This window comes from Poeciliopsis prolifica, unplaced genomic scaffold (assembly GCF_027474105.1).
Source record: "Poeciliopsis prolifica strain line A6 unplaced genomic scaffold, Auburn_PproV2 SCAFFOLD006, whole genome shotgun sequence".
Classification (NCBI taxonomy): Eukaryota; Metazoa; Chordata; class Actinopteri; order Cyprinodontiformes; family Poeciliidae; genus Poeciliopsis; species Poeciliopsis prolifica.
In genome coordinates, this window is record NW_026562381.1 from 2,199,358 (window position 1) to 2,485,207 (window position 285,850).

The following is a 285,850-nucleotide window of genomic DNA, read 5'->3' on the forward strand; positions in this document are numbered from 1 at the left end:
CAGGAACACCCATGCTGTTCCTCCCTCTTTGTTTACTGTATTTTAATCCTTCGTGATGTTGAAACCATTCAAACAGTGCTGCACTTGTCATCTACTGGATCTGCTGTGGTTTACAGTGGAGCAAAAACAAAACAGACCTCTGGATGTGAGAAGGGTTCCTCCGCTGATTTGCTCGGCCTACTGCTCTTGATCGGTACAGATGTGACTCTTGGTGACAGCAGACGTCACTGTTCGGCCACAGCGCCTTGCTTCAGCCACTCTGACTCACACGTTCAACACTGTTGCCAGGGCTACCATTCATTAACCCCGACCCTCAACTTTGAGTCTCGTGTTCAGGCTGCGGCGCGGTCTGACGCCTGACACCGGCAACGAATCGCTCTGACACAAATCCTGAGCAGAGAAGATGAGTCTGAGTCTGACTGATGGAGACTGTGACTGGGGCAACAATGATGGAGCAAGATTTCTGAAGAACAGGATGTTCACTGGGCCTGTACATTAGACACTTCTGCCCCCTGGTGGACAGGTCCCTTCTCAACCACAAACTGTGCTGAAGAATCATTGAGCGTTTAGTTAGAATATGTTTTTGTCTTTCATTGAAGAGGAAGATTTTTTCTTTGGTTTTGGTTTATTTTACTGTTTTACATGTCTTTTATAGGTGACCTATATGCTTTCTCACATTTTTCACATTAAATTTTTTGCACTAAATCATTCTTAAATAATGAGATTTTAATCTACTCAGTTCATAATGAGATGTTTTCAGGGCATCCTGTCACTTTAAATCCTGAAAAGTTGCTGCTGGCCACGCCCCCAACTCAACGTTTACGCTCGCTCATGAAAATGGCTGCAAACAGATGTACAACCCGAACCGAACAGGATACCTTTGAACAGCAAAAGTGGAGCCTCCTGCACAATCAACAAGAATACAGCAAGTGGTTTCTGTAGAAACATTCAACAAGCTCTCTGATAGACTCCGACCGAAAAAAAGAACCACGTTCAAAATCAAAAGGTGCTTCTATAAAGTGTCCTTTAAATAAATGCGCAGTTATAAATGTTTTAGATTATTATTAACATTATATTGTTTAGCAATATTATATTATATATATTATGTTTGTGTTTAGTTTAAATGAACAAAGTGAATCAACTATTGCATTTGCAGTCTTCATGATATAATTTTAAAAAAAAAATTTAACAGTGGTGTTTACACTTTTGGATCCTCTTTAAGTCATTAAAGTATTCATTATTTCTTTGTGTTCTTTTTCCTTTTTGTAAGTTGCTGTTTTGCTCAAATGACAGAGTGAATTTCTGTAGAAACATTTCCCACTTAAACTGTGGTAGTTGCTTCAGGAAGTGCAGTAACCTTTTGATAATTCTTTTACTGTGGAGAAAACAAATAAATAAAGAACTTGCGGTGCGCTTTCGCCCTCTAGTGGCCATTTAGGTTTACTGCCAACTTATGTGGTAAATATAATAGCATAAAAATAAGTTTTCTTTTATTTCCATGCATCACCTTAACTATAAGCATCTTCGTCGATTGTTTGGTCATATTTTCTGTAGTTTTGATATTTAATCGTAAGTAATGTTGAGTTGTTTAATAAACATATTTATTCCCTTTTTGCTAAACTAAATTAACTTTTTCATTCATTTCTGGTTTTTCACCTTCAAGGCAAATAGGATATAAAAACTTTTATTCCTCAGAAAAGGCCTTTATTGCTGTTTCATGTATTCATGTAGTTAATTCAAACCAACAAAATAACATCTAGTATTAATTTGGACAATCGTCTCTGTTTTTACTCAGATAATACATTCAGCAGGAAACATACTGACTGCTTTTTACTGTCAGTAATTTGCATCGCAAGTTCTGCACGGAAATAACAAATAATATCAGCAACACGCAGAAGAGACGCGAGTTATTTCAGTAAGTATGTTTAAGGAAGCGAGAAAAGCTGCTATTAGAGACAGAAGTTTAAATGTTGGTTATAATTAACCTGCATAAACTATGAAAATCTATAACTATAATTAATGTAAGCAAAAGATCTATATTAATTTATTAAAATATTAAGAGTAAAAAAGGTAATGTTTTAGTTTCTGTGTTGAACAAGCAGCTCATGTTTTCTGTCAGAGCTAATAAATATTAAACAAATTTGTCATTCATTTAATATTAGATATTCTCAATCAAAGCTATTAATTTATCTTGTTCTGCCAACAAACAAGTCATGATGTTGACTTTTTCTTTGTTTTTTTTTTCCATTCTACTAATATTACAATCATACACATTTTTAGTCCTTGAGATTCAAAAGTGGTTTTTATACCTTTTCATATATTTAAATTGTTAAATACATTTTGTTCCCACAGTTCTGACAACTTTGTGAAATGCTTTCCTTTCCTTTCAGCTAAAATCTCCATACACATTTCAAACAGGCCAAAATACATGATTAGACTACTTCTAAATGACTCAATTTTACTATTTTTATTTTAGTGGTTTCTTTCATCAATGTTTAAGTTTAAAAACTTTTTGCTCAAATGCAGCTTCTTCCCTCAGCCAAAGCTAATGTCACAGCTACAGTTCATTGTTGCTACAAGTTTTTAAGTTAACTCTGCCATCACTCTTTCACAAAGAAAAACAAACATACATTTATTCATCAAAATGTAGAGAAATCTTAGTTTTTGTCATGTTCCAACAGTTACAGATCGTAAAATCCAAATCATGATATTACTATAGAAAATACATTGAGATGCAGTTTCTTACAGTTCTGAGCTGTTGAAGTGATGACTGCCAAAACATAAAAAATATATTAATATGGAAAACATTTTACACTATGTCCATTTTTAGTAAAACTCTGGTAACCACAGTTGCAGAGTATTTGAACAAAAATTACACAATGTATTAACTTTTTGAGTTGATCTTTTTTACAGTGTAGCTCTCTCCTGCAGCACAAACACATAAAACCAAAGAGTTTGTGCCAATAATAAAGACGTATCGGCTGCTTTTCTCATAAAAAGCAATAAAAATTAAAGGGAAAGTTGATTTTTACTCTGATTTTACCAAGCTGTCTTTGGTCAAATCAGATTTTCTGAATGGAGGATCTAATAGACTAAATCACAGTAAATGCCAACTTATCGCGAGTTTATAACAATAGCAACAAACTTTTGCAGTAATCCTCTCTACTCAACTAAAACGTTCTTCATATCTAAACCTGTAAAGCAAAAGCTGAGTTGTGTTAAACTTTATTATTTTCAAAAATGCACAGCTTTGTATCATTGTTGAGTTTTATCAAACATCATGAACAATCGAATCGCCACGATCAGAGACTTTAAACTTTGTGTTTAGATTATGTAATCTCTTTTACTGCTTCTCGTTGTCTTCCATATTCTCGTGTTATCAGTGAATTGTGTAACTTTATTGGCTCATATGGAGTTTTCATTGTACAGGGACAGATTTGGACAAATATTAACAGGTGCATTTCTTCTTGCCGTGGTTCAAAGTCTGAGTTTTTCTGATGCTTATAAAAAAAAAGACGATGCAGCAGAGAAAGACACAGAGAAACGTTTGTCTATCAGCTCAAAGCGATCATCTCCAATCCCTGTTAACGCCAGATGTCCACTAAAACAAAAACACACCAGGTTTCTATTATTGTTGTGATTACAGTGTTATGTTTTTTACATTTTGGAAATGATTATTCTTGAAAATAAAATCTTACCAAGGATTTCTTTGGTCTAGTTTCTGGAATAAATATCTTAAAACACTTGAAATAAGACAAAATTAACTTAATTGACTTCTCAGCAGGAAACATGAGCTGCTTTTTATTAGTTATTATCCTTTATTATAACTTATAATATGAGAAAACTGAATGAATTTGAAAAGTGAGACTTAAGGTCTCATTGGTTGAAAAAGATTTACCTCCAATTGTTCATAAATATTCAATATTTTGGTACTAAGTGAGTTTATTTACCATCCTCATTTTGTTTGTTAAATTTGTATTTATTTACATTTGTCTTGTAATAACTCCCCCATCACATTTAGTTCTGGCTTTCCTGTTCCTAATCTGTGTTTCACCTCAGTTATTTAATCAATTAAAATTCTCCAGCTGCTTTTATTTTCAGTGTTTTCACTGAAGTTGAAGAGGATTTTTCATGGGTTTTCCGGCTCCTGAAGGTCTTCCTGCAGCAGGAAGTGCCTGTGAGGTGCAGTTCACCGCTGCATTGATGATGAATGTCTGCAACACAGCGACTCATACTAAGAGGCTGTTTGAAAGGATTATTTACAGTACTGCAGCCGGGCAGCGCTACAAGCAGAATACAGATCATTTCACTGTGAATTATCAAGACTGCTTCTTAACATTTGTCACCATCTCTAATATTTGCATATTTTTAACAATTTTCTGCTCTATTTTTGCAGAAAACAACCCCAGTAAAAATATTCAGTGCCTTAAAAAGTATTTATTCTCCTCCCTTTTGTTTTTGTAGCATTTTGTCTTGTTATATCTATAAATTTATATTTTATTGCAGCATATATTTAAAGTATTGAGTTAACGTCAAAGTGACATCAAACCTGAAAGAATCCTCTATAAACGATAATAATGGATGTTTTCGGTTTAAAAATGTGCAGGATGTGGAAATGCATCTGGTTAATTTCTCCTCCAGCAAGAGGAGAAAAAAGAAAAGCAGAAAAGAGAAAGAAAGCAAGTGAAAAAAAACAGAAAAAGAAACAAAGGAAGGAAGAGAGAAAGAAACAGAGTAAAGGCAGAAATAAAGAGTAAAAGAAAGATTGAAAAAGCAAAAGGACTGAAAGAGCAAAAAGGAGAAAACAATCTTGTTTTTGGGAAGAGTCTGATTTTCCCCCTCTGTGTTTTTTGTTTTGTTTTTTTTGTTTGTTTGTGGATTTTCCAGCCTGCAGGTACTGCAGGTACTGCAGGTTCTGCCTGGATGTGGAGGAGGAAAAGTTTCTGGGTCAGGTTGGTATCAGGTGAACTCAACCAATCCTCCTCCAAATTCTCTGATTACCAAACCATGCAGATGTTTTCATTTTATTTTTAAAGTAATTAACTCAAATAAAATTCAATAAACTTTCTGCAAATGAATCATCTGAAAAAAGTCTAAACTTGTTTTTGCTTCTGGACGAAGGATAACAATCTTCAGCTCAGACTCCAGTTTGTTTTTGAGTCCCTCACTGAGCAGCGATTTGATTTGGACTTTATCATCCCGCCTGGTTCGGTCCAGACTTGCAGACATGTCTACGCCAGCAGTTATTCTCATTAATCTTCTCCGTTTTGACCAAATACGGTGGATAAAATGACAGATTCTTATGATGAAAAGCATTGTTTTTGTCTTAATAATTTAAGTAAATTCTTTCTTTGTATTTTGTGTTTTTGTTTTGTTGATTTGTTTGATATAAAGAAAGAATTTTTAAAAATCTCCATTTCACTTAAATGTATTTCTGTGTTGTGGAGCCAGTTTACTGTTGGTTTTGCTATTTACAGCATTTCCCTGTTTTGCTCCTTTTTCCTGTCATTGCAGCATTTTAATTATGACTGTAGCACTTTTTGTGATTGAAGGGTTTTAAATGTGCCTCCAGCATTTCTATGGTGATTGTAGCTTTTTTTTTTTGTAATTGCAGGATTTATTTGTTTGATTTTGTTTTGTTTGCAGGGTTGTTTTGTGTTTTTCTGTTGCACACTTGGCCTCGCCCCTCTGTGTCTCCTCCCACTTTCCCAGTTTCTTTTCTTTGAATTTGCCAGTGGCGTATTTATGCTTTCATATGTGGGCTAGTTACACTGTACACACAAACAACCTAAAACAACAGAGTGGATGCACAGCAAGGTCACATTTTGCTGGAGCTAAAAGCTGACTTTGATGACATTAATGGACCGCCGTCGCTCCTTTTTAAAGGTTCTGCCTGAAACCTTTGGGCCCGACTCCATCTGGTCTCTCACTCCACTTGGCCTTTTATTCTCTTAATGCTCTGACTCTCGTTCCTCTGGGGGTTTAAAACAGATCCAAACTGAGCTGCATCTGATTAGATGAAGCCTTATAAACGTAGAGTTGTGTGGCATGCGTGATGATTATAATCAGATGTTTTGGTCTCTTTCCACATAATAAGATGTCTAACTTTAGTGTCTGGGTCTCATGACGTCTAAAAATAGCTCTGTGAGAAGAAACAAGTCAAACCTGGAGGTTTTTCAAATTTTTTAAATTAGATTTTCTCATTTCTAACAGAGAAAACAGTCAGGAAGACAACAGCTTGCTGGTCTATAGCTCTGCCAGGTTTTGAAGAAATCTTCAAAGCTGGTGAGTCTCAGAGCAACACAGAGTTGCCACCTCATAAAAAACAACATCGGGTCGATTCAGTCACATGTGGGACAGTAGGAGCGTAAATCTGGAGCTCCACATTAATAAACCAGGAGCAGCAGCCTGCAGGTGAAGCTCTGCAGCTACTTGGATCTCTGATTTTATTTGCTCTATGTAACTTTTGTCAAGAAGAATTAACATTTACAGCATCAGTCAACAAAATGCATCATGAAGAGAAAAAAAAGTATGAAAACCATAAAAAAGGACAACTTATAGTCCAGAAAATATGGTAAATCAAATGTAAAGCTATTACAACTGCACTGTTGATTTATCATATTTTACTTGTTTTTCCCAGATTGTTTGAAGGCAGAGTAAATTTATGTAAACTTCTTAATTTCAAGAAATTAAATGAAATCTATCTCTTATTATTCAGACAATTAGCCAAAAATATGTCATTTGAAATATGTAATTTACTTTAGTAACGTTTTGGAAAAAGTTAATCATTTTTACTACACTGTAGTTTAAAATCTCTGTGTGCATTTTTACTGAATGAAGAACAAACTTTATGTTCAACAAGGCCAATAAAGTCAAACTTGTTTTAAACAAAAATTCTTAAACAGAAACAGTTATTTTTTAAAACAGCATTTTAATTTATGAAAATACACAATAAATGTACCAAAACTTCTTCTTCTGAAGAAATTTTAAAATTCTCTCTCTTGTTATTTAGACAATATAAAAAATATAATTCTGGTTCTCTGACCAAAAAGAAAACCTTGTGTATTTTCATGCATGTAAGTTTCTAATTTTAAGTGTCAATAAATAATGTTTGACTAGGGAAACTGGATGACTGGTCACAGTGACACAGAGTTATTCTTAAAATCCGCTCTCTGCTCATGAGTCCTGCAAGACGGGCCACAGGGAGAGCAGATATTGAGTGGCAGTGAGGAAGAGGAGGAGCAGGAGGAGGGAGAGAGAGGGCGGCTCTCCACACACACACACACACACAGTTACTCACAACATCGCCGGCGCTCCTCATCACATAACCTGCATGCTCATCAGGTCGGCCGGCAGTCTGAGAGCCGTGTGCAGCTGAAGATGCCCTCCTCTGCGTGGCTGTGGGCGGCTTCTGTGGTCGCACTGACCGGTAAAGAGTTTGTCTTCTTTTCTGCTGCTGCTGCTGCTGTAACGTTCGAGCTAACAAAACAGGTTTACAGTTTTAGAAAAATGCTGAGCTGTCTTGTAGAATTGCAGTTTGATTTCCCTTGATTCTGACTGATTGATGAGAAACGTTTCAAAGAAATATGTTAGAAAATTTTTACTCCGTCTTCATGTTCCTGCAGTTTGTCATTTCTGCATATGAACAAATAGATAACAGAAAACCTTTGAGTTGTCTTCCAGAATTGGACTCTTATGAGCACAAAAAGTCAGATAAAGAGAAATCAATCTTGCACAGATGCAAACCTCTATGCACCATAAGTCTGAAACAAACTTCCAGAAAACTGCAAAACAGCTGAAACACAGACTTCCTTTAAATCAATGCTGAAAACCTATTTGTTTAGAGTTGCTTTATAGCCATAATCATGGAACATTTACAGATATTTTTTATGTGTTTTGATGATTTTGATTATGAAATTCGACAAAACGTACTGTTTATTACTGGTTTCTCAATTGGTAACTTTTTATTTTGTGTATTTATGATGTAAAGAGCTCATTGTTTCTGAAATCTGCTTGACTGATGGAGATGTTTAAAAAACACAATTCAGCAGAGTAAGCTACAACATTTGTAACTTTTCCTGTCTTTTTTCTCCGTCTTCATAATCTTGCAGTTTGTCTTTCAGAGCCGCTACATTTGAACAAATAGATAAGAGAAAACTTGTTTGTTGTTGCAGAACTGTGCTCTGATTTCCATTTATTCTGACTTTTTGTGCTCATAAATCTTCAGCTTTGACTCGTTACCTGCACAGACACAAACCTCTGCACCAGAAATCTGGAACAAACTTCCAGAAAACTGTCAAACAGCTGAAACACTGAGAACCTTTCGGTCAATGCTGATCTAATTGTTTAGAGCTGCTTTTGAGTCAGGATCTGTAATCTTCTTTTTGCTCTGTTTTCATATGTTTTCAGGTTTCTGCGCTGCTGCATATGAACGAACCGAGAGGAACTGCTCTCTGACTCCACCGGTGAGACTCAGCAGTAAACAACAAACTACAGTTTTCCATAAAACAGTTACAACTTTGCCCTCAGTGGATTCACCCAGCGTTAATGATTACAGAAGATGATAGAGAAGGAGATAATTCAGCAGCTTGCTGGGTTTAATGAAATGTGAAGATTTTCTTTTGCTTTGTGAGCACCTCATCGTTCTTCCTGTCTGTTTGTTGCAGTATCTCCCCAGCACAGCAGTAAATACTTCTATCCAGCTGCAGGAGCTGCGAGCCCAAATGCTGCCCCTGAACGTCTCTGCCTACATCATTCCTGGCACTGATGCTCACCTGGTACATCTGCCGCCTGTCATAATTAATCCACATGGGTTTAAAGTCCTTGTTTGCTTTTGTGTGGTTTTAATTTGCAGCTTGTTTTTTGGTTCATTCTGTCAGAGTGAATACATCGCCCCACGTGACGCCAGGATGGCCTTTATGACTGGTTTTACAGGCTCTGCAGGTACAATCTTCCTCCTCCTCGTCCTCTTCATCCTCCTCCTCATCCGAGCTCCTCTGCTTTCATCCCACATCCTCACCAACTCGTCGTTCATTTTGTTTTCAGCGCTTTCACCCGCTGTTTAATTGCATCCTCTCATTCATGGTGACTGTCCTCGCAGAGTAACCTGCCTGCTGATGTATCAGGCTGGTCACAGAAAAGGCTTTTACTAATTGGATTTATATGGAAATCCAATTAGTAAAAGTAACAATTATAGCAGTAATCAATCAATCGATTATTTTCACAATTAATTGATTAGTCAAATGAAAAAATTATTTGCATGCGTATATTTTTCATACACATGTAAATAAATAACTCACCTGATTACATTTTTAAATAAGTAAATAAACATTTTAAAATACAATAACAGCTTTTCTTTAGTGAATGCTTATCATTTGTAGCAAAGGATGCATCAACAGCTTTCTGCTTCACATCAACACAGTGAAGGGCTGATGTGGTGATTATTGTTCAGATTAATTGATTAATAATTAGATATGCTTTTTAAGATTTTTTAACCAGGTGAAGCTAAACCTGCCACTTCAGGTCTTCTGGGTTGAGGACATTTACAGAGAGAGATATTATTTTTTAACCTAAATGTAAAATGGTGATATTTTTGTACAGTTTTGGCTTAATTACTTCTCTGAATATATGTTGTTCACTCAGTAAGTGGCCTTTTTGATTTGAGTTAACCATTAATTACTAAATCAGTTGACAATTATTTAAATAATCAATAAATTTTAATTAATTCAATTAATCGTTTCAGTCCAAGCGTAAATTTGAGGTTTTATACCTGAACACGCTGCTGCAAAGCTGCACAAAATGTGTGGAAAATGAATCTATTTCAGTGGTTTACTCAGCTGTTGGTACCACATTAAATATGATCTCACCATTTTATTTAGTACATCTGTTCTGTTGCTTTTTATCACAAATTGCAGCCTGGTTGTTGTTGCCAGATGGGCTTGGTTGAGTATGTCACAATCTGCTGATGTAATAGCAGGGTAATTTAAAGCACAACCATCCCTCAGATGTACAGAAAAATATCTGAACCAGAGAAAATATCTGGTGAGAGGTGGGTATTTGGACAAAAAATGCCTTGTTGACATTAAATGTCAAAGGAGAATGAGCTCAAAGTTAGTTAGAAAGGAAACTTGAGGCCAGTTGAAACTGTAGTTTGTAAAAACGTTGCCTGTTTTATTGAGCTTTGGTTTTTGTTGCAGCTGTCAGATGGCAGAGTCAAAATTTGGCATAAACAACAAGCATGTTTTTATTTCTCTGTGTGTCAGGGTTTTTGTAATGTTCTGGGGCTTAGAGTTCAATTTGGATCAAAAATACAACATGTGTCACAGTTTTTGCTGGTGTTGTTTGCAGAGTTGGGTAGTAACTAGTTACATTTCATCCATTTTCTGAGCACCCTTCACCCTAACGGGGTCGGGAGGTGCTGTGCCTCTCCAGCTGCGTTCCGGGCGAGAGGCGGGGTCACCCTGGACAGGTCGCCAGTCTGTCGCATAACTAGTTACATTTAATCAATCAAATTTACTTCTAGGAGTATTTTTACTGCCCTGTGCTTTTTACTTTGACTTAAGGAATTTTATTATAAAGTATTGCTACTTTTACCTGAGTAAAATTTCTGGAATCTCCACTGAAAGAAAAACAAACATGTTTCAACCAAAAATTCACCACACACCTACAGTTTTTTATTGAAAGAAACTGGAATAAAAAAATCTCTTGCCTGATTTTTTTTTTTTTACTCATTTGAGTTATGTTTGTTTTGGTTCCTAAAATATTTTAAATTTCCACATAATTTTAAATGGTTGGTGTTTTGATCAAAGACTTTTTTAGTCTCACTTAAGTAATTTCTTGGACAGTAACTTTTCACCTTTACTTGAGTAAATTAATGTGTAAGTAGTGCTACTCTTACTTGAGTACAATTTTTGGGTCCTCTACCCACCTCTGCGCTGTCAAACAAATTAAACCCTTGGAAAAACCTGTTCCCCTCCTCACCTGAGGTGGCGCTGCACCAAGAACGACTAAAGAAACAACACAAACCCTCACAAGAAGGCACTCAGTGCAACTTCCTTCTTCATAAAATGTGAACAAAAAGTAGCGTCAGGATTGATCAGTTGTAGGATTTCTATTTTGACCAGAAGCTAGTTCTTCTTCTAGCTCATTTGTTTTGGTTGTATTTACCCAGAATGCCCTGCGCTGTAGTCCACTTCCTGCTTCTGAGCGCTTGGCGTTTCACCACAAGTTCAGAGTTCAACCTGTGGTGAAACAGGGGGTTTGAGTTGTGGATTTACGATAATCAATCCTGCAACAACTTTATGAAGCTGTCATGTAAACTCGGATAAATGTTTCCAACATTTTCTAAAATATTTAATGCAAACTGTGGATCCAACCTGGTATTAGTAAGATCTACTTTACAAAGTTGGAGAATAAATGCCACACTTCCTTTCTGTTTTTCAGGGCACATATTTAAAAAGTTATATTTTCTTTAGAGTTTTTCTATGAGCTCTGACTCTTTTTTTCCACTTATGTTTTCTGACCATTTCCAATTAGTTTCTTTCCTGAGCCATGTAACATCCATCAATACGGCATGAAAAAGTAATTGAACCACTGTCATCTCTGCACATCAATTTAGACTTGCAGCCTGTTACAAGAACAGTTTTCCCATTACTTTCGCTAATCCCTTGCAAAATCCCAAAGATTTAAAGGAAACCTATTATGTAAAGTTCATATTTTGCATGTTTTTGTTCTGCTACTTCTAAAAACAGCTCAAGGACTTAAAAACACCACCCAGCTGTTTTATTGTATCTAGAAAACAAGCTGTTCAAAAGCCTCCCCATTGTTGAGTCATAATCAGTGGGCACTGCGTTGTTACCTAGCAACACAAGCTGAATTCTAACACATTTGGTCAGCTGGTTTAACCGCTGTATGTGCTGCACAATGGCTGCAGAAAAAAACAAGAGTTTTGTTATTGACTTACCATTCAGAAACCACTTGCTGCATTCTTGCTTCTTATGCAGGAGGCTTTACTGATGCTTTTCAAAGATATATGGTTTTATAATTGCGCATCTGTTTTCAGCCATATTCACATGCGAGTGTAAATGTTGAAGGAGGGGCATGGCCAGCCAAAATGTGATGAACATGTGTTGTGATGCCCAAAGGCTTCATCTGTCACCTCTAAAGACCAGAAAACTGCAGGCAGAACAGTTCAAGTACCTTGATGTCGTGTTTGACACAAAAGTGAACTGTCTTGAACAATTTTGGATGAAAGGAAGGATAATTAATGCCACTTCAAGAACATCTGGGACCTTGCAACTTGCATTTAAAGAGCTCAAGGATGGTTTTTCACATACAGTATGAAGTTTGATATTTATAGTTTTAGGTAATCAAACACCGACCACCTCATAGTGCAGCTGTTGTCCCACATTTTTCCAGGCACTGCTGTTGTCACTCAGACCAAGGCGGCTCTGTGGACAGACAGCCGCTACTGGGTCCAAGCTGAGAGACAGATGGACTGCAACTGGGAGCTGCAGAAAGATGGTACGGGTGACTGCACCGCCCTGATGGCAGGGCTGCACACATGCATTCGTTTTAAATTGTTGTGGTGTGTTTTAATTTATCTTTTCAAAAATAGTCTTTCAAGGATTCAACATGTCATTATGAGGGTTTTATAATGAAAACGCTCCCATTAACAAAGCTTGTTTTCTCATGCAACATTGCTTTTTCCACATTTTACCCAAGAGCAAATATTTCATCGTTTCATAGTTTTTCTAGAGGATAAGGCTCATGAATTTCACAGGTTTACATATATATATATATCTGTTTTTGTCCATATTTTGTGATGTCAGTGATAAACGTTTGCTTTGTTGTTTCAGTTTCCATCATCAGTGTGGCGGAGTGGCTCATCTCAGAGGTACCAGCAGGAGGCAACATCGGTTTTGATCCCTTCCTCTTCTCCCTCAGTGAGTTTTCACCCTACTTACCTCACCTGTTAGTCCATTTTAACATCAATAAAGCACCAAGTTGATAGAACATATTGAAAGGGACCCCAGACCCGACGCCATTCGGACTGTTTACTTGAGATTGATTGTGTTTAATGGCCGTATTTTCCTGCAATTTGCTCCATTAGAGACTCAAGAGAACTACGCCATGAGTCTGGAGTCCAGCAATCGAATCCTAAAGTCCATTCCTGTCAACCTGGTTGACCAGGTGTGGAAAGACAGACCTCAAATCCCAGCAGAGAGTCTCACCCGTCTGCCTGATAGGGTCATACGTAAGTCCTCAAACAACCATAAAGACTGTGTTTGTGTATTCTACGGTTGGCTGGCAGATCGAATACTAACTCAGAAGGACTAGAGAAGCCAGGAAGTTGTCTCAGTGTTGGTCTTATTAGACTTTATGGCTGCGGATTAGAAAAATGGACCAAATGGAGGGCACCATAAACCTAATGGTCTGTACATTTAACTGGAAAAATCATTCTGTGCATGGCTTTAAGAGCATGCACATAATGATGCATGCTCTTTCTTATCCTGACAGACAGGATAAGAAAGCTGGCTCTTATATTCTTGGCAGACTGGATGGAGCCCATTAACTAATGAAGAACAAGAAGATGACTTGAATGTCAAACAAGCAGGAAGGAACAAAAACACACAAATGTGTTTTTATTCTCAGAAGATAAACTACATTTACAGGAAAATGTATTTAGATTGATTCAACTAAAAAAGTTGACCCAACTGAACCAGTTTTCTTCATCTTTAGCAGTGGCTTCTTTTCTCCCAAAACTTTATTTATTTTTTAACTAATGATAAAATAAAACACCACTTTTTCAAATAAAATTATATATACATCTTATGTTGGATTTCTCCACCAGCTGCAGAATTTCACTTTGGATAACTCAATAAAACTTTTTTTGTATCCATTAATTTGAAATATTACCAAAGATTCTTGGTTTGATTTAGGTTTAGACTTTGACTGGTCCAATTTCAAGGCGCTAAGCAACAAATTCTAATTTCTTCTAAGTGACATAACAACTGAAGATAACAGTAACTTGATTGTGGTATAAAATGGCTGAAAAACACAGTACTGCTCCTTTAAAGTGAAATGTTTGACCTCTCAGAAAGGACGTGGCAGGATAAGGTGGAGCAGATACGGAGTCTGATGACGACAAATCCATACCAACCCACAGCTCTTCTGCTCTCAGCTCTGGATGAAACAGCATGTGAGGAAAATCTGGTGCTTTGTCAAACTAATAAATCATAGAAACAGTTTGGAAAGAAATTAAAGTCAATGATGATGTTTGTTTTTATTTTTCAGGGCTCTTTAATTTACGTGGAAACGACATTCCCTACAATCCTTTCTTCTACTCCTACACACTTCTAACTTTAGATGAGATCTGGTCAGTCATTCACTGTTTATGTCTATTTATTGATCAACTAATTATTTATTGACACATTGCAGCATTATGTCACGAGATCCCAGCCCCAGCTTCCTGCTATAGGCCATGACTAGCATTGGTTTGAACCGTGGAGTTATCAACTTAACACGCTAAATCTAAAATATACGCCTGATATGTAAAAGTAAAAGAGACACACTGCTTTACTACTAGTGCTCAACACTCCCACAGAGAAATAAAATTTTAATTAAAAATAGCAGCTATGCTACTTCAGTTATGCTAGCTTGACTTTGACAACATTAACATGTAGATGTGCAGCGGGATTGAGTGTTTTGGTTAAAAAAGGCGACCGACTCGGACAGCTCATCATTAGATTGAGTTTAAATTAGCCAATCAATCACAGCTGTGTTATATTAGCTATAGCTGCAGTAGCTAGTCTACTACAGTGATCACTTATGAAAAATCACAAAATAAACATCAAGACTAAAAACATAAAGCTGTTTTTGCCCTTCACCGTTGTCTGCATGCACGACATTTCCAATGACATGCATATTTTTCAAGTGTTCCACCAGAAACCCAACAAAACGCCCTGCTGTCCTGCATGTGAGCATGTTGCTGTTTGTCCTGCTGCAGGCTGTTCGTCCACACAAACAGAGTGACTGAGGAGCTGAAGGCCTATCTCAGTGCGTCCTGCACCGGTTCCCTCTGCGTGCAGCTGAAAAGTTACGACTCTGTTCGTGAAAATCTGATGACCTACGTCGCTCAGTCTGACGTTAAAGTGTGGATTGGTACAGAATACACAAACTATGCTCTTTATGAGCTCATAACACCTCAGGTATGCTGATCATTTCAAAAAGTGCAGCTCATTTGTAATAAATAATTTAAATTAATGACTGTTTGTTTGTCTAATATAGGACAAACTAATTACATCCTCCTATTCTCCTGTGCTGACAACTAAAGCTGTGAAAGACGAGACCGAGGAACGAATACTGAGGGAAGCTCATGTACGTCCCAATCACAGGCAGATTCAAATTTACCACCTAAAAAAAAAACAGACCCAAACTTTCACTTTGTTCAGGTGAGGGATGCGGTTGCAGTCATCCAGTTGCTGATGTGGCTGGAAAAGGTCGTCCCAGAAGGGAACGTGACGGAGCTGAGAGCTGCAGAATATGTAAATCACTGTCGCAGGTGAGTCAACAAACTGAGTTACAACCAGATGTTTGCAGAAGAAGACTGTTAGCCTAAACCAACATTAACTTTTCAATTCAGTCCAGGTTAAGTTTCGTTTATTTATGTAGCTCCAATCCACAGGAAATGTTTTTATTTCACTTTATGCAAAGATGTTTCACGTTAAAGAAAAACTATGATGGAAAATTTGCAATTAGCTCGATTTTTACTTCCATTTGAGTCTGAACTGCTTCTCAAAACAGCTCAACAGCTTAAAACCAGCCGATAGATCACCTTTTAATCACAGACATTTGTATTGATCCTACTTATCAATCATTAGTACTTTCTATCTTCACAAAACCACCACAGCCAAACTGAATGCCAGATTATATGTAGTTTATATGGAGATGAAAATAATAATTAGATGAAACATAAAGCCAAGAGCTGAAATAACAGCAAATAATACAAGTTGGAGAAGAAAGGAAGTGAGTAAAAGTGATCAATTTGTCCTTTAGCTCATAGAATGAGGAACCATGGAGGTTAGTCAGGGTGTCCATGATTATTTCCTTTTGCTCAATAACAAAGTATTGTATATGAAAAGCTTTCTCATTATTCTGTGATTTAACAAGCAGATATAAAATGTTTTTAACCAAAACAGAAAAGTTCAGTCTGATTTAATGGCAAAGAAGGTAGTATTCTTACATGTTTGTGCATAATTGCCTTGTAACAAGTGTGAATGCACAACTTTACTCTGTAGTATTAATAAAGTATTTATAAAAGTACTTTGGAGTCACAGCTAATATCAACGTTGCAGCAAACAGAAGGACAACAGAGGCCCGAGCTTTGAGACGATCTCTGCAAGCGGCCCAAACGCTGCTCTTGCCCACTACAGGTGAGACGCCGTCTTCTTTCTGATGTTTTCATTTTTAATGAGGCCTTTCTTCTTAAAATGCTCAAAGTTTTTATGAGGCTTTATGTTGTTTGAGCAACTTCACCATATGCAGCTTGTCACAGGTATAAAGTCAAACATTCGTCTCGCAGCTAAATTTACCTTTTTTATTAAACCACCTGAAAGTGTAACGGACAAACAACCACCAACTGCTCTGATGTCTAAAACCAATTAAAAAGAAAATTTCTTAGTTTAAACTTTCAGAACTGATTTCTAGAGAAATCAGCAACGCCTGATGTATTTTCCTTTCTTATTAAAAACAGCTTTAAAAACATTTCTGTTGTATTTTAACAGTAAACACTATTTCACCAGTATCACTTCCTGTATTTGTTTTTTTTCAGTCCGTCAGAAGAAACCAGCAGAAGGCTGACGGTTGATGAGATGTTCTTGGTTGACTCCGGCGGTCAGTATCTGTGAGTAAATCCGTTCTCCTCCAGTTTCACTTCACGTCTCGTGAGCAAAAATGAGTCACGGCGTTTCTCACTACTCTCAGAGACGGGACCACTGACATCACCCGCACGGTTCACTGGGGGACGCCCACAGATATGCAGAAGGTGACATTTACATTAAACAGCCTCTTATTGCACTCAAAAAATGAATCACTGACTCGACATATTCTTTCAATGAGTTCCATGTTACTCTACAAAATTAAGAAGATTAGATACTCATTTCATTTGCATAACTGACTTAATGTAATTATTATTTTCAGTAAGTAAATATTTAATATTGATGAAAAAGGATTAGATCCACTGGCAGATTATTTCACTTATAACAAGACATTTTGTCCCTTGTTATAAGTGAAATAATCTGACAGTGGAACTAGTACTTATAAACCAATATTGAAGAGTTATTGACTTAAAATATGCTCCTATATCTTACTAAAGAGTTACTTATAAGTTATATTTGTCTTCATCTTCACTGAGCTCTTTGCATTAGAAACCAGACAAAAATTACTTTGTAAGATTTTGTGCTTTTGCAGTGCACATAATTGTACTTTATTAGTTGAAAGCAAAAATGGTAATAATGTGAGTTTATGACCTTATGACGTTATGTTTAACTAAAATGAAATTAATGATTCACCTCAGATTGACAGCTAAAAGAGAAGCTAAATGAACTAGCGATACTTTTGTCAGCTTGTCTAATGCGTACATTCAGTGAACTTATTTAGCATTATTTTCACTCATAATGTACGAATTATCTCACTCTGAACACTAACATTTTTAATTCAACTAATGTTACTCTAGTTAAGTTAACTAAGTTCAAATTTGTCAACAGTTTCCACACAAATGAATAAAGTAGGTCCAGTGTAATTTTTTGTCTTTGTGTTTGAAAACTGTTTTTCCTCTGCAGGAGGCGTTCACTCGAGTTCTCATGGGAAACATTGAAATATCTCAAACTGTTTTTCCATCAGGGACAAGCGGTGAGTGGGAAACTCTGGAGCACATTTTGAGTTGGATTTACTCTTCCCGGTCCCTGAAATGTTCTTATGTCACCACTAGAGGGCTCTCTTCCTCATGTCCTGTTGAGAAGATTGCACTCCTGTTTCTGATCAGTCAAAGGCCTTCTGTGTCTCCACAGGGGTGCGCATAGAGATGCTGGGCCGCCGGGCTCTGTGGGAGGTGGGCCTGAACTACGGCCACGGCACCGGTCACGGAGTGGGGAACTACTTTGGAGTTCATGAGTGTAAGGTTTTCTAAAGGCAATACAAGCACTGTTATGACATTTTTTGCAGAAAATCATTCTGATAATGAGGTCTTAGTTTTCTCTTAGTTTGCTTGTAGTGGTCTGTAATACAGACCGCTTGTAATACAGAGCGGTCTGTATTGTGGTCTGTATTACAGACCACTACAAGAGATCTTTCCTGCCAACAGCCATCACTACGTACGCTGACTCTTTGAAGAGTTTGAGTTAATGAGTTACAACATCATTTATTTTCCCTGTGGGAGCAATAAAATATTTCTGAATTTTATTTGAATTGAACAAGAATTCAGAAAGTGGTTTCTGGATGGGAAGTCAACAAGAAAACTCTTCACATACGAAGCGCATAGGGCATACTTATTGCCCTAAAAAGGCAATAAGTTAATAAGTTTTCTTTTTTTTATCCCTTGGCCTGTTCTTCGAAGCAGTAGAAACCCAAATGGAAGCACAAAAACATCTGAATAGGTTCCCTTTAAATACTTGCTGCCACAGAAACACTAATATATATTTAAATGTATCTAATTTGATTACCAAATCTAGGAGAGTTTTCAATAAGTTGAATAACTGGGGCATTACAAAACCTGGCAAACATCGGACGCGTGTGAACAAACATTTCATTTTGCAATTCAACCACTTGTGATGTGGTTTATGTCACTCGATGCCCACATCAGCTGAAGTAAATAAGCCACAGTGTGTCGGCAACAAAGGAGAATATTAAAGCGCTGTGACAAAGTATTTACCACCCCAGTCCCAGAGATTTCCTCTGCTTTTGCTTCATTTGTTCCTGGTAAATATAATAAATAAATGATTCTGTAATACAAAGATAACCAGAGTAAATAAAAATGTAGCGATTAGGTGGAAAAAACATGTAGAGGTGGAGAAAAACTAAGCAGCAAAGAAACCCTAAAACTCCTCCAAGTAGAGTCTTTGCAGAAGGAGTGTTTTTTTTTTCTGTCCTATTTCAGTCACTCCTTTGAGAAACAATTTATTCAGACTGCAGAAAAATATATGTTCAAAAAATCATATTCAGGTTCTGGTTAATCATAAGGAAACAGAATTAAAGTGTTTGTAGATATGTTTGTAGGTTTGCTTCCACTGTTTTTCCTGCTTTGTGTAATATTTTCTGTTTTATTCTGACGTGTTTTCAGGGCCGGTTGGATTTCAGAGCAACAACATTCCCTTTAAAGCTGGCATGTTCACATCTATCGGTGAGCTCTTTGTGAATTCATCAACCTCTCAGGATTACGCAGAATCAGTTTGTGGACTCCAATAAACTTAATTAAAATCATTTAATGAACTATAAACATGTCTGAAATGAGGGAGGCTTAAGTAACATTTTATTGCCAAAGATAATCTGATTATGTACAAAACTCGATGGCTGATGAATAAACAAATTTGCACATACACTGAAAAAACACAAAATCTAACCAAGTATTTTTGTCTGGTTTTTAGTGCAAATATCTTAGTTCACTTGAAATAAGACAAAACTAACCTAAAAGTGACTTTTCAGCAAGATATTGGAGCTTCTTTAAAGTCAATAATTCCTTAATATTAATTTAAAAAGTACTAGTTCCACCAGAAGATCAATATACTTAGAAACAAGATATTTTTTGAAGTTGCAAGTTAAATAATCTGCCAGTGGAACTCTTACTTTTTCATACATTTAAGGAATTAATGACATAAAATAATCTTGTGTTTCTTGTTGAAAAGTTATTTGGACTTATTTCAAGTGTTGTAAGATATTTGGACAAGAAACTAAACAAAAATTAGTTGGTAAAATTTTGTGCTTTTGCAGAATCACTGAAATGCAAAGCCAGAAAATGGCTCTAGGTGATTAAACGCTTTTTTAAATATGTATATATTTCTATTTCTGTTTCCTTTTGGTTGCAGAACCTGGATATTACAAAGAGAATGACTTTGGCATTCGGATTGAAGACATCGCTGTGACCGTTCCGGTTCCTACGAAGGTAGAGACCAAACAGAAAGCTGTAGCCTATCAGTGGTAAAATGTTTCTCATAGTTACTTTACCACTAACAGACCTTTCTGTCTCTCAGTTTGGCCATAACTTCCTGACATTTGACACTGTCTCTCTGGTGCCATATGACAGAAAACTCATCGACACTTCGCTCCTCAGTGCAAAGCAGGTGAGGAATCTTTTGCAGAAGCGATCTCTGAATTACAAAACACTAGGCAGATGCAGATTCATGAACTATAACGATCTTCCATCAGTTTCCTGTTTTAAGTTGTAAATACCTCTGGGATGTTCGATAGTGTGACACAGACCCTGTCTTTCCCCTTCCTGCAGCATTGGTTCTAGCTTCCTCTTAAAATCCCCTCTCACTCTTGTGGTTGAAGCGTCTCTGCAGCTCTGAGATCAAAACAACACAAAAGAAAACAAAACCACGTGTGAAGCAAACTTCTATGTTTTTGTTTCTTTTCTTTCAAAGATATTTCAATGTATTGTTTTAATTGATTTATGTTTTTACAGATATATAAGGTATCTTAAATCCCATCTTTTAGTTTTTTTAAATATATTTTTAACCCTCTCCAGGCAGGTGTTGCAGCAGGGCATTCTGGGTTAATACAACCAAAACAAACTCAAGAGTCCAGCATTAGCAGGAAAAATGTCTCTTGGTCTTTTACCAAAGATAGGAGAAACCTTACAACCAGTAAAATCTGACGCCGCTTCACTTTTGTTTACATTTTGTGAAGAAGGAAGTTTCGCTCAGTGTCATGTTGTTTCATTCAGTAGTTTTTGGTGCAGCACCATCACAGGTGAGGAGGGGAACAGGTTTTTCAAAAGATTTGATGCAGTGCAGTGCGAAAGCAAACTGCATCAGCTGAAAATGTGGCAAATGTTGCAGTTTTGGTTCCAATTAAACCGAGTCCATCAGACTATCGGTGAAAACACCTTTAATAATCTATGTGTGTATTTCCATCTCCAGCTGCTGTGGCTGAATAATTACTATGAGATGATTCGTCTGCTGGTGGGCTCTGAGCTGGACGAGCAGGGGCTGCAGGAGGAGAAGGACTGGATGCTGAGACACACCCAGCCTTTCACCGAGGCTGGATCCTCCGCCTCCATCTGTTCCTCCTCCCTGACTCTCATCGCTCTGGTTTTTGCTCTGCACAACATCATCTGAGCGTCTCCTCCCGCCGCACTCCTCAGCAGACTTGCACTCAAAAGTTACCCCTATGCAGTCTCTACCGAGCAGCTACACCAGGTTGACAGATGCACAAAAAATTATAATTTTTTAATTTAAAATTGTAAGATATATTTAATAATTTAAATACGTGAGCAAATATAGGATTTTTGTGTGTGTTTTTTAATACTTAAATGATATTTTGTGATTTTCTTTTTTGATGTTATAGTTTGAGGTTTTGAACTGGGCATTTGTATGACCAACTAATATCATGTATATTGTAATAAAGTGTCACACTTTGAAACAATGACGACTGATGAAGTTGTTGCTGATTGTTGCTGATTGTTCTCATGTGACGTTGCACTTCCCATTGCAATGGAGTTGCTATTGCAACAACAAACAAGCCAAGCTGAGAACTAGCTTTAGCTTAGTTTCTGTCGAACTTATAAATAATATAAATATAATAAGTGCATCACAACTATTAATCGATTACAATTTTTGAGTACTCTACCCACCTACTAAGATAAATATCAGTGATATTTACAGTAGTACTTACTGCCAATCTAGCAGAATTAGCAAAGCTAATGTAGCTTTTTTCTGCTAGCTAAGACGGGCAGTTAGCCTACGTGTTTGTTGACATGAGGAGTTTATACATCATTTAAACATCATTTAAATCCCTTTAAACATTGACTTTATTGATGGCCGAATCTCGTGGAACAAAAGTAGCTCAGCTGCTGTTTTGTTGGTAAAAACGGGGTGCATCAAACGTTAATGGTACCAGTACATTTTGGATGATTCGACTGGTATCTTGACATTCAATCTTTGGATATCAGCTCCATTTCTTTCAGGTGAGAAGCCCTCTGTGCCGTTAATCTTTAACTTCATCCACCATTTTGTTTTTTGCTGCTGTTTTGTGTCAGTAATACTTGCTGCTAAAATCAAGAATCAACAACAATTTATGTCTGGAAAGTTAACAACTTGATTTTTGCTAAATGTTCAGTATGAGATTTCCTGGTCATAATTAAATTGCCTTCAAAAAAATATTGTAATGTCTAATCTCTGATTTAAATGTAGCCTAATCATAAGTATTAGGGTTTATCAGAATGTGCTTGATAAGTCACCCCTGACTATTTATAAGAAAAGGAAATAAGTTCCTTTCCCCAAGCTTTTTCATTTCCTTTAAATGCCACAAAATCCTCTTTTTCAGCTGACCACATTGTACACAGCTTTTGTTTCAATATGTTTCAGCCTACAGAAATTACATTTTGCTTTCAGATTTTTTATTTCTGGCATCAATGAGTTGATTTTTGGTTCACGGTATGTGTCTTCAAATTTAATTGTTATGCCTTTAGCTTGCAAAGCTCTATTCGTCTCATTTCCTGGAACTTGTCATGCAACACCTTCCACCCTGCCTTAACACACTGTGTGACTAAAAACCTTTGAAACTGCTGTGGATGGCTCTTAAAAGAGGTTGCTTATGCATTTTCTATTTTTTCCAATATTTGCAAAGGAGGAAAAAAGGAACTACTAGCATGAGATGATTCTTTTCTATAAATAAAAGATTCTTCTGATCATGCATTTGTCTTGTGTCCATTTACCATAGGTCCTCTGTAAAAGTTGAAATAACATTTGTAACTGGTCTTCGTGGAGGCATACCAAACTCACACTTATTGTTAAAATCCAAATACACATTTATGCTCTAGGAAAAATGATAGAAGGAGATTAAAACCTGTCGAGGTTGAATTTCTAAATGAACCAAACAGTGCTTTATATTTGGTGCCACAGTCGAAAATTAACAGCAATAATTTAGGATAATTAGCCTCTCGTAAGACAAAAAACATTAAAAATAGAAGTTAATTTTTCTAAGTCACATTTTCACCATGATACTCATTTATTTCTAAATGTCACAGTTTCGGTTTGGAGGCCTTGGTCCTCGACGCGGACGTCGAGGGTTCGACTCCCGGTCCCGGCGACCTTTGCCCCCTCTCCTCGCCCTCTTTCCTGTCTGCCTACTGTCAGAAATACGAGCCACTATCTTGAAAATAATAACAGCTTGTTTTATGTCAAAAATTCCTTGATATTGATGAAAAACTATTAGTTCCACCAGCAGATTGTTTCACCTGTAACTTGGAAAAGTGTCTTTTTATAAATGCAAAAATTTGCTGGTGGAACTAGCAGATTTCACAGATCAATATTAAGGAATAATTTACTTAAAACATGTCTTACAGGTAACATACCTGTAAGCTAGTTTTGTCTTATTTTAAGTGTACTAAGATATTTGTGCTAGAAATTACACTACAACACTTGGGAGGAGTTTGTTTTTTTGCAGTGCACTCAGGTGTAACAAGTTGACTTGTAGCTGCATCATTGTTTACATCTGGATTATAAACAAAATGAGGTCACAGCGTTTGAGGAAATATTGTTCCACAGCACAACCAGTGGACAAACATTTACTGCATTTATTAATAATTTATGTTTAAATACTTTTACATCTTATATATTGAGTAATTTTTCATAACAAGACATTTTTGTCTGCATTACATTTAATCTGTCATTGCTTTGAGGTTGCACATTGTGAATTTATCACTGTACCGCTGCTCAGCTGCTGGTTGTTGTTTTCATACTTTTGTGATCATAAAGACAGATGAGTTTGGCTGCCAACCTGCAGTCAAATGACAGGAAACTCAAACAGGGCATCTTCGTCTCATGTGGTTTTCACACCACTGAAATAACAAGCTGAAGTTGCCTGAACTTCCTTCTCTGCACTCACTGCCAGATCGTGCTTTTGCCTCCCTGTCCTGCAGCCTGACTATGTTTTTAAAAAAATGCAGACATTTTTCTGAGTCACTCCTGTATTTTTGTCCAACGGCCGTCTCTTCTGGAACTTGTGACTAACGTTGCATCAAATTTATCTCATGAGTTATTAGCTGCATGAACATTTGCTGCAGCGATTGTCCTGGTGTTTGGCAGCTGCAGAGTCGTTGCAATATCCAAATATGTCATCCTTGATCATCTTTCACTTCCACACTATGAATACATTTTGAAATGTTGACCGTAAAGCTGTAAAACTGTTGTTGTGGTCTGAATAGTATAAATAAACAAGAGGGACTTTTTTTTACTTATACATGACCTCAAGAACAAAGTTATTAGATTTTGAGCAACTTGCATTTGGAAAAAATTCTTTAAATCTTTTCACATTTCAAAACACTTTGCTGTACTTTCTAATGCAAATATCTCAGCACACTTGAAATAAGACAACTTACAAGTATTTTGGTAACAAGACATAAGAGCTTCTTTTAAATCAACAATTCCTTGATATTGATGAAAAAGTGCTAGTTCAATTGGCAGATTATTTAACTAGTGAAACTACAACTTTTTCATCAATATTAAGTAATTACTTACTTTAAACAAGCTCGTATAACTTGCTAAAAAGTTACTTGTGTGTTAGTTTTTTCTTATTTCAAGTGTGATAAATATTTGGACTAGACCAAAAATACTTGATAAGATTTTATGCTTTTGCAGTGCAGAAGTTGTCATCACTGTAAAAACACAAAATCCAACCAAGTAATTTTTTGTAGCTTCTAATGCAAATATCTCAGTGTGCTTGAAATAAGACAAAAATAACTTACAAGTAACTTTTCATCAAGTTATTGGAGCTTGTTCTTTGTAAATAATTCTTTCATATTGATGAAAAAGTTCTAGTTCTTTGATACATTATTTCACTGAAAACATGAGAAAATTTTTTTGTTTATGGTTAGGAGCTATAAAGTCCTAGCTCCTAGCCAGTGGAGCTGGGACTTTTTCAGGAATTATTGTCTTAAAACAAGCTTTATCTTGCTAAAAAGTTACTTCTAAGGTAGTTTTCTCTTATTTCAAGTGTATATTTGCATTAGAAGCTAGACAAAGACTCTTGGTAGGATTTTGTGTTTTTGCAGTGTAGAACTTGCCATAATGGAGCCTGAGAACTGTTGAGCGAATAACTTCGCTTTTTTCACGGAAGCTAATGGCATGCAATCATGAGTAATGCGTGTAACCAACCCAGTAGCCCTGTTGAGCTTCTGAGCAGCAGAAACAGGGTTTGCCTTTTTGGTTTCATTGCACCCATGTGACTTCCTGACTTGTTCACTTCACTCTTCTGCAACAGAGTGCACCTCAGCCCTCTTCCTTTTCTCCTCACCTCTCTCCGGATCGTGGCAGCGCGGTGACAGACGTCGTTAGGTGATTAAACTCTGCAGCCTTCCCACAGCTTTTCTTGTCCGGAGAGAAAAGTGTAAGAAGATGCTGAGGCGAAGGCCATCGAACGCCTCAGAGAAGGAGCAGACGCAGAAGAAGAAGGTGAGTTTCTTCTTCTGGCTTTGTTTTGGGAAACTAACAATAAAGCCTGATTGGTGTGTATAAAACTGAGCTTCATGTTTTTACCGTTTTGTAGTGAAACTCCAGTGAACTCCATCACACTCTGCTGGCTTTGTCTGAGTCTTTTAAACACAGGATGTCAGTTCAACTTAGTGCAGAGCTCTGCGGTCAACCTGAAAGCCCCACAAACGCAGAACTTTAGAAACCTCTCGTATGTTTAACTAGTTTAGGTCCTTTTGTGTATTTCCTAACTATGTGCTGCAGCTTATGCTTTGTGAGTTCCTCTGTTCTGGCCTGGTGATTCATTGCAGATGCAGATTGAGTCAGAAAAGACTCGGTGGCTTCAGCCGGCTTCATCTCCAGCTGTCACCAAATCAGCACGCCTCCCACACTCGACACCAGTGCCCTTATTTTCCATCCTCAGCTCTGCTCCTGCGGTCTGATTGACATCTTGTCATTACACATCTCGCTTTTGTTCTCAGAAAACATTTGTATTTGCTCAGGGAGATAGAGACCGGAGCACCTCCTCGTTGTGGCTATTCAGTTTATTCGATCATGTTGCAGCAAAACTTTGAGATGTTAAAGGTCAGCGAGTTTGTCTGACTTCACCTGTGGTTTTAATTCTTCAGGTTTTTGACTTTGCTAAAACGCCTGCAATGATTGGCTGGCAGCAGTTGCTCAAGCTTTGCCCATTTCCTGTGGTTTCAGCACGCAGAGAAAAAAGGATAAGCTGCGATAAGATTTTTGCGCTGCGCCACAGTTCGACGGAAAATGAGACAAAGAGTTTCCGCCACAGATAGAGGGAAAACTCTGCTTGTTATGCAAAGGAGTTAAAATCGCAACCGATTTGGTTAACAGAAGTTTCTAATTTCAGAACGTGTGTAAGAAAACTGTAATTTGTACAGCAAAGAAATAATTTTTCAGGACTTGGACATACACTAAATGTCAAACATCGATGATGAGGAAGTATGAAAACTGGTATTTCCTATTTTCTGACATCCTAATTACCATATTTTAAAGATTCAGTCTGAAAGTCTGATGTTGTCTTGCTACTTTCATCACTTATAGATCTTTGCAAAAGTTCTCTTTAACCTTTCTCTCACAATACAACCACAGACTTCTATCAAATCTACTGAGATTTGTGCAAAAATACAACACAAAGTAGAGCACAGGTGGGAAAACAGATTCCTGTCTTATCACATTTTTACAAGTAAAATTATATAATTTATAAGGCCGCGTTACTCTGATTAGTTCCAGGCGACATGCAGTTACAGTTTTACTGCAATATTTTGTGGAAATGATAAAGATTGTGATTCTTTAGGTAACTGTGTGATTGTCACCTCATGGCCCAGCATTCATACCATCATAAACGCAATATTGATTTAAAACAGGCTTCTTCAGGATCAATTTAAAAAGTTAGATTTAAATCACTAAACTACACAGTTACTGTAATCATATTTTCAAATTTAATGACATTTATTTAAGCTCTAGTGCAACAAACAGTAAAGAAAAATAACATTTCTGATCATATTGTCAGTTTTGTTTTTATTTACTATCAATAACTGAAGTTAAATCAATATTCTTATGATGAGAACTCTGATGCACCTAAAAAAAAGTTCACCACGACGTTAAACTGTCTGGGTTACAAGCAGAATGCTGTGCAAGGTGGAATGCTATAAATACACCATCTCCACCATTAGGCACGGTGTTAGCAGCATCATGCTGTGGGGTTTGTTTTGGTCAAAATATTTTTATTTAGCTTGGACTTGTGTAAAATGAATACTCATCATTTTAATAGCTTGAAAACAAAAAACTTGCTTTAAGAAATCAACTAATTGATAAACAGAGTCAGCTTGTTTTTACTGTAATCATAAATGTTCATATTTGAAAACTTTAGAGAAAATGGACATTAGCAAGCAGCCAAGAAGACTTTAACTCTTCGTCTTTCACTCCAGAAGTCGCGTATAAATGGACGAGTGACAAGAGACGAAGTCAAAACCGACAGAAATCCTTTAAAAGTTCTGTTGCAATTTTCCATCAGACATGTAGGGGGCGCTACAAACAAGTAACTAACAAGTAACGGTAAATAGATTCTCTGGTCAGATAAGAAACTTTTTGGGGTTCATGTACAAAACCAACCAATTGCTGATTTAACCTGTGTTGGGTATAAACAAATAACTACCAGGGTTTCTAATATTAATACCAGCTGCATGTTTACCAGCCGCAGACTGGAAATATATTTTACTGGTATTCACAAAGTCAGAACTGCATTTAACCGAGAGGAGTAGTAACTAGTTACATCTAATCAATTACATTTACTTCAGTAACTTTTTGGGGAAAGGAAATACTTTTAAGAGTATTTTACTACACTGTACTTCTCATTTTTACTTGAGTAATTTTATTATGAATTATTTCTGCTCTTACTTGAATAAAATTTCTGTTTTCTCTACATACTGAATGAAAAAAACATGTTTAAACCAAATATTCACCAGATGCACACCTGCAGTTGTGTTAAAGTTTTATATGTTTTTTTATTGGAAAACATTTAATTTTCCTGATTTTATTTTTTATTTGTATGATTTATTGTCATTTTGGTTCTCAAAATAAGAAGTCCTTCTGAAGATGTAATTTTAAAACATTAAATGATTGATCATTTGTTCAATCAGTACTTGAGTAGACTTCTTTCCAAATACTTTTTTTACTCTTACTTGAGTGATTGAAGTAACTGTTATCTTATTTGATAACAGTTTTTGAGTACTTTGCCCTCCTCTAAATGTAGGATAATCCTGAAAGAAAAATTACAAAATACTTGAAATTGGGTACAAGGTTCACCTTCCAGCACAACCTGAAAGTTAAAATGTCCCAGTCTAAGTCCAAACTTAAATCTAATTAAGAATCTGTAGGAAGACTTGGAAAAAAATTACCAAAAATAATTTTCAAAGAGCTTGAGAAAAACATTTCAACACTAAATGATCAAAATGTGATTTAGAAAGTTGGCAAATTGACTCAGGTAGAAAAGCTTAAACAGGTTCTGAGTAGTTAAATAAAACTAATATCCCCAAATTAGATGAGTTGTGTTAACATTTTGGAAGTTTTATAAAAATAAACAATATTTAAATGTTGGTAAATTATGAACTCACAGCCAGTTTCTTTGGGAACATCATGGATTTATCGGTATAATGCTTATTATATTTTTATTACATTATTAATGTACAGTGACTGTTAAAGTATTTTTTTCTTGTGGAGACATTTTCGGGCACCAAAACTGGCTCCAGCCCAGGGGCCCACATCCTTGTAAATCCGGCCCTGCTGGTGGTTGAAATACCTACAACTTTCTGTCAGTCCATCAGAAAAAATCCAGATAAAGTTCAGTTTCTCCTTTTAACAGAATGTGAAGAAGGTCCAAAGATATTAATACTTCAGCTGAGCGCTCTATATTAGTGGCGCGGTTTATTTCAGAGACAGCTGTTTAGCAGCTGCCCTCATTTCCTTTCTGCTCTATATTTACACAAACGCAAGTCACAGGTAGAGCTGCAACCTGCAGAAAGCTGTGGACACAGAAATCTGGCTGCACTGCAAAAACAACAAGTGTTTGGTGCAGTTTCTAGTGCAAACATCAAATAAGACAAAACTAATTTACAAGTAACTTTTCTGCAAGATATAGAAGCTTGTTTTCAGTAAAATAATCCCTTACTATTGATTAAAAAGTACTAGGGGAAAATGTTTCTTTATAAGTGAAATAATCTGCAGTGGAATTACAACTTTTTAATCAATATTAAAGTTTTATTTACTTAAAACAAGCTCCCACATCTTTCTGAAAAGTTACTTATAAGTTAGTTTTGTCTCATTTCAAGTGCACTGAGATATGTGTGACACTTGGTTGGATTTAGTGTTTTTGCAGTGTTTGTGTAAAAATACTAAAATAATTTGGTAACACTTGATTTGAAGGGCAGTGATATAAATGTCAGAAACATGAAGGAGTCTTTGTGAATGTTAGGAAGTTTTATTTAGTAAATAATGACACTTTTAATGCAATGTTTACACTTGTAATGGACATTCAAAAGTGTCATTATTCACTATGTAATACAAATTTATCACTTTTAATAGAGTTTTTAATTATTTAAAGCACTCTTAGACATTCATATTTAAATGTTTTATACATTTTATCATTCATTGTTATATTTGTATTCTCAAATAACTAATAAGCAATTCCCTTGCGGGTCAATCAAGTATTTTCTACTCTGATGACATTGAAAATGTTACAAAGTGACACTTAATGACAAGAATCAGAAACATTTATTAAGACTCTGTTGTGTTCATAGCAGTTGTGGTTTCTGTGAGTTTTATGCACGTCCCTTCAAATAAAGCGTTTTCATAATCAGAAATCCAGCTGCACTTTCACTGTTTAACCTGTACAAGATAAGAGCAGAAGCCTTATCAGCGCTGCAGCACTGAATCACCGAGCAGCAGCCATTGTGCACCAACAGTCGCTTATCTGGTGCTTCTTTGTGTGTTTGCGCCTCTGCAGTTTGTGCTTCTTCTTCATAGCCTTTTTGTGTTTTGCAGCTCACCTTGCAGAGGTCCAGCAGCTTCAAGGATTTCATGAAGCACAAGCCCACCTCCCCCTGCACGCCAGACAAGGAGTTCACCTTAGATGAGCATGTGAGTCTCCCACCCAAAACCAGTTTGAAACAAAAGGCTGGAAAAGTGGAAGTAGGCGCCTCAATGTTTGTCATTTTAAGTTCCTGAATGGTTCTTCCTACAGGTAGTGTTTTCACAGTGTTCCTCATTTTTCTTCAGTCCCAGAGAGAAACCCCACTACTGTCAGTTGTGACTGAAAAAAGATACATTTCAGCTTCCCCTTTTTTTTTTCTTTTTTTTAAATCAGCCGCTTTACATTTTCTGTGAATCTCCCAGCAGAAAGGGTTTGTCACTTCTCGGCAGTGATGAGCGAGTTAGAGGACGAAAGAGTGCAGAAGTACAGAAGCGGAGAGGAAGTAAGAAGGAGAAGCAGTGCGGTGCAGATGACAGCACCGAGCAGACAGGATGTCCTCTGGTGACAGCTAGTCAAGCAGAGAGCCTCTGCGTCAGACAGGCTGAGCAGAAGCAGAAAGCATTAACCTGGCATCTGACGGGCCTTTCCCTGGAGATTATAACACGTTGAATTCTCGCCGTTATCAGGTTTTAATCCGACAAATTAACTCAGCCATGAAATCTGAGGGAGAATTAAATACTTCAGCAAAGAAACACTTTATTTGTGTCCTGATTGGACAGCTTATAGGTAAACACTGCTGTGGGTTTGGTTGCATTAAAGTGTCAGATTAGATTCTTCTCCATTTGCATAACTGACTAGACTGAATTGATGCAAAAACATAAAATCTTACCAAGTTTTCTTGTCTAGTTTCTAGTGCAAATATCTTAATACACTTGAAATAAGACAAAACAAACTTACAAGTAACTTTTCAACAAGATGTAGAAGCTTATTTTAAATAAATAATTTCTTAATGTGAATAAAAAAATGCTACTAACTCTGGCAAATTATTTCACTCATAACATGAAAAATGTCTTAAGTGAAATAATCTGCCAATGGAAATAGTTATTTTTCATAAATATTAAGGAATTAAAACAAACTACTACTTCTTTCTGAAAAGTTACTTGCTACTTTTCTCTCAATTCAAGTGTACTAAGATATTTGCATTAAAGACTAGTGAGATTTTGCGTTTTTTGCAGTGTGTGGCTGTACATGCTGTTACTCCCTGATGATGTAATTTTGTGTTTAATAAAAACCTCAAGGCTTTTGCTGCATGATTTTCTCTCCTGGCCTCTCTGCTCATTTCCTGTCTGAAACATGAGTTAGTAAAGGCCGTGATGCTAACAAGATGCTAACAGAAATAATAATGGTAAAAATGCAGACATGAAGAATCACCCATAGCCAAACCAATGCCAAACAATAGACATGTTTTCATTGCTAATGTGTCGATTTTTGATAAAGTTCTGGTTCCAGTGTCAGTGGAGCTAGTACTTTTAAAATAATTATTAACTTAAAACAAGTTGTAAAGTTACTTATAATAAACTTAACTTTGGGAATTAAACTGATGGGCAACAGTTTGGTCATGTGAAAGTGAAATGGTTTGTTTCCAGGTACACAATGAATTTAGGAAGGGTTGAAATGGCTAAAGATGGCGACTTTAGTTGGTCAGAAAAACAAATTGACCAAGAGACGTCATGTTGCTTGTTGCAATGTATTCATGTTGTATGTAATCCAAACTATTGAGTAACAAAAACAGTGAGAACCTCAGTTTCCTTGAATCACCAGGAAGCAGGTGTGTGTGTGTGTGTGTGTGTGCGTGTGCGTGTGTGTGTGTGGGGGTGTGTGTGGGTTCTCAAACACCAAGACCACAAACCTGCACGGTTTCTAGTTCATGAGAATTCAACCATTTTTTGCCTGTGCGATCACGATAAACCGGCTTCGCCTTTGTGACATTAAAGGAACAGGTCGCTGTGTTAGACTTTCTGTGATCTCTTGTAACCTGACAGGCGTTGATAGACATCTGGTGTTTTTTTTTATTTTTTTTGTATTGTGTTAGGTGGGAGACAATGTGACAGAAGAAGAAGTAGTGAAAAGTGGCAGCAAACTTGGGAAAAAGTGGCGCAACGTGATCTCCCGTACGATGACCCGGAAAACATCCAAGATGGTGCAGAAGGCCTTGGCTGAGGAGGGGTGAGAAAAACCTGACAAATTAAATTCTTACAAAATGTAATAGAAAAATGTCTGCAGCCCTAAAAAAGAGCCCAGTCCGGGTTTCAGATCAACCTTATTTAAAAAGACTTCAAGCTTGTTTTTCTGAGCTATTTGCCTCCCTCTTGTGGTCAGAAAATGAGCTGCATCTATTTCAATAAAATACAGAAATAGTTAACAGATTAACTTGATCAATTTTTTTAAAAATGTTTGATTAAGTTAAATTTTGAGAATACAATTCTCTGCTAGGTTATGTTTTTTAATTAATAATTTTTAATAAATATTTATTTTTTATTTATTTAGTAAAATAAATAAATACGTTTCTCTGTTTATTTAGATAAATGCATATTTATTTATTTATTATTCACTTAAATATTCATTTCAATATTTATTGATTTAGACATGTAAATGAATATACTTTCTTCAATATGCAAAATGAAGTGAATTTATTTATTGATCAATTTGATCAACATTTCAAATAATTTTTGATAACACAAATAATATTTAGCAGAAATAATTTAAATTGAATGAATGTTTTTCTAATTCTTTTCATTATTGGCTGCTATTCAAGCAAGAAAAACAGGACTACCATCAGTTCAATATATTTCATTGATATTTAGTGTTTTGTGATTTGGTTTAATTAAAAATAAACTTGTTTATTTAAATGTTGTTTTTCTCCAGGCGGAGAGCGGCGAGGAGCTGTCCCCCGTCTCCTCTGACTTTCTTCCAGACATGAGTGTGGGACAGAGGACGTCTGTCTGCTCCACGGGGTCAGAGGACACGACCCCCAGCCCAGTGAGCCGCCAGCTCTCTGCCAGTAAGCCTGCAAGAACCACCACAGAAAACCCACAGGCAAACAAACATGCTGCCCTTTTACGGTCAAATTTAATAGCTCAGAGAAAACATTGAATTCACTGTGACTGAGTCACAGTTTTTATGTTTGGACAAGTTTTCACCACTCAGAAATAATTGGGACTACCATTATTATTTCTTCCTAAAAGGAAAAATTTAACCTCATAAATATTTGACATCTGCTGACAGATGCTTAAAAAATAGATTTTAATAATTTTGCAAAGAATGAAAGAAGAAGGGATGAGCAAAATCTCCCCCATTGCAAAAACTAAAAGCCTTACCAAATATTTTTATCTGGTTTATATTGAAAATATCTTGAAATAAGACAAAACTAAATTAATGTTAATATAGGAGCTTGATTAAAGTCAATAATTCCTTAATACTGATGAAAAAGTACTTATTCTGTTTGCAGATTATTTACTTACAACATTATTATTATTATCTGTCTATAGTGATACATATTGTTACTGATTTATTGTCCAGCCCTAATCGTCTGTTGTCTTCAGGCAGCGACAGGCAGAGCCTGGACAGCGGGTACTGCCAGCGGGACAGCATGAGGCTGGAGGACAGCGCCTACAACGGGCCTTTCTGCGGCCGCGCCGTGGTCCACACCGACTTCACTCCCAGCCCCTACGATGTGGAGTCGCTGAAACTCCAAGTGAGTCTGTCTGTGATCTGGCCTTTAGCTGAGTCTGCTGTCTGGTTGTTGTTGTCCTCCTGGGAGCTTGTTAGCTCCATGAAATATTATGATTATTATTCTGCACAGGAAGAATAATCTGCAGGGCCCGACTCTTTCTGAATGTCTAAACACATTGACTCAATCTAAGAAAAACATTAAAAAAAAGAGTAAATAAAAAAAGATACTTCTATAGGTGATACAAAATATGTCCATTACATTTTTTTGCACAAAATCATAATATTTTAGTTTGCCCAGTTCTGCTGTTTTGAGCTCTTTTCAGAAAGAGTTGTTTTAGTAGATCCACGTATCAGATAGAAAACAGGGGTTGTACATTTCCACCAAAAATAGTAAAAAAAAAAACAAGAACATTTCTGAGTTTGAAAATTCAACATTTTCAAATTCAGCCCACAACTCTGGTAAAATTTAAGCATCAGTCTTGCCACACTGACACTGATATTGATACTAATATTTATATTGGTTATTTTGACTTGAGCCACCCACCTCTATTTATACTCATTAAAAATGGCTGAAAAAAAGATGTCAGTGAAATTACCTCAAATCTTTGATAAGCAGAAGTAGAGCATCCGGCACAACCAACTGGTATCTGGACTGTAGGTCAACATCAAAACAATTATGTTTTCCAGCAGCCATTGTACAGAGCATGCAATAGTAAAACCTACTGACCAAATGTGCTGGAGATCTGCTTGGGTTGCTAGGTGACAGGTGGAACTCTGCTGGGGTTGCTAGGTAACGGCGAAATGCCATCAAATGTGATTTGTTTTTGAAATGGCTCATTTTCCATACACCAAAAAACATTCATTTATAGCCACAAAATGACAGGGTGTTTTTTTAAGCATTTGAACTGTGTTTAGATGCAGTTGAGACCCAAATTGAGGTACAAAATAGGCCCCTTTAATGAGGGTTTCCGAGGTTTTACTAGAACAAACCCTCATCTCGATGCTTTGCGTCTTATTTCACAGAAAGGTGACATTATCCACATCATTGACAAGCCCCCCGTGGGAACCTGGACAGGAAAGCTCAACAACAAAGTGGGATCCTTCAAGTTCATCTATGTCAACCTTCTGCCCGATGAGACGCCTCCAACCAGGAGGAAACGCTGCCACAGCAAAGGCAGCCGGTCCAAATCCAAGCCCAAAACCTTGGAGGAAGTTCTGGACCGCATTGGCCTGACGGTACGTGGGCCGAGCTGTTGCCTCTCTGGTTCCTGTCCACACATTAATCCCAGTCTGATGAGAGTTTTACACTGTTTACATTTCAGGAGCTGAGCTCCTTGCTGTCCATGCACGGCTTCCAGAGCCTGGAGGACTTCACCGGGCTGAAGGAGTCTCACCTGAATGATCTGAACATCACAAACCCAGATCACCGCTCCAAGATCCTGAACGCAGCTGACCTGCTCAGAGATTGTATGTCCAAACACGGCACAATCCCGTCATATTTCAGATTAATGCTGCTCGACGGCTGCTGCTCAGACCAGGAACTGGAAATAAAGTTTTGAACAATGTTTTTATTTAGGAGGAAAACTAAGACAACTGGCTTTTTCTGTCAGATTTAATTCCTTTTAACGCATATTCAGTGACATTTTACCAAAAAAAAAAAAAACTGAGAAACTGGTTAGGTTTACTTTTGCTGAATTATAATTTAACCAGCATGTCAAGTGGCAAATTTAAGTATAGCTCTTCATTATTTAGTCATTTATTGTAATTCTGGTTTAAATTTAGACTAAGTCAGCCAAATACCATTTAATTTTAAAGTTAAATAATGGAATTCATTATTTAGTTTTCTCTTTCCAGGATATAAAATGAGGAGATCATGAAAGGACAAAATAAACGTTGAGTAAAAATGTTCATAATTCATTGAGTTCTTATTTGTTACAAAAGAGAAGTTTACAAGCAAAAAATAATTAATTTATGACCTTAAAAGTTAGCAAAACTAGATAAGTGAACAATACAAACAGAAAAGACATTTGGGAATTAGAAATAAAAAGCAAAATATCATCAGCATAAAGGGAAACCTGGTTCAGTTTGACCTGTTTGAATGTCTTAAAAAGTCATTAATTACACAAACTGACATGCAAATCTTACATTATTAGTTATAAGTGACATGTATGCCAGTGGAACAAGACATTTTACTCATATATTATAAAAATATTTTTATTTGTTCCACTGAGACTATAGCTACAATTGAAAAAATCTGCCAATGAAACTATAATTCTTCAGGCAATATTAAGGAATTATTGACTGAAAAGTTGAAGTTAATTTTGTCATATTTCAATTGCAGTAAGATATTTACACTAGAAACTAGGTAAAATACTTTGAAGGCTTTTGTGTTTAACCCTGATTTATTTTCCATCTTTCAGCTGAAGACGAGTCTGAACCAGAGGGCGATGAAGAGGAGGAGGAGGAGAGACCAGCTGAACACTTGAAGGAGCCGCGGGACTCGGGTTGCTTTGAGAGCTCAGAGAACCTGGAGAACGGCCGCGAGGAGCCGAAGACGGAGGAGGAAGAGTCAAACCGGCAAACAGAGAAAGAAGAAGGAGAAGAAGAAGAAGAAAAAGAAGAAGAAGAAGAGAAGTCAGAGGAGACGCAGGAGGCCGAGAACCTGGAGGCTGTCCAGGAACAGCTGCAGGAGCTGACGGTGGACGAAGGACAGTGACAGGTGATGGAAAACTCTCTCAAACATTCCCGTCTCATTTCTGAAGCTGTGATCAGCGTTTAAAGCCTCTCTTCATCAAAAGAGAGCAGATAGCGCCACTTCTCTGCTAGGACCCTGAACGAGCACGCTGTCCGTTACTGAAGGATGATTTTCCCACGATACCAATCATTTCACAGCTCGCTTACAAGCTGCACAAACTATTACCAGCTGCACAGATGGCGGATTTTTTAACCAACTTGTAAAATATGATGGTGTAATTTTACTTGAGGCATATTTTGTTGTATAATGTTTCAGCTAAAACATTCAAGGATTTCACTCTGTCCTTTATGTTTTCGGTTTTTTCCTTCATGAATGTAAACTATCTTCACATTTTTCATGTATCTAAACTGATATGTTTTTTGTGACTGTAAATAAATTAAATAAACTTTAATCAGTGGAGTGTAAATTACCTTGGTTAATCCCTGATTAAATTGGTTCTTAGTTCTGCGTTAATTCACAAGTATTTGGTTATTTTTTTTGTTTTCCACTAGTTTCTATGGAGACAGTAGCTGATAAATTATGACATCAGTTTCCTTTCCTGAAGCTCCTCCCCTTCCTAATGCAGTGCATTCTGGGAGTAATATTTACAATAGTACCATCTTCAGCAACATTTTGATGAGCCAACTAACAGCAGAGTAAAGTTGGTGTCAAACAGATTTCATTTTAAAGATATTAATCAATGTTTCTAGAGGTCAAAGGTCCACTATCCAGTCCATATTCACAAAATTAAAAGAAATATTATGTTTGTGCTGTTTTGTGCTGCTAAAACTGTAGAAGCAGTCGACTGACACCAACTTGTTAATCTTTGATGACCTCTGGAAACATTTATAAATATCTTTAAAATTATAGCGGCACAAAATTTGTTGCTGCTCAAACGTAACTTAAACATCAATTTTGTTTAATTCTGAGGCCACTTCAACAGCAGGCCACTAACGTCTGCATACAAAACAATATTCAAATTGTGAAAAAAAGTATTTAAAATAGTCAGTTTTTAGTAAGACAACATTGTTTATTTAATGGACACACAGATCAAGTAAAAAGAAGTGAAGCAATTTGAATGAAATACAGAGAATCACAGTGTTGATAACTAAGAAAACATAAATAATGATTCCTTCAAAGTATCTGTGTATATAATGTGGTGTAACTGACTGATCAGAGCATTCAGATCTGATCTTCATTTCAACACAGGATTTATAAATACAAGAGCTAAAACTGGTCTTCAAAACTAAAAAACATAAAAATCCATCTGTCCCTTTAAGATGTGCTTCAAACATCCCTTCTCCCAAATGTCCACTAACTACATTCCTGCTTCTCAATAATAACACCAAGCCATCTTAAAATACCTTCACAGTAAAGGAGTTCAGCTTTAGGTTTAGCACTTTTTTACTGGCGATTGAACATTTAAAATACAGCTGTATCATGGCAACATTTACACAAGCTGCTTTGGAAATGTAAACTTCTGCAAACTTTCATAGGTTATCATGATATTATGGATATGCTTGATTTCAAAGACTTTCAGCTTACGCTTCAGTCTGAACCTTTATTAACAAGTGCCTTATTTAAGATTTACCAAAATCCCTCTCAACTCTTAAATAAATCTTGTTGGGCAGAAATGTCTGATATAAAACTTGAAGTCTACACAAGAAAGATTCACAAACACAAACTCTTGTCTTGCATACAACACAGTCACTACTACAGACTTGCTATCAGCTAACACCTTCTAAATACTAACGTGAAAAGATCTTCCCGCTCTTTTCTCTGCGATTACATCCCGTCAAAACTGTCTGATGTGTCAGGTGCTTCTTCTGCAGGAGCAAATATCAAGAGACAGAGTTTAATGTAGAGGCAGGGAAGAAGAAGAGGAAGAAGAGAGAAAATGCAAAGGAAGGAAGATCCACCTCCGCCATAATTCACAGAAGTTGCTGCACAATAAACCCTAGCCACACTTCGTTATCCATTACTTTAATGTGTTTCATCGCAGCTCTACCTAACAATATACAATACATAACGGTTTTATTTTTCATTTTGCATCACAAACTCCAGTTTCTTATCTTATCAGATGTTTTTGTGGCCAAGTCAAAGGTAGAATACTGTATCTCTAAAAGGAGTTGTCAGTTAACATATATTAAGATATATTGTTGCAGTTTCCCATTTATAAAAGAAGAAAATTTTGATATTTTATTTTGGCTGTAAAATTAATCATCAAATCGGATTTTAGCATCTGGTTAGCTTAGCTTAGCTGAAAATGTGATTTGTTATTATTATTAAAGGCTAAAAATACAAATTTACGTACAAGCCAAATGTTAAGAATTTTTTTGATTTAGAGAAACAAAATATATATTTCTGTGGGATTACAAACCGTTTGTCTAAGCTGGGGCTTGTTTTTATGCTAAATTTAGTTAATCTAAAGTTAAATTAGTCAGTCCCAGTAAATTTTAATCATACATAATTGGATTTAATCCGCTGAAAAACTTGCAGCCGTATAGTTGTCTTTTATTCCCCAAAAATACCAATTATTTTTTAATTATCTAAACCATTAGATTGAGCTAATTTAAAATAGTCACAAATTAATCTCCAGTTTACATCTTGAAAAATTTTAGTTTTCTTTCATTATTGTTACTTTTTTTTTACCAGTTTTGTTAAGACGGAATTAATTATAGGATGTAATTGAATTTTAATTTATTGTTGCTCTGAATGTTGAATTCAGGAATTAGTCCTGCTAGACTGAACAAATTCAAATGCAGCAGCTAGTTAGCATAAATTTAACTTAGCAGAAAAGCTTGATTTATTTTGAGAAGCAAAAAGGAAAAGACATTTTCCTTTTACTAAGCAGGCACATTTAATATTGGCTTATATTCACAAAAAATAAAGCTAAACTAAGCTATGCTAAGCTAAGCTATGCTAAGCTGCACCAAGTTTCTTAGTTGCTTCCATCAACTAAAAAATTCAATTTAAATTGAGATAATTGTTTTTTTTCATGATCAATTTCATTTTATGAAATTGTAATTTCTCAGTTGAAACAGACAAAATCAGTTCTTATGGATTAAAAAAAAATCTTTTTAAAAACTTTATGGGTCAAATTGTGTTTTTTCAGTTTGCTTTTCAAAACAAATTAAAGTTTTAATTGTACCTTTTCTATTTTGTTCCAAGTTAAATGAAGAAATCAATTTAGATCAATTCAGCATTCACAGCTAGTTAGCTTAGCTTAAACAGAAGAAGCTTAGCTTCTTCTGTTTAAAATAAGTAGAAATCATAAAATACTTGAAGATTTCCAGAAATACAAATTACACTCTTTGTCTTGTAGCAGTTTTACTAAGCAATTTGTCACACAAATGTAAACTGAGCTAGGCTAAGATAAGCTACGCTAACAAACTAGCAAGTCCCACCATGATTTCTTCAGTGGCTGCAGCAAGATGTTTTCTTCTATAAGTCAGATTCCCGTTTGTAGCTGATTTTTGATTCAACACTGTTAGAGGATCGTCCCTGTTGCTCGAGTTGCAGCTGCAGTGATAAGGCACTGTTAATGCAAGTGTCGACACTCATTAGGCCTTTTCTTTCCTCAGACTCAGGAATCTCACTGTAATCTCACAAGCCTCAACATCACACTACATCTTTAGTTATAAAAAAAAACACACAAAAAGAAACCACAGCAGTTGAGATTGATTTAAAAAAAAGATGCACACACGCGTGAACAGCACTGAATGCAGCAGGATCAGAATACAAGGTCACCTGGAGGGAGTCTGACCTGCGAACGATTCCTCCTGCCTGGGCATCACATGTTAAACCCAACGCTTATACCCATGTTCTCACAAAGCTGCTTTTCCAGCCTCACAATGGTTTGCATAGGGTATGTAATTTATGTACAGCATAGATGACGCACTGCAAAAACAATACATTTTACCACTTACTTATGGTCTAGGTTTTAGTGCAAATATTTTACTTCACTTCAAATAAGACAAAACTAACATACAGGCAGAGCTGGGTAGTAACTACTTTTACTCAAATGTACTTTTAGGAGTATTTTTACTAACGTTCACTTTTTCCTTTTACTTGAGTGATTTTGTTATGAAGTATTTCTACTCTTACTTGAGTGAAATTTCAGTTTTCTCTGCCCACTGAATGAAAAATGAACATGTTTTAACCAAACGTTCACTAGACAGAGACACACACCTGCAGTTTTTGTTAAAATTTCAGAAGTTTTTTATTGAAAGAGACCAATTTTGGAAAAAAAATAATTAGCCTAATTTTAGTATTTTTTTTTTTGTTATTAATATGAATTATTGTCATTTTTGTCCTTAACACCAAAATGTTCACTTAACTTTATATTTTGCTCCGTCTGATGATGCAACTTTAAATAATAAATAATTGATAATTGGATTATTAGGTAAAAATAAGTATTTTTTGAGAATCATATTTGAGTATGATTCTTGTGTCCTCTGCCCACTTCTGATTACAAGTAACTTTTCATCAACAGTCAATCATCTCTTAATATGAATCAAAACGTCACAGTTTCTCTGGCAGATTATTGCACTTACAACAAGACATTTTCCCTTGTTATAAGTGAAATAATCTGGACTTTTTCCAGCAATATTCAGGATTTACTCAAAACAAGCTCTTATAACTTGCTGAAAATATTCCTGTAAGTTAGTTTAGTTTTATTCCTGTGGCTCAAAATATCTGCTCTAGAAAATGTTAAATACTTGGTAGGATTGAGAGTTTCTGCAGTGTTTTTGATTCGACCGATGTGCAGGAACCAGACTCTTCGTCTCTGATGCTTGCTATAACTGAACTGGCCTCTGGAGATAAATGTTTACAGTTTCAAATGAAGAACAAGTAGACTGACAATCAGCGTTGGATCTCTGAGCAGCGTCTCTCCTGAGAGTCTTTTCCATGCAGGGATCAGGAGATGGGAAGCTGCTGATTTTCCTTCTCTTCTGGTCGTCAAACGTCTCTGCAGGAAAAGCGCAGGCGCTCCAATCCGTTAAAGGTCAAAGGTTAACTGAATCCCCCTCACATGATCAGGTGTCGATTATTATTGTTCTTCAGTTCACAGATTGCTGGTCCGTCCAGCTACTGGTTCTTGGCGATGGACGTCTCTGCGTCGGTCTCTGGAGAAGCCAGCGGCGGCAGCTTTGCGGCTGGCGGCGGGTCGTCTTCAGGGGCGGAGCTTTGCTCTGCTGTGATGCTCGGCTTGACATCGTCAGGCGTGTGCTCGTTGGGGATGAGAGGAGCTGTGGTTTTCTGTGAAAAAGATGCAGAGAGAGAGGTTAAAAAGAGAGAAAACAGAAAACAAGCAGGTCCTGTCATGGTAACACATCTTACTGGGTGATAAATCGTTCCGGAATTTATTGCGATAAACGATAACATTATTGTTTCTTTTCAACTAAGCAAGATCATACTCCTAAAGATCAATAAACTTTAAGTTCTGATGAACATTTAACACTGGAAGACATTTTAAATCTCCAAAATAAAGAAAACAATAGAAATAACAAATAAAATGAATTATTAAATCTCTGTAAACAAAACTGTCCTTCAAAATAAAGGTGTAGTTGAGACCAAAGCTCCAGATTAAAAACTATTATCATCTAGTTTTGAAGGGGAAAAAAAGACAAAAACAATAAATAATGCAAACGGAAATTATTGATTTTGCTTCACGTTCTCATGTGATTAATTGATTTATTGGTTACTGTGACGTGTTAGCCACACTTTTCAGATTTTAATCAGTCAAAAATCTTTCTCTTACAAAAAAATCATAATAAAGTTTATAGTTTACACATGAAAAAATGGCAAAACATACAAGGAGTATGGGAACATTTCAGAGCACATAAAATCAAAACCACACAGTAAAAAGAGCAAAAATTTTAAATAATTCTTTTTAATTTAGATAAAAAAATTTTAATCAAAATAATAACAAATCAAACATCTGAATGTTATACAAAAAATACTGGATGAATCAGGTTTGTTACTTAGTTGTTACCAATGTTATCTCCATGTATTTAATAAATCTTTAAAAAATATATGAATCTTAAGATTTCGCATCCTAAAAATAAGCAAAAAGCAGACAAATATCCTGAAATGATAAATTCTCTTTTTACATATCTTGCTTGATTTGTTTGTTGATTTTTATTTCTTTACAAAATTTGAATCAGGAGAAACTAAAACTGCAACTTGAAGATTTTTTTTTAAATTTCATTTGAATGCAAAATGTTGATGTTCTTGTGCAGTTTTGGTTCAATTCCTGCTCTGAGTGTATTGTTCTTTTAGGAATTGTTTTTTGAGTCAGTTTACTCCATTCATCAATGACTAAATCAGCTGACGATCGTTTCAATAATTGATTAATCTGATTAACTGCTTGCTGTTTCGTTGCACCTTGCAGCAGAGGACTGGCTGTGTGTGGATTAATGCGCTCACCGTTGTTTGTGCCACTGGGTTGTCGAAGGAACAGGGACCTTCACTGTTTGCAGCAGCGGGCGAATCCTCCTGCATCAGCCCTCGTCTGTCCAAGACGCTGGAGGGCAGAAAACGGGTCAGAAACTGAGTGCGGCTCATTACTGATCCGAACAGGGAATGCATGGAGCGACCAGACCAGAAAATGCTTTACATGTAGAGAAGAAATGAGGGAAATTGAGGAAAGCAGAGGTATTTACCTGGGGTAGGTCGGTCCACACAGAACCTCGCAGCAGTTTTTGATGATGTTCTTGTGGCTGTAAGGATTCTGGCCTCTGTTCTTCCCAGACCAGGAGCCTTTAATCTAAAACAAATAAAATGCACAGCAACACCAATCAGAGCAGCAGCAAACACCAAAACACGCCCTGCAAAGTCAACCAGTTCACTCCCACAGTCCCTCCTTTAGCTTATACCTTATTCAAAAGCATGCTTCCGTTTTTAGACGATATTCCCACCGGCTTTGGTTTGACCTACTAAAATTCATCCTGCTGGATTAAACTATTCCTGCTTTAACAGTGACTCTGTCACAAGGAGAGCGTCAAAAGATTAAAAACTCTTCGTTAATTCATGAACGAGCTTCATGAGTCGGATTAATGACAGAAATACCTCCAAATTGTCACGGCTGGATCATGCAGATAATTGGTTGAAACATGTTCATTCTTCATTCAGTCATTAGAAAATCCAGAATTTTTACGCAAGTAAGAGCAGAAATACTTCATAATAAATTATTCAAGTAAAAGTAGAGATTACAGCGTAATAAAAGAATTAGTTACTACTAACTCTGTGCACTCAGTGATAAAAAGATGTAGATAAACCAGATTAAAATTCAGATAAGTGCATCTGTAACATGACTCCTACAGCTCAGCATGAACTAAACGACCAGCCTGCAGGGCAGAGAAGACAGAAAAATGCTTCTGGTGGTAAACATGTAGGTCAGCAGGCACCGTGTGTGTGTGTGTATGTGTGTGAGATCTATGGGAAACCAGAGCGGCTGCACCACTCAAGGTGCCGCCATCACGCCGCTGTACTTCTGGCTGCTCTCCCAGACCCTGCAGGTATCGATGCATCTATTATTAGGCTGATCACAAACGCTGAAGCGACCGGGCTGACAGCCATCGCTTCATCTCCCGCAGCGGGGAAAAAATAAATAAATAAATTTTAAAAAAATCACAGGTTGCAATGCTTCATTACTGATGAAATGAATGGAAAAAATGAGGCCAGTCATCCCACTGGAAAGGAGCAAGGAGACGATAAATTAATCATTATAACAAAGTAGAAGAGCTCAAACCACTAACATCATCGTTCCTGCTTCGTTTTTGAAGTTCTGCAGGAAAACACAGAATATCTGATCCACATGCATCACCTCTGACTCTGTAATTAATGACCAAACACAATAAAAACGATCAGTTGTTCTATTCTTATCTGGTTTGGGCCTCAGAAGCTTTTCTAAAAGTAGCCCAGAGGTTCAGTCTGTTTTGCCCTCAGATGAGACAACGGTTTCAAGAATAGAAGACATTTATATGTATTTTTAGATGATTAGATAACATCGACACAAACAGCCGTTTCAGGTTCCAGCTCACATAAACACGTGAAAACGCTCAGAAGCTGAAACAAAATCCAGAAACAAAATCCAGAAACAACCATTGAAATAATGCAGACAATGTAGGTGTTTTTACTTTAAACGAGACACTTTACCTACATATTCACACATTTTTAAACTTCTATTTGTGTCTCTGCTGCTTCTAAAAACAGCCTAAGAGATGAAAAAAGCCATTTCTTGGCAATAAACTGGTATTTTTTAGTGTTTGGAAATGAGCCGTTTTTAAAACCTCGAACTTTCAGTCACAGGCGCTGCACCGTTACCTAGCAACCACAGTCAGTCCAGTGCAGTTACCTAGCAACGAAAGCAGAGGTCCAACACTTTTGGTTAGCTGGTCAACAGCCTTCTTCTGAATGTGTTGGGTTGGAATAAAGCAGCTTTTGGGCAGGTTGTTAAAATTTGAGCTGCTTTTCACAACATTTTTAGAAAGTTTTCTGAGGAAAATTCTCATTAGTTGCTGTCGCTGTGCGGCAGAAAAGCACAAAACGTTTACTAAACTGCTTATCTTAATAGCTCATTTATTTTGAAATGTCTAGACTCTGTTGAATTCGATCATCAGTGAGTAGCCGTTGGTTAATCAAGTGTTACTGTTGTAAAACAGAACTTCATGTGTGATATTATTTAAAGGCATAGTGTATCATAAAAAGCACATGTCTCACTGTGTTCAAAGAGTCCCAACTGGACCTGGTGCTGGTCAGAATATAGTAAGGGACAACCAAAAACATTGCCTATGCAGCGGCGTATATGATCATTAACAGATATATGTGACTATATCTGGCTTTTTAACATGAGTTTCATTATAGGCTGAGATTTGAGCTGATTTTATTTTTATGTTTTGGGTTTTATGTTGTGTTTGGGCTGGAAACCTTTAGTCAGGTCTGACAACCATGCAGCTGTATGCGCTGTACAATGGCTGCTGGAAAAGACAAGAGCTTTGTTGTTGACTTACTATTCAAATACCACTTGCTGCGTTGTTGCTGTTTGTACAGGAGGCTCTGCTGATGCTTTTCAAAGAAGTACGGTTGTATAATTGTGCATCTGTTCGTAGCCATTTTGGCGCAAGAATGATTTTGTGCAAAAAATGTAATGAGCATGTTTAGCATATCCCATAGATCCATCCTAACATGTTCAAGGAAGCATCATATGTCACCTTTAAATTATTATTTTATCTGGAGCTCCTTCTATCACAAGGGAAAAATCGTATTTTTTTTTACAACAGAATCGACTTTAGTTTACAACACAAAGGTCTTGTTAAACAAGCTACAGTTTACGAGGGGTGAACGAGGTGCTGCAGTTGTCACCGCAACGGTATCAGCTCTTCAGTGGTGCAGAGTTCACACCTCAACAATGCCGCTAGGATTTCTCATCACTGTCATCACAGATAATCATCTACACTGTCTGAGAGATTTCAGAATGACCAAATGTTAAACATGTTTTAACGTTGAATTATTGTTTCACATGTGAATTAAACATTTAAAAGTGCAGTTTGAGAAGAAATAAGACAGAAAGAAGCATGAGAAAAACAAAAGAAACAGAAAAAAAGAAGGAGAAAGACAGAGAAAGAAAAAAAGAAAGAGAAAAGAAAGGAACAGAAAAAAGAAAAAGAAAACTGTGAAAAAGTGTGAAAAAGGAAAGAGAGAAAAAAGACAAAAAGGGAAAAGAAGGAAAGAAAACAAGAAAGAAGGTAACAAAAGAAAGAAAGAACAAAGAAAAAGATCATAAAAGAAAAATTGGAATAAACAAAGAAAGAAAAATCAAAAATAATGAGGAAGGAACAGAAAAAAATAAGGAATAATAAAGAATGAGAAGAAGAGAGAAAAAGATAAAAAGAGAAAAGAGACAGAAAAAAGGAAGCAAGGCAGTGAAAGACAAGGATCCTAAACCACTTACGTCCTCGTTGGTGGTCTGGTTCAGAGAGATGAGGTACGTGTGGAAACCAGTCAGTCCCACCATCGACCACAGGGTGAAGAAGCACACCAGCACTTCCAGTACAGTGAGTTCCAGTTAAGAAAACCACAGCAGGTCTGAGTCATGGCCGCTGGTTAAACGGCGAACAGACGGCAATGTTGAAACAGCTGGAAGTTATATAAGGTGATTAAAGACGCTCGACGGAAAAACATGGAGCCTACAGAGAGATTTATGTTTAATCACAGGTTACACATACGCTTTATTTTCTTTATCCTTTAATTTTATTTTGCTGTGACTTTTGCTTGTCCAATTCAGTTGTTTATAATTAGTTTTTAGAGTGAGTTTGCTAGTTTTCATTAGCTAAATATCGTTTAGTTTTTAGTTGTTATAATAGTAGTTTTAGTTTTTTTCATATAGGTTCATTTTTAGGTGCACAATTCAAAACTATTTGATTGTGATTATGTTTACACTGATTGGATAATGAGAACTGAAAGAAGTCATATTTTCAAAAACTATATTTACCAACTGGTGTTTTGGTAAATACACCAGTTGCAAAGGTTTTATACAAACCTTTGCTGTCAGGAGGATTATGGCGTACCATAATTTACCGACAGCTGGCGTTGTATGGTGAAAAGAACAAAAAAACATAAATTTCACATCAGTTTGAAAGGCTAATAAATAGATATTAAGAACAAAAACAAAGGTTATTATATTTAGAATTTCAACATGTTTCAGTTACTTTTTATAAATTAACAGTATTGTTCCAGTTAGTTGTAGTTTTTCCTCCATTGCTTACTGTTTTTGTTTATTTCAGTTAATGAAAATGTTTTCTCAGTTTCAGATTTTGTTATTTTGTTGGTTTTAGTTAACCAGTAACATTTGGTCAAATCTTTTTTCCATCTTGGAGTAGAGAGGATATTCTCTCTTGTCAGGAACCAAATGGGACCAAACATTTATTCACTCCTCGCTCTTCATTTACAAGCCAAAAAAAGAAACTGTTTGGGACAGATTCCTGAAAAGAGGAAGCTGCTACTTTGAGAACAGGACAAAGAGACCCTAAAATAAGCAGGATGTATAAATAAAATTTATACATCCTCTGATGTATAAATAACATCTTAACTCCGTTATTAATATCAAGCCCTAAACTGGAGTCAAAGGTCAAACTGTCCGTAATGATGTCACTGAGCTATCCTGTTGGTGCTTCATAAAATTATGTATCCCAGTAATTTTTCTACCAAAACTGAACAACAGAGGTTTATAATATTTAGTAACTTCTTCATCAACTTCACTGAAATTCAGTGTTTTGTTTAAAATAATCATATATAGAGATGCACCGGTTGGGTTTTAATTTATTTTAGAGCTTTTTAATTGCAGCTCTAGCATCACTGAAACAAAAAAAAAACAATAAATCAATCCCACAATAAACCTTTAGTTAACAATATAACTTGTTACTGATAAAGTAACTAACGGCAGCTTCATTTCCAATAAAAATTTGCGTAACATGAGAATATTTTGCTAATGTCAAAGAAACAGAATTGCACAATTTCTAATAAGTAAGAAATGTAATTAAAATGACAAGTGAACAAGTTTGTTTATCCAATATATGAGTAAAAAACAAGGAGCGGCATCATCCTCCTGCCATTTCCTGTGGTAATTTATTGTGGTTTTTGCCAGTAGTATTTGTTGTTAACATAAATTGTGTGAAGTGAAGAAAGTGTTTCAGTTGCAGTTTAGCAAAACATACTAATTTTGATAAAACCAAAACCAAATCATCCTAGCGCAAAAACCTTGCATTGAAAAAATGTATTTCTAAATTAGCGTGTGAAGGAAACAAAGGACGGACAAACAGAGGAACAAACGAAGGAAAACAGTTATTGATTTCCTTAAAACAAGGCGCGCACACACAAACACACAAAATGTATTCATATTTAAAAGGATATGTTCCAGGTGTTTCCTTCAAGGTGCTCAGAAAGCCTTGATCCACAGAGCCTGAGCACAAAGACAGACAGACAGACAGGTGAGACAGGGAGGTAAATGTGCTGAAAAGTACAACTCATACATACAGGATGGTTTTACCAGGGACTTATTAAACAAAATCCAGATCTTTAACATTTTACTATATCAATTTGGATTTCTACTGCTTCTAAAAATACTCAAAGCACTTAAAAAAACTACCATTTGGGCGTCTGGAAGATGAGTCATTTCAAAAACCTCCAGGTTATTAAGTCACAATCAACAGTTACTTAGCAACCAGCAGAGCTCCAGCACATTTGGTCAGCTGGTTGTACCGCTGTATGTGATGTACAATGCTGCTGGAATAGACAAAACAACTTACCATCCAGAAACCACTTTCTGCATTCTTGTTGGTTGTGCAGGAGGCCCTACTTCTGCTTTTCAAACATGTACATGTGTATTTTTATGATGTAAATAAGTTTGGACTGCCTTGTTGTTGAAATGTGCTGAATGAATACACTTGACTAACTGATGTGTTTGCAGCCATTTTCATGGGTGAGTCTACCATTAAGTTTGGGGGCGTGGCCAGTAAAAGCTTATTTGGATTTAAAGTGACAGGACGGCCTAAAAAAGCTCTTTCTGAACAGACTGGAAATCTCATTTTCTAAGAATGATTTTGTGTAAAACATTTACTAAAAAATGTTTGTATTGCCACGTTTTCCTTTAAAATAAGAAGGTCAACAGTTCAACAAAAGCAGCACAATCACATCAGGTTGCTTCTCATGCAACATGAACTATCAGCTGCTGTTAAGCTCCTGTTGCATCACGTCCTTCCAGATCCGTCACATTCCTGCCACCATACTCACGCATGACGACGTGGACGATGTTGAAGGCAAAGATGTAGATGGTGAGCAGGGACAGCGTCAGGGTGAACAGGTAGAAGTACCTGTAGTTCCTCTTGCCCACGCAGTTGCCCACCCACGGACAGTGGTGATCAAAACGGTCTGAAAAACAACAACATTCTCTGTTAATATGTGAAAACACCAAACTGAGGTGTTGTTATAAAAAATGAACGTGTGAAAAATGACACCAGGTTTCAGTGAATATGGAGTCTAAAAATAGTTTTCTTCCTCCTCCATGTTTGGAGCAAAGCCAGAAGAAAGCAGGGCAGGTCGAAATGAACAACAGGGAAAAAATGTTGTCAGTAGAAAGGAGGACAAAGATCAAAGGAAGGTGTTAAAAAGGTAGAAAGGGGACAAAATAGGAGGCAAAAAAATGAAACAAGGAGTTAGAAAATAAGGACACAAGGCAAGAATGAGACAATGAAGGAATAAAGGGAAGTTTTTTTATTTTATTTAATCAGATTTCTATTGATAACGTCTGACTGTTGCTGAGCCTCGACGGCTAACGATGGTAAAAATAAACCTGGATCTCATCCTTCCTTCAGCATGCTGAAGGAAGCAGCAGCATCTCAGGAACGTTTTACGTTTTTAATATCACTTTAACATCGATCTACTCAAAGCCCCGTCCACCTTGAAAAGAAAAACCATCTTCCAGTTCACCTAGCAACAGCAGCCACTTACAGAGCAGCTAACAGGGTTTCTGATTGATGCAGCGTCTATCTGAGGTACACAGAGCAGCAGGACAGTAATCGTTCACACTTCAGGAAAGTTCATTTTAAAGAAAGCTGCACACGCCGCATTTCCTTTACAATCAAACCGAGCTGTGAAAATTTAACTGCAAGATTTATGCGGTTTCAAACTCTCAGTGGTGGATCACAAAAACAGGATTTGCTCCTTTTTGGTTTGGTCAAACAATAAAGGTGACCTTGAACAAGTTTGGCTGAACAGGTTATGAGAAATCTATGGGCTAAACAAAACATGTTCATTCATTTTCTTTTTGCATAAACTTATTTTTCGATAATGAGATTTTAATCTGGTCAGATTGTGGTCAGTTCTGCCTATTTGAGCTGTTTAATGGCCTCTGTCACTTTATAACCAGTTAAGATAATGCTGGCCCCGCCCCCATCTCTACGTTTCCATTCGTTGGTGAAAATGTATAAGAGCCTCCTGCACGACCAACAAGAATGCATTAAGTTGTTTCTGAATGGTAATCCAACAATGAAATACTTATCTTTTCCAGCAGCCATTGTACAGCACATACAACTGTAAAACCAGCTGACCAGACGTGTTGATGCTCAGTTTAGGTAACAGAGCTGGGCTTTATTAATGGCATTCATTAAAGGTTTGGTGTTTTTCTGACAACTATTGTGAAAGAATTTTCCTCTGAATATTTTCTAAGAATTCGCCAAATGTTGTAAAATGCAACCCAAATTTTAAAAACCAGCCCAAAGCTTTTTTATTTTCAGATTGCAAAAAACTTGATTATTTGACCACAACCAGACTTGTATTTTTTGTGGCAATATGTGCTTTTGAATAACAATGTTGCTCAGGACATCTGTTTCACAACACTATTACATAGTGACACTTGATTAACCAACGATTGTTAATCATTGATGATGTTACCTTCAACCAATTATACGCATTTTCATATAATAAGAACCGATAAGATGAGCTTTTATGCCACACAAAGACAACAATTGCAAAAAAAATTTCCTCTGAATACTTTCTAAGAATTTGACAAATATAAAAAGCAGACCAAAATTTAGCAACTTTGCTCAAAGCTGTTGTTTCCAGTCCAACAGACCAAACCAGCTGACCAAATGTGCTAGAGTTGGCTTGGCTTGGGTGGGATTGCTATGTAACGGCACACTGAATGTGATTTATCTGAAGGTTTTTAAACAGCTCATTTACCACACACTAAAACACATTAAAGTTATTGCCACAATAAGCCTGGGTGTTTTCTTTTAATCACTTGAGTTGCTTTTTGGAAGCAAAAAAATATGCAAAATATGAATTTTGCATAAAAAGTTCCCTTTAAGCTAGCATGAAGATGATTCCTTCAGTAACAGCGGCTGAGGCGCGTCGCGGGCTCTCCACAGCAGGTGCAAACAGACGAACTAGTGTTCACAGTGACTCAGCGTTTATTCCCTCACTGAGGCGCCACTGTCTCCTCTCATATCGCCCAGGACTCCAAGGCTTCCATCAAACACAGCCCTCAATCATCAGCAGCCAAATCACTTTTACTTTTGCGAGGGCGGGAGGTCACACGCTCCGACAACTCCAAACCGAACACGGGCCGTGTCACAATTCAAACCGCCTTCATCGTTCAAAGCACAGACTCCAACTCTTAGGACTTCCACCCCGTCTGCTGAGTTCAGCGTTTATTTTTAAAGTTTTTGGAATTATTTTATGAATGCTGATATGTCTGCAGGCAATTTTCCTCCCAAATCTCTTTTCCTTTAACTATTTCTAACTGAAATAACCCATTTCACCTGGCTTTCTTAAAACTACACTACAGCTGCTGCTTGAATCAGCTTTCAAAGTTTTACTTTTTGAACTTCTTGCAAAGTATTTTTGTTTAGTTTCTAGTGCAAATATCTGTGAAATGCTCTGTTGATATAGCACTTTAGCATTAGCTCCAAAGAAATACTCTGCTGGTGTAGCGCTTTATTGTTAGCTCCTAAGAAATACATTGTTTGTGCAGCTGTTTAGCATTAGTTTCTGCAAAAAATTCTGTTGGTGTAGCGCTTTAGCTTTAGCTTCTGCTAAATATCCTGTTGGTGTAGTGCTGTAGAATTGGCTTTTGCAAAATACCTTGTTGATGTAGCAATTCAGCATTAGCTTCTGAGTTATACCCTGTTAGTGTAGCACTTTAGCATTAGTTTTCGCTAAATATCTTGCTGGTGTAGCACCTTAGCTTTAGCAGATCTAATGTTTATGATTAGTGCTTTAAGGTTATCGCAACTATCTTTTAAGTTACCAGTGTCCACCATTTGATCTTCTAAATTAACATTGATTAGGCATTAATTACATCATAAACATAATTTACCTTTTTTTGCTGCGTAATGGAAATGTGTGATTGATGCTTAATTGGATGAAATGGTGTAGACATATTTTGAGACTGGTTTGATGTTTGCCAGCCAGTGGTACTGGTTGGTTTTGAAAGATAAAGTGATTTAAAGCAGCTAATTTCTGCAGCACAGCTGAGATGACGTACCAACACAGTTGTCACAGATGCTGCAGTGAGATGCTCGCGGAGGCCGGAAGATCTTGCAGGTGTAGCAATACTTGAGCTTGACGATCTGGTTGTTGATCTGAACGTTTCGGATCCGAGGCGGAGGTCGCTGCCCCGACGGGACGTTCCCATTCGCTGCCTCTGTGAATTAAAACAAAAACAAGATGTCAACACACTGACAGATTATAGTGACTTTGTTTTTTGTCGGTTCTGGAGTTGTTGCTCAAGGTCCAATGTGTTGCTTTGGAAATTTTTAAGGATACTTCATGTTGCCAGACTGGCTCTATTTAAGCAATTTATGTTTTCAACAACCTGGCAATTATCAAGCTTTGGTGAAATTGAACTTCAAAACAGTAACCAATAGCAATTATTTCAGGATTTGCCAAAGGAGGAAGAGATATTTTCACAGTGGAGTTTCTGTGATAATAAAGTAAATTGTTACTTGAAAACTGCATTAACTGTTTACTTTAACATGTCTGATATTGAAGTTTACTTGATGTGAAACATTCAAGTTTGACCAAAAAGCAAAACCAGAAAAAAACTAACCAAACAAATCTACTGAGGAGGATTAGGACCACTAAAAAATAAAACAAAAAAAACTTCTGAATTCTGAAATTTTTTCTCAAAATTCTGATATTTTTTTCTCAAAATTGTGACTCTTTTGTAAAATTATGATATGGTTTATTGAAATTCTAATCAATTTTAGAATTGTAACTTTGTTTTCAAGATTGTGAAATTTTTTCTTAGAATTGTGACAATTTCTCAAAATTTTTCCTTTTTTTCCTCAGAACTGACATTTCTTGGGATTTCGACATTTTGCTGGAAATTAGAAAAAATTGGGACATAGTTTCTCAAAATACTGACTTTAATTTTAAAATTACTACTTCTTTTTTCAGAATTCAAACTTTTTTCTCAAAATTTAGAATTTTTTTCTCAGATTTGTGACAATTCTTAGAATTCTGACTTTTTTTCTCGAAGTCAGGATATTTTCTTCTCAGAATTGACATTTCTTCTTAGATTTATGTCTGCAGTTTTAGAACTCAGACATTTCTTCTGCGAATTATGGCTCCTTGTGAGATCAAAAGTCAGAATCCTAAAGAATGAAACACAATTCTGAGAAAAAACATCAGAATTTTAAAATTAGAGTCAAAGTTATGAGAAAAGATGTACTTTTTTTTCAGTTGCCCCAATTCTCTTCCATAGAAATTTTATGTTTGATTGACAGTTTATTATCTCTGATTATGCTTCGCTGCAGACTAATGATCACAAAGCTGCAAACTCAGATTCCTCAAGAGAGAAACCGCTGTGGAGAATCGACCATTAAGTTGCTGCAATGACCAGACAGGAATTGACTCTTAATGGGAAAGAGCAAGCATGCCCACATTAATTTCTGGAGATGCATTAAGATAAAAGAATAAAAGTGACTATAATTTAAACTAATAGTGTATTACTATTTGTTTACAGCCTTCAGTGGAGGATATCTGCCATGAAAAGTGGCTTTTGCACAAATAAGTCAGACTCATTATGAGGCATTAACATGGTGAACAGATTTTTTCTGACAGTAAGCGATAACCGATATTAATCATCCAAATAAAGCTGGAGAAGGGCCTTCGAGAGAAACTGGGAATAAATTTGAGAGAGGGATATATGCCACTCCCAATGGAGGCCTGGCTCAATCTGCTGGAGGCGTCACAGAGCCGAAACAGTTTCCTAGAATTAGAGACCCTCCTCAGGAGCGCCACCAACAGGATGAGGACAGAAACATCCTGACTGCAGCAGCAACATCAAAATTTCTGCCTGGTTATGAAAATGGCTTTTTAAATCAAAATCAAAATACAAATAGCTAAATTAAGATAAGCTAAGATAGGATGCACTAGAAAATAGACATTGCAAAAACGTCAAATCTTATTTTTGGACTAGTTTCTAGTACAAATATGTTAGGATAAAAACTAACTTATAAGTAACTTCTCAGTAAGATACAAGACCTCATTTTAAGTAAATAATTCCTCAATATTGACAAAACCTACTAGTTCCTTAGGCAAATTATCTCACTTATACATGAGAAAAATGTTTTATTATAAGAGAAGTAATCTGCCAGAGGAACTCGACCTTTTTCATTAATAATAAGGATTATTGACTCAAACCAAGATCCTAAATCTTGCTGAAAAACTACTATTAAGTTAGTTTTGTCTGAGTTCATCTGTAGTAAGATATTTAAAGCAGAAACTAGAGCAAAATTACTTGGTAAGATTTTTTTTGCAGAGTAACAAATAGATGGTAAGTCAGGCTTTTAAAGATTTGTAATCGGCCAGAGAACTGCAATCGATGCACTCCCAATTATTATTTAGGTGTGATCAATATCCATTAGAAGATTACATACTACGTTAGTGTTAACATGGAAGCCAAATAATACTTTGGAGAGTTAAATGTGTAATTTTGCTGCAGATGACATAGAAACTGAATTCTAGTAATCAGCAAAAAATATGTAAATCTATATGTTTGAATAAAATACAATCATATCACAAGAATTGTGAAATATCCTTTCAATAATAGATTAAAAAATGTGTCAGTTTTTGGAGAAAGTGCAAAAACATTTTTTATTTTTTCACGTTGACCTGCAACACAAGAGGAAAAAGATTTGTAGTTTTCTATTTAATAAAACGTAATGAAATTAAACCAATACAGTGGTGTAATAATAACCAAATGTCTGCCATCTCTCTTGGTTTAAAACAAATAAAGAGCCAAGATTCACAGCAGAAAAAAGAAAGTTATTAAAAAAGCCCCGAAATCCAGAATTAATAATTTAGTGAGCAACTGCTCCAGGTGTAGCTTGAACTGGGATTTCAGGTCAGTGTGAGGATTCCTGTAAAATCCTTCATGTAACAAACTGCAGCTGGTCCATTAGGGTCATCAGGGCCGCAGCAGAACTGTCATCCTACATGCAGAGTGAGTCACGGTCATAATGAGATCTTCAGAGGGCCGCGTGCCTCCGCTCGCTCTTTACACCGAGTCCCTCAACTCCACCGCTTCAGCGTCCAGAGTTTCCCCATTTCAATTAGGGCTGGACAATAACAGATGCATTCTGGGAGATGTAGGCAACATTTCATTTCCCTGTGGAAGCAATAAAGTTGAATTTGAATGTGAGTCAACTCACTCACTCCTCGGTTACCTAGCAACTCACTCGCTCACTCTTTGGTTACCTAGCAACTCACTCGCTCACTCTTTGGTTACCTAGCAACGACCTGTTACTGACGCAGCAGCAGTTTAAAGTTTCAGCGCTGTGCCTCATAACTGTTTAAAAATTAAAAACTGGAAGGCTTACACCACCAGTTCAGCTGTATTTCAGATGTTTAACCAAAAAACAAATCAACTTTGGAACTGAGCTCAAAGCTTTTTTCTGATTAAAAAGGTTTTTTTTGTTGACTTTGATGTTGTAATTAGACAGAAATTCTCGTAACCTGGATCTAATATAACTCGCATGAGGGACGGTTGAAGTAAAAGTCACTTTTAAAAAAAATAAAAAGTATGTTAAAAAGAAAACAAGCCAAAAAAAAAACTTAAATTTGATCAGAGAAAAAAAGGGATTTTATTTTTAAAACATATTGTAGTAATTAACATAAGAAGTATGAATAAACAAAAAGACGCGGTTCTCCCTGTTTGATGCCAAATAAACCAACCTGAAACATTTATTCCTCATAAATACTTCTAGCCTGAACCACTACAGTTTTTCCCACATCTCTGCTTGTTATTTTTGTCCAGAAAGCTCCCAGGTAAAGATGAGCAAAAACATGCTGATGTCACTTCTGTAGCTGCCCTTAAATGCCTGATCATAAAGGTTTGGCACCATGAGGACAGGCTGAGAGCAAACTCCAGGGATTTTCAAGACACAAGTTATGTAAAATTGCTTTCATGAAGACGTTATAATTTGCAAATTAACACTGTGAGTCTATGTTAAAGTGTTTGAGTCAGAAATCACAGAGAAAGTTTCTTTGTTTACACATTTTTACTGAAAATTTGTAGCTTTTTTCTTACATTTTAACAAGTTTCTGCACACTTGTCCTTTTAAAGTTAATAATTAGCAGACTTGTATCTCTGGTCACACATGCAGCTGTAACATTACTAATCAGCTGGTCGTGTTTGTTTTGACATTCTTTCTTCTTATCTTGTGGCAAACTGGAACCACAGATCATGAGCAAATATATAAACATATATATAAACATTACCAACCTGCGAAAAGGTTGGACACCTTCTCACTAATTCAGTAGGAAGTGTTGTCCAAAAGTTTGACTGGTAGTGTTTACATACATATAAAACTCTGGAAAATAGCAAGAGACTATTTAAAATGATTTGATTTTACACTGTATAAGTTTAAGAAAAATGAATATTGTTCTTTTATTCAATTAACTACTGACAGCATGTTACTCTTGCTGGCAAACCTTCTGAGTTTTTTTGGTTGAAGTGAATGACTTGTTTTTTTCTACAATGGCCCTGATACACCCCATTAGATTTTGCATGTTTGAAAGAAAGGTTTCCAGTCAATTGAATACATTTATTTTCAGGAATAAGAACTGGATTTGGGTCACTTTGTTTCAAAACGCTTGCTATATGTAGCGGAGTTTAGCAAGGTTGGCTTCTCAATATAAAGTACTTTTGTATTTGTTGGTTCTTGGAAAATAGCGTACGATGTTTCCAACTCTCCACATTTTTGTTTTTTAAGTAATTAAAACTTTTCTGAATTTGAAATTTCACCAGCTAAGAGATGGAAACAGATCTGGTTGCTTATTAGGCAACTAGTGGAGATTATTCACATTTGTTTATGAGGAAACACAAGTTGACCAACACTTAAACAGTTTAGGATATTTCTATGGGCCATTCAAAACATGTTCATCCATTTTTTAAAGAAAATCATTCTTAGATAATGACATTTTGACTATTTTGAGTTGTTTTAGGTCCTCTTGTGACTTTAAATCCAAATAAGCTGCTGCTGGCCACACCCAACGTCCCACCGCTGAGTCATCGTTTACACTCACACGTGAAAATGGCTTCAAACAATTTTACAACTGCATATCTATGAAAAGCAGAAGTGGAACTTCCTACACAACCAACAAGAAAGCAGCAAGTGGTTTCTGGATTGTAAGTCAACAACAAAACACTTTTCTTTTCTAGCAGCCATTGTACAGCCCAATGACGAAATGTGATGGAGCTCAGCTGGAGTAGCAAGGTGATGGAGTTGGGGTTGTTGATTTTGACTTAATAATAATGAGGTTTTTTTTAAACTGGCCAAAAACAGCTGGGTATTTTTTAAAGCGCCTGGGTTCCTTTTAGAAGCAGTAAAGACACAAATGGAAATATATAAACCTGCAAACTGTAAAATTTGCATAATAGATCCTCCTACACAGTTAGAAAATGCATTGGTTCAGATGACTATTTTTTACATTGTGTCTCTCTGAGAATGAAGACGAATGCATCTACTGACCGATTTCCAGTTCTATGAAGTTGGCCTCCTCTGGAAGGGCCCGCGGCAGGACCCCGGGGTCGCTGAAGCTCGTCCTCAGCAGCATGGCCATGACGAACAGGAAGAGCAGCACGGCAAAAACCGGGATGGCAGGAGACAGGTGGACGGCCAGGTACGGACACCTGCACAGAAAAGGAGCAAGACAAAAAGTCTGGTTAGAAGTAATACAATATGTGCATTTATCAACTCTGAGTTTGAGGATTTTAAACTTTTACCTGGTAAATCAACATCTAGGAAACACAAGATTATGTAGTATAAAAATTGGAAAGATTCACTTTTAATAAAAATAAAATCACAGTAAATAATCATGACTTAACTTGTCCACAATTATATGAGCCCCTTGAATAATTGGAGGGTTTTTCAAATGACTCATTTAATAGACACCAAATAATAAACAGTCAGGTTTTTTTTAAAGTGCTGGGCTGTTTTTAGAAGCAGATTATTTCTAAATATTCTGAATCCATACATCATTTCCCATTTTACTACAAAAACAAGGCGTTACTTTGTGTTGGTCTAAAGTAAAGAAACCCAAAAAAGATCTTGAATTTCCTTTTGTAACAATAATAGTTTTCCTTTACAGCTTAGTTTCATTCCTTTTGACTCTTTGTTTGTGTGATTCAGTTTGTTTTTAAAGTGTTTGCTAGTTGTTATTAGTTAAATATTGTTTAGTTTTAGTTTAGTTTCTATTATAGTCGTCGTTTTAGTTTGTTCTTACTTTGGTTAATTTTTAGAAGCAGAATTAAATAAAGCATTTTATTGTGGTTTTCGATTGGGTCACGAATATTTAACTGAGAGCTAAACTTTGATGATTTCTCCAACTTTTGCTGCCAACATTTTAAGGACTATTGTTCAGTGTCATCAAGGAGAGAGTGGTGCCATAAACTGTCAATAACTGATGCAAACTGCATGTGTGGAAAAAAATTTAGCAATTTAAACACGAAAACAAGCGATAATATATCCATAATTTCAGTAGGTTTCAGTTTTCTAAATAAGTTATAGTTTTTCTCCATTAATAAATATTATCCCAGTTTTATTTAACTATAAAACTGTGGTTGTAATTAGAGATGCACTGATCTGATGTTAATATCTTTATTGGCCTGAATATTGAAAAAAATTCTATATCGAGTATTGATAACAATGTGCCTGATTCAAGAAGGCAGAACTATTCAATCCAATTTTATACTCATGGTTTATTGATTTTACATTACATTTACATTTCTAATTGCACTTTCTGAACCATTTGATTTGTAGCAGTTTATTTTTTATATTTTTGACAGAGGCATTCAACCTATTGTTTATCTCAGCTCCTTTATTGTTATTTATTTCTCATTGGCTCTTATGCTCCTAACTGCACTGATTGAACAAATTAAAGCTGTTTTGCTGCTGAAGCTATTGATGTATTTAAGTGTGCTGTACTGGTGCAGAGTTAAGAAAATAAGTTTGTAATTCAGTAAATTTGTCTTTGTGCTTTAAAAACCACAAAGTCCCCAGTTGCAACGTGACTAAATGTGAAAACGTTTAGGTACAAACACAGCGAACACTATCCTCTCAGCGAGGTCGCACCAGAACAGAAACACTCTGATCTGCTGCGTTAAGCATGAGGTCATGACCTTTTAACCGGACCTCACAGCTGTGTATGAACAGGCCGCAGCCCTCTTCCCTGCCGGAGAACATGGTTGGTATCAGCATAGCTCTGGTAGTCGGTCCAAGAGGGCCGAGAGCCAGCAGGACTCCTCTGAACCCGCCTGCTGCTTGGTGACAGATGGCAGCTGCAGAGCAAAGTGCTGCAGCAGAGCAGCAGCATCTACAAAGCTCCTGAATGCTGATATCAATACGTTAACTGCTCCATCTCTGTATATTCATAATGCAAAGCTAATGATGCTCCACAGAACGGAGACGCTTCAAGAAAAATGTTTTTACAGCATCTCACGTATCTGCCTGCACGCAGAATCATCATTAATAAATTTACATATTCATTGTTAAGGTCAGAGAAATTAAGTTATGTTGGGTTGCATCTTTTCTGACTTTCCAATTCAACAATTGTACCACTAATCAGCTCATTGAGTACATTCAGGACTGTCGTAACAAATAACAGGTATGAGCAGCAGAATACACAAACGAAAAAAATAGACGTAAATCTGTAATTTCAGGCGACAATAATAATAATAATAATAATAAATATTTATTATTATTATTATAAATCCTGGAGGGACCGTCTGTCTCCATTTCCACAACAAACTTAGCTAACAGGAAACAGCTTAGTCAGCAAAACACCACAAAACACCACAAAGACCAGAGTCCATGTGATTAGCTGCAACCGCAGAGACGTCAGCATACTGGAGACACGGCCAGCTCCCAGCTCCACCAGTCTGAGCCTCTGCAGCATTTCCCCACCACTAATGGGAAGCAGCAGCAGATTCGGATCGATGGAAACTTCCACTGTGTGAGCAGGACGACCAAGCGGGTGATTCCTGTAATAATGACCGTCACGCTCCATCATCACTTCCCATCAGCCCCTCCTCCGCTGAGCGCGGCCGCCGCCTTCAGCTGCTGAGGAGCCGGAGCGTTAATCAGCAGAGATCCAGAAATACTGGATTTAGATTCCCACAAGATGAAAGGTTTCCTCATTAACATTAACTAGCTTAAAACTTGAAATGTATTTTTTTTATGCTTTACGTTTCAGTTTTTCTTGAGTCATTTTGTAATGAAGTATCTCTACTCTTAGGTGAATAAAACTGATGGATTTATTACCCACTGGAAGAAAAACAAACATGTTTCATTGATAAATTTTCTTATTTTTTGTTACTAATATGAATTATTGTAATTTTGTCCTGAAGAAAAACAACATTTCCATTTAACTTTATATTTCGGTCCATCTGATTATGTAATTTTTAAAGATTAAATGATTGATAATATGATCAGTTTCTCAGCACTTGAATTTTTACCAGATACTTTTTACTTTCACTTGAGCAAAAATATGCTGAAGTATATTTTTGGGAAGCTCTATCGTTCTATCTCAAACCAACTAACATGTAAAATTGTCTCATTTTACTCGCCTTAACTGTTTAAAACGTGTTGGACTTTTGTTGGCAGGCTTTGAATGAGCTGTTGGAAGAATTTCATAATCTGCATCAGAACCAGGTGAGCTGGTTCTTCCCGTTTCCACTCATTGTGCCAAATACAACAAACCTGCTGCGTGAAGCTCCAACACAAAACATATTGCATCACAGGTTTTATTTATGCAGAGAGTGGGACGTTTAGCAAATAGTAAACACAAACAGTTAGTTTTTATTTGCACATACATATTTCTACCTTTTGCACAAAGACCTTCGCAAACCGTCCTCGCCTCCTGGAAGCTGAACAAACACTTTCTTATAGCTGTTATTTTTAAACCTTGTCAGGCGTTTTCAGAGCGATATGAAGATTTATTTTTAAACAGTCACCATAAAACACTCAGGAAATGTGGCAAAGAGTTACAGAGAGTATCTTTGGTCTGGATTAATCTGACGCCGCTTTTCTTTTCTTTTTCTTTCACCTGTCGGACTTTTGAACCATGAAAATATAATAAATAGGAAAAAACAGGTTTTCATGGCTCAGCCTTTGCAGCCAAAAAACTTGATCAGTGATTTTACTGCAGGTTTAAAACATGAAATATCTGTGAAACACTTGGACTCAAAACGTTCATTAGCTGCACAGATGTGTGTCCGATAGCATTAGCAGACCTGCAGACATGATCCAGTTCGTCTGCAAAAATCCATCCATCCATTAAAATATTTACAAATAAAATATGAGTCTAAACAAAAACAAGTCAGCAGTCTCTGAAATTATTTGACTCAAGTTAACCAGCATTTCAACACAAATATTGACACATTTTGACTCAAACTGTTTAATAATCTTTCGGTTTTCATTTGCAGTCAACAAATTACACTGAATTTTTTTGTTGGTTTAGATGAGAGCTGCTATATTAGTAATCGACTATATTAGTAATCGATTGATAATTAATTGCCACATTCTGCAGATTTTTTATTTATACACCTAAATTTATTTTATACAATATTACAAATACATTAAATTACTAATAAATAATTAAATTTCTTCCAAAAATGAGAAAATAAGAATTGTATTTGGTTAAAATGAACGCTTGATCATTTGTAACAAAGGATGAATCTGCAGCTAAAGAATAAATTGTTTGTTTTTTTTATTAATCGAATAATAATCAGATAATCATTCAATTAAAAGAAAATAGGATTTTTTGTTTTTGTTTTTACAGAAGTTTAAACGGGTAAAGCTAAAAATGCAACATGAGGAGTTCTGGGTAAAACATATTTACAGACAAAGAAAATTATTTTCATCTTAATGCAAAATGTATTTGTATTTCTGTACAGTTATGGCTTAATTACTAATAATGTTCTTTAGAAGCACGATATAAATGTTTTTCAAGATGATTATTTGTGTTTGTAGGGTTGTAACTGCTGTGACACAATTACCTAAAAAACATTTAAGAAATATTGTAACTTTTATCATCATGACAAAAGTACAGTCAGAAATCGTTATAAAACTTTAAATTAATATCTCCCACCTTTAATCTGTATGTCATTTATTGAAAGTTGTTAATTTTCTAACCAGCAAACACATTTGTTTGTTTTTTAATAAGGAATATATTACAACTTAAAAGCATTATTTTGGAGAAAGGTTTAATAAAATTGTTTTACTCTATTATAAGCTTAATTTCCTCAGAATCAGTGCAGAAATATTGAAGACCTGACATTAGGCTTGTGGTTGTCTAACAATGGAGAACCTTCAGGTTTTAAAAGCAGCACATAAAATAATTACGCCCCATTATAAACCCGATCCAGATAAGCTACTTTGATATGCGAGTGTGCATAAGGTGTGGATGTGTTTCTAGGCGTGTCTGCTGCAGACCTTCATCATGACGCTTCAGCTGTTAAATTCAGGCTGACATGAACCTCCAGATGAAAAACTGGATTAAAATCCCTTCAAACGTCTCAGGAAGAACATTGCTGCAGTCAAAACCATGTCACTCTTAACATTTTCTTATTAATACTTAACAACTGTGAGCTGTTGTAAATTAATCCACAACTAAGTTTCTGGGACGCTGCAAGGTAAAATATAATCTCGCAGACTGAGCTGGCCGCTCGTCTCTTACGGTATAGAAAGGAAAATCAATATGTGAAGAGCTTTGATACGTCCCTCTGCAGCAGCGGCTCAAAAGCAACTGATACGCTTTTCCACAAAGCGACTCCTCCAATCGGAGTGCTAATGTGGGGTTTTTATGTTCCAGATATAAATTATTCCAGAAGGTCTGATCAATTGAGGCTCCTGCTCAGGAGCTGCAGGCCTTACTGGATCTGTATGAGTTGGAGGCTTTCAATAAAGGAGATCAATTAGTATGGCAGATTGCTTTTAGAAAGAGGAAGTGAACTGAGGGTGAATGCACAGCATTCCCGTTTAGACCGATTTAACTGAACATAGTTTGTTTAGAAAGTTTAGTTTGTTTGGGTCGGTGTGAATGCACAATCAAACTCTGATGTGGGCCAAAAAAAGTTTCATCAGGTCGGTCTAAAAACCTCGGTCTCAGTTGAGTAAAGTGAATTTGAATGCATATAGAACCACAAGCTGACAGGAGACGGCTCCAAAAGCAGGATGTAGACCAAACTGCAGGGAATTCTGGGTAAATACAACCAAAACAGACGTGAGTCGAGTATCAGAGGGAGAAATGGCTTCTAGCCTTTTACCAGAGACAGAAGAGAAATAATACAACCACTGAAATCAGACGCAGCTACATTTTTGCTTACATTTTTGAATTCATGTCGTCATTTTTATGAGTCTATGAGTTGGTTTGATTCGGGACCAAAGTTGCAACATTCGTTGCATTGTCAGCTGCTGCGGTTCACTTTCACACCGCACTGAGTGGAACATCTTTCAAACTAACTGTGAAATCAGTTCACCTCCTCGCCTGTGGTGGCACTGTTCCAACAACAGCTGAAGGAATGACATGAAAACCTCTGAAGAAGACACGATCATCACGCTTGTTTATACTTCCTATTTATATTCATTTTACTCAAGCAACAGGAGAAATACTTCATAATGAAATTACTCTAGTGAAAGTAAAGAATATTAAAAATACTCAGAAAAGTAATTTTCTGAGTATTTTTACGTTTGTTTGAGCAAGTTACTCAAGCAAACGTAACTTGTTACTACATAACTGCTCCCTTGTTATGTAACATTTTAATATGACTTTGACAGAAACATCAGAGGCGGGGTTGTTGACTTTTACTGGGATTAAAGCAATAATCCCAGTATGTACTACGCTGTTATTCAGTCAGATGAGAAAATCTGACAGTGGGGGAAATAAAAACGATAAAACAGCTATCAATTATTTACATATTTCTGTTAGAGGAGGATTTATTCAAATGCTAAACTCCCAGTATGAGAATAGAAAGCATCTCTCTCCTCCTGAGACAGAAGCTTCCAGAGAACAAAGCCTGCGACTTTAACTGGAGCATGTTCTCTGAACATAAATCATGTTACTGCTCGTTTAGCCTCAGCTGGATGCTGACTGGCTGGCAGGGAGACAGGGTGGGGTCGGATGCTAGCGGGTCGGATACCAGATCTGACGCTTTGCTCTGCAGGGTCGGCCCACAGAGGAAAACTCTGACTGCCTGCACATAATGCAGCTTGCTGTCCTGCGGTGGACTAAGCGATGACTCACTGTCCTTGTGGTCCAGTTTCATCCCAGTTCTGCAGGGAACTGTGTGCATGCACACTCATGTATCACACAAATATTTATCACAAATCAAACTCAAAAAAGCCTCTATACACACCTGGAAACTACATAAGGTGTGTTTTACAGCATGTTCAAGGATAAAAGCTGCAAAATGAGCAGGACACCATCTACTGACTAATTTGTTTATTAGAGATGAAACGAATAATCTGATTAATTGTGATGAATCGACTATTCAAATAATCATCAACTAGGCCTTCCACAATAATTAATAAATCAATTAATCACATAATAAATTAAAACCAGGTCAATAATTTCCATTTGCATAATTTATTGTTTTTTCTCTTTCTACTAAAATCGGATGATTTGGTTCGGTTTGGTGCTTTGGTCTCAAATAACTCCTTTTGTTGAAGTGAATTTGCCATTTTAAGGACAAAAATAGTTATTATTTTCTTCAAATAATGTTAAATCTAATCTTCCTTCAAAATTATTTAAAGAATAATTTTGTTAATAGACTTCATAATTTATTTTTATTGTCTGTGTCTGTGTTGTTTTGTTTATTTATTTCGGATATTTAAAATGTCTTTCAGGTGTAGATGCTCATTAGAATTTAAAGTTTATTCATCTATAAGAATGTGTTACATTATTATGCCAATCCCATTATATTACTGGGAAATTGTCTCAAAACAATAATATTATTGTTTATGGCAATAACTTCCGGGGAAATTTGTCATCAACTAATTTAGTAATCGATTAATCATTAACTGAACTAAAAAAAAAAAAATCATTGAAAAAGTTACAGATTTGGAACAGTAATTAAGTCAAAACTATAAAATTCATATAAATTTTGAATTCAAGATAAAAATATTTTTCTGTAAATACGTTTTATCCGACATTCCTAAAGTGATTTAGTTTTAGATTCATCTGGTGCAATAGAATGATACGTTATATAAAATAATAATGTATAAAATAAAATCTTTATTTTTCCTTTTTAGAGAAGAAATTCTTTATTAATTTGCATCTTTTATTGTATTTCTAACATTGTATAAAAAAAGGGGGCTAAATTAAAAAAAAATCTGTGGAATGTGGAAATATTTTTGATCCGATTAATCGATTAATCATAAGAATAATTGGTTACTAAAATAAGAGTAAGTTGCAGCGCTGCTGTTTACATGCTTAATGTTTCCCTTTCTGTTTGTGTATTCTGCTTTAATTTAAAGCGAGTTTTCCCTGCGTGAACTGCCAACGCTTGCAGCTCAACCTCAAGCTTAGAACGAATAAACTTCTGTATTTATTCACAGCATGAATATGAATTAGAATCAAGACTAACGGAATAATCTCACAAAAAAAATGCAGTTTAGTGTTTAGGAGGAGATTTTGTTTAGTCATTATTAAGCAAATAGCTGCTGTATTAGATTATTGTGCCGTTCTACAAAGTGCTGCAGACACGCTAATCACTTTTGTGCCCAATAATCCAGAATAATTTAGGATAAATTAGGTTAAAGGTTGCCCTCTTCTTCTTGGATGGCATGATTATTGCACACAGTAATAGTGTTTTGATGGTGCAAACTGTCACTTTCTGTACTTCGTGATGAAGGTTTCAAGTTTCTTTTCTCTTATATTGCATTCCCACATCAACATTTTTTCCCTGGATCTCAAATTTCAGGGGGAAAATACAGAACCTTGTTTTATTTTTAAAAAGTTTTTGGATTGAAAAGCTTTGCTGTAATTACAAACTGAAATCTATGAAAATGGTGGAAATGTTCTACTTTCCCTTAAAACCCATTAAGGTTCGTGTTAACTGATTTGACTGAATGGACTTACTAAGTATTTTCAGACTCTAAAAATGTCAATAAATAACCAAAAATATCCTGATGGATCATTCTTTGACCAAACATAAATCAGTGCTGTTACTTAAAAACAACATAAAACATATTAAGTCAAGTAAAAGTAGCACACACTACTTCAACATATTTCTACTAAAGTAAAGAAATTAGAAACAAGAGTAAAATCATTTGGTAAAACATCTACTAAAAGTACTGAGTAACTAATAGTATTATCAGTCATTTACTATTTAAACATGACATCATCAGATGGACCAGCATATGGAGTTAAGTGGAGATTTTGGTATTTTAAGAACGAAAATTGCAATAATTCATACAAGCAGCAAAAAATAGCTTATAGGCAAAAGAAAATGTTTCCAAATCAGTTTCTCAAAAAAACAAAAAAAAAAAATAAAAATACTTATGAAACTTTAACAAGAACTGCAGGTGTGTCTGTATCTGGTGAATTTTTGGTTGAAACATGTTTGTTTTTCATCCAGTGGGTGGAAAATCCAGAAATTTTACTCAAGTAAGAGTAGAAATACTTTATAATCAAATTACTCAAGTAAATGTATTTGAGTAAATATAACCAAACTTTGAATCTTTGGTTCTAGAAACTTCAATTAAAGAAACTAAAAAATAAAACAAAATGGGACATTAAAGGTTTCCTTGAATAATAATAAAACACAATAATGAAATACAATATTTTTGTCATCTTATTTACAACCATGAACACTTTAAGCCTGCTGGAGTTTCATAGAAACATCTGAGGTTTCTACTTGCAGAGTGACGTCAAGCTAAACCCACCAGCATGTTGTTTAAGCCTCATCTCATTTTCAATATCGGCCCCCACCTACTCCAGATAATTATGTTCCTCTGTAATATGAACATCCTGAGCTAACGACCCTCGGAGCGCTCGGCGTATCAGCTTTTTCCGCTCTGTGCTCCCGGCCGGACAAAAACTCCTTCTGTGCAGACTCAGAGGAGAGCAGGAGGCCATTAAACGATCGGGCATGAAGATAGGAGGAGAGCCGCTGCCTCTGCTGCACACAGCAAACGGATTCGACCCGACAGCTGCACACACCCAGTCAGTCAAGTACAGGCTGAGTTAACACTGCAGTACTTTGTGCCAAGTCATCAATCTGGAAGTGTTGGCAAAAAAACTCAGGAAAAATGAGGAATAATTAAGAAACAGGTGAAAATGAGTGTAAGCGCTGATTTAAATGCTATAAACATAAAAAGCAGAAGTGCTGAGACATGGAAGCTGAAGAGGTTTATCTACAGCGAGGTAAAGGTGGGCCACTCAACACATTAAATATTAATCAGCTGTGAACCTTGAGTCAGATAGGGACATGAAAACATGCACTTACTGGTAAAAAAAAAAACAAAAAAAAAATCCACTGCTTTTTACCGAGTGCACTGTTAAAACAAACTGTTAGAATTAACCAGTTAAAATGCTGTTAAACTTACAAACATCTTAGTTTGTTAGATCTAAATTTACATTCCTGAGTATAAATTATGTAAATTTAACAGCTAAAATACGTTCAAATAAACTTGCTACCTTCTGTCTAACAAAGGAAACAAAAACATCTAAATTAGATTGTGGCTAAGACACCAACAGGTGTCCGCATATCAACAAATCTGAATATGTGTTTATATGGAAAAATCTACTTGTTTGCAAGCAAACAAAGGGCTAGGGTTAGTTTGTTTTTAGTTTGTAATTAAATGTTTACAGCTCTTCTTTGTGTTTGATCTTATTTTGTTTAAAAATATGTTTCAGCAGCAAATAATAACCAATGAAATATTTCCAGATTTGATCAAAAATCTGTGTTGAATCCCACATCAAATTATGCTTAAGGCCCCAAAAAACCTTGGACTGGCCCTGATGACACATGTAAACACATTGAATTATTATTTTTGCTACTTTTGTAAAGATATTTTTTCAAGATTTTAGTTTGGGCTTTTTTTGTTGAGAAAAAATATATCAAATATAAGCTACTAAGCCAAATATTTACTCAACAAAGTAGGTTTTTGTGAAAAATGCAAACAATTTAAAGAGAAATCTGAAATGTCATATTAAAGTTAATATATTTTACACTAAAGGAAGTAAAAAAATAAAATAAAGGAATTTCAAGCAAGTTTTGTTGACTCGGTTCGACTTGGGTCTTTAAAATGTAAATTCAAATTTATGGGTTCATATAAATAATTCATAACCAATGAAATCAAAAATTTCTACATCAGATAATCGATTGATAATTGTTGGTAACAGCGAGAAATGTTAAAACCCTGAACATAAGTTTAGATAAATCCAGATTTATGACTTCGAATGGGCCCTGAACAATCCATAATCAAAGGTATCTAACATTTCAATCAACTAATTGATTGGTAAGAAATTACATTGGTTGCAAAGTATTGGTATTGATTGGTAAGTAATGTTAACGATTGGAAATGGTACAACACAGAGCAAATGCTGTAAGAAGAATGTGCTCTCAAACCCAGATTTACTGCTAACATTTTAATCGATTAATCAATTAGTCTACAATATCAGTTGGAAAAGTGAAACTCTGAAAGAAAAGTGCTTGTTCTTTGGTTCTTAAGCTGTCAAATGTTTGCAGATAAATCCAGATTTACGCCTTGAAATGGGTCCCGTTTAACCCATAATCAAAAGGAATGTGAAAAAGTAAATGACCAATCGATTAGTCAGTAAGGACAACCATTGGAAGCGGAGTGTTGACTCCGTGACCTCTGAGGTGAACTGCTGTGACTTACTCGAACGCGAAGAAGAGGGAGCAGGTTCCGACGATGAGGAACAGGGTCAGGTAGAAGATCCCCTTCTGCCGGGCCATCATCACCCTCCCGTCGCAGCAGAAGGTGTTCTTCCCGGGGAGCTTCTCCCATTTCCGCACCTTTCGCGTTATCATAACCGCCGACATGCTGGCTGCTTTCTCCTAAATCTTCACTTCTTCAAACTGGGACAAACAGAATCGGGTCAGTGGTGGAGAGGTTCGGTCAAAACAGGCGGGTTGCTCGGATGTTAAAGACTTCCGCTGCATTTTGTGTTTGTTTTATTTTTTCCTTTTTGGATTGTGGCTGTCACATCGTTGCTGCTTCCCACTCCATCTGACTGCAGAGTGTTTTTATTCCCTTTCTCCTCAGGCAGGTCTTTAATCCCTCCGGTCCAGATGATTAGAAATCCATCCGAAACCACTGCGACAGATGTTTCCCACTAGAAAGAGAGGAAATCCAGCCGTGGTTGTTGCAGAGCGGACCTTGACCGCTTGACTTTCACATCATCTCGATAAAAATAATAATAATGATGATAATAAATGGAGCTGCAGCAGAAACAGCCCCGCTGCAGACACAGAACCCCGGGCTGAGAATAGGATGCAGTCAGATCAACCGGATCATCGTAAAAAACTGGAATAATCTGATTTTTTGAGCAGAAATGCGCTGCGCTGTGAACAGCTCCGGTTTTTTTCCTGCAGGATGAGCTCTTGGTTTTAGTCAATGGCAGCAGGAAACACGCCTAGATTGAAATGTCTTGTCTTAAAGGGCCAGCACAGGTGAAACAGAGGAACAAAGGAACAGATTCAGCTCCTTTCACAAAAGATTGAGAACTGTTTTACCATCATTCTGTGGAAAATCAACAACTAACTTTAACTCTAATACTGTTTTATTCATGTTAATTACTTAAATTAAGTAGTTTGCTTGTTTTATTATTGTTGTTTTTTTGACCAATGCTCAAAGCAAAGAGTCGTTTTTAACCGCATTATTAACAAATTAATTTCTTTAAAGCCATTAAAATCCTTTGTAAAAAGGCCCAGCTTAATAAAACATACTATATAAAATATATGTAGTTAAAGAGAAACAGTTATATTTCTATTGTAGGATGATAAATTCATCTTGATATATCTTCTTATAAAGATCTTTTTACATAAAACATTTTATTTATCTGTAATGTGTCTGTGTTTGCTTAAATCCAAGAACCAAGTGAAAGAATGTTTTTAATTTAGCATCAAAATCAACGGATTCAGTAAATTCAAACTTTCATGTCTTTTTCTATTTGTTTCATTTTAATGTGATATGATGCAGATATTGAACCAAACCACATAAAATCTGCTTTTGTTAAAGTTAAAAAATCCTGGCCAATTTCTACAATCTTTGATCAAAACTAGTAGGAGTCGCTGTGGAGGGTCCAAAGAGCATCATGCAGCTCAAAGTCGCAGGTAGTTGACCTATGACCTTTACACTGAGTGGCCACGTTTTCAAAATGCAAACTCTGTACAGTCAACAGTTCACATACAACATAGACATAGATTTATTCCATCCTATTATAAAGATACCAAGTAGTATCTGAGAAGTAAAACATCTGTATCCTGTTTCCTGTTTTGGTTCTTTATGTTTTTGACATCAACCTGCCAATAGGATCAAAATTAGCCACTTGGTTATAATCTTATGTGAATATGCTAATGTTCTTTCATGTGTATCCCTCCATTTTTTTAAATAAGCTGAACTGAATAAGCAGACAATGTCTTTAATAATTTAATTGTTGCTTATTGGGGGTAAAGAGACAATAAATATCAACAGATGGGTTTCAAAAAACAAAAAAGACAAACAACTCGTATTAACTGTGTATTCAAATCAACAAATCTGAATATGTGTTCGTATCGGTGCTGAGAAAGTCTACTAGCTCTGTGTAGAGAAGTTTGACCTCATTAGCACAGCAATCAAACTGGAATTCAGAAAAAAATTACATTTTCGCTACAATATACAGACTTTCTCAACCTCAAATCTCATTGCAGTTCTCATTGTCTTCCTCCCTCTTGGCAGCTATCTTATCTGTGTGTTTTCCAAACATTCATAGAACGATCTTTTTGTTACAGCAACAAACTTTATGTCTTTTATTGTGGTTGATGTAAAAAAAAACTTTATATGGCCTTGAGTTTGAGGAAGCTCATAACTGTGCTGTCAAAGGCAAATCATCCACAATCTTTAAAAATGTTTATGAAATAATAATATAACCTTTACCTGGATACAAAGCCTAAAGATACAATAGAGCTATAATGGAATGGTTTTGCTCAAAAGACACTAATTAGTTGAAATGGTCAAGTAAAGTCCATACTTAACATTCAAGCTAGGCCCCGTGTTAACAGTGTGGGTGTTAGCATCCAGCAATTGAAAATGTATGTGTTTGCACACATTGCAGATATATTTAAATAATCTCAGAACCTGGTAAAGATTACATATTTTTGGCCGGTGACACAACAACTATGTTCAAGTGAGACTTCCTCTTTGTACACAAGCTTCATTGTTTTAATTATATTCTCTACCTGCTAAACCTTTTTAAGATCTAGAAGATACGTCAAGCTCTATATTATTCCTGCAAGTATTTAAGTCTGTGTGTAACACTTATATATAACCGATTGTGAATATTAGTTTTCATAAGTTTTATATACAAAACAAGAAATAATTTGAAAAAGTCTCTTATGTCTGATATTGTTCCTTTTTAATTATTTATTTGTGTTATTTTTTTATTATTATTATTTTAGTCTTGAGAAGACCAAATGTTACTTTATTCATTTTACTTTCACTTCAGTGAATTAAAGTAGTACTCCTCTTACTTGTGTACATTTTTCCGTATTCTACCCACCTCTGTTACCACTTACTTGAGAAAAACTTTCTCTTAAGTAAAATGTCTGGATAGTTTTAAGTAGGTTTTATATAATAAAGCAGATAATGTGACACTTTGGATTTAAGACAATACTTAGTCGCCATCTACCGACATTAGCGAGAAATTGTCTAGTTGGTAATTACTTCTTGCTGTTTCAAGTTCTTCGTGTAATTTATTCTCAGTTTTGTTCTCCGTCCCAAAAGTAGATAAATAAAGCTTCAACTTATAAAATATAACATTCGCAAAGCAGCTAAACATGGGGCCAGCTAATAGCTAAACAGTTTGTCCGTCCTTCACAACAGTCCGACTGGAAACAAAAGCTTGATCAATGGCAGGTACTCCGTTGGCTGCATGTAGCGTTTTACTAAATAATAAAACACTTAAAGTAAATCCAAAGCGTGGATTTAGTTGCTCATGAATGGACGGTGTACCTTGTCTTCGTGTGTGTTGTTGTCAGGCACAGCAGTTCAGGTGAGTGTCTGTTTACGTCGAAAGCTGATAGCTTAGTAAGCTAACAGGTACCAGGAAGGAACTGGTAGAGCGTCAGAAGATTATTGTGTTTTTAAATAACGTTTTATTATTATTTATGACTTAGTATGATTTCTTTTATTGTACAGGGTGTATCTCCAGGCCAGGGGGATGTTCGACCAGAGTTTTAGCTTGGTTAAACAGCCAGACGGGACAGTCCTCCTTCCTATGTCACCATCCTGCCTCTCACAGCTGGATCTGCAGTCTGTCAGAAACTCTTTGTCTCCAATTGTTTGTGATCTCACCTGGAGTAAGGTAGCTACCGCCACTTCAATACCTCATTTAGGATTTCTGTTGTATTTACGGCGATCAGATGGACTGAGGTCCCCTGAAAAGTTTAAAAAACGTATAACTAATATTTGCACACCTGCTACATTGTTTCATTTCCCATATTCTGATATTTGAAAGGTATGGGTGTATCTGAAGACATCTATGTTGGGAAATAATATTGACAATAAATAGATTGTTTATTGCAGTCAGTGTACTAAGTCTACTGCTTTTTCAGTAATAACTCTTCAAATGGTGGCATGATGGTCTTTGCACAGAACCCATTTCCAACTGGTATAATTTCCAAGTGGCATAATTTTTGCTAGAAAACAAATCAAAATCCAGTAATTTGGTATTCTCCAGAAATTGCTGTGAAAGTAAAAAAAATTGTTCATTTGTAAGGATCCTGAACTTAACGCTGTGGAGTGGTTCTGATTGTTTCTGGATGATAATGCCGCACATTATTTTGCTTAGTGATTCTGGCAAGCTTGATTCACGTAACATGTTTTTATCAATACTGAGATGTGAAATTGGCTGTAGTGACGAGCAGCGCCACATAGAGCATGATTGACAGCACTAAGCCCTGCCTACTGACTGACTGGTTGTTTCTAGTTAGCACTAGGAACACTGGGAGAAGGCAGAGGAGCTCAACTTTTTCACAGACTGTGTCTCATAAAACTGTCATGACATGGTGACAGTTTCAACAAAAATATAAAATCATTTTTTTGTTTCATAAAAGTTACATATTGAAGCTTTAAGGTGTTTAAAATCTCTCCTTTTCTCTCTTTAGTCTCCTCAGTCAAAAAAGGAGAAGGGGAGAAAAACTGTAAATAAACTGGAGAGAGCCATCCAGGAGTTGGTGGAGTTTCGGGGTGACACATGGACGGAGGAGATGAGGAGCGATCTTCCTCTGAGCTTCCAGAGGCATGGAGACCTCGTCCTGCTGGGTGACAGCTGCTTTACTCTGCCGATGTGGGATAAAATAGGTACCGCCTCATTCACTTTAGTACAAATTGCAGAAAATGTGTTCATTTCGAATGTTCATCACTGGGTCACGCTGAACAGATGCCCAGAGCAGATAAATGTGTGTTTGTGCCATAACTTTCTCCAACTTAACAGAAACAAAACTGAAGTGATGATCTTTCTAGAATCAACACACAGCTTCAGTTATTATAACTAAGAACTACTAATAAGGCCTGAAACCTGGGAGTAGTGATGGACTCTGACCTGAATCTTCAGAGCCACAAAAAGATAGTTACAAAGTCGGCCTTCCAGGAATGATAATGCAGAAGAACATGTCCAGGATCAGAGGACTAATGTCTCAATAAGATCTAGAGAAACTCATCCATGCGTGTATCTTTAGTCTCTTTGATTACTGAAGTCCTCACATCTATCCTCCAGCTACAGCTGATCCAGAACGCTGCTGCTCATATGCTGACTAAAGCCAGGAAGATGGAGCACATCAGCCCAGTTTTAAAGTCTCAACACTGACGCTCTGCAGCTCAGAGAACAGACCTTAAAATACTCCTCCTCATTTATAAATCACTGAACAGCTTAGCAGCACAATACATTAAAGATCTGCTGTTTTCATGGCAACCTTCCAGGTCTTCCGGTTCCTTTCAGGAACTTAGAACTAGAACCAAACATGGAGAAGCTTCAAATCTGGAACAAACTACCAGAAAACTGCAAAACATCTGAAACACAGAGTTCCTTTAAATCCAGACTAAAGACCCAGCTGCTTAGAGTTGCTTTTAATTAATAACTGAAACATTAATCACCATTTTGATGTGTAACGATGACAAAATATAATGTTTTTTGTCACCAATTCTTTTCTGCTATTCTTTATTATAGCTTTGTCATTTCATGTTTTTTATGATGCAAAGCACTTTGAATTGCCTTGCTGCTGAAATGTGTTGCACAAATAAACTTTATTGATTGATCAGTTTCTCTGATGTAGGCGATCAGTTATGGAGTGCAGTGACCAAAGAGCTGAGGGCGAAGCGGCTTGCAAAGATGAGTCGAATATCCAGGGATGGATTCAGGTCTCCTGTGGTAACGATGCTGCTGGGCGACAACAGCTGGGTCAAGCATGTGGACAATGGCATCAGGTGCATATATATATATATTTTCTAAATATTTTATAGACATGCTCTTAATGAATAATCTGTTTTTGTTTCAGTTATGAGTTTGATGTTACCAGGTGCATGTTCTCAGCCGGGAACATCACAGAGAAGCTCCGTGTGGCCGGATTTGACTGCAGAGGAGAGACTGTGGTCGACCTATATGCAGGTAATAAAAGCTCAATGTGTTAGTCAGGGCTGGGAGATTAATCGATTTTAAGCCTGTTGGAATAAACAATAAATCAATTAATCGCATAAATTAAAACAAGTTCAATAATTTCCATTTGGATCATTTATTATTGTTCTCTTTTCTGTCTTTCTACCAAAAGGTGGATGATAAAAGTCTTCAACTCGTGCTTTATTGAAGGACAATGTAGTTTACAAAAACTTCATAATTCATTTTATTTGTTTTGTTGCAGTTCCAGTGATAAATGTTCATTAAAATATAAACTTTATTACTTGAAAATGGTCTCAAAACAACAATATTTTTATTTAGTAACTTCTGGGACATTTTATCGTCCAGCAAAATGTGACATGAGTATTGATGATTTAAGTTTTGGAAATAAGTATTTTTCTTCACCAATCTTCTTCTTCAGTCTCCATAGTTCAGTGACGTCAACATTGAAAATACATTTAATTATTCTGGCATTTTGCTGTGTAATCGTCCCATTTTTACCTCCTGTCAGGTATTGGATACTTCACTCTGCCATATTTGGTTCATGCGAAGGCCCGCCATGTTCACGCCTGTGAGTGGAACCCTGACGCCGTTGCTGCTTTACAGAAAAACCTGGAAGTAAACGGGGTGTCAGAGCGTTGCACCATCCATCAAGGAGACAACCGTCAAGTAAAGAGTCTTTGTTTGGCTAGTTTTGTTTTGCTGTTTGTATATTTTTTTTATTAATGTGTCCAATATAGCTGAATCAAATGACTGAATTTCCTCATCAGCCATTCATTTGATTCAGCTGCATTGGAGAAGAAAAACATCTAAAATAAGGAGGGGCTCAACTCAGTACCACCCCCTAGTGGTAATATTGGAAAACTAACAACGTGACTGAGTTGGAACAATTAACTTTTTTTGCCATCGAAATATAATATAATTCATTTATTTACTTAGTAGGATTTTTAAAATAATTTTTTATCTGTAGAATAAGTTGTTTGGCATCCCGCGTAAAGAGTATCAGCGGGCGTTTATTGCACCGTATATCATTTGTAATGAAAAATATATGTTTATGTTTTTGCCTGTGTTTTCTTTTCTTCCCAGGTTCAGCTGTGTAATATCGCCGACCGGGTGAACCTGGGTCTCATCCCGAGCTCTGAGGAGGGCTGGCCCGTTGCGTGTCGGCTGCTGAAGAAGACGACTGGCGGCATTTTGCACATTCATCAGAACGTCACCTCTCCTTTACCGAACGCTGCTGCTGCCGACGCTGCTCCTCAAAATGTTTCTGTAAAGAACGCTGACAGAGAGGCGTGGCGGGCCTGGGCCGGTGATACCGCAAAACGAATAACTTCTCTGTTCAAGGACCTCACTGGTGCATCATGGGAAATAAATATCCAGCACATAGAGCATGTGAAGTCTTATGCGCCTCATGTACACCATGTTGTGCTGGACTTGGACTGCAGACCGCCCTGAATTAACACCAAAACACAGAGAAGCAGTATTCCTACTGCATTTATTCCCAGGAGTAAATAAAATAAGGGTGCAGGGTCGGGAACGCTTTCATTTAACCCCATCAGGCCCGGTTTATTTTTTCAACAAGATACAGTAGCTTGTCTTAGGTCAATAATTCACCAATATTGATGGAAAAACTATGAGTTTCATTGGCAGATTATGTCACTTTTCCTCAGTTATAAGTGAAATAGTAGAACTAGAACTTTTTCATCAATTGTAAGGAATTATTTACTTGAAAAAAGCTACTATATATGTTGCTTAAAAGTTACTTGTAAATTAGTTTGTCTTATTTCAAGTGTACTAAGATATTTGGAGTAGAAATTAGACTAAAAATACTTGGTAAGATTTGTTTTGTTGAACGATAAATTGTCCCAGAAGTTATTGCAATAAACAATAATATTGTTGTTTTGAGACCATTCTCAGTTAAAAATGCAGTAACATTCTCAAAGATCAATAAACACTGGAACTGGAAGACATTTAAAATATCCAAAATAAACAACAAAAACAACAAATTAAACTAATTACTTAGTTTCTGTAAACAAAAGTGAAGCCAGTTGAGGCCAAAACACAAGACTGGAGATTTTAACATCCAGTTTTTGGTATAAGGAGAGAAAGAGAAGAGAAAAACAATAAATTGTGAAAATGTACATGATTGATGTTACTTTAATTTATCATGTCATTAATTGATTTATTGCTCATTGCAATAGGGGAGGTGTTTTTGAACCGTAAGCTCAGAAACAAAAGGAACAAAACACAAAATCCAAACAGCTAAGACCAGATGTCTCTACATTTTATAGCAATTAAAGCAACTATGAGAGTTTAAGAAAAAAAATATAAAACAATTTTGAAATCACAAATTAACCTTGAAATACTTACTTTTTTCTCTGCAGGGTTATGCTAAATAAGCGTTTGAACATATAGTCGAACTCTTGACTTCTTCTCAAAATAACTTCAAATCCTATCACTTGAAATAGTTTCCTAGCCTACCATGAACAAAAATGTATATATTTGATGTAAAGCAGACACTTTTTTCCTTCTGTGTTTTCTTAAACTAACCAGTAATAGACATCATGCAAATGATAAATTCAGTGAGTTTTTTATTGGTTTAAACCCTGAAAACTTTCATAGAGTACATGCATTTAGCACAATCTGCATCAGATTTGCTAAAAAGAGTTCTTCTCAAAAAACTGCAGACTTAAATCAGAACCAGAAGCGACTATCTCCTAAAATGTCAACTGAATTACACAAATTTCTCGTTCATGAATATTTAAATTCATTTAAGGTATCACTGTTTGAACTATAACAATTCAAAGAAAGGAAGTGAAAGGAGAATCTGTCCTCCATTATAGACGATTCTCTGCATGCTTTTATTAGCATGGATATAATGTGAATCACATGCTGAGACCCTCACTATAATCCTATCTGAGCTTGGTTGAGTAGATGAGGGAAGATTTGCTCTCAAAAAAGGGATTTTTTCTTCTCAACGATCTGCTAAAGCAAAAAGTTAAAGTTGTTTTAAAGAAAAAAAGAAGATTTGTTGGTAGCAACATTCTCAACATTAATTATTTCTGGTTACAAATTAGTTTATACTGATTAATATTACTGCTAAACTGTGGCCCCTTTCCTCTCTTTACTTCAAATTGAAGCTGACTTTCCTGGAATGCTTTTGTTTTTAACATTTTTATTTTAAATGTTTGTTTAAATTTTTAATACGTGCATTAGATTTAACTCTGGTTAGATTTGAAAATATGATAGATTTCTTGAAATTGAGCTTTTAGCATGTCTTACAGAAACAGTCTTTAGTCAGAGGTCTCTTCAGATCACTGTAAGACTGACTGCTACTGGAGACTGGATACAAATTTTGGGGAAATAAAGTACCTTTATGATTTATTGAAAATTATTTTGATTACATAAAACTTTAACAAAAAGATAAAAATCTAAAGAAAAGGAGAAAAAAATGTTAACATTAAATTATTTCCATTATTTCTGGAGCTGTAAATGAAGCTCTTCCCGGTCCAACTTTCTGGCCAAAACGAAGAAAAACAGCTGGGATATGAGGAAAAACCGATTATTGGGCCGATTTTCCACATTCAGCGTTTCACTCTGTGGTAAACGGAGCAAAAGAAAAGCACCTGTCATGGAAAATGTGGAAAGGCGAGTGCAGCAAACTTTCCTTCATCTTCCGGGCAGTGGTTCGGATCCCGCAGGGCAGGAAGAAAGAGAAAACAACACCAGGCACTGGAGCAGGGAGGAATACTAATCAGCGTGGAGGTGCGGTTTGGACCGTGGCGGTGAGTGAAGTTACTTCTACCGGATCGTTTCTGTTTTTTTTAAAGCTCTTAATCGTTGTTTTTTTTTTTTTTTTTCCTGTTTCCTGTCGTTGTTTCTCACAGTAACCCGAGTCAACGCCGACAGCGCACTGGTATCGACTTTTACCAACAGGTGTGTGCAGTTCTCACTAATTAGCTAGATCATTTTAGACACTTTTACGTAACTGTACCGACTTACAATTTTTACCCGTTTCTATGCAACCCAAAACAGTCAGTACTCGTTAATGTGGATAGTTAGGGAAACTGCGCGTGCAGTTTGAGGCTCTTGACGTAACGTACGTCAACGTTCGACCGTTGGTGCGGTGATTAACGGCTAATGGTGGGCTTCATTAAACGGGGTTTAATCGCCAGATTTCACAAATCTAAACCGTTTAGTTTTAAATGCCATACGAGCGTTGTAGTCACTTGTGAGTTTGAATCTGTTCTTATTTGCATTATCCACTTGCCAATAGATTTATTAGGGTTGTATATACATTGTGGCAAACGTTGATAAACTGTATTAGCAGCAGTTCTCCTTGTCTTTTGTTAAAATCAGCTGTTACTGGTAGGTGTTTTATCACCCACAAGTTGCCCAACAGGTCCTGATTAACTGTTGGCATTCAAACTATGAGGAAACGGTTTCATAGATTATTCCTGTAAGGTTTCCTTCTAATGAAGCTTTTATGTGAGGTAGGAATATGGCTTACTATAAAACTGATGTTGAGTTTAAGCAAATGATTATGGTGTTGAACTCCACCCTGCTCTGTATCTTTACAGGGTGGGAACCCTCCATGATGGCCAAGTTCATGTTGTTTCAGCCTTCATTAATCAAAACATTTAACCCCAGCGGAGGATGTCTCTGGGATATTTAAATCCTCCTGCTTCTTTTTATGCATTTGTTTTGTTTGTTTTAGGTGGGGAGCTGCATGTCGCGATCCTTTTTCAGAATTTCTGACTAAAATGCTGTGGGAAAATATTTTTTGATCATTTGAAATGTGGTTTAATCGTCATGGCATGAAGCATTCGGTCCTTTTAGTTTTTCTGGCTCTTATAAATGAACCACATTCTGCTGAGTGGAGCTACAAGTTCTGTCAAGCTCTGCAGAAACTTTCTATTGGTATCTTCTTTGCAGGCTCTTGGAGTCTATGTTCCATCCATCAAGTCGTCCCAGTTCTCCTGAGTTGACTGTTCTTAGTTAAAGACACAATGCCGGAGGCTCCTGATTTGATCAACCTGGGCTTCCTGTCTGATTCGGAACGGGAGCTTATCCTGGAAGTGCTACGACGGGATGAGGAGCTGAGGATGGTGGAAGACAAACGAGTACGGTGAGAAGAGACCAGAGAGTACCAAAATATGTTATGTTTTCACAGACAGCACATTTAAACATTGGGGTTCCCTTAATTTCATGTTCCTCTTGTGACACAGTAAGTTATATTTCAAAGATTGCCATAAAAATATTTTTACATCAATGCATTTGCAAGTACTATGATTAATTTCTGTCTTTAGTTGGCTTAACTTACCATTTTCAAATCCATAAATAGTAGTTTTACATTTTAAAAGTCTGGACAAACATGGAAATGCTTTTCTTTTTCCATCCCATCTATGCAAAGCAGGTTGTTTTGCAGTGTGTATGCAAATTGGTAGGATTACAAAAGTACTTTCATTTAGGGAGAAACAATAACATTAAATTCTGACAGGATTTTAACACCAGAAAGTTGAAACATTTTAAAAAACTAAATTAATTGCAATGGTATTATTTTACACATTTTGTTAAAGGAAACATGTTCCTTCCCTTCAACTCTTATGTTTTCATCCATTTAGCAATCATGTCCTTTCATTTCTTCATTCAATTTTCTAACCATCCATCTATTAGTTCACCAATTTTGATAACTTAATGGCTACATTTTAGTTGTCTTTATTCAACAATAACATTCACACTGAAGAGTGCTGGCTTCAGACTAGTAGCATTTAGGATGGTGCTAAATGCTACGTGAGCTTTTAGGTAGCCAAAGAAGATCCATCAAATTTGTTTTCTTTGCTGGTGCAAATTTTCCTTCCACTCAACTTTCTTTCAATATTCCTGGATACAAAACTCTTTGAGAAACAAGCAGTGACTGTTTATGGCTTACTGTTTTCTGGAGCATTAATGATGCAATGTCTGGTCTGTAATTTTTACCTGTGAAGACGGTGTATAAGCTTTGCAGGTGTTTTTATTTACTGTATTTCATTGTTCATGTCCGCTGGTATGAATTAACATTTAACACATCATTAAAAAAACATGAGTCACAAAAAGGAAAAAACATGGACTATAAGTTGCAGACCCAGAACTAGTTTGGCTGGTTCTGGTTCTGCAAAAAGGTACTACTTATATTCTGAAAAATGTGGAAATTATTGGTGTGAATTCTCTATTTAAGTTGGACTTTCATTATTTGCAAACCACAATGATCATATTAAAAAAGGCATGGATTGTTTTAGTCTATAATGAGTTTTACTTTCTGAAGTTGATTCAAAATGTTGAACTTTTCATGTACAACATTCAAATTTTTTCAGATGTATTTTTTGTATAGTTTCTATTTTATTTTTTTTTTATTCTTAACTTTTTCATTTACATTTTCTTTATTGAAAGCACATATACAACACTCCTGAGCTCCCTGTCTGCATAAATGCTTAGTTGAAGTGGTGGTTGTTGGTTATTTATCTCAGGAAGCTGAAGTCAGAGTTGCTGGAGGTCAAACGGAAAGGGGCCAAACGTGGCGGTGAAAGTTACAGCGAGCGGAGCTGTGGCCGATGCCAGGAGCCTCTTCGTCGTCTGTCGGTTTTCTCCAACCAGTGTAAAATATGCAATCACTACGTGTGCCGAAACTGCCAAGCAGTCTTGCCCAATGGATCCTGGCTGTGCAACGTTTGTATCAAAGAAACGTAAGAACTGTTTTGTTCTGTTTCCCTCATTCTTGCATATCTGCTGTCATTGCTATTACTGCATTTCTTTAAAACCACTCCAAAATTTTTTGAATTGCTGTCAGGGGCCACGTAATATTAATCAAAGGGCCACAAACCAACTTCTAGCAGCAGAACTTTGGAACGGGGCTGAGTTTCTATTGCTACAGAAGAAATCAACTATTTTGACAAATGTAAATTTATCAGTTTGTACCTATTGATGCAAATAAGTATCTTTAAGTAATTGATTTTGCAGGATATATTACATTTAGATATTGATGATTTTGACAACCCTAACAGTTGCACCAAATCAATGACTATGATTATGTGGTGACAGAAATACAAAGTTGTCATCAGCATACATAAATACAGTACCTACAGTACCTTTCAATAGGCAAAATGTCAGATTACACAATTCAATAAAAATGCAGGTTATGATGAGATGTTGTACTACTGCACACTCTGATCTGAGAAGAGCAGATAGAAATTGCCTAAAAGTGACCCAAGAATAGAGCCTTGAGGACTTTAAGATAATTCAAAGTGTTCTACACAAAATCAAGACGTTAAACTGAAAACACTTTAATCTACTGCAAAAATTCAACCTTGTTTTGCTACAACTAGCATCAATACCACAGACTTTTATTCAGAAGTTGCATCACCAGCCCCTGCTGCCATGTATCCAACTAGATGTTTATGCCTAGTGAATATAAATTCTTGTTTCCACACTTCTCTGAATGTGTTTGTAATACATTTCAGGGACGTAAAGAAGAGGACGGGCGATTGGTTCTACGATCAAAGAGTTAATCGTTTCTCTATGAATCCTGGGCATGACCTTGTGAGGGTCTCCCTGAAAAAGAGACCAGCAGGTTAGTTAAGAACGAGAACCAGACGTGAGCTTCAGTGGTTCTGTTTCTGGTTCTAACAACTTATTTTATTCATATAGCGAGAAAACGTGAAACGACAGGAGAAAAACTCTTGAGAACTACAGTTCTTCCCCAGCCAGTGCCTCTGCCCAGACAGAAAAATCCACCCGTTAACACAGAGTGAGTCATCATTCTTGTTTTCTGAAGGATTAGTGCAAGGTTTATCACAATGCACAGAAAGGAATATTTCACAACTATTTGTTAAATTTTTATTGGCAGTCAGTCAAGTGAGAATTCAGGATCTATTGCTTCAATGGAATCTCTTGAACCAAAGGATAATGTTTCTGCAAAACCTCTACGCAGTGACACAGAGTCTGCAGAAAACATCAGTATCTTTAGCGCTAAAACTGAGACTGAATCCGGTCGGGCAACTCCTGAGCAACTGAGGTAAATTCACATTTAACGCCGTTTAGACAAGCCTTAAAATAAAAAGTGAAGTGGAAACTGAAACCGTAACTCGTATTATTTACATGTACTTTATACTACTTACCTTAAATTATCTTTATTTGACATCATTTTAAGATCTAACAATCAATTCAAGCATATATGAGCTTTTTACCAATGATGTATAGAAATAGAGACAAATAACTAGAGGTACAGCGGTTTATCAGGCAGCCGATTTCCTTAATTTTGGGAGATGAGAGATCGGCCGATACTTACATGTGTAGGTGATCTCATCTGCCTCTGCAACAGTTTAAAAATTAACCACTGCCTCTTCTGCTCTCCCATGAGAGAGGTTCGACTGGCCCGTCATGTCTGTCCATTCACAGTAAACAATAGTCACCTCACGGTTGCCATCGCAGCAACTTTCTGGTTTAACAAAATTTCAGACAAAAAAATCAGGTTAGTCTTTTTCAAGATCGATTGGCCAGTCATTGACTGATTGCAGTCAGTGCATCCCTAAAAATAACCACCGTTTTTTTCAGTGAATAAATGGGAGCTAAATTATAAAAACAACTCCAAGTTGAATTACAGAATATTTCTAAATATTCACCTGAAATAAGGCTTTAATTTCTGGAATGTCTTAGTAACTTAATAAATCATAGGAATGTTATTTATTTTTTTTTTTTAACTGGTCCTGGTATTTATTTTTCTTGTTTTGTGTTCTTGAGTAGCAGAATAAAGCTGCACATTTCCAAAGCGTTTCTTCCAGTAGATGTGTATTTTCCTGCAGAGCTCACAGCTCCGTTCCCCCCAGCCCGGCAGCCTCCAGTCCAACAGCGCCAGGCAAAACAGATGTTGTCAGAACTGGAAGCGGCAGCTCAAACACCAGCTCTGTAAGGACAGTTACTTCAATCTTAAATGATTGTAATTTTTGTTTTTATATGTGTGTCTATATTTTGCCCATAATACTTTTTTGTCCTGGAGGCTCTGGATGTGAAACCCCTCAACGCGAGCTTTGACCTGGAAGTTGAACGACTCTTCAAGAAAAGCGTGAAAATAGAGCCAAAACCCAAAGGTTAATAATCCCACTTAGAAAAACTGTTAATTACTTTATTATACCCAACTAGCTTCTGTTTATGTCCCATTAGAGTGTTCATCAACACTTGAATTGCGTGAGGAACCAGAGACTTCAATGGGCAAGCGAAGCCGCTCAGTTCCAGGCTTAGACATACAGGTAAGTTGTGAATATAATCCTATATTTATAGAATCTTTATTGTATCGTTTCTTTTTGGTTCTGATCAGGAATTGCTGTCTGTGATGCAATCATTAAAAATGCCTTGATTGGGGCAGTTGAGTACTTGATTGGGTTTGGATGTTTCCACTTTTTGCTTATGCTTGATTATTGCATGTACTCAATAGGCCCATCATAACAACAAATTCTGATATACCTCTGATCTGAGGGGAGCAGATAGAAATAGCAAAAAAGTGACCCAAGAATAGAGCCTTGAGGACTCTCAAGGACTCTTAATATCGCAATACTGTGATGATATTGGTTATCGCAATATTATCGTCATTGTGATAAATGATAATATTGTAATTTTGAGACCATTTGCAAGTAATGTAATAATAATAACAATGGAAGAACACATTTTCTCAAAGATAAATAAACTCAAAATTCTAATCAACATTTCCCGTTCAACAAACTGGAAGACATTTCAAATATCCAAACTAAATAAACTAAACAACAGAAACGACAAATAAATTCAATTATGATGCCTCTGTAAACAAAAATGTCCTTTTAAAAATTAGCATGTTGAGACCAAATCACCAGACTGAAGACTTTTGTTATCCAGTTTTTGGTAGAAAAAAAAGGATAAATAATACAAATGGAAATAGTTTGTTTTAAGTGATTTATTGTGACGGGCATAGTACTTAATATTTATACTTATCTAAGACTGAGTTTTCATAAGTGATAGAACAAACATACATGACCAGAAAGTCAAAGTTTACCCAATTGAACCTGGATCACTCAAGCTGCTGATATTGTAATGAACTTGGCTGTGTAGTGTGACTGTTGTGTTTATTTTTAATTTTTTTATGACCACACAGGAGGATGAGGAGGAGGAAGATATCGATCGCTTGGTTAACTTTCATAAAATGTCGATGGCCAGAAGTACCTCCAGTCTGCAGAGCTCAAAGGTGTTAATGCTCTGACATTTCTTACAGCATGCACAGCTGATATCAGCTGATCTAAATGAGTCTCTTTAACCTCAGAATTTCCTGCCTCAAGTTCGGAAATCCTGAGCTCATCTAGAACGCCTGTTCACTCAGTTTTGATACAAATTATCTTAAAGAAAATGGCAAATTCTTGCATGTTTATACAGGATTTGGATATCAAAAAAACGCAGTTGGTCCTTTAGGAAATGTCCGAGCAGCAGTTATCTAAAAATTAATGTTTGCTTTAAAATGCAGACTTTATTACTGACTCCTCACGTCTGTTTGTGCAGAGCATGATGAGTATTTACAGTGAATCCGGAGACTTCGACAGCGTGGAGGTGAGCGGCGACGTGGTCTTCTCTCTGAAGTACGATGAACACACACAGAGCCTCCACGTGTTCATCAAGCAGTGCAACAGTCTGGCCTACGCCGACGCATCACGGCTCGTTTCCAACCCGTGAGTTTTCAACTTCCAACTGTACGACACAAAAACTAGCGAATAAAATCCTGAACTTGTTGAGCAGCAGTACTGATGGTCTCTGTGCGTTTTTGAAGTGCAAACACGCCTCAGCGATGTTTCCTCAGCTTTGATCAGTTTAGATAAGAGGCTGTTCTGTTTACACAGGGTCGATTCTTGCATCCTTTTGGTGATTAGCTGAACTTCACAGGAAATTGTATGTCAACATTCACCTCAGGAAATGCTGCAGAAGACCAGCAGTTCCTTGGAAAAACCTAAACTTCTTTCATCCTTATTTTTTCTCTTTGTTTTGTGCTTCAGTTATGTGAAATGTTACCTCCTCCCAGACAAATCACGTCAAAGCAAGAGAAAAACCAGCATCAAGAAAAACACCATCAACCCCGTCTACAATGAAACTATGAAGGTGAACTTTGCATTTTAGCTTAAAGAAAATTTCACTTGTTTTTTTTGCACTGCTTGCTCCGACTAATGACCACACCCACTCTGACCTTAGGATCTGTATTTACTTTGCAGATAAGTACAGCTATTGTCAAATATTGATTTTTGGTCCCGCTTTCAGTGGAGGCAGCTGAAACACAAACAGAGCAGCTTACAGGGAAATTAGATGAATTTATATATATATATATATATATATATATATATATATATATATATATATATATATATATATATATATATATATATATATATATTTATTATATATAATTTATATATATATTTTATATATATTTATATATATATATATTTATATATATATATATATATATATATATATATATATATAAATTTGTGTATATTTATATATATATATATATATATATATATATATATATATATATATACACTGTATGTATGTGTGTGTAGTTGTCGAATTTGGCAATCATTAGGTACAAGTTGAGAAAATTTAAATGTTTTGTTTTTCGTCCATGGTCTTTATCGTTACCTCTCCACCAGACAAGCCTTTACAGCACAAACTCAAGGCTCGAGGGCCACATCTGGCCCACCGTAGGTTTCTATGTGGCCCTCTAGACTCCAAATTACTGAATGAATCCTTCCAGTTTTTCACAAATCTGCAAAATTCACACAAAATAAATGCATTTCCATAATTGTTTATATTTTACTGCGTAATTTCTTTAAATTGGTTTAAGTGAGTTTAAGTGACTGCTGCCTCAGCCTTACTTGATGTCAAGTTACAGTCCATAATAGTAATAAAGTCACATTTTATATCATACATCAGCGCAAATATTGAAAAATTAATTACAAAAATTTCTTAATGGACACCACAAAATCTCCCATTTTGATTGCCAAAAAACAAACAAAAAGAAAGCTCTAAAACAGTCACAAAATTCCAGAAGAACAGCTATTTATTAATATTCTAACAGTTTAATTGGTTTTATCAATACATTCTGGCACAACCGGCCCTTTAAGAGCATTTGGATTTTTGATATGGCCCAAGATGAAAATGAGTTTGACACCCGGCTTTACAGGATGTCCACTCTGCCTTAAAAAGTCTTAAATTTGTGTATAAAAAATTAAGACCTTAAATTTATTTTTAAAAATGTAAGTTGGCCTTATTTACGTCATGTTATTTTTTTCTTCCTTTTCTGTCAGTGAAATGTTTGAGTCACCCACTGGTTTTAACTAAATTATTTCAAAAGGTTGGGGCACCTCTAGTTAAATTTATCGGCTATTGGCTGTACGATGTTCATGTTTGCCATTTGCTCTTGCTAATTGGTACATTGCTGCATTCATTCTGTGCTTGAAAAAGTAGGGCACCGTTCCACTTTAATCTGCTTATTTTTATATTTGTTATACATCTGTCAAGTTTCCTGTTTGGCAAGACAGGTGGCTTACCTCACTGAAACCAAATCTACCTAATGGTATAAAGTTGATTTCAAATATGATTTTCTGTTTTTTGTACATTTCTGCCTTGCTACATGCATTAAATTTTACTTTAACTTCTGAAACCTTGAGAAACCCTTCTTTATCTGTTTTTTGGCGTCCAGTACTCCATCGTCCGTTCTCAGCTGGTCAACCGCAGCCTGCTGATGTCGGTGTGGCATAGCGGTCGCCTCAGCCGTAACGCCTTCCTGGGAGAGGTGCAGGTCCCTCTGGACTGCAAAGACCTCGAGTCAGGATGTGAGGAACAAATGGCTCTCATGGGAAAGGTAGATTATAAAGACGATTCTGTCCTGAAACAAGGTTTTCTGGTGGATGATGGGTATTTTCTATCTAGTTTATAGCCTTCCTGTACAAAAACATCTGAAGGGAAAACAAAACTTACAGAAAATGTGTATATAGGTGTTAATATCTCACAGAAATTGAAGTTTGGAAACCAGATTCTTGGTCTAAAGCCTGCTGCTGACCACAGGCCTTTATTTTCACAGTCTGGAAAATTACAGAATTTGATTAAAACAATTTTATTGTCGAGATAGAACATCAATTAAGAAAAAAGAGTTGTAGTTTTCCTGATTGCTATCTTAGCTACACTTAGTTCAAGTGTAGTTCCTTACAAGTAACTTTTCAGCAAGATACCGGATTAATTATTAATTTCTTACTTTTGAGAAATGAGAGAGTACTACTGGCAAATTATAATCTAGTACTTTTTAAGAAATTATTGACTTAAAACAAGCTGTTATTTAGCTAAGAGTTGTTTGTAAGTTAGTTTTATCTTATTGCAAATGTACTAAGACATTTGCATTAGAAATTAGACAAAAATGGTTAGTAAGATTTTCTATTTTTGCAGTGTATCTCAACTAAATGTTGTATCCCTCCACCAGCCTTTTTTTGATCCGTTTATTCACTAACCCATTAGTCCTATCGCTCATTTTATTTATATGTTTACATATATAGAAATATTTGCCTAAAACTTTTTGTCAAGGTTCTTATTCAAGCAACGGGAAATAACTCTAGAACTCAGAGTTTAGAAAAGTCTTTAAAAAATGTGTAAAAACCTGGTATAGTTATTAATCTGTTAAATATCACTGTAAGTCGTTTCCCTTTTTGCCTTAGGTAATAAGTACAGTATTATTGTTTATGCAGGCATCAACTTTTTTTATTAAGAGGCATCGTCAGAAGAGATTTCATATCACTTCAAAATTACTGTCAATTTAGCAACCAGGTCATAGTAGTTCTTTTTTTTTTTTTTTTTTTTTTAAATGCCTCTGAAATAAGATTTTTCTGCCATTAGTCCAAAACTCCCTGCAGTCATAATCTGTCTTCAAAAACCTTTAAAATTACAGGCCACCTTTAAAGATATTTATACTTTCTATTACCTCAGATATTTATGAGTGTCTAAAAGATTGAGGTTTAAACTTAATTTTTCTGTAAATGCAGCTCCTTCAGTCTGTTTCTGTGCCGCTCTTACGTCACTGATGTGGCAGAAACATTGATCAGCAGCAGCAGCTGAATAATGGAGCCAGTAGAGAAATTTGATGTTTTTAAAACAGGAGACAGTCCAGTTGCTCTTCCTCACAACAATACTTGTTTTTTGCTTATATTCATGTTTTGATTCCTAAATGTTTGACTTTTAACAGGTGGGATCGGTTGTGCCAGCTTCACCGTTTGCTCAGTACAAAGGAGAGCTGGTGATCTCACTGAAATATGTCACGCCCAAAAAGACGACCGCAGAGAAAGTCAAAGGTAACGTCTCAGAAACCGGCTTGTTTCCATGCACTTTAAAACCCTTTCTGTCAGTTTTTGTTTCTTATTTTCAGGTAAAAAAGCGCCGCCTGTGGAGAGTGGAGAGCTGCATGTCTTGATTAAAGAAGCGAAGAACCTGATGGCAATGAAACCCGGGGGAACGTCTGACAGCTTTGTGAAAGGGTGCGTTACACGCCTGGGGATGGGAACTGATATCAATTCATTATTGATCCCACTTATCGATTCTTATTGAGTTGCCAAATAAACTCCTTAATTCAAAATATGCACCATGACGTATTTGACTGAAACAAAATTAAAACTTGCTTTAACAATAAGAATCTGTGTGTCAAACATTTTAACATGACTTGCAACTTTCTGCACGCCAACAGTTTTTGTGTTTTTAATATAATAAACAAACCTCGTCTGAAAATATACTAACTGAATGTTGGGGATTATTCATTCAGTGTGGCACGAACATTAACACAATAATGTGGAGGAGTTTATTGTTACCTGGGACTTTTAAGCAGAAGACGCTGTGATCAGAGTCACTAATGTTGCTGTGAACTGTTTGAGGATGACGGAGGTATTTGCTCCTTTCATTGTGATTAGAGTTATGACCATGTTCCAGTCGATCATAGTTTTGTCTTTTCTTGAGAAATCTAAAGATATTTTGGAACGTTTCCGCCATGATGTCATCTCGGATATTTTCTCATTTAAAATACGGAGCATGTACGACACGTCATCACGCAAATGCATTACAGGAACCGATCAGTGGATAAATTGAACTACTGTGAACCGATTCTTGATTTCCATCCTTTATAGTTGAATTGATGACAATTATGAAAACATTTCTTAATTAACTGGGTTTGTATTTGTGGCTCTGCAGGTACTTGTTCCCGTCTAAGACGAAGAGCGCAAAGAAGAAGACCGACATCGTGAAGAAGAACCTGAACCCCCAGTATAACAGCACGTTTGTGTACAAAGAGCTGAGTCTGGAGCAGCTGAGAGAGATGTGCCTGGAGCTGACGGTGTGGGACAGAGAGGCCATGCTGAGCAACGAGTTCCTGGGAGGAGTCCGCCTCAGCTCAGGAAAAGGTAAAAAACTAATGTTTCTGTTTTCAGCTTCAGAAGAAAATCTTAAAATAAACAACAGAACTTCATCAAGTTAATCATATTAAGCGTTGTCAGGAAATGCTAGCAAATCCTGATTCATACTAAGAGACGAACAGCATTTTAAAGAGGTGGTATTATGTAATATTTACTTTGTTTTAGCTTTGAATTATGTTATTTCCTCATCTAAAACACACCTGAAGTGTTTCCTTGATTCTCTAATGCTTGAGCATCCTTTAATGTCCATGGCAACCATTCAGCTGTGTAAAACACCTTGATGGACTTGAATCAGCCTTCAAGGTGCAGCTCCACATCTGAGCCGCAGTTTTCAATCTTCTGAGCGTTCCCCAAATCAGCTCCTTCAGACTAGCCAGCAGCTTTTGGCAAACACCTGGTCGAACTTCTTTTATAATGAGCTCATTATATGAACTACATCTTAGTTCAACACTGGTAGAAACGTAATGGAGGAGCAATGTCGTGAAGAATGTTAAATTACAAAGTAAAATTTATAAAAATGCTGTATACCAAATTACTTAAAATTACAACTGTAGGTCGCGTAGTTAAAACAGATAAAAAATGTCATTTTAATCATTTTAATATTTAAAGATGAGCTCTTTATTTGTGGATAATGGAAAGAACATTGTATATATTGTATCTCTTAATTTTCCAGTTAGGTTTCCTGTAAGATCATCACTACTTCACTTTTTTCCCTTGTGTGAATATAATATGAGTTGAAGGAATTTTCCATCTTGGATCATAACGGATGCCGTGTAATCTTCACACTGCAGGCGCTGTGAAAATAGGAAAACAGGAAGTGGAGCTGGAGTCTGTGGGAGAGGAGATCAGCCTGTGGCAGAAGATGATGCAGTACCCCGACTCGTGGGCAGAGGGCACTCTTCCACTGCGTTCCTCAATGGGAAAGACGAAGGGTAAATGAGGACAGAGCTGAAAATGATCTGATGTGATAAGCCCTGGCCTCTGAGACAAACTGGAGTCTGGATTCATTGGAGAAACCAAACTCATCTGACCAGAAGCTCAGCTGCTGCAGTTTCAGTGCCTGCTCACTCCTCTCTCTCTGTCCTGGACTCGGCTTAATTCACCAACTCCTGATTGGTGTTACTATTGAAAATGTACCAAACCTTCACACTTAGGCACTTTTTTTCAAACTCTGACTGCATGTATTACTATTTAAAATAATGTAGGACACAGAAGTTTTTTAATTTTTCACCATTATCTTTAGAATTTCTTACAGAAGAACACTATGAAGGAAAACAATTATAAACCGGTATTATGGAGAATTTCTGGGTTTGGATGAAAACCACCGCTATGCTTTATTCTTATTACTTTTATATTTATAGAACTTCAATTAAACCCCTTATTTGAATAAATTAAATGACTAAGTTTATTAAGATTTTGTGTGGAGTTATCAGTCACATCTGTTGAACCAATAAAAGTTAAACCCATCGTGTTCTTGTCTGCACTCCTTTCTATTTGCGTCCAACTTGGGATGGAAACATTTAAATGACTTAGTTACTTGTTGATTTGATTATTAAATTAAATTTAGCTCAAACTGATTAATAACATCCGTTTTAGACATTGTGGTAGTTTCCGTATGAACGTCTCTGTTCATGAGCAACTTAGTGCTTCACATATTTTATTGTCATCAACCCAAGAAGTTTTTTTGTTTTTTAAAAAATATGTCTAACTTTAATAATGTGAGAAAAACATTTTCTGGTTTTTTTCTGTCAATATTTAATACATGTGATACAAAATAATTTTCTACAAAATTTTGCCATTTATGTTCTAGAAAGACAGTAGACATCTTGATAGAAAACTAAGATGGCCGTTCCTTTAAAAATGTGAAAAGAGAAGGAATTAAATGAAGAGATAAGCAGGAAAAAGTAAGGTAATTAAGTAAGATATCAAGTAATCATTAGTCAATTGATAAGATTAGTCAACTTTAAATTCATTAATCAACAACTTGCATCCCTATGTCCACCTGGTCATTTCCCCTCTTCTAAAGCATCATTTACTGGTAAACCAGATTTTTAAGTCTGGGATTTAATAGTTGGACATCAAAGCAGAATAGATTATTCTAGATTTCTTGCTATAAAAATGTATTTCATTATAAATTAGAACAGAATTGATGTAAAGATAAATTCCTGCCCCAGATGTTGGTTTTATATTGAACAAACAGTGCCAGCACTTCAGTCTTGTGTAACGACCCCATTTAAACATGAGGAGCTGCTTTAATCCCCTGAACCTGGTTTCTGATTGGTTGTCCGTCTGCATCTCGTCTAATAAACATGTTGCCATGGCAGCCGGAGAGCCTCCATAAATTAGTCGCAGAAGTCTCTGTGCAGCTCCAGCCTCTCCCGTTCCTCCTCCTCCAGCAGGAAACTGTCTATGTAGGAGAACAGCTCCTCTGACGACACCGGGACGATGAAGCGCTCTCGGTCGATGCCCAGCTTGTCCAGCAGGACCATGCTGAAGTAGAATCGGGAGATTCTGAATGCTTGCCTGGAGACGGAAACAATACAAGCAATTAACAACAGCAACAGAGTTCAGTTTCCTTCTACCTCCTCACTATGCCACTATTGTTTAAACGCACTGTTCCTGATGAAATTCAAACAATCAGAGCCAGAAGGCGGGTCTTAGTGCTGTCAATCATCCTGGTGTACTCCCTGTTCAATGTGCTAATGGTGGAGAAGCACAAACACTGTTTATCTGCCATCATGGGTGGCTACACGAACTGGCCGAGCATTCATGGCAGGCTCTGCAGCAGCAGAAGGGGAGATGTAAGACTGGACAAGCAGGCGCACACGAGTGTGATTGACAGCACTACAACCTTCCTCCTAGCTTTAGTATTTTTTTATAGAAGTTACAAACTGCAGCTTTAAAGGGTACCAGTTATACAAAACATGTGCACAGTTTTGTACTTTTGTTTGGGTTTCTACTGCGTCCAAAAACAGGACAAGCGCTTAAAACAAATGAATGTTTTTTGGTGTCTGGAAAATGAGCTGTTTCAAAAGCCTGTTAAGAGACATTCAATGAGCACAGTACTGTCACCTAGCAACCCCAGCCCCGTTACCTAGCAACCCAAAACGTTTGGTTTTACCACTGTATGCACTGTACAATGGCTGCTGGAAACAACAAGTGTTTTGTTGTTGATTTAATGTCCAGAAACCACTTTGCTGCATTATTGTTGGTTGTGCAGTAAGCTCTACTTCTGCTTTTCAAAGCAGAAGTAGATGAATAATTGCATATCTGTTTGCAGCCATTTTCACATGTGAGAGTAAACTTTGAGTTAAGTGGGCGTGGCCAGCAGCAGCATATTTGGATTTAAAGTGACAAGATATCTTAAAATAGGTCATTATGAACTGATCAGACTAAAATCTCTATTTAAGAATTATTTTGCACAGAAAATGTAATGAAGATGTTTTGTTCAGGCCATCAACCAATATTAACCTATATGTTCCAGGAAGCATAATATATCACCTGTAGCACATCTACGTTTATGTTTTTGTTACTGCTGCTACTGCCAGACATGTTGGACAAAGTTTGGCTCTTTCTTTTTATTCCCTACCCTGCAGCATCTTGCCTTTAACTACCACTCTCTGTGTTCAGTCCTGTGAAGCTGTGGATTCATGAGTCAGGGAAAAGACTGGATGTTTGGAGATTTTCCAGGCTGGAAAGAATGAGAGGAGCTCCAATCTCAACTTACACAGATATTGGAAAGAAGTCTGAGCCTGGAGTTTTCCTAGTGGGTTTAGTGTTTCTGGTAAAAAGTTGAACCTTTTTTTTTTTTTTAACTCAGTGGGCCAAAGCTTGTTTAAATTAAGTTTCTTTGAAGATGTCTCAATATAAAATGAATAAGAGTAACAGAGTGTTTTCTTGACATTAAAGGAGTTTTCCTGACACATAGTGCCATTTTACAACATAATCAAGTAACTGTGTCACCTTCATGCTTCATATATATATATATATATCTAAACTAACTTGAAAAACAATGGATTATATAGAACAGGAAAAGATTTTGCTTCTGGTTGTTTTATTAAAGATGAATGTAGCTGTACTTATGAGTTACAGAAGACTGTAGATAGTAAGACTGCATAATAATAAATTAATTGTATAGATGTAATCTGGAAATAGTAGAAGTTGTGACATGAGGGAGGTTTAATAAACTTTGTCTTCTTCCTACTTTTTAATCTGGATATGAACAATTTTTATGTTTGATTATTATTGTTATACTTTTTTTCATTTCTTATTAATTATTTTAGTTGTTCTCTGACATTTACTTGTTTGAAATAATTTAACTTCTGATGCCTTAAATTTGGCCTTTGTCTCCTTAAGAACCTCTTACTTTTTCCGTTATTGATGAGGGAACGATAAGGTTTGGCATTTACTGTATCGTTTATTGTGACATATAAACGATAAACAATCGTTTATTTTTTTGCAATCAATGTGAAAAACATTGTCAAAATTTGATGATTTAGCGATTTTGATATCATCAAATCAAAATTCCTGTCTTGATTTAATAAATTTTAATTGATGTTAAAAATAGTTTTGAAAAGTATCGTAATTTTTATTATTATTGTCAAAGAATATTGTGAAAAAATTCTAAGAATATACATTATAACATGATATAAAAGGATCAAAATTGAAGAGTGAAGAGAAAATACTCCTTAGTTGTAATGATATATATTTTTTTCTTAATTAGTTTATTTTCTCTGAATGAACCATATATGGGTCTCACCTCAAACCCTCGATGACATTCGACTGCAGCAGATTTTCTTTGATGCGTCCCGTCTCACGCGGCGGGGAGCCCAGCAGCTCCACCACTGTGACGTGTCGAAGGTCCAACCCACAGTCAGATTTCTGGGGACAAGAAGAGCCTGTTCTTTTAAACACTGTACTCAAAAAACAGTGCGATGGTTCCTCACCTGGATCATGATGTTCTGCAGCTGGTAGTCAGTGTCGGATATGTTGGGCGCCGACACGATCAGCAGCCTCCTCTTTTCATAGAACTGGTCCAGGAGAGCGCCGACTGTCTGTACGCTGAACTTAAACTCCATTGCTGCAAAAGAAACAGTAATAAACAACCTGCAATACACAAATACTAAAATTTTTGCACAAATCTACCGAGGCTTTTAAAATGATTCATGATGTTTGAGCTTTTCCAAGGCACTGGGATACAGAGGCTGTTTAGGACCTCCACACCACCAGGGGTCCCTCAAGGGCAAAAAGCCAGTATAGCTATACAGCTATGAAAAAAAGAAGAGACAATATAAAAATGATCAGCTTCTCTTGTTTTAATTTTTATAGATATATAAGTTTGAGTAAAATTAAATTCCAAGCAAAAATTTAGTATTTATTTACAGAAAATGAGAAATGGTCAAAATAATGAAAAAGTTGCAGAGCTTTCAGATAATGCAAAGAAAACAAGTTCATATTCAGTTAGCAACAACAATACTAACGTTTTATCCCTGGAAGAATTCAGAAATCAATATTTGGTGGAACAACCAGAAGGTTTTCAATGGGGTTCAGTGCAGAGAGCTCTTGAAGTTTTTCAGAGCTGTCTGTCTGTGAACTGTGGTGCACCTTTAATGCATATTGGAATGAAAGCAAACCAGAGAGCAACCCAAAAGCAGGAAGAGGACTACAGCGCAGGGAATTCTGGGAAAATACAACCAACGCAAATGCACAAATCTGGCATTAGCGGGAAAAATAGCTCACGTTCTTTTCTCAACGGCTTTCTACAACCACTGACATCTGATGCAACTTAACTTTTGTTTATATTTTCCAAAGAAAGAAGTCACGCCTAATATCTTCTTCTGTGGTTTTGTCATTTCCTTCAGTAGTTCTTGGTGCAGCGCCAAAGCAGGCGAGGAGGGGAACAGGTTTTCCAAAGGGTTTGGACCATTTGATACGGCAGCAGCTGAAAATGTAACAAATGCTGCAATTTTGGTCCCCCAATCTAACCGAGTCCACCGGACCATCAGCTGTGAAAACATCCTAAGTGTACAAGACTCAGAACACATCTTAAAACATGTATGATCTGATCCCAAATCAAAGTTCAAAGGTCTCTGGTATTAATTGAAAAAATGTAAAACTCGTCAGATAACCTTGTTCCATCATTTCTCAGAAAGTTACACATTATCCAGATTTTAAACAAAAATAGTCACATTTTCCAAAGATTCATGCTATAAAATTGATACACTTTTGAAACTGCAGCTGTGTGTTTTGTGTGACTCTACTCACGGACACACTCAGCCGGTCCTCCGCTCCAGCTGCGGTTGAACTGGCAGACTCGGCTAGACGCTCCCTTGCGCTCATATCCGCCGTCGCAGAGGTATTCACACTCTGCGCCATAGTTATTCCCGTCAGACGAGCAGATGAGGTAACCATGCAGCGGCGGCGGCAGCTCTGGACACCTTCTCACTGAGACCGAGTGGAAAAACGCCTGTCAGCTCCATGTGAAGCAGCCCGAATCACTTCATGAGAGAAAAAAAAAACCCTTGGCCGCTTACCCTCAACACGTACAATAAACTTGCAGGCAGCTCTGTTCCTGGCCTGATCGTACACCTTGTATCTGATGACATGCAGTCCCTCTTTAAACTCGGAGCCGGGCTGCTGATCCACTAACACCACACTGCACAGCAGAGAGACAGGAGGCGGTCGAGTGTTTGTTTAAAAGTGAAGAAGAAGCAGGAAAGAGAAAATCACTTTACTTGAGGTATTTGTCTGCAGTGTCAGTGGCAGCTGGGGGGTCCCAGCTCACTCTGGCGGTGAGCTTTCCAGGTTCGGCCACTTTCAGCCTGGATGGTGGACACCTGATCTTCGGAGGGTCGGTATCTGAAGTGAAATATTGATTACCACAAAAAACAGATACAAGTTATGCCTTCTATTATTGCAAGATCTGCAGCTGTGCATTTTTATTCATCTTGAATAGTTCTTCCTGTTTGTCTCTCGTCATGTTACCATAGGTGACTTTTTATGCTTCCTTTAACAGGTTAGTATTTCTCTATGGGCTAAACAAAACATCTTGATTAGATTTTTTCCACAAAATCTTTCTTAGATGATGAGATTTTAATCTGGTCAGTTCTGCCTATTTCAGACTGAGCTGTTTTTGGGCCTCTTGTCACTTTAAATTTAAACAATCTGCTGTTGGCAACAACCTCCAATCCAATGTATACACCTGCATGTGAAAACGGCTGCAAATAGATGCACAATTATACAACCGTACATCTCTCAAAAGCAGAAGTGGAGCCTCCTGCACAACCAACAAGAACGCAGCAAGTGATTTCTGAATGATAACTCAACAATAACATACTTATCTTTTCCAGCAGTCATTGTACAGTGCATAGAGCGGTAAAACCTGCTGACCAAAAGTGTTGGAGCTCCTTTTGGGTTGCTAGGTAACAGAGTGGGCTAGCTGGGGGTCACTAGCTAATGGCGCAGTGTACGTCGAGTGTAGCTCAACAATCAGGGTTTTGAAACGGCTCAATTTCCAGACATTAAAAACCTAAACTTTTTGCCCAGAAAAGGTCTGGGTGTTTGTTCTTTAACTCGAATACCAAAAAAATTTTGATGTTTGCTTAATAGATCTTCTTTAAGAAAAACTGGCAAATATAATTTTAACAGCTATCCAGCAGTGGTCAGGCTTATAGCTAGGGACAGTAAATAGAAATACGCCATAAAGTCAGCAGAATGCAGCCTAAATTCAGTCCTGGATTTTTTTGTCCACCAAAGACAAAAAAGTAATGAAAAAGTGTGTGAATTGATAAAATTAGGCTTTATGGTGAAGACCTAGTAGACCAGCACTCATAGGACAGATTTAAGCTCTTTGTGTCAAAGTCAGAGAAAAAAGACAAAAACATTACAGTTCTGGCAGCATTGAGAGAGAAAAAATAATTTCTGCCAGCATTATTCCTCCTAAAAGTGTCATCAGAAAAGCCTTCTTTAGATTTATTAGCAGTGATTGTGTAAGTCGCATTGTTTTCCCCATAATCATTCTATGTTTTACTAATGTTTCTGTCAAAACAACAGTCCAGAAACAAGTTTGTCAAGCTGCTCAAACTCTATTTGCAGTTAGTTTCCCCAGGAAAATGTTATTTTGTCCTAAAAAGCCGTTTCATGCTAACTCTACACATGTTGGGAGATACAGCAGTTAAAGCAACGAGTTAAAGACTGTCTGTCATTTAGCTCAGACACAGAGAAAATAAATAATACAATCTGAAGTTAAACAGTTATCTCATAAGCTCTCCTGTTATAAAATTTGTATCAAAAGCTACAATTATTGAACATTTCTCATTAAATAATCATTTTAATTTATGTAAAGTTTTACGAAGCGTTTTGTGGAAAAGGCGACAGCTTTTATTTCAGGAGTAGAGCATGAAGAGTGACTGAGGGCTGCGGTTTGGATCCTCTCAGGAAATTAGTCAGTTTCTGTGAAGCCATGGGAGCAAACACATATGGAGCTTGTTTTGAGAAAGGAATCTCAGGAAGTTAAACAATAGCACAAATGGATCAGAGTTCAAGCCGCACTTCACAGAATTTCCTAAACGACTTTTAAAAGTTTGAACATCTTAAAGGAACCCAACCTGAACACTCCGGCTGCACGCCGCTCCACGAACCGCGGTGCAGGCAGGTACGCGAGTGTTCCCCCTCGATGCGATAGCCGGGTCGACAGGTAAACTCACACCTGGAGTCCACAAAGAAGCCCTGAGTGCAGGAGTATCTGCCCTGTGGGATGAGGGGCAGGACATGGCAACGAATCCCTGCAGAAACATCAAGACACATTCACTGCAGTCATATTTAGGCCCTTTTTACACTGCAAAAACACAAAATCTTACCAAGTATTTCTGGTTTATGTTCTAGTGCAAACATCTTGTACAATTGAAATAAAATACAATTTACTGACAAGTGACTTTTCAGCAAGATATGAGAACTTGTTTTGAGTCAAGAATCCTTAGGATTAATGAAAAAGTTGTAGTTCCACTGGCAGATTATTTTACTTAAACAAAAAAAAATTCTCAGGTTTTTAGTGAAATAATCTGCCAATATAAAAGCAAATTTTTGTCAGTATTAATAAATTATTGACTCAAAACAAGCTCTTATATCTTGCTGGATACTCCCTTTTGTTTTCCTTCAAGTATACTAAGATACTTGGACTAGAACCTAAACCAGGAATACTTGATAAGGTTTTGTGTTTTTGAAGTGTATGATTTACAGATCAAATTTCAACCAGAAAATATTATTAATACTATTTCTTCCTGCAGCAGCTCTAATCAGCTCTGAAATTATATTTTTGTCTTGTTTATTTATTCTAACAAACAATTATTTTAGTTATCAATTACTCTATCAATTATTCTGACGATTAATCGATTAATCAGACACAAATTTGGCACATTATACAAACTTTCATTTAACCTCTTAAGCTTTTTTCTACAAATACATTAAAAGATGGTGCGACAGACTGGCGACCCGCCCAGGGCGACCCGCCTCTCGCCCAAAACCTTCACTGGAGATCAGAACCAGCACCAAGGGTGTAAGAATATGAATGAATGGATGGACATTAAACAATGCAAATAAATAATTCAATTCCTTTTTTAAATGAGAAAATAATAATTTTATTTAATTGTTTTGATTTAATTACTGATCTAAATATGTTGTTTCTCAATCAAATGGCCTTCTTAGAGTCTGAATTCTCCAGTTAATGATTAATTAATTACTAACTTAGAAATATTTCAGTAATAGATTAATCACGATTAATCTGATTAATCGTTTTAGCCTTATTCTAATTTTATGATCATTTCAAGCAGTACATTGAGAAAACCTTCTGTTATTACATCTTGCTGGCTCTCATGTAACAATGTAAGGAAAAGCAACCCAACATAAAGTGTAATTACACACTGATGTCTGATGTAATAATGTTTTTGTTGGTCAAATCTCAGTTTGGCAGTTTGATAAGTTTCACTCTGTTACAATCTGAAGTGTAAATTCTTATTCATGCTCCTCTTATTTCTCCACATCTGGATGTCTGAAATTCATCCTTCACATGTCTAAACAAAGCCTCCTTGAAACCCCCGCAGGTTGTTCTGTCAGACTCATGACTAACTATTTGTAGGTCGCGCCGTTTCTGTTTCCCAGCTCTGGTTTCTCATTAACGTCTGCATCCATGTTAGGATCCAGAGTTAGACTTTTAAAGCATTCAATAGACGAGCTCTAGCATGCACCGGAAACAGCATGCAGAGCATTTCCAGTGGAGGGCTCTGAATTAAGTTAATTAAGTTCAAATAAAACATTATTCCTTTACTTTTTGCTTTATTGCTTTAAGATAGTGCCGAAACGATTAATCGTGATGAATAATCTTCAACTTATTTAGTAATCGATTAATTGTTAACAGACTTCTTTCTGAAAGATCATATTCAGAGCAGCAATTAACCAGGCCTCATTGCAGATAATTAAGAATGAAAGTGTCCACGTACTGCGGCAGTAAGCCGACCCGGACCAGAGGCGGTTGGCGAGGCACTGAATGGACCGTCTGCCCAGCAGCCGGTAGCCTCGGTCGCAGGTCATCTCACACCGGGTCCCCAGCAAACCCCTGTGGGCCCCGCCGCGAGGGGACCGGCACGACACCTCGCCATTCGGCAGATGTGGAGAGCGACACCAGTTTGGGTCTGTTTTCAAAGAAGAAGAAGTGAAAACATACAAAGAAAAGCAGAAATTGATTTCTTGTTATTATTTAGTCTTCTGTTTTCATTCTGTCACTCATGAAGGTTAGAAAATGTGCAAAATTATTCCTGTGCAACAAAACAGCATAAAACAATAACATTCATATTTCATGCCAATTTGTCTAATAAGTTCAACTCAATTTCTATATTTAAAAAAGTTTAAAAATGGTAAAAAATAAAACATTAATGCCACTTATACCTCTTCCAGATGTAATAGATGCAATTTTGAACAGCAGATGTAACAACCATTATAAACATCAAACTTTAATAATATTCAATATGTATATGTAAAGCATAGAGCGGTGTATTTTAATAAATAATATTTTAATAATGCTGTCTTAAATATGACTAGTCTTGAGCAGTGCGTTTTAAATGTTGATTATATATTTAATGTACTGGGCAATATGTGTGTCCTACCAATATATGCTCATTGTTATGTATCATTGTTGTTATTGAGTGCAACGCTGGGACAAACTAAATTCCACCCCTTTAGTGGATCGATAAAGTATCATTACTATTATTATTATTAATATCATACACGTGTTTCACATTTGCACCTTTGTAGTCCAGCTGAGGAGCGTAGTCTTCCTCTACGAAGTCACTGTAGCTGTCGTAGTCTGTTGTGGCTCCGGCTGAAATGTGGAGACATCAAACACATTTTCAAACATGTCTGAAATGATTCAGATGAATGTCGGTGAAACAGTTGTCACACAGATGAATATTACATGTGGAGAACAGAAAATGAGGGCATGTAAGCGCTTCCCTTCAAATTGACTCATTTCCTGTAACTTTAATGGAGGAAACTGTCTGGTTTTCAAATCAGGGAGGATGATGGAAAAACTGTGTGCAAAGCTCAGAGATCATTCTCACTGATGCAAATATAAATACTAAACAGAAATACTTCATTCAATGTGTAACAATTTCATTGCGTTTTGTTTTTATTGCATGGTGATTCTAAAAACCTTTAAAAGTTTCAATTTCACTACATTTTGTAGTGCATCAGTTATTTCAAATTATTTATCTAACTTGATTAAAAGTTTTTATTATCTCCCATTAATTTGATTATAGGATTGATTAAATTTAGGTTTGGAAGTTGTTTCACGAAAATCTTCATATTTACTTACTATGCATGCATTAAAAATCTTCAAAAAATACAGCCACAAATCAAACATTTATAGATTAGTATAAAATTTATCAAGAAATAACCTTTAATCCTGCATTAAATATACTTGGGTGGTTTTACACAGAGAATAACAGGGTGGATAAAAAATCTAAATCAATTTCTTATGATAATATGCACTGGCACAGAAACTGTAGCTAATTGGTTCCTCGGACCAATTTCATATTTTACCTTCACAGTTTTACTTCGATAATAATTATAAATTAAGGTGTTACTCTCTTAGCTGGAGCCATATTGAGACATGATCACAGTTTTTATCTGCTACTTCAGGGATCTGCAACCTCCTGTGTGTTATTTTATTTATTTCTTTTTAGTTTCAATAAAATATTGTCATGTTTTGTGTTTTTAATTACATTTTTTTTTGTTTCATTCTTACTTTTAGTTTTGAGAGTTTTGTGTTATTTATTTGTTTGTTTAATATTTTGTTCAATATTGTAGTTTTGTTTTTATTTATTTTTAAGTTTCATTCTTATTTGTAATTTTAATAAAACATTTTCCTGTTTAGTGTTTTTTTAGTTTTATGTTTTTGCTGTTCCTTCATGAAAAATCTCACTGATTCAAATTTATGTGTTAAAATGTTATTTATTTATATTTCCTTTACTTCTAGACCAAAAGTAGTCCACATCGTTTTAAAAATAAAAAACTAATTAATCACAAACCAATCATTTTAATCCAATATTTAAAAAGCTGGAGGTGCAGGTGACACATTCAAACACCACATAAGACTCAGAGCAAACATTTGACTTGCAGATGTTTGTACTCTGTTCTTGTGTCTTTTTTATTTTAGACATGTTTTATTCATTGTAGGCAGAAAATAATCTAATGCAGGCTTGAAAACATTAATTAATCAATGTAATGAGTTTTATTTGGTGAACTAATTGAATTGACTTTTTAACAATAAGACTTCTATGAATGAATAAAGGGAAGCATTTGGGATGTCTTCAGCCTAACGTTATAAAATACGTCATCTGATGACAAATGTGGAAACCCAGCACATTTTTAGTGTTCTGTTAAAGACTCATTGTGTATCTTATTGCACAACACCACATGTATTTCCCTCTGCAGCCATCCTAACGTCTCTGCAGCTGTTCCACGCTCATTATGCCCTTTGAAAGTCTGACTCCATGTTTGGAGCTGGATGCCAGAGTTTCCTCCCCCGTTTCAGGCCTCATTCCTGCTCCACTTCCTTTCTGCGAAGGTCGCTTCAACAGCATGTTTTCTTAAAAAGGATGCCTCAGATTGTTTCTAAAAGCAGAAGACTTTCAGATTAAAGCTGTCATCAGCATTTGTCCTCATAATGAGCTCTGTGTTCCTCTCTTTCCCCCCAGGCTAATGCAGCCCCCTCTTCCTCTCAGAGCATTAGTCACACAGGAAATAAACGCTCAGCTCATCTGATACTATGCAAGATTCAAGAAGCAGCAGACTTAAAGCGGCATGCGCCATGAGGGCATTCAAACGGCACATCCTTTAATTCACATTTTGTACTTCTTTTGGGTCTTAACTGCTTCTAGAAAGTGCCTAAAATACAGCCAGCCATTTGTAGCAATATATAAGTTAATTGTTTTAAGAATCTGGAAAACAATGACATTCAGGTCGGTTGAATGCCACCTGAGCATTACAGACACAGGTCGCATTTTAAAAACTCTGATTTATATTGGATTAGGAACACATATCCTAGTGGTGTAAACATCCAATCTGTGTTGTTCAGACTGTCATAATAACCTCAGATTCAAGTTGCATCAAAGAAAAAAGAATTAAAAATCAGATTTGGGTCACTTCAGGCCGCAGTGTGAATGTGAACTTTGTTAGTCTAAAAGCCTGTTAAGCTCTTCTCTCTGTCTAATGTTTGGTTTTTGACTTCTGTACCTTTTCATGACTTTCAGTGTTTTGTTTTTTTTTCCTTGTAGAGTGTGCTGTTGGAAACAAGCTAAATATATAAATCTCATGATTTTGATCTTACCATTCAGAAACCATTTTTTTGTCAGGTTCTGTGTTTTTCTGTGTTTAATTCTGAGTTTCTGTGTCCTGAGTTCTCCTCGTTGTCCTGTCTTCCCCTTGATTGTTCCCAGGTGTGTCTTGTTCTCCTGATTACCCTCAGTGTATTTAGTCCCTCCTGTGTCCTTTGTTCCTCGTCGGGTCCTTGTCGTTGTTTGTCAGATTGTCGTTGTTTTTTTGTGCCGCCCTTAAGACCAGTTGCTACCGGTGTGAGCCCTGGCTTCTGCTCAGCCGTGCTGCCTGCCGCGGACTATTGTTTATTGACTCTGTGTTTTGTTGGACTTATTTTCATTAAATTACTCACCATACACCTACCTGGGTCTCCAGCGTGCTGCCTCACCACCGCAAACAACACCATTTCATGACAGAAGGACCCGACCAAGAATACGGTGAGGCTCGCTGAATTCAGCATGGACCCAGAGGGTTTAGAGGAGCTACTCCGTACTATCCAGGAGTATGAGGAGTCAAAGAGCACGTCCACGTTCGCCCTGAGACGGCTAGGGTTCGCCATACGCCTGGGCCTGCTGCTGGACTACTGGGTTCCACGTCTCCAGCACCCCGCGCTGGTGGAGCTGCAGCGGGAGGCAGAGGAGATACGCCAGACAGCCTTCGCGGCGTGGGATGCTAAACCTCTGCCTCCCAGGCCAGACATCCGCTCCGCCAGCCCAGCTCCAGCTCCAGCCTCTGCTCCTCGTCCTGCTCCGCCGGACCCCGCTCCGGCTGCCGTTCCTGCGCCGCCGGACCCCGCTCCGGCTGCCGTTCCTGCGCCGCCGGACCCCGCTCCGGCTGCCGTTCCTGCGCCGCCGGACCCCGCTCCGGCTGCCGTTCCTGCGCCGCCGGACCCCGCTCCGGCTGCCGTTCCTGCGCCGCCGGACCCCGCTCCGGCTGCCGTTCCTGCGCCGCCGACCCCGCTCCGGCTGCCGTTCCTGCCCCGCCGGGCTCCTGCTCCTGCCCCGCCGGATTCCCGCTCCTGCCCCGCCGGATTCCGCTCCGGCCTCCGTGGACTCTGCTCCGCCGGATTCCGCTCCGCCTCCGTGGACTCTGCTCCTTCCGAGATCCCTAGTGTTCCTCCCGAGATCCCTAGTGTTCCTCCCGAGATCCCTAGTGCTCCTCCCGAGATCCCTAGTGCTCCTCCCGAGATCCTAGTGCCTCCCGAGATCCCTAGTGCTCCTCCCGAGTCCCTAGTGCTCCTCCCGAGTCCCTAGTGCTCCTCCCCGAGTCCCTAGTGCTCCTCCCGAGTCCCCTAGTGCTCCTCCCGAGTCCCCTAGTGCTCCTCCCGAGTCCCCTAGTGCTCCTCCCGAGTCCCCTAGTGCTCCTCCCGAGTCCCCTAGTGCTCCTCCCGAGTCCCCTAGTGCTCCTCCCGAGTCCCCTAGTGCTCCTCCTGTGCCCCCTAGTGCTCCTTGGCGCCGAGGACGCCCTCCGAACCTCACCTGTGGGGTCTGCCGCGGGCGCCGAGGACGCCCTCCGGACCTCCCCTGTGGGTTCTGCCGAGGACGCCCACCGGACCCCCCTCGACGCCTCTGCCCTCTTTCTGTTTAGTTTTGGACTCTTGGCCCCTCCTTGTGTTTCCGCCCACCTTTTGTGGGTAGTTTTTTGTTTTCTGGACTCTGGCCCTCCTTCCGTCGCCCCTCCGCCCACCCTGGTTTTTGGGTTTCGGATTTTGTTTTTGGGCGTCTGGTAGCCGCCCTTTAAGGGGGGGTACTGTCAGGTTCTGTGTTTTTCTGTGTTTAATTCTGAGTTTCTGTGTCCTGAGTTCTCCTCGTTGTCCTGTCTTCCCCTTGATTGTTCCCAGGTGTGTCTTGTTCTCCTGATTACCCTCAGTGTATTTAGTCCCTCCTGTGTCCTTTGTTCCTCGTCGGGTCCTTGTCGTTGTTTGTCAGATTGTCGTTTTTTTGTGCCGCCCTTAAGACCAGTTGCTACCGGTGTGAGCCCTGGCTTCTGCTCAGCCGTGCTGCCTGGCCGCGGACTATTGTTTATTGACTCTGTTTTGTTGGACTTATTTTCATTAAATTACTCACCATACACCTACCTGGGTCTCCAGCGTCTGCCTCACCACCATCTCCACTTCACCACTTCATGACATTTTTGTGTTCTTGTGGTTGTGCAGGAGGCTCTACTAATGCTTTTCACAGACATGATACATGATAGGATAATAGTTCATCACGTGTGAGTGTAAAAGTTGAGTTTGGGAGCGAGGCCAGTTTAATTGGATTTAAAGTGACAGAGGCCCTAAGACAAAGGAACTCTAAATGAACAGAACTAAAATTTCTTAATCTAACGATTCTGTGCATAAAATGCTCATAAACCTGTCCTAACCTGTTCGAGGAAGCTTTACCTTTATTACTGGCCTGAGTCTGGCTCTGGGGCCTCATGGATCAAATGGTGCCGAACACCCTAACAGTGGCACTGTGAATCCACTCTCTAATGACAAAGAGAAACGACCAGCGTCCTTTCAATCGTCTGAGTCCCTGTGCGCTCCTGGGCAGTTTTTAGGTGTGGCTGTCATCTTGCAGGATTAAATGAAGCCCCACTGAGGGAGAAGGAAGGGGAAGCTCCTCAGTAATTAACTGGTAGTGATTGGAGTAGAGCTGTAATTAAACCACCTGTCCAGTGAGCACAGAGGAGCACCTGAGGATGAGAGAGGGAAGTTTAACTACAGCGCAACCCGATAAAACAAGAAACAATTGGCAGGAAATTTCTGATTTTTAAAAGTGACCAATTATGCTTCCCTGAACAAGTTAGGGTAGATCTACAACACATGTTCATTACATTTCTATCCCCAGAAAATAATCTGTAGTTAAAAGATTTTGTTCTGGTTAGTTCCGTTTATTTTGATCTCCTCTCATAAGGAGCTGATTTGGGACGTCTTGCTGGCCACGCCTCCCAACTCAACGTTTACACTCTCCCATGAAAATGGCTGCAAACAGGTGCACAATTATACCGCCATACATCTTTGAAAAGCAGAAGTAGAAACACTTGTCTTGTCCAGCAACCATTGTAAAACCAGCTGACCAAAGGTGCTGGAGCACCATGGGTGGCTAGGTATTGGGCTGGGCTTTGTTGCTAGCTAACTGGGCAGTGCCTGCTGATTTGTGACGTTACATCAAAAAGGTTTTTGAAACAACTCATTTTACAGACACCAAAAAACATTAAAGAATTGCCTAAAAACATCTTAGTGTTTTAAGGCCTTGGTTTTAGAAGCAGTACAAACCCAGATGGAAGTACAAAATCATGCAAAATGTGCAGAAGTTCTTTTCTTCCTAACTTTTGGAAACATTAAAAATATTGTCTTGTAGTTTCAAGACGTTTTCCTGGAAAATGTATGTGTTTATTCTGCTAATATATTCTCGTAACCTAAAACATACATGGATTCAACTCCCAGAACAAATTATAGAAATAAAAACAACTTCTGAAACTATACTCTATTTAAAATTAAAAAAAATAAAAATAAAAAATCAAATCTGGCATCAAAAAAATTTAAGATTTTATTTTGAAACCCTGGCAGTAACCCTCCTTGAATCTGGTGAACAATCTGTGGATTAGGGTGATGGTGAGGAGGCCTTCCAACCCCAAAGACAAATCAACATGTCAATGGAAACAAAATATGTGCTGCAAAGCCAGTAAGGCTTGAGTCTAGGATTGAGACGCTTGAGTCTAAAAGTGTGTGCGATGCGTTAATGTTTAATTCATCCTGACTGGAGCCTGGCCAGCTGCATGCTGGGGGACGCTGAGGAGCAGCTCCTCATTCCTGCCAGGAAGATGGGCTCACTGTACAGTCAGCACATCTGCGTCTAATACAAATGTTGTTTCTGCTGAGATGGAGGCGTTTTCCTGCTCCACTAGCAAGAGGAGAAAGATGAGCTCCAGAAATCCTACATACAGCATTAAACCGTATATTAAACACACTGGAAGACATGTTTTAAAGTCTCTTACAAACTAAATGTTAATGCACCAAATTTTATTACAAGGTAAATGAGAGGCATATAATGTTATGCATTGCTGTCAGTTTAAGTACTTTAAATTTTTGCACGTAATACGAACTGTTCTTGGGTTCTTGTAGTGAAATCGGGCAGTAGGGTAATAATTTGAGGTTCAACTCTCTAATCTTCAGCCTGAAGCAGCATTTATGTCATTTAAAAATCACTTAAGCAATAAACTAGATTGTTATACAATTAATGATTTTTTTGTCACTAAATGTCCTGAAAATGTTCTTGCATTAATTTTACTTAATGATATAAAAGTTATAGATCTGCTCTGAGATGTTTTGTAGTTTCTGGACTCACCTGAGAAGAAGAATAAGATGAACGCAGCAGCAGCACATCGGCTGGTTGGCATGGCAGTAACAACGATTCCTGTGCAGGCGGAGAATAAAAGCGATTCTCTTGTTTTGTCCTGGGAGATTTGAGAAGAATTACTAAAGTCAAATCTGGGAAAGTGTCCAAAGGTGTTTGGTAAAGATAATTTAAAAATCTTGAGTTCGCCAGAACCCCGATGAGGACAGAAGGAGGCTCCTGAAGAGGAAAAGTTTCTCAGTGAGTAAAGTGATATGGTAAAACCAGTAGGTGGCGCCCTCCGGCTTCAATGCACGCACGTTTCCTCCCCTCTGCTGCATTAAACATGATGAATCGAGCAATTAACCCCACAAACTGCATAGAGAGGATTAAAATACGCCAACACGTTAACCCACTAGTTCCCAAAGTGTGGGGCGCGCCCCCTACAGGGGGTGGAGTGCCATTGCAGGGGGGCGCAGGGAGCGGTGTGGATGAATGGAAAATAAAAAATATAAAAAACACAAAGTGCTTCACTATTTGTAGTTGGTTTTGTTGCAACCTGAAGTGTGAAACTCAGGGGAGTTTGAAAACAAAATATGTGTCTAGATTTATGTCTGGCTGAACGATGGATATCCAGTAGATTTATGTTTCTTTTTTGATGGGATTTTATTGTAATCCATAGGGGGGCCAAGAAAATCTTTAGGAACCGCTGCATTAACCCGTGAGCTTCAATTGTGACTTATTTTTTATTTATTTAACATTTACATTAATATGACTTGTACACTTTGCTGGAGTCAAATTTTTATGCAATTTTTTTTATTAATTAGGTCACAACTTCTTTCTGCATTAAATCCGAACATAGTAGACACTGATTAATTAATCAGCTTCTCCTGAAACATATTGTTGTGGTTTTAGATATTGATCAATTAGTAAACATCCTGTTAGATGACACTGTTAATTAGTTCAGCAGCTGTGAAACTGGTCTAAATAAAAATGTGTAGAAAGTCAAACCGCTCATTTTAAAGGCCGTGTTTCACTGAGTGCCACGTTGTAATAATTTTATTTACGTGGGTCACTTCACCGCAGCGCAGACGTCAAGGTGAGCCTCGTCAGACAGGAAACGGTGCCGCTGCTGTCAAAATAAAAGCCCTCCGCTAAAAAAAGAAGAATTTTTTTTTATTTTTAGCTCCATAATTTTATACATATTTGACAAAATAAAAACTGAAAAAAGTATAAAATCATTGACAAAATATAGGAGAAAAATTAAAAAGTCTAATAAACCGTGGAACCATGTCTTGGACAACTGAGATTAAATATTTTATCCTTTTAAAATAATTTTATAGATCTATTGTTATTTTTCTGGAGTTAATTGGATGATGCTGATTATGGGATTTGCCTTAAATCCTTTAAAAGACTAATGCTTTTGTACAAATTTTCTATCATACTTTTTCTTCCCTCTAAACTTTGAAATAATACGCTTGAATACAGAGGTCTACACGCACTGTCAGCTTCTTCACCTTTCCAGCGAACATATTCTGTAACATTTCTAGTCCTTCTTAATAATAAATAAACACAACATAATGCTTGAAATTTTGAATAAAAGAATGGAGTAGTTACAGGCTTTCTTGTTTTAACATGGAAATTCTAGTGTAACAACAGAACTAGATATAAAAAAAGTTCCTAAACAGTTTAAAAATTACATATTAACATTAATAACAAATAAGTTATAATAATCTTGTTAAACTAACAATCCAAGGAATGTGCAAGAAATATTGTGCGTAATAAACATTTTTATAAAAATAATATGTTTACTTTAAAAACCCGAACGATGCTTTAATTTTTTATAAGGATCAATAGGATTTTCACTAACAAGCTTTCCTTAAACTCCTCCTCTGTTCAGTGCTTTTATTTTGTTAATTACTTCCTGTTTGAGGCGTTTAAAGGGTTGCTACTGCTAGCTTGACACAGAATAAACTCCTTGTCCTTTCAGGAAAGTGGTTCTGGGGTTAGTGACGACACTTCCCCCCTCTCGCTGAATCTTTAAAGTTTTCCCCACAATCTCGGCGTCGGGAAGCAGAAAGGGAAACTTTTGTTTTATCTCTTATTTTCCGGCTGCGAACCTAAACTCCAGCATGTCGCCTCCGTCTCGGCGGCTTCAGACGAAGCCAGTGATTACCTGCCTGAAGACTTTCCTCATTTCTTACAGCCTCATTTTCTGGGTGAGTGGCTGGATGGAGGAGCAACAATGGGGCTCTCAGCGGCTACCCAGGCTAGTAACAGAAAGTTGGAGGGGTTACAAAAACAAAACAAAAAATCACTGCATGAGCCAAACATGTTGAATGGAAACAGAGGAGACGTTTTAGCCGGTTTTGTTCAGCCACTTGTTGGGAACTCTTCGGCCGTTGGGGAGACGCCGCCGGAGCGACCGTTAGCTTCTGCGTTCCCAACCGTTGGGAGGAAAACTGCGATTAGCCTTCAGCAGCCGAAATGGACGAGCCGTGGACATGCTGATGTGATTTATAAAACCTTACGATCTCCGTGTTCTTCGGCTGAATCGCACACAGCGCGAAGCAGCGACACCAAACTCGAATAATCGATCGACTAAAGACTCGGACTTAGCTTCGTGTCGGAAACAACTAAACGCCATTTATTTTTACTGAACTCCAAAATACAAGACGGAAAGCTCTCAAATGTTCTCAATATTTGAACAAAATATAATTGTGAACGGTTGGCAAAATATTTAAAATGTTGGCCAACTATAATTAGCTCACAGTTTTATGGTGTGTAGTCGTGTTGGAATAAAACGTTTAAGTTGAAGAAGAAGTTAAGATTATGCCTTTGTAATGCTCTACAAAATGTTTCTGCAGAGGTTTTTCCTTCTTTGTGTTTCTAAGGAAGTATTGAAAGTATGTCTTAAATTTGTGCTGAATTTGCTGTTTCCATCCATTATCATCTTCTTAATCTGAGGTGATAGGATCGCAGAGGTCTCTCCTAGAAACCTAACTTTTAAATATTCTTAAATTTTGATAAACGAATGTATGAGTCTAGTCGAGTCTTGAAGGGTTTGCAGTTTTTACATGCAATTGTTTGGGAACCACATCATCTTCATCTTTTCTTAAAGTTTACATCAATTTAGATGGTGAAAATATTAAATAGAAAAAAATTCTCATCATATCTGGCATGGTGCATTTGAAGGTAAAATCTTCAAATGATGCTGAGACGATAGATTTAGGGTAAAAGTTACAGAATTCAAAAATGATGGATGCTAACGTTTCCATGTGGATAAAAAAAACGGCATGTATTAAATTATCTCATTAGGTGTTTTTATTTTTGGTTTTGTTTTAGTAAACAATGGTAGCTGAACACATCAACTAATAAGGGCCTGAAATCGACTGCGGGATTCAGGGTTTCCTACATTGTATAATCGATTCCTGCAAATGTATGTTTTATATTGTGGGAAATTCCCATTGCAAGTTAAAACCGTATCACACCTGCATTCAATCTCTGAGTAATTCCCCCCTTTTTAAAAGGTGAATTTCAGACTCTGATACATGGATTTATTTTTTAAAAAATAAGTAAATAAAAATAATATTTTTTTATTGAATAAACTTCTTTGTTTACATGTATGGTAAACAAAGAAGTTTACCGTACATGTAAAATCATAAATCAAACTTTCATTGACGTATAATAAAATAAATGTTCATTTTAAAGCTTGCTCACATTAATGGTTGGCGCTGCTCATTATTGATGAAACTGATAATTATTTATTTTTAACTAATTAAAAAATAATATTGAGAAACAAGCATAACTTTTTTAGACAAGGAATTAAGTGTAAAAAGTGAGAAATTTTGTGTTGGAAATTGAAATTAAAACAGGTAAAATAACATAGTTTGACAATAACAAAGCTAAAGAGTTTTCAGACTTTTGACTGAAGTTATGATGTGCTTTACATGTTTAGTAAGGTAGATGATTAATTGGTTCATTAATTGGTTGGCTGCAAAATATCAAAATGTTTTTTATTTTGTTTTCTATAGCCTCATAGAAACAGGAGAGAGGATAACACTGAGCATCAAGATGCAAGAATAGGAGCTTATTTTCAGAATATTTCTTCTCTAGAAACATCTTAAAACATTTTAAGACGTTTCAAAAGGAACTTGATTTACAAAAGTCTTATAGGTTGAATACCACTTACTATATTCACTGGTTTTGTCACAAAGCTTTAAGATCAAAATTTATTCTGAAAATTTGCAATCAAAACCATGAAGATCAGGTGTGTGTGCATCATTTTTTATTTAAGATGACTCGAGTCTTAAGATTCAGTACAAACATCTGTCCAAGACTTTGTATTCTCATCCAAAGTCATGCTGTGTACAAATAGAAGAAAGTCAGATTGTTCTAAAACTTAAACCTATAAAGGTCACAGGTTTTACCACCAAGAAAATATGAAAAATAAAGGAATTCTAAAAAGATAAGGATGACCTCTATTCCTTTTATTAAGGGTTATAACAGAAGACAAGTTTTGTTTTTATGGTGGGCTCTAAAGTCTTTTCAGGTGGGAAAAAGTCAGAATCGTAAATTAGGGAAAAAGGATGCTGGATTTCAGTACAAGAAGCTTGACCCATTTTCAAATCTCGAGGACGGGCTTATCAATGTTCCTGCTCTTTTTTTTTCTTATCTTTTTTTCCCGTCAGGCCAGAACAGTTTAGTTGGCAACATTAACCTTGCAACCTTTGGGGTAATAATTGGAAGTGAGTGAAAAAGTGAAATGACTCCCTGGAAGATTACATTTTTCCTCTGTCAATAATGATGCAGCTAACTATGGAAGTTTGCATGTTTTAATAAAAAAAAAAAGACAAATTCTGGTTGTGTTTGCTTGTGGAAGCTGAATTAAGGTATAAACATGAATACTTTCCCATCGTCACAGTCGGCTGGTTTGAAAACATTATGGCCAAACATAACTAACAAAGGCTAAAAGCCTAGGAAAATCAGAACCTGTTTTTGCTCTCAGTGTTAATCTTTGTGCAGATCAAACAAGCAGCTGCTGCTGGCTGAGTTCAGGGCTTTTATCTGGCCATTTATTGCTGTTGGCTGTTTTCAGCCACTCACACTAACGACTCTGCACTTTAAAGAATTTAGCTGACTGAACCCCAGGCGGAGGTCAGCGCCGGTCCCAGCTGTGTGTGTCTATTTCTGACCTGCAGCGCTCTAATCAGACACCTTGAAGTTCAGGTGACCTTATCCTTTTTCCTTCTGCTCTGAGAAATACAATCTTGCTCCTGTTTGTGTACTGCGTTTGTTCCCGTGGGAACGGTGTTGATTTGGTAGAAGAAATCGATGTTGGAAATTGTTTTTGTTTCTTCCAGCCTGGACTCTGCTCTCTGCGGTTAATAAAAGGACCCAACGTGTTCCTGTCAGCTTAGATACGCATCTCGGTCGACATAAATGAATCAAGTTGTGCTTGTGGCTCAGAAAAAAAAACAATTTCTGGAGCAAAGACAGAACGCAGCTCGTCTGGCCATCCGTGTTAATCAAACAGCTGCTCCAACCTGGCTCAATATTCTGTCAGATATCTGAAATCCATAAAAATCTACCCTTATAATGGTTCAAATTTGAGACCCCGTCACCTGAAAATAATTATTATTCTGTTTAATAAGGATGAGAAGGGTTTCCTTGATTGCCTTGATTGTAATGAAATTTTTTTTTTTTTAAACTAGTAATTTTAAAACAAATTATGATATATTACAACCTCAAAGAACTACAAAATTGATTATTGAATTAATCAGCTAATTTAGTAATTGAGTAACCATTAACCTGCGTGTACAGACTCAAAAAAGGCTAATTACTGAAAGCTCAACACACTAGCAGCAGTATTTCAGTGAGAAATGTCCACAAATATAAGCATTTTTGTCTGTATGTCCTATTCAGATTTACTCCTTTACATTTTTAGCTTCACTTGGTTCAAATTCTGAAAAACAGTCAACTTTACTGTCTAATAACTGGTCAATCCAAAATACAATGAACAGATCAGCCATATAGTGCATTGATAAGTTGATCAGAAAGAACTGAGCTTTTCACTGGTTCATGTTAGAAATATCGTTGGATCCAGAATCTTCCTTTGCCACACATGATCAAACTTAATAACTCTAACTGAATGCTATGTTGTTGCATTTTAGGCAATAAATGTTTACTTGGATAGTTCTAATTTTGCATAAAAAAAACCTCTTCAGTGGTTAAATAAATCTGCAGAATGGAACTTTTTTTTTTTTCCAATTAATTAATTGCAGCCCTAAGTCACTGCATCTCACCATCATGTCATTATTTATTTACTTTCCTCTGACTGTTAATAATTCCAAAGTTTCAAAATATTTGATAAAAACAGAACAAGATGCCAAACATGGCTGGATTTTTGCAGGTAAAATCGTTGGTGTTTTTGTTTTCACCGTGTTAAAATGGCGTCGCCGTCTCGCTCAGTTCACAGGTGTGATCCTGCTGGCTGTCGGGGTTTGGGGGAAGGTCAGCCTGGAGGCCTACTTCTCCCTCGTCTCTGAGGACAGCACCAACGCGCCGTACGTCCTGATCGGAACCGGAGCCATCATTGTTGTTTTCGGGCTGTTTGGCTGCTTCGCCACATGCCGAGGAAGCCCATGGATGCTCAAACTGGTGAGTGAGGAAGTGGAAGGAAAACATTCCCTTTGCAGATCTCTGCGCTCAGGTTACCCACGTTCCCCTCTGCTTTTCAGTACGCCATGTTTCTGACTCTGGTCTTCCTGGCCGAGCTGATAGCAGGAGTTTCAGGGTTCATCTTCCGGCACGAGGTAAATCCCTGAAACTGTGGAGTCGTTCATGTTCGGCTGTGAAACTGCTCAACGTGTTTTGAATCCATCAGATCAAGGATAAAATCGGCAAGGCTTACGAGAGCGCAGTGCACGACTACAACGGCACAGACAGCAAGAGCAAAGCAGTCGACACCCTCCAGGAAAAGGTTGGTGCTACGCCTCAAACATTGAATTTTAATTCATTTCCTGAAGGAGACAATGCAGATCAACGAACACTAGAATATCATGTATGTATGCTGGATTTAGCCAAAGAGGCCAATTGTCATCTGTGAACCATTAACAGATTGATGGAAGAGATTAAAAGATTACAACATGGATAAGATCCATGAATCAGTCAAGTTCAACATATTTCAGAAACAAGCTTTTCAATATCAGACACAAAGTCAGCAACTGAAACATTACAGTTGTTGCACATCAAGATGTTGGTTAGTGTTTCATTATGAAATGTTTCATTTATCATAAAGCAGCTCTGAATGGCTGGGTCAGTAATCTCGAATTAAAGGAACTCAGTGTTTCTGCTGTTCAGTTTTCTGGAAGTTTGTTCCAGATTTGTGGTGGATAGAAGCTGCATGCTGCTTCTGCATGTTTGGTTCTGGGGATGCAGAACCAGAACCAGGAGATGACCCATTATTTATGACAGATATCAGTGTATAGCCAAAGGCAGAGTGAATTACAGTAAACGCTTAACACAAAAACAAGTGACATCCGATAAACAAAACAAATATTAATTTAAAAACGCTGTATAATTTTGATTACCCAGTAACCGCTGCAGAAGGGATTTTCTTTAGGATCAGATTCTGTTGCATGATGATTTTTTTGTCTTTTTTTCTCTTTCCAGCTGCATTGCTGCGGCATGAAAAATTTCTCTGACTGGGGAAAAACGAAATACTTCAAAACTCACGGGATTCCCACCAGCTGCTGCAAAAGCACCATCAACTGCACTGAAGAGAACCTGACAAACCTGGGAAATGCTACCACAGTCGTGTTCCCTCAGGTGAGACACAACCAGCTGCAGACACGATGTTTACTGGAAGCTTCAAATTCATTCTGTCCGGTTTTCTTTTTGTCAGGGCTGCTTTTCACTGGTGACCAGCGTGTTGGAATCCAACATGGGAGTTATTGCCGGCGTCTCCTTTGGGATCGCTTTCTTCCAGGTTTGTTGTTTTTTAAACAGTGTCAAGCTGTTTGTTTCCCCAAATGTGAGATCAAAGCCGTATGTCGCAGTAATGATCAACTTCCTTCCACTGTCATTCTTGGGTGACATTAGTAATGGGTTTTAATTATAGATATTTTCATTAGTGGCCACAAAACCTGAATATCCAGACCTTACAAACAGAAAAACTCCTGAAACTGAAATGTTTCTTACAATTAGCCTCTGGGGTGAAAGCTTCCTGATTTCCTTTATAGGCAGTATTTGAGGGAACAACTGTTACATAATCAAGTTGAACTTGTTTTGAGTGCAACATGTTCAGATTGTTTGGCTCTGCAGGCTGCTGATCAGTGAACGTTCAAAGTTTATTTCTATTGAATGAGGCGACTAAAAGATTGTACTTGTCTTTTATTGAACAACACATGGAGCATGTTTTCCTAAAAATTGATATTTATATTGTATTTTTTCCTTCAAAAAATTCTCTGACTCAGCAGTATGTGAGAACCACAAAGTTGGATCATTTTTACAACTTTTCCTTTTCAGCTTCAACCAAAAGACGCCAAAAAGTCTTTGACAGCTTTAACAGTAGAACCCAAACAGAGGCAGAACAGGAGAAATGTTGTCTAAATGAAGCAGTTTGGGCACCAAACTCCACGCCAGGGAGGATTAAAAACACTGTAAAACGCTGGCAGTTTTCAGATTCCTGCTGCAGCTTTCTCAGCATTGTTCCAGAACGATTTCATCCAGCTCAGCCATTTCTTGTGCGCATTTCCTCATCAGGGTTCCTTAATGGAGATCACATCCTCAGATGTTAATCAGCTCTTTGATCAGCCATTTTAAACAGTGAAATCAGATCAAAACGGCATTAATCTCAGATTGTTTCATGGCTAAAAACACAAACTGGGAGGAAGTTTAAGGTAAAATGAGTTTTAAATGAGCTGTGTTGATCTGACTTGCAGCAGCCGGAAACAAGGAGAATCTGAGCTTTGAGATTACAGTCACATTTTAAAGATATAATTTGATTATTTTGTAGCTATTAATACTGCAACATCTCAAAACCTTTCACTGGATGAGGACAAGCGACTGTCGCCTCATCGAACCAATTAGGAAATGAATGGAGAGGAACATCTCTAACATTTAAAACAAAATGGCTGCCTTGAAGCCTTCTTCAGATCTGTTTGGATTGAGACAGTTAAACATTTCCAGGCATAGTCATAAATCTGATTAAATTGTTTAATCGATTGATGGTTCTGGTTTGAACTGAAACTAATTAAAATAATTAAAGCTTACTTGCTCCGTCCCAGTTAATAATTAGGCCGGTAACGCCAGCAGTGTTATCTCATCTGGCTGTAAATTAACACCAGGGTCAAAGTTGAACGTTGTTCCAAGAACACAGGAGGTCATAGTATTAACTTGTGTCTCTGTGAAAGTTCTGAATCTGAAGCATTCAGGTTGATATGAGTCGCAGGAACCAGATAACTATTTTGTCTGATTTTTTTATTTATTTATTTATTTTTCCTCTCAGGTCATTGGGATTTTCCTGGCCTGCTGCTTGTCTCGCTACATAACCAACAACCAGTATGAGATGGTCTAGCAATCACCTGTCACAGGTACGGCTTTATTGGCTTCACTTCCTCTTTCTCATGGCCACACTGGCCTCATTTATCTCTGTTTGTCGTCTCTGTTTGCAGGTGACGGCTGAGCAGCTGCAGGTGCCAACTGAGCTCAGATTTTAATGTTGTATGGTTTTATTTTTAGGGAGCAAAACTGACAGCTTCTGCTTTTACTGTCTCACCCAGCAGAGCGAACGCGTTACAGGGACGACACCTGACCAAAACAAAGGGACCTACATGTTTCTGTTACTCACTCCAGTTTAGCTGTCATTATGTAGTTAACTTAATATTTGTTTCCTGTCCTTCAACTGCCTTGTTTTTCACTAATAAGCTTGATATAGTGTATAGAAAATCTTCAACGCCACTTGTGTCTTTACGTGTGAAACTAATGGGAGACGGCGAGGTCGCTGCTCTGGATGAATTATGTGGAAGAAAAACGGTGCGTGGGCCAGTACTGATGAACGGCAGCCATTATGTGCCAATCCAGCCACTCCGATGACTCTGTGTTCAGTGTTGTTCTTTGGATGCATGTGAAAAAAATAAAGATGAAATCTGGTATCTTTGGCGGGCTGTGACTTGATTTGTTTCTTTCATTCATATTTTAAATGTCTATTAGAGGTAGGAGTGTTTTGTTAATTTTATTTTTTGAAAATTATTCATTATTGTCATCATAATGTTGACTAAATATGTTTTTCTCCCCTGATTTTTCCATAAGACCATCTAAAAATATAATTAAATGTGTCATTTAGATATAAATCCACTTCATTCTGTATTTGGAGTCCTAAAGATCCTAATTTCAAATAAGAATCTTATTCCATTTGTTTGTGACGATATGAATACTTGCCGTTAAACTACCTAAAAAATGTTTGTTTTTTTATCACTTTCATTGTAAATTACAATAGTACCTATTGTTATGTAATATAAGTACATATCACCCGCCCCTAGTCTTAATTGTGAGTGGAATTAAAATCTTAATTTTTTCTTTTTTTTTCACAAACTTGTGGAATTAAGCTGATTTTGGAGAACATTTAAGTTTGTACTTAACTGCTTGTGAGTTTAGATTAGAATATATAACAAATTATTTTATAAAAAAGTTAAAGGGTTTTGTTTTTAAAAAGATGCAACTAGCATTTTTACTAAATTTATTTAAAATATTTGTTGAGGTCAAGAAAAATATTAAGGAATAATTACCCAATTTTTTGATGAATTTATTGTAATTAATCATTAATTTTTACTGACCTATATGTAATTTATCTTGGCTGTTGTGCAAGTAAAGTTGATCTTATTAACCATTTAACACCTGAAACATGTCAGTATACTAGAATATTGCTGAAATTATTTCATGTATCTAATCTCATTTACAGTCCTCTGAACCCTGTAGTTATCCCTGTATTGTGTGAAACCCTTTCCACCACATTCTTCCTTCCACTAAACTTTCCAGCAATATTCCTGGAAGCAACATTCTCTGACCAGCCACCTACTTTAGCTGTAATTTGACCTTTCAATGTCTTACTATCCTCGTGGAGAGTATCAGTGACTGTCTGCTGGACACCTAACCAGACGGTTGAGTTAACTGGAACGTTTCTATTTTGTAATTTATATCATCTTAAAATCTCCTGAGGAACTGAAGTTTAGGTTTTCACCAGCTGTGAGTGAGAATGTTGGAAATTAACACCAAGGAACACAAATTAATTGCTGAAATAAAGAACTTAGATAATATTGTCCACTATTTATTTATTATGTCTACATAATTAATATGGAGTTATAACTTTATGTGCAATATAAATATTTTACATACTTATGTAGTATAAATTTTGCTGCTATGTATTTGTACTTTTTCATATTTTTGCTGTATATTTAATTTCTTACATTTTTCTTGCTTTTCAGTTATATTTCTTGCTAAACAATCTTTTTTTTGCCCATATTGCTCTTGGAAACAAAATTTAATTATTAAGTTATTATTACAAATAATAATAATTGAATATAATATAGTAATAATTTATGCTTCTTCTTTGCCAGGACTCCTTTGAAATATAAGTTTTTTTATCTCAAACTGTTTTTTTCTGTTAAAATAAAGGTTGAATTAAAAAAATACACATTATTAAATTATTAATCATTAAAGTGTAAATGTGTCTTACAATTGAAGGTTTAGGACTTCTGTAGTTTTACTGGAGAATTTTTAACAAGTCTAAAGACTTTTCAATAATTGACACAGTTTTTTTTTTCTATATTTTCCAAATTGCAAAAATGCTGAAAATTTCACTTTGTAGTTTGGATTTTTCCACCTAATATTGACTAAACATGTAAAGCATGCGAGTAAAATTAAAAAAAAAACACACATTTTACAACTGTTAATGTAAATGTAAAGGCAGGTAAATAAAAAAGAAGCACTTGGCTCATAGTTGAGTGTTATTTTGTTCCAGGCAGGCCCAGAGCTGCACGATGCCACACCTGATCATTAATTAATGTAATTAAACACACCTGAGTTGCTTCTGCTGCTGCTGAGACTTTAATAAAGTCAGGCCTGTCAGCCGGATTTATGGAGCCGTTACGGTCTAAAACCTTCAGGTGAGACCAGCATTTCCTCTAGCAGGTGGATTAGATGTATATTTTAACCTGTGGATTACAGATTATGACCTATTAGGGATTATTTCAGTTCATGGGAGGTTAATGTTGAAGCTACGGGGCTCAGCCAGCAGGGGGCAGTGTTGAGTAAAGCTCCCAATGCGGAGATAAGAGCGACTGACGGGGGGTGGGATCCTAAAACTGGTTTAATCTGATGTAATCCAAACCTTTCAGTGCTTCCCGCTAGTCTAACCTGACAGATGAGTATTATTTAGGTGCCTTCAGATTGTAAGTGCCTGGCAGCACAGAGAGAGAGACGTAACCAGGCAGCGGATAATAGAGGAACAAACATGGCTAACTGACGGCGCTAATCTCCTCTCTGATTGGTCAGCAGAGGATCAGAAGCTACTAAGCTCCGCCCACATCCTCCCAGCACTCCAATTGGCTGTGAGGAGAAAAACAACGGGGCGGGGCTTGAGCTGTTTTATTTTTTTCAGCCGGCGCTCCGCGTATAAAATCGGGGCTAACGCTTCCAAACAGTTGAGGAAACGTTCACATTTCCTTCCCGGCGGTTTCTGTCCGGCTCCTGACGAGACTAACAACCAAAACGGCCAACAAAGATTCTCCTCAGGGTTTCTGGAGCTTCAGGTGAGTCTGAGTCCTCTCTATTTCCTGCTTAATGAGTGTTATTTACAGAGAAAATACTTCAAGGTCATGAGGATTTGCTTCACTGCAGGAGTATTCAGGAAATGATGACTTGTCAGCTTTATGTGCTTCAGATTTTTAATTGTTCTGCTTTCTATTTTGCAGGTTTAACCAATATTTAATCACCAGTCTGCAGCTAAGCCTATAAATCCCTTATGATGATGCAGATCAGCAACGACCCGGCCAGCAACAAGCACTCCCTCCTCAACGTCATGCACCGCTTCATAGCAGCTGCCAACAACATGGACGAGACCATCATGGTGCCCAGCCTGCTCAGAGACGTTCCCCTGGAGGAGCAGGCCAACAATAACAACAACAACCACGACGACGTGGCAGAGTGCCAGGTGGCCAGCAACAAGCAGAGGGACATGTACGAGCACTACCTGCTCCTCAAGTCCATCAAGAACGACATGGAGTGGGGTCTGCTGAAGAGGGAGATGAGCAGCGGCGCCAGCTTCCTGGAGATCGCCGTGAAGCAGGAGGAAGAGGAGCAGAAACCGCCAGTGAAGGGAGATCTGGCTGTGGAGGACAACGCTGACCTGGAGCATCAGTTTCATTATCACCTCAGAGGACTGTTTGGCGTGCTGTCCAAGCTCACGCTGCAGGCTGACCACCTCACAAACAGATACAAGAGAGAAATCGGAGGAGGGAACTTTATGAGATAGAAGTCTCTCTCTCTGTCTCTGTCTGTCTGTCTCATACACTGGACTGCTTTGACTTTTTGTAAGAAATCTTATCTGACCAGGGCACTCTTTGTTTTCACTCCTCCTCTGCACTCCACCTGCCACCTGAAACCAGTGATGCCAGACCTCTCTATTCAGTGCTTGGTGGAGGTTTCCTCACCTTTTCCTTTTTTTCTTCTTTTTCCAGCCAGATGACGCACAGCTTTGGTTTCTACCTTCCCCATCACCTTGTTTCAGGTTCAGACATGTTTGTGAATAAAAAGGTTCCTTCCTGTTGGAGATGTTGAATGCTGCTTGTTCTGCCCATCCTCCTCCTTTAATTTATCTGAAAGCTGAGCTGAAGAGCTCTTAACTGTACAAAGTTTAATTCCTTCCACTTGTTGGTGTGCCTTGGCTTCATACTTTTTTCTACTGCTGCCCTGATCAGCGACATTTTAACAGCTCAATGTTTGTCCTTGTATTTCAAAATCAGTTTTATATTGATGCATAAAATGCATTACAGCTTAAATAAATGACAATGTTTTACAATGGTTTCCTTTCTTCCTTATTGCTGTACTAAGGCTTTTCCTTTTAGAAACTGCTTAGTCTTGTTCAAGAAACTGACTTAAAATGACCAGTCAAGTTTATTTGTAAAGCACATTTCAGAAACGAGGCAGTTCGAGCTGCTTTACATCACAAAGATACAAAGTCATAACATGCAACCGAGAACCAGTAAACATTTAGCCACGTTCTACTAAACGTCAAATATGTTGGTCAGTTTATTTATAGTGGTTCAAAAGAAACTCTTAAACATGTGGGTTTTAGTCTAGATTTAAAGGAGTTCAGTGTTTCAGCTGTACTGCAGTTTTCTGGGAGTTTGTTCCTGATTTGTGGTGCATTGAAGCTGAATGCTGCTTCTCCATGTTTCTGATTATATTTGCTAAATTTAGTCCAGTGCCAGTATAAACTACTAGTTTCTACAGTAGTTGGGAGGATTCTTTGCAAAATAAGTTTTATAAACATTAAACTGCAATGTTTGTGTCTTTACTGACGATTGAATGTGGCTATTTTGGATTTTTGAGGAAACCCAACTTTCTCATTTGGGATTCTAAATGTAGTTTTTCATTTCTGTTTTAAAATGTTTCACCTTTATGTGACTCTTGGAGTTTTGCATTGAATGCATTTTAAAATTCAAGAAGACTGGCTTTTTACTCTGCACAAACACACAATCTTACCAGGTATTTTAGTCCATTAATCCATCCGTTTCTTGTCCGTTGTGGGGTCGGGAGGGGTGCTGGGGCCTGTCTCCAGAGGCGGGGGTCACCCTGGACAGGTCACCAGTCTGTCGCCGGGCAACACAGAAACACACACACACACACTCATTCACACCTGGGGAGAATTTAGAGAGACCAATTTATCTGACAGTCATAACAGTCAAACAGACCCCAGGGCAGGAATTGAACCTATAGGACCTTCTTGTTGCAAGGTCAACATTTCTACCTACTGCACCACTGTGCAGCCCAGTATTTTAGTCTAGTTTCAAATATCTTAGTACACTTGAAATGGGATGAAACTAACATATGAAAACATTTTAAACTTGTTTAAAATGAATTCCTTTCATATTAAAGTTCTAGTTCCAGTGGATTATTTCACTTATCAGGAATGTCCAAGTGAAATAATCTGTCAGTAGAACTAGAACTTTTTCATCAATATTAGGGAATTATTGACTTTAATAAGCTCCTATATCTTGCTGAAAAGTTACTTGTAAATTTTGATGTATATGCTAAGGTAATTGTGCTAAGACCAAAATTTCCTAGGATTTTGTGATTTTTTTTTTCTCCTTTTTGTTTTTTTTCTCCTTTTTGCAGTGTGAAATATCAAAGTCACCTAAAGGTGATAATAAATGCTGCACAAAAGGGTCATGGCTGCTCCTGAAGCAAATTCAGCTCTCTGTATTTGAACAAGGTGAGCTGGTCTGCACAGCACTGAAGCTGCAGATCGTCCTTGCAGTAAAAATCCCAAACCTTTGGGAACATTTACCAATCCTAAAGTACAAACACTTTGTTGCCAACTGAATCCAGTGACATTTACAAAGTCCAGTAATCATCTCAAACCCTGGGAATGGGAACTCTGGGCCATAAACAGGATTGAGTCATCATAGCTGATAAGATTTGGGTGAAACAAAAAGTACAATAGTGACGAAGCAAATTCAATAAACCCGATTAGAGGTCAGACAGGTGTTTCTCTGGCGATTGCCTTCAGAGGAGAACGAGGAGCATAAATTACCAGTTGCCTCAAACCTAAAACACTTTGCTTCAAAGATAAATGATTTTTATGCCATACAGTCTTTAATAATTGTAACTTTAGTTAACATTAACTGGTTTAGTTTCATTTGATGTGTGCAATAAAGAAAAATCACCCAAACAAAAACCTGTTCAACAGCATAAAGCTAAAAACCCCCGAAAGATTACGCATTGAAAAAAACTCACTGATGTCTATCGGCCTTGAAATGGTTACAAAATGATTCCCAAAGCTTTGAAACAAACTCCAGCAAACAACAATGGGAGGCTTTATCCACAAATGCAGAAAGAATGAGCACACATGATTTTAACATGCATTGAAACCTTTAATCATTATTAATTTGTATTCAACTTTTGCAGTTATTCAGTTGAAATATTTATGGATAGAGTCAATTATTCCCTGTATTTTTGTTATTTTATCAAAAAGTTCTCTGAAATAAAATCTCTTTTTGAAGGAAAACATGAAAATGCAGTTTATAAAACACAATAAATACATACAAATAAAACATTAAAAAAGTACAAAACCAGGTAATACAGAAATAGAGGATAAAATCTGCATAACGGTGGATTAAGAATATCAAACACATGTCAGTTAATTTTAAAAAAGGTGATCTATTGATTCCTTGAAAAGGTTGGAATAGGTTTATGGTCTATACAAAACATGTTCGTTACATTTCTTAAGAACAAAATTATTCTCCGATCAGTTCTTTTATTTTCAGCTTAACTCAGTTTTAAGACGTCGTTTCACTTTAAATCCCAATAAACTGCTTGGCCAGGCCCCCCAACTCAACATTACTATTCACACCTGAGAATGAGGATTAAACTGATGCGTAATTATACAACCATACATCTTTGAAAAGCAGAAGTAGAGCCTTCTGCACAACAAACAGGAAGAGAGCAAGCGGTTTCTGGATGGAAACTCAACAACAAAACTCTTGTCTTTTCCAGCAGCTATCATAGAGCAGTAAAACCAGCTGACCAAACATGCTGGGATTCTGCTCGGGTTGCAATGTCAGAATGTAACTTAACAATGAGGAGACTTTTGAAACTGTTAATTTTCTAGACACTTAAAAAAAAAACTTTACTTATTGCCCAAAAACAGCTGGGTGTTTTCATAAGCAATTGAGACGCAAATTGAAATATACAAACGTGCCACATATGAATTTTGCACAGGAGGTTCAGTTTCAAGAACGTTTGTTTTAAATATCAGCAGATCTTTTTTGCTACACTTGGTGCTCAGCAGGGGAACAACACACAAAAACAACACATTAAGCAGAATGGGTCCAGCCACATGTATCTATCAGTGAGAGAAGCCCTCCCCTTAGCAACAGCTCCACCAATCCCGTCCTGGGATCCTCACCCCCGCTCCGCCTCACAGCAGTGATTTAGAGGTTGTGGGATGAAGGGCGTCTGCAGAGCGACGCCGTCCTGCTGCTGTTCCTCCAGAGAGCAGCGAGGACGCCGGCAGGGTCACAGGGTTTGCGTTTCTGAACGCTGCTCCTCTCTGTTTCTCTCACACAATGGGCCTTTGAATCAAAATGGCTGCATTGGTCAGTGTGCCTCAGCCCACTCAAGTAAACTGGGTCAGCTGCACTAGTGACAGCTGGCCCCGCAGGGGGTAAAGAGAGCAGTGGTTTCTTTTTAAGCTGAGCCGGATAAACCACTGGAATAAATTGATGTTTTAATTTATCAGAGTCCAGAAAGGCTGCAAAAAACACCCCTTAAATTTAATCTGTTTCACGTGTTTATCTCCAAATTGTGGAAAAGATGAACAAAGAGGAACATTAAAGTAATTTCTTGGAATGCTAGTACAATTTTTGTGTACCTTTGGTTGATGATATGATGGAGTTTTGTGTCCCATATACGTCCAAACACAATAAAAAAACAGATTGATAAAATAGCCTTGTTCATTTTAAAGCTAGAAGCCTCTGAAAAGGCCAAAAGAACAGAAAGGTCAGACATCTTCAACTTCTTTATATTTTACTACTGCTTCTGATTTTATAAAATAATCTAAAACCTTCATTGATACAGTATTGTACAGATTGAATTTTCCAACTTAATATTTTGCGCCCGGACATTTTCTTTTATTTTTCAGAAATTGAGTCATTTTAAGCTTTTTTACAGAGTTTACCTATCAGCGTTTTGAAAAGATGGATGTGTTTTTGTTTTTATGCCACTCTATTCTAATTAGTTAATGTTTCGGGCATTAAAAGGTTCCCACACTTAGAGGATGACCCTGTTCTTATCAACACCAAGCCAGTTTAAAATGTCTCAGGACGCTTGAGCTGTGAGACTTTCATAGTTTAGACATTTTGAGATGCTAATCAGCTGCTGCTAGTCCATCTGGGTGAGCTTTCCAGAACCAGAGGGAATAATATATATATAAATATATATATTATTTCACTGAAATTAGCCTAAAATAGCATCTCGATACGAACCATGGTCCAGCAAACATAAATGTTCCCAACAGTTTCTACACACCCATTCAGTAAATTAGAATATCATTGAAAAGTACATTTATTTCAGAAATTCAAAAGAAACACATTATACATATTAATCACACACAAAATTAGTAAATATAAATTATTCATGCAATTTCTGAGTCAAAGTGTATTTAATCTACATCATCAGAAAGTGTAAATTCATTCCACATGAAAAATTTGTAAATCTGAATCATTTTTGCTAGTATTTGGTATATCTAAATATTTTTTTAGACACATAGATCAGTTGTTGCTATAAAATGCATTTTTGTTCACTCAACATTTGTAATATTATTGCAAAATCCTAAATGTTTTGACCAATGATTCCATTCATTTCTGTTTAATTGCTTTATTTAGTTAGTTTGAGGGTCCAAAATCTAGTCAATTATATTAATTGTTGCCATAATTTTTAATGTAGGTAATGGTCAAACTTTTCTGAGCATATATTGCATTTGAAAGCCTTTATTTTTGCTATGATTTTCCACTTGCATTTAATAAAAGCACTTTGCATCAATTTGGTTATCAATTATTGAATAACCAAATAGCAGACTAAAGACAATCAAAATATTTTTGCTGTTGAGCTCATATTTCTATTTATTGGATCATTTGAATTGGAAATCTTGCTTATATTTGTCAATATTATTCAATACAGACCCTGCAATTAAATATATTAAACATTTTAATTGAGTCCCACTAAAAAAATAACAAAACATAATATTTTGACGTGCAATATTTTTTGTGATATCAAACTAATGTTCAAAAGGTCAGATATTCTGCATCAGAGTCGACGTCCCAGCAGGCCACATTCGGCCTTTCAGAATCCCGAGAGCAAACGTTCAGTACATTCTGGATTTGAAAAGACGAAGAGGAGGAGGTGCTGATTCATCATGTGGTGCAGCTTAAAGTTCACTGGGATTTTATCTCATAAAATCTTTTCTAATTACATTCGCCCTGCCTAAAAAGCAGGAGCCAGACGTTCAGATAAATTTGGAAGCTCAGGTGTTGCAACATGTCTTGGGTTCAGTGTGCACACTGACAGATCTGGGGACATGCTGGGGAGCCGTTAATGTTGAAAGACCTGAGTGGGCCTTGCCAGGCATGATGAGGCTGCGTGACACAGACTTGGCAGGAGCGGGCGGTGTCTCCTGTCCTCCGCTCTGGCTGCGCCTCGGAGTTGCTCAACAGCCTTAAAACGGTGGACAACCGGGCAGAGCAGAGATTATCAGTTCACAGGGCAGGTCGTGTGTGCGTTCTTCTTATCAGTGGACTGAGAAATGTTTTAACTGTACTGTGCCCTGAGCAAACAGCTGACTGCAAACCAATTTGTTTTAACGCTGAAGGTGTATTGTGAGGAATGGGCACCTTTAAGAAAACCAACCAATCAAAGCAGAGAGAAACTGGGAAAATATTTACTCAACTTTAGGTTGACATTAAGCTCCAATTATTCTGTAGGAATGTTTTGAAAAATGTTTATAAATGCATGGAAAGTGACGACATTCAACGCAAAAACACAACATCTAACCAAGTATTTATGTTTGCAGTATGAATATCTTTATCCACTTTAAATAGGAGAAAATTGACTTACAAGTAACTTTTCAGCAAAATATAGGAGGTTGTTTTTAGCGAATGATTCCTTAATATTAATGAGTACTAGATATAAGTGAAAAAAAAACATCTTATAAATGAAAATATAAATTTATAATATGGAAAAACTTTCTTGTTCTACTGGCAAGTTGATGTAACTGATGCTTTTTCTTATTTACTTAAAGTATAATTCCTTGCTAAAATGTTGCTTGTAAGTAGGTTTAGTCTTATTTCGAGTGTATTAAGATATTTCTCCTAAAACTAGACCAAAAACAGTCTGGTAAAAGATTTGTGTAGTGTATATATATATATATATATATATATATATATATATATATATATATATATATATATATATATATATATATATATATATATATATATATATTATATATATATATATATACACTGATCAGTACTTGCATTTAACTAGAGTTGGTGCGCAGACTGTAGGAAACTGAAGGTGACATCAGGTAACATCAGGTAATCATCAGGTGACATCGTGCTAAATCACTGCTTTGCAGGGTTTTATTGTTTCTGGTGGTTAAATTATAACTAAGATTCATATTTTACACCCATTTTATATACTTTGTCAAAATCCAGTCAGATAAGAGCGTAAAAGATAACCTAATTTTAATTATTTTGTTCTCCATGTGGTTTATGATTTTTACTCGGACTGCACTGACTTGTGAATCAATGCTGTTATAACTGACATTTAGCAATATATGTTATATTGCTAAATGTTCCCTTTAAATTCAGCTCGTTCAGACAGTTCACACACTGATATTTATTTTTTATTTATGTATTTATTTTGCCCGTGTCTGGGACAAAAATCCCAATTCCCACCTTTTAACCCAAACATTCTGATTTCTGCCACTTATTGTGACGCTAAATTGGAGTGATATCCCATAGCTTCCAAGTCTGCTGTCAGAATAGTAAATAATTTGTACGTCATTTATGAGGACATGCGTCATAATTCTGCGCCAGAGGAAAACAGAAGCGATAGATCTAGACGTGATGGCTAAATCTAGCGACACACTTTAGCTTCCTTTGTGTTGTTATCATCTTGTGTCAATAATGTCGGTTCCTGTCGTTAAACCATTTGAAAATGGATCTATTACCATTTCCAGAAACAATGCACTGCTGTGTGACGTGTACGTTCTTCTTCTGCGCATGCGCGTCGTTAGCGGTTAGCCGTGAATCAAACGACTGCGGAACACGAGCTGGATTTCAGGAAAAAAAATGCCTGAATTATCCGGAAGCTTTCAGCTGCAAGAACTTGTGAATAAAAGATTCATCATATTTTCTTGAAACATAACATGTTTTTGAATCTAGTTAAAACAATAACGTTTTCTCGTTTAAACTAGACCCTGAATTTATTCCCAAACTTTGGTAGTTAAATGCTTCTGTAGAATTGAGCATCAAGACGCCATTTTGTTGGGGACAAGCAATTAAAAAATCTGTTTTTCTTCGAGTTTCTAACCTTTTAATAATAAAACATTCCTATGTGAATGGGACCTGAGGATGCTTTGGTAATTAAATGTCCTCCGTTTCACTGCTTGTAATCCCAAACGATGATTTTCCCACCTCGGTTCTTATTAAGCAGTCCAATAAGAGCTAGCCTAAAGGTTAGCAGGCAGTGAGCTGCTCTTTGCCCCTCAACAGGTTTTCCTGCAGGTTTCAACTTGGTCTCAAGGTAGCGGTTGCTTGGAATTAAAACAAATTTGCTGTTGTGTAATGGGATGCACGCTGCTTCTGTGCAGCCGGGTTGGTGTTGCCAGGCGTCGTTGTGACGTAAAATCTTCCCATGTGAAGCACACGGCTCAGACACAAAGCTCTTCCTTGTGCTGCAGACATAATATGAGCCAGGATGCAGGCTGATGTCATTAGCATTTGTGTTTGGCATCTTTCTGGCTGCACAAGATCTGCATGGTTGCAGGAAACATCCACAGAGACGAAGCTTCTCTTTAGAGAGATTATCCTCATGAGTTATAGGATCCCTCCTATAAAATACAATCAGTTAAACTGACAGCCAAGTTTTCAGAAAATGTAAACAAACTTTACTGAGAAGAGCAGAACATGTTCACAGAGGTGAAACAACCTTGCTGTGTTTGTTTACCTTCCTGATGGACTTTGTAATGTGTCTGAAAGTATTTTTAGCTCTAGTCGATACTCTAACGGCTTAAAAACATCAACAAAGCCTCATTTATCTAATAATTAAAGGTTTTACAGAGAGCAATAAAATATTCTCAACATGTATAGTTATTTTATGGTGTTCCACGGGGTTCTGTGCTTAGATTACAGTTGCTCACCTGAACATGCATATCTGTGTTTTTCTTCTGTTGAACTCTAATAAAACATAATAAAAAATAAATACAAAAAAAAAAAAAAAACATGCACATGCACACTCATATCTAAGGGCAGTTTTAGTAGTTAATTAACATACCAGTCATCTTCTTGGACTTTGGGAGAAAGATGAGTACGTGGAGAGAATCTGTTCAGGCTACAGTACAACAAACTGGAAAGAAAAGTGTTTCTTTCCAGTAGCCATTGTACAGTGGAAGACAGGCTGACCAAATGTGCTGGAACTCTGCTCGCATTGCTGTGTGACTGTGGCTTAATAACCGGGATATTTTTTGAAACGGCTCGTTTTCCAGACACCAAAATTCCTTATTTCCTGAAACCTTCTAAATGTTTTTTTAAGTGCTTGGTTTGCTTTTAAAAGCAATCGTTACAAAATGGAAGCATAAAAAAATCAAAATGTGAATTTTGCATAATAAGTCCCCTTTAGGTTTTGTGATTTTGGATTTGTCTCTAAAAGTGAAGGCCATTTGCAAACTGTAATCTTGGTTTTTATGTTGCTTTTAGGGTAATGAATTCTCCCATTGCTAGTTTCACTGTAAGAGCCACTCAGAGTCTTATCAGCTACAGCCAGCATTGTCTCCAAGTTTTATGAAAATGACACCCAGACTTCATGCTGTCATATTTTGGCTGATTTCATTTTTCCTGTTATGTCACAAAACAAAGCAGCAGGTTTGAGGCATTTCCTTAACTTGTTCTGTAGATGAGCCTCATTAACCCATAAGAAATAGGTTTGGTAATCCTAACCCACCTAACATGCAACATGTTTTGTTGCCAGAAAGTGTGTGTGTGGGGGGATGGAGGGAAGGTTTTATTCAAGGTTTAAAACCAGAACTTAACATGTTTCTCATGTTTTCTCCTCCTTCCCATTTGCTTGTTGTAGCATTTTAAACTGAAGACCTTTCTCACAAACTGAACTCGAGAAACGCTCCATTTTGTCTCAAAGGTCTCATTGTTCCTCATCGTCCCACCACATTTCTTCTGCTTGTAGCTTCAAGAGTTTCCAGTCTTACAAACTGAAGCAGAGATTTCAGGATCTCCTTTCATAGACAATAAACTCACATCTGAATCATTTTTGTATTCTCTTTTCTAATTAATTGCTATTAGTAGTCATTTTTATGTAAAATCATGCAAACTTGATTTTATGTTTCAATACATCACCTTCTGTTTTCACCACTTTGTTTCTTTAAGTTTTGTATTGTTAGTGTCTGTTGAAAATATTCCATTTAAATTCAATCGCTCCACCATCTTATTGTTTTCTTGCAACTTTTATGACGATTTACATCATTTGAAGCCATTTAGCATAAATCTTTTTCACCTTATAGATCTTTTGACATGTTTTGCACTGTAGAGATCAGATTTTTGTGCCTTAATTGTAAGTTTTAGCAGCTTCTGTTGGCTTTTCTAGGTTGTTTTTGCTTTTTATTGCTTATTTTGTGGTTCTTAGTGATTCACTTGTTTGTGTCTTTATATGGTTTGTATCTGTGAATTTTTAAGGATCGACCGTAAAAAATAAAAACACAAAGTATCTTTAGTCTGGTTTCTAGTGCAGATATTTTAGTACACTTGAAAGAAGACAAAACTAGCATACAAATAACCTTTCTGCAAAAAATAGCAGCTTGTTTTCAGTCGATATTTCCTTAATATTGATTTAAAAGAGTAATAGTTCCACTGGCAGATTATTTCACTTATAACCAGAACTTTTTCTTTAAATTAAGAACTTATTGACTGAAAACAAGCTGCTGCTAATTCTTGCTGAAAAGTGTCTTGCAAATAAGTTTTGCCTTATTTCAACTGTAATAAGATATTTGCACTTGGAACTTTGCCAAAAATAGTTGGTAATATTTCGTGTTTTTGCCGTGTGCATCTCTTTCTTTTCTTTCCTATCTAAATGTTCACAGGTTTCACGTTTTATTTAGCATTTACATGTTAAATAAAAACACAGTATCATGCAAATGTGATAAACTGCCTTTCATAATGGTAAGAGGCGTTTGTGGTACATTTTGCATGTGAGTTTACCAAAGTGCAGCGGGTCCTGCTGCAAAGAAACTTTCAGCTCCTGGTTCTGGGAACAGTTGTAACTCTCGTTATCAGTGTGACATTTGAGCCAGGCCTCCACAAAAAACATCTGTAACTGTCAGCTCGACAAATCTGGTTTCAGATGAAAGCTGCTGGCCGGTCCTTCAGTCCCAGCCTGTTGTACTGTCAGCAAGAAGGTGCAGCTGTGCAGCCAGAAACACAACGTTCCCGTTGGGCGGAGGATTTCCCACAGAACTACTGCAACAAAACACTCAAGAGTTGTTTATAAACACAAACACTCAATAATTCTTCGCTGCAATGCTATTTTATGTTTTCAGAAACTTAGTCAAGGCTGAACTTGCAGACTTGAGAGTTGGCGTTGAAGCAGAACGGCTATTAGTGTGATCCCGCCACGTGCAGCGCATACAGGACCAGATGAGGTTATGTAAGAGGAAAACCAGGGAGGGTGTGGAGTCCAGCCGGAGCTGCTTACAGCCTGACACAGCGTATCTCTGAGAGCAAACAATCCTCTCAGCTGTGCTGCCTCTGCACACTCAAACCAGCCGCTGTGTTCAACTGATGCAGGTTGGCACAACCTCCAGCCATGCATACGCGCAACAAGAAGATGCATTTCAAGCAGAAATGGGAGGAGAACCCAAAAATGTACTCAAGCAAGAGCACATCCAAGAAAGTAATCAAGTATGAGTAAACAAGTATTTGGTACAAAGTCTAATCAAGTGCTGAGTGAATGATGAAAACAACGGACAGAACGAAATAAAAATGTATGTAGAAATGTTTTATATTTTAAAATGGATATAAGAGCAAAAGTCTCAAAGCCGAAGAATAAAAATGTGTTTTAAGAGTTTTTAAAATGAGGCTATATTGGGGAGTAAAAGTACTCCTAAAAGTAAACTTACGTAAATGTAGCTAGTTACTACCCAACTGATTTTGAGATTAATCATGTATTAGATATCAGTTTCACAGCAGCTTGTGGAGAAAAGAAGCTCAGATGCCAGAAGTGAAACCTTAAGGACCAAATGTTCCTGAAACAGTTGATAAACTTTCAGTCTTTTGCTACTTTTTAGCTTCTGAGCCACAAAGACACAGTTGCTTTCGCAGGTCAAAGTGTTAGAGCCACAGAAACGTTTTTGTTCCTTAGAAGTGGGAGGATGAACCAAACGTCCGGTATTTGCTCTAATTATCAGAAGATTACAATCAGAGCCTCCATCTGGAGCGATAAGCGAGTCGGTCGGTCCATCTCTGCTAATCGGGCCTGAAGGTCTGGAGCTGCTGGAAGCTGCAAGGCCTGCAACACATCGCAGGCTGCAAAAACACTGAACTTTACCAACGTTTTATGCTCCAGTTTCTAGGAAAACATCTTATTTAGCCTGAAATAAGACAAAACTTACAATTAACTACTATGCAGTTAAATATAGGTGCTTGTTTTGAGACAATAATTCCTTAATATTGATGAGTTTCTGGCTGATTATTTCACTTAAAACATGTTCTTATGTTAATCTGCTTTAGTATTAGAGCTTCGTCAACTATTAATATTATTGACCAATTTTTACTAGTGTACTGAAAGTTATTTCAAATGTACCAAGATGTTTCCTCTTGAAACTAAACCAAAAATGCTTGGGAAGATTTTGTGTTTTTCCACACTAAGTAAAATTGGTAGAATATCATTATTTAAATGTTATTTTATGAAGTTAAACTCTTTAATGTTTGGTGTTTTCATGGATTTACTGATAGAAAAGCAAGAAAGTCTTGCTTTCTTAAAGTAAAACACAGAGAAATGATGGCGTACTCAAAGTCTGAGTGTCTGACAATGTTCCCAGTTAATCTGCTGCAGCTCTTGTGCGATGGATAAACATCTCCTAGTTTAGAGTCAGACTCCGTCTGGTATCATCAGATGTGTTTATAATGTCAACGTAGCGGCTCGTGCAGTGCGCCTGGACGGAGAGCTGCGTGCAGGGTGAAGCTCATGGTCAGTGCATGATGGAGCTCCTGTCTTCCTCTGAAGTTAAATTTAGCCTGGAAGTCAGAGGGACTCTGCATTTAACCCTATTAGATGTCCTCATTTTGGCACAAACAAAATATATCCAACACTGCAGCTGGGACACAGACAGACACACAGTGTGCTGGAAAACTATTTAAACCCTCCAACCTTTTCACGTTTTGTCATCTCATAAATCAAAATTTAAAGGTGAGTCACTATCCCTCCTTTAAAGCAGGTTGGGACGGATTTATGGGCAAAACAAAACATGTTCATTTTAACAAAATCATTCTTAGATAATGAGACTGTAGTCTGCTCAGTTCTGACTACTTTCAGCTGCTTTAAGCTTCTGTCACTTTTATGCAAATAAGCTGCTGCAGGCCACGCCCCCAGTTCAACGTTTACACTTCATACACACGAAAATTATACATCTTTGACTCTCAGTTAGACTCAAAAGCATTAGTGGAGCCTCCTGCACAACCAACAACAATACAGCAAGTAGTTGGTAGATTGAACAGCAAAACTCTTATATTTTCCAGCAGCCATTGTACAGCACATCCAGATGTAAAACCAGCTGCCCAAACCTGCTGGAGCTCAGCTTGGGTTGCTAGGTAACAGGACTTTGCTTGGCTGGGGTTGCTAGGTAACAGTGCAGTGTACATCGAATGTGAATAAAATATTGGGATTTATTGTTTAAAAAAAGGCTGCATATGTTTTTTTAAAGTATTTGGGTTTTTTTAGTAGTAGAGACACAAATAGAAAAAACATTATAAATAATAATAATTATAAAAAGAACGCCTAGCCGTGTTTGGCAATAAGTGAAGGATTTTTGAATTTTGGAAAATGAGGCATTTCAAAAACCTCCTGATTGTTAAATAACAGTGGATGGGCACTGCACTGTTACCTAGCAACCAAAGCTTCAGGTTGCTTGGTCAGCTGGTTTTACCGCTGTGTGTGCGGTACAATGGCTGCTGGAAAAGACAAGTATTTAGTTGTTGATGTACCATCCAGAAACCACTTCTGCATTCCTGTTGGTTGTGCAGGAGGCTCCACTTCTGCTTTTCAAAGACCTGTGGTTGTATAATTATGGATCAATTTGCAGCCGTTTTCATGTGTGAGTGTAGATGGTGAGGTGAGGTCGTGGCCAGCAGCTTATTTTAATTTAAAGTGACAGAGAAACAGATCAATCTGAGCTGGTCAGACTGAAATCTCTTTATCTAAGAATGATTCGTGAATGAACATGTTTTGTATCGTCTACATAAAAATCTGAACCTGTTCAAGGAGGCATAGGAGAAGAAGATGTGGACGAAGGTGGGAAGTCTTCAAAATGTCTGTCCATTCAGTCCAGCAAACTTTGATCTATTCGGCAAAGAATAAAATACAACAGCAGGCTTCCAAAAAGCTTTGATTTAACATTTTTTAAATTAATGCTTTGAAAGTTTTAATTGTGCAACAATTATGCTTTGCAACAATTATGCAAAGCATAATTGTTGCAAAGCATAATTCTATTCAAATGCCTATTCAAATTGGCATTTGAATAGTTCTGCAATTTAATTTTGCAATTATTATGTGTTGGTCTATGCATTCACAACACTCTTACAGGTTCTTTATCGGTTTTTAGGGAAAATTCAGACTGAAGGGTTTAATTTCAACAGAAGAAGCAACAAGGATTTCGGTGAGACCAGAGAGAAAAGGAAGCCTCCAGATTTAAATTTACATGCAGGAGAAGTCACCAGGACTTCCTCAATCTGTGCACCGCCTGGGTTTTTTGTTCCTTTCATAGAGGACTCTTACATAACGCACTCAAGGAGCCCTTAACAAAGACAACGAGCGTCCTCAGTGAACTCATTCGGCTCCAATGGATCCTCAAAACTCCCATGAGAATCCAGACCAAGAAGAAAAGCAGCTGAATTAAAACTCCCGGCCTGGATCGCTCCCTCTTTTGCTGCTTTTGAGAAGAATGTTGCATTTAAATACGCAAGAGCCTCAAATGTCCCTGAACTTTTGCAGATTTAAGAAAGCAGTTTTGTTGGGTTTGTTGCAAACGAATTGCAACAGATATAACTTTCAGTGCAAGCAGCAAAAAGTGCAGCTCGTCTCGCCTGTCTGGCTGGAGCGTGACAAAAACTTTCACCAAAAATTATGTTGCAAATGAGGCAAAATGGCATTTAGAGTTTAAGTAGTTTTAGAAGTGATTTCTGCTTCCTGAAAAATACACAAAATAAATCAAAAATGGCTTATTATCAGAGTGAAATGCAAACTTTTAGTGTCTCTGTGCAGGTAAAATGTCATATGATGGTTTATAGAAGCAGCACTATATCAATGTATATCAATATAAACAATGTTAGTAAATTTTACATTTTTTGAGCCTCATCAAGTTTATTTGTTTGTTTGTTTATTTATATTTTTGATGCTTTAATTAAATTTACTTTTTACTTCTTAAAAGGGAATCTGATCAAATAAAATGGCTGTAGGACTCTTTGGTCATGACATTTACCCTGTTTATTATCAAAATGAATAGCTGTGGTCAGCATAAAATCCATAAAAAGTAACTAACAAAGCAAGTAATAATGGCAAAAAGTAATTCAGATATTATCTATGATGTTTCAAAAGTTTTTAATCAAATGATATTGAGAGAAAGTTGTTATTTTCCATCATGTTACCTTATTTGGACTCAGCCTTCCTGCATTTCTGTGGTGTTTTATATCAGTCTGTCAGAGGGCTTGAGCAGACTTGCCCTCGTTTTCCTCCAATCAGAGGCCGCTGCCTGTCGGTGCGGACCAATCAGGGGCCAGGCTCTGCAGAGGCTCGGCGGGACCGGGGGAGGACCTGCGGGGTCCCGCTGGACGTCTGACGGGCCCAGATTTAGAGGTCCAAACATGCAACCCAACCCGCCCTGAGAACAACCGGATCGAGTTGCGATGAGAAAGAAAAAACGCTCTGAACGTTTCAGCGTTTTCTAAAAGAATCGGATCCTCCTCTGTGAATAAAGCTGATCGGACGGAACAGGCCGAACTGGTCCGAGCCTGACCTGCAGTAACCTCCCGGCGGGCGGGACCATCTGGACCCGGAGGCCCTGCCAGGGGCCGCTCGGGTCACACTGGGCCCCATATGGCCGGCATACTGGCGGCAGAGCATGAATCATCACATTTAAACTGGAGAAAGTCCAGTAAAACCAGTGCAAACCTGCTTCTAACGCGACTCTAACGCGGCTTTGATATGAGTTTAAGTTCCTAAAAGTAGGAAGTAACTAGATACTTAGTTACATGAACTCGAATAACCTTTTGAAATAAAATATATTTGGATTCATTACATTACACTTTTACTATTATTATGACATTACTTTTAATTGAGTAAACTTTTACTTTTAATAATACCTAATTACTTTTACTTGAGTAATATCTTTATGAAGTATCACTACTTTTACATAATATTATTAAGATACTTTTACTTTTAACAATACTAAATTTACTTGAGTAATAGTTTGACTTGTAATAATTACTTTTAGTTGAGTAATATTAAACTTTCTTCTGCCTCAATTTATTTTTATTTGTATATACTTAATAAAGTGACTTCAAACACAACTTTATTTTTCTCTCTCCGTCTGATGACGTCATCAGCGAGAATCAGTAACTTTTTAACTTTTCCCTGCTTTAAATCTCGTCTCTTCTTTGAGTCTGAACTGCAGCATAAAACTCAGATTTAATGTGTTTTATCAGATGATCCTTGAATGAGGATTTATTGCAGGTGCGCAGCCGCGCACACGCAGCCGTGACGTAACACCAATGAAACAGGATCGTTCGGGTTTTCAGTGAACTGAGCTGCTGTCTGTGGCGCCCTCTAGTGGAGAAACAGTCAGCAGTCTGATTCACTTTTAGCTCAGGTTTTTTCTCCTTTTGTTTTTTTTTAAGGGACTCGATTTAAATTATTAATCGAGATATTTACAGTCTGAAATTAACATTTTAATCAAAATAATTTTCAATTCAAAAAATAAGTTTTGCTTTAAATTATTTAATCTAGACCAATGATAAAGATATTTATTGTTTTTAATCCGTTGTTCAACCATCATATTGATCCGAATGCTTCATAATTATTGTAACTTCTTTGAAAAATTATTTCTGAGGAGTTTAAACCATAAAAAATGTCACTAATGTCGAGCCTTCAGCTTCAATCTGAACATGAGCTGAAACAATTATTCGTGATGAATCGATTGTCAACTTGGTAATTGATTAGACACTAAAGAAGGCAATTCGCTGAAAGAAGGTATGCAGAGCAGTAATTAATAATATGCATTTTGCATTTACGATAAAAATAAATCATTTTTAGTATATATTTTCAATCTCATCAGTTTTAGTTTCATCTGATTCAAATCTGTAAAAGGAAAAATAAATCTATAATTTCACTATGCAATCATTAACCAGTTAATAAAAAGAAGAAATAAACATATGTGTACAGCGTATTCCTGCTATGATACTTTTACTTTTAATAATAGTTAAAAGTATCATTAAATATACTTTAGATGAGCAGAAACGGCTTTTCACATATTATTAAATTTATTTTTTAGCTACAGCTGAACCCTTTGCTATATATTGTTAAGCATTCACTACAGGAATGCTGTATTATTGAATTTTAATTGAAAAAAAATTGTATTTTATTATTTAAACAAAGAAATTATATTAGTTTGCATTAATTTTGTTTTTTTTAAATATGTAAATAAGCTTCAGCAGTTAAATGAAAAATCTGCAGAATGTGCTAATTTTTAATCAAATTAATTAATTGTCAATGAATTGATGATACGATCTACAAATTATTATTGGCTGTAATCCGAATCTGAACAACCCACTGATAACAAAAACAGAGACAAACTGATTCACAATCATGCTTTATTCTGCTTGAATTCTTATAAAAGAATCAAATAAAATCCTCTTCCAGGACCTCCTTCAGTCTAGCTGCGTCCCGCTTCCCCTCTGCTAAACTAAACTTTTCTTTACACCTTAAATATCTTTTATTAATTTGTGACGTCAAAGCAAAAAAACAAATAAAAAAAATGAAGAGAAAAGAAAGAAACTTCGTTGATTGTCAACACAAAACTCTATTTTTAGCACCAGTACAATAAAACTGTACTTTAGCTGTTTTTGAAACACTGGTTCTGAAGGAGGGAGAGTAATCTCAGAGTAAAGGGATCCTTAGTGAGAACATTTCAGAACGAAGCACCAACCATGGAGGGCCTCTCCTCCCACACCTCGGATACACAACAGTTCAAATATATTAATGACTATTAAATTAAGCACAACAAACAGTGGAGCTCCAACACAAAGCACTCTGGGATCTGGAAACACTGCGGGGTCGGGTCGGGTCGTGGCTGCAGTCGGTCGGGCGTCTCTGGACCTCCGCGGTTCTGTAACAGTTCATGATGAATGGAGAACGTCTGCCTGGTTCTGTAAACTAACTCTCAACGTGGCGACCGATGATGTCGTTTGATTCATGACGGTCAGTCTGTCCATGATGGCGACCGATGATGTCGTTCGATGATGTCGTTCCATGATGGCGACCGATGATGTCGTTCCATGATGGCGACCGATGATGTCATTGGCGGTCAGTCTGTCCATGATTGCGGCCGAGTGGAGCGAAGCGGAAATGTGCCTCAATATGTGCCACGGTTTCTTCTCTCCCTCGAGTTCTTCAAAATAAAAGCCTCGGGTCGTCTCCTAAACTGAAAGACCGGAAGAATTCGCCGGCTCGTCGCCATGGCAACTCATTTACGTAACCAAATACGTTCACCCTGATATACATTTACACAACCATGTACACACGGATCAGTAAAAAAGTTTCTTGTGTATTCAAATATACCTAAAGATAAGAACCTGAAAGCTGCTTTCCTGCATTGACCACTCCTGTGTGTGAGGTCAAAGGTCAAGGGTCGGGGCTGTCTCGGGGGTCAGTCCCGCCGGACGGAGAGGCTTCCTGCTGTCTCCATGGAAACGCGGGGCGGACGGTGGGGCTATCGGCTCCGACACTTGGCTGTGGGCGCCTCCTCCTCTTCCTCGTCTTCCTCCGGTAAGATGTGAACGGACGAGCCCAGCAGTCTCTGCAGCTCCGGCACGCAGCACACCAGCTCCACCGGCCCCTCCCCCTCTTCCTCATAATCATCGTCGCCGCCGCTGCCGCGTCTCCGGGGGAAGCCGACCTGGCTGACGGAGACCTGCCTCCAGAGCTCGTCTTGGGACAAACTCACGACCTCGAAGTGCGGGTAACGGGCCCGGAAGATCCGCGCCGACATCTTCAGCCGCTTCAGGACGTCCGTCAGCAGGAACCAGTTACAGAAGCTGCCAGGGAGGAAGAACCAAAAAACACAGCTCACGTCAGACAGGAGCCATTTTTACTACTGCATGTCTGTAAAAGGATTCATATTAAAATACTGAAGTTTCTTTATTCTCTGAATTCATTTTGTTTAGTGAAGAAGTCGTTTCTTCAGACATCAGCCAGGTCCGAATTCAGTCTGCATCCTCTGAAGCAGTCTTTGAAGAACCCGGTCTTCTAGAACCCGGTCTACGGGTTCTTAACGGTCTACAGAGACCGGGTTCTTCAATGACAGCGAATAAATGCAGACCAGAAGAGGAAAGCTGTGAATTCGGACACGTCCACCGTCTCCGCCCCGCCTCAGCGTAACTCATGTTATAAGAGATTTATAGGCAATTTAGGATGTTTTTAGCATTTACAATCATTTCTTTCTTCTTCTTATCCTTTGTGGTTTAAGTTTAACAGACTTAAAGGGAGTTTTTTATTTTTATTTAATCTCTTTTCAGATTATTGTTGCTTTTGTTGCTTCATATGTGAAGTGGTTTATAAAAACATGTTTTTAAATTATCCAGACCCAAACTCTGAATGTAGATTTAAAAAGTTTCACCGGTTTTCTTTTCAGTTCTCTGCATTGCTTTGTCTCGGTACCGTTGTTCTGGACTCACCCCTGTGTCAGTGAAACCTGGACGTGGTAGCAGGGTAAAAGCGGCTCCGACGAGAACTCAAACAGGAGACAGTCTTTGTCCGAGTCCTTCTCCAGCTTCGCGTCTCCGTTCTCCTCCTCTGGCTCCTGGTTCTCCTCAGACAGCAGGAAGTCCCAGCATGGCTCCTGCTCCGTTTCTGCACAACGGGGTCAACAGAGGTCAGAGGAAATAGAGACCATATCCAGCTGGCTGCAAAACACGAGGCCTGGATGCCCCCTAGTGGTCGGTCTGACCTCGGCCAATCACAGTGTTTATTAAAAGAAGATGCTAAACCCTCGCAGCTACATGCAGAGGGAAAAAACAACACAACAAATCACAATAGTTTTTCTATTAAAAACTGAAACCTGGTTACATTTTAGGGACTTCAAAATAATCGTGATTTAACCTAAAGACCAAAAGCTGTTGTAAAAGTTTAGTCTACAAGTAAACAAACAAGCAGACATCTACAGCCTGGGCACAAACTGAGAACTTAGAGAAGGAGAACATAGTTTTAAAAAGAAATAGTTAATTACTCGATTAAAGGACAACAACATCTGTCAAAGTGCAGCTCAAACTTTACTCCGTATGACACAAATTATGGATGGATGTTGATATTATTATTGAAGTTATTTCTGTCTCATAAAAAGTTTCATATCGGTTGATATCAATAATCATTTATTCTTTTTTATTTTAATTATCTGAAATACTGATACACTGGTAGAATAATTTACTTTTCACTCCACGCTGTTGTTTTGTTATTTTAGTTGAGCAGCTAAAGCTTTTCTTCTGCCTACATCTCCCACAATGCTGTTCAGTTGTGGCTCAGAGTTCAATGAAGTATCTAAATATTGAATATTCTATCAGATGAATTAACTATTGATAAATATTGCTATGGATTTATTATTCAGTCCTAATGTTTCCTGGTATGACAACTAGTCGAATTTCCTCAAAGCCTGAAATAAAATCCCCAATTTTAGAAAGAACAGAAAATAAAATGTAAAGCCATCACAAACATGATGACCGTTAATGACGAGGACAGCTACAGCGATTCGAGTCACAGTTTTTTCTAACTGACTTTGTAAATGATAAACATGAGCTTCGTTCGCAGACAGATCTGTGAAGAGGTTTCTTACCGAACAGTGAGCTGCTGTAGAAATCCCAGGGCAAACTGGAATCCTTTTCACCGCGGCCTTCCAGGTCAGAGAAATACTCTGGAAAACAAAGTAATAAAGTATACTGCATCGATATTCGGTGACAGTTTGAACATCAACGTAGGAAACAAGCCGAGGGGAGTTCTGCAGGTTTCACCAACTCAAATTTAAGACTTTTTAAGACCTTAAGGGCATTATGAATAAAACGTAAGACTGTATCACAACAGAAATCTGCACAATATCTCACATTTTGTGAGGCCAAACTGGTTTTTGCACCAGATGCACCTAGCATCACACAGATTAGCAGCAGAAGTGATCAAACAGAGAAGCCAAACGTTCCCCAGCAAACTGGTTATAAATTTTAATTGACCCGTGACAAATGCAAAAACCTAGCAAGCTAGCTAAGGTGTATTAGCAGATAGTTAGCCGTAGTCTCAATTGCCTCAAATCACAACGTCTGAGTACGACTAAATTTTACCTGACAGAAAAGCCCTGCAATTTTTTTGTTTTTTAAACGACACAGAATATGCAAGATTAGATCGTTCTGCCATGATATGATTAAAGACCTGTGATTTAAAGCTAACTCACCTTAAAAAAATAAATACAAAAGACATTTCAAGGCTTTAATTTTTGAAACCCAAATTGAAGGACACTTGATCATGTCGTTATTCACCGCCACAATTAGATGCAGCATGTCTTCCTCTAGTTCATAACACAATTTTACAACTGAAATATAACAAAAAAAAAATCTGGGTTGACCAGTGAAAAACAGAATCTGGATTTTCTTCTCAGAGCACCAGATTAAGATTATAAAACAGGAAGACATTTTAATAGATGCAGCTGAATGCTGAACTGAAATGCTGGCATTGTTTCAGAAACCTGCTATAAAACAATATTCTCATTTTTTCATGTTATTTAACAAATGAGAATATGTTTTTATGTAACAGTTTCGTCTGAAAAAGGACAAAAAAATCCTTCTAACAGTATGCAGACGAGCCTGTTTTGAACTGTGTGTATAATTATTCATCTTCAATGGTTGCTGTGAAGATATTTTCCTGCAAATCCTGGATGAATGAGGCTAGCGATCCAGAAACAAACAAAAACAACTGAGTCATCTCTGCTTTTTATGAAGTCAGCTCGTCTGTTCCTGATTGGTTACTTCGTCACTATATCCACTGCTTGTCACGTTCGGCATCGGGGCGGCTGCAGAGTCCCAGCGGCAGGACGAGCAGCGCCTTTGACAACGGTTATTGTCCTGCTCTGAAGGAGACGGTGGACCCAACAGCAGACATTAATCCGCCCCGCCGAGCCAAACGAGAAGTGGGCACAGTGTTTATTAATGTGTTGACACTTTCACGTTAGGAAAACACATCATCAATTATTCATGTTTTGTTTACTTTCAGCTGGCTTCATGAGATCCTTGCTAAACAGCTCTCTGGTTAAATATCGCTGCCGCTGTGAGTCGACTTCTGGCAGAAACGGCGTCGGTACCTGTGAGGAAGGTCTTCATGCTCTGACTGTGCGCCAGTTTGACCGGCGTGTGGCCAGAATAAGTCGCTAGCGTCGGGTCGGCTCCGTGGTTCAGCAGAAGCCAAACTATTGGCAAGTTGTCGCTGGCTACTGCATCGTGAAGTGGCCTAAAGGGAGAAACACACACAGGTGGGTTCAGGAAGTCTAGAAGGGAACAAATGACACCTCAACCTGCCCTGAGCTCATCTGGAAAAGCTCATGATACTTCCTACATTCATGACCACAAATCACCATCAGAGTAGAAATAATTTAACATATTTTCACTCAGGTAAAAGTAAAAAGCAGTCGTCCAAAAAAATTACTCAAGAGTAAAAAGTATTTGGTAAAACGTGACTAAAGTACTGATCAAAATATTGATCATTAAATATTTACAAAATACATAATCATATGGCCCAAAACATAAAGTTATGTGAAAATGTTGGTGATTTAAAGACAAATATGAAATAATTTCTATAAATATCATAATTACAAAATAACAAAATCAGGCAAAAATTTTTTCCAAATAATGTTTTTTAAATTAAAGATGTAGTAATTTAATTTAGTAATTAATGACCAGATTGACTAATCTGGTGATTAATTGACTAATTTGACAAAAAAAAATTTTAACATTCTGCACATCTGTTTATTTAGCCACTTAAGGCTTTTTTATGCAACATTAGAAATAGATTAAAAGATACAAATACACAAATAATTAAGATTCCTTTTGAAATAAGGAAATAAATATTTTATGCAATAATAGCAATCCTTAAGTGAATTTAAAACCAACTTGAGAAGTTTGGGCTAAAACGTATTTAAAGAAAAAGGTGATTATATCTTTAATGTAAAATATGAACAGTTTTGGCTTTTTAACTGCTCTGAAGAAGAAGATTTTCAGCAAACGCTATTTTTTAACTCCAGTTAATAATTAATCGATAACTAAATTAGTTGACTATTATTCAATTCATCACAATTAGTCGTTTCAGCTTTCAATAGAAAAATGATGAAACTTTAACAAAAACTGCAGATGTGTGTCTGCTGAACTTTGAACTGTTTATCATTCAGTGGGTAGAAAATCCAGAAATCAAGCAATAAAATTCCTCCAGTAAATGTAACTAGTTACTCCGTAAGCCCACCTCGTCCCATCCTGAGCGCTGCAGTTGACGTCGGCTCCGTGTTTCAGGAGGATCTGGACAATCTGAGTCCAACCTCGTGAGGACGCCTCATGGAGAGCCGTGTAGCCTGCGTTGTCCCTCCGATTCACCTCCCTGATGTCCTTGTCCAGACAGTACTGGACCACGTCCTGCCCAGCAGAGGACGGTCAGACTTTCAGAACGTCTCTGGTTTCGGAGTAACACACCGATCGGACCGCAGTGACGGCGGTTTACCTGGTAGCCGAGGCGTGCGGCGCGCTGCAGCAGAGTTTCTCCAGCGTTTTTATTCACGATGAGTCGGCGGACCTCGGGAGGAACCGGCCTCTTAGGAGACGAGTCGGACCCGCTGCTTCTTCCTGAGGAGCTTTTCTTGACGGTCGGAGAAGATGGCAAACTTTTTGGAGTTGGCAGAGGTGTGAGTTGTGGTTTTGCATCAGCGCTATCGTCGTCCAGCCGGAGGGAGGAGCCGCGTTTCCCTGAGCTGCTGCGCTTGGTCTTACTCTAAAGAAAATAATTTTATCATTCATGTGGAAACCTGCTGTCCCAGCTGATCCCATAACTGTGAAGAACAGCGTGTCATCTGGCCACAGGGGGGCAGTGTAATCTTACATATTTACAGAACTGTAATGATTAGAATGTGCTGCAACCTGGGATGAAGGACCAGGAGCGTACCTTGGGCTCGTCACCGTCACTGAGGTGTTTGCTTTTGAACTTCCTTTTTCCAGAAGGCTTGTTGCTGCACTCCGACTCCTCGCTCTCCTGGTAGCGGACGGATCCGGAGCGAGTGTATGAGGGTTTGGGTGGGGGAGGGGGCTGTGGGCCGGGGGCGGCTGGACACCGATCCCTCTGTGCATCTGCAGACAGGATTGATCAAAAGTTATGCAGAGTGGCACCAAACTACGGCCAAATATGCAGCTTCATATTTGCAAAGGCGTTCATATTTCATCCCTCTATTGATTTCCTTTCAGGTCTTTATTGATAAGATTGTTAGAAATTCGTCAACACTTTTCTGCTGCACTCCTTTGTCTTCCTATATTACATAAAATCTTATTGGTTTAATGGGGCATGTAAAATAGCAAAGAAATATCTGCAAACTATTGACTCCTTAATCCCAATCTATTCCATAAACAGCTAGAAGATACAGTGACGCTCCTAAATCAAGTCATAACCAATAATCCACCTAACAGGGTAACCACAGAAATATCTGGGATGTGACCTTTAGCCCCCCTCTGACAGAAGGTCACATCTTTAACTCCCAGGTCACCTTTACATTTTGTCAGATGAGCCTCAGTATGTTCACCCAGCGACTCAACTCGGAAACCTTCAATAAATAAACCATAATCCATTTATTCTGGGTTACAGCCGCAGCAAAACTCTCAGTCTGACAACATGGACTGTCTGTGCTTGTTGCTCTTTTTTGTTGTTTATTTATTTAGTTATTTTTTGTGCGTTAAAAGAAACATGAACTGTCTTAAGTTGTTGTCTTTTTTTGGTTATTTTTTTGCACATTAACTGAGTGTAAAGTTCGAAATGGGTATTGATGGCAACACATTTGAGCTCAAAGACGACTGATTTAGGCTTACCCCACATGTGACCCTTCAATTGATGGTGTCATGCAGGACACGTTACGGTGAAATATGGTCTCTGGTAAAAGAGCTGTTAGCATAACATGACTGTCAACAGTTTCAGTCAGAGGCCTACTGAGATGCGTTGGAAGACTGTCTGCTACTGGAAACCCATGCTGCCCACAGCATCACCATCCACAACGACTCTCTGAAGATATGAGTTACAACATTTAACTTCCCTTTGGGACTAATTAAAAACATTTGAACTGAATTGAATCATCTCTGTTTCAGTTTATTAAAGGCTCTCTGAGACTAAATAAAATATAAGTAAATCATCCCTGTATGATGCTGTTCTCTGTAAAGTTTGTGCAATAGTCTGCTCAGCTTCCTATGTGGTCTGCTGGTGTTGCACTCAAAACGCCCCCCTGCTGTGAGAAGCAGCCTGTCTGCAGGAATCACTGACAAAACGGTCTAATAGGCAAAACAACACGGATATACCTGCTATTTCTTCAACTTCTGCAAGTCAATCTACATGACTGATTTTGGTTATTTGTATAGAGCTAATCAATCAGGATACTGATCAGTCAGGAGAGAAGAGGAAGTGAAAGACGTCTGCCTCCTCCTCCTCTTCCTCCTGCTTCATCTGTGGACTCAAGTTGCTGAAGGAAATTCTCAGGTGATCTAGCTGTTCTAGTTCTCTGCTTCTTAAATGTTTTATTTGTCTCGACATAATTTATAAAACAAGCAGCCATTTTCAAAACATATCCTTAAGAAGATAAAGACGTAACGGTGCTGCTGCCATCACAAAATTATTCTGTTTTTGTTTGGGGTTTTTTGGTCACAGTAAAATCTTCAGATCGTTAAACAAATTTTAACATCAGACAACAGAGTTTGACCCAGAAAAGCTGCTCAGCCTGGTGGTCCAGCAGTTCTTTAACAAAGTCGAAACATGAACTGTAAAATCTCTATCTCATAAAAGGCAAATATTAAAACAAAACAACCTAAAATAAATAAACAATCAAAGCTCAGCCTGGTGGCCCGCCAGGCTTATAATACACCAGGGGAAACCCTAAATGAAGTAAATAGAAAATACAGTTTCCAAGTTAAGGTTTTGCCCTTTACACTAACTAACCCATGATTCATGAATTAACGAACCTTCCTGATGACATGAAGCAGGCTAACAGGTCTTATAAAGGGGACATCATCTGTAGAAACTTGACAAACGAGAAACAAAGTCACTCTTCCCAGAACTGCATATAAAATATGGGATTCATTTGAGAGAAGAAGCGACAACAATCTAAACTCCAACTAAACTGGAGATAAAAAAGAAAAAAATGTTTTTGGATAAAAGCAGAAGCAGGAATTGGGTAAAAAATCAGAATGACTAAAACAAGCACCTCCGTCATGCTCTAAAGATAGTTTCTTTCTGCTGCTTCTAAAGGAGCGATCATATTTCTCTCTGTAAATAGATTTACAATCTTTATACAATTATTCATAAGTTTTCCAGCAGTGATTCACCCAAACACAATGTTTTTTTCTGAATAATCACTTAACCTATGAAACGTCAGACAATGACAAACACTTGCCACAAGCAAACCAGTTGAAATGATGTAAATAACTCCCCACTGCCAAAGAAAAGGATGAATGCACAATGACGGTTTTAAAACGAGGCTCTTTCAGGCTAAACTATGACGTGTCAAACTTAGTATTTTGTTGCCATTGTTTAATATGCCAATAACATTTCACACTACTCTGTGACTACCTTCATACTTTGGATTTACTTCATAAAGGTTTTAAAACTCCGACTCCTTTTCCAAAACATTTCATATCAGAAAATCTTTTCCACACTCAAATTTCTGGAGTTTTTTTTAATTCTAGTTTATTTGTTTGTTAAAGTCCTCAATACATATTTTTATACTTTTTAAGCTTTGAATTTTAAACCTGCATAAAAAACAAAAGAAAAATGAAAAAGACCTTTGGACTAAAGCCTGTTGTAATAAGAAATAAATCAATTAATTCCACGATGAATTAAAACAAGCTCAATAATTTCTATTTTTTTGCATCTCTCCAAAGACTTTATGATAAAATATTCATTTCGGTGCTCAGTAATTTTGTTTTCAGAGACTTCAGTATCCATTTTATTTGTTTTTTTATTTATTTTGGATATTTAAAATGTCTCCCAGTTCCAGTGTGAAATATTTGTTTGAAATTAAAGTTTATTGAGCTTTGGGAGGGTTTATTGAATTCATTAATTTCTTAAGTTTTGGAGACTAAATGTGAAAATTAGCATTAATACCAATAACCTGTAAATCTCTCCTGCATTGTCAACTTTTAAATAATATCATCAATTTATTCAGTATTATGTCATAATCATTATATTACTTGAAAACTGAAAATGAGTGTTGAGGCTGAAAGTTGTCCAGCCAACAGACGATAAAATGACACTTTACTCAAGATGGATGCATAAACGCTAGCTAGTTAACTGTTAGTAGCTAGTTAGCGTTAGCCGCCACCGCCTCGAGTCAGAGGGCGTAATGATAATGTTTGCGGGTGAATCAAACGTTGGGGGACAGAAAAGTCCCACAAGACAAACAAAGCACATACAGAATATTAAACTGTCTTGCCACAACAAAATTTAAGGCCTGTCATTGACGTATTTAAGGCTAACTCACATTTTTTAATGACTAATACTTTTTAAGGATCAATCAGATTCAGATAAATGGCTAAAGGAAAGTGAACAGCTGGATAGATAACAGATAAATAGGTGAGTAGATACGTGAATCTATTTTGTTTTTCATCCAAATCCAGACCTTTAAACTCTGAAACCAAACTGCAGCTGTTCTGAGTTACCTGCTGGCGTTTCGGCGTCCTGCCTCGGAGCGTCTCCCAGGTGCTCGCCCTCCTCCAGCTTGTCCTTCTCAGTGATGTATTCCCCAGTCTCATACTTCTTACTGGAACATCGCCGACGTTTCTTGTGTGGGGGCGTGTCAGCCTCAACGCCGGCCGTTCTGACCTTCCCCTCAAGCGCTCGTTCAGGCAACGCGTTCGATCGGGGCCTGCCTCTCGGACGGCGAGCCGGCTGGCTGGGCGTCGAAGGCGGCGATGGAGACACATCTTTGGGCAGCGGAGGCGGAGGGGACGGCGTTGCAAAGCCCCAAAGGTCAAGTCGAGCGTCGTCGGAACGTCTCTGTCCTCTCCTCAGTCGTGGGAAAGAGGACTCTACCGCTTCTGGTTCTTTGATGGGAGACACCGAGGCGTCGACACCGAGAGGATTGCTTTTACCTGTGATGGATGAAATAAAATCTGATTGGTGCGTTCAGATTATATGCATGTAAATGTGAAGAAAATGAATTGAAAGAAGCAAGGCACATCTGATCTCTGCACACAAACTGCTTAAAGTGACAGCACCAACACTAAAATGGAAATCTATAATAAATAAAGCAAACACATATATGCTGGGAGGCTTTAAAGGCAGTAAATGCTTCACGACACAAAACAGGGTTTGTATATTTTCCCCATAGTAAAATTCAAGCACTTCTCAAGCATTTTCAAGGTAGGTTTTCAAGCTTTTCCAGCACCACACTTTGGAAATAAAAACAATACAAATCAACTCAGAAAAGTCAGTTTCAGCTCCAGATTATGATACCATTTGTTACTTTTATTAATGGTTTTGTGAAAGTATTCTAGGAAAACTAAAATATAAGAATAAAGATTTTTTGTTTTGAAATGTCTCTGACAAACCTGACTGGTCTGAGAACAAAAGAGTAATTAAAAAAATGTTAATAATGTTGTTTAGCATTTAGAAAACAACTTTATTTAAATTACACAGATCAATAAGCCATTGAAAAATTAGGAATAATTAATATTCATCACATTGAAACAACCAAACTGACTTTTCTACTAAATTAATTTCTTAAACACAGTAAACAAATAAAGTTACACAAAAACCTTTAACATTTTAAAAAAGCTCAGACTAAGTTTTCTGGCATTAGCCAATACAAATAACTTTGGTAATTCTAACAGGGAAAAACTCTGATTTATTTCAAGTAGTGAAAAATAAACGTGTCTGTGTCTTTATATGAAAGTATCTGGTTTCAACTGTACATAAAGTTTTCCAAATTTAGGTTTTTAATCAGGCGTTAGGCTACATTTTATTACAAAACTGCCGTTTTGTAGTACAGTTCATCACTTTCCAAACCTTGAAAACACTGATCTGATTTAAGCACTTTCAAGGATTTCAAGCTCCCGTACGAACCGTTAAAAAAGGCCGTACCTGTTTTGTTCCGCGCTGCTTGCTCAGCCTCATTGAAACTGGTCTTGTCCTTTGGATTCGGCTCTTTACTCTGAGGGGAAAGCCCTCCTTTCGACAGATTCTGCTCTAGTGCAGGTGCAGATTGTTTCTTCTGCTGAAATTCACAGGGGACACAGGGAGCACATTAAACAGGATGCTATTGATCACAAACTTTCTTGGTAAAGTGAAGAAAGCAAACTCAAAATAAAATCCTAGAAGTAATCAATCATAGACGGGGTTCATGAAATCGAGCTCTGACCACCCAATCAGCCCATGAGAACCTTTATATGTGTTATTTACTCACACTCGTGACTCCAAAATGGATGTTAAACTAAAGATATACAAGGTAACAACAAAATGTACCTTTTTATTCACAGAAACTTTCACTGGTGTCTTCTCTTTGTCTTGCTTTTTCTTCCCCGCTGCCTTCTTTACTGGTTCTGCTGCTGGCTTCTCCTTCGCTGGTTTCTTAGGACTGCTCTTCCTTTGTTTGATAGCAGCTGCTTTTGCTTTGGTCGGCGACTCCTCTTTGGTACCGTTTGCTGTTTTCTTCAATGCGTCACTCCCACCTTTACGCTGGCCTGTAAGGATGGATGCAACCATGCCCTCCAATTTTTCACCCGCAGCACCGTTTGATGCCCCACTTTCGTTCAGTGATATCTCCCCTTCTAACACCTGGGCCAGTTTGCTCTCCATCCTGCCCCCATTTGTTGATGCATTGCTACCAAACAGATGAGTCTGACCAGTGGGGTTGGAGGAGCCGTGCTTTGCGTGCTCGCCTCTAGTGCTGTGAACGGCGGTGTTATTTTCTGAAAGTTCAGCAGCATTCAACATCTCGTGCCTTTTTGTAACTTGAGTGGATTCTCCTTGAGACGACCATTTCTCCACAGGCCAGTAAGGGGGGTATTCGAAAGTAGTACCATGCTTAGATTGGATGTCTTTGCTCTCACTGAGTGGATTCAGAACATCAGATTTTCTCAATGCGCCAGGTGATGCTTGAGTTCCATCCTCATTTGTGTGAGCTGTCGTTTCAAGACCTTGTTGCTTAACAATTGAAGCAAGGTTGGACAAGGGAGACTTCATTCTCTCCCATTTGTTCTCCTCAGGTTTGGACGGGCTCTTGAACTTGGACCCCTCTGCGACGGCAGTGCCTTTTGTCTTTGTTGATCCTTGGGGGGTTTTTCTCTGAAGAGAAGCGGGTTGGTGAGGAAGGAGGGACGGCGGCTGCCAGGTCGGACTGACAGCAGCAGCAGAGTACGGCCCGACTGCTTTGTTGGGGCCACATTTCTTTTGACTTCCAGTGTTGGCGGAGCTCAGCAGGGCAGCCGACAGTGCTCCTTTAGTGGAACAGTTCTTGGATAAGGCCGTGCCAGTGTTTTTAACGAGCTTCCCGCTTTGTGCGTGTTGGTTGCCCTTCACCAGACAGGAAGGCTTCTTCCCTCCTGAGGCCAGATGTTCTCCTTGGTCAATAATAGATATAAACTCTTGCTTTGCAAAGCTCTGTAATTCATCAACAAAGGTTCCCTTTCCATCTTTGCCTCTTAGGGTGGAAGCCAGTATGGGGCTAGCCACGCCTACATATGTACCAGGGATACTTTTAATGGACTCCTGTGCAGATCCCTTCCCCCACGTCGATTTGGACTCAGTAATCTGGTGATTCTGAGTCCGACTCAACTGTTTTTGATGTGATCCATTCCTGTGGGAGTTCGGTAAAATTGGATACTGTGTGTTTGAGCAGTAAGCTGTAGAATGAGTCCTCTTTGCGTTCAGAAAATCTCTCGGACTGGACTCGCCATGGGACTCGATCGCAGAAACCGGTGCGTCGCCTATACATTTCGGACGCTTTGATTTAGCTGACAAATCGAGAGGTACGTCTCTTTTTCGTTGTTTCTGCAGCATTGCAGCAGAGTTGGTTTTGCAGCAGAGGGGGCCATTGCATTCAGAGTACCCATGGCTGTCTTGTCTATGCTGTTGGCTTTTTCCATATGGTTCAGGAGCCGACTTTGAGAGGTGATGCCGGCCAGTGCGGAGCCACAGCAGATCGCAGCGGTCGGAGACAAGGTGTAGTGGGTGGGTGCTGCTGATGTTAATGACGGATGCTGCAATGGTAGTGTAATAGCTGGTGAGCATACCACAGAGGCTAAAGATTTATGCTCTCCTAGAGATTTGGTAGTCTTGCTTGACGAGTGGTTGGGTTTGAGCTTCAGGTTTGATCCAGCTGCTTTTTTGTCTGGAGCTCGGCCCACGGACAATGAGTAGGGGTAAGTTCGCAGGAGAGACTTGCCTCCGACACCTGAGCCCTGCGGCTGAATTTCCTTTTGAAACTGACTGCTTGTGGCATCTCTCAATGCTGCGATTTGACCCAACGCTGGTGGAAGAGTGATTTTACAAAGCTGAGGGGAGAAATTAGAGGAGGGGATAAAGGCAATGGGCTGGGCTGGTTTGAACATGGCAGAACACTGAAACCCTGGAGCGAGACTTTGCAGAGACTGCGTTGGTGGGTGTGATTTTTTACTAGATGTCACATTGCTGTGACACGGGTTGAGAGCGTCCTCCCGGCCGGCTTTTACACCACTTGACCACTGAGGAGAGGGGAAGACCCCAGACCCATCAGCTCTGACTTTCGGGGTGTCTGTCCGTTTGTCTGTTCCCTTCTCTGAGCTGGCCAGAACCGGGCTGGACATTGGTGCATTATTAGGCTGTTGAGGCAGAGGATTTTCCGGAATATGGTTGCAGTTGCTAGAGTTCAGGCAGGCTTTTAAAGCCTTACAGTCTTTCGTTGGAGTGGCCTTGTTTTGCTGACTGAGGTTCGCATCTCCTCTAAACTCAGGGGTTAGAGTCTGAGGGGGATTTCCCACCATACTAGTGGATGCTTTAGTCAGAGCACTGATCTCTCTGCTCACCGGGCCTCCATCCCCTACATTCATTAGTGTAGATTCCACCTGAGTAATGACAGAGGTTAATGAGACCAGGGTTAAGAGGATAAGAGGACAAATTGGTCTAATCAAGTGATCTCACTTCAACAGAAAGAAAACAAGTACCTGCATAGGTGTTTCTCTAGCAAAACATGCCTCAGGTGGGAGCTCAGCCAGTCAATATGATCTTCTTTAAAACAAAGCAATGTGCTGCAGAACACACAAGAACAAACAAGTTGTGATTTTGACATTGCGCTGATCTGTTTTTACTTAAATCTAAGAAAGCCAGAAGCAAACAGGCTGATCTGATCCCAAGTGTAAACTACTAAATTCAGGGCTTCCTTTTAGCTCTGGCTCTAATATCCACCTGACTGCACTCAAACCAGTGGTGTCAAAAGTGCGGATCCGGGGCCATTCGCGTACTCTGGAAAGATTTTGTGCAGCCACCTACTGCAATTGAAGAATTGCACACATTTGGCCTCAGCACAGGCGGGTGATGCAGATGAAGACCTTTTTTTTTAAGTAGGTTAACATGTTTGCTGCCAAACAAAAATCCTCACACAACAAAAAATGTTACATAGTACAAAATATTCAACTTTTCTGTTAATTTTATAGTAAACAGGATCATAGAAACACAATTTCTATGCAAAAGTTGATTTTGGAACACCATAACCTGCATTTTAATTCATTCTTATCAAATGTGCATGTTTATCTTATTGCAAAGCAGGCAACCAAACATTTTTTATTTTACATTTTTAATAAAATAAATACTTTTGCAGTCCACAAATACTTTCGACTGGATGGTTTTGGCCCATGTGGCAAAAAGTTTGGCCACCACTGACGTATTCAGCGGCAAATACAGATGAAAACAGTCCAAGGCCAAACCGAGGGCAGCTTCGTTCTGACTGGAGGTCAGAAAATGTTATCTGGTCATGCACAAAAAATAAAAATAAATGAACCATGAGCTCAACAAATCTAAGCACTACATGGAAAATACAACAACACTCCTTAGTACAGATGCTATTACTGAGTGAAGTAGGAACTAGTATCAATGGGGAACTAAAGTCAGAAGAAATACAAAGATGCAAGAAGTTTTCTACTGCATATTGGAATATGTCTTCAGTTCATTTAGGCTGTAAGAGAGCGAGAGAAAGCAAGACTTCAAGTAGCTGAGATGTTGTTTTTTTAGATTCTAACTTGTATCTGTCATGGAAAATTTTTCATTTTGACAGTCTTTTTGAAAAATGCTAGTGTTAAGGTCAAGAGTTCCTATAATGGTATACACATGGAGGCAGCTGTCTATAATGTGTAAAGCTGTGTACCTATAAAGAGTAAAATCGGAAAAACTGAAAATTTTCTCTTAATTTTTTTCAGAGCTGTCTTAGGAGTGCAAAACCAATTTTATTCAATTTATCACAAGACTATTTGTCTGTCATAAATAAGGACTTTAGCACAGCTGAGTTATAAAAAATAAAATAATTTAAGGGTGTCAAACCTAAACGTGTGTGTCTTGCATCAACAATGAACTCTGTATAATTGCTACTTTTACTCCTTTTCTTATCTCACATTGCATCTGGTGGAAAGCTGAGCTGAATGTTTCAGTGTTCATGTCTGAATAACGGTTTAGTTCAGGTGGCTAAATGTGTTTGTGGTTAAGGAGGAGCATCAGGAGATGAGCTGATGTCATGCTGGCTGAACAGCTGATCACAAATTGTCACTAGGTCAGGAGACCTAAGTCTGGGACAGATCTTAAACGCAGGTATGAACTCACATAGCAGACCATTTGCAGTTGTATCACACAGCAAACTCAAAAAGGCCCAGAGTGTTTTGAGTGAGGTTTTCCTTAGTCTTAGTCCAACTATCAATTTCGAAAGGGAACTACTCTTTTTAGGAAAATATTTGAAGTTAGAGCTAATGCACTTGTTGCAACATGAGGAGACTATGAGTCACGCAAATAGCCAACAACAACCACATCACCTCTTTGCCATCATGCTGAGGCTTTTCTGCCTAACTTTGCTGACTAGCTTTACCGCTAATGATCTGTTTGTGTTGAAAATCAAAAGAGATATTTAAATCAGTCCAACAGCCCTCTTTTCACAGCAGAGTAACAAATATAATTGACTAGAACATTAGACAACATAAAAAAGAAACAAGATTTCAGCAGGAAGAAAAAAAAACCCACAGAGGGTTGCATTTCTTAAGCATTTGTCCACAGCAGATTGTTTCTGTTTTTCCTTTTTTAATCACATTTCAGATAAAACAATATCAAAGAAAATATTTTCGCCATTTATACAGCAGGTCTTCAGGCGCTACTAAGATTTTTTTGCTTCACTCCTATGTGAACAGTTTACAATTCCAAAGCGATTCGCATGTGCAGAAGAAGAACGTTGACATCACACAGCATCGGGTTGTTTACGATCTATGGACGGGTTTTACAGTTTATTCAGCCAAGGAAGCTGACAAGATTGTTACAACATCATAACACACAAAAAAAGCTAACAAAAAGAAAGCGCAGCTAACAGCAATGGCATTTTGTGGAACATGAACTTCTGCAGAGAAGTCTGTTTGGATGCATAGTCGGTGCCAAGAGTGGTGGGATTGTGATGTGATGCGTTTCACTGACACAGACTTCTTTCATAATTTTATAATTATAATTTTCAGCCGTTGTTTGTGCCTGTATTTACAGCGTCTGGCTTCTTCTGGTGCAAAATCACAATGTATGTCTCTCATTACTGATGGAACAGTTTAATTAAATGCAATGTGACAGTTCTGACTGTGGACTCAATCTGATGCATATCCAATTTAGTATCACGTCAAAGTAGCAAAAATCGTAAAAGGTCAGGTGTGGGTCACACATGGGCTAAAAATGCTCGCATTCTGCTGCTGTGGGAACATTTCAAATTATGATTGAATCACCCAAATCGAAAGATTCTCAATCATGAGTGACTTCTGCATCGAAATCAAATTTAAGTCCAGTCTTTGACTAGGCCATTTCAAACCCTTCTTTTTGTTTCATGAACCACTGTTCTGCTGCATAACCCAAGTGTTAGCGACCTTAACGTCACAGACTGATGGCTTTTACCTTCATTTTCTAAGATAAAGGGAGAGAAAAAAATGATGGTTAAATTAATTACTGCAACTCTACCAGAACCTGGAGGAGTAAAGGCGGTCCCGGATCATGACACTTCCACCACCATATTTCGCCGAAGATTAAACATTGCTTTTTGGAAATATCACTTTTTGACAAACTCTTCTAAAACGTTTCCCATTGCCTCATTAGTCATGAGTTTTTGGGGATCAATGAGATATTTTTAAGGCAAATTTCTGTGTTTTTATTGCTTTCATCTTGGATCAGAAGCTGTTTTTGTCTGGTCTCTTTCTTGCTGTTGATTCATAAACAGTCTGTACCTGATGCAAGTGAGGTCTGCAGGGCTTTGGATGTTACTCTGGGTTCTTTTGTGAAGAATTTGTGAAGGATTAAGTAGAGTTACTTCATAATTTAACAAGTAGACAAGTACTTTTTCACAGGTGAATGAATAGTTTGGATAACTTTTCCCACCTTACTTAATGCATTTTGTGTTTGCTCTGGTTGTCTTTATCTGATATTAAAATTTTAACTCATCTGACAAAAAATAAATAAAAACAGAAGAAAACAAAAACTGCTTGTCAGTAAAGTATTTAGAAATGTACTCCCGGCACATAAACACACATCTATCTGGCAAATGTCACCAAATAACTCAATATTCCTTATTCATTATTTTGAATATGTGTATTTAGAAAAAACACATTTAACCTAAATTAAAAAGTCAATTCGAATAGTACGACTGTTATGTTCTTTTGGCTTAAACACCATATTTGTAAAAGCCACAAGCTGGACTACTGAGTAATGACTAACCTGTCATTACTCTGGGCAAGCAACGATTGCTTTTCCAGAGTAATAGACTAATTATATCTTACATCACCTAAGACACGTAACATAATTCAAAGATTTTTTTAAATTTCAAAGAAATGTCACCACATAGTTGTCAGAGATATGATTTTGAAAATCTTTCCAATTTAAAATAAATGCATTAAATAATTTTTTGGGACACAGGGACAATAAAGTCTGTAGGATAAAAAAGACTTTATTGTGTTTATTGGGCCACATCTCCCCATCAATTATGACCCTATTTCTGTCCCATTAGCATTTTACAGATGGTCACATCCCAAAATAAATCAATGATATTGGAAGATCATTGCTGTAAAATACACAGGTAGCTCACACACTACTGAAGACATCAACGAGACAAAAACTAACTGAAAACTGAAATGCAAACCTGTACAATGTCTTAGAAAGTTACCCAATGCCTTTAAAGAAGTATTCTCACCCTTTGAACTAAAAAAAAACAATATTTTCTAAATGTTTGCAAATAAAAAGCTGAAAAGTGCCGCATACGTATGTATTCAGCCACCCAGAATTATTAATATTTTATAGAAAACTCCTTTCAGGAGTATTTTAGGGTATTATTCTACCAGCTTGACCTTTCTGCCTTTGTTCTTGAACAAAATAGCTCTAGCTCATTCAGACTGGATGAAATCCGAACACCCATTTTAAAGTCCGGCTCCAGATTTTCAGACTGGACGGTTCTAAGACATGAAATCATTCCATCGTTGCTCTGGCTGAACCTCTGCCCCAGTTTCAAGTCTTTTACAGCCTACAACAGGTTTCCCTCCAGTGGTCAGTGGATGTATTTAACGCCATCCACTGACCCTTTTCCACTAGCACCTAGCAGCAAAACCCGACTCTACGCAATTCTGGAGGTTTTCCATCACAATTGAGTAAGAGCTCTAGAGGGTGGGGTTGACGAGTATTTTGACAGCCTTAGAGAACAAAACATAGTGCAACACAAACACAACATTGGAGGAGAAGGAAGCCATATTGAACATTCTTTTCAGTCTGTGGCTCTGAGTGAGTTTTCACAAATGTTAGGTGGGATTATTGCAACCAGCCGATCAGTCATGGTTTTCTATGTTTTCAGTCTGACTCCCAGCGAAGTGGCTCTAAAAAAGGGGCCAGCACCACAGAACCGTTACTGGTGGAAAACCAAGATGAGAAGGTACCACTGGAAAAGGGCCACATCTTCCCATCAACTCTGACCCGATTTCTGCCCCTGCTGAGGAAAAGCATGATGCTGTCACCACCATGTTTCAACCAGGCAATGTCCTGCTCCATGTCAATTTCTCTCCACATGTAACATTTTGCATGAAAGGCATAAAAGTTTAACTTGGATCTCATCTGACTAAATATTTATTTCTTGTTTGTCAGTTTCTCTTTGAATGGGTTGTTTCTTGGCTTTCTTTCAGCAATCCCTTTCTTCTTGCAACTCTTCCATAAAAGCCAGATTTGTGGGGTGATCGACCAGCAGATTCTCCCCATCTGAGCTGTAGATTTCTGCAGTTCCTCAGGAGTTACCATGGGACTCTAAGCTGTTCTCTGTTTGATGCCGATCTTGCTCCGCCTGATGGATGTACTGCTCTCTGTAAAATGTTCAAAGCCTGGGATATGATTCAAAACTTAACCCTTTAAAACTATTCACAGTTTTCTCCCTGGCCTGTCAGTTGTGTCCCTTCATGTTGGTCTTCATGTTTGCTCACAGATGTTATCCACAAAAAAAAAAAAAACTTACACCGTTTCTCAAGTGGGGACCAAATTTGCAACATTTGTTACATTTTTAGCTGGTACCATTCACACTGTGTCAAACGACCCAAAGCCTTTGAAAAACCTGTTCCCCTCTTCACCTGTGGGGGGCGCTGAACCAAGCACCACTGAAGAAAACGAAACAAAAACCTTTGAAGAAGCCACTAAACACAACTTTTTTCTTTATGAAATGTAAACAAATGGAATGGCACCGGATTTGGGCAGTTGTATAATTTTTTTTTTTTGGCTTTGACAGAAGACCATGAGCCATTTCTCTGTTTGGTTGTATTTACCCAGGATGCCCTGCATTATAGCCTGCTTTTGGAGAGTAGCTCAATTAAAGCCGACTACATAGGTCTGGTGCAAATGCACCATAAATGGGACCGAATACATATGCAACCTTTTTCAGATTTATTTTTTAAGGTTTATTCTTAAAAATATATAATTTTCTGTCCACTTCATTATCAAGGACGACTTTGTGTTGGTCTCCCAAATAAAATCACAGAAAATTCATTAAAATTTGTGGCTGTAATCTAGAAAATTGCATCAAAGTTTAAAGGATAAGAACAATACTGAATGGTATTGTGTACATCATCTTATTCAAGTTTGAGTAAATGTTTGAGGTCCTGCCTTGGTGACATTTTCAGGTCAACAAGGGCTTTAAATAATCATCCTCATTGCATTGAGTCCTCACTAATGAACCCTTATGGATGAATATCCTGCTTTCAAAGAATGTATGCATGTAAACATACACAGCAGAGTATCGAACATTTCAGAAAAAAACATGCTGCCTTCAACAGGTAAGTGTGAAAATGGTTGTCTATGGATATAATTCAAACACCCAAATCAATATCAAACCATAGCTGACAATAACCTACATACTAATTATGCACGATGCTTAGGGGTGAGCAATGGTAAGAAAAGAAGACATTGCAAAATGACCTTTGTTCTCACTGAGCTTCAGGATCTTAGTCACTGGACCTATATCCAGGTTGGGCACTGATAAATGGGCCGAATAAGTTGAACAATGCCAAATATTACATAGAAAAAGATTTAATGGTGAAATCTGCCACCCAGTACATGATGCAGTTCTAATTTATAGTAATAACCCAGATTTAATGCAGTCTATCCATGCATTACTTACCCTGTTGTATCAAAATAACCTCAAATTAATTAGCCCTACAACTACAGCCATTCGTTCAGCCCACATCTACAGGACAGAATATTTTGTCAACACCACTAAATAATTTCTCACTGACGATTGCTTTTATCTGATACTTCACACAGGAGCTAGTGTTAAAGCGGCCTCTGACCCCTGGTCTCTGGGGCCTGTCCTCCATAGAACCATACATTAATCCATATATGAGGCAACAACTGAACTAACCTTTATCTGCAGCTTTTGGTTTTAAATAAAGTCCAGCAGAGCAGAGAGAGGTTGACTTAAATAAGAAAAAGTTTTGATTGTTATCTGCAGAGAACAGGGAATTTAATGTAATAAAATAGAGAACTATATCACACATTTAAGCATGAAGCATCCATGTGCACAGGAGGAGCATCCTGGATGAAGGTGGAGGTGAGCGCACCAAAAAGGCTCTAAAAACCTGAGGCGAAAGCTTTGAATGCGATGGAAATGTTTCACCTTTGAGTCACTGGAGCCACAGCGAAGATGATGCACATACTGACAGACAGACACGCCAAATCTCTGCGTGTAATCTGCGTGTTCAGATGAGAGAGGGAGAGAGGGGGAAGCAGCGATGCAGATGCCGCTCCGCTCCGCGGAAAGGAGGGTCTGCATACATTACCGTACAACAGTTGCTTACAGCTAGTTTGTCTTTGTGCTCCGATCGCGGTCTGCTCCGCAACATCTGAATCCATTCGCTCGGATGTAGGCCAGCGAATGCATGCAGAGGTCCGCGCACACGCCGTGGGCAGCAGACGAAAACAAAAAGTGGAGGCTGGGAATACCTCAGAGAGAGAGAAACAGAGGGATGAAAAACGGGAGGAAAAAGAGCCACATTATTCTATTGTGGCCCCCCTACTTCCATCCGGTCAGCCCCCTGTCCTGTTCAGCGGTTCCCAATGTCACAGCTGAAAAAAAAAGAAAAGTGCACATAAAGCCCACATGCACGCTGCGCTGGGGCAGTCGGTATAAATATCAGCACGGAAAAACTCTGGAGAGCTCCGCGTTGCTCCCTTTCTCCAGCATAATAGGAGGACCGGGCTCTCAGGTGACCGGTCCATCCGCAAGCAAACATGGACACGAACCGGGAAGGCGGCTCGCTGTCAGAACCAGCGAAGTGCCGGGAGACCCCCGCAATCTGTCACATCTGCGCCCGACGAGGTCAGGCACCATCCGAGCAAAGTCAAAACAAGAGACCGAAGCGAGACGCGAACTAAACAACAACAACAACAAAGTAACGCATGTCAAACTAATGATTATTTCCACTGGCCAAAACAGCACACAAACTGGACCAACTGGTAGGGAGGTGAGAAAAAGTAGTGCAGCACAGAGGGGCAACAGAGGGGTGACAACTTATTCCCGGGTCCGGCCGGCTCGCTGCGTGTTTATCCCCGGCCGCCCTAATGCTGAAGTGCTCCAGCCTCTTATCGGCCCTTCGCCGGACCGGCTCACTGAGCCGCTCCGCGCTGAAAGGCATTCACCAAGCCTCTCCTCTCCGGGCCCCTCGCTTCTTCTTCCACTCTCTACCTCCAAAACTGAACCAATCCGGCGCTAATCAGCGAGCGAGCGGAAAGATGTCTAATGACACAAACAGTTACGAACCCGCTCGTCCAGATGGCAAGTGAAGCGACGTGCAGGCACGACTGTGGTGGAGAGATACGGCCGAGTCCAGCCTTTCGCCCCGGCCGTCCGCGGCTGCTCGCTGATCTCGACGGTTTTCGGCTCTAAAAGTCCGGGGTGGGGGGGCGGGAGTAAGGGAGGAGAAGAAGGGGAGGGCAGAGAGGGGGGTCGTCAAGACAGTCCGTTCCGTATCTCCAGCCTCCAGTCTGGTGGGAGAGCGCGGAGGGAGGGCGGGGGGCAGGAGGGTGCGCGGCGACAGCATGGGAGATGTAGTGCTCGGCTCTCCACGCCCAGCGTTGGACGCTGGAGAGGCCGGGAGCGCTCGGAACTGCAGGTACCGGCATGCAACGCGCGCTCCAGCCGCTCAGGGGAATGGGGGATCGCGACCAAAGAGTGTAACGGTGCGCTAAACTGAAAAGGCTTATCGGGGCAACGAAGTAATGAAATGTGCGTCTGTGTTTCTTTCTTTTCTTTTCTTTTTTTCTTTTTAAATAAACAACGCGGGGTTGCGATTACCACGGAGCGCCTGACTGAGTCAGCCCACGACAGGTCAATTAGCAGTCAGCTGGTGAAACGGGCTTTAATAAAACCCAGAGTGGCAGAGGTTCGGGTCTGCTGCTGGAGGACTAACAGGAGGCCCTCCAGCTGCAGCCTGACGGACTGGGCCATTTTAAAACGTGCTCTCTTCAAAGAACCTTTGGTCTTCTGTGGCCATGCCATCTAACTTCACTGTCTCTCCATGGGCCTTGGAGTCACATACACGGCCATACATTTTAAAATGATTTCTACTGCATTCACTTTGTGGATGTCAAATTAGTAAAGTGATATAATGAGGACCAGAATTAGCCTTTTCTTTTTACCTCATTCTTATTAAAATTTGTTTTTTTTTTCCTAATAAAAATATGCAGCACGGAACTGATTAAAAGTATCAAAAACATAAAATGCTTAGTTGCAAATTCACAAATTTGCATTGCTCCGCAGAGATTCAGCTCAATTAAAATTATATTTTCATTTTACTGAATGGAGCAGCTGACTTTGAGCCAATACAAAGACACTCAAAATCAGGCTGGGTATTATTTTGAATAAGATTTAAGTTTAATTAGAGCGAAAGCACTGCTTCTTACATTTTAACTCACCCACAGAGGAGAACCCATCTTACCTGCTCCATTCTTAAAAAGTTTTTCTTAAATTGACTTCTTGACAACTTCATTTTTGCTGAAACCTCATGTAGTTTACATTATCACTGAAAATAGTCCAAATAGACCCAAAAGATGAAGTAACAAAAACATCTCAACCTTCAGCCACAAATACAACAAACATTTAAAAAGAAGATTTCTGAGAACTTTTGACTTTTAGCTCAACATTATGTTCATCTCACTTCTGTATATCTATACAAAGTGTTTCTGACTGAAACAAATCTATTCTTATAATCTTCTCTCCTTCATGAAACCTAGAGATAAGCTCTCGGTGCTTGTGTAAATCTCCATTGTTCTCCAATCAAAATAAACCGATCTGAGACGTTGAGAATCAGAAATAAAGACCGTTTCACATTATTGGCGATAGCAACTGCTAACAACTATTTATAATGACAATGAAGACGGTAATTAAACAGATTTTAAACCAGACATGGGTCGATTACAGATGTCAAGGAATACAGAGACCTTTTCATTCAAAACCAATGAGCACAGAGTGAGAAATCGCTGCCCCTCCCCCACTAGTTGCTGCACTACTTATTGAATGGCAGAAAGAGAGATGCTTCCCTTTCAGGGAAGTAAAGTCAGCTGTTTGTAAGCATTTTTTGGTTACAAAAATGTACAGCTTGCCAATAAATGTAACAGATGTGGTTATCAGAGCTACAATAGTCAAAATGTCAGATTATTTCAGCATCAGGGGAAATAATTGTTCATTTCGTGTTTGAAATGCTATATAATTCTGTAAAATGTTACATCTATGCAGTGTAATCATGCTATTTTTACTTGAGAATCACATTCTGCCCAAACATTTTTGAGACAATATAAATTAGAAAACCTAAAGAGTGAAACCTACTGAAACAAATATTTCCTGATGATAGAGACAGCGCCTCTCTCTCTCTGTGTGTGTGTGTGTGTGTGTGCGTGTGTGTGTGTGTTGCGCTTCTTCAGCTCTGACATTGCAGAGCAGTCTGTCAAAATCACATTTCCTGATATTGTAAGGTTGGTTTAGGTTCTGGATTCAGTTAGGTGGTTTTAACTCCAGTTTGCAGTCAGATTTATCCTAGTTTAGATTCTCATATTTCTGTGCTCACATCATGACAGGTAAGTCAATGGAAACGACAAAAACCCCCGCCCCACCCCCAAAAGATAAACAGCCACAGGTCATTCTTACTCCATAATCACATTTTGGCACAGTAGTTAAGCGGTGCAGGGGACTGCGCTGTAATTAGGCCACTTGGTCTTACCTGAACCCAGGCCTGCTGCTTTGCAGTGGGATCCACTCCTTTAGCAACAAATATCTGACTTTTCTAAACTCCAGCCTGGTTCCTGGTGGGGAAATAACCGCCCAAAACGGCCGGGCTGAAGCCGCCATGTGGTGGGAGGAATTAGTGTGGCTGCTGCCGCCGTGCAGGACAACGACCCTGTCCACAAACTACTTGGCTGCTCCGCCGTGCAGGGGACTCCAGCATGCCCTTCACCATTCGCCCAGCAATGGCTGCGTGTAATCGGACAAATCGCTGACAGGCGGCCAGATGGGAAATCGGCAAAACAAATACAAGCAGCCGATCGGTGAGGAGGGAAACGCCGTAGAGAGCCGTAACAGTCACACAAAGTGGGCAGCTGACACATCGCATTGTGTCTGAGCCTGGGGGGGGGCGCAGGGGAGGGGGGCAACCCGGAGACCCGAACCTCCGCGCAGGAGCTCCGGATGAAATCCCCCGGCTGCGACCGGCTGTTTTCTTTCACAGACTCCACACCGGATGTGTGAAGCTGGGAGTTGTTTTTTTTTTTTTTTTTTCATTTTAAAACTTGTTATCCACGCCATTATCATAAATCTGAGATGTGGTATTCGGCACAAGCGACGATGGCAGCTGCGATGCCACGGATGAATGCACTTTGTTTATGTTCAAAGGCCTGTTTTTATTTTGTTCAAAGTGTGTCGTCCTCAAAGTGGGCTCACATGCTCATCTAAGTGTTAGTCATATCGGAGATTATCGACCTTATTTAGGCCGCCATGCTTCACGGAGAGGAGGATGTCCCGCCTAAGTTGGTGCTTCACCTGGTCAATAATGTCGAGGCTGCGGGGAAGTCGGGACACGCAAACCCACAACAATGCCCTTCCATCTTGGTAGAAGTGATCAATTATTCCACAGTAAGCCACAGGAAGGACAGCAGCCGCTCACAGAAACAGTCCAGAGTGATGTTATCCTCCAGGTTAATGGATGGCCCTGCGTGCCGTGTTGTGTTAAATCTATCTCCGAAATGTTCAAATCGCATCCGCGGGGGGCTAAACTGTGTCAGGATCTGGATTTTACCCCGCACCCGGCACGCATGGACGGCACTTCCACGGATGTCATCCCCACAACTTGGCTGTCCGTATACATGTGACACGATCCCGCATTTAATGCCGCGGGATAACAGCGAAACATCACGCCAACTACTGAGGCTCCTTCGAGACACAACCCGGGAGGGGAAACGCAGATATCCAGGTCAAAGTTTGGCAGAGTTTTACTCGCCCTCGGCAGCGTTGTGCAATGCCCCCTCTAATGCCCCCTGCTCGCCCGTAACGCCTTTGTTATTAGTAATCGCGTGGTATTGCACCGTCTTACCTTGCGCTCCGAGCCGTCGACAGCCTCAAAGCCCGCACACCGCGCAACAAGCGGCCGCCGCCGTCGCCCGGGCTTCGGTGAGGGGCCACAAGTGGGATTTTTGAAGCAGAATGAATACAGTAAGCAATTTTGGCTTGTCCTCGCGATCTTCCCTTATTGCCAGTTTTCGGTCTGCAGCAGCTGGAGATGAAAATCGCGCACCCTGGGTCCTAGCGCCGGGATAAGCCCTACAGGTGAATAACAGGCAGACAGACGTGCTGCTCGCTGGGCATCAGCCTCTCATTCTAGAGCCTTCAGCTGCTTCCTCCCATCTTACCTGACTGAAATGTAACGCAAAAGCAACCTGCATAAATAGAAATGTTATTCTGAATAAGTAGTTATTTGATTTGAATCACACAGGCAAAATGCAACTTTTGTGATAATGAGGACTGGGAATGCTGCTTCTGCCATTTTAACTCACAAACAGGAGTGAACGCAGCACCTTAACGTCCCCTTATTGACTCCAGCTAATACACAAAGCTTATCTAAGGAGAAAAGTTCTTGTTTGTGAAAGTACTCACATTTTATCTCATTACAACCACAAAACACAACATGTTTGATTGTGATTTTATGACAGACAAAGAAGTACAAATGTGGGATGGGGAGTCAGAAGTCAGATCGTACATTGTTGTCACTTTTATAACAAACAGAAATCTAGAAAGTGCAGTGTGCTTATATATTCACCGAGCCTGGTGAAAGTCAGCTCCTCGCTCCTATACGGGTCTAGACCTTCAGCCACTGAGAAGAATGATTGCTTACTCCGATTGGATTCTGTGTATTCTGTTGAAGTTTTAATTTTAGTCCATGGCTAACATTTGGCCATGACGTATGTAATGCACCAGTTTGACTGGAAACAGCCATCTTTTGCTGCCTTCAACTGCTTTCTCTCACATTATCTGACTGAAATGTAGCGTAAAAACAACCGAAATAAAGTGGGATGTTATTCTTAACTATCCAGCAAAGGAACTATGCTTTGATGGTTCCATCTTTAGAGGACAGAGGTGCCGAGCCAAACAAGCTGACTGTTGATGTTAATTCAGTATTTTGGAAGCATGGCCAAAATGGCTTCATTCATTTCCTCCACTGCATTTCCTAAATTACAGGCAGACTACAATTCTAAAACAGTGCAGAAAATAAATGTTATCATTCACAACTTTTCTTTCTGTTCACTGACTGGTTGAAAGACTTCCAGAGAAATCAAGTTCAATAGGAGAAATACCAAATGGAGCACCAAAGGGACATGATAATTGAGAAGAACTGAACATGGGAAGTTAAAGGCCAGACTATTGACCCATTTTAATAAAAAAAAAAAAAACTTTAAATAAAGTCCAGTGGAAGTAAATGCCCCTAAAAGTCACCGAATATAATCTCAGCGGCTCTGTGAAACCTTCGGGGAACAAAGATCATGAAGCCCAAGGGACACACAGGTCAGAGATAAAGTTGTTGAGAAATATAGCTTGTCATAAAATTGCACTGTCTGCCAGATATGGTGCCAACAAACTTTTCTTAGTACTTTTTTTTGCTGCTTTTACAGTCTAATTTATTTTCTCAGATTTGTAGATTCATGGATTGTTAGTTCTACTCCGTCTATGTTAATTAGTCTTCCTCCCACAGCTGCGCCTGTTTCCCCTGATCATCTCATCTGGTTCTCTTGTCATTTTCTGCCTGTCTCAGTATTTCACCTCCTGGTTGGATTTTTTTTGTTGGATTCTTACGTTTCTCCACAGCTATTTTATGGCCTGTCTTCATCGTGCTTCTGTTGTAAGTTTGTCATTTTATTATAAAAATGTTCACAATGATCCTCAAAGGGTCTGGTCTGCATTTTGGTCCAGCTTCAACGACAGAAAACATGCCACAAGTTGCTGAGTTGCTGTCATTCTCAAACGCTTTCACTTTAGAATATTTACTAGCAAAAAAATATCCTGGCAAGACCTTTTGCACAGTTAACATATTATCAAGATACTTTTTCTGAAAGTGACTCTTTCTTTTACAAAATGTTTGTAAAAGCAGCTTGTAAGCCCAGGTACTGGCATTTATATGACTGTGGCCATGGAAGTGATTTGAATATCTGAATTAAATGATTTGGATGAGTGAACAAAAACATTTGCCAATATAGTGCAATATCTGTGCAAGTCTACAGTTTTTTTACTGAGTTTTTTGGGATAAAATCTTAGATTAAATTTCTGTGCAAACTTCAAGAGTTAACTCAGTCCTACGGGATAACTTTCTTGCCCCTAAAGAAAAATAGCCAAAGGTTATTTATGGTAGTTCTACGACTCCATAATCACATTTTGGGATAGTAGTTAAAAATATTCTCACCATGCCGAAATTACAACAAACATCAGCTTATAATTTACTGTTGTTCTCATATGTAAATTTTACATTTCTAGCTATGTTTGACATCTAACAATAAAGATTGACTGTAAATTAATCACCTGTGTGATCCAAACACAAAACAGACTTTGTCACCTGAGGAAGAGCCAATTGTGGTGCATATAAAGTCAGGTGAACATGGTTGTCTCAGAAGGATCCTGGGCATGAAAACACCACTGAGATAGAGATAGGTGAAACAAGCAGCTGCTAGCTTTTAAATGTCTGGACAATATTCACATTTTCCACATTTTGTTATATTAAATCCTTATTCCAAATTTGATCAAAATAATATCTTTCCTTAAAATTCTATACACAAATATTCAATTATGACAAAAAATGTTAAGATTTTTCTTTTGTAAATTTATAAAAAACTAAAACACCAATAAATCAAATGTACATAAGTATTGTCAGCCTTTGCCATGAAGCTTTAAACTGAGCTGTGTCCACTGGTCAAACTGGTCCACCTGTGGCAAATTGAGCCGACTGGACTTGATTTGGAAAGGCGCACGCCTGTCTCTAAGAGGGCCTACAGTTGACAGTGCAGGTCAGAGGTCAAACACTAAGCATGAACTCAAAGGGATTGCATGTGAGCTCTGAGACAGGATTGTTTTGAGGCTCAAATCTGGGGAAACGTTTCTGCTGCTTTGAAGGTCCCGGTGAGTTCAGTGGCCTCCATTATCGGTAAATGGAAGAAGTTTGGTACCAGCAGGACTCTTGCGGAAGATGGCTGGCCGTCTAAACTGAGCAATTAGTGACCTGATGGTAACTCTGACCGAGCTCCAGAGAGGACAACCTCTCAGAAGGACAACTATCGTCTGGCCTGTATGGTAGAGCGGTCAGACGAAAACTAATCCTTAATAAACATGGCAACCCATCTGGAGTTTACCAAAAGGCTTCTGAAAGACTGTCAGACCAAGAGAAACTACATTTTCTGATTTGTTGAGACAAAGATTGAACTCTTTGATGTGAATGCCAGGCGTCATACTTGCAGTGAAGCATGATGGTGTGAGCATGGTGGTGTGAGCATCATACTATGGGGATGGTTGCAGCAGCAGGACTTGACACCATATTCAAACCCTGCACTTAGGTGTTAAAATATTTTGCTTTCTAGTTTAGTTTATAATAAGAAAAACTTTTATGCTTTTGCTGTGGTGCCTTTCTTACTTTGTAAAAATTTGTCTTATGATTCTGATTTAATTGTTACTTTTATTTGTTTCTTCATCTGTTTTATGAGACATGTTTTATCAATGAACCTGACTTGTGCAGATTCAGACTACAGGACAAACAACACCTTCCAGGTTCTTGATGTAGATGTTTGATGTAGATATTTCTTTTGGATTTTTTTCTTCAACAATAATAATAATAAGCATCTTCACTTGAAAACTGTAATTTGTGTTTACTTTTTTCATCACTGACTACTATCTTAATTGGTTTGATGTTCTGAAACACTTAAGTGTGACAAATAATGGAAATCAGGAAGGGTGCAAACACTTTTTCTCTCTACTTCATGTGAGTGTTTTTTCTGTGGAGGGGGATTTCTGCTGTCTGAACACACTGAGTAAACATTACATGTGCACTGATATCTGCGGGACATCTCTGTATATTATACATCCTGTATTCAGCAAGGGAATGTATTCTAAATTTTGTTATACAATATTTTTAATAATACACTAGAAGAGACGTCAGTGTGAGTTTACTATTAAGAAGGCTGTGGACATGAGCGAGATAGTCTCTGTATTTCCTGTGTGAATAAAATATTGATGTTTAGGGTTCAGTTTTCAAACAGCTGCTGAATTTTGAGAGTTCTGAATAGTCTGCAGTGAGCTTAGGCATCTGGTGGCAAAACTGGTAACTATGAGAATTTTATAATCTGATATCGCTGTCAACAAGCTCATCTGAGATAAAAAGAAGTATTAAGCACAGACAACTCCCACAGCATTAGTTCATTTGTGTCTATAATAAGTCTGTATTGAGACTGGAGTAAATTTAGTTCTTTTCAAATGACCCAGAAGGCTGAAAAGAAAAAAAAAGAGATGCTCTAAAAGTATAAAATGGATTTTTCTACCTGACATCATTGTCCATCTAACCTGACAGGCTGGGCAAGGAGAACATTCATCAGAGCAGCAACAAAGAGGCAGTTCAGGTGGGAAAATCTGTTGACAAGACAACCATTAGCTGTAGACTAAATAAATTCAGTCTTTATGGCAGAATGGAAAGCCACTGTTGAAAGAAAGTTGAAAGAAAGTCATGACTTTTAACTTGCAGCTGTCATGAAGGGGCTGCAGCAAACACATGCAACGTGGTCTTGTCAAATTCAAACTTGGTAGAGAGAGGTTCTCCTTCCAGAAGGACAAAATGCCCTAAATATGAACCCAGAGCTACAATGAAGGTCAAAACATTTATGGTAGAATGACCCAGTCAAAGTCCAAGTCTGAGTCCAAGGCAGAACAGAGGGCAAAACTGTAAAATCGTCCATCACATCATCAAACTGGCTGAGTTTGAGCCATTTTTCAAAAATAAATGGGCAGAAAATTCAATCTAAATGTGTAAATCTGCTGATGACATTTCTAAAAGTACTTTGGTTGGGTCAAGCGTTGTCCGAAGTATCCACTGTCCTTTCTTGCTCTGCAAAGAGAAGTTTGACTGACAGACTGGTCCACCGGGTCATGTCTGTATGTTGGCAGTTAACAATAATCATCCCACTGTTACCAACTCAGTCATTTTCTTGCTATATTTAGCAACATTTCAGACAAAAGAAATTGGTATCAACCAAAATCTGAATGTCAGGTCTCTTTTATAGATTTTATTGGCTCAAGTGACCTTTATTTGATAGTGAATTGACAGAAAACTGAGTAATGAGGGAAAGGGGAAGACATGGGGCTCAGGTCACCAGGCCAGGAATCGAACCTGCAACAGCCACATCAAGGACTCCTTATGTCCTCAAGGCCTCTGGGTTGTGCTTAACCCCTGCGCCACCACAGCACCCTGATGTCAGGCTTCTTAAGATTAGTAATCAGCCAGAAAACTGCAATCGGTGCACTCCTATACTAACTTGAGGTTTCATAAATGTTTTACCAAACATCTATGAAACTGTTTTTCTTTTATTAATGTTGGTCTCAATAAATATAAATACAATATACTCAACTTTATTGAAGCAACGCACAAAATGTGAAAAGCTGAGAAGACTTTTTCAAGGTAGTGTAAATGTATTTAAAATTTCACAGTCCTGTGTGTGTATTTTAGATTTTAGTCTGTTAAACTGACCAACAGGGCTTTTTGGGGGGATTTTTGTAATTACTGTGTTGGACATTGTGAAACTGCACCCACTGACAGGGGAAACCATCTCCAACTACACTTGTTGAAAGATATTGCAACTTTACTGCAATGATTACAATGTTAGATCAAATGGATAACAAAGTCGGCACACTGCTGACCCTGGATCAGTGGTCCAGATTACAAGCAGCCGCTTAGTGAGGAATGAAGTCATGCAGCCATTTTATCCTCTTCCACTCACAGACTTGCTGCAGAAGAAGATGTTGAGGTCTGTTGGAACTGACTTTTTGTCTAATTCATTTGGCTTTAACTAGCTTTTATTAGCTAGTTTTAGTTAGATATTGTTTTTAATAATTATTGTCATTTAGTTTTTGTATTTTCACACTATGGTTAACTTTCCTAGGAGCAGAATTAAAAAACTATTTTATTGTGATTATCACTTGGTTAATGAATCCTCATCAGATACTATTTACAGAAAATGTCTTCAGTTAATGTTGAACAACAGACTAAATCTGGCGTTTCTCCCAACTTTTGCTGTTATTTTGCAGACTAGTGTAAGTGCTGCCAGGAGGAGAATGGAGCGCCGTCATTTGCCGACAGCTGACGCAAACGTCTTGTGTGGTGACAAATGAGAGAAGGAAGTCTTGAACGAAGCAACAGCAATTTTTTTTCCAAGTTATTTTTGCCAGTGTAGTATGGTTGCACCAATTGCAGTTTTCTGGCCGATCGCTGATGACCAATCTTTAAAAAGCCTGAACAGCAGACTCCTGTTTTGTTGTATACCATTTCTTTTTTTGTCTGAAATGTTTCTAAATATAGCAAGGAAGTCACTGAGTTGGCAATAGTGGGGTGACTATTGTTAACTGCATCAGTCAAACCTCTCTCCCAGCAGAGCAGAAGAAGACAGTGGTTTGATGAAGCAGATATGAGCGGCTTCACATATGAGTATTGGCCGATCTCTGACGTCCCAAAATTAAGGAAATCGACTGGCTAATAAATCTGTGCACCCCTACAGCATAGCCATGGTTTCTACTTGTTCAAGTCAAGCTAATTTGTCTGTAGAAGTAACACACCTAGTTGGGACACGTAGACAGTGGCCTTCCCAAAAGTTGGAAATAGCTAGCTAGAAACGGACTCAAACCTTCTCTCCCCTGACGTGTTTGTTGATTTGATTAAATTGCCGACTTTGCCTGAATTTACATCAGATTATTTATATCACCATGTCTTGACTGGCGTTTCCCCTGACACCGGAACAGGCTTAAAAGTGTACAGAAATCTACGACAGGCAAGATGATAGTTATTACCAGCAATCAAAGTCCTCTAATCACTGCAGCGGTTACCTGAAGTCTTGCTTTATGACTCCCTTTGCCAGAGGTCTGAGGATAGCTTCATGAAGACAATTCAGGATCTAGAACTAGCATCTATTTTTGTTTACAAAGGGATTTAGCTCACAGGAACATACAGGATGGTCCATACAGGGATGTTATTCTCCTGGAAGAGATCTTTAATCATATATATGTATCTGGCGAGACATGTTTTATCTAGTGCCTTGGTGGTTGTAGATGAGGATCCTCAGTCAAAAGGAAAGCTTGCTGTAAAATCTCCACACAGTGAGGCTTGATGCCCATGAACCTAAAGCTCCATTGTTCCATTGAAGGAAAATGCTCCCATGTCACGATAAATCCTCCTACATGCGGAGAACATCTCCAGTTGTCTTTGGCGCTCCTTTGTAAAGCAGAACAGTCACGTATATTCCGTGGAAGAAAATTCAACCTCTGTAGGGATGAATTGTTGCAAGAAGCCTTGCTTGTGCAGCTTACGCTGCCACATTCAAAGACAGAAAGCCGTGTCGCCTTGGCTATCAAAGGAGGGCATGACAGTGTGAATGCCTGACAGAAAATTACTTTAAAATCCAGATTTTTGCAAAGATTTTAACTATTCAAGGCTGATAAGCTGAAGAGCAGCGTGTTGGAGTTTCTAATTTTTCTTCTCAGTTTCTTCCTGCTGCAGAAAATGTGATCACTTGAAATGTCTTGTCCAGCTTTAACATTTTGGTCAGGACTGTAAAACTAACCAGTTCTAATGTGTCTGTCTGAGGTATCCTTTGTGTCTAGAGCCTTTACTCCCTGTTTAGACTGACTGTTGGACAATTTGGCCACGGCCTGACAACAATGCCTCTCCGCTGGAGAAGCCATTAAGTAGCATTCTGGTGACTGTTTCTGACATGCACCGGGGGTCTGAATCTGCACTAAATTACACTAAAATCAAACCACTTCTTCTGGGTCCTTATGTGTTTTTGTCAGCGAGTCAATGAAGGGGACATTACTACAATCATTTTCTGATGTTTTATGAATGAAATTAAGAAATCAAGCAGTTCTCAGAATCAAAAGAATATACCAATGCAGCAACACAGCAGATCCAATCTCAAAACATTTTAATTTATAAAGATGCATTCATCTGCTGAAGGGTTTCAGATATTCTAGCACTAAACCAGCAGCTGATGAAATAATATCTTCAGTAATGAACACTTTTCCTGTCTTCTCATTCCATACTTTGGTCCAAGGGCCTGTAAATTTACTTCTAAACAACAAAAAAGTGAATTTAAATCTGACTTAAGCATCATCCAAAAATCTTCAAATTTTAAAAAAGGAGGCATGCATTGCCTCCAGCAATACAAGGCTGGAGGCATTTTGTTGGAACAATGGAAGAATCCTCCAAACATGGGCCAGAGGATTTTAGCATTTTCCAAAAGCTTGCTTAACCTGTTCTAGATGTTGATCCCACATTTTGTTTGATAATCGGTTCCTTTGTTTGTCATTTGACATATCAAAAACAAGGTTCTAATTATGTGATGTTTTATTAAATATCAAGAACTTTAGAGGTGTTCAATATGTTTTCTTCTTGCATTTTGCATCATTGTGTTTTTTGACTAAATTGAAAATACTCAGAAAGTTATGAGCATGTGGTGAATTCTGACTCTCCTCACATATGATTTTATTTAATAATCCTGCTTGCAGCGCCAGAGCCTGGATCAGTGAAAATCTGTCTGGCTCTCAAGGTCTGCCATTGTACGCCGTATGATAAATAGATGAAGCTGTCATTCCCATTTTCTTGAACAAAGCCTTCTCGCCCTTCACTGGAGTGAACATGGCTAAAAATGAGAGAATTGGTCTCAGAAGTTCGACAGGTAGATTCAAGAAGTGGATGAAAGAAAATAGTTTGATGTTAAATTAGTTTGGTAGTCCAGCTCACTGGAATGATCATTTAAGGTTGATCTGCAACAAGAAAACAAAGACGGACAGAACTTCTTGTAAGATCGGGACTGTTGCTTGAATCAGATATTTTTGATGTGCACATAAATTAGTGACAAAAATACTAAATTTCCAAAATGTCCATACATTCACATGTAAAAGCACAAATAAATCTTTCAACTCTAAGGCTCAATAAATGTCAAGTAAGAGGATCTTCTTCTAGACTTTCATAAGGGTTAGAGTCCTTTTGATAAGGTCCTAGTCAAAGTCCTGGAGTCATAAGAGTTTATTTAACATTCAGTCACAAAAAACATGCAGTACCTCTTCTACACATGTGTACTGTCTGTCAGCTGGCTACAAGAGGGATAATACGTTACATTTTTCTTTTCAGCAAAGACAAATTTGAGTATTTGGAAAAAATTTCAGTCACAAAATACTTGGCGTTTAACCTAAATTAGTACCAGATAATAATCCCATTACCAGAAAACAGAGCACAGCACTTAACTTCAAACTATAAATATGCCTCAAAAGAAATAAAAATAAATATGACCGAAGATCAATCAAATGCAATGAAAGCAATTAAAAACAAATAAGGCCAAATTAAGCCTTATTGGCACTGAAAAAATAAAATAAAAATGCATTTGAAGATTATTTTAAGATTAGGCAGTGAGAAGCACTAGAAATGTTTTCAGTTTTTACCAGTTAAAAAATGTGCAGCAGCATTTTGAACCAGCTGCAAATACGAGAGCAAAAACTGACTCAACATAAAGTCCACTAAAGTCCATTTAAGCTGGATCTGTCTCGAAGGAATGCATGTAAGTTAGTATATCACAAATTATACATCTATATCAATACTTAATAGAAATAATTAATATAAAAACCTTTATTTGCTACACAGGACCCTCTATTCTGCCGTCTTTATTGTCAGCAGTACTAATGACCTTGCATTAAAGGAGGAGTGACAAGGTTTGCACAGAGTTGAAGAAGCTTCAGGGACACGTTGAGATTGAAAAATAAACTCAGTCATGCTGCTTCTCTGTAGTTTTAGTTTGTTGATGTAAATGTGACACAATCTCTCATGTTTTTTATGTTTGCCATGTATCTGTCGTTAAATATTAGAAATAAACAATCCATACTTTGACTAAATAGTATCATCAATGTATTGTTGCTGTCAGACATCCACATACAGCTATGGTTGACACGGATATCAGATCAATTTTAGGGATTTAATTTTAAATTTGTATCGACACAATAGACAAAATCAAAAATGTACATACAAACTCAAATATATACGTTTATCCTCACCAGTACTTGGTTAAACGTCCTTAGTATACCAGAAACTACACACTTCCATCAATGTGTCTCTGGTATAATTCTTTCTCAATAATTAACCAGAGGTGGGTACTAACTAACTAGTTACATTTACGGTAGTACATTTGGAAAAAAATTAACTTTTAGTTGTACTTTTACTGCATCATATAGATGAGATATATATATTGTAATCCATGGCTACCTTATTATATCTAAAAAAAATGAACCACACACATTTAAAATTTATGGTTAAGTGATATTTCTAGTATGTAAACCTTTTGTTTTAATGTTATTTTCTGTCTGCTGAGCCTTTTACAGGTCAAGTGAATGTACAGTAAACAGTGCATATTGTCACAAGAGATACTTTGCTTTTTTTTTACCTCATGTACATCACCTACTTCAAGTACTTAAAAAGCTTTACGATGTAAAACTAATTTCTTATGCCTTCATTTCTTTTTTTGTAGTGATGCCACTTATTTGTAGTATTTTACTCTTTTAAAACGTCAGAATTACATAACTATATCATTTTGTCTATCTGTTCACATATTTTTTTCTAATTAGATGCTATGATTTGTTACTCGGTACTTCAACTTGACATCAACTGAAAGGTCCCAACAGAGAAGCTGGTATTGAAGTCAATATTACCCCCCGATCAAACCTCAAGAGTCCACAAATACTGCTCTAGCCTGTAGCCACTAAGATGCAGCTTTCTGCTGCTGCACTCTATTGAGTTTATCTGTTCTGTTTGGTGTTAGTTGATTGTTCTGTTTGGTGTTAGTTGATGTGATGGCAGTGATGTATGTTTATGCTTGCATGTTGTGCAGGGCAAGAACCTGCTGAAAAACTGTATTTGTTCTGAGTCAGGCCAGATTATTTTTTAATCTTGTCTTGAGTTTTTTTTTTTTTTAATAAAACAAATAAATAAAAATGTTATTTCTGATAAGGGTGCTTATTTATCCTGTCAGAGTCATGGCAGAAGCTTGTTTGTGGCAGTAAAAAAGCATGTGGGTTCTAGCTTATGCACCAGGGCCAGATTTAGAAGGATGTGGTTCCCTGGGCTGGACCCTGTTTGGTGCCCTATCCACTAAGGGAGAAATATTTTATCAAGGGAAATTACAGTAAATTAATACATATTTTTCATGTGACATCACACTTTCAGGAACTCTGTAGCTGGAAGCCATCTTGATAGGTATCTCTGTCTAACTGTCATGACAGTTGCTATGGAGTTGCTATGACAACAATAAACAAGCCACAATCTTAGAACTAGCCCTCGCCTAGTTTCTATCTAATTAATAAACAACATAAGTACATTGCAACTATTACTCGATTACTCAATTTTGAGTACTCTTCTTTCATTTTGTTGGTCTCAAAGCCATGGTTCATCTATGCTTTGCACTACGCTTGCCTCCCAAGATGGCGGTTAAGTGGCGTGGATCACTTCCAGCTCTGACTTGTGGGACAATAACTCCATGTTGTTCCAAAGAAACTGACTGTAACTTCATAAAGATCCAATACTTCAATATACTGTCTATATTCATAAAAATAACAAAATATTAATGGAACTCAAAAATCGCAGCCCTCTGCTACTGCCCCTGTAAGCTCTTTCTCAAGTCTGGCTCAGCACCATACAGATGGTTGAATTGGATCACATGTGGATCAAAAATAATATAATATAAATCTAAACTCTAAACCTAATTGATTTTTTTCTAGTATTTTAAGTAGATTGTTATATAATGATCCCACTCTGAGAAAGGCTAGCTAATTAACAGCTCCAAATTAACATGACATTCACGATGATGATGGGTGGATGAACATTTCTTTACTGCGAAAAAGACTCTTTCTGTCAAACTATATCACTGTAAATATTCCTGCTAAATATGCGGTCTTTATCTCCGCGACATGTCCGTATTTTACACACAACACATCAGTGTCCCACATTCACATGACATCATAAGCTGGCGAGGTGCAGCAGCAGCAGCAGCGAGCCATTTCCTTCAGTTTGTCCGTCCTCACACTAATCACGCACCAAACCAGCAGGACACACAAAAACAGCTTCGTTCCGGACGCTAATCTCGACTCGCTGCCCGTGCGAGTCGGCGGAAGACGAGAAAATAAACAGGGACAAATTACGGGGAATCGCTCGACTCCGTCTTTATAGTTCACAAGCTGCAGCTCGCGGTGATCAGAGACAAAAGCGAACCGTCCCGACAGGAACCGACCCTCAACTGGAGCGGCCGAAAGTCAGCAGGCGGGCGAGCTGGGACTGAGACAGCGCAGCGTGGAGGACGCGGTGACTTTCCCAAACGTTGTTACAAACAACCGCGCTCTGCAATACACGCGGAACTACGCAGCCATTGGTGCCGTGTCAAATGCCGGGTCCAGGCGCCCGCCAAGCCAGTGGGTTCCATAGTGTAGCGGTTATCACGTCTGCTTTACACGCAGAAGGTCCTGGGTTCGAGCCCCAGTGGAACCAAGCGATTTTTTTTTTTTTTTTTTTTTAAAAAGGAAGCGAAAATTCATCGTTTCCGGCTTTTGGTCAAAAATTAAAACGCGTACAAATCTGATGAAAACTTACAGTTCAAATGTTAAATTGTGCGTGGGCTGTAAATGTTTTTCATGGTTCTCTGGATCTGACCGATTTCCAGAGCAGTTATTGTGGTCATTTTTTTGTTTTTAGTGCTTCTGTTTCTAGTCTTTCCCCTCCTGGTGTCCCTGGTCGCAGCAGATGGCTGCCCTGCCTGAGTCTGGTTCTGCCAGACATTCCTACCTGTTAAAACGGCGTTTATTCTCCCTTGTTGCCAAGGGATCGCTCAGAGGGAATTGCTGAATTTCTTTGCATAAAAATGTCCTGGGGATACTTTCTGCTATATATTAGTGCAATATAAACAGTTTGCCCTATTTTTTTAACAATAATATTATTTTGGGGTTGAATAATTTTTCTACTTGTACACCTGAATTTCCTCACTGGAAGATATTTATACTATATTTTTCTGCTCTATTAACTACGGACATCTGAATTTGTGAGACAATAGAAACACAACCTTCTTGGCTCAATATTAACAGAACCTGCTAGTTTTTTCTTTCTTTACTAATTAATTTAGAAACTATTTCTGGTCTGTTTGAAAGAAAAAGTGAAAAAAGACACTTTTTAACTAAAGTTTATAGTTAAAATAGGTTAACTATATATGTTTGTTTGGCTTTTCAAGAGAGTAATACATTGTCAATCTCCATTATTTATTGGTGTCCAACTTCCTGATAAACAGACAATGTCTCCAGAACGAATGTATTTATGTACAAACTCATTATAACTATAATGTCATTCTTTCTTTATGCAGAAGTCCTGAGTGATCAATCTTTTCTATAGATGTAAGTACACTTTACTGCAATTTTTGAAACTGCACTCGAGCAAAAGCTTTTCAGAATCCAGAATGTTTTTTCATGTATAAATGTATGTATCAGGACATACTTTTAAAATTTGCTGGACTTTCTGGAGTTTAAAAATCATTCAAATCTAACTTTAAGTATTCAGAAACATAAAAATATTTTTGTAAAATCTAAGTACTTCCCTGGTTTCTCACTGGTTTTAGGTGGGGGAAGTATCAGGTGTTGCTGTTTAATTACTGAGCATCAGCAAGGGTTGCCTCCTCTGTTGGCAGGTGTCTGTTAACACGATGCAGTGAGGAAAACATCAGCGATGACCATAGAAAAGCACTAGTTGCTGACCATCATTCTGGCCCAAAAATTATAGAGGAAAGAAACAGGAAGTAGCAGCAAAGGTAAACCCAGCAAAGATTGCAAACAACCAACAACCTCAAAACCCACAGGCCTCAATTAGCATGTTAAATGTCAAATGAGAGAACAACACAATTAAGATAAGACTGTCAATCTGCCTTAGGTTTGGCAATATTAATCCCTGCAATGTTCTTTGAATAAATGAGACAAAGTAAAGCTTTTTGGCAATAATACAGAATACCATGCTTAAAGGAAACCAATTATACCATGTAATCAATATGTCAACTATCAATTCCTCTGTATACCAATAAACTGAAAATATTATGTCATCTGTCTGACCTTTGAAATCTGACAAAAACTGGGTCATGAAGCAGAACAATAGTCCAAAACACAGTCACAAATTGAAATAAATCAACAAATTGCAATGGCCCAGTCAAAGTCCAGACCTCAGCAGGATGGGAATGCTGTGGTAAGACATGCATGTAAGCAATGTTGTTGTTTTTTTTACAATGTTAAATTTCAATGTACTTCATTGAGATTGTATGTGATGTCAGAAAAGCATCAAACATTTTTCACAAACAAAACTTTGAAAAGTGTGGCAAGCATTTACTCACTCACCTGTCAAATAATCAATTTCTTTTGTAGTTGCTTTAATTTAAACAACCGCTTTGTTGTTTAAATTAAAGCATAGATATGCATTTGTGTGTTTATAGTTGTGCTAAATACAAATACAACTACAAACCACACTTGATATTTTTATTTGTAAAGAAAATCCAAACAAAATATATCCTTGTATCTTTTCTGTCACTTCACAACCATCAAATCCAAGATTGTAGTTATAATGTGATGGAATGTTAAAAAGTTAAAGCGGTATAAGTATTTCAACAATAGATAAACTGATATGAAATAATTTTTTTCTGCAGATTTAATGTATCTGCAGAAATGCAGATACATTAAAAGTCTCGGTCTGACTTTTATCAGCTGTTAACTGTTAACCAACCGCAACTCCCTCCTGATCTTTTAACGGCTGCTGTTTACCGGCTAACCGGCACATAAAAAAGCATTAAACATAAAACAACTACTGACCTAATCTTCTGCTCTGTTGCGGAAAAGCTGCGTCTCCATCGTTCAGTTCACCTGGTTGAGTTTTTAGGAAGGAAAACGTGACTTTGTAACCGTCCATCTCTCTGTTTCTATGCTGGGGCGGAAAAACAGAAGGCAGCAACGGTGACCGTAGCAACAGCGCCATCTGGGTTCTAATGGAAAGTGACTACCGGTTCTGCTCGGCGTTGGTCGACGTTAATAACGGAATAAATTAAAACTCTCGGGGATCGGTTCGTCACATTTTTCAAGCTATCGAGAGAGGTCGCGCTGCCGCTGGTGTTTGAGCGCGGCGCCTCGTCTAACAACCGGATGTTGTTTCCTGCTGATTTCCTCCGGTGCGACGTTCATTGTGGTCCCCAAAATGGCGAACGTTGCTGCAGCTACCGTGGCCGCTGCGGCCGCGGCTGCCGCCGCCAACAGAGACCCGGCCGTGGATAGGTCACTACGATCAGTTTTCGGTGAGTCCAGCTTTAATAGATGCGGCCAAAGCATGAAACAGTAAAATAAACCAGCTAACGAGTGGAGACCTCCTAGCTTACTCATATGGCCATGTAGCGGAGGAACAAACGATGCTAATAAGCAAATAGCTTCATAATTTGAGATGTTAGCTTTTTTTTAATTCATTCAATATTCTGTAATGTTTCAGTTGGAAACATTCCATATGAAGCCACAGAAGAGCAGCTGAAAGACATATTTTCTGAAGTAGGACTTGTTGTCAGCTTCAGGTAAGTAAAGGAGAAACATTACAAGGATTAAAGTGCACATAATTGTCTCCATCAATTGTTTTTCTGTAATATAAATGCCTCTAAGTAAAGTAGAATATGTCAGACAAGGCAGCTGATTTTTGTAACTTAATTAAATTAAAACTCAAATTTGGAATATTGCATACAAAAATGTCATATAATGCACAATCCTGGAGAACATTGTTGACCTAGCAGGAAGTTGGATGCAAGAAAGGTAAAGTTCGTGCTATTCAATATTTACTTTGGGGGGAGATTCAACAGGTGTGGAGTTAAACTTGAACATGGGCTACAACTCCTGCATACCTTTTCAATTATTCTGAAAAAGAAACATATCGCATGTGTCAAACTCAAGGTCCAGGGGCCAAATCTGGCCCGCCGTAACTTCCTACGTGGCCTTCTAGACTCCAAATTGCTTCAATAAAAACCTCCAGGTTTTCACAAATTGACAGAGTCCCATATTTTTTTCTGATTTTACTAAAAAGCTTTCCAAACACATTTGGTTTAAGTGACTGTTGCCACAGCTTTATTCGATGTCAAGTTATGTCTGTGACCGACACAGCGATGAATAAAAAGTCACATTTAACGTCATATATTAGCTCAAATATCATAAAAATTTCTTACAAGTATTTCTAGATTAGCATGACAAAATCTGTGATTGCAGAAAAAATACAAAAACAATCACAAAATCCTGGATGGACTGGTCAGTGTGAAAAGATGTTCAATATTAATTAATTTGAAGATTTGCTTATTGAATGCTAAAACAGGTATTTATTGATAATTTAACAATTTAATGGGTTTTATCAGTACAATCTGACCCTTTATAAGAACATTCAGATTTTTATATGGCCCAAAATTAAAATGAGTTTTCACCCCTGCTGTATATAATTAATATAAATGAAGTTTATTTTTTAAATTGAATTATTTAAACAAAAGAAATCTTCTCTTTGATGCCGTAATTCATTGATATGTGTCATCTGTTGCTTCTTTGATGGTGTAGATGTTATTGTGAGTGTATGTCCCTTGTTTTTCTCAGGTTAGTGTATGACAGAGAGACAGGAAAGCCAAAAGGATATGGCTTCTGTGAATACCAGGACCAGGAAACGGCGCTCAGCGCCATGAGGAACCTGAACGGGAGAGAGTTCAGTGGTCGGGCTCTCAGAGTCGACAATGCAGCTAGTGAAAAAAATAAAGAAGAGCTCAAAAGTAAGTTACTGCTTATTTCTGAGCAGTAACTATGAAGTCTATGTAAACTTTTTTACATAGACTTCATAGTTAAAGCAAAGGAGATGTGGTTATAATTTCTGTCTTTGTGTGAAGAAACAGTTCTTCCTTTTCTGCACAGGTCTGGGGACTGGAGCCCCCATCATCGAGTCTCCTTTTGGAGACAGCGTGTCGCCAGAGGAGGCTCCAGAGTCCATCAGCAGAGCTGTGGCGAGTCTTCCACCTGAGCAGATGTTTGAGTTGATGAAACAGATGAAGGTACGTTAGTTTACTGGATCTGTCCAAACTTTCACAGTTAATACATAAAAAAACTGAGCTTAAATGTAGCGAGAACTCTGCTGCTGAACGTCTGTAATTGTATGAAAGTTTGACTTGGAACCTGCATCTTTGTTTACCTCCTTTTGTGTATTTTGAAGCTTCCTTCCAGTGTGTACTTTTTAACCTAATGTTTTATTTGTCTGATTTGTGAAATGTGATTTCTTTCCCCAGCTGTGTGTACAAAACAGCCCCCAGGAGGCGAGAAACATGCTGCTGCAGAACCCGCAGCTGGCCTACGCTCTGCTGCAGGCGCAGGTCGTGATGCGGATCGTCGACCCGGAGATCGCTTTGGTGAGAACTAGCAATAGTAATAAGCAATAGATCAATTAATTGCATGACAAATTAAAATGAGCTCAATTATTACCATTTGCATGATTTGTCGTTTTTCTCTTTTCTCTCTTTCTACCAAAAACTGAAAGTCTTCAGTCTGTTGCTTTGGTCTCAACTAGCCCCTTTTTTATTATATAATTACATTTATTTGTTGATTCTGTTTGATTTGTTTTGCTTATTTACTTTGGATATTTCAAATGTCTCCCAGTTCAAGTGTTAAATCAGAATTTAAAGTTTATTGATCTTTGAGAATGTGTTACGGCTTTATTATGCCATTCCAATTATAATACCTGAAAATGGTCTCAAAACAACAATATTATCGTTTATCGCAAAGAAAGACAAACAGGTTGTTCTTCATGGCAACATTTGGAATTGGAGTTGTGTATTAAGATTTTGATGAAACTGCTTGTCGTTTTTGTACAGAAAATGTTGCATCGTCAAACAGCTGTTCAGCCTCTGGTGTCCAGCAGTCAGGGTGGAGGAGCACCACCTGTCAATCCTCCTGTTCAGCCCAATGTGCAGGTGTCTCAGCCACAACCTGTGGTAAGATAAACGCCAACCCTCTCTCCAGCTCCAGTCCTCACGAGCGACTGTCCTGCAACATTTAAGGGCCTTCCTGCCCAAACACGCCTGAATCTAAAAATGGCTCGTTGCCAGAGCTTTGCAGAGCTAAATGAGGAAATCCAGCCAATTATTTTATTGTAATTTCTATTGTTCTGTCAATACTTCAACAAAATACAGCAGTAAAACCCTGACTCCAAATCGCCCACCTTATTAATCTGAGCTTTGTCTCATTATCAGCCAGTCATGCATGTGAATGGAGCTCCTCAGATGATGCAGCCCGCCAACATGGGCGTTGTCCCCAACATGCCTGTACCGGGCCCAGTACCAGGACCCGGACAAATCGGACCTCCAGGTATTCGCTTTTTGTTTCTTACTTTACTACCTCGAGGCTTCCCATAGTGAGGATTGCATTGCATTGTGGGATGTGGTCGAGTAAATATGCTAATAAACAAAAGTCATGCATCATTTTTGAAGCATAAAATTCAACTTTCAAGACATAATCTCAAAAGTATTTTCTATGCTTCTCAGATTACAATGTTAATAATATGCAGAAACATGCTGGTGATGAGATTAAACTCGTCCCACTTTCTGCTTCGATAGAAAACACAGAATCTGCTTCCTGTATTTACATTTGGCTCCTTCGACCCGACACATCTGACCAGCAAACAAACTGAACGTTCTGGCTTGTAGTGACTGGTTCTGGTTCGCCTGGAGTTTCTTCCAGGCAAAACAAAACTCCAAGAGAATCACAGAAATAAAACGTCCAATGAAAAGTTAACAAACTCAACAGCTGATTTAGGCCAAAGTAAACAAGCTACAGATCACCCAAATCACCTTAAAAATGTGCAAGGCTTCCTTTTTAAAACTAACAAATCTAAAAATGTAACATTTAGCATCAAAAAGTTTAGCACAAATGCAGTTCAATTATCATAAATTCAGAAAGTATTCAGGCTTCAAAGACAGTTTTTAATATCGTTTACATTAAATCGTTAAATCATTTTCCTGTTTTTGGTCTGTGAGGATTCCCAAGATTATTTCTATTTGCTAAATACCAAAATAATGCACATTTTACATGGATATTTTTTAAGCTCTCTTCAGATTTATATACATTTCTTATGGTCCTTCTTCATCTGGAAGTTGCTCTGTTGATGTTTTGAGATCTTGCCTCAGGTCTTCCTGCAGACAAAACTTCAGGTTTCATAAAATTGCACCCAAAGTTAAATCTGAGAGGTGAAGGCCCACATTTCTATATAGTCAGATGTCATACATAGAGAGGGTGTTGCACTGAAGCACATCCACAAGTGTGTCTATTTTTAACTTATCAGAAGCTCAGGAAGTTGTGACATCATCACCATCTGTCTCATTATTCGGCTGTTTATCAAATAAACGTCGTTTGGTTTCTAACTGACCACAAACAGGAAAGGTTAAGTCTGATTTCTGAGGTTTCTCTGAGTTTCTGCGTTGAAATCCCTCCTGGGTTCTGAAGATCAGGCGTCACATTTGGAGTTGATTTGAGATGCAGCGTGGATCTGTGCTGAGCTCAGTGGCAGCAGCGCCGGACACCAGGGAAGATGACAGGCAGTCTGTGGTCGGAGGCAGAAATAAATCATCTGGGAACGTTTTGCATTAAATTATATGTATAATGCTCTTTTAAGTTTCAAAGTATCACCATAGAAACCTATGAGAAAATGGTTGAGATTAACACCCAGTTGGGTTTGTAAAAAAATGACAAATAAATAAGTTACAGACTGTATCCCTCTGAAATGAGCTCTTCCACATCCACACATGAATAAACATTTTTTAGAAGCGATAAATGATCCTGCAACCTCCGAAAGGTTAAAACTGATTGATTGAATTCCTTCGATTTGGAAATTTGTCTGTAACAAACTTCCAAAGAAGTCCTGAAATATGAATCTGTAAACATTTGAAATGAGAAGTCGTTCGATTTAATTCTGCAACAAAAAGTTTCCTTTCTTCTGACGGCAAATATTTCTGAATTAGGCTGAAACAATTGGATAAATAATGATGACTCGATTTTTGAAGTAATCGTCAACTAATTTAGTAGCTGGTTATTCATGAACTGGAGTAGAAAGTCTCATTAGCTGAGAGAAAAACAACATTCAGCCAAAACAGTACAAGATAAAAACATTTGATTTAACATGAAAGAAAAAAAATCTTCATCTATAAAAATGTTCTACCCAGAATTTCAGCTTCACTTTGCTCAAATTCTGTATGAATAAAAAATGTTTTAGGAAACTTTCTTCCTAGTGAGTTATTGTTTAATTGAAAAAATAAACATTTCAACTCTGCACTGCATTGATGTCAAGTCAAGCAGAACGGACTGAGCTGTTCACAGTTTGATGTTAGAAGCATTTTTTAGTTGGAGATTTTTTGCTATAACTGATCAAATGTTCACCAAAAGAATGTCATTATTGCATTTTAGGTTTATTTTCTAATATTTAAAAATTTATTTTAGTGATTTATTTGCATCTTTTAATGTTTTTCTAGTATTATCTGAAAAGGGTTAAGTTGTTGTGAATGTGTATTTTTTTATCTGATTAATCAATTAATTGTCAGAATAATCAATAGAATAATCTTTAGTTGCAGCTCCAGTTTGAATACTTTATAAATCTGCACCCGTCATGACTCACTACGACCACCAGGTGTCACTAGAGCCTCTGCTAACGTTCTCAGCTGGATCAGCTTCGTTTCCTCTTCATTGTGTCGCTAAATGTCAGATAGAAAAATTGATTCCTTCTTTTCTGCGAAGCCTCCTTGTGTCTTTCTGTGTGCATGCGACGATGTGATCAGCCCCAAATTGCCGCTTCGCTGTCTTGAGTCCTGTGTCTCCTGTTCTTTTCACTTTAATGCTGGCTCAGGAAACCTACAGAATTCCCCCACAGGATCAGCCGGACCTGCTGCTATCGAGCGGCCACAAGGTATCACTGTCACCCCTCAGTTCCCCTGACAGCTCAGTAGACTCCGCAGGACAGACGCTCGACATGCAGGGCAGTCTGTGGATTGCACTGTTTGATTTCCACTGTTTTTGCCTCTTCCTAATGCCCTTCGCTGTTTCACTCTGCACCCTGGCAGCGGTTATCAAGCCTGTTCATGAACTGTGAGTGAGATGAAAATGCTGCGTCATGAAGGAGAGGCTGGGTATGAAAAGATACCGGGTCAGAAACTCAAGGGCTTTTGGATCAGTTTCACAATCATCCCCAACTATTTGTCTATAAAAGCAACTTTATGCTTTATAATTAGGCCTGTCGTGATAACAAATTTTGCTGGCCGATAAATTGTCAGAGAAGTTATTGTAATTAATGATAATGTTGTTGTTTTGAGACCATTTTTCAGTTGTGTAATAAATGATCAGAGATAAATAAACTTTGAATTCTGATAAATATTTAACACTGGAACTGAAAGGTGTTTTAAAATCCAAAATAAATAAACAAAACACCAGAAACAACAAATAAATGAATTATGAAGTCTCTGTTAACAAAACTGTCCTTCAAAAAAAGGTCTAATTGAGACCAAACGGCAGAATGAAGACGTTTATCATCCAGTTTTTAATAGGAATAGAGAATAAAATAAATCATGCTAATGAAAATTATTGAGCTCATTCAAATTATCATATGATTTATTGATTTTAGCGAGAGGCCTACTTACAATCGGGTCTCCGATGTAAAGTTTCTGTTGCAGAAAAGATGAAGTAGAGAAAACTGGTAGCTAAAATATATTGATGTCAACTGAGCTGATCTCTTTCCCTCTCACTGTGTGTCTATCACTCTCTATCTCTCTGTCTTTGTCTCTCTTTATCTCTCTATCTTTCTCTCTTTGTCTCTTTATCTTTGTCTCTATCTTTTCTCTCAGTTTGTCTCTGTCTGTCCTCAGGTAACCAGGTGTTAGAGAGCAGTCAGTGTTACCCAGCTCTGTAGTTAAACATGATTCTATTATTATTAATCAATAAATTCAGGGTGATAACCCCGCTGTCTGTACCGCCTTATATTTGTCCAGTTAGCATTGCTGGCTAACCATTAGCCTGCCGCTACAACTGGACTCTTCTAAAGGATAAAATCGGAGTCGCTTTGTTGGAAACTGTTCAGCTTCTTGTTATTTGCTGAAACTGTTTTAAGTAGAAGTTTATAGAAGCTTCCTGCTCCTTTTTTAAACTTATTTTTGTTGCTTAAAAAGCTGCAGCTTCTCCTCTCAGTGACAACTTCCACACTGAAGAGTTTGAGAAGTGGGACCTGCTCCAGCTTACGCATGATGTTTAATTTTATTTTTAAAGTTCCTGCCTCCCTGTCGACAGATCCAGGCCAATCAGTTTCCATGTCTGTGGTTTTTGAGACTCACTTTGCAATTTGTCTGAATAGTAAAAAAAACTTTTTCTTTTGTTGGGAATTTTAATTAAAATTTCCACAGAGCTTTATGTTTTGGTCTGTTTGAGGTATTTTTTTAGATATTAACTGACCGGTGTTTTGATCGGTGACTCAGTTCGTGAGGAGACTTTTCACCACATAGTTTTTTCTCCTGACAAATTTCTTGGATGGCTTTTTTTTTTTTTTTTTACTTGTGTAAAACTATGTTGAATTAGTGACACTCATACTTGAGTACGTTAGGTTTACACTGATGCTTCTTTAGTCTTTTGCTTTCGTCTAAATGCTTCTCTCTTTGAGAACAGCACCTCCAGACCAACACTAAGAGCTTTTTCTTGTCCTGCACAGTTAATATTTTCCAGGCTCTTGCAGACGTGGTGCAGCATTTAAACATGAATCACTCTGAAAAGGGAAAACTACCGGCTGTTGTCCAACAGGAACACTCAGCCTGATTAGATTTTATTTATAGGACGTTACAGTCGTTACATTTATGTGTGTTTGAGTTGGTCAAAGAGTGAAATGGGCCCAGATGTGTCGCTGTGGGACGTTTTGCTTTAGACGAGTTTTTCTGCCAGTCGCTGTGGGGAGAGCTGGTTTAACCTGACCCAAAACGGCTCTGGACTGACAGTAAAGCCAACACCTTTTATAGGTGTGAGTGTCTGCCAGGAAACTCAGTCCACTCAGCGGTGCTAAAGAAAACCCATGACGTGTTTTGATTGATTTGTTGTTGTTGTAGGACCGGGCGGTATCCCACCCAGAGGCCTGTTGGGCGACGGACCCAATGATCCCAGAGGAGGAACTCTGCTGTCTGTCACTGGAGAGGTCATCGACCCCAAGTAAGAAACAGCTGTTAGCAGGATTAACGCCTAACCACTCCAGCGTTCTGGATATCGCCGCCTCTCTGCTCCATTTCAACGTAAACTAACCGTCTTTATGTTCTGTTCGTCTGGTTCTGCTGAGTCGGTCCGGCTCTTTTGGCTGGCTGAAAACAAAATTGAGTAGAGACCTGAATCTTTCACTGTCAAATTATTTAATCACAACTTTTAGGGTTCGATTCAGAAACAGTCTTCAGATGTTGTTTAAATTATGGCGACGCCAACAATTTTTGTGAACGTAGCCATACTTTTTTTTTTTGCGGTTGTTGAGATTGCCAAATATATGCGACTTCCAAATGTATGTAAATGTATCGCAAACAACCTGGAAGTGTCCCGCAGTAGAACTGCCCAAAATCGGCAGGTTGGGTTTCTTAAACCAAATAAAAAAACTACTTTTTTCCCCCCCCATTTTAATTCATTTAAATTAAACAAATAATTTCCTGTTGAAACATGTTAGTTTGTTTTGCAAACAAACATGTTTTACAGTTTTTTGCACCGATTGCTTGTTAGAGCCAGAAATCTGTAAACCGGTGATCAATACTAAAGATGTAAATGTTTGTGTTTAGCCGGGCCTACATGGCCGCTCCGCCTCACCAGGCCCCGCCGGTACACATACCCCAGATGGGAGGCGGGCCCCAGATGGGAGGCGGGCCCCAGATGGGAGGCGGGCCCCAGATGGGAGGCGGGCCCCAGATGGGAGGCGGCCCCCAGATGGGAGGCGGGCCCCAGATGGGAAGTGGGCCCGAAATGAGAGGCCCTCCGATGTCTGAGCCGCGGACCATGATGGTGGACCCGCGAGGGCCGCCGATGATGGAGCCGCGGGGACCGCCGATGGAACCCAGAGGTACGAGTCGGAGGAAAACGTTTTGTTGAAGATTAAATTGATCAGATTCATGTTTGTCACAGAACTCAGATCAACTCCAGCTGGCAATGAATCAACCAACCGAAATAAAAACAAATCAGTTATAATTTCACAGCTGTAGACTGAGCTACATGTTCCTTAAAAAGTCTTGAAATGTCTTAAAGTCATTTTTAAAATGAGTTGGCCTTAAACATGTTATTTGCAGGTCTTAAATTTTATTGTTTATTTATTATTTAATCTCATGTTTAGTGTAGTTTTGATTTATTCTGGGGAGATTTTGATAAAGCTTTTTATCGCGTGCAGAAATTGTTGCTGTGCTCTGCGGCAGCTATGGCTACTGCTAACTAGCTGCTAACATACTCTTTTGTTCCTAAGGGTAAAGCTAGCATATTTGACTTCCATCTTGGCTAAGTGAAAATGTATTGCCAGCTGGCTGGACAATGTTCATCTTCGCCTTCCCAACCGATACGATTTGTTTGTTATTGAGATTCTTTTGCATTTCTGGTCTTAAATTTCATTCACACGGCTCTGAAAATATCTTGGATTTTAGTTTTAGCATCATCTTCTCCTAAAGCTTGTTACCTGTTGTCCTTCAGGCCGGGACCCGAGGGCGATGGACGCTCGCGGGCCAGTGGCGGGTCAGAGGGTTCCCATGGTGCCTGGGATGCAGGGCCCGGTCCCCCACGCCATGGGTCCAAACGTTCCTCCGTCTGCAAGACCGGTAAGTGGGCGGAGCCTTAACTCTGTCTTCTGTTTGGTTAAAAGCATCGTCCAGCTGCTGAGACTTTCTGCATGTTTTAGCCTCCAATTCTGGGAGGACCAAAGTGTGGCCCAGGGGCCATTTGCGGCCCTTGAGGTGTTTTTGTGTGGCCCCCAACTGCAGTTTGAGAGTTTTAGAAATGTGACCCACCAGCACAGACTCTTGTTTGCTGATAAATTAAAATCCTTTCACGACATGATAAAAGTATTTGCCTTTTAATAACCAAACCTGAATGGAAAGTGGGAAGTTTGCTTGAAAGCAAAAATATGTACACAATCTTTTTAATTATCCAGCTACTGGATTTATCATCGATTAAAAATAGACAAAAACTAATTTTCCAAGGCAACAAAATAAAATCTTCTAAATATAAATTCATTGGTGATTTTTCTCCTAAGAAATCCTCTTTTATGTTTAATCTACAATAATTTGTACGTCCTTTTCCTGCAAATTTATACTGTATTTTTAAGTAATATATTGCATATATACAATTGTTTACAGCACAATAATAAACATCAAAATCAGTTGTATTATTTTCTTAGTTTTCGAACATTTCTTGCATTTCTGACTTGACCATTGTGGCCCAGTTTACAAAAAGTCTTTGAGGGAGATTTGCGCCATTTGTTAGTTTGTTAGTTTCTGACTGAATGTTGTTTCCCATCGAAAGCTGATTACAACACCCACAACATTCCACAACATTGACGAACAACTTCCTAATGCCGCCCCCCACAGATGCCACCCTGTGGAGTTGCCCATATCACCCAGATCAGAAACCGTCACTGACTGAACTACTTCCGTCTTTATTTCTGGAGAAATAAAACTTTCTCCTGACCTTGTCATCTTGTAATGGTGTATCGAAGCTCTGTTTCTTTTATATATCAGGCGTTCAGATTCGGGCCTCAAGTTTGACACACGTGATCTATAAGGTGAACGAAAATGCACAGGAAGTGAGTGAACTGAGCCGAGGCTGTTGTTGTCCTGCAGGGTCCGGGTATTTCTGGCGTCCCGCCCTCAGGAGGAGGCTTCAGTCCCGGACAGAGTCAGGTCTCCACTCAGGATCAGGAGAAGGTGGGTCCATCGACGGCGCCGCCGATGTTTCCTGCCGGCGCTGCTTAACGCCGTCCCGTCTCTTCCAGGCCGCCCTCATCATGCAGGTGCTGCAGCTGACCCCAGAGCAGATCGCCATGCTGCCGCCGGAGCAGCGGCAGAGCATCCTCATCCTCAAGGAGCAGATCCAGAAAACCGCCTCCGGCGCTCCGTGATGCTCCAAGGTGGAGGAGTTCCTCCTCGGCTTCCTGTTTTGTTTTTTTGTTTTTCCTTTAAACCAAACTGTTGTAAAATCTCAAAACTGTTTTGTCAATAAAACTAAAGAGGTCACAAAATGCCTCCTTATTTTTAATCCAAAATATCTTAAATAAATAAAGTCTTACAGGAAGACAGCACTGCCTTTAATTTGCACAATTTTCTGCCTGGTTCCTTGTTTACCTGCCTTTGTTTCTCGTCAGGAAGACTTGAACATGAGCTGGAAAACTTTTATTATTGTTCGGTTCCAGGAAAATACTTTCCTCAACCAGAAAGAGGCGACAACAAGGATGTACATGGTGGATTTGAAACCCCGTTTTCTGTAACAGATATGTAAACTTTATTTTAATATTTACAGCTTTAAAAACACAAAATATACAAAGCCTTAGCAGGCACTAGAAAATGTAATTGTTTTTCTTAAAAAGGAAAAGCTGCAGTTTGAAACATTTTCTACATTGGGGTTTGGATTTACATAGTTCAGTTCGACATTAAATCAGCCCATTATTATCCCAAAATAGCACAACCAGCTGCACATCAAGTTTAATGAGTTGGCAAACATTTGAGCTTCACAATTCCTGGTAACAATAAAAGTTTTTGTGGAGTCGACTTCATGATGACGAAGCCTAATCAGTGGATTTAAAAGTCAAACCCACCCGGCCGGTTCTGCAGCTGGGTGTGAATCTCTACAGTCATTGGAGATCTAAGCCCTCAGTCACAGCTGATCAACAGCAGTTGTTTTGTTCTCGGCTCAGAAGTTCTCCTTGTTGAAGTAAAATGTGGTTTTGCGAGGATCCACGTCCGAGTATTTTCCGCATTTCTTCTCCAGAACTTTCCCGAGTGCCTCGGGTCCGCACAGGAACGTTCCCACCACGGACCTGCAGACGACCAAAACGAAACGTCAGCGGCTGCAGATCTGTTCATTTCAGTCCTAAACGGCTTCAGCCATCAATAAAATTCACCTGCAGAACAAGTTCAGGTCATAATTTCACGACTCATCATGACATGAGAAAAATCCATCACATTTTATCCCGTTAATTACTTTGAAGTATTATTTTTAATAGTCAAAAGTAATTTACACCTTGTTATTTTTGGAGTTGAAGTCCAATGTTCCACTTATTTAAGAGTTGATCAGTATGACAATGAATTAAAAAAAGGTACAAAAAACTGAAATTCTCTAGAAAGAATTTGAAAATTCTTAATTTTCAAAAGTTGAGAATTTGCAAGAAAAATCCATAAGATTTCTGAGTGCCACAAGTCAAAAAAATATTTTTTAGAAAATCTGAAATTTTGAGAGTAATCTCAGACATTTTTTATGAAAAAATAAAAACTTGAAACGGACGTTTTATAATTACATTTTCTTCAAAAAAGAATATTTTTTTCAAGCAGACTTTTAAATGTTCTTATTTTTTGGTGTAAATTTCCGAGATTTAATCTTAAATTAGTTTGTTTCAAGCTCATTTTGAACCTTTCAAGCACAGAAATTTTCAGGTTTTTTCCAGAACATTTCTGGGATAAATCTCAGCATTTCTGAGTTTTTTTGTCAGAAATTCAACCCTTTTTTCCTCATCTGAAATGGCCCAATGTGCAGCTCTGCAATAACAATGTCTGTTTTTCCAAGAAGAGGACATGAAATAAAACGTCTGCTTTACGTTGGGTTCTCTTTGCGGACTTGTTCGAACTCCTTGTCCCAGTTGGGTCGGCCGTAGTGAGTCTTCTGCTTGAGCCCGGTGACCACGTCCATTTCCTGATCCACGTTCACCATAACGTAGTTCACCTGATGGGCGTAAAAGGAAAAAGAAAAGAGGTTTACGGCGCCGTTCATGAGGAAATGATGACGGGTAACCTGGACTTTGGACTCGTACATGGCTCTGGTCCCATCCGGTCAGAAACAGCTTGTAGGTGAGGAAATCCCCCATGCCTCTTTCCTCCATCTCCTTCTCCTGCGCCTTCAGGAGGTCAGCGAACCATTCGAAGGCGTGGGTTTCCCGGCACAGCCAGTAGAAATAGATCTGAGACCAGTAAACAGCAAGGTGTGTCAGAACCATGGCACCGCAGAATTTAAAGCAGAAATATCTGTCTGCTTTAAGTTTGTCTCTAAAGCTGCATCATGTCACTTTTATTAAAAATGTTTTTTACATAGTTGGTAAAACTGTCACTATGTTGAGACAGATAATGTAAAAAAAAAATCAATCTCGTCCACCTAATCCCTGAGCTTCTACTTCCATGTTAAGAAATGCCAAAAACAACCTATCAGAGCCAGGAGGAGGGTCTTAGCGCTGTCAATTAATCGCATGAACACGCTGCCAAATGAGCTAATGGTGGAGAAACAATTTACTGTTACAGGAAAACCATTTATCCACTATAATTGGCGGCTATGCTAGCTAGCCTTAGGATTCACAATAAACTGTGGGTCAAAGCGCTGATTGGCAGCGCTAAGACCCGCCTTCTGGCTCTGATTGGTTGTTTCTGGTTACCACTGGGAGAAGGCAGAGAGCTCGACTTATTCACAGTTTATCTGTTTCATACCATACTATTACGACATGGTGGCTGAAGCTTTGAATTAAATGTCTGGCAACTTTTCGTATTCATCAGTCCATCAAGATTTTACGATTGTTTTTGTGATTTTTATTTTTTTTGCAACCACAATCACTGATTTTATGGAGCTACTTTAGCGATACTTTTGCGCTTAACTTGGTGTTTTTGACCATTTTTTTGAAAAGTTGTAAATAAACGTACAATGATGCATTAGCATGAAGCAGTGTGAGGATCTTTTGACTTTGCATGACGTTTTGCAAAAAAAATAGACTGACTGATTAATGTAATTTGATTTGACTGGTAAAATAATACACAAGGACACAGCTTTTATCTTGAAGGGCCACAGAGAAGGTTGTGGCGGGCCGGATTCGGCTCCCTGGCCTCGAGTTTGTCATCGTGAGGAGGTTCACCTTTCTGGTGCGCAGATTGGGGTCGTTGTCTTTGAACTTGTACCAGATGGACTTGAGGATGGAGGCGAAGGGAGTGACGCCGATGCCGGCGCCGACCAGCATGCTGACCTCGTAGTCGAAGACGTCCTCACTGGCCGTCCCAAAAGGGCCGTCCACGCCCATCCTGAAGACGGACAGCAGGTTGATTGAGGACAAACAAACGTCAGATCTTACAGTGAGTTTTACTGGGGATTTCAGGAGAAACACCGACACAAAGTAGAGAAGAAGAAACGTTGCATATTCAGCCCTCTTTACTCTGAAGCGTCAAAATGAAAGCAATCATTTCTCAGTAGTTGAACATTAACAGCAACATGAGAACAGCAGGCAGGTCAGAAAGTCCCATTTGTTCTTGTATTATTATGACTTTATTGCGGTATGACATTTTTCCAGTAATATGATTATTCTCGTAATAAGACATTCTTATTTTGACTTTATTCTCGTACAGTTTTATTAATGTTATAAGACTTTACTGTCAGATTATGGCTTTATTCTCAATATACTGTGACGTTTTTATTATTTGGACTTTATTCTTGTAATTAAAAAAGACTTAATGTAATACTCCATCATACCACCATGTTTCCTAAAAGCTACAACAGTTATGGTATTATTGCAACTTTATTCTCCTGATATTATGACTTTATTCTCATATTATAATAACTATTGTATTTTTACAACTTTATTGCCATCTTGTAAGATGACTTCTTGTAATATTATGAGTTTTTTTTTTTTTTACTTTATCTTCAAAAATTTAGACTTTATTGTTGTATGACTATTCTCGTGTTATTACAACTTTATTATTACTTTTGACTTTAGTCACGTAAAATTCTAACTTTATCCTCATAGTTATAGAAAAACTGATTAGTTTATATACTCTGCTGTACTTCTATCTCATAAAATCTTTTAAAATTGTTTTTAAAAAAACCTAATGTACATATTTATTTATATTTTTCAAATTTTCTTTTAGGTAAGATGTTTATTGGCATCTTAGGCAGTTAAGAGGGAAAATAATAAATGTTTGGTGGGAAAATAAAATCAAACATGTCTCACATCATTCACTTTTAATGTTTCTACAACCAAAGCAAGATGAAAAACCTGACTGTTGTTCGTAATGCGAACACCTACTTGGGCCCCTGCGCTCCCTCTGGCAGCTTCTGCATGATGTCGATGAGTTTGTCCGTCCAGTCACCGGCTGAGCGGATGTGGACGCTGAAGAAGTCCTCTTCGGGGGCAGAGGTCATGGTGAATGGGTGCCACTCCAGCTTCGAGATCTCCGGGCAGTTGAGGAAGACGTACTGGCCCACGTCCATTTTGAAGCCCGTCTTCACCAGCTGCAGCTCTAGCACTTTGGACGGCCGCATCACAATCTGTGAAAAAACAAAAACAAAAAAAAAAACTCTTAGTTCGAGCCGGACCCAGGAATATCGGAGTTAAGCAGCTGCTTCGGGCCTCCACACCAGCAGGGGGCCCCCAAGATTAACATTTGTGTTTTTGTAGTGAAGTTTAATATTTTTCTGCTATTGACTGTGGTCACCGTTTGGGAAAGATAATATATTAACTTGTCGCCTCGTTTAGTGTAAATGTAGTGTTTAATGTTACTTTCAAAAAGCCATACTTAAATACCATTCTGCATTTCAAAATTCAACAAATTTTTTGTTGTTTTTTTTACTCCTGGAAGGTCAAAATCAATTGCAACAATAACACTGGTATGATGTAAGCAAATTACAAATTAAGTTAATAAACGTAGGAAAGATGAAGCATCTGGTGGTAACATGTTGGTATGGGAGGCCCCAAATAAAAATTTGTTCAGGACCCCAAAAAGGCTTTGACCGGCCCTGCTCTCACATCAGTCAGCAGCAAGAAAACACATAGAAATAATAATAAAACTGATGGTTTACCTTTCTGTACTGGACATTCTGCTTGTAGCGAATGAAGCGCAGCAAACGTTCGCATAGATAAATAACCATTGGGCCGATCACGTACAACCAAGTCTACAGAGAAAATGAAGAAATAATGACGTTCTTCATACTGGGAGGAGAATCAGACGCAGAAACTGAAGTGAGAAGACACAAACCTGAGCCGGCCCTCCTTTAAACTGAGGGATGGGACACTCATCAATCTTTCCCCAATCCTCTGTGCGGTTGTGACAAAACAAAGGGTTGTGTTTTTCATACGAGTCATCAGTCTGCCTCCTGACGATGAACCTGAAGACGAGACAAGCGGGTAAATGACGAGATAAACAACAACGCTGCAGGAGAGGAAGAACGTCACAGCAAACAAATTCTGTCCTACCCGATTCCATGAATGACGAGACCGGCGAAGAAGATGATGAAGAGGTGGTGTGTGTACCAGAAGACCTCGAAGTAGCTGCGCCTGATGACCTCCATGGAGGACGTGATGATGAGGATGAGCGCCAGGGTGATGATGACACCGGTGAGGCCGGCGATGGACGTGAAGACGAAGTAGGTGGGGATTTGCTGCGGATCCTGAGGCAGAGCGAGAGAACAAGAAATATTTTTAATCCTGTTTGAGAATGTTTGACCAACTTGATGCTTTTTGCTGAATTGAAAGCAAAAGTACAGATTATTATATATGACAGCATATTAAAGTTAAGAAAATAATGGAGTACATTTCTGTCACAAAACTCAGAAATGTTCTATAAAAGAAACAAAGACATTACTAAAAAATAGAAAACATCTGATTTTGGAAAGCTGATAATATTCTATAAGAAATTAAAACATTTTTAGATTAATCTGAGAAATTAGAAGAAAAAGAAAAGTTTCTGATTTTGAACAATTTCTAGAAGAAACTGACATATTGAGATTAACCTCAGAAATATTTGAAAAAAAAGAAGAATGGAAATTTCTAGCTTTCAGATTTTTAACTTTTCAACTTCAGAAACTCAAAATTTCTGAAATTATGGAGCAAATTTTCAACCTCAGAAATGTAGATTTTCTTTTCTACAAATTATGAAGAAAACAAAGATATTCTCCTTTGTGATGGCCTAATTGTGTTTCTTGTGGGAAAAGTAATTTTTCTTCGATCCTGAACACCACATTGATTGCATTGGTACAGATTTTATTTGATTTATCGGAAAATGTGGCATAATTTTATTTATTTGCATTGGAAATGTGTACATGGCAGGCTTTAGTGCTGGACTTACGATGTCGTTTTTGCGGATCGGGTTCAGGAAGGTGGTTGTATGGTGAGAATCATTTTCTTCGTGTGAATTCTCCGATTCCTCTATGTGGTCCTCCAGGTTGGACAGAGCGGTGCTGAGGTTGTCGTAAACTCCCTGTCTGCTGTTGTTCAGCCACTCCACGTTCAGCAAGTGGGCGATCATATGAACGGCTGCGGGAGCAAACAGGAGAGAGGTCACCGCTTTGTTTCTGCACTCAGGAACACTGACAGGTTAAACATGAACCAACAAAATTAACAAAGGTGTTTAAAATATTTTGTCCTTTTGACAAGGGCCAAAAAATTACTTTTTATCTGTAATGTTGTAAAATTTCAAATACACTTTCCGCGTTTTCTCTGACTTTCTTATAACTGTTTTTAAAAAGTGCACTCATTCTCTTTTGTCTGAAATCTGAAAACAGAAACACAAGTGTGATTCTTTCATTTGAAAAACAAGCAACTTTTTTTAGCACCTTCAATTTCAAAGGATCAAATTTAGGTTCAAAGTGTAGTTAGCACACACCTAACCTCTGAACAAAAATGACAATTAGCAGGAAACATGTTTAAAAAAAGAAAAAGAAACAACCACAAAGAACCATTCTTTCCACTTGTATTTCCTCATATAACTACAATAGAAAATCAGACACATGTGCATCTTGAAGAATAATTGCTCCAACATAAACACATTAAGGAATTGCTGTATTGTTATAACAGATTTAAAAGGTCAAACTAATTGAGGTGAATAAATGGAGTAATCCTGTCAGAGCTGTGGGGTTTATTTAGAAATGGATGCGTGAGTTCACCTGTCATCAAGGCGATCATGTACGCCACCAGCTTGTGGAAAGTCAAGTTTTTGTCCAGTTGTTTCCTCATTGTTCTGCTGCAGCGCTGCAACAGCAACAAGCCAGGGTTAGAAACACGGAGGCTTTGTTTTCAATAACACGCCGCAAAACCACCCGGTTGCACAACATGGGCCTCGTAATGCCACTGTTAGGAGTGGTGTTACAGTTCATTGTCCGTTTAAACCTCATCAATACTGCGATTGTTAGTGGCGCTGCGTCGAAGCGCCCTACTTTATCTACTTTACCTAATGTGGAGAAGGCGTATCTGACTGACAGCTCTTCGTGAACAAATTAAATGTTGCTAGCTAGTAATATCGAGGTTTGGCGCCATTTTCTCTCGTCATTTATCGACTCGTCTGCATGTAATGTTTGCAGGTCATTAACAATCATCTCGCTCACTAATGTCGCTAATTTGGTAGAATAGCAGATTTTATCGCGCTGTGTTAGACAGTTGTAGTCCGACGACTGAAGACTTGCTAGCTAAAGGCTAAAACAGCCAGATGAAGGCGGGTAACCATGGCAACCGGTGAGCGTTTAACGGCTGCCCAGCTCTTTCTGGAGTGAAGCTGCGCGCGCATGCGCTGTGTTCCGTACAGTGACGTCGGCGCACTGACGTGTCTTTGCGCGGTTCTCTCTTTCTCGGACTGCTGTTAAAACAGTGAAAACGTTTTTTTTTTAAATCACCAAAACACTTAATGTGTTTTATTTGGCGACTGTACAGCAGTGGTTCCGTACGAATGTGCGGAAACCTTTGTCTCTGTTCTGTTAATGTCGATAAAGCAAAATGTTGCTATTGCCATGTTTCCATTAAACGTAAAATGAAATTAAAATCACACAGGAATCAACTTGATCATGTGATAAGTCATTAAAAACAACAACGCATGTGAACTGTTACGTATGTATTTTTATAATTCAACCATGGCGATAGGCTTGTCATGATAACAAATTTTGATGGACGATAAATCGACCCATAAGTTATTGTGATAAATGATAATATTGTTATTTTGAGACCATTTTCAAGTAATATAATGCAAAAACACATTTGCAAAGGTTAATAAACTTAAATTCTAATTAATATTTAACACTGGAACTGAAAGACATTATAAATATCGAAAATAAATAAACAACAATTAGAATGAATTATAAACTCTCTGTAAACAAAGTTGTCCTTCAAAAAAGGGGTTAAGCAGCAGAAGGAAGACTTTTATAATTCAGGTTTTGGTAGAAATAGAAAAAAGATAAACAATAAATCATGCAAATGAAAATAATTGAGCTTGTTTCAATTTATCATGTGATTAATTTACTTTGTTCAGTAAATGTGGCTTGTGGTGTGAAATCAGGTGTGTGAACATCGTCCTACCACGAAGGATCCTCTGAGCAGAGACAGCAGGTTCCTGCACACTGGCAGCAGGATGAGCATGCAGTTAAAGTTCAGGACGGCTGCAGGAGCTCTGGCCCAGGCCAAGGCAGACTGCAGGAGGGGAAAATACAATTATTCCTCCTTTTAATGTTGATTATTTATGATGAAAACACCAAATCCAGATCCACAGACAGTTTGAGCTAATTCATTAAAATAGACTAAATACAGGAAGTGTTTTCAAATGCCGTTTTTGCTACAATGAATTGATCTGTTTTATTAACTTTGTTTTTTAATAAGTTTCAAAAGTAAAAAAAAAAGGTATTTTTTTGTACATCTTTTATTATTATTATTTTATACATTAATCTAAAAATTCAGAGTTTTTTGCGGAAATGTATTCCATCTAGGCCGTAGTTTATTTTTGCCAAAAAGTAAAAACTAAAATGTTTTAGTCCTGCGAATCCTTCTGACGTGACAAATAGTTTGTAGCCCTTGTAGCCAGGCTCCTTTTAACCAAATCTCAGGTGTTCCCCCTGATTCTGCTTCTTTGGATCAGAACTGGCTTCAACAATCCGAACTATGCGAGGAGTTTCTGCAGCTCTGAGAAGCATCACAGTTTCGGCTGTGTTCACTACTCACCCCCAGCAAGTGACGGGTGTAGTAAAACCTTTCTCCGTGCTCATACTGGAAGTAAAACCAGACAAAGAGGAAGATGTTCAGGCCCATCCAGACGGACTGCAAAAACAAAAAGTGTTCGTTAGGAAATGGATCTCTTTCAGAAAGGATGCAAACGACACTTATCAGTCACAATTGCGCGCAAAACCAGTGCGTAAAACTCTGCTAAAAGGTCTAATAAATCCTCAAATGAAGTTTGGATAAGGACTCACTATTATGATGGCTGAAAACCAATTGTTGACAAACCAGTTCCCCATGATGAAGGCTTCTTCTCGGCTCTCTGAGCTCCTCATCCTCAGCGCGCTGGTTTTTATAGCTCCCACCTGCAGGGACTCCTCCCTCCATCTCTTCCAGATGCACAGGGAAACAAGTCCTCCTCCACCTCCTCCTCCTCCTCCACCTCCTCCTCAGCAGGTGAAATTACGCTGTTCAGGAAGTTCCGAGGAGGCTTGAAGAATCACATTCTTGTCTGGCTGCAGCGTCAGGCTGAATTAACCTTTTCTGAATGCGGGAGGAATGAGGAAACAAGCACCGACTCCATCCAGGAAGCCTCACTCTGCTGCGGTGACGCACAGAGGTTTTATTAGCGCAACCTGAGTAACTTTTATTGTTGTGCGTCTTAATATGTTGAAGTATCAGAAAGGTTAATCAGATAAAACTGTGAAGCTTCTAAAGAAGTAAAGTTACCAGGAAAGTTTAGTGGAAGGAAAGAGTGTATAAAAAAGAGGGGATTGTGATTTCAGGATGCGGTGCGATTTTTACATTCCTTCTAATATACCGTCACTTCCGAACTGTATATTAAGGCGATACATGTACAAAAACAAACTCCTTTTGAAATTTTGAGATTAATCTCAGAAAATGTCTAGAAAAAAAACAAGGAAATTTCTGAGCTCCAAATGTTGAATATTTGCTAGAAAAAAAACTTCAGTAATTCTAACATCTCAAAATTCCTCCCAAAATTTGTTTAGTGGAAATTTAGCCAACTCCTCATTTATTTGTTCTAAACGAACCAAAAACAACTTCTGTTTCCAGATAATTGATTTTATTGCTCTATAAACCAAAATCCCAGAATCTGGAGACAGAGAACAACAAAGTCCAGAATGTCCAAGCTGCCTGCCGGGAAATGCGCGTCCTGCTTCCCTCTGCTGATAAGCTTTATGGAGAGGCTGGTTTTATTCTACATGCACCAAACTTACCTCCATAAACCCCAATGTGTGAAACCATGGCGTGTCCAAAAGTGACAAACATCAAACCCATTTCACTTAAGGCTTTTATCACTAAAGAAATGCAAGAGTCTTAGCCCATAGTACTGAGCTCATGTAGAGTCGTTTTGGATTAGCAAGAAGTTAGTTTTAAAAACAGCTTCTTTAGCATCTCTTGTATTCGCTTAATGTTTAAATCTATTTTATGGTCCTTGTTTGATGCTGTTTTAATTGATTTAGTGTAGCACTTTGAGATTTTCATTACTGTAAAGTGCATTTAAATAAATGCATTATTAGCAACAATCATTTATGTCTTACTCTCCATGTGGAGATTTTCAGTATCCAACATGATTGTATCGACTAACATTACATTTGTTTTACCTTTTTAGTATTAAAAATTATGCTATTTTTCTTACGTCAAATGCACCTGCAAGAAAAAATACTTTATTTTTCACTTTATTCAATGTTCAAGTAGTACAGTAGTAGTCAAGGCACTGAACGACAAAGAAAAAATGAAAACATGCACAGTATCAAAGCATAAATACAAGCTCATTTAGCGTCCATCTCTTAATTTTACACAATAATTAGGTTAATTCTGGATAACGTCTTTGCTACCGAAGCCACACAAATATTCAGGATCCTTTTAGTTTCTCAGCAGAACATCGTGTCCAACTTTTTGTGTTTTTTTCCCCTCATTTAAAGGCAGTGAGCTGTGAAGAACAGACAGCAGCTGAGAGGAAACCAGTCAAAGCTTTGTAACATTTTCTGCCATGCTGCGTTCACGTCTGATCAGTGCAGATGCAAGATGCGTGCAAACGGGGGAGCTTTGAAACCCTGAGAGGAGGCAAACTGAAACTGTCCTGGGTCAGTGTTTTGGCCACTTCACACACACACACCCCCACTTCTCTCACTCACTCACTCACACACACACACACACACACACACACCCACACACCTGGCTCAGCGCTGCGCTTTCATCACCTGCTTTTGAGCATCGCCGCATATCTCCAAGTGCGACATTCTTTGGTGGCATAATCATGATCCAGGAAAGTTAATACACTGCAAAAACACAAAATCTTACCAAATATTTTTGGTTCTTTTTCTACTGCAAATGTCTCATAACACATGGAATGAAATAAAACTAAATTACAAGAAACTTTTCAGCAAGACTTAGTATATTGTTTTAAGTAAATATTTTTTAAAATATTGACAAAAAGCAGATTATTTTACTGATAACACAATAAAGATGTCTAAGAGAAATAAGGCATCCAACAGACAAACTAACTTTTTATCATCAATATTAAGGAATTATTTACTCAAAAAAAATCCAATTTCTTGGTGAACAGTTTCTTGCAAATTAGTTTTGTTTTACTTCAAGTGATTTAAGATATTTGCACTAGAAGCAGTAGCAAAAATACTTGATAAGATTTTGTGTTTTTGTAGTGCATACATGTTAGTCAACTTTAAGACAAAGCTAAATTTCAGCATGACATTTTAGTGTGTTTTAAGTCAATAGTTCTTTAATATTGATGTAAAAATTGTAGTTCCACTGGCAGATTATTTGACTTATAAATTCTGAAAAAAAAATCACAAGTGAAAATATTCTGCCACTGGAACCAGTACTTTTACCATCAATATTAAGGAATTATTTACTTAAAACAAGCGCCAGTATCTTGCTGGGAAGATATCTTTCAGTTAGTTTTGTCTTATTTCAGGTGTATTAAGATATTTGCATTAGAAACTTGACCAAAAATACTTGGCATTATTTTGTTTTAGCAGTGAACAAACTTGTTTATAAGAAGCGTGGCTGAACTTCAACAATAATCTTCAATAATTCAACATCTAAAAAATGCAACATAATTTTCAATTAACATTAGAAAACTATCAAATACCTTTAAGAAGTTTATCATTAACCTTATATGTTAGTAAGTTTTGTCTAATTTCAAGTGTAGTAAGTTATTTTCACAATAAATTGAACAAAAATACATGATTTTTTTCTAGTGATTTGCCCAAGTGTCTTGTTTTTCCCAGCATTCCTCCTGCTTTTGGTGCGTTTCCTGTCAGGCTAAAGACTCCCGCTCGCCCAGCGGCCCGGCGCCGTCTGGAGGAAGGCAGTTCTGAGGGTCCAGCAGCTCCTCCTTAAGCATGGTGGCGGCGGTGGAGTAGGAAGGCGGCACGCTGCCCCGCCGGCTCGCGGCCCGGCGGCGCCGGCAGCAGACGCAGTGCAGGCAGTCGTGGACGTTGTACTTGAAGAGGCTCCTGCACGGGTGGCAGAATTGGTAGAAGAGCAGCATGAAGAGAACGGCCAGGCTGTAGCCGATTAGCAGCTGCACCACCACCAGCGGCGCGCACACGTACTCGTAGAAGTCCGACTTGAAGAAGTACCAGAGCGTGATGAGGACGAAGTTCTCCAGGAAGCGGCCGGAGTAGTAGAGCGCCAGGCGGCGCCAGCTCTGCTTCCGGTCGATGAGCTCCTGGTCTGCCAGGTCGAGCTCCACGGCCGACCAGCAGAACACGTTGATGCAGGCGTACAGCAGCGTGAACATGCACAGCACGATGGTCGTGCCCAGCTTGGAGAAGTTCTTCTCCACGCCCTCGGCCAGCGAGCCTTTCCGCAACCAGAACTCCACCCATGGCAGGAAGAAGAAGAAGAGCAGGTTGCACCCGCCCACCAGGATGACCCAGTGGGTAAGGGCGGTGCTGAACAGCACCAGGGTCGTGACCCGGGTGGTGATCTCCAGGGCCCGCCACACCACCATGCATAGGTAGGCGGCGGGCCGCAGCTGCACCTTGATGGAGTCGTAGGTGATCTGGATGGCGAGGACGCTGCAGACCAGAGCGCCGTAGGTGATGGAGATGAAGGTGATGATCATCAACGCCACTGCAGAGATGAGAAGGAGCTTAACACAACCAGAGTGGGATAACCTGGAGTATCACACACACACATCCATACATGGACACGCATCAACACACACGTAGACAGACACACACACGTTTCCAATGGGAAATTACAGAGAAGTTTCTTTAATCGGATTATAGTAAATATGAAAATAAATATGGAAACCACAAGGGAGGAATGGATGGACGGATGGATGGATGCAGTAAATAAAGAAGAACAAATGGAAGAGAAGAAGGACAGACGCTGTTTAATACAATCTGGAAGCAGAAACTGTTTCCCAAAGCGTTCCAGTTTTCCACACCTTTAAACATTCGTGAACCAGGTGAGGTTTTCCAGGTGAGGTTTTCCAGGTGAGGTTTCCAGCCTCCCTGCCCCAACAGAAACACTGAGATTATGTCTTTTGGTTGAATTGACTCGTTTTGCCCTGACTTTCCACTGGAGCAGCGTCCAGCTCCGTCTGAACTGGTTCAGATCTTATCAGAAGCTGATTGATCTCAATCAGTCTCGTATAAACGCAGGTGTGTCCAGTTCCCAGCAGGTCATGAGTCACCAAGGATCACCAAGTACAGGAAACAAACCACCTGACCTCAGTCCTGTTCTGACTGTGGGGATCAATTAGAGTTGGATAGAAGCTTGTAGTAGGATTTACTTCCAACCCTCCTGAATGAATTCATACTGATAACTGTATCAAATAATTCTCATGCGTTTCATGACTAATGATCGATGTTAACTCCTGCTCTGGTGCCACCTGCAGGCCAAAGCGACGCCTCTCTCAAAAGGCTCAGCTCGCTCTCAGTTTCAGGCAATAGAGTTTACAAACTGTGAATGAATCAAAACATACACTAATATCAGCATGTTCTCAGAACTCAGTCTTACAGCCAAATGTAAATAAAACCAGACATAAAATAACTGGGTTTCTGCAAGTTTTCTCAACACAAATTCAACACTTTTTACGAACTTTTTGTATGACAATGTGGCCACAAACCGACGCTTTTACCACACACTTGGCTAAAAAGCCACATAAACTGTTTTCTGTCTTAGGATTCTATAAACTACTGAAACAATTCCTTCAAAACCTTGTTTTTTATGCTGTTGTAAAACTACTTTCTGAATGGCGAAAATTACTGTTTATTCTAGTAATTGAACGTTACTTTGAATGAAAACCAGTGTTTCATTATTTTCGTCATTGACAAAACAGATTTACAACTGCATATAAACTGTGTTTTCAATGTATTTTTGCAGTATTTTGGAGTCTTAAGTCATAAACTGGCGTTTTAGCTAGAAAGTTTGGTAAAAGTGGTGATTTATGGCCCTTATGGCCTTCCATACAGTGGAAGTGTTTTACGTAACAGTAAAGTCCCACAAGAAAAAAACGAAAACTACGTACAATATGAGATTCAAGTAAGCTCAGATTCATGATTAAAGTATTTAATGTCAACTTATTTTTCTTAAATAAACGTGTAAAAATACAAATCAGAGACTCAAAATCCACATTTAAGACTCAAAATGTAATTTCTGCAAAAAGAGAAAGAGCTTAGAGAGGACATAAACAAGCATTTCTTACATCTGTCAGACAGGATGTACTTCTCCTGGATGGTGGCGTACAGCTGGAGCGTCAGCTGAGGCGTGGAGCCCAGGAAGGCCTGGATGACGGCGGTGCGTTTGAAGGCGTTCCGGTGCGTGGCCAGCGTCCGCTCCGTCTGCCCAATTTCCAGCTCTATCTCTCGGCCCTTCTGCAGGTTGGTTTTCCTGGAGAGGGTGACGTAAGGCTCCTCGTTATGGCCTGCCTTGAAGTAGACCACCAGCGCCTCGAAACACCTGAATGAGGAGCATCGGGAGGTCAGAGTGTAGTACCGCTTGAGCACCAGCAGGGGGCAACATCATGTTAAGTTACAGGGCCAAACTCAAGATTACATCATGAAGATCTAAAAACAAAGCTCAACTTTATTAAGCTATGTGATAAAAATGTTATGGATTTTTTTTAAGAAGTTGAATTATTAGAGAATTATAAATAACTGATATTTGATTTTGAAGTTCAGTCTTCAAAATCAAATATTGATTTTGAAGACTTTTTGCTATGAAAAACTTTTTGTAAAGTTTTTGTAAAAACAAAATCTCACATTTGGTCTAGTTTGTAATGCGAATATTTTAGAACAATTGAAATAAGACAAAAGAAGTAACTTTTCAGCGAACAGCAGCTTGTTTTAAGTAAATAATTTCTTAATATTGGTGAAAAATTGCTGAATAAAATATTTTCCCACAATAAGAGCAAAATAAGCCTCAGTGAAATTTGTATTTAAAAATATATAAATATTAAGGAATTATTTAGGTAAAACAAGCTCCTAAACCTTACTGAAAATTAGAACACTTCTCTTATTTTGCACTAGAAACTAGACAAAATTACTTGGTAAAGACTTTTTGTTTTTGTAAACACCAGCTTGTGCTTCAGCTGCTCCAGTAGATCAGCTCACAGTTCTGCTTTTTATACCAACTATTTTTACCTCAACTTCAGCTAATTTATTGTTTTTCAGCTAAGGGTTATTATTCTAACCAAAATGAAATGATGCGTCTTCCAATATTTTATTAGTCTTGCCTGGAAATCAGTTTGTTTTCCGCTGGCAGTTTTCCTGTTGAGTTACTAAATTCCAGCAAGATTTCTTTTGTTGACTTCAATGTTTTAGCCTTTTTTTCTGAAATTGCAATTTCTCTAGTGAAAATTAGAGTACCAACATTAAAAAAAAAAATTCACTACTGTGATATAATTTGTTGCTGTTATTAAGAATAACTTGTGATTGTATCGCCATCCTACACACTAATTTAACAACAGATTTCAAGAAAGTATAAAACAAAAGCCAACCTTTAAATGAGTGACACAGCTCAATAAGTCAGTAGGAATAAAACATACCTACTGCATTGAAACAATCAAAACAAATTGTCAAAAATAAAAAATTACCTTCAAATTAAATGATTAAACATGATATCTAAATCTCAAAAAAAAAAAATTCTCACTAAATTTCCTGCCATTTAGCAAATATAAATTGTGGTAATTCTAGTTGACCTAAAACAATAAAAGTTTAGTCTGATTTAACTACAAGCAGAGAGAAAAATGTAAAATATCTGCTTTCAATTGTAAATGTTTTCCAAATTTAGCTTTTCATCAAAGTTAGATTGCACTTTATTACAAAACTGTCCAGTTTTAAGGATTTTATAGAAAATAAATCACTTTCCAAACCTTGAAATCAAGGCATTTTCAATTATTTTAAGAACCCTGATGAAGTTAAAATATATTTGTTACAAGAAAAGTAAAATATCTGCCAGCTAAAGAGGTTACTATGTACTCATAAAAAGTGACTACAGATTTTTCTTACAGGAACTTAAGTTACACATTTGTCATAACAAAGAGGCCTTTCATTGTAAATGTTGGCCAAACCAAACCAAACATTTCCAGTGAACGCTCCAGCAGAGGGCAGCCGGAGGATAAACTGAGAACGTCTGGGTGTGGCTGCCTTAACGTTTGCAAGGTAAATGCTCTCTGTTTGGCCTCTGGGGTGAGTGTCGCTCAGAAAGAGAGAAAAACAGGTTTTACACAAATATGTGCTCCTGTGCAAGAGGAGAAAAAAGATGTAAAAAAAAAAAATTAATAAACCTCATGTTGTGTCAAAAGCAAGTTTTCAGTCCGGACCATTAAAACGACATAAAACAGGAAGAAAAAGTGAGTTAAACTGAAACTCTTGGGAGTCGTGTTTTCAGCTCATGACCCTCTGCAGATCCTCTCTGCAGCACTAAATCTCACATCGCTGTGCAGGAATGCACTGCCAGACACTGTTGCTTCAGCAACGCCACACCAAGAATCTTTACACACAGTTTACAGTCGCTCAGAGTCAAAACTAAACCGGCTGCAAGCAGGAAAATCGATTAAACTAAATCAGCTGCAAGCAGGAATATGGCCAAGAGTTTTACAGAATCAACAACAGGCTAGGCAGACCAATTTCTCAAAACTATTTTACACTGGAACTGTCTTCAAGCAGCTCTCAGACACATTCCACATGGATTGGTGGTTATGCAAGGCATAAGTGCCTTGCTCAGGGGAACATCGACACGCAGCAGAGGAAGAAACAGACGAAACAAGACTACTATTATTCCCCGTGATTTAACAAAATCTATTTATGGCAGATATTCCTACAGCGAGACAGTAGTGAGGAGTGCTGAAGGAGAGGCAGAGGAGGACATGAGTTCAAGAAAGAGTGAAAACAGTGAGTAAAAAGAAAGAGAGGAAGACAGAAGAAGCAAAAAAATGGAAAAGATTTGCAAAAAGACAGTGAGACAGAAAAAAAGTAAAAACATGAGTAAAAGCACAAAATGCAAAAACAATTGAGTGAAGAGTTTGAGTAAAAGAGAGCAAAAAGAGAGTTAACAAAAGATGCAAAAGAGAAAACAAGGTAGTGAAAAAAGTTAGTAAAAAAAAGACAAAGCACAAAATTTTAGCACATTTATATTTCAATTAATCTGCTGAATTTTACTTTCGAAGAAACTTTCACACAATTAAAAACACACACAAAAAAAAACATTTTTAAAACACCAGAGAGAAAAAAAAATCTGTCAGGTTATTTAAAAACACCACAAAAACTTTGACTATTTTTAACCATCAAAATTAACATTGTGTCAACATTTTCATCTGCAACATTGTTTAATTTCTCCTACTAAATATAGATGGAAGACATTGCTGATCCGATCAAGAAATGAAATTACATTTAGAAACCGTTTGTAAAACCTGTACCAAAAACAAAAAACACTTAAAGGCAATAAACACCATAATTTTTATCAACATATTCCAACAACAAAAAGGAAAAATGTAAGTAAAACTCACTTACATTTGAGAAAAGTAGTTTCTATTTCCTGACAAAAAGCCATAATTCAGTTGTATAATTTTTAATGTGGGTTTTTAGTGGGTTTTCAGTTTTACTGAAAAACTGAAAACTCACTGCAACATGTTGCTCAATCCGGCAACACTGGTTGCTGGTTTCCAATAAACATCCTCCTCCAATCCCATCAGATATTTATGGATAAACTATAATCCTGCTCTCCAGATTAACCAATCTGTGTTCGTCTCCCCAGAAATTATAAATTTATCTGAACGAAACAAAAGAAGCAAGAAAGAAAAAGCAACAGAAAGAAAGCCAAAGAAAAAAGAACAAAAATGCAAAGAACAGAAAGACAGCAAAAGACAGAAAAAGAAATAAGAGCAAAAGAAAGTGAAAATAAGAGGAAGAAAGACAAAGAGCAAAGAAAAGAAGGAAGAAAAAACAGTCGAGAAGAAGAATGAAAAGAATGCAAGAAAGGAACAAAGGTACAGAGAAAGAAAGAAGGAATGAAGGAAGGAAAAGAGGGAGAAAGAAATGAATGAAGGGAAGAAAGAAACGACATGTGGAATTACAAATATTTTCCTTCCTTATTTGGTTTTCCAGACTTTTCCTCTGGACCAGAAACCCAGCAGGGCGTCCATCTTTATATTCTGAGCTGAAACCTGCAGGACTCGTTGTGGCAACGCAGCAACAGACGAGTGCATTAATCAGAATAAATGTGATGATTTTTAAAGCGCAGCTGAATCGATTTATAAAGAGAGACGTGGGCCGCTGCTCTTCATTTGCAACTTTTCACATGCAGTCTGTTGCCATCTGTGACTGAAACAGACCAGAGAAGAAGAAGCAGCTCAAACACAACAAATGTCCTCCAATGTTAAAGAAAACAGCAGTTTCATTTCAGCAACTCTAAAGTGCAAAAACACAAAACAATACCAAGTATTTTTGGTTTACGTTTAGTGTAACCAAAAATACACTAAACGTAAAATTATTTCAAGTTTTGAAATAAGACAAAACTAACTTACATTCTCTTAACCTTCCAGAAAAAAATAGAATATTGTTAAGGAAATAATTACTTAATGTTGATAAAAAAAGTACAAGAAACAAGGAGACTGGAAGAAGACAACAGAGTTTACAGCAGAATATTACGAACGAGTTAAGAAAATAAAAATAATAAAATTAGAATAATAAAGTCACATAATGGGGAAAAAAACTTAAATAATGCAAGAACAGTCATCATAAAATGTTTATTCTCAAAATATAACTTTATTCTCATTTTGTTTATTTTATTTCTGTACAACTTTATTGTTGAAATTTGACTATTGGGATATTATTATGACTTCATTCTGATATTATGGTTTTATCCTGGTGTTAGTTTTAATTTATTCTTGTATGTTTTTTAATTCTGGCAATATGACTATTCTTCTATGAGTTTATTCTCAAAATATGACTTTATTCTCATGATACTCTTTTATTTATGTAACTTTATTCTTTTCAATTTATTGTAGTATGACCTTAATGCTGAAGTTGTAGATTTGAACTTCTAATATAGAAAGAAATTTCTTGTTCCAGTGGCAGATTATTTCACTTAAAATTACATTTTCTTCAATATTAAGGAATTAACTTAAAACAAGCTCCTAATTCTTTCTGTAAAGTTACTTGTAAATTATAAATTATATTTGTCTTACTTCAAGTGTGCTAAGATATTTTCAGTAGAAACTAGACCAGATATTTTTTGTGTTTTTGCAGTGCAGTCATCCTGTTTCTGTTCTCCTCAGATTTCGCCATCAGCCTCGCTGACACTCAGATGACAAACTGTGCGTGCTGAGACTAGCTCACTGTGTAATTATGTCTCAAGATGTAATTTACTCAAAAAAAAAAAGAAGAACAAGTCAGAGCAGGATTTACCCACCCACAAGCTCCGATTTCAGATCAACAGCAACAATAAAGTCTTTTTTCATTTAAATTCCCACTGGTCGCCATCTTGGTTCCCCCAAGGCTTATGCTGCCCAATGTATAGCTGTATCCGGTTACTATCTGTAAACATTATGAGCTGAAACTTCTTGTTTCACAGCAGATATGGTGTGTTTGTCTGCGCAGCCACAAGCAGTCAGGAGTTGCACCATCCCAGAGTCACACAGGAAGCCTCCCATCAGGGCCCCGACCGCAGCAGAGGTGATTTTAATCGAGCAGATCGCAGCGCACTGTTATCTTAACACGGGTTTCCTGAACTGAAAGTGCTAAAGCTGTGCTCAAACGGAGCAGAGCGGCACAGAAGGAAAGCTGGTTTGTGTTGGAGTGGTTTTAAAATCGCTGCCGAGGAAAAGCTGCCGAGCGCTCATGAAAAGAGGGAAGAGTGCAGCAAAGAGAAGAAGAGTGCACAGCCAGCTAATGCACCTGCATTTATCCAGACTCATATTTTCATTAGATGTTCACTTATCAAGAATGAATCCTACAGAAATAATAAAGTCTCAATTTAAGAGTCACAGACTTTAAAATTCTACAAAAATAAATAAAAAACAAATTGAAAGGACAGGATACGATTGGTTGGTTGGGTGGAGGGATGGTTGGATGATAAAATGGATGGATCAATGGGTGGATGGATGAATGACTAACCTTCAGCCTGATTTTATTCTGTTTGTAGCAAGTTTCAATCTGATCAATAATCAGTAATCAGTGTAAACACAAAGAGGTTAATTTGTGCCAGTCTGGTGCAGGATGAACAATTTGAGTCCTGATGAATCCTGATCAGCTGGTCGCTGCTTATCACCTGCAGCTCCAGACATTTTAATAATCAATAAACATTCAGCCACACATGCTAAATGCTGCGTCAGGAGGTCCATGCCGCTTCATCGCCAACATGTTAATGAATGACTGTGACCTTTGGGTCGAATCGTCTCTGGCCCGATTCCAGTGGGAACCATAAGCCTGCAGCCCACGTTTCCCCTCAAATGGATATCAATCAAAAACGTGGAGTCAGGAAATATTTCTGCTTGTTTCCACAAAGTCCAAACTCACATTTCTCCCTTTCACAGCTCAGATCACTAACAGAGCAAAGCTCTTTAAAAATAAAAAGTAAAATGAAGTGTAAATTGAGCTGGCGGGTTGAACTCTTTGCCTCGTAAAAACGACTACACCCAACAGCACCGTAAACTCTCTGTATCGATGTCAATGAATCTGTTGACAAGCCAAAGTTCAGGAAGTGGAGCAGATTTGAATTGAACAGTCTCCACCTTCGTCTTCCTACGCGAGTCATCCAGCCGCAGAAACAGGTAGCACCACTTCCATGATATGACTGTCCTCTGTCATGAAGCCAAACATGAAAAGATAAAAAATAAACTGCTTTGCATCATTCTAACCAAACATTCAGAAACGTCAGATGCAATTTGATAAACGAGCAAACAAAAAATGCTAACATGAGCTAATCACTCCAATTTTGTTTTTAAAAGACAGAAAATTCAGCTTTCAGTGTATTCTGATAAAGAAAAATAAATCTTGTGAAATTTAATGAGAGAATCAGCCAAGAGGTTTGTGATCATTTGATTTGCTGTGTGTTGACAAAATGCAATGCTAGCATATCCGTACGGTTCAGGTCACACAGCAGGTAAATGTGATGCAAATCGTTTTTAATTTTGCCCATGTACAATGAAATAAATAAAAACAACAGGCCTCTTTTCTGTTTGTTAATTATAAAGTTAACATCAGTCAATAGACAATTCCTGAGTCGTGTTTTGTTTTAGGGAAATACTGACAAACTAAAAGGTCAGTGACCTGGACTTTCCTGTTTTATGCACAGTTTTTGCTCCGCACCGTTTTCTAATTTAATTTTAAAGCCGGTATAAAACAAACTGACAGATACTGAGCAGGTTGTTGCTCAGTAGCCAGAGAGCGAGAGAGTCAGTTGAGTCCAAACTTGTTCAGCAGGTTGTGAACAGTTCAACCAGAATCACTTTCTTTATGTCAAGACGTTTGCAGGATAAGATGTTGTTTTGATTTTTGATGTAATGACACAAAAATAAAGAAATAAAATATGAATATAAAACAGGTTTGCATGTCCAGAGTGGCATGGGGATGAAGTGGCTGTGTTGAGCGACAAATCGTTGGTCTGGAAAATACAGTGCGCAAGAGGGATGAATAGATTTTGTGTGATTCTTTATTTTTATTTAACATTAATTTCACAAACAAGCACTGTATTATGAAGAATTTCAAACATTTTACTCTTTTGTTGCCATGTGTCACTGGTTGAGCAGCTAAAGTTATTGGTTTATTGTCCGACCCCAACAGAAACGGCAGTTTTTAAACCTTTGTGCTTTCGTTTACCAGCTTTGTTGTCTTATTATGATTTTGTGACAAAACCGTTGGCTGGTGAATAAACATTAAAATCGATCCATAAATGGCTCCATCCGTTACTACTTCTGGAAACAATGTGCTGCTGTGGCGTTCTTCTTCTGTGCATTTTGGAGTCGCTTTTGGGTTGAAAAACGACACAGACTTCTAATCGTGGTCACATCATTCAGTAGTATCAACAAACATCAAGAACAAAACATCAAGACTTGTGGTGTGAACCTAGCTTAAGACACGGTGGTGGAAGCATCATGCTGTGGGGATGCTGTCCATCAGTAAGAGACAAACACTTAAGAATGTTCACCTTAGCAGACAACTGTAGCTGCAATAGAATAGCTTGGATGAAAGTATACTCATGTGTATGAATGGCCTAGTCAAAATCTGGAGCTAAATCAAATTGAGAATCTGTGGAAAATGTTCATGTTTTCAGATTCACTGAGCAATTTGGGCTAAGAAAGTGCAATAAATTCAATACAAATACTTCCAGTTGTACAGTGAAAGGTGGCTGTAGAAAAATATTTACCGTATTGTCTGGACTAAAAGTTGCTCCAGATTATGAGTCGCACCATAAAGAGGAAAAACACATAAAACAAGTCATGTTCATTTATAAAGTATTAATCATGAGTGGGATCATGTTAATTATATGATCCAGTGACATGTCAAGCAGAAAAACGTGTGAATATATTCTAGAAAATACGGTACTTTTTTAGTTTTTATGTGGAAAGAAAAAGGTAAAAATGTAACATTCACTTCACAAACAAGCACTGCATTATGCAGAATCACAAACATTTTTAAAGTAAAACAAGTCAGTAGAGCTTGAAGCTTTAGCTTCCATACCATCATCCTCTCTTTTCAAAAGGCCACATTTTTTGTAACCGAGGGAAAGGTGTGGCAGCACAGCAACATGTGTGGGAGGGGCACCTCTTTGTTACTATTTGCTCCATACAGGAGGACTTTATGGACTTTAATCTGCAGGAATGGTTTGACAGAACCCTTGATCTTGGTGACTAACTCATTCTAAATCATAACTCAGCATGAGAATCATGTGAACATTACTGTATCATGTCATGAGCCAAAAACAACCTCAGACAAATGACAACCCACGATCCGCTCCAAACTAAAAATTAAAACAGGAATAAAATGCAGAAGCTGTCAGAAAAAACGGTGCCCTTTACTATTTACACAGAAATTCAGAGGGTAAGCAGCTGATGCATTCCTGAAATAAAAGCACCTCGTTAGCTGATCGGCAGCAAGTGTAAACCCTGAAAAAGCAGAAGCTGGGGCAGTTTGCTGACCTGAAAGTTTCATGCAAGTGGGCATATAGAGAACGCAACCAGTTCTTATAGCAGAAGAGCGACCGTTTCTGCATTTTTGGTTTGGTACGGTTTAAAAAGGTTACTTCCAAAACATTTGGATACCACAAGAAAGAGATTCCCCAGGTATTGAATCACTAGTAACAGTTGTGGATGTTCCCAAAAGTGGATGAACTGGAGAGGCACCAGCAACTCCCGACCCCGTTAGGGAGAAGGGTAATCAGAAAATGGATGGATGGATGGACTAAAAATGTAAAAAAAGCAAAACATCCCACTTGTCACTCCTAGATGTTAAAGTTCAAGGCAGTGAAAGAAGGAAAAGGGATGAAGAAGTCTGGTTTGATTGATCGATACAAAACGGGTTTGGATTGCAAAACTGAATCTGAACACACCATGAAATTTTAAGACGTTTGATCAGAGAGACTTTCACTCCGTCTACGTCACAAAATCCAAACAAAATACATTGGTGTTTGTAACTGTAGTCACAAAATGTGAAAAAGTAAAGCTATTCATATCATGACATGAAATATGAGGCCATGTGTCGAACAGCTGAGCCTTCACTGAAACCAGACCAAAACCAGCAAACATAAAACAGATTGAAAAAGAAACGTTTTTCACTTATCAGTCAAAATTCAGATCTAAAGCTCCCAGAAAACCAAAACTATGAGCATAAGAGTCTCAAAAGACAATATATTTAATATAATGCATGTTTATATACGCTAAGAATGAGTGAATAATGAAATGATTACAGTGAAAAACTGTTTTATATGCCAACAGCTAACAAATATTTTAGTAATTGAGTATTCTATAAAATATTCTGATTAATTGGATAAAAACATTCATCAGATTTTTCTTTTAGACATTTAAGCCTTTTTATACCATATTAGAAATGCATTAGATCCAAATAAACAAATAAATGTCATAAAAACTTCAGTGACTGAAATGCAGTACGATGAACCACTTGTGGCTAAAGATCCATTTGCAGCTAAAGAAAATCTTTTATATCAACATGTGAAAAGCTCAGGCTTTTCTGCTTGATTTAACGTCAATACATTCGTTTTGCTCTCCAATTAGGGAAGGCATAACAATTTTTTACTGAACCAGAACCACTTGAGGAGTTCTAGGTGAAAAATATTTACAAAGACGGGTTTTTTTCATCTTAAATTCAAAACTTACCTTTTTTTTTCAACAGTTTTGGCCTAATTACTACTCAGAGTGAGTTGTTCTTTCAGTAAATTGCCTGTTTTAGAGTTTTATTCTCCACTTTAATAAATCTGTTGACAATTCTTACGCATGTCATAGTAACACATTTTGCTTGTTGATAAATTATCCAGCAGTTATTGTGATAAACAATTATAATGTTTTGAGACCAATGCCAAGTGATGTAATAGTAATGGCATAATGCAACTGCACCATCTCAAAGATCAATACATTTTAATTTCTAATTAATATTTAAGACTGTAACTGGGAAAATGTTTAAATATTTAAAACAAATAAACAAAACAGAAACAAGAAACAAAATGGACACTGAGGTCTGTAGACAAAATTATCCTTAAAAATGTTGAGACAAATGAAGACTGTTGTCATCCAGTTTTTGTAGAAAGAGAAAGACAAGAAAAGCAATCATGCAATTGGAAATTATTGATTTCTTTTTAACTGATCATGCAGTTAATTGATTTATTGCTTACTGTGACAGGTTTAACGATCATTTCAATAATCGATTAATCACTATTTTTACGGCCTTACGTTTATTACTCCAGAGAACGTTGTTCAATAAAACCTTAAATCAGGTAACTTCAGTATCGACACGTAGCTACCCGACTCAGACAGCTGTCTATGTCAGGGATGTCCAAAGTGTGGCTCAGGGGCCATTTGAGGCCATTTGGATCATTTTGTTTGGTCACTCGCCTCCACACACAAGCACAAAACAGATGAAAATAAATGTGTTTTTATTGACCCAGTTTTATTTATCAGCTGATACCGATGTTGGTGCTAATACATTTTTCATCTATAGTTTATTTAGTATATTACTCAAGAAATAAAAAATATAAATGCCTCAAGAAATGCATTTTTACACTTTTAATTATGTAAAAATATTAAGCCTTTGAATTGCCTCCACGTGACAGATTTGGCCCTAATTCCCAAAAGTTTGGACACGCCTGACCAGAAATATGTGGGTCATACACATGAAGGACAGCTTACTGGGACAGAGGAGCTATGTAGGTTACTCTGACAAAAAAGAGGCTGCACAGACCCTCATGAACGGTTAACCCCATCATTTTCTTAATTCAGGATGTTCGGTGTTGTTGTAGGTTTGTTTTCAGAGCCGCCACAGCCCATCTGGTCTGTTATCTGCTGCAGGAACAATGGCTCAGGGGAAGTTATTATGATGATGGATCATTAAAAAACAAACAACTTCAGCAGCATCCTGTCAGGTCTTTAAGATGACCCTGCCGGGCCGTAATGTTCTCTACATCCACTCGTCTCCCATTAACCTCCACGATACGCTAATGGAAAGTGGAAGCTGTCCAGTGAGGACAACAGGACGCTCCCTCAAACTCTCAATTTATTGTAGGAAATGTAGCAATGCTACGAAAATTACTAGCTGCAGTATCAGTGGTCTGAAGATTAAATAGCATGGGCTGCATTTTGCCTCATTAAACCAATTTTTAAAGGTGATCCATTGTGCTTCCTAGAACGAAGCAGTACAAATCATGTTCTTTACATTTTTTTACACATAATTATTCTTAGAAAATGAGATTTTACTCTGGTCAGTTCTGTTTTAGGGCCTCTTGCCACTTTAAATCCAGATAAGCTGCTGCTTGCCACACGCGAAACTCAACAAGAAAATGACTGGAAACAGATGAACAATTATACAACCATTCATCTTTGAGAAGCATAATTGGAGCCTCCTGCACAGCCAACAAAAATGCAGAAAGTGGTTTCTAAATTTTAAGTCAACCACAAAACTCTCGTCTTTTCCAGCAGCTATTGTACAGCGCATACAGAGGTAAAACCAGCTGACCAAATGTGTTGAAGCTCTGCTTGTGTCAGAGGCTTCTTCATATTCGTTGCAAGCTTGACTGCTACTGGAGATCACAGCATCACCATCCACGACTCTTAAAGATACATGAATGAGTTACATTAAATTTATCTTTGAGATAAAAGTATTTTAAGTTAATTGAATTTGACTAGGCCTTTTAACACATAAATATGCTTTAATATGGCACATTTTTCCACACATTTGCTGTATACTCTATGGCAAACTGAAGATGTTACTTTCTATGGGTTTTCATTGACATTCTCTTGGAGTGAATGACAAAAATTTGTCTTGTCGGCAAATTCCAGCTGTGGCTTTCTTTATTTTCCACTTCATATTTAGGCACTAATTTGTGTTTTTCTGTCACCTACATCTCAAAACAAAGAAAAACAAACACATTGAGGTTTGTGCCATGTGTTGAAAGGCAAATACTTTCATCTGACACTTTACATGGGTCCTGACAACTGCTTTTAGATTTTCTTTGCAAATAATTTTCGGAAACGTCTTCAAATCAACAAAACAAACCGAGGCAAATCAGACGGGAAAAGCCCCGACCTGCTCATCTAATCTGGAAACCAGCACAGACTCGGTTGGAGGTTAAACCATCCAGTGAACACGTAATTCCTGTTTTCTGTTTATTTGATACAATGTGGTTATTCTGCTATGTTCAAATCTGTTCACAAATTATTTTGAATCTTTTCCTGGTTGTTTTGAATAAACATTGTATTTAACATTTTTAATCATTTATAAAACAATTTGAGTTAATCATAATTAACTGGTTGAAATAATCAACAAATTTACTAGTTGATTAATTGTTAACTGGAGAACACTGACACAAAAAGGTCATTTGATTATATGTTCATTTGCATACTTAAATTTCTACCATTCCATAAAAGGGCTTGTGACAATTTTCTTTATCCGATTAATTGATTAGTCGTCATTATAATCGATTACTAAAATAACTGTTAGTTGTAGCCCTACTCTCAATTATTTTATATATCTTTTACTTTGGTTATTTTTAAATGTTCCTGAGCTATAGGAAGTTTGAAATATCATATAGTGATATAGAGATAAACAGCAGATACATGTTCAATGTTTGCATTATTCTAGAACAAAAACCTTTTCATTTTTCATATTTCAATGAAAACCATAGAAACAGGATGGTTTACAGCAGGAAGCAGCTGATTAACATCGGAAAACCTGAAATACTTTGGGAATCAATGCACTATTTGTGAAATTTTTAATGATCATTTGTTTATTTGCTTAGGTGAGGAAGCGAAAAATCCGCAGGATAAACCAATTTTTCATCAGATTAATCGACTATTGTCAGAATAAATTAGTAACAGATTAGTTGGTCTGGGCGACTAATGCAAGTCTGTTGTAAAAGTTTAAAACTCAGAACAACCAGCAGATACATCATGTTCAGTGTTTTCATGCACCGCCCTGTTTCCCACCTGATGACGGGTCCGAGCTGCAGCAGGTGCAGTAACAGAACCAGCGGCCGGTCCCGACCCACGTCCCTGTGGATGAAGGTCAGGGTCAGCTGGATGAGCACAGCGGGAACCAGCATGAAGGTGATGGTGAAGCTCATCCAGATCACATCGTTGGACTTGTGGTAACTTTTGCAGAGGATGCAGGCGGTGATGAACTCTGCGCAGTAGAGCATGGTTGTCCACACCACGCTGAGTGGGGGGTTCAACCGGCGGCGGGCGGACTCCACCATGACCCCGTACTCCTCCCGGGAGGAGCACCGCTCCATGTCCGTGATCTCGCTGCCCTGCTCCTCCATGGCCACCTCACACATGTCCGTATGAGTAGGTTTGCAGCAACAAATCACAGATAAATTGAACTCCGCTGCAAAAACATCACTTTTTGCGGGATATCCCTTTAATGCGCCGTCGCTCCCAACTTTCCACCAAGTCGATCATGGCCGGTGTCTCATTGTGTTCCACTCCACGGTTCGGCACACTCACAAACAGTCCATCCTCAGCAGGGTTTAATTTACCGTCGAAGAAAGCGGGGAAAACGCCTCTTCTCCCGGATCAGATCTCTCTCCGCATGGCCAGCGTCCAGCAGGTCAGGAAAGTTCAGCCCACGACGCGTACAGTGGACCTAAAGCCACGGAGACTTCCACGCCGGTGACAGCGACCCACAGACACACGGAGAGACCCCCAGCCCACAGGGTTGTGGGTGTTTCTCACGCCGCATTGTTGGTGCTCAGCTGCGTTGCGTGTTTTTACTGTTAATTCATCTGCTGCGTTAAGTCAACCGTAATGACGGCGGCAGAGCGGAAACACAACCTCCTTTCAAAATAAAACACAAATCAACCCAGAGTTATTGAAAGTATCCAACAGTACGTGTAATTAATCGAATAAAAACTAGTGAATTACCACGGAAATTAAATATCAGATGAAATTAAGCCGTTTACAACCTGACGAAGGGTGTTTGCCAAGTCCTATCGCAACGTTTATGAGGCAAATGCATTTATTTTTTAAAGTTTATTTGTCACGGACAGATACAAGAACATAGGTCAAAAACTCAGTTAATTCGCAACATCAGTTTCTATGAGGGAGGATCTTTAACAGTTGATTAAAGGTCAACTGTTAAACTCTGAACTCTTAATTTCTCTTTCCAGATTATATTTCTCTGACAGGTTGACCATTCTTCCATTGTCTACACCCGTCCAAACGCAAAAGCTTTGGATTTTATTTAAACGGAAAACTCCTCCCTCAGCGACATGTCCTCACTTTAACCCAAGTTGTTCTCCGGCGAACTGCTAAAGAGCGGACCCCTTGTGTTTTAAAGGTTTGGAGCATAATATAAAGTTCTACTAAACACTTTAGCTGAGCTGTAAATGTTTTTTTTTCTTACTGGGCCTTTTTTATTGGAGTAAATTTGTAATGACTGTAAAGCCTAACGCTGGTGAATGCATGTGGAGCCCGTATCCGGTTTGAATTGATGGGCTACCCGCTCGTTTTGAGTTTCATTTTAAACAGATGACGAGTAGGCTCTAATGAAATCTTGTCTGAAATCACGCCTGTTCCTGTGACTGTTGGAAAACTGTTTTGTGAACTGTGTGAAACGAGGCGTCCAGAGAGTAGAGCTACTTGAAAAATTCACATTAAACGCGATTTTTAATTAGTCTACCACCATCTAGTGGTCAAAATAAATCAGAACGTGTAAATGACAAGCCAGAGTTATGGAAATAAGTTTTTCCAGCTGGAAACGGATACATTTTTTAACCACTTGACACATTTTAACAATCTATTTGCTAGTGGAGATCAAATCTTTCAAACTGAATTATTTCACCACCATCAAACAAAGCATATTAACCTCCACTCCTTTCTGACTGCCAGGGTCTGTCCTGTTCCAATGAATAGTGTGAAGGACAGGCAAAGTGAGAGATCAGTTTCCCTTCCATTTTTAGTTCCTCGCAGCAGAGCGGGCCTGGTCTTGTTTTAGAGACCTACAGGCCTGAACAGGTGCAGATTTCAAATGATCCATCAAACGTTACACTCAAACAAAGACATCTATTCATTAATTTAAAAGAAATGAAATGAAGGGATCCTGTTTGTGGAGGTACAAATTCAAATTTAGTTTACAGGCACCTGATTTGTTCAAACATTTCCAATGCAAATCCTTTTCCAACAGCTTAAATAATAATTAAAATAAGTTTTAACGTTGATTAAAGTTGCTTAGAACAGGTTCAACTCAGCTATAACTGAATAAATAAACATCATACAGTTTAATCAGATCTTAGGAGAGATGATCCGACATTGTATGTTTTAGGAAGACTTGTCATTACGTTGCAAAAACACAACATTTTACCAAGTATACTTGAAATAAGACAAAACTAGCCAACAAGTAACCTTTAAGCAATACAAAGAAATATGTTTTAATTTAATAATTCCTTAATATTGAGTACTTTTTTATTAACTTAAAAGTTAATTAAGTTAGTTTTGTTTTCTTTCAAGTGTACTAAGATATCTGCACTAGAAATTAGACTAAAAATACTTAAGTTTTGGTGTTTTTGCAGCATACAGACTAAAGATACTTGGTACTATTTAGAAATGTTCTGGTTTCTAGTGCAAATATCAGTACACTTGAAATAATACAAAACTAAATCACATGCAACTTTTCAGCAGGATAGAGGAGTTTGTTCTATGTAATACATAGAATATTGATAAAAAATATCAATATAGTTCCTTTGGGAGATTATTTTATTATAATATAGAAAAAATGTCTTATAAAATACTACTTCTGCCATGGAAATAGAACAATATTAAGCAATAATTAACTTAAACAAGCTCCTATAACTTGTTGAAAAGCTACTTATAAGTTAGTTTTATCTTATTTTAAGGATACTAAGTTATTTTCACTAGAAACTAGACCAAAAATACTTCGGTTTTGGAGTTTTTGCAGTGCAGTAATGGATGTGTTTGCAGTGTGACTCAAGTTCAGCCTGCAGTCAGTGACCCAGCAGACAGGAAGTTCATTCTGCAGAAGCAGAGCAAGCTTCTTGCATATTTCCTGTTATCAATCTTTCAGATTGTTTTGAAATGCTTCACAGGAAATCTAAATAAAAGACACCAGAAGATTCAGCTTTTATGTCCTTAAAAGATCAATCTCAATTTAAAACCCGGAAAGAAACTTCAATATCTTATACATGAGATTCATAAATGCGCTGCTATTGATTCTTTACTGCACTCTGCTTCTTTGAATAGATGGTCCAGAATGGTGAGTTCTCTCTTACCCAGTAGCTTTTTAAGAACGTAGTTAGGGTTTAATTTTGTGTCTGGTGATTTGTCCTAAAGCGTTACATTCATTAGGCGTTATGAAAATGATGCTGCCAGTCTTGTACTTTACAGTTGGGATAATATTCAAGCTATGATGCAAATTGTGGCCAAACACTTCAATTTTACTTTAATCAGCTTCAAATTAATAAAAACTGCTGTGGCCATTAATGTCACATTTTTTTGTAAATCACAAGTGCAATCTTTATAGTTTTTTTTTTTTTTTTTTTTTTTTACTTTTAGGCAGTTAAAATCTACTCAAGTTAATTTGGAATCAAAACCTGGAATTAATTTTTGTATTTGGAATTTTTGGGATTACTTTGGTAGCTTTTATACACTCCCATTAAGAGATTAATAACACACCAGGACATGTTGTAGAGATGATTTTTGTTTGTTAAATGTGCGAAGCAATGGAGGGAGATTTTTTATTTTTAACCACACTGCAAACAATGCAAAGTTTTACCAAGTATTTTTGTGTCACGTTTTAGAGCAAATATCTTAGAACACTTGAAATAAGACAAATAACTTGTAACTAAGTTACAAGTAACTTTTCAGCAAGATATAGGAGTTTGTTGTAAGTACATAATTTCTTAAAAATGATGAAAAAGAAATAGTTCCCCGTGCAGATCATTTAATTTATAACAAAACATTTTCCCCATGTTTTAAATGAAAAATATCTGCCAGTGGAACTTGTATTTTTTCATCAATATTAAGGAATTAATAACAAGCCCCTGTATTTTGCTGAAAAGTTACTTGTAATTAAGTTTTGTCTTATTTCTATTATACTGCAATATTTGCACTAAAAGCTACACAGACTGATTTTGATATTTTGTTACTTATATGAATTATTGTCATTTTGGGCTTAGAATACCAAAATTTCCACATGACTTTATATTTTGATCCATCTGATGATGTAATTTTTAAATATTAAATGATTGATAATTTGATCAGTTACTCAGTACTTGAGTAGACTTTTTACCGAATTCTTTTTTACTCTTACTTTCGTACATATTTGCGTATTCTGCCCACCTCCAGCATTTTAAAGCCCTAAATCTGAAGCTGTTCCAGACTTCCGGTCTCACCATAGATACACTGTAAAACATTTGCGCCACATTTAGTTGAGTCTGCAATCTTCTTCTCTTTAAGTCAAATAAATTTAGAGAATTTTAGATAAAGATAAACTTAGTCAGTTGTGTTACTTTTTAGTAATTTTGTCAAACCTCCAAGTGTTGAGTAAACTAGTCTTTAGGTTAGCACTTCAAAAAACTGAAAGAAGAAAAGATGGTAGTGGGAACTATTTTCCAGAATGCTTAGCAGCATGTTGTGCATCACATTGATTTGACTCAACTTCATGAACTTTACCCCCCGAAAAAAAAATTATTGTTAATTAAGTTAAGGCTGCATGTGGACTTTCATTTTCAAGTTAAGCCACCTAAATGTTTTGCAGTGTATCTGATTATTCTCACTCAGGAGGTGCTGACTGTAACAAACACTGCGACATCAGCAGAATAACGCAGAAAGCAGGAGAAAATAGATGCTTGTGTTTTTGCTGCATGAGTGTGAATGTGTGTGTGCGGCTGACGCAGGGATGAGTTTACTCAGCACCGCCTGATTGGACGGGGATTTAAATGACATAATGTGATAAAGCATGGAGGGAGGCCGATGGTTCTGTCTCTGCAAGATGTAACTGGATATTGATTTTGAAGTCCAACTGAAGCATTGCCTCTTAAATCTTCTGGTGGCGTTCTTTAAATAAACATGTAATCATATTTAATTGTCAATATATGTGATACATTTGCTGCCCGAATTGGAAAAGATTTATTGTTCAAACCCAATGGCGTTCAAGGCACAACATTTTAATATGGCTCCATCTAGTGGTTGTTGTTAATAAATACAGCTTATTATTATTGTATTAATACTATTATGCAACACAGTCTCTTGAGTTAATCCGCAGTAAACGCAGTACTGAGTCATTTTTCCATCTCATATCTGGGACTGAATTACTTAGACATATTAAGCAACTAGATTTGATCACACACACACAAAAAATTGTACTGAAGTAAAAGTGAAAATAAAACAACCAATAGATTCTCCAGTAAAAATACTAAGGAACCTTCAACAGATCAAAATATAAAGTGAAGTAGAAATTTTGGTGTTTTAAGGATGAAAATGGCAATAATTTCTACAAGTAACAAAAAATAACAAAATCAGGCATAAGACAAATTTTCCAAATCAATAAAAAACTCATAAAAACTGAACAAAATATTAAGATGTGTGTATATATCCAGTGAATTTTTGGTTAAAACATGTTTGTGAATCCAGACAAGTAAGAGTAAAAGTACTTCTTATTAAAGTTACTTAAAAGGAAAAAGTACAACTTTGTAAAAAATACTCCTGAGTTTACTTTTTCCAAAAAATTAGTCAAGTAAATCTAAATATGATTAGTTACTCTGTTATAATTTCTATCATGATCTCATTCATAATAGAAGCATACATCAGATAAGCATGTAAAAAGTGCCATAAGTCATGTTTATTTGTATAGGACATTTCACATTTCCATCCCAACAATGCAAAAACTTTATTAAAAAAACTTAGTTTTTTTTTTAAATTGTTTTTTTAAATGAAGTAAATTTATTTTTGTAATTACAATTTGTGGATGCAGCTGGGGAAGGGAGAAAGAGGAATCAATAAACAGAAGGGGAGGTGAAACATAAACAAACAAAGAATATATAACCAAGAATATAAAAAGAGGTAAAAGAGACTTGAACTTAATATAAAAACAGAATTAAGAAACAAATCCAAAGCATAAACAATTAGAACAAGTGAACAGCAGGCAAAATCTAAAGGAAATGAGCAACAAATAAATGACACACAGAAATGAGTCCAAACAACAGACCATTATTGGACCATTTTTGTTTTCAGAAATGCTTTTATATTTTGTTCTCAAGGTGTCCTGACTTATTAGGAATGTTTTTCCATATGAACACCAAAAATGTCCTCATATTCATTGACTTCTGATTAACTCCAGCCATCTTTGTTGAAGCCAGAGAGTAATGGTAACAAGGAAAAGAAAAAACAACATATTTATACAGCACTGTAAAAAACATAAAGATGTGGTGTTTTCAGGCCTCAGATAATGCAAATAAAACAATTTAATATTCATTTAGAAACAACAATAATAATGTTTTAACTCAGGAAGAGTTCAGAAATGAATATTTGATGGAATATCCAGGAGGTTTTCAATGGGATTCAGTGCAGTGAGTTCTTAATTTTTTCCGGAGATGTATTTCTGCTTTTATTTTTAATAATTAGTTCTGGTCTTCCATTGATATCTGCAAATGTCTCTTAAGGAACTTTTAAAACTCTTTCTACTCATAAAACACAAAGCATGATTCCCTATAGCTCTCTGTATCACTGTCTGTTGAAATTTTATTTTTATTTTTTCAGTTATCTCCATTAGCAGTTGCCATGACAATGCCTACTCTTCCAGGATTCACATCACAAAAAAGACAAAACATTTATTACAAAAACAGTTGTACACACTAAATATAGCAATAATAACATAGCATATGGATTTATAAATGTAGAATTTTATCAGTTTTTATAATAAAACAATTAAGAAGAGCTCTTTAAAAGTTCTTTAAAGCAGTTTTTTTATTTTGCTGTTTTTGCAAAATAAAAGTTAATTAGATTGAAAATATTTAGTATCTGTAGTACTTTCTGGTATCCTAGGAAAGGAGATCATGGAGCGTCACACATCACACCACTCCATACATTTATTCCTGGACGGATTTATTTGGTAAAGTTAAAAAGGAAACCTGCGCCATCCAATGAGATTTTCGACTGAGACTGCTCGCTCTCTGATTGGCGGAGAAGTGAGAGCAGCGTTTCCCAGGATGCACCTCCCACATGAGGTGACTAACGGCTTACTGTGAGCCTGATTAGCTGAGCAGCAGGTGGGTGTAGGATGTTAGTCTGTCCATCTCCCAAACAAATGCATGGACATAGATCTGCTTCTGTGAGTATCTCCATGAATCTTTACATTTTCATATTCTAATATGTAATTTACTCACATAATCTGCTTTTTATTTTAGCGTCAGCAGCACTGAAGATCATTTCATTGCATTTCAGCACCTGCATGACATAGTTATTACTAAACAAAATCAAATAATGACACATTTTGTGATGAATATCGACTTGTAAGAAGTTAATATGGGCTTATTTGTAAATAATTTGTTTTATTAGTTATCACTGAGATTTCTGAGGAACAGCAAAAAAAGTTTTATAATTTCACTTGACTGTTTGGTTATTTTGTTTTAAGTATTTTAGTTTTATGCCTTAGAAAACCTCCATAACCAGAAAGCTTTTGCATTTCCAAAACTCTGACAAGAAAATTCAGCTGGAGGAAAACAACATCCAATTAACATTTTGGCAAAGATTCAAAATCCTTCAGACAGCAAAACTTTAAGAGATTATGGAAACTTTAAATCTGTTTTTAATGTGGGTGTGTAGGTTCTTTATATTAAAAATAGAAAATATTTTCTGGATAAATTATGACTGCATAGTCAGATATGTGTTGATATATTAGCTGTTCAAGAAACTGCGGTCTGAATCTCTGGTGCCTTTCCAAGTAACTAACTCTGTTTAAATTACAAATATGAGCAAACTTGGTCGATATTTTACTAATGTCAAAAACAACATGATTGTTTTTGTGTTTGTAGGTTTTTTTAGAATCAAAAGAATTTGTCTTATGTTTGCGCTGAAATATATGTAAAGCTGAGGCAGCAGTCACTTAAACCCAATGTTTTTGACCAATTCTGAGAAAGATGTGCAGTAAAAATCTGAAAAAATGTGGGGATTTCTTAATTTTGTGGTTATTTTGTGTTGGTAAAAACTAGAAGGATTTATCGATGTAATTTGGAGTCCAGAGGGCCACATAAAAAGCTTTGGGGGGCCAGATATGGCCGCTGGGCCTTTAGTTTGACACGTGCTCTATTTTATTTATTTTAAAGTTGGAAGCAGAAAATCATATCAGTAAATCAGTAAATAAAATAATAACTAAATCCTTTTTTAATTATTAGGAACTACTATAAAATGAAAGCTTGACTCCTAATTGGCATGATAGATGTAATGGTTGGCATCCATCTCTGAAACTTTCCTTCATTTGCATGTTTTAAGGAACAGTGGCATATTTACTGTATTCCCTTTTCGTTCATTCCTCAGAACTTCTTCTGCCTTCAAAAAGTATCTAATTCAGGAAAAATCTCAATAATTTAGCTACTTTCTAAGGTGTTCTTTTTAGAATTCATTATCTAAATTGACTGAAGGATTTCGGTTAGAAATTATTAGAAAAAAGGACTTCAGTTACAGTTTTGCTAAATAACACTTCATGCTAGCGTCAAAACATTTTTAACGGAAAATTTGTTTTTTGTCCATTATTTTCAAATATACGGGTCAGTTTGTGAACAACACTGTCAAAGTGGGCCATTCTAAACAGGCTTCAGCAGATTATGGTGCCTGAACAGATGTACTTGACAAACTTATATCTAGCAGGTTAGTCAGTGGCCTGAATACCTCAGACAGCCCTTCTGCTCAGTGTCTACTGCAGCATATGTGGGAAACTGCCAACCATCTGGGATCGTCTCTAAAGCCCAGAGTAGACAGGCATAAAGCGTCTCTGCGTCAGATCCGACCGTAAACCCGTTTACTCCAGCTGCTCCAGCCCCGTTTTACGACTAATGCTGAGGTTTACCGCCTGCCTGCTTGCAGGTACCAGTTCCAGAGAAGATGGTGGCCGCTGTGCTCACCTTGTTCTCCTCAAGTCAACATGTTCAACCTGATGAGCAACTGCTGCAGCTGGGTCGCCAAAATCCAGGAGCCAATCAGGTACGCACTGCCACTTTCTCAACCAGAAGGAAAATGCATTTGCTGATTTTTTCTGGTTTCACTTTTTTTTTTTGTCTTGCTTGTATGAAACAAAGACTGCCAGAGTAAACGGAAAATAGAGGGTTTAAATGTTACTTTCATTTAATAATAGAATAATGTTTGACGAGCTTCATCCAAACCATCATTCTCTTATCTTTGTTAACATCCTTCAGCCTACTTCAGAGTGTCAGACAGGTGCTAGTTAAGACATTTCTTGTTTCTGCAGGTTTGGCAGAAATCATCCAGGGTTGTTGACCGCCCAGAAACTAATTGCTGCATTCTTGCTTGTTGTGCAGGAGGCTCTACTTATGCTTCTCAGAAATGTACGGTTGTACAATTGCACATCTGTTTGCAGACATTTTCACGTGCAGGATGGCATGGACATACTGCACGTGAAAAAAGGAACTTATTTGGATTTAGAGGCCCTAAAAGAGCTCAAAATAGGACTGAAATCTAATTATCTAAGAACAATTTTGTGCAAAAAATGTAATGAACATGTTTTATAGAGCCTATAGACCGATCCTAACTTTTTCAAGGAAGCATATGTCACCTTTAAAAGAGAACTGATATAGTCTGTTTTTATTTCTCTGAAGAAAAGTGACTGTTCTCGTGGCTGGTCTTGACAAAGCAGGAAAAACCTCAGCAATCAGAGGGATGTTAAGAGGTACAGTCCTAAACACACCAGCATTAGATATGCTCAGCAGGAATGTAACACCTGACTCACCTTTTCTGCTGCTCCAGTCCCTCCTGGTGTCGAGACAGGACCGACCCACGGCTGCATTAAAACCGAGCTGAGAGTGGAGAACTACCTCGTCACGCTGCTAGACGTCGGAGGATCAGTGGAGTCCCGTGGAGCGTGGAGGGAGCTCTACGGAGAAGCCCATGGCGTCATCTTTGTGGTGGACTCCAGCGACAGGCAGAGGATGAAGGAGGCCAGGGACGTTCTCACAGACATGCTGAAGCAACCGAGGGTTGCAGGAAAACCCATATTAGTGTAATAACTTCCTGCTTTTAACCTGACTTCTAGTTCTGGTTGAACTTAAATTACATTGGATTAATCGCTACATGTGTTGTTGTGCTTTCAGGTTGGCAAACAAACAGGATAAGATGAATGCGCTGCTGGGAAGTGAACTGATTGAGATCCTTTCCTTAGAGAAGCTGGTCAACCAGAGCCGTTCTCTGTGCCATATTGTGAGTAAAGTTCAGAGGTCGCCTTGGAAACAAGGTCACAGAAAGACCGGATGTAGACACTCAACTAGGACGGATGGATAGATGGATGAGCAAATGGATGGATGGATGGATGTATCTATAAATGGATGGAAAGGCAAATCGACTGACCAGTGGATGGATGAACATATAGATGGATGCATTGATAAAAAAATTGATGGACGGATGGATAAAAGGCAGTTTTTCTTACTTTACTTTATTGTCCCGATTTAAAGTCAACTTTTATTCTAAAAGTTTTCCATGAGTTTAGGAATCCTGATGACAATGAAGTCAGACTGAAATATGAAGATTGAACCTTTTGTTTCTCTTCCCAGGAGCCTTGTTCAGCCTTAATGGACCTGCGGCGCTGGTCGGACAGAAAGACTCTGCGAGGCCTCCGCTGGTTGCTGCGAGCTGTTTGCCTGGATTACCCGGACCTTTGTGCCCGGGTGGCGCAGGACAGGAAGCGGCCTCTGGAGCCCCGGGAAAGAGAAAAGAAAGGCAGAGCCGAGAAAGTGCAAAGAATGTCCAAACTTCAACGGTACAGTCAGAACCAGAGAAAGACTGAATACAAGAGAGATTGATTCTTTTAACGAGACCTGATGGTTAATTTTCTCTTTTGTCTCACCTCAGAATGAGATCCAGCAAGTCGGATCTGCGTCAGGCTCACCAGTCCAGAGACAAAGAGAAAAGGAACAGTGGTGAAGGAAAGCTGCAGCCCATTAGGAACATGCTGCAGAAGGTCAGAAGAACATTGGTTTTTATTACAATTACTTTCAGTTCACATTTGGGAAGTTTTTTTTTTATTTTGTTTTGAGTTTTTTTTTTATCAATCAATCAATCAATCAATCAAATTTTATTTGTATAGCACATTTCAGCTACAAGGCATTTCAAAGTGCTTTACTTCTATTTGGGTCTAAGCTGCGTCTTCAAACAGTCGAAACAATTTAAAATAATAATACTAAAAAAAACAGCTAGAAGTTTTTTGAGAGTGAGTTAATGTCGCTTGTTGTCTAGAAACTTAGCGGTTTCAAAAATCTCCAGACAATTGAGTCATAACCAACGGGTGCGGAGCCGTTACCTAGCAACCCTGTGAGCACAGCCGCTGCGTGGCTAACGGCTAGCTAGCAACCCAGCTAGCTAGCAACCCAGCTAGCTAGCAACCCAGCTAGCTAGCAACCCAGCTAGCTAGCAACCCAGCTAGCTAGCAACCCAGCTAGCTAGCAACCCAGCTAGCTCGATAGGGGGGCTCGCTAGCAACCCAAGAGAGCTCCATCCTGTTTAGTCAGCTGGTTTTACTGCTGTATGCGCTGTACGGCGGCTGCTTGAAAATACAAGAATCTTGTTGTTGACTTACCACCCAGACACAGGAGGGTAGTACGGTTGTATAATTGCGCATCTGTTTGCCGCCATTTTGAAGAGCGAGTGTGAACTTTGAGTTTGGGGCCGTGGCCATCAGCAGAGTGAATAACTGTGTCAATATTCCGCTAATGTCGGGAAAACACATTTATATAAGGAACGCAATTATTACGCCTAAGTCATTAAAAACTTTCCGGGGCAACCATCCTCTAACTACTTCCTGTCGTCTTCTTCGTCTTTTCCGCCCGTAGTGACACCCTGTTGATCATGCGACTGGTGTGACGTGAAAAAAGTGTTTGCGTTGCAGTTTTGAACAATATACTAATTTTGATACAGCCCAAAATCCACCTCATCATGAGGTGGTAAGTTTTTATTGAAAAAACGAGAGTTTCTTTCAAAATGTTTATGTTTCCATTAAGCAAATGTATTTTCGTAATTGCAATATGCCCAATTATATGGTCAATTAAAACAGCTAGAGGCCTTAAGCGGCTCATTCTGAAAGATCAAAGTTGGCAGAACTGATCAGACTAAAATGACATTATCTAAGAATGATTTTCTGCCATAAAATGTAATGATCATGTTTGGTACCCTAACTTGTCCAAATAAGCATAATAAGTCACATTTTAAATCAGCTAAATTCTTAGTATGTCTTTTGAAAAGGGTCTTTTGTTGCTATCTAAAGTGAGAACAGAAATCTGAAGAATCTGGTAGACTAAACATGAGCAATGACCAAATAACGAGTCTTGTTTTCCAGGAAAACACACTGAAGAAAAGGCTGAGGTCAAAGAAGATGAAGAAAAAACCAGTGAAGGTTAAAGAAGGTGTTGAAAAAGCACCTGAAGATGAAGAGGAGGGTGAAGCAAATGAAGGAGAGCAAGAAAGTTCTGGAAGCAGAGACAAAGCCAGCAGTGCCCTGATCCCTCCGAAGAAAGGCAAACTGAAACGCAAGACAAAGGTGAAAGAAGAGATGCTGGACGCTCCAGAATCCCCAGAAAGTAACGAGACACCAACTAAAGGTTGTCCTTAGCTGCTTTATGTTGTTCGTTATGGTGTGTAGAAATTAAACCTCATATTTTTTATTTATTTTACATGTAGTTACAGGAGAAAGGAAGAGGAAGAAGAAGGTTGTCAAGGTAAAAAGAAAAAACAAGATCAACACAGAGGGAATGCCGGTGGCGTACTCTCAACCTGAGGACCTTTCTGCAACCTTTGGTGAGGCACAAACGCTTTTTCTTACCTCCACCTGTCAGATGAAATAACCCAGGACTCTGAAAATACAAACTTCTATGTAAACAGATGAACCTGTCTCCCGGTAGATCTGTACCGAAAAGCAATCCAGGCTCTGAAGGAACGTCAGGATCAGGCTCAGGCTCAGGGACAGTGAATCCGGTTGCTTCCGACTCTCCAAACAGACACAACCTACAGTCTACAGCAGTAACACTCAACACACCTCATCCTCTTGGAAATAACTGCTACTTTCACCAAACAAGGGAAGTTGTATTGACCTGCTGACCCCTGAGCATTTGAGGAGAAGTCTCAGTGTGCAGTGAAGGAAAAGCAATAAAAGAAAGTCGTGTTGTACAGTCTACAAAAAAGAGAAAACTTAGGCAGTATTGTGAGTACCTGGCCAAAAATTTGATTTATAGTTTATAAAATGTGATCATTTTTAAACTGTATTTTTTAATATTATTTGAGAATTATCCAACAATGAACTGATATCTTTCCAAAAACAGCTGTATACCTGGTTAGATAGTGAAATGTAATAAAAACATTGTCTCTAAAGTAGCTTGTCTTCTGTTATAGTTGGATGTCTTGGACTCAACATTATGGTTTTGATGTTTGGAATCAATATCCTATTGAAGCTATTTTCACATTTTAATCATTAAAGGTCTCCCAAACTGAGAGAAAATTAGTTTTTTCAAATGAGCTGTGCGCTGGAAGCACTGGATCATGTGATTGACCTTGGTGACTCATGTTTTCCATCACCTCAGATTCAGAGCGAGAGGAGAACGGAAAAAAACGGACCTGCTCCAGAATAAAATTCTTCAACCTTTCAGAGTCAGGTGAAATTTGGATACAAAGATGTCAAGAATAAAGCTCTGAAATCAGGTCACTGTGTTCTTTCCTGTTTTGATTTTTCACTTTCTTAAACAGTTTAGATCAAAGAAACTTTCCAGACTTATTACACGATAGATAAACATAGTCTGTGTTTATTCACTCTGACATTGATGGTATTCCTTGATTTCCAATGGTTAACCCTTTAACAAGAGGTTTGTTTTCTGTGTCTGGAAAAAAGTAGTTTTATAATCTGATAAAACAAAGATGAAGCTTTCTGGCCACGAAGATGTACGTTTGACATGTTGAGACAGGTTTGGGCGAAATGACTTAAACATAAAATCTTAATTTTATTTTTTATGTTTTGTTTTTCATATAAAATATGACAAAAAGTAAAATGTGAACTATTGCAGCACCAAATTAAACTCTAAATGTGTGAAATTAGAATTCAGAAGCAATAAAAAATAAATCAGTTTTTTAGTTATTTTAAAGTTTTTTTCAACCTAATTTTCTGTCTTAATAGATTTTTTTGTTTTTGCTTTCTTCTCTAAAAGAAAAACAAATTACAAATGAAAGAAAATACTTTCAAAATGACTTTTATTTTCCCTTCTGTGAGTTGTGTGATGACTACCAGGCTACAACATTTTTTTAAAAATTGTTATAGCCTAAATTGTGTGGTCAAAATTAGCAGAGTAAATATGCAATATTACCAGAAGAACGTAGACTGTCTGAGAAGATAGAGACATTTGCTTCAAAGTCAAAATTTTAAGTTACACAAATAAAACATTTCTTAATAATTTACAAGCTGTGGTCATATTTTTACAGAAACTTCTAACTGTCAAAGTTTGAAATAAATCCAGGAGCAGAATCTCATTTATACAAGAAAACTGTCTTGAGATGCAGTATTAAATTGAGAATGTTTCTCATTTTTCAAGACTGGTAGTAATAAGATTAATCTCTCAGTAAAACTAAAATATAGTCAGAAGAAAGTCATAGCAAGACTCTTTATGTCTTATTAACAAGTCCAACTGTGTCAGAGGAGCATATTCTGATAGAGTTTTTTATGGTGTGATGTTCTTGTTACAAGATACTGCTTATGAATTTATCAAGCTCTGGGGGAATGTTTCCATACATCCCCTTTGCACTTTTAGAGAAAATCTTTCATTTTACAAGCCCGCTTGTTAGCTCAACCAATTTAATTTAACTTCTCCCGCTGTGTCCTGTTCTTCCATTAAATAATTTTGTCCACAGGCCCCATAAAACCCGGATGTAGCTCTGGTGGTGAAACAAGCTAATCCTGTGCCGCGACCAGATAACGCATCATTGTTGCCTAGCAACACCAACTGCTGCCAAAAATCATTCCCTCTCAGCGGTTCAGTTTCACCAGTTTGTGGCCTAATAGCGGTTTTAAATTGCTCTCCGTTATGTATAACGAAATGAAAGCCCCCCCTCGGGGATGCGGCGTAAAGTGGCGGTGGCGCCGCGTCGCCATTTTTATTTTCTGGTTCATCCAGAAGCCCATCCCCCTGGCTGAGGGAAACCGTCCGACTTCCATTCACTCTGCTCTGGGAAGCGGCGCGGCTGCGCGAGCGGCGGTTGGAACATGGCCTCGCCAAGGACAATAACCATAGTGGCCCTTTCTTTTGCTCTGGGTTTATTTTTCGTGTTTATGGGAACTATCAAGCTCACCCCGAGACTAAGCAAAGATGCCTACAGTGAAATGGTGAGTAAGCGTTGACTCTTTAGCGCATCATCGGGCTAAATGAGGGCCATTGTTCTGGGCTTGCTGCAAACGGGCTCCAATATTAACATAAGGAGACGCTGACCTAAATAATGAAAGAACCGGAAAATTAGCTCTTTGTAGAGCAACGTGCCACATTAAAGCCTTGTTATCCCTGTGAAGAATTGGGTTATATTGCAGATAAATTTGGCTCTGCTGTAATCATTATTGTGAAGGTTATTTTATTGTAAAATAAACCTCATAATGTATAACGCATACAAGAAAATAACGAAATAGGCGCTGCAGAAGCACTTTAATGTAAAATATATATTTCTTCTTAAGCCGTTGTATTTACTTACATTTATGCCGAAATAATAACGATTTACTATGTGTATACATATAAATGTGTAGTTGCACAGCTTCCTTTTTGAAAGAAAGAAAGAAAAATGAGATCTGCAGAGCAATGGCGGCGCATTCGAGCAATTTCTGAGATGCACCTGCAGGTGCTGATGTTGAAACATCCTGCACGGATCAGGACTGACTGGAGGGCATCCCAATGATCCCCATCAAAAATAAAATACAGAATCATAAAGGCATACATTCATGTTTCACATTAATTAATGTTGGACGTATGGATATAGATAAATATATAAATAAATAATTGGATTAAAAATGAGAATGGGTGGAGTAAACTTAAAATTTCATCATAATATATGTGCAATTTATTGTTAAAAGTGCGGATAAAAGTCACTGCATACCTACCAAGGCCTCACAAAAACAAAAACAGCTCTAAAATAAACTTTATCATTTTTAGTAATGGTACTTTACTGCAACAATTGCATCCAGCAGTACAGTAGTACTGATAAACACTTAATAATTGCATTTATTTATATTTGGATGTGTAAATGCAAGCATTTATTGTATTGTGCAGAATTAGTAGTTGCAACAGTTCTGCAGAGTTGCAAACATAATAATTTAGGGTCACATACATTTTTTATGATTTTTTTTCACAATAATGATTGATGATCTGACATTAGACCATTCATAAATCATATATTGAAGAAGCACAGTTTATTATTATGTAATTGGATAATTTGATGTATTTAAATGTGGCTTTGTTGTAAGGATACACACATAATTATTTATTTGGGTATTTCATTATTATTACGGTTATTTATAGAATGCCTGGGTTCCAATGCATCCTGAAAATAAACTGTTTCTGTTTCATCTAAAAGACCCCAGTAGGGATTGGCAATCATTGTACTAGTTATTGATATGAAATGTTATTGTTAGTGAAATGGCCATGATAAAAATTGTGGTTGGTTTTAAAACTAAACCAATCACAATTTTGATGAGTTGTTTATAAAGTCTCACAACAAACTGCATTTTAAAATCCTCCTTTGTTGCTTTAATGAGAGCATAAGTATTTACAATGTCACATGAGTTAAATATAAAATAATGTATTTTATATTTAAAATATATTAACATTTTAAAAATCTGTTATTTATGTAAGTATATATTTGGTAGACCATTGTCATATTTTATTTTGTTTTTAATTTATTTTATGACATATTAAGTCAGGTATCACATAATTTGTTTATTTTCTTGTTGACGTTTGTGTTAGATTTGTTTTACCCTTAATACTGTAACAGGGGTTCTTTTAAATACAATAAAAAATTGGAAATAATTATAGATTTTTTCAATCATATAACATTTTTGAGAATTTTTAAAATATATTTGATAAATGGTTTAGCCCCAAAACTTATGGAATATTTCTAGATGTATGAAATGTATTGTTCTTAGTGTTGTGACACTATCTGTCACAACTACCATAGGAAAAAAGTGGCTCTTAACTGGCTCTTCTTTGTTATTTGGAAAGAGGTGCACCAATAAATTGGTGCTGATTTTCTTAATTTTGGGAGATCTTTGATTGGCCAATACTTAATTGTGAAGTCCATCTTATCCTCTGTTCTTGTCTACCTCAGCAAAAGTTTAAAAATCAGCCATTGTTCTCCTTTGCTCTGCTGTGAGAGGTTTGACTGACAGACCGGCCCACCAGGTCATGTCTGCACGTTTGTAGTGAACAACAGTCATCCCAGCAACTCAGCAGCATTCTTGCTATATTTTGTGACTATTCAGAAAAAAAAATGGTATCGACCAAAATCGAAATCGACAAGTTAGGCTTTTTAAAGATTGGTGATCAGATAGAAAACTGCAATTGTTGCACCCCCAATAGTAACTGTTTAAAAAGTACATTAACACTTGAATATGCTGAATATGGTGAAAACATTTGGAGAATTTTTAGCTTTTTCTTTGCATTTTTTTTTTCCAGAAAAGGGCATACAAGAGCTATGCCAAGGCGCTGCCAGGTCTGAAAAAGATCGGTATCAGCTCCGTTCTGCTTCGGAAGATTATTGGGTCCCTAGAAGTGGGCTGTGGAGTGGTGCTGACCCTGGTCCCAGGCCGGCCAAAGGATGTGGCCAACTTCTTACTTCTGCTCGTCATGCTGGCTGTGCTGTTCTTCCACCAGCTAGTAGGGGACCCCCTGAAGCGATACGCTCATGCTCTAGTCTTTGGTATTCTGCTTACCTGCCGGCTGCTCATCGCCCGGCAGAGCGATGATCGGCCAGAGCGGGAGGACACCCGGGAGGAATTGCAAATCAACGACCAGGAAAGGAACAAGGTCAAGCAGTCTTAAGGTCTTCGTCTGTAGAGGAAGAAATGGATTGCAGTAATTGAAAATTAAAGGGAATCATTCACTTCTAGTAATAACCCTCCACATACACATATCCTCTGTCGTCCAGCTGGCTGACCAATTAAGTTCACCAATTCCTCCGCACTTCCACTGTGAAAATAAGAACTCATGTTCCTTTTCTCCTCTGCATAATTGTGGACAATCATGCCTGATTGATCTCAACTTATTGTCACCACAGTCCTGTTTTCTATTTATTTGAGTGCTGGAGCTGTAATAAATGTTTGTGTTTTTACTTGAGTACATATTTTAACTGTTGATTTAAGAATGCCGTTTCTCCATCAGTCTTTGGATATAGTTTTTTTCTAATTTGTTTTTATACCGTAAGTAGGTAGGAGAGACCTGTTACAAATCAATTTGAAGCATGCTTAATTTAGTCAGGAGTGCATAAGCCAAAAAAGAACTGTTGATAAAATTTTGTACGACTTACATGTCAGCTTTTCAAAGCTGTGTCAACACAAAGACGAATTACACAAAATAATGCAAATGCTCATTTACTGTTTATTTCAGTTGATATTTCTGGGTGTTCACATGATAGCCTGTTTTAAAACAAAATGATCTGAATATTCTCTGTCTTCTGCCAGGTTTAGGGCAACTCAGATTGCTTGAGGTGTTTGCTGCTAACTGATACAGCAGCAACTTAACCAAAACAATTATAATTTTGCCTGTAAGAACTTGTATTTTATTCCTTGTAATTCACTGTTACAGTACAAAACTGGGTGATTTCTTTTTCCATCTTTGAGCATTTTAGGTGCAGTTACAAATCCTGTCAATATTTCTGTAAATGGATAACTTTAAATAAAGAATTGGAGGTGAGAGTGACTTTTTTTCTTTTCATTTATGCCATTTCATTCAAAGTTATGTCAGTTTTGCAGCAGAAACTAACAGGCACTGTTAGCATGACTATATCATATCAGAGCTTTGAATGATCCATCTGAAGCATTACTTTTTTTCCTGGATTTTAAATGTATACAACAACTTAGAGGAATTGTGAAAACAATTATTATGTGAAGAAGCATAATTTTGTGTACCATTTTTTAAGTAGATTATATTGAACAGGTCGTTTTTGTAATTGATGGTTTGTTTTCTATCTTCTTACCTGATCAAATTAATTTTGAATAAAATAAAAATATTAGAAGTGAGGGTAGGACTGTCCCAAAAGTCTGAAATTAGCCTGATGGCATGCTATCTTGAGTAGTTTTGGTGTATTTGGGTTTATTGCCCCCTGGGAACAGCTTGTACCTGTGGTTCATGGGTAGTTGTATGTTGTATCACTACTACTGACAGCAAAATAGACCTCCAGCACTACCACCAACACAATGCTTTACGTAAGTTTGATAGCTTTAATTGGGCTTTTCCAAACTTATTGTTATCCTGTCCTAATATTTTAATTGGGTTAAGTTCCTGGATCGTTCGTCTACATTTTGACCAAAATCTTTTCCTTTGAGGTGACAGAAACTAATTCAGATGTGAAAAACATAGCCAAAATTTTGTGTTCCATTAAGAACGTTAATGCCAAACATGCATCGACTCAGTTTTGGAATTGATATTGAATGCTAATTTTAAGTATATTGAAGTGCCTGGAGCTAGTTTTGAGAATTATTCTTCAGTAATGTTCTACTGGCAATATACAGTTTGACAAAAATATAACAAAAATCTAACTATGTTATTGTTAGACTTGAGTGATTAAATATTTCCCCAGATAAGAGAAAAAACAAAACAAGGGAAACCGCTAGCTTCTTCTTTCAGCAGGAACTACAAACCGAAACAGACTAAAACTCCCGTGAAGCACCTCAGCGGATGGACGCCACTGCGCAGGCGCAGGGCAAACGGTCGGCGCGGACGAATTTGAGTTTCCATTGAACCGACAGAGGCAGAGTTGGGGGTGTGTGGATTGTGTTTTTAAACTTTTTAGCAATGTAGACATGGCGACGCTGCTAAACTTGTCGGATTCGGACAGTTCGAATCTGAGCGACCAGTCTGTCGGAACTCGGAACAGCAACCGGAGTCTGAGAATCGCAGAACAGGAGAGGAGGAAGAACGAGGCGGAGGAGCCCTTCGTTTTGGCCTTGAAATATTTCTCTGAAGGTAGGTCCACAAACAAAAACAGTTGGATTCATAGCCATCAACGGAACAGTACTGTAGTTGTAAACTTCAGCACAATAATGAACAGAAACATGTAACAGGCAGAATATAAGAGAGAAAGTAAAATGTCTTTATAAATAGCTTATGGTGTATTATCGTAACGCAGAGGAAGACGAACCTACATGAGGATTATAAAAATCTCTTACAGAGCAGTAGTCAACTAGGAAACCCTCACATTTTCTCTACTTTCCCTGTATCAAAAAGCTAAATGTTGTATTTATTTACGCCGTACACAATATTTGAGATAAACAAGCAATTATTTATAAATGTTAGTTACAACCAGGGTTACTGGATCTCTAGATTATCACAGTAATAGCATAAACTGTAGTTATATGTTCTGCATAGATGGGATACTTTATTATTTACTATATTACTTTACTCCATGCAATTCAGTGCACATTACATGACTGTGAAATGTTATTGCAGTGTCTCAAGCAAAGACTGTGCCTCTCTTGGTGAATAAATAGTCCAACACAAAAAATATAATTAATAAACCTTCTGCAAATGGATAAATCAAAAGAAATGAACTAATGGGACCAGCAAAATAAAACATGGTACCCATCTCAAACGATAAAACAGTAGTGTAGCAAGTGTATCGATTTCAAACAAAAAGTTTCTATTTAGATTTAATTTAATGGCATGTGGAAAATTATTCATACTTTTCTCAGTAATAGGTGAAAGAACAATGATTAGCTAGCATTACTGGAATTAAGCCCAACTTATAAAGGTCTTCATCAACTTATAAAGGTCTTCATTGGTAATTTGGCAATTTATTTTTGGTGAGGAACTCCTGAAAAGTCAAATTTAATTGGATTTTGCCCTGAACATGACACTAACAATGACATGTCCACAAAAAAGCAACCCTAAAAACATGTTGTATTGATCTGTTTACATGGTCTCTGTTTTGGCACACCTGAACATTTCCTTTGAGGACACATTTTAGTCTGGATATCCAGTTCATTTTGAGTTTAATTTCTTCTTATTTTAGTTTTAATTTTTAAGAGTTGTTTAAACCACTGTTCTGTGAACGAGAAATTGTTCTTTACAACTATCATAGTTATAGAAATGAGCAAAGAAAATATAAATACAAGCCACTTAAACGGTCATACAAGATAAAAATAAAAAGGTTGTAAACGTTTAAAAAGTTTTAACAGAAATTTATTTGTGCAGAGCTGTTTCAGGAGGTTATTATGTTTTAAATGCTCTGACTTGCATATCTAATCTGTAGATATATACTTGTATTCTTTGGAAATGTTTATTTTCTCATGGTATTCCTTCACATCCAACCTCTGAAGTTGCATTTCTATCATTCTGATGTGTCTTCCTTGCCTCCCTCGCTGTCCTTTAGTGGAAGCAGGCACTCCTGTAACTGGAAACGATGAGCTGGAGAACAATCTGGTGCAGGTGGAGAAAGTGGCGTTCAGCAGGGGTTTGTCCCCAGAGGCCATTTCTGTCATGCTCGACTTTGCTATGAGCCTACGCATGGGTAAGCCCGCCACTTAGCTGCTCTTTTGAGGCACATTACTGCAACTTTTACACTTTAGCACAGCAAACTGAAGAACATACTATGTGATTAGGAAACATTAGTATTTTACCAACTAAGTTGCCCAGGAATTCCCAAACCTTTCCATGCTATGGCCCCATCAAACGACATTAATTTCTGGCCAGGAACCCCCTTTGCAAGCCCACAGACAATGCTGCAAATTATGTAAAGAAACATTGAATTTTACAGTTTTTTTCCTCACTTTTATTTACTATTGGACAATTACTGCATTTGTTTAGCATTTGTTAACGAGTTCTGTGGTGGAAAATTTTTTTATCAGATAATATATTATGACAATTAATCTGATGTTCAGATACAAATGTTCACCACAAATCCCTCTTTTGATAAAAAAGTATGTAACGTTTTTATATTAATACCATCAAACAGTATTTAATCTCTACAGTTTAGGATTTTGCAGAAGTGACCTCAACAGCAGGGCAGCTTCAAACTGCATCTCTAGTTTGAAGAGCAAAGCAACTTGATAAAGTTGGCTTCCAGTCAGAAAAATGAGAAAGAGTAACATTTTCCTGAATTTCCCATCTGTGAGATAATATCTAATATCTGCATCTTCAATAAGTTGTTTTAACTTATATTTAAAACACAAAAACAAAACAATACATTTATGTAAAAAGATAATTAAAAATGTATTTTATTCCTTTTTTATTTTAAATTTTTAAAATGTTTTTCTCTTCACTCCAACTTTCTGAGGCGCCCCCTAGAGGCCCACACTTTGAAAAACACTGAACAATCACGTAAACAGAAAATACTCCAACAACCGGCATGTTTATGACAACTTTCTCTATTTCATTCGGAAAGTCTTAAAGTGTAAAACAAAACATTTTATTTGAATTTTTGCTGATGATATGAGAGATGATATAATGGACTAGTGAGTTGTAAAAACGCATGCCACCTTTTGTAGAAAATGCTATGTTAATCTGTGATTTACCTGTTGACGTTTGGTACTTTTCTGGATTTATTACGTCTGCAGGGACCAGTCCATGTGCACGGGTGTTGAAGTGTCTGCTTCCCGCTTCAGTGGTGCCACAGAAGGCTGTGGTCCAAGCCATAGTTTGGCTCACTGTTCGGAAATTACCCATCAGCAGTCAGGTTTGTGAAAATCCAATCAATTCCACACATTAACATCCAAATAGCGTAGATTAGAAAAACACGGCACAGATATATATATTTTTTATTTTCACTAGTAATGTTAAAATGAAGTTGATCTGGCTCTTATTCGGGCAGCTTTGTTTGTATGTTTTGGATTTCTATGTTTTTCTCTCTGAAATTTTTAGGTTTTATTTATAAAATGGGTGCTGACTGTTTTCGACATGATCGATGCGAAGGACAAGCTTCGAGCCATTTATGGCTTCATCTTCAGCTTCGTCACAGATGAAAATCTGGTATGTGACTCATCTTCTCTGCGTTGATTTAATTTGAAACTTATTTACTTCTCGGAAAATGGTGGGAAGTAATGGTAGCATTTTGGGGGTTTGTTTCCTGTAATATCTATTAAAACATTTCTGTTGATAGTTGAGAGAGAAGTAAATAATTTGAAACATGAAAATAAGAGCAGATAAACACTATTTTAACACTTTACACACCATTCTTTAATCCTTTGAGAGATGCCCATTTTATTTCCAATGAAAAAAACTACTTTGTTGTATAAATATAATTTAAAATCCAAAATGACAGCGAAATTAATAATTATCACCAATAACTCAGACATGCAGCTAAGTCTCATAATCGTGATTAATAATATACCGAAGTCATAATATGATGTAGTTAAGTCAACTCTGTTATTGTATGTCATTATTATAAGATAAATGAGTCATAATCATGAGGTACAATTCAAAGTTATGCTAAATTATGACATTCTAATAATCATGAGGTCATTATGAGATTCATATTTAATAGCTAGCTATTTTATTTTTGTTAGGTGGTATAAATTCAAAAAATTATGTCATAAATACCTTTTGCTGTATGAAAATTGTTAAATAACAGAGTTGTAATAATGAGATGACCAACTTTAAAGAAACAAGTCGCTGGTGTTGAGTCTCAGTTATCAAATCCAGCTGGACTTCTTTTCTGTCTTCTTCAAGATGTTTCTACTCTGACCTAAAAGACTGAACATGGTTGAGCCGTTTGCAGCCAGTAGCAGTGAGAACAGACACACCAATAGAGAAATTAAGGTCACAGATTGAGTATTAACAGCTCAATAGTTGGGTCGTTGTTGCTTGATGGTCCAAACTCCCTCATAATGCTGTCTGAGTTGTTTTGGTCTCTTGTCCAAAGGTGTGAAATGCTATAAAACAGTGTGGAGATACGAGTCAGAGATGCAGAGTCCTTGTTCACTGTTGGTTTTTCATTATTTAACATAGGTGGGATCGTTCACTGCTCTCAGATTAGCATGTAAATGGTAACATGGTCAATGGCCTGTACTTGCATATTCTAAATGCTTCATTCACCTATTCACACGCTGATGATGGTGAATGTGGCATATTTCTTTTTCTGGATGAATGTCCTTTCACCTTTAGGGGTAAATTAACTATCCAGATGGAAGAATTGGTGACTTGGTATTCCTGGCCTCAAATCATTGAACACTTTTGGATTAAATTAGAGTTGTGATCCAGGCCTTCATGTCCAACATCAGTGTCTGACCTAAAAAATGCAACCTGTTCATCTACCGTCTATACCTGCAAGGGTCAGAGCAAAATTGATTTAACTTTAATTATATGGAATATAAACTGATGTTTATATTTTCTCATGTTATGAACAAGACTTTACATTTTTTTCTTCTTGTTTTTTTTCAGTGCCCTTTCATTTGCCACTTGTTGTATCTTTTAACTACAAAGGAAAATGGTAAGCTAGGCTTTAATATTTATTTTTCTGTTATCACTGTTTCCTTCACATCTGTGAAAAATATTAACAGTATTTTTCTTTTCTTATTCCACTGCAGTGCGTGTCTTCAGAGTCAGGAAGCTACTGGAGCTGCAGTCTAAACTAGTAAACTTTCTGTTGATTTTTCTGTCTGTCACTATTTTACCCTTTCTTTTTTCTGGGTTTTCTGTCTTTTGGTCTTTTCTGTATTTGACTCTTTTCTGACTCTTTCATTTGGTATTTCTGTCTTTTGTTGTTTCACTCTCTTTTCTCACATCCTTCTTTCCCTCCGTCTTTGATTTCTGAAGTGGAGCGTTATGATTATTGGGTGATAGGATCATATATCTCCTGACTTGCCAGAGAGATACTATGGAAATATCTTGTTCAAGTCATAAACGAGTAAAAACATGTAAACTTTTTGTAAAAACATCTGCAGTTTTCTCATGGGACTTATTATTTTTTGCAACAACAGAACTGATTGTTGTATTTTTGGGAATCTGCAGATGTCTTTTATGCATTGTATTGCACTTCTCTCTTGTCTCCTCAGGGAAGGCAGCCTTACCTGCTGTACCTTCTGTCTCTCTATAAAGTGTTTTGCCCTGAGCTGGTGACGCTCTCCATGCCATCCCGGATGAAGGTTTGTACTCTAGTTTCAAACTTAAAGCTTCTCTAATAATGCTTTAAGTAAACTCTAAACAGTAATGAAACACAACTGGTCTTTGATTTCTCGCAGAGTGGGTTTAAGAATCACATTTCCCCCTGGAAGACGGCTCTAATCAGAGTCCAGAAGAGGAACAGCGTGCAGGTCGCCTCCAGCATCAGTCTGGCCTTCACTGTCAGAGATAAGACCGCCTCTCGGAAAAGGGTGGGTTCCCCAGCATATTATTCAGAGAGTTTAAATTATTTCTGCAGCACTTGACATATTGCTGCTGCTTTCCCAGTATTATTGCAACATTTCATCACCACCCCAGAGGCTCCAAGTGTTTCCTCCAAATGGAAAACAGCCTATATGTCTGTTTTTATCCTGTTACCAGTAACAGGATCAGAAAGTACATCTATAATGAACAAGTAAATTTTTTATTTAATTTCATTTAGTTTGTATTTGTAAATCATAAATAAATATTATTCCTTACAGCAAAATGAACACCCAAGTTTAGTTTCGCATAAAATTTCACACATATCAATTTAAAGAAATGGTTTTTGATAGTATTGAATGAAATCTTTTGTTTTGCTTTTCCAGAAACACGCCCACCTGGAGCTGCCATCTCTGAGCCCCGTCACCATGAAGGAGCCCCAGGCGGCGCAGAGCTCCAGTAGGAAGCTGGTTCCTCTGCAGCAGATCCAGTCCTTCGCTCAGCTGCTGCAAAACATGCATCGCATCGAGGTACACCGTCCCTGGACTAAGACTTTTCTTATATTGAAAATGGTACTTCACAAGACATTTTTTGCTTTAAAAACCAAATTATTAAGGAAAGAGAGAAAGAAAAGTCTTTTTTAAAAATATATTTTCTAGGTACTTCATATCCAAATTGTGAACTACTGGCCTTAAAGTTGCACATTTAGCTTAGTAGTAATCACTTATGTTACTTTAAACACATTTACTAGACCTGTCGCAATAAGTAATTAATTACTTAATTGAATGATAAATTAAAATTAGCTCAATAGTTTATAATTTTTGTATTTCTACCAAAAACTGGATGACAAAAGTCTTCAGTCTGATGAATTGGTCTCAACTTCTTTTGAAGGAGAATTTTGCTTACAGAGACTTTATGATTCATTTTATTTGTTGTTTTTGTTATTTATTTTGGATACTTAAAATATCTTCCAGCTGCAGTGTTGAATGTTCATTAGGATTTAAAGTTTATTGATCTTTACGAATGTGTTTTTAACATAATTACCATTATATTACCTGAAAACAGTCTCAAAACAGTGATATTAATGTGCATCCCAATAACTTCTTGGACAATTTGTCATCTAGAAAAATGTGTTATTGTGACAAGCCCAGAGTCTTTCATTTTAAAATTCATCTCAGCGCTGAATCTGATTCTGGTGTGTTGCCGCCTCACCGCAACATGGTGGTGCTGTTGCACCGTCTAATCTGGATGACGTGCAGCGCATTTAAATCTCAGTCCAGCACAGGTGGCCCCATGGCTGTAATTGTTTTACTAGATTAGAGGATAAACCCGCTTTATGAGCGCTGTGCTCCTCATTAACTTTACCACTATATGTTTTTGCTCCTCACAGATGTCATTAGAGGTTTATCTGCCCTGAATGAGTAATAAAAGCAAAAAATAAAAAATAAAATAAAATGAGTCTGTGTAACACATAAATTCACCTCTTTATTTGCACACAACACGGCTTATAAAAGACAACCAAAGATCTTTCTTAACTGTTGTTTTTGTTTTAATTGTGCATAAAACAGTTCTTTTATTGCATTGATTATATTGGTAAAGGATCAACACTTTATCGCTTCTTGTTAGAATTGTGTCTGTTCATAGTTTGTCTCCTTTTTATTCTCATTTATCTATTTAACTGGCCGCATCTCCGTGTTTTGAGGCAGCTGCTTGTGGGCTGTTACTGGATTCCCAGCTTGGCTTGACTTTTTGTATCAGCCGAAGTTATTATAGTGAACTACAACCAATGGAATAACAAAAACTGAAATAGAGAGAACATTTTCATTAACTGAAATAAATAAAAATGGTAATTAATGGGAAAAAACTATAACTAACTGTAACTATATTGTACGTTTATAAAACGTACTGAAATTGTAGATATGAAATCCTTAGTTTTTGTGTTTATGAATTTATTTATTAGTCTTTTGAACAGATATGAGTTTTATATACCCTCTCTCCCCAAGCAGTTTACGTCAGTTGTCGGTAAATCACGGTATTCATATGCTTCTTGGCAATACAAAATAGCGACAGCAAAAGTTGGAAGCAAACAATAATTGCATTCATTTTTAAAAAACAGTATTTGTTGTGGAGTATTCATTAGCCAATCGATGTAAGCATAATCAAAGTTCTTCTACCATTTTGAATTCGGCACCTAAAAGTCAGCCACAATCGGGAAGAACTAACTACTGTAACTAATAAAAACTAAACAATATTTGTCTAATGACAACTAATAAAATCTAGCAAACACACTATAAAATCTAAAAAAAGTCACAGTGAAATTAAACTAAACTCTAATTAAAATTATAACTGTTAAAAGCATTAACTCTCCTAATGCTGGTAAACAGGATAAAGTAAAACAACAGATTCTGTATTTTAATGTGAAGTTTGACTTTCTGAGCATGTTTTTTTTTTTTTTTCATTAAAATGTGCCTCTGGATGCCTGTCTGTGTTGATGGGTGTGCTGTAATGTTTTTATTGGGTTGTTCCTCCGCCAGCTGCCGGCTCAGATGGGCTCTCTGCTGGGTTCCAGGCTGGCTCTGCAGTACCTGGACTGCGTGCAGGATGAGTCGGCCCTCCTGCGACTCAACTTCTGGCTCGGCTATGCTCTCCATGAAGGTAAATGAGATATGATTGGACGTGAAGCTGCAAAACTGCTGTGACATCATCATCATCGACAAGCAGAATTAAAGCTGACCTTGAGCTGAACTCCAGCAGATTACTGAGTTTTCTAACCAAAGGGAATTATTTTAGGAGAAGCGATAAAAAAATCTAGAATAATTTGTTTTATTTGTCTGTTTGACTTACTAAATTTTCTTCTTTCTTGGTCAGAGTTTTTGTTCTGCAGCGATGGAGGAGCCAATAAGAACCCGGAGGAAGCGCTACAGGTTTTAAACCGGCTGCTGTCGGCACAGCACTTCCTGCAGGTGAGCATTTCATTGCATGTGTTCATTTATTTTATATTTATGCAATATTTCTGAGATTTAAATGAATAATTTTATTATGTTGTTTACTTATTAGTATAGGAATAAAATTTTGCCCAATATGTACTTTTTAAATGTACAGTTGAATGACATTGAAGTCTCTTTGTCTAAAGTCAGAATTCTGACGTTTTTTCCAACTTAGAATCAGAATTGTTAAACTGTTAATGCACCATAAAACAAATCTAACAACCAAATCATAAACTCTAATCTAACAAATAAATTGAATGTATGGAAGACAATTAGGACCACCCAAAAAAAAAAAGGATTCAGATTTTTTTCTTAGAATTATTTTTTTTCTCAGAAGTTTTACCTTTTTCCTCTCAAAATTCAGACTTTTTCTCAGAATTTTGACTCTTTTTCTCAGAATTCCAACTTGTTTCTCAGAACTCTGAGATTTTTGTTTTTCAGAATTCTGACTTTTGTTTCCCTCCGAATTCTGAGGTTTTCTTCTCAGAATCAGAATTGTTTAAATACTCATTCTGCACCATCAAACAAATATAATCTTAAAAATTCTACCAAATGAATTCGGGACATTATCTAAGGATATTTGGTTATTTAATTGGATCTTGACACAGATTTAAAATTATGAGAAAAAAGTCAGAATTCAATCTAAATAAATTGCTGCCCCATGTTTTAATTAAACACTGCTTTTGTCCAATAGGAGGGGTTTAACAGCTCTGACGCCTTCCTGTACAAATTCCTGAACGTTTGGGACGGATCTCTACTGCGTCCTCAGATCCTCGGCCTCCTGAGCAACATTCCCGTCATTCCGAGCTCCCGTGAGTGTCAGAAAAACAAAAACAAAATGCTGCTTTTTATCTTACTTGCTACGTAGAATGGTAACTGATAGACACAGCTTTATTAGAAAATGTGAGCAGTTTGTTGATCAGGAATAATTGTGATATTTTCTTTCCTGTTCAGAAATCAAGACGTTGCTGTTCGATCCTCTCATGCAGCTTTTCTTCACGTCCTCGCTGTTTTTTAAGGTCAGTTTGCTGTTTGAGGCAAAAGTTGTTAAAACTGGGACAAATCTGGGTGTTCTCAACGTTAAAGTGTTTTTAAACACTTATTTTTAAATCCTGTTTTTTAAAATATGCATCCGTCTCTGATCTCCATGTCCATTCTTCCATCCATCTGTGAATCAGTTTGTTTATTTATTCATCCGTCCAGTAAATTGTATATTCATCCATCTGTTTTTCCATCCATTCATTTTCTCTCCGACATGTTTCCATCTGTTTTTTTTCTCCATTCATCCATTTGTTCTTTCTTTCATCAGTCCATCTATCCATTCATTGTTTCATCCATCCATTTTTTTTATCCTGACTTCCCTCCATCCGTTCATCTATCCAAACAAAAGAGGCTAAACAGAAATGTAAGAGATGAAAAGTTTGACCTTAAAATGGTCAGAAATCCTGAATCGTACTCACATTGTAGCTCTATGTTGACTGGATCTTTATGGTTGCAGCTAATGCGTGTTAGCCTTGCATACATTATAACCACTGCTCTCACTGAGTGTTTGATCTGTTCCTTTTCTCTCTGTGTTTCTGCAGTGTGGACTGATTGAATGTTTAAACCACATGCTGTTAAAATGGCTGACCTGGCACTCTGCGTACGCTCTGGAAGATGACCTGGACATCAGCCTCAACAGCCACACGTCCATGTGAGTTTCTCGTCCACTCCATTAAACCCGAGCCTGGAGAACAACTAGAGCATGGTTTTTATAAAAATCCACTCAATGCAAAAAAAATTAGAAACTTCAGCTCTTTTTCTTTTTTGAAGATGAGGCATATCTGTGCATTTTACTTTTTGGACAATCAATCAATACCACAATATAGATCGCAATAGACACATGATAATATATATGATACATGATAACACATGATAATATAGATTATTGAGTATTCACTGTGCTCTGATCCAGAACCACAGCTAAACAAGGTCGGTGAAATCAACTCACTCATTCTTTGGTTACCTCGCAACAACCTGTTAAGTACCTGGCGCAGCAGCATTTTAAGGTTTGCCTCATAACTGCTTGAAAATAAAAAAACAAATGATGTGGAGTGAAAACTGGATAAAGCAGGAAAGGTCACACCATCAGTTTTTCAGTACTTCAGATTTTGAAAACAAAAACGAATCAATTCTTATCGATATCGACTGATATGAAGCATTTACATTGTGATAAGTTTTTTATCCATATTGTCCAGCTGTTTTATAAATACTAGAAAAAAGTCAAATATGCAAATAAACAAAGCACTTGGTCCCAGTTTTTAGGAAGGAAATAAGCATTTTGTTGCCTGAAATGCAGTAACATAGCATTCATTTAGTGAACACTTCAGCAAAGGATGAATCTGTAGGTAAAAAAAGAAAAAAATTGACTGAATGAAAGGCTTATATTGTGATGGGGTTTTCAGTAATATATTCCAGCCCAAATAAAAATTATAATTCAGAATTGAGCCTTGAATATATCCCTGGCATGTCATGTAAAATTTGCTGACTCATTGGGTAAATCTGTCATTATTAACACCCCTCTGGATTGAGTTTCTGATATTTTCTGGTCTTGTGATCTTTCTCCGTCTTATCTAACATCGGTAAACGTGTGTTGAAAGTTTCCCTTGGTGTCAGTTGAGCAGACAGTTTCTGTTTGTGACCCTCTGCTCTGCTCTCTGTCTCAGAAACATAACCCTGTCAGGGTTCAAGGACTCTGTGATGGAGCTGGTTCACTTCGTGGGTCGGCTGGCCTCCCTGGGCCTCCAGCTGGAGGGCTGCCACTCTCTCTTGCTCAGCTTCATTCTGGATTTCTATGAGACAGTAAGTGAGAGCTGCTAACTGGGTGCTGCAAGTGTCTTTGCCAGTTTGGATCCAACTTGATTCAAAGCAGATTTTCTGGGCCAGTTTTACTCCTAGAAACTTTCTTTGAAATCCTCTTCACTCCTAAACATTAAGCATTTTTATTTTACTACAATTATCCTCAGGGAGTCACAAGCTTCAATCAAACATGTGAACATAATCTGTATGCATATAATACATTGTTATTAACTTCTGTTGTTATAAGTAGTTTGCCAGCACAAAAACAATCAAATCCCACTAGTTTCCTGACTTCCAACTGGAATCAAGATCAAACCGGATACAGCATAATTCCCAGATCTGAGATCTGACTTTGAGCTAAATGGAATGCAGCATTATTGGCCCAACATGAAAGTGTACATCAGTTTATAGGATGTCAATGCAGAACTCTGCAGACTCATAAAAGCTTTGATTAAGATTAAGAGCTGAAGAGTAATTTTTTTTCTCCCTCCTTCCTCAGGTTTGTGACACTTTCCTGAAGTTTGGTCTTCCCCTCGTGGTCATGCCTCCTCTAGGAGTTTTTTATCCGGCCTTTTTCGCTGCCGACCCAGTCAGCGTGGACAGACTGGCCTTCATCATGCACAGGTGGGAGACCATTCATCTGGTAGCATAAGCTCTGGTCTTTTACCCATTTAGTGGAGTTAAAATTGAAAACCTCCAGTGTATTTTATTATAAAGTGGAAGGCAAATGATTCATTATTTTTCTTAATTTAGAAATCTAAAATGAAACCCTCCTGTATACCTTAGTAGAACATGCTTTGACTCTTCTAGCTTTAAATAAACACAAACTTTCAATCTGGCCCATTTTTGTTTTTACAAATTAGTTCAAGCTCATTCAGACTGAACGTGGAACATGATATTCAAGTCTTGCTACATGTTTTTAATTGGATTTAGGTCTGGACTTTAAGAGTGTTTTCATACCCAACAGTCCAAAAGACCATCAGGTGGGATGGTTTTCAGTTGGTGCGGTTTGCTTTCACACTGTGATATCAAGTGAAGCAAGCCTTTTGAAGAAATAGGATGCAATGTCTTTCTTCACAAAATGTAAACAAAAATGGAGTAGCGTCAGATTTTTGCCTTTGTAGAATTTCTCTTTTGTCTTTGGTAAAAGACTGTGTCATTTCTCGCTCTTGTGCCAGACTCTTGAATTTGTTTTGGTTGCATTTACACTGCGCTATAACTGTCTTCCTGCTTTTGGAATGGTCTCTGGTCCGCTTGACGTTCACATATGCATTCAAGCTGCACCAGAGTTCACTTCGACAGAATCGTGACCAAGGTTTTAAGGCGGACCAGAGTTTGCTTTTTTGATCTGCACCAGAGTTTGATTGGATAGTCACACCTCCCTAAATGAATTGAACTTTCTAGACAAAGAAATCTGAGTTTGATGAAAGTGGACTAAGCAGAGCTAATGTGAACGCACCCTGACTGAGTCGTTCTAATAGGTCACAATGAGTTTTATTTAAGAGTAACAGAGTGAAAGAAATGCATGCCTCACAAGAACCTCAAAAACCAAGCTTAATTTTCCTTCTGTCCTACAATAATGCACCACTTTGTCACCTAAAATATCAATAAAATACATTGACGATATGAATTTCTACCTTAAGATAGCACTGTAAATGAAAATGGCTGAGGTGTGAAAAAGAACATGGTCTCATCACATATTGGCATGTAGAGGCCTGACAAAATCTGATGTGTGAAATTAAAGTCTTATTTCTAGCTTTAGAAATAGCTTTAAGTGATACTGTTACATAGAAAATGGGATTATATTTCTGTAATTAGTTGCATCATGTCTGTTTTGTTTAGGTACAAAGTGAACCTGATGTCTGCCAAGAGGCAGGAGAAAGTGACTGAGGTAAGGACGAACCTGTGGATCATTTTGCGTCAGTAATCCAGCTGTTTGTTTTAGAAACCGAGGTAGATGTTTGATATTCAGCCAGTCCGTCTGCGTAAACCTGATAACCATAATCTCCTCTCACATGAGAGTTTAGAAATGTTTATTTCAACACAGCTCCGACTTTTTCAGCAGGTTTTTCTCACTGCCGGCCGACCGGCTCGCCTGCAAATGCCACCAGATTGTTTTTATTAAGACCAGAGGTAGCAGAAAACGTTGTACTCAAGTAAGAGTAGCACTGCTTCAGGTGAAAGTAGAAAGTAGCCATCAAAGAAATTACTTAAATAATCCATATAAGTAACACAAATTATAAAATCAGGCAAAATAAAATTATTTCAACATAAAAGTGAAGCTTTAACAAAATCTGCAGGTGTTTGTGTCTGGTGAATGTTTGTTTGTCATTCATTGGGCAGAAAATCCAGAAATTTTACTTCAGTAAGAGCAGAAATAGTGTAACATATTTTTACTCAAGCAAAGGTAAGAAGTAGCCGTCCACGAAATTACTTAAGTAAGAGTAAGAAAGTATTTGGTAACTCAAGTACTGACTAACTTATCAAATGATCAGTAATTTAATATTCAAAAATTACATCACCAGAGGGACCAAAATATAAAATTAAATGGAATTATTTTGTATTTTTGGTCTAATTCATGGAAGTAACAAAAATTGACAAAATAAGGCAAAAGAAAATAAAAATATCTTATCAAACTAACAAAAACTGCAGATCTGTGTCTTGGAAATTTCTGATTAAAACATGTTTGTTCTTCATTCAGTGGATAGAAAATCTAGAAATTTTACTCAAGCAAGATCAGAAATACTTCATAATAAAGTAATTCAAGAGAAAGTAAAAAGTACAGTTACCAAAAATATTCCAAAAGTAAATTTTCCTCAAAAGGTTAGTTAAGAAAATGTAACTAATTACTACCGAACTCTGACTAAGATGACTTGCCTCGGTGTCGTTTCTGCAGCAGGCTTTTCACATCAGCCGCCAGATTTTCCGGGAGTTTAACCGCTACCAGGTGTTCATGGTGAATTGCCTGTGGAACTCCAACCTGTGCTATCCAGGATCAGACGTGCATCTGTCGGACGAGCTGCTCGCCAAGAGCGGCGTGCCGCAGTTCTCGACGCGCTTCGACCTCATCCACCACCCGGCCTTCGTGAGCTACGCTCTGGACTTCCACCACAAGGTCAGTGGGATTCTGGGAACAAATGGAGTTTAGTTAGGAGGAAGAAGAACAAGATGGGAGAATGAAAAATATTCATGTTCTCAGAGTTTATCCCCTCGACTGCTCTCTAAATCGTTTTTCTTCTTTCCTTATATATTTAATTTTTTGTTCCCTTTTTTCTTTCTTTCTTCCCCTCTTGTGTCATTACTTCCTTATTTGTGTCCTTCCTTTCTTCCTCACTTATTTGGTTCCTTTTTGTGTTCTTCATTGTTTTCTATGTCCCATTTTGTTTTATCCTTTCTTGTTTCTTTTCTCTCCTCTTATCATTCCTTTCTTTCTTCAATCTCTTTCCTTTGTTATTCATTTCCTTTTTTGTCTCCATCCTTCTTCAGTTCTTGTTCTTTCTTTTCTTTTTTGTTTTCTATGCTCCCTTGTCTTTTCTTGTTTCCTTCCATACTTCTTATTCTTCCTTCCTGTGTTCTTGATTTTCTTATTTTCCTTCCTCTCGCTCCTTATTTATATATCTTCCATTTTTCCCCTCTTGTGCTTTTCATTCATTCTTCCATCTTTTTTCTCACTTAGCTCCTTCCTTCTGGTGTTTTTCCTTTTCTTCTTTGTTTCCTATGTCCCCTTCATATTGCCACTTCATTCCTTCCTTCCTTTTTCTTGTCCTTTCTTGCTTCATTGTGTCCTTTTGTCACTCATTTCCCTTTTTCTTTCCTTCATCTCTACTCTTTTAATTTGAATGTTTTACTACCCTCTTTTCTTCCTTTTCTCCTCTTCATTACTTTCTTTCTTCCTTCCTTCCTCACTTGTTTCTTTCCAGTCCTTCTTCCTCTGTCCTCTTCTTATGTCTGTCTTTCTCTATTATTTTTTTGTAGGTTTTATAAATGTTTGTCATAAATTCAGTATTTTATGTTTTATAAAAAGTGAAACTAGAAGTTTCCCAGGCAGAAACCCTGTCTGTTGTTTTTATGGATCAGTTTGGATTCTTGCTGTGCATTTTGCCAAACAGACCTACAACCAAGACAAATGAGTTTTAATGTATCCTTCAGAGATGACGCATTAATCAAGAGGGATATTTTATAATTAACGGCTGCCCTTTAAGATGTTTAATAATAAACATTCACCTTTTTTGGGGGGTTTGGGCCACCTGCGATCTTGTGAGATTTCCCACTGATTTCTGTCACTGAATATTAATGTCGTCTCTTTATCAGTGTTGGCCCGACAGAAAAGACACGGACCTCAATTCCATCAAGGTAAAACGAATCTCCTTTTCCGTTCTGTGTTCATTTAAGACGTCACGTCTCGTCTTGACTCACCTCAGTCATCCATCTTTGATCAAACAGTCCTTCAGATGTTTTCTGATGCGATCCCTGTGTGTTTTTCAGCAATCCAAGCCGTGGAGCTGGTACCTGGAGTATCTGTTCACCCAGGGCTTCGACGGCCTTAAAGACTTTTTGCAGAATAACATCAGCCGGAGGGTGACGATGGCGGGCGACGGGCGCGACGACGTGACGCAGAGCCAGGAGCTCGGATCTGCGCCGCAGATGAAACAACCACTATTATCTTAAGGATTTGTTTTAAAAGACATGTACATACTTAACCCTTTCTGCTTCCTGCAAGTCCTTCTCGTGTACATATTTTTTATGATGCTTATGCACTTTTAGTTGTTTACAAGGCATGCTAATAAAGTGTTTATTTTATATTGTGGTTCAATAAGTAGGTTTAACCCCTGAAATCTAGAGTATGGCATAAAGTTCTAGATAAATGAGTGATTTAGCTCCAGGATTAGATTTTTACAAGACAACACTGATAAATTGATGAGAAGAAGCTATTAATCGATAGGCCTGTCATGATAAACACAAGCTTTATCGTTATACACAAAAGGTGTTGTTTTACCACCATTTTAAAGTAATGTAACAATAATGGCATAATAATGTGAAACTTTCTTAAAGGTCAATAAACTTGAAATTCTAATGAACATTCAACACTGGGAATGGAAACTGTTTATATATCCCAAATAAACAAAGTAGAATATAAAAGTTTCTGTGAAGAAATTTGATGTTTAAAAAAAGAGCTAGTTGAGATCAAAGATCCAGACTGAAGATTTTTGTCACCCAGTTTGTGGTTAAAACAATAAATTATGCAAATGTAAATTATTGAGCCTGTTTTATGTTAATTTATCACCCAATTGATTTATTGCTTATTGTGACAGGCCTATCAATCGACAGGTTCCAGCGCTTAGAAAGTTTTCCGGCTAATGTTCTTTTAGCCTCTGATGCGTACGTGGGCCCTTTTTGACCCGGTCAGGTCATCTTTTTGCAATGTCTTTGTAATAAAAAGTTTTCGTCACTTCATATTCCAGGTATTCCTCAAACAATATGTTACTGATATCATGCAATTAAAAATTTTTATTTACCTTTTATACACTTTTAAGAAACAGCATGTTTTATATTACCCCATTCTTCTGTGAGGGGGTCAAAAATGACCCACATTCATTTCTTATGGAATTTAACGGGAATCTTAGTTTCTTACCAACTGTGACTGTCAGGAAAACATTTTTGTGAGCCATACACACTGAGTCCTAAGTGCTACCCCTGAATGATAATATTCTACACAATAAGAACTCTTACACATAAGTATTATCTTTGGTTTTTACCTCACTAATGTGTGTGTCTATCAGGAGTACTGTGACAGCATTATAGTCACGAATTAGCCTTCAATCAACAAATTAGCCTTCCTCAAAGTGAGCCAACACTAGTTATCTAACCAACTAGCTAATATTAGCATCTACTAGAGTCAATAAGTTGCATCAGAGGGTTAAATCGTCAATGTTGCCTGAACTGGAGTGTAGACGAAGATAAACACACATTAGCAAGTTAGCTTTGTTCTAAGCTACTTGCTTGCTCTCGACTTTTGAGAAATGATTGCTTCTTGTTTTAAATTTTACTAGCTGAACAAGATGGCTGTTGTGAATCCTGAAAAGCTTCCTCATGCTAAAACCACAAGCATGAGGTTTTGGACTGCAGGGCAGAAAATCGACGTCATCGTTCACAACTTGTTCTGCTCGCTGATTGGTCCGGGAGAAATTCTAAAGAAGGAATCAGTTTGAATAGGAGGAATCTTGGAGTTAATCAGGTGTACTTTCTAAGAGGAAAAGCACACAAAGCTAAAGGCTGCAATAGTTTATTGATGACTCAATCTATTGAGAAAAAGAATAAAGTCAATTAAAAGTAAGGCAGAAGGAAATACCAAAAGGCATTCTGTCATGAGTTTGTCTCCAGGAGATAAATCCAGCTGACGCCTCCTCTGCTGTGCTGCTGCCGATGTGACTGAGCCGAGGCTCCTTACACAGAGAGCATCGCTCTGATGCGCCAGTGTCGGAGCCGCCGGTGCAGCGCCGCGCTCCTCCTGCTGCTGCTCGCCTCACTTTCCTCATGCCTCCACCGGGACGACGTTGTTTCACCGGGGTCTCCGCCAACGCGTCCAGCTGAGCGGTGCTCGGTGTAGCAAGAGAGCCAGAGAGAGGTAAGATTAATTCTGCTTTATGGATTTCCGCTGGAGATGTTCTTGGTGGAAGCCGAGCAGCAGAGGAGCGTGGTGCTGTCGTGTGTGTGTGTGTTTTTTGTTTTGTTTTATTGAGAGACTGGTCCCAGTTTGAAGCTGTGGGTTTCTAAGAATCAGCCGAGCAACGTGTGATGGATGATGTTTGGTTTTCATGAGGGGCTTCAGCTCCCATCTCTCTCTCTCTGTGGTTCTGCAACACATACATGGAGTTTCCCACTTCTCTTTGGATCAGAACTTGTTTCGTGGGGTTTTTTCTGCATCTCCTGCAGGATAAAAGCCACATTTCAGTGGCTCCCTTTCAAGCCTCAATACTTTATTTGGGTGGAGACTGGCATGCAATGACAGACTGAGGTGTGTTGAGTCGGATTTGAACTCTGCATGTCGACAGTAATTATGGTTACAATTACACGCCGTGCGTCTTAAGCCCCCCGAGAATCCTTTGAGGTCTCCACGTTGCAGCGCAGTGGGATAATTTGGGGAAAATATCTGCAGGGAGGGAAGTAAATCCTGCGTGCTTCAGTGGGTGTAAAATTAGGAACAGCCTATATGCTAATCCGGAATTAAAACACAAGATCTGAACAGGCTTGTGCTGCGTTTGCTCTTCTCCTAATAGTGCCATTAATCTTAATGTTGTAAATTCAGAACTTTATACAGATCCATGATTTGAAACGATGCCTGTAATGTATGCTGTTACATTAATGTTCAGTATGTAAGACGGGGTGTTGGGGACATTGTAGATAGAAATTTCAGGATATGGAGAAAATTTCTGCCAAAAAAGTCAGATTTTGATATTTTCAAGTTTTTCTAAAATATTTCTGAGTTGAACGTCAAAATTTCTGAGATTTTCTAGTACATTTTTGACTTTTCAAACCAAGTAATGTTCTTGATTTTTTTTCTAGACAATTTATGAGATTTGTCTAAAAAATATTTTTTCTAATGTTTTAAAAAAATTTAGCTTAGAATTTTTCTAATAATTTTCTGAGATTAATCTAAAAATTTCAGAGATTTTTTTTAAAACCAGCTTTTATAATTCAAAAATATTTTTTTTTTTCTAGAAAATGTTCAGCTTTTCTGAAATGTTCCTAAAAATTTCAGATTTTTTGGGGCAGAAATGTACTCCTTTTTTACCAGCTATAATGACCCTTTATGGTGTTGTAAATATGAAAACATTGATTTTAGACACACATTCATCTTAATTCTTATTAACCAGATTGCTTTAACCTTTCATTATGATGTATGGATCATGCAGATAAGACTCTTAGACACACATAATTTTAAGATGGCTCAAATGCTAACTCAGCATGATAATATCTTATTTTTGAATGATAAAGTATTAGGAAGGGTCTATTGGTGGCTTAAGTGCAGCCTTAAGCTTGTAGGATTTTGAACTAGAAATGCTTTTCAGGAAACTTAAAAACAATAAAATAGCTTTTTATCTCAAGCCAGAAAGTGTTGCTCAGGCACTTTGTGATCAGCTGCAGCGTATTTTCTTTCTAGAAAGGTAGTCAAGGCTCAACTGACACGTAATTTGTTTATTTATTTGTTTTTATAAGCTCTGGACAGAAGGTTGCTCTTTGTGGGAAGCAATATCACTTTTATCAGCACATCATAAACCTGAGTATGAATATTTCAGGGTATTTAGACAGAAATGTATAAGATGATCCCACTGCTTTTATTTGACTAAAAAAAGCTAACATTATTACAACTATTCCCTCTTTCCTTTCATTGTTAATTAGATTTTCCTGGATAGACTTAAGCAAACAAACATTCAGTTTCATTTTCAAGTAAACACGCTTCTTGTGCAGAAAATTATTCCTTCTTCCTCCTTTTTGAGTGACACAAGTTTGATCACTTTAATTACCTATTCAGTTTGAATTGTTGACACACACACGCCGTTATAGTGTCACAACTGCAGCATTATCTTAATGAAATTTATTTTTACTCCTGACTGTTCTGCTTGTTTTGGCACCAAAGATGTTTTGGCACCTTTTTCACCATCTTTCTGGTACAAAAAAATAACAGACACTCTAAGTGGAGTAACCCTCTTTCAGCCATCTGAGCAGCAGTGCACAGCAACATAAAGGGAAGGAACAGAAATGTGTCACTTCATTTCGTCTGTAGTGTTTAGTAGAAGAGATTTTAAGAATTGTATCGTGGGATTTTTTTTGCAGGTTTTAAAACCAAAAGTTTTACTTTCTCCTCTGGACACATTGAACAGTTTGAAACACATGAAGCAAAACTTTTTAGCTGAAAAAATGAATAAAAAAACAAAACACAAAAACCCATCACTGATCTACGGACAGGATGACAGGATGACAAATTTAGCTGGTTAACAAATTGTTCCAAAAGTTATTGCGATGAACGATTTTATTATCGTTTTTGACACCATTTTCAAGTAATACAATGATAATTGTATAATAATAATGCAAGAAAACTTTCTGAAAACTTTAAATTTTGATGAGCATTAAACAGACATTTTAAATATCCAACATAAATAAACAAAGCAACAAATAAAATTTATCATTAAGTCTCTAAATAAAATTATCCTTCTAAAAAACGAGCTGGCTGAAAACCAAACGATTAGTCTGAACATTTTTGTCATTAAAGAGGGAGAAGAGAAACACAATAAATCATGCAAATGGAAATTATTGACTTTCTTATAATTTATTATTCATTTAATTAATTTATTGTGAGAATAAATGTACAATAAAACCACGAATGCACCAAAGAAATTGATGATTTTCTTCTGGGCAGACGCTAAAAAATGGAATAAAATATTCATCATTCCTGCCATATATAAACCAGCAATGTACTTACATATAAGTTAGATAAATACAAGAAACATGAAGTTTGATGCATAAATGGGGATAATCTTGTGATTCCTTAACTTTATTTAGGGTTAAAAGAATTGAGAATTAGCAGGTCAGACCCAAAAGAAAACCTGAAACCTGTTCACGTTTTCGTTTATTTAAACTGGAGTATTTTGGATCGAGCCTCCATTGTTTCTCCGAGGGCTTCCTGAGGGACAGGAGATGACAGGATCGCCCGTCTCTTGATCTGGAGAGCTGCAACAAAAGCCAGCGCTGGGCAAAGAAGGAAAACCAGCATGATGGGTTTAATAATAGTTAATCATGAGAGACACGCTGTGAAGTCTTCATGAAAAAAGAGACGAGATTTGACAGAAGTGAGGGATTCTCAAGGCTCCAGTCAGCAGTGAAATGTAATTGTAACAGGATGACGAAGATGCTCCATTGTCCTTGCTCCTCTTCCTCTGCATCCCTTCTGGTAATTTTTCCTTTTAAACATTTTTTAAATATTTATTTTCAACACTCCTGCTGCAGGCTGCATGTTTCAGATTAGAGATAACAAAAAGCAGACACCATAATGACAACTTGGTGTCATTTGTTTTTCTTAAAGAGGTTGCTTAGACTGATTTACGTCTTTAATACCTGTTTTATGTTGATTATTTTGCATTTGTAATCATTTTTATTGATTACAGTGGATTAATTTAGCTGTTTATGTTTTCATTTTTGCTATTTTTACCCATGCGAGCTGCTGCTGATCTTTTCTCGTGACCTCCTTCAGTCACTCCGTCTCTCGTGCAACATGCAATGCTCAGGTGTCTCTGACTGTGAATAATCTGCTGTAAATTGCAGTTTCTGCTTCAGAAATGTTAATTTGTAATGTCACCAAAAAGCCGCTGGCAAATTAAAGTAAATCACCGTTGATTTAGGTTTTCCATCTGGGAGTTCTGCTGTGGATATTTCAGCTTTTTTCAAAAGGTTGTTTTCGAGTTTAATTTACAGGAATTTTTGTTCAACTATAAGAACAAGGTCATAAAATTAGCAAAAGAAATATTAAATTACAAGAAAAAATGTGCTTTAATGAGTTGATAGAGTCAGAAAGTCGTTTGCTGAGTCATTTCAAATTCTTGTTAATAATTTTAACCTGATGTGTCAAAATGCCTGTCACTGGTTTTCTGGCACCAGGTTACAGCACAAAGTGCTAATTTCCACCTTCAGTTCTTGGTTGATGTAATTAAGTTTAATTAACAGTTTATGAATTGGTGAAAAGCCAATATAATAATTACATACATGTCTGATAATTAATTATTCAGATAATTAATTTAACAAACTAACAGACAATTCATTAACCAATTTATTTGCCTTCATCAATAATTATTACAAATCTACTAATTTAACAGCTTCTATGTGTTGGGGAGTAACTCGTTACATTTACTCTGTTATTTTCACTAGAGTGGCTTTTTGGAAAAATAATTTGTGATTTTCATGTGCTGTACTTTTTACTTTTACTTGAGTAAAAGTACTTTCTTATGAAGTATATTTTCTGTTAATTGAGTAAAATTGTTTTTTTTTACCCACCTCATGAAAATCAAACATGTTTTATTCAACAACTTACCAGACACGCGCATGGAGTATTTAAAAAGGTTTTTTTTAATTGAAATAAACTGATTTTGATAACTTTCTTTGGTCTGATTTTGTTAGTTTTTGTTACTTGTTTGAATTATTGTAATTTTTCTTCTTCAAATAGCAGAAATTCCCTGTAGCTTTATATTTTGGTCCATCTGATGATGTAATTTTATAAAAAATTAAGTGATTGAAAATTTGATCAGTTACTCAGTACTTGAGTAGACCAAATACTTTTTACTTGAGTACAAAAGCAGTCTTACATTATGTTCACATCCTAAACATGCATTTTTATTTTGTAATTCTGTTTCTATTAAACATAAGGAATCGTCTGTGGGAGTTTTTTTTTTCTTGCTAAATTGAAGACTGCGATCTGAAAATGTCGTTCTTTGTTAAAATCAGCCTGAGGTCTGCAGCAACTCTAGTAGAGCGTTAAGGATTAGCAACCTACCAACTGTTGTCACATTATGCGGTCTGAGCCATGCACTCCTACCTTTATTTATAATAAAACTCTGATTGCGGGTCAGATGGCGTGATTGTGAATAATCAGCCTTGCTGCATGTTTGCTTTCTTAAGAGGAGAAGAAGCTGTGATGAGTTTGTACGCCGTGACCTCGTCAACAAGAGCTGGTGTGATTAAATTAACGGTGACCCCGGTTTATTACTTTGCTCCTTCCTGCAGCAGATCCAGGCTTCTGCGATTTTGTTTTCCACCTTCTTCTTTATGACCAGACTTGAATATATGCATTAACCTTTTCTCGTCTTTAAAGGATAATTTAAGTAAGTGACACTTTTCATGGCCGTCGTCCTCTTTGCATAAGGATAATTAGCGGTTATTTAGTGTACTCCCACTGGAATCTGCACACAGTCAGCAAAGCTGTGGATGTGAAGGCTCATTTTTCTCCCTTCAGAAGAAGCAGTTTGTTGTCATACAGAGTGTGAAAACAGCCTTGACTGAACCAAAAAGCTCAGTAATCCTCCGAGTTGGAATCCCAGGAAACTTCATTTGGTCTTAGTCAGAGTTTTTTGTTGTTTTATCTTGCTCCAGTTTGATATTTTAATTTTTACAAGGCATGCAAAATAAAATAACAAAAGACGTGTTGTGCTTTTGAGAGAGAGGATATTAAAACCCTCAAACTTCTCCTATTTAATGAGGATTTTAGGTTATAGTCCAATATAAAGTTGTTCATTGTTGTGCAAAGGAAATTTTTGTTTAATTTCCCAAAGTTTTTTTCAAAAAAAAAAAATATAAAAAAAAAGTGTTGAGCAAGTAAAGCTGTAGGACTTGGGGAATATCGACCTGATAGAAATCAACGTATTTGCCCATTCTTCTTTACAAATGGGCTCAAGCTCAGAAACTGTCTGCCAGCAACAAATTTCAGGTCTTGCCACAGGTTCTTAGTTGGATTTTAGGTCTGGACTTTGACTGAGCCACTCTAGGATTGTTTTCAAACCTGATAGTCCAGTAGACTTGGTTGAGGACCAAAATTTCACCATGTCAAACCAATTGAAATATTGAAAAAAATATCTGGAACTAATGTCAAAATTTTGAATCTTTTTCTTTCAAATGTTTGACTTTTCAGACTCATTTATTATTGTCTTTCTCTCTATCTACAATGGTCCTAATGTGTCGTGCGAGACCATGTCCGCAATTTATTTGGGATGTTGATTGGAGGAAAAGTGCCACGGTTGGACGGCATAGCCAATACAGCTCGAACCGGCTACAGTCCTCCTGCCAGACCACTAGATGGCGCTGTGATGCCACGATATCATCGAACGTGCATGTTCTTTTAACCGTTAGCTTCCACCTCACTAGCTTCTGTTTGCTAAGAACAAAGTGCTGATGTAACACTTATCAGAAATTGTTCCAACCGAACAGGTTAAGTAGCACAACCAAAGTACACCTATGTGATTCCCATACAAAAAAAATTATATTCCATCAACTAGTCTTGTATAAACGATGTTTTGAGTGAAATAACTGTTCTAATATGTTAGCATTTCGGAACTAGCATGCTAGTAGCGTTTAGTGTTTTGGTTTTTCCTGTTAAAAACCAAAAAGTTTAACTCAACTGAAATAATTGTGATGACTAAAATTGAATTACATTTTAGTAAAAAAAAAAAAAAGCCATATTAAAATGTGCTGTCCTAAGAGCTTTTTCCCAGAATCTGGTAACCGTTACATTCCTGTTAGTTTTAAACGGTTTAGTGTCTGCAGCTTGTCTTCTGCGACATGTTTATGGAGTTTTCTTTCACAGCCAGGCCTCTCTGTGAGGGCTGTGGCGCTGTTGCTTAATTCATGGTGTGAGTTGATTACACCTCTCTTACTCAAAGCTGGAATAAACTGACAGTAACTGCAAGGACTGATGTGAAACCTGGGGTAGGCAGATGCAGCATGTGGAAGCTGAATCTACTGATTCTGAGTTTTTATCAAATGTCAACAGCAGGGCTGATGTGTTACTTGCTCTGAGAAGTGTTTTTCCCTAAAAGAGGATCAGATAAGTGTACCAGTATAAACCAGCACAAGCAGAAAGAGAGATAACTTTAATCCTCCCTATGCTTCCTGGCACAGACGCCTGCTTTGGTTGCTTTAATGTTTATCTGGATTTTTCCATCGTTTTTTCTAAAAGACGTGACTTATATGATACTGTTTGTTTGGCAGCAAAGCCTTACTCTTTTGTCCTTTTATATTGATCTTTACTTTAACAGACACTGCAGAATATGTTGCTATGGAAAGGTAAGAGGACTGGACTAAAAATGAGCCGACTGAACTCTGTTTTTTTGTAAAGCTCTAATCTGCAGACAGATATTATTCCAATCTCTCTTTGAGAGCTATAATATAAGACGACATAACAGCAGATAAAATGTTTCCGTCCAGCCGTCCTGATGTGAACTGGTCATAATTTAAACTGGGCATAAAGGAAACTTAACTTCTCTAAAAGAAAATTTACGGCTTACAAAACATATGTTTTCAATGATTATCACCGTAAAGTAAAAACATTCTTTATATATTCCAGAGAATGTTCATCTTGAGATTTTCAAAAGGATGCCAATATTTGCAGGTCCAGGAAGTATCATAAAAGAGGTTCAAAATGATAAAACAGAGTAACTTTTCTGCATCTGATTCTGCGTTCTTGTTATCTTCTGAACGTTTTGCTCCATGCAATTCGAACCACATTCCAAAAACTCAAATTCTTACCAAGCAGTTTCTGTCTCGTAGTGAAAATATCTTAGTAGACTTTAAGGCAAAATAAACTTACAAATACATTTTGAGCAAGAAATGTAAGTCAATAATTCCGTAATATTTATGAAAAAGTACTCCCTTGGTGGATTATTTCTAGATCTAACAAGATAAGTAAATTAATCTGCCAAAGGAACCAGAACTTTTTAATCCATATTAACAAATTATTGACTCAAAACAAGCGCCAATATCTTGCAGAGAAGTGACTTGTAAGTTAATTTAATCTTATTTCAAGTATGTCAAGATATTTGAACTAGAAACTGGACCAAAACACTTGGTAAGATTTTGTGTTTTTGGAGTTCATACTAAATTACTCTAATGCATGTTAAACTTTACAAGTACATTTTGAAATTTGAAGAAAGTAAAGGAAATGTTTAGCCTGAGTTAATGTCAGACATTGTGGGGAAAAATGGCTGTATGTATTTTTATGTAGGATGTGTGAATTTCCTGTTCCAGCTGTACATGACAAGATAAGAAATGGTGTCATAACAGCTTAAAAGGAATATAAAAAGAAGAAATGCTGTCTGCTGCTTTATACATTACTGTAGTGTGAAAAAGCATCTTTGACTGGTATCTTTCTGTCAAATTTGACTTTAAATCCACAGCTTGTCCCTGAAGTGTTTTTAATGGTCAGCTCCAGCTTAGAATAAAATTCCATCTTTCAGCATCTTTCAGATGAAAAGCTGCATCATCTGTCGTCATGCGCAGCTGAGGATGAATCTCCATCTTCCAGAGCACTCAGAAGTCTTCTCCAGCTGCGACTCTCTAATTGAGGGTAGCGTCTCTCTGAGGGTAGCACGCTTCTTTCTTTTGGCTGCCGCTCAAGAGGTTTTGCATGTTCACGCGGTTTCTTTTCCGTACTGCGTCGAGTAACAGTCGCTTCTGTAAAGCTACAAGTAAGTTTTATTCTCGACTGGATGAACCTCTGAAGTGTCAGTTTGTGTTAATGTGATCCAGCGTCCGCTCTTCACTTGTCATAATTCATTTTCCACACGTGTGAACATCCAACAGTCAAAGCTAAAGGATTTTGACGTACCGATCGGTGCAGTTTGACCTCTCTTTAGCTTCATTAGCAGTTTACGTCTTTAATTATATTCATTCCGGGCATTTTGACTAGTGTGTTTAATGTGGAGGCTATAGATGTAATTTAGGGAATAAATGGGATTGATCGGATTAATTCTGATGACTTGTCAAATAATTTAGTAATCGATTAATCACTTTCTGGAGTATGAAGACTTATAAAACGACCTCAAGTGGGACAGTATTACCTTCACCATTCTAAGTACCAGTTGCTAACCAATTATTAAATCCCCAAGATGATCAACAGATTATCCCTGTACTGTGTTGATGTTATCTTGAATTTAGAAGCATTTTTTTAATCTACAGGTTCATCTGTTGCTTAAGTATTCACTAGAGGAATGTTAGGTCACTGCATTTCAGGAAATAAAATGTTTATTTTCTTATTTAAAACAGGAACTGAATTGTTTATCTATATATTTAGATTTTTTTTCCTAATGTATAAAACAGGTCAGACTAAATGGTATGGCTGAAATCACAATACAAACGTTTGCTGTTAGTCAATATCAATAATTATTGATGAGATTTTTGTTTTAAATATCCGAAATGCTGCCAAACTTGTGTGATGCTTCCTGTTTTATCCATAATTTTTATTTTATTTATCTGCCTCATTTTTAAGCAGTTATGAGGCACTGTGGTGAAACAAACCTTATACTGCTGCTGCGCAAGTTGCTTTACAGGGTGTTGCTAGGTGAGTAAGTTAGTTGAGTCCAGCAAAAATTTAGCAGCTGAGGCCCAAATCACCCAGAATCCTGTGCATTTCAGAATCAGAGTTCAGTGAATATTGTAGCAGATATATTATCTATTGATATTGATCATGTGTCCATTGTGACATACAAGACAATTTAAAACAGGCTTAAATGAAAAATCAGCAGAATCTATTCATTTTTTTACCAAATAATCAATAAAATAATTGATTACTAATATAATTGTTAGCTCCAGCCATAAATGGGATTCAGGTGTCATTTAATCAGTGCGGATAATTTTTCCCGCCTTTATTCTTTTCTTTTCCTACTGTTGGATTCGGGAAATAGAGTTGACTCAGACTGGCAACAGTCATCTCAAACTATTTTACAGGCATAATAGCAAAATTATGGTAATGTGAAATCCATCCGTGTCATAAACAAGGTGATGAACTCATTAGAAGTGACTCCTGATTGACTCGCTCCACGTCTAACCTTCAGGCTGCGAAAGAGGGAGAAAAACAATGCTGGAGACTATTTCATGGCAGTTCTCCAAGCACATATTATAGTGTGAAAATTTCAAGAGAGGTGTTTTATTTTTAATATGAAGAACTCTATATAGCCAAAATGATCTGATTTGGAAAACCTGCTTATATTGTAAGACATTAAACAACTTTTCTCTTTGTTTTTAAAAGGAATTGCATTAAATTTAATAGGATTTAAGCAAGAAATATTTACATGAACATTTTAGCATGAAGCTCCTAAAATAAGAGCTTGAATCGTAGGTTCAGATGATGTGCAGGAAGAATGTAGGACAGTGTGCCAGGTTTTCACCGGAAGCAGCTGGACTGGTGTGTCATCTCAAGAACTAAAGATCACAGAAAGTGTGAGTGGAATAAAAGCCGATGCATTAGGAGACTAATGGTCGCCCAGTCTGATATTAGTAAAGAAACCTCCTGATTGATAGCTGTGCAAGGCCTGACCAGAGGTTTTAAAATACTTTTTCCAGTCGTCAAAGCTGCAGTATGTAACTTATACGTAAAAATGTTTTTTTTTTTTTTTAAATATTTGTTAAAACTATCACTATGTTGTGGTAGTTTGTTTGGAAACAGATAGGTAAAAAGATCAATTTCCTTCAGATTCTCCCTGAGCCAATATTGCAGTCTGAAGAAAAGCAACCAACCAGAGCCAGGAGGCAGGTCTTATCGCTGTCAATCAATCCCATGTCGTCGCTGCTAAATGAGCTAATGTGGGAGGGGGGCAATTTACCTTTACTGGAATCCATTCATCCACCATCATTAGTGGCCATACTAACTAGCTTTAGCATTCAGGCTCTGCTAGCTGCACTGTAGCAGAAAACAAGGAGAGGAGAGGATGAGCAGCGCCACACGGCGGATGATTGACAGCGCTAATACTCTCCTAGAAACTGGTTGTTTCTAGTTAGCTAAATATTTTCTCAGAATATCTCTTAACTTATGATTAGTTCAGTATTTGTATCATAATCAAATGTTTGAGGTGGAAACAGCTCAAACATTTGATCACATTTTAAAGTTTAATAAGGAAAATGGGTAGAAAGTGATACTTTTCTGTGTTTATTTTATGAAATACACTTCATATAGTCTTCCTGTCAGGCATTCATGGCCTCATTCTGTGCAGCCAAACCACTTTATCCTGATGAAATTTGTTGAAAATCTTCATCTTTTTCTGCAAAAGTTTCAAATTTGAAAATAATTTTGAAGAAGCGAGGAAGTCTAAAAGTGTCTCCTTTGACAAAGTCTCAGGAAATGTGACTTCCTCCCCAAATGAATTAGAAAATAGCCTAATGACGGTCTCCGTTGGTGCAACTTGTGTGACTCCTCTTGTTGAATTTTAATTGAGCATCAGGGGAATGCTTCTCCATTCTAAGTGATGAAATACAAATTTGACTTCTCTCCAGACAGTCATGTAGTGTCTCTGTCTTGTTTCGAGAGAGAATATATCAGATTGTGCATGTAAAAGGTTTTGTGTGCAGAAAGCACAGCATGTTTGGGTCGATACGGCTTCAGATCCCAGATCATTTCTCAAAGCTGTGTGTTTTCCATCTACCAGGGTAATGGCAGTCTCTGAGGCTCTATGATTTATCAAATGGAAAAGGTCACAACCGCGAGCTGCAATTAATTCTGTCTGCTTTTATTTGGTGTTGCTCAGGAGTGTGCACCCCATCATTGGCATGTGTCATTACAGCGCCTGTCTTCAGGACAGGAGCGCAGGGAGGAGGGATATTTATTCACCGGTTATATTTAAATATGCACAAACAAACTTTCCCTGACTTGTAAAAATAAGAACTTTACTGATGCATCTGCAGGATTTAATTAGAAAGTAGAAACCAGGTGTTCAAGATTTCAGAAAAATCTGAGGTGAGAATTTGGGTTTAAGGCAAAAACACAAAATCTTACCAAGTATTTTTGGCTTAGTTTCTAGTACAAATACTAGATATTTGAGCTTATTTTAAGATAACAATTCCTTAATATTGATAAAAAATACTTGTTTCATTAGCATATTTTGCTTGTAGCACGGGAAAATATCCTGAAATAATTTGCTAATGAACAAGTAACTTCTCATCAATATTATGCAACATTATGGCTCCTATTTCTTGTTGATATGTTACTTTTCATTTAGTTTTGTCTTATTTCAAGTGCACTAAGACATTTGCACAAAACTCGACCAAAAATACTTGTTAAGATTTTGTGTTTGTGTCTTAAACCCAAATTTTCACCTCCGGTTTTTCTGAAACACGTGATTTCTACTTTCTTATTAAGTCCTACAGATGCATCAGTACTAAGACATTTACCAAAAATATTTAATGTTTATTTTCTGGTAGAAAATTGTCTTTGATAACTCTCTGTAATTTCACCATGTCAGCAAATTTGAACAAGTTACATTTTATGAACCTAAATTGCAAAAATTCAGATTAATACATTTTAACCATTTATGAATGGTTAAAATTAATACATTTCATGAATTTAACCAAATTATTTGGTTACGTTGGTTATTTGGTTGGTTATCCAAATAACCATCCTTATTGATTACTCTTACTGGTTGTTTTTGCAATTTTGCTGTACATATTGCATGTTGTACATCACATATTATAAAACATGAAGAACTAGGAGAAAGATTTGCAGATTTTTATTTGCAAAAAATGACAGAAATCATCTTATTTCCCCCATTTTATTATTATTCTCATTAAATTGAGAATATTATGGCCTGTCAGATTAAATCCTAATCCTTGAGGTTTTAACTTGACCAGACGTGGACAAGCTTAATGAGACTCACTGTATTTGATAAACATTTGCTCTATTCAGGATCGGATTGTTGAGGTTTGCTACTACGACCAACAGTGGCCACACAGGGTCACCCACTAGACGGAAACAATTACACCCGGTGCAACACTTTCATTCTATTGGCTCAGAGGTTGCTAGGCAGCGGTATTTTTCTGTTCCAAACATGAGCAGAAAATGATTCACAAGTGAAAAGAGAGACAAGTTTGTGCTCTCAAATTCCCCCATAGTTTTGGTTTGCCTTGTGTTTTAGTTAAAACAAAGATAGTTTGAACAATCACTCTAAATTTCTGCTTCCTAAATTTTAAACTTTAAGACACAAACAGTGATCATTTGGTTCACTTACTGAACTAAAGAGATTCTAAGAAAGAAAGTAAGATGAGTGAATTAACCTGGCGAACATGAATCTAACAGACTTACTGGCATCTATATAATATTTAGATAAATGTGAATATAAATTAGATTGTCACAGAAAAGTACACCAATAAGTGAAAACAACATAAACCAAGTCGGCTGCGATTTGTGCAACTCCTCTGAATGACACAAAAAGGTGCGATTTTAAGTTTTTTGTATAAAACTCACCAAACAAATGATCTGCTGCCTGTTGTTGAATCGCGCCGCAGGAAATGGAGCAGCTTCTTTTCATTTTACAGTTCAGTCCTCTGATGAGAAACACTCTCTGTCTCAGATTAGGCACCTTGCCTCAGGGAAGGTTTATTTTTGTCATATTTGTGCCTTAAAAATATTCCGCGCTCCATAAAACTGCGGCGTTTCTTTTATTCTCCCCACAACTAATGCTGAAATCATTTTTCTTAATCTGAATCATCTTGAGTCTTCAGTTTTTTCCAGAAGCAAACAGCTTTAGTTCCTATGGTAACCGCAGTGTTAAGAGATCAAACTTATTGCTATGCAGACCAATTAAACGTTGTAATCCTTCAGAAAATAATGGTGGAAAATTCAGCACTCGGCTGCAGGTTGCAGGACTTTCCCGCAGAAATACGGAAAAGGATTCAGATGTTTGATTCTTTTGCCGCTTTGACCTTTTGGATTCGCTCCACTCATGCTGACCTTTCAATAAACGCAGCTGCAAGCTTCTCCTCCTCAACCCTGATGTTTCCACAGATGCATTCACGCAAAAATCACCAAATAAGCACCAGCTATATTCAGCGATAGTGTCAGTGAGATCAGCTGCTGAATGCTGCTGAAAAGCTCTGCGTATTCTCCGCCGTCAGCCTGACGGAGAGTCGGGATGAAGGCTTTGTGCTCGACGCCTCAGCAGCTGGATGTATAGTAATGCTGATGGATCCTGCTCTTTATTTTTAGAGTCAATCTCCTGTTGGTGCTCAGTCTCAGAGAGGAGGCTGTGAGTCATGGGGGAAAAAAGAGAAGAAAAATGATGAATGCTAACTGCTAAACCCCCGTGGTGCGGTGGGAACCTTGCATCTCCTGTCTGTATTGTTAGGTGAGGCACAGCGATTTGTTTTTCTAACCAGATACAGAAGTTTTCTCACTGGAAAATCTCGGGGAGTTTTCTCGAAATGAGGACTGAATAGTTTGGTTTTCTTCGTCGAAGTGAAATATTGACCAAACACTTGATGCGCCCACTCAGTCATCAAACCGAGCTGTCCCACACATTTTCTGCTATTTAACCATCTGATGGAGACATGAATTATTACTGATGGATGCATTTCAGGAGATACTCTCCATTACCAGCTGTAAAATTGTAAGATATCTCTCACAATGAACTCATAGCAGCTCTATTTATTCAAGTACTTTACTCACGTTTCTATTGCAAATATCTTAGTACTCTTGAAATGAGAGAAAATTAACTTGTACGTAATTTTTCAGCACAATTTCAGCTTAAGTAAATAATTCCTTTATTAATTCCACAGGCAGGTATATTTACTTAAAACAAAAGGTTATTTCCATGTTACAAGAGTAATTATTTACCAAGAGAAGGAAATATTAATGAGATATTTACTTAGAACAAGCTGCTATTCTGTTCTGCCTATTTTTAGTTGTTTTCGGGCGTCTTGTCACTTTAAATGCTGCTTCTGGCCACAACCTCAACGCAACATTGACGCTCGCGCGTGAACATGGCTGCAAACAGATTCACAGTCACCCAACCTTACATCTTTAAAAAGCAGAAGTGGAGCCTCCCGCACAACGAACAAGGTCTCAGCAAATGGTTTCTGGATGGTAAGTGAACAACGAAACACCTCCAGTAGTTACTGTACAGCACGCAGCAGTGAAATCAACTGACCGAAATGTGCTGGTGAAAAAGTACTGCTTGGGTTGCTAGGTAACGAGGCTGGGCTTCACTGGCGTTGCTAGGTGACGGGCAGTTACTTCTGATTGGTTACATCCCAGAAGGTTTGAAACCGCGAATTTTACAGACACAAAAATCGTTAATGTATTTCCAGAAAATGGCAGTTCAGCAACTCGAATAGAAGTAAAAATAAAATGGCAAAATATAAATTATAATTTGACACACACAAAAAATAACTTACTGCCAAAAACCGGCTTGGTGTTTTTTTTTTTTTTTTTTAAGCATTTGGGGTATTTTCAGAAACTCGATACCCAAATTTAAGTTGACAAAAATGTAAATTTTGCGTAACACTTCAAAACGCCAAATCTTGCCAAAGAATTTTACTCTTGTTTCTATTACAAATATCTCATCACACTTCAAATAAGACGATAAAACTAACTTACAACTGACTTTTCAGCAAAACATAGGAAATTGGTTGAAGTCAGTAATTCCTTAAAATTGTTCTGGTTCCATTGGGATTAATTTACCAAAATATTTTTTCCATGTCGCAAATTAATTTGTCTGAACCTTTTCATTAATATTCAGGAATTATTGACTTGAGACAAGTTATTATATCTGTCTGATACTTTTCAATTAGTTTTGTCTTAATTCAAATTTACTAAGATATTTGAATTAGAAACTATAAAGAGATCTTGGTAAGATTTAAGTTTTGCAATAATACATCCCCTATAATTATAATAAAAATGTCTTCTGCATGGTTTTCCTCTAGTTTCTACATGAGAAGAGAGTAGTCAGTTCAAAGAGCTGTACGTTTTTTGGCATCTTTGCAGTTATCTGGAAGTTTGTTCCAGATTATAGAAGCACAAAAACTGAACTCTCTTGTTTGGTTCTGGTTCTGGGGAACCAAAACCCTCCACCGACTGCATGATTGAATCTGTTAAATGAGAATTTCCTCTTTGTTTTGATTCTTTGGAGTGAATTTAAAGCGTTAGAGCTGAAATAGCAACATGAGGATGTTATTGTCTCTTTTCTGAAGGCTCACTGCGCCTCGCTTCGCTTTGAATAGATTTGGTCTTGAAGTCAATTAAAATGTGATCACTTTCACGGAGCTTTTCCATCAATCCAGCAAACATCATTTGTGCAGCTCTTTTCATGCAGACAGGTGTAACACAGAGAGCTTCATGGAGGTTAATGGTTTTGGGTTTTATAACTTGATTGTGTTGTTTCTGTGCTGAATCACCAGCAGATACTTTAAAAAATGTTCAAACTGGGATATGACTCAGAGGAAGAAAGGTTTCCATCCCACAGACGGATAGCTGGTAAAACCCTTTAGTGTTGCACAACTAACAGTCGGAGAGCTTCTGTAAGTCATGAAACTTGCAGAATATGATGAATCCCAGTTGCACCCACTGAGGGGGATTCGTCTGCTCTTAAATCAATATGGATTTGAGATCCTGCTTTAATTGTGGCGAAATGCGTTCTGTTTCTGTTTTGTTGTCAGTGATGAAGCCTCCTTGAATTTGCCACCTATTTGATTCTGTCCCTGCCAACAATGGCTAAAGCTTATGGCTATTGATCGGCATGTCAAAAATCTCCTCCACTCATTGATTGCCTATTCACACTTTATCTTGTTTATATTCACTTTGCTGGGATTGGGTGAAAGGCGGCGTGAACCCTGGACAGCTCAGCCGTCCGTCACTCGTCTGCAGCGCAGAGGAACGCCGCAGCTGGGCAGAAATCAGAGATTAGTCCCACAAACGTTTTCTTTTTTTATTTATTTGAAGGGGAAAAAAATTGGATCCCAGGGAGAACATGCAAGCATAAAGTCGGGTTTCGTTTGCTGTGCGGTTCTGTTTGAGGTAAAGAGACTTGTGTTGCAGGCTAAAACAATTAATTCAACTAATTGTGATTAATTCAATTCAATTAATCAATAAATTGATTACTTGATTGCTAAATCAACTGGAGTATACAAACTTTAAAAAAAATGCAATTAGCTGAAAGAACAGACTCACAGCAGCAGTTATCCCAAAACTGTCCAAAAATATATACATTTTTCACAATTCTGGCTCGAAAAACTCATGCTGAGCACAATTTGCTATCTAATTATTATTTGGTTAATCAAAAAAATAAAACAAATTAAAAAACTGTACTGTTAAGTTGTGCTGAAAGTGATTCATATGATTAAGTTAGAAGTATTTCTTTAGCTGCAGATGCATCTTTGGTTATAAATGATCAAATGTTCACGAAAGAAATTTTATGAAATAATAAAATGTTTATTTCCTTATGTGAAAAATGAATCTTTTTTTTTAAAATGTGGTTTTAATCTAAAAATCTGCAGAAAGTAGCTATTTTTACACAATTAATCATCAGAATAATCATTTGATTTATCGATAACTAAAGTAATTGTTAGCTATAACCCTTTAAATATTACAGATAATTTTCAGATTTGTCTGCTATTTTGTTAAAAACCGTTAATCAAACTAAAAGCGGTGTTTTGGACAGGCGGAGCACCCAGAGAAAACCCAAACATGCAAACTTCATGCAAACCCTTTTTTGATTTAACCACACTGAATAAACTAAATAACTCAAATCAAAGTTTTACTTTTCTAAACTTTGTTTGCTTTACTTCACACAACTGTCCCTGCAGCGATAGCAAATTATTCAATCCCTTAGACGAATAAAATGAAACATTTTAGTGAAAACTTTGAGATAAAAGCGAACAGAATCACAACTTGTGATGAGTCCTTAAATATTGGGCTCTTTTGTTTAAAATCGGGCGACAGATCTGAAAAGCCGTTGGAAGATATTTACTCTCGCTTCTGTCCAGTTTTCATTTTACCCCAAATTGAACATTTCTTTTTTTCCTATTATTACTGAAGTCGCCTGGAAACTCTCCACAGCAGATTATTTTCTGCTAATTAGCTCGACTCTGCAGGAACCAGACCTTCAGTTACAAAGACGTGCTGGTTTCTTATGATCAAAGTGTTTAGGGTTTTAGCTACAGAGTAACTTAAAAAGGGATTTATTTTTCTAATGTCTCAAATCTTTCTCTTTTTGGTTTTAAATCCAGGCTTTCATTAAAAGAGCCGTTTTGACTGATTTCCCCCAACATGTCAACATTTTCCATTGTTGGAAGAAAAAAAATCTCTTGGACATTCCTGGCAGCTACATAATCACCTCCCACATCGTCTTTTGTGTTTTCGTTGTCTTTGTCTCCAAACATCTGTCAGCTGGGCTGGTTTTGTTCAAATTTTTCATTTTAAGAAGACGGATGTATAGCTTTTATGATGCAGGTTTGTGTTGTAAAACCATAAATAAACCAAAACTTCAGTGTTGAATGTTTCTGGGGATTTGTGTTGGAATCACTCCTTGTTTGCATTTCAAACTAAGCTATGCTAAGCATGTTATTAAATGACCAATGCACAGAAATTAAATGCAAAGAGCTTGATCACCTGCTTTAAGAGGTAAATCAGGTCCATTAGAGCAGAGCTGCATTTAAACAAACCCTGGTTTCACAAGTAGGATAAATAATAAATTCAAATTGAAATGACAAATGTGGTTAAATTTATGAAAAGGTTTGCAAACAACTGGAGTCTTTAGGTTTATATTAAAAGGGTTTTTCTTTGGACTTTGCCATCAGGAGAAACATTAATGAGTTAAATTAAAAAAAAAACCCTCAGAAAAAATAACATAAGAACCAATTTCAACTTGAACTTCGAGGCGCTTCTTTACCAGCTTTATTGCAAAAACACTATTTGTTACCATTTCTTCCACTTTTGAATTATCAAAAATTCATATCTTGTAATTTTCTTTTACTTCTGTTTTTTTTTTTTTTTTTAATTAGCTGAAGTTCAGTTTTCTGCTAGTAAGTATATGTCTTTTATTGACCCATTTCAAAAACCTCATGAATCTAACGTCACAAATCAGCTGACACGTCACCCAGCAACTCACGCTGAGCTGCGGCACGTTTGGTCTGTCTGTGCCGTACAATGGCTGCTGAAAAAGACAAATGACTCGTTGTTGACTGACCATCCAGAAGCACCTTTCTGCACTCTTGATGGTTGTGCAGGAGGCTCCGCTTCTGCTTTTCGAAGATGTATGATTTTATAATTGTGCATCTGTTTGCAGCCTTTTTAATGTGTGAATGTAAATGTGGGGATGAGGAGTGTTTACCTTCAGCAGCTAATCTGGATTTAAAGTGACAAAAGAACCTACAGCTCACTCTGGAAGGAGATCAGATTGAGCTTGACTAAAATCTCTTTAAATAAGAGTCATTTTGTGCAATATAAATGTAATGAGCATGTTTTGTACAGACCATAGTCATCTCCTAACCTATTCAAGGATGCATTATGTCACCTTTAAGCCCCAATAAGGTAAAAACCTGCATTATGTCTGCGAGATTATTCCCCTTCTCTCTTAAAATGTAAATTTCACATACTGTTTATCTCCTGACAGACAATTATCTCCTCCTCATTCTCTTATTTCATTGTTCAGAAGAGAGCTGCTGTCATAGTCTGGTACCAGGACTGGGCAGAAAACGAGGAAAAGTCTAAAAATAACCTCGGAAAAAGACTTTCAAAAAGCCTGGAGAAGTACAAATCCAGTCCATTTTTTTTTTAAGATCACAAGAAAATGTCAAAAGTTAATGTGTTGCTTTGATGTCGGCTGCAGAAGGAAGAAGGGCGCTCCAGAGTCCTGGTCCAAGTAATGAGACATGTTGACCTGGTTGGACCGGACATGGACGTCTGCAGCAAAGGTGAATGCTCTGCTGGTTATTACAGTCGTCCACATTTCTTCTCTAATCTCTTCTAATGGACTGAAGTCGCCGAGCGTCTCTGGGAGTCTTTGCTTTTAAAGCTCTGTCTATATGCAAATGAGCTTCACAAATAAAACCCACATCCATCAGATGGCTGCACAAATTAATCACCGATATTTAATGAGATGAGTGTCGAGGAGCTTGAGGTAGATGGACGAATAAAGCAGATGTTGGTCTTAAAATGCTACGGATTGTGTGACGCCTGAGCTTGCCGTACGTCTGAGCAGCAGCATTGTTTTTGCTGCATGCTGCAGAGTCTGAGTTTTTCTTTCTCAAAAGACGCAATCACCCTCGAACATCAAAACGCATCTCTGCAAGTCAGAGTGGCAGTTCTTATCCCTGCACTCTTTTATTGGAGACTCGGGAGATTTGACACAGCTTGTTCCTCTCCATTTCTTTAATATGGTCCTGGGAGGAAATTTAAGGAAAGCTGGCCCGAGTCTTTTTGCATCACTTTGACTGAAGGTTGGTTCGGGCTGGGGGTACTCGTCATCTGCAAAATAAGAACAAAAACACAACAAAATACTGGAGTTATTTTGCTGCTCTGCAAGTGGCAATACAGGAGATTTTTCTCATAAGATTTAATGAAAGGAGCTGCGTATGTATAACTAGAACCTTTGGAGACAGAAGGAAGGAGTAGATTTCTGCCAAAAAACAGACATTTTCAAGAAAGAACCTGGAAATTTCTGTGCCTAAAAAGTAAAAAAAAAAAAATATATATATATATATATATATATATATATTTTTTTCACTTTTCACATTTTTGATTTTGAAGCTCAGACACTCCAATCTATTTTTCTACAATTTTTCTAAGGTAAATCTCAATAATTTTGCACTTTTTGGTGGGAATGGGTATGATGGCATTTTAGATGGAGAGAAAAAATACTTGGAAAATTTTTAGTTTGAAAAGTCAAAGCGCTGCTAGAAGAAACTCTGAAAGTTTGAGATTAATCTGAGAAATTTTGTAAAATCTATGAAATTTTCAAAAATTTCATTTTTGAGTTCTGTAAAATTTCTGAGTTTCACAGGTATTTTTAAAAAAAAACTTTTTTGCGTGTAAAACTCATAAAACGTTCCGACATTAATCTCAACACTCTATCTTGCAAATTCTGACTTTTTGAATTTCAAGCTCAGAACATTTTATATGTATATTTTTAGAAAAGATCTGAGACATTGTGAGTTCTGTCCCACAATTTTGCAACTTTTCAAATTTCTAGGTTTTTTTCCACAAAATGTACTAAATTAATCTAAAAAATTTTGGTGAACATTTAACCCTCCTTTTTTTCCATCTCCATTGGCTCTCGTATGCTGGTGGTTGGGAATCTGTGTTTTGTTTCATATTGATACAGATAAATATACGAAGACACATGTAGATCCACAAAAATAAAGGTTAAGTAAATTTTCACTGTAAATCTCTTTCTGACAAATTTTAGATTTCTGGAGTTCATACATTTCCTTGTTTTTCTAGAAAATACCTGAAATTAGTCTAAAAATGTAAGTTTTTGGCAAAAATGTACAATTTTTGTACTGTTTTTCTACTTGCAGAGCTCTGCCCCATTGTGAATGTATTTATGTTTTTCTGATAAGACTTAATGCAGATAGATGCGTATGTATGCACCGACTCCCAGAGGCTCATTTACATCATTGTAACCTCAGGCACTCCGGGTGAAGGAAGAAGTTTGAAATGAAGTTGTTGCAGGTAAAGAGAGACGCACCAACACCTGATGACTATATGCACCTGCACAGCTGTAAACATTTAATTACATTTTGATTAGTTTTACACTCCAGATAATGGCTGAGAACACACAGTACTGCTTTCTTGTTGTGGAGATTATTATTTGGATATTTGGATCCATATTTCACAGGCTGCTGCTTTGTGGAAATGAAAGCAGGAAATGCAAGATGTAGTCGGGATTCTGACCCAATTGTTCAGTTTTTTTCTTCTTGTTTGCAGAATGAGTTCTTCATTGTAAATTAAAAGCACCACCTGTTCATATTTACAATGTACACATATGTTGTTAATTAACTTCGGACTGCTCTTTTTGTTTTATAAAACCCGACTGAAACTTGGTAAATTGTCTTTGGTTATCTGATCTCTGTTATCATTAATACTGGAGTAATTAGCTTTGAAGCTTTTTGTCATTTTGGTCAAAATGTGACGTAAAACTCTTTTCTGCTATGGATGTGAACGTTGTTGTTCTTCAGCTCTAGTGTCTTCTTCTGATATTTTTATTTTTACACCTGGTTGTCCGTTAGACTTGATTTGATTGGGAACCAAAATTTAAACATTTGTTAAATTTTCAGCAGCTGGGTCAAACAAACCAAACCAGTTGAAAAGCCTGTTCCCCTCTTCACCTGTGGGGGCGCTGCACCACGAACCACTGATTGCAAATTGTACAAAACCTCAGAAAAAGACATGATCGCAACTTCCTTCTTCATAAACTGTAAAAACAAAAACGGAGAGTTGTGAAATTTTAGTTGTCTTAGGATTTCTAGTGCTAGATAAATGCATTTTTTTTCATTTGAATTTAACCAGAATGCCCTGTGCTGCAGTCCACTTTCTGCTTTTGGTGTTCACATTTGCATTCAAACCGAGTTCACTTGAACCAAACTGAGACAGAGGTTTTTAGGCGGACCAGACTTGCGCTTCCTGGTTCATGTCAGTTTGGTTCCGCGTTCACGCCTCCAAAAATGAACCAGACCTTCTAGGAAAACGGATCAGAGTTCAATTAAAGCGTACTGAACCGTTCCTCTGAGCTTGGGTCAAACAGTGTTTGGTGTTGCATCTTGTTTGGAATAGAGAAATCCGACTTCTAGAAAAGTCTCCAGCGGTCCAGTCTGAATCAAAATGATCGGCTTTCCTCCAAAAGCAAACCGTCTCCCAGGAAAACAGACGATTTAAATAAAACCTGCCAATTCTCCCAAGAAAACTACTTGCATATGCAGACAGAGTTTTGCTGTTTGCTATTTCATGGCTGGAAGAATGTGACACAGTGTGACTAGCAAAAAAGTCACAGTAAATTAATTCATTGAATTTATGTATATTTTTCTTCCATTTTTATTTCAACAAAAGGAAATAACAACTCATGGTTAAAGTCTCAAAATCAATATGGCATCCGCGTTTATAATGAGTATCTGTGACGTTTTCGCTATGCAGCAGTCATTAGGTGAGATATGCAGCACTGTGGGGTACATGGTTTAATATTGGAGTAAACATTTTTATAGTCAGTAAAAGCATTTAATACAAACTATTTAGACTGACGAATCGCGCCGGCTGGTGAATCGCCCTGAAGCCGAGGCCTCCGGCGCTGAAAGGCGCTGGAGAACGGCCAGCTTTCCCAATCAGACAGAAAAAAAAAAAGACAAATTTCATTATTTCACAGAGTTGAGTTTCTGCTCTGCTACAGTCACGGGTCGGGGAAAATTACAAATCTAATTGATCAGTGTTTTTCTGTGGTGAAGTCACGGTTCATAAAGCCGGTCTGGGTTTTTGTGTGTTTTATTTGCTGCCTTTAACATATTGTGTTTGACGGAATAGAAGTGCGGTCTGTATTTTAGAGGTAGCATCTCTTTTTTTTTTTTTTGGCTGGTCACAATACCGCTGAGGTTCTCCGTAGCACTGCAACCTTTTTTGATATAATGAGGCTCCATCTGTGTCTAAATGCTTTTATGGAAGACAATGCTTTTCAAGCTGATTGTCATATTCATTTATTCAGAATGTGTATGCATGGCTGTGCCAATGTGTTTATGTGTTTGTCTCTGGAATAATAAAGAAATTTAAAACGCAAAACAAACAATTCATAGTTTATTTTTTATGGTAATCATGCACCACCCACATGATCCTTTAGTATCGGATACTTTGTTTTGTTATCTACCCAAATAATGATTCACCTTTATTTTCACACGGTGATTATAAAAGCTACTGTTCACTTCGTTTTCGTCTGATACGAAACACTATGAACACCAGAACATTTTGCATAAAAAATGTTGGATTTTGCTCGAAAATATTTAAAAGAAAAGATTCAATCAACATTAAATCAAGCAGAGTTTTTCGAATGCTTCATTTGCTTTACTATGATTAAATTTAATCTGTTTTCAGATGCGTTGTGTAACTTTAGCAACAAGCAGAAGAACACAATTGGTTTATTTTGTGGAAATCAAATCAATTAATCAATCAAATGTGATTTGTAGAGCAAGTTTCAGCAACATGTCATTTCAAATGCCTTACGTCATAAAAACACAGAAATCAATAATTGAAGCATCACATTTTGACAAATATGTCGATTAATGTTTCATTTATCATCAATCAACAGAAACTCTAAGCAGCTGAAATTTTCGTCTCAGTGTTTCGGCTGTTTTGCCGTTTTCTGAAAGTTTGTTCCAGATTTGTGGTGCTTAGAAGCTGAATGCTGCTTCTCCATGTTTGGTTCTGGTTTTAATGTAGAGCAGAACCAGAACCAGAAGACCTGGTTCTGATTGCTGACAGCATCAGATCTTTAGTGTGTTGTGTTGTTAAACTGTTCAGAAATTTATAAACTAACAACAGTGTTTTAAAGTGTAATCTCTGAGCTGCAGAGAGCCAGTGAAGGACTTTAGATCTGGTGTGATGTTTTAGTCAGAACGCCAGCAGCAGCATTCTGGTTCTGAACGATTGTTTTTAGGCAGACCTGTAAAGACACTGTTGCAGTAATAAATGTGATAAACACATGCATGAGTTTCTCTCTGGATCTCACTGAGACATCAGTCCTCGAATCCTGGAAATGTTCTTCAGGTGATGGAAGGCCGACTTTGTAACCGTCTCTCCGTGGCTCCGAATGTCCAGGTCAGAGTCCATTATGACTCCCGGGTTTCAGGCCTGTTCTTCAGGTTTTAGTTGTAGTTACAGAAGCTGTGTGTTGTTCAGTTGGAGAAAGTATTTCAGCACAGACACACATTTATCTGCTCTAAGCATCTGTTCAGTGATTGGATGGATTCAGAGTCACTTGGTGACATCATAATGTAGAGCGGTGTGTCGTCTGGATAGCTGTAGTAGCTAATCTTATTTCCAAGACAATAAGACAGTTTTCACTTTTAATGCAGGATGAAGAGGGAAGACTTGCATCTGGTTGGTGGTTTTCTATTATTTACTCATGGTGGTAGTAATGGTTGCCAGAACTGGCATTGATGGTGTTTTGTCACTCTGTATTATCCCTCGTTTTTATTTATCTGCAGCTTTAACTCTAAACACTTTTCTTTTTGACGCTTTAGTCCAGTTTCCCTCCAGCCGCTGTGCTGCAGCAGGTGTTGAGAGAAGCTGAAGCCTCTTTATCTGCAGACGCTCGCCCACCAGAGCGCTCCACTGTCTGACGCCTGCGATTGTCAATATTGCCGTCACAGGCTGTTGCAAAATGTAAAGGTCAAGCTCTGCTTTGTAGCTGCAAATTAAAAAACATTCAGACGTCTCATGCCTATTTATACGTCCGTAGCTGCAATCTGTGTTGTTCTTTTTCGTCAAGCACAGTTTTGTGCTTTGACTTTGTAGCGTGGATTTATTTTCAGATGAGCTGAAGGGGAAGCATTAACAAGTGTTTACGTTTTGGTATTAATGTCTCTGAGACATATGACAGAGCACTCTCCTAACTTTCTTCTGCCGCTATAAATTATCATGCAAACATAAATCTAGACGCACGTTGTAGTTGTTCAGCCTTGAAGCTGTGGGAGAGACCATGAATCCAGTCGACTGAAGTGAAACTTTCTGCGCAGTTTATCAAAGCCTGGTCACTGGTTTGACAGCTGCTCCTGATCTCTTACTGTTGCTTGCTTCTTGTCGTCTTCATCTCTATCAAAAGGTGACCTGTTA

General features: G+C 37.6%; 15 protein-coding genes and 1 non-coding gene across 26 annotated transcripts; 11 read left to right on the forward strand and 5 right to left on the reverse strand.

The window, feature by feature from the left end:
* The first annotated feature begins 7,309 nt into the window (after window positions 1–7,309).
* xpnpep2 (X-prolyl aminopeptidase (aminopeptidase P) 2, membrane-bound) lies at window positions 7,310–22,908 on the forward strand. Its single transcript, XM_055031207.1, has 21 exons — window positions 7,310–7,429; window positions 8,410–8,465; window positions 8,667–8,777; window positions 8,880–8,943; window positions 12,418–12,522; window positions 12,858–12,944; window positions 13,112–13,255; window positions 14,099–14,200; window positions 14,296–14,377; window positions 15,008–15,209; window positions 15,289–15,378; window positions 15,453–15,562; window positions 16,356–16,433; window positions 16,832–16,903; window positions 16,984–17,044; window positions 17,841–17,910; window positions 18,069–18,173; window positions 19,337–19,396; window positions 20,079–20,155; window positions 20,244–20,333; window positions 21,135–22,908. The coding sequence occupies exons 1-21, from the start codon at window positions 7,381–7,383 to the stop codon at window positions 21,330–21,332; spliced, it is 2,013 nt and encodes a 670-aa protein (XP_054887182.1). The 5' UTR covers window positions 7,310–7,380; the 3' UTR covers window positions 21,333–22,908.
* Window positions 22,095–37,048, forward strand: sash3 (SAM and SH3 domain containing 3). The gene is made up of 10 exons (XM_055031211.1): window positions 22,095–22,180; window positions 25,477–25,667; window positions 30,252–30,347; window positions 32,273–32,406; window position 33,045; window positions 33,106–33,241; window positions 33,783–33,934; window positions 34,936–35,148; window positions 35,235–35,379; window positions 36,333–37,048. The coding sequence occupies exons 2-10, from the start codon at window positions 25,611–25,613 to the stop codon at window positions 36,626–36,628; spliced, it is 1,230 nt and encodes a 409-aa protein (XP_054887186.1). The 5' UTR covers window positions 22,095–22,180; window positions 25,477–25,610; the 3' UTR covers window positions 36,629–37,048.
* Window positions 37,049–41,039: 3,991 nt separating this feature from the next.
* Window positions 41,040–70,288, reverse strand: zdhhc9 (zinc finger DHHC-type palmitoyltransferase 9). Its single transcript, XM_055031210.1, has 9 exons — window positions 69,565–70,288; window positions 58,189–58,349; window positions 52,695–52,853; window positions 49,442–49,579; window positions 48,563–48,611; window positions 46,605–46,707; window positions 43,315–43,418; window positions 43,079–43,175; window positions 41,040–41,908 (listed from the first exon to the last, which is right to left on the reverse strand). Exons 1-9 carry the CDS (start codon window positions 69,726–69,728, stop codon window positions 41,738–41,740), a joined length of 1,146 nt encoding a protein of 381 aa, XP_054887185.1. The 5' UTR covers window positions 69,729–70,288; the 3' UTR covers window positions 41,040–41,737.
* Window positions 70,289–72,758: 2,470 nt separating this feature from the next.
* On the forward strand, window positions 72,759–77,567 carry LOC129360794 (tRNA wybutosine-synthesizing protein 2 homolog). Its single transcript, XM_055031209.1, has 7 exons — window positions 72,759–72,937; window positions 73,084–73,249; window positions 74,052–74,247; window positions 75,219–75,369; window positions 75,441–75,550; window positions 76,068–76,225; window positions 76,643–77,567. The coding sequence occupies exons 1-7, from the start codon at window positions 72,885–72,887 to the stop codon at window positions 77,009–77,011; spliced, it is 1,203 nt and encodes a 400-aa protein (XP_054887184.1). The 5' UTR covers window positions 72,759–72,884; the 3' UTR covers window positions 77,012–77,567.
* Window positions 77,568–79,102: 1,535 nt separating this feature from the next.
* On the forward strand, window positions 79,103–92,514 carry LOC129360791 (synaptotagmin-like protein 4). 4 transcript variants are annotated; one of them, XM_055031202.1, is made up of 18 exons: window positions 79,103–79,341; window positions 79,444–79,492; window positions 80,492–80,684; window positions 82,063–82,278; window positions 83,053–83,162; window positions 83,240–83,339; window positions 83,439–83,606; window positions 84,394–84,496; window positions 84,588–84,678; window positions 84,752–84,837; window positions 85,713–85,802; window positions 86,111–86,277; window positions 86,599–86,701; window positions 88,305–88,466; window positions 89,835–89,940; window positions 90,015–90,123; window positions 90,827–91,035; window positions 91,839–92,514. In XM_055031202.1, the coding sequence occupies exons 3-18, from the start codon at window positions 80,566–80,568 to the stop codon at window positions 91,985–91,987; spliced, it is 2,088 nt and encodes a 695-aa protein (XP_054887177.1). In that variant the 5' UTR covers window positions 79,103–79,341; window positions 79,444–79,492; window positions 80,492–80,565; the 3' UTR covers window positions 91,988–92,514. The 4 variants fall into 4 exon arrangements, with proteins under 4 accessions (XP_054887177.1, XP_054887181.1, XP_054887178.1 ...); XM_055031206.1 differs by lacking the exon at window positions 83,439–83,606 and having other exon boundaries at window positions 79,104–79,341; XM_055031203.1 differs by lacking the exons at window positions 79,103–79,341; window positions 79,444–79,492 and adding an exon at window positions 79,663–79,787.
* Window positions 92,515–92,787: 273 nt separating this feature from the next.
* Window positions 92,788–109,488, reverse strand: LOC129360793 (sushi repeat-containing protein SRPX2-like). Its single transcript, XM_055031208.1, has 10 exons — window positions 109,245–109,488; window positions 102,344–102,418; window positions 101,541–101,732; window positions 99,654–99,830; window positions 97,782–97,905; window positions 97,581–97,702; window positions 97,312–97,491; window positions 95,994–96,127; window positions 95,807–95,928; window positions 92,788–93,570 (listed from the first exon to the last, which is right to left on the reverse strand). Exons 1-10 carry the CDS (start codon window positions 109,294–109,296, stop codon window positions 93,390–93,392), a joined length of 1,359 nt encoding a protein of 452 aa, XP_054887183.1. The 5' UTR covers window positions 109,297–109,488; the 3' UTR covers window positions 92,788–93,389.
* Window positions 109,489–111,212: 1,724 nt separating this feature from the next.
* On the forward strand, window positions 111,213–119,395 carry LOC129360764 (tetraspanin-7-like). Of its 2 annotated transcripts, XM_055031163.1 has the most exons (9): window positions 111,213–111,451; window positions 115,704–115,892; window positions 115,973–116,047; window positions 116,119–116,214; window positions 116,907–117,062; window positions 117,139–117,222; window positions 118,744–118,828; window positions 118,910–118,930; window positions 119,021–119,395. In XM_055031163.1, the coding sequence occupies exons 1-7, from the start codon at window positions 111,365–111,367 to the stop codon at window positions 118,810–118,812; spliced, it is 756 nt and encodes a 251-aa protein (XP_054887138.1). In that variant the 5' UTR covers window positions 111,213–111,364; the 3' UTR covers window positions 118,813–118,828; window positions 118,910–118,930; window positions 119,021–119,395. The 2 variants fall into 2 exon arrangements, with proteins under 2 accessions (XP_054887138.1, XP_054887137.1); XM_055031162.1 differs by having other exon boundaries at window positions 118,910–119,395.
* Window positions 119,396–121,916: 2,521 nt separating this feature from the next.
* LOC129360256 (mid1-interacting protein 1-like) lies at window positions 121,917–123,312 on the forward strand. Its single transcript, XM_055030359.1, has 2 exons — window positions 121,917–122,044; window positions 122,207–123,312. The coding sequence occupies exon 2, from the start codon at window positions 122,257–122,259 to the stop codon at window positions 122,764–122,766; it is 510 nt and encodes a 169-aa protein (XP_054886334.1). The 5' UTR covers window positions 121,917–122,044; window positions 122,207–122,256; the 3' UTR covers window positions 122,767–123,312.
* Window positions 123,313–140,369: 17,057 nt separating this feature from the next.
* Window positions 140,370–182,502, reverse strand: LOC129360822 (BCL-6 corepressor-like protein 1). The gene is given in 13 exon segments (XM_055031262.1): window positions 140,370–141,829; window positions 142,469–142,643; window positions 143,620–143,697; window positions 145,129–145,274; window positions 146,280–146,446; window positions 146,532–146,798; window positions 146,970–147,151; window positions 150,713–151,144; window positions 152,136–152,268; window positions 152,517–154,072; window positions 154,075–155,095; window positions 155,195–155,278; window positions 182,413–182,502. Coding segments are annotated over 12 exon segments (4,488 nt in total). The 5' UTR covers window positions 155,201–155,278; window positions 182,413–182,502; the 3' UTR covers window positions 140,370–141,504.
* Window positions 179,995–180,067, forward strand: trnav-uac (transfer RNA valine (anticodon UAC)). Its single transcript has one exon. It is a non-coding gene; the product is annotated as a tRNA-Val (tRNA).
* A 263-nt stretch (window positions 182,503–182,765) lies between the features above and the next one.
* LOC129360824 (cleavage stimulation factor subunit 2-like) lies at window positions 182,766–193,858 on the forward strand. 2 transcript variants are annotated; one of them, XM_055031265.1, is made up of 13 exons: window positions 182,766–182,888; window positions 183,077–183,155; window positions 184,207–184,376; window positions 184,516–184,652; window positions 184,884–185,003; window positions 185,466–185,585; window positions 185,844–185,958; window positions 188,486–188,545; window positions 190,719–190,818; window positions 191,424–191,701; window positions 192,316–192,440; window positions 193,461–193,544; window positions 193,613–193,858. In XM_055031265.1, the coding sequence occupies exons 1-13, from the start codon at window positions 182,792–182,794 to the stop codon at window positions 193,736–193,738; spliced, it is 1,611 nt and encodes a 536-aa protein (XP_054887240.1). In that variant the 5' UTR covers window positions 182,766–182,791; the 3' UTR covers window positions 193,739–193,858. The 2 variants fall into 2 exon arrangements, with proteins under 2 accessions (XP_054887240.1, XP_054887241.1); XM_055031266.1 differs by lacking the exon at window positions 188,486–188,545.
* A 149-nt stretch (window positions 193,859–194,007) lies between these two features.
* Window positions 194,008–203,079, reverse strand: LOC129360823 (cytochrome b-245 heavy chain-like). Of its 3 annotated transcripts, XR_008606096.1 has the most exons (14): window positions 203,023–203,079; window positions 202,775–202,870; window positions 202,139–202,249; window positions 200,740–200,824; window positions 199,923–200,110; window positions 199,052–199,245; window positions 198,834–198,963; window positions 198,658–198,750; window positions 197,885–198,126; window positions 196,724–196,886; window positions 195,641–195,787; window positions 195,428–195,552; window positions 194,432–194,653; window positions 194,008–194,098 (listed from the first exon to the last, which is right to left on the reverse strand). XR_008606096.1 is itself a non-coding variant. In XM_055031263.1 (13 exons), exons 1-13 carry the CDS (start codon window positions 203,065–203,067, stop codon window positions 194,527–194,529), a joined length of 1,746 nt encoding a protein of 581 aa, XP_054887238.1. In that variant the 5' UTR covers window positions 203,068–203,079; the 3' UTR covers window positions 194,114–194,526. The 3 variants fall into 3 exon arrangements, 2 of the variants coding, with proteins under 2 accessions (XP_054887238.1, XP_054887239.1); XM_055031263.1 differs by lacking the exon at window positions 194,008–194,098 and having other exon boundaries at window positions 194,114–194,653; XM_055031264.1 differs by lacking the exons at window positions 194,008–194,098; window positions 202,139–202,249; window positions 202,775–202,870; window positions 203,023–203,079 and adding an exon at window positions 201,024–201,314 and having other exon boundaries at window positions 194,115–194,653.
* A 1,355-nt stretch (window positions 203,080–204,434) lies between these two features.
* On the reverse strand, window positions 204,435–223,819 carry LOC129360825 (endoplasmic reticulum membrane adapter protein XK-like). Its single transcript, XM_055031267.1, has 4 exons — window positions 223,801–223,819; window positions 221,922–222,770; window positions 208,476–208,729; window positions 204,435–206,893 (listed from the first exon to the last, which is right to left on the reverse strand). Exons 2-4 carry the CDS (start codon window positions 222,269–222,271, stop codon window positions 206,073–206,075), a joined length of 1,425 nt encoding a protein of 474 aa, XP_054887242.1. The 5' UTR covers window positions 222,272–222,770; window positions 223,801–223,819; the 3' UTR covers window positions 204,435–206,072.
* Window positions 223,820–225,064: 1,245 nt separating this feature from the next.
* Window positions 225,065–235,869, forward strand: LOC129360826 (ADP-ribosylation factor-like protein 13B). Of its 3 annotated transcripts, none has more exons than XM_055031270.1 (10): window positions 225,065–225,204; window positions 231,030–231,146; window positions 231,779–231,849; window positions 231,927–232,179; window positions 232,271–232,376; window positions 232,727–232,932; window positions 233,025–233,133; window positions 234,505–234,766; window positions 234,846–234,962; window positions 235,067–235,867. In XM_055031270.1, exons 2-10 carry the CDS (start codon window positions 231,088–231,090, stop codon window positions 235,132–235,134), a joined length of 1,251 nt encoding a protein of 416 aa, XP_054887245.1. In that variant the 5' UTR covers window positions 225,065–225,204; window positions 231,030–231,087; the 3' UTR covers window positions 235,135–235,867. The 3 variants fall into 3 exon arrangements, with proteins under 3 accessions (XP_054887245.1, XP_054887244.1, XP_054887243.1); XM_055031269.1 differs by lacking the exon at window positions 225,065–225,204 and adding an exon at window positions 229,194–229,278 and having other exon boundaries at window positions 235,047–235,869; XM_055031268.1 differs by lacking the exon at window positions 225,065–225,204 and adding an exon at window positions 229,194–229,278.
* A 1,320-nt stretch (window positions 235,870–237,189) lies between these two features.
* Window positions 237,190–241,093, forward strand: LOC129360269 (novel acetylcholine receptor chaperone). The gene is made up of 2 exons (XM_055030371.1): window positions 237,190–237,528; window positions 239,858–241,093. The coding sequence occupies exons 1-2, from the start codon at window positions 237,409–237,411 to the stop codon at window positions 240,221–240,223; spliced, it is 486 nt and encodes a 161-aa protein (XP_054886346.1). The 5' UTR covers window positions 237,190–237,408; the 3' UTR covers window positions 240,224–241,093.
* A 1,001-nt stretch (window positions 241,094–242,094) lies between these two features.
* Window positions 242,095–258,321, forward strand: LOC129360260 (centromere protein I-like). Of its 2 annotated transcripts, none has more exons than XM_055030362.1 (20): window positions 242,095–242,365; window positions 243,771–243,908; window positions 244,954–245,072; window positions 245,258–245,365; window positions 246,776–246,824; window positions 246,922–246,968; window positions 247,390–247,479; window positions 247,576–247,707; window positions 248,083–248,226; window positions 250,231–250,351; window positions 250,565–250,659; window positions 251,378–251,495; window positions 251,638–251,702; window positions 252,267–252,376; window positions 253,389–253,524; window positions 254,021–254,145; window positions 255,364–255,412; window positions 256,418–256,636; window positions 257,833–257,874; window positions 258,007–258,321. In XM_055030362.1, exons 1-20 carry the CDS (start codon window positions 242,203–242,205, stop codon window positions 258,187–258,189), a joined length of 2,253 nt encoding a protein of 750 aa, XP_054886337.1. In that variant the 5' UTR covers window positions 242,095–242,202; the 3' UTR covers window positions 258,190–258,321. The 2 variants fall into 2 exon arrangements, with proteins under 2 accessions (XP_054886337.1, XP_054886338.1); XM_055030363.1 differs by having other exon boundaries at window positions 256,421–256,636.
* Window positions 258,322–285,850: the final 27,529 nt, after the last annotated feature.

Excerpts from the sequence above, each read along its gene's own strand:
- xpnpep2 (XM_055031207.1), top strand. The coding sequence starts at position 7,381 with ATGCCCTCCTCTGCGTGGCTGTGGGCGGCTTCTGTGGTCGCACTGACC. Across the intron at positions 12,523-12,857 it reads CTGGGAGCTGCAGAAAGATG|TTTCCATCATCAGTGTGGCG; the intron begins GTACGGGTGACT and ends TTGTTGTTTCAG. Across the intron at positions 12,945-13,111 it reads TCCCTTCCTCTTCTCCCTCA|AGACTCAAGAGAACTACGCC; the intron begins GTGAGTTTTCAC and ends TTGCTCCATTAG.
- sash3 (XM_055031211.1), top strand. The coding sequence starts at position 25,611 with ATGCTGAGGCGAAGGCCATCGAACGCCTCAGAGAAGGAGCAGACGCAG. Across the intron at positions 30,348-32,272 it reads AGTTCACCTTAGATGAGCAT|GTGGGAGACAATGTGACAGA; the intron begins GTGAGTCTCCCA and ends GTATTGTGTTAG. Across the intron at positions 35,380-36,332 it reads AGCTGACCTGCTCAGAGATT|CTGAAGACGAGTCTGAACCA; the intron begins GTATGTCCAAAC and ends TCCATCTTTCAG.
- zdhhc9 (XM_055031210.1), bottom strand. The coding sequence starts at position 69,728 with ATGTCGGCGGTTATGATAACGCGAAAGGTGCGGAAATGGGAGAAGCTC. Across the intron at positions 46,708-48,562 it reads TTGAAGGAAACACCTGGAAC|TGTACTGGAAGTGCTGGTGT; the intron begins ATATCCTTTTAA and ends ACTGGAACTCAC. Across the intron at positions 43,176-43,314 it reads TGTGGACCGACCTACCCCAG|CGTCTTGGACAGACGAGGGC; the intron begins GTAAATACCTCT and ends TCTGCCCTCCAG.
- LOC129360794 (XM_055031209.1), top strand. The coding sequence starts at position 72,885 with ATGGACGGTGTACCTTGTCTTCGTGTGTGTTGTTGTCAGGCACAGCAG. Across the intron at positions 73,250-74,051 it reads GTGATCTCACCTGGAGTAAG|TCTCCTCAGTCAAAAAAGGA; the intron begins GTAGCTACCGCC and ends TTCTCTCTTTAG. Across the intron at positions 75,551-76,067 it reads TGTGGTCGACCTATATGCAG|GTATTGGATACTTCACTCTG; the intron begins GTAATAAAAGCT and ends ACCTCCTGTCAG.
- LOC129360791 (XM_055031202.1), top strand. The coding sequence starts at position 80,566 with ATGCCGGAGGCTCCTGATTTGATCAACCTGGGCTTCCTGTCTGATTCG. Across the intron at positions 83,340-83,438 it reads AATCCACCCGTTAACACAGA|TCAGTCAAGTGAGAATTCAG; the intron begins GTGAGTCATCAT and ends TTTTATTGGCAG. Across the intron at positions 88,467-89,834 it reads AAATGGCTCTCATGGGAAAG|GTGGGATCGGTTGTGCCAGC; the intron begins GTAGATTATAAA and ends GACTTTTAACAG.
- LOC129360793 (XM_055031208.1), bottom strand. The coding sequence starts at position 109,296 with ATGCCAACCAGCCGATGTGCTGCTGCTGCGTTCATCTTATTCTTCTTC. Across the intron at positions 99,831-101,540 it reads CGGGTCGGCTTACTGCCGCA|GGATTCGTTGCCATGTCCTG; the intron begins GTACGTGGACAC and ends ATGTTTCTGCAG. Across the intron at positions 97,703-97,781 it reads ACTGCAGACAAATACCTCAA|TGTGGTGTTAGTGGATCAGC; the intron begins GTAAAGTGATTT and ends TCTGCTGTGCAG.
- LOC129360764 (XM_055031162.1), top strand. The coding sequence starts at position 111,365 with ATGTCGCCTCCGTCTCGGCGGCTTCAGACGAAGCCAGTGATTACCTGC. Across the intron at positions 111,452-115,703 it reads CTTACAGCCTCATTTTCTGG|TTCACAGGTGTGATCCTGCT; the intron begins GTGAGTGGCTGG and ends CGTCTCGCTCAG. Across the intron at positions 117,223-118,743 it reads TTGGGATCGCTTTCTTCCAG|GTCATTGGGATTTTCCTGGC; the intron begins GTTTGTTGTTTT and ends TTTTCCTCTCAG.
- LOC129360256 (XM_055030359.1), top strand. The coding sequence starts at position 122,257 with ATGATGATGCAGATCAGCAACGACCCGGCCAGCAACAAGCACTCCCTC.
- LOC129360824 (XM_055031265.1), top strand. The coding sequence starts at position 182,792 with ATGGCGAACGTTGCTGCAGCTACCGTGGCCGCTGCGGCCGCGGCTGCC. Across the intron at positions 184,653-184,883 it reads AGTTGATGAAACAGATGAAG|CTGTGTGTACAAAACAGCCC; the intron begins GTACGTTAGTTT and ends TTCTTTCCCCAG. Across the intron at positions 185,586-185,843 it reads TGTCTCAGCCACAACCTGTG|CCAGTCATGCATGTGAATGG; the intron begins GTAAGATAAACG and ends TCTCATTATCAG.
- LOC129360823 (XM_055031263.1), bottom strand. The coding sequence starts at position 203,067 with ATGGGGAACTGGTTTGTCAACAATTGGTTTTCAGCCATCATAATA. Across the intron at positions 200,111-200,739 it reads CATGATCGCCTTGATGACAG|CCGTTCATATGATCGCCCAC; the intron begins GTGAACTCACGC and ends TTGCTCCCGCAG. Across the intron at positions 196,887-197,884 it reads GAGGGAGCGCAGGGGCCCAA|GATGGGCGTGGACGGCCCTT; the intron begins GTAGGTGTTCGC and ends GTCCGTCTTCAG.
- LOC129360825 (XM_055031267.1), bottom strand. The coding sequence starts at position 222,271 with ATGTGTGAGGTGGCCATGGAGGAGCAGGGCAGCGAGATCACGGACATG. Across the intron at positions 208,730-221,921 it reads CAGCTCGGACCCGTCATCAG|GTGTTTCGAGGCGCTGGTGG; the intron begins GTGGGAAACAGG and ends CTCCTCATTCAG. Across the intron at positions 206,894-208,475 it reads GTACATCCTGTCTGACAGAT|TGGCGTTGATGATCATCACC; the intron begins GTAAGAAATGCT and ends TCATCTCTGCAG.
- LOC129360826 (XM_055031268.1), top strand. The coding sequence starts at position 229,259 with ATGGACATAGATCTGCTTCT. Across the intron at positions 231,850-231,926 it reads AATCAGAGGGATGTTAAGAG|TCCCTCCTGGTGTCGAGACA; the intron begins GTACAGTCCTAA and ends CTGCTGCTCCAG. Across the intron at positions 234,963-235,066 it reads GGACCTTTCTGCAACCTTTG|ATCTGTACCGAAAAGCAATC; the intron begins GTGAGGCACAAA and ends GTCTCCCGGTAG.
- LOC129360269 (XM_055030371.1), top strand. The coding sequence starts at position 237,409 with ATGGCCTCGCCAAGGACAATAACCATAGTGGCCCTTTCTTTTGCTCTG. Across the intron at positions 237,529-239,857 it reads AAGATGCCTACAGTGAAATG|AAAAGGGCATACAAGAGCTA; the intron begins GTGAGTAAGCGT and ends TTTTTTTTCCAG.
- LOC129360260 (XM_055030362.1), top strand. The coding sequence starts at position 242,203 with ATGGCGACGCTGCTAAACTTGTCGGATTCGGACAGTTCGAATCTGAGC. Across the intron at positions 247,480-247,575 it reads CCATGCCATCCCGGATGAAG|AGTGGGTTTAAGAATCACAT; the intron begins GTTTGTACTCTA and ends GATTTCTCGCAG. Across the intron at positions 250,660-251,377 it reads CGGCACAGCACTTCCTGCAG|GAGGGGTTTAACAGCTCTGA; the intron begins GTGAGCATTTCA and ends TTTGTCCAATAG.